At 35.2% G+C, this 281,551-nt stretch overlaps 34 protein-coding genes, 3 long non-coding RNA genes and 2 pseudogenes across 51 annotated transcripts; 14 read left to right on the top strand and 25 right to left on the bottom strand.

Moving 5' to 3' along the window:
• Window positions 1-19,072: 19,072 nt before the first annotated feature.
• On the bottom strand, window positions 19,073-19,795 carry LOC148788682 (uncharacterized). The gene has a single exon (XM_088878089.1). The coding sequence runs from the start codon at window positions 19,793-19,795 to the stop codon at window positions 19,073-19,075; it is 723 nt and encodes a 240-aa protein (XP_088734215.1).
• A 1,645-nt stretch (window positions 19,796-21,440) lies between these two features.
• On the bottom strand, window positions 21,441-22,300 carry LOC148788683 (uncharacterized). Its single transcript, XM_088878090.1, has 2 exons — window positions 21,665-22,300; window positions 21,441-21,485 (listed from the first exon to the last, which is right to left on the bottom strand). The coding sequence occupies exons 1-2, from the start codon at window positions 22,298-22,300 to the stop codon at window positions 21,441-21,443; spliced, it is 681 nt and encodes a 226-aa protein (XP_088734216.1).
• Window positions 22,301-25,259: 2,959 nt separating this feature from the next.
• LOC105157520 (BTB/POZ domain protein, putative (DUF177)) lies at window positions 25,260-27,978 on the bottom strand. Its single transcript, XM_011073920.3, has 2 exons — window positions 27,357-27,978; window positions 25,260-25,939 (listed from the first exon to the last, which is right to left on the bottom strand). The coding sequence occupies exons 1-2, from the start codon at window positions 27,893-27,895 to the stop codon at window positions 25,531-25,533; spliced, it is 948 nt and encodes a 315-aa protein (XP_011072222.1). The 5' UTR covers window positions 27,896-27,978; the 3' UTR covers window positions 25,260-25,530.
• A 2,293-nt stretch (window positions 27,979-30,271) lies between these two features.
• On the top strand, window positions 30,272-32,037 carry LOC105157521 (embryo-specific protein ATS3B). Its single transcript, XM_011073922.3, has 3 exons — window positions 30,272-30,594; window positions 30,721-30,828; window positions 31,688-32,037. The coding sequence occupies exons 1-3, from the start codon at window positions 30,481-30,483 to the stop codon at window positions 31,958-31,960; spliced, it is 495 nt and encodes a 164-aa protein (XP_011072224.1). The 5' UTR covers window positions 30,272-30,480; the 3' UTR covers window positions 31,961-32,037.
• A 207-nt stretch (window positions 32,038-32,244) lies between these two features.
• LOC105157522 (butanoate--CoA ligase AAE1) lies at window positions 32,245-34,661 on the bottom strand. Its single transcript, XM_011073923.3, has 2 exons — window positions 34,143-34,661; window positions 32,245-33,833 (listed from the first exon to the last, which is right to left on the bottom strand). The coding sequence occupies exons 1-2, from the start codon at window positions 34,479-34,481 to the stop codon at window positions 32,400-32,402; spliced, it is 1,773 nt and encodes a 590-aa protein (XP_011072225.1). The 5' UTR covers window positions 34,482-34,661; the 3' UTR covers window positions 32,245-32,399.
• A 13,608-nt stretch (window positions 34,662-48,269) lies between these two features.
• Window positions 48,270-54,441, top strand: LOC105157588 (putative polygalacturonase At3g15720). The gene is made up of 10 exons (XM_011074001.3): window positions 48,270-48,386; window positions 48,542-48,667; window positions 48,909-49,052; window positions 49,789-49,959; window positions 50,996-51,019; window positions 51,153-51,360; window positions 51,815-51,896; window positions 52,286-52,391; window positions 52,515-52,631; window positions 54,105-54,441. Exons 1-10 carry the CDS (start codon window positions 48,369-48,371, stop codon window positions 54,333-54,335), a joined length of 1,227 nt encoding a protein of 408 aa, XP_011072303.2. The 5' UTR covers window positions 48,270-48,368; the 3' UTR covers window positions 54,336-54,441.
• A 564-nt stretch (window positions 54,442-55,005) lies between these two features.
• LOC148788684 (uncharacterized) lies at window positions 55,006-56,989 on the bottom strand. The gene is made up of 4 exons (XR_016064796.1): window positions 56,802-56,989; window positions 56,562-56,716; window positions 55,702-55,809; window positions 55,006-55,593 (listed from the first exon to the last, which is right to left on the bottom strand). It is a non-coding gene; the product is annotated as an uncharacterized LOC148788684 (long non-coding RNA).
• Window positions 56,990-57,161: 172 nt separating this feature from the next.
• Window positions 57,162-59,218, bottom strand: LOC148788685 (uncharacterized; annotated as a pseudogene).
• A 1,742-nt stretch (window positions 59,219-60,960) lies between these two features.
• On the bottom strand, window positions 60,961-67,109 carry LOC110011680 (uncharacterized). The gene is made up of 2 exons (XR_002286697.2): window positions 66,983-67,109; window positions 60,961-61,581 (listed from the first exon to the last, which is right to left on the bottom strand). It is a non-coding gene; the product is annotated as an uncharacterized LOC110011680 (long non-coding RNA).
• A 1,855-nt stretch (window positions 67,110-68,964) lies between these two features.
• On the top strand, window positions 68,965-74,525 carry LOC110011707 (putative polygalacturonase At3g15720). Its single transcript, XM_020692485.2, has 10 exons — window positions 68,965-69,009; window positions 70,447-70,605; window positions 71,241-71,378; window positions 71,747-71,896; window positions 72,405-72,425; window positions 72,797-73,004; window positions 73,357-73,438; window positions 73,720-73,828; window positions 73,914-74,027; window positions 74,289-74,525. The coding sequence occupies exons 1-10, from the start codon at window positions 68,965-68,967 to the stop codon at window positions 74,523-74,525; spliced, it is 1,263 nt and encodes a 420-aa protein (XP_020548144.2).
• A 2,131-nt stretch (window positions 74,526-76,656) lies between these two features.
• On the top strand, window positions 76,657-80,465 carry LOC105157590 (putative polygalacturonase At3g15720). The gene is made up of 9 exons (XM_020692486.2): window positions 76,657-76,701; window positions 76,819-76,956; window positions 77,574-77,723; window positions 78,080-78,100; window positions 78,204-78,411; window positions 78,986-79,067; window positions 79,524-79,632; window positions 79,703-79,816; window positions 80,229-80,465. Exons 1-9 carry the CDS (start codon window positions 76,657-76,659, stop codon window positions 80,463-80,465), a joined length of 1,104 nt encoding a protein of 367 aa, XP_020548145.2.
• Window positions 80,466-82,490: 2,025 nt separating this feature from the next.
• On the top strand, window positions 82,491-86,233 carry LOC110011681 (putative polygalacturonase At3g15720). Its single transcript, XM_020692300.2, has 10 exons — window positions 82,491-82,555; window positions 83,137-83,313; window positions 84,195-84,332; window positions 84,539-84,688; window positions 84,790-84,813; window positions 84,905-85,112; window positions 85,207-85,288; window positions 85,408-85,516; window positions 85,622-85,735; window positions 85,820-86,233. The coding sequence occupies exons 1-10, from the start codon at window positions 82,553-82,555 to the stop codon at window positions 86,054-86,056; spliced, it is 1,242 nt and encodes a 413-aa protein (XP_020547959.2). The 5' UTR covers window positions 82,491-82,552; the 3' UTR covers window positions 86,057-86,233.
• Window positions 86,234-86,992: 759 nt separating this feature from the next.
• Window positions 86,993-89,801, bottom strand: LOC105157523 (Putative thiol-disulfide oxidoreductase DCC). Of its 3 annotated transcripts, none has more exons than XM_088878624.1 (5): window positions 89,545-89,801; window positions 89,063-89,120; window positions 88,060-88,167; window positions 87,268-87,370; window positions 86,993-87,174 (listed from the first exon to the last, which is right to left on the bottom strand). In XM_088878624.1, the coding sequence occupies exons 1-5, from the start codon at window positions 89,738-89,740 to the stop codon at window positions 87,151-87,153; spliced, it is 489 nt and encodes a 162-aa protein (XP_088734750.1). In that variant the 5' UTR covers window positions 89,741-89,801; the 3' UTR covers window positions 86,993-87,150. The 3 variants fall into 3 exon arrangements, with proteins under 3 accessions (XP_088734750.1, XP_011072226.1, XP_088734751.1); XM_011073924.3 differs by having other exon boundaries at window positions 87,268-87,360; window positions 89,545-89,800; XM_088878625.1 differs by lacking the exons at window positions 86,993-87,174; window positions 87,268-87,370 and adding an exon at window positions 87,387-87,527.
• A 1,541-nt stretch (window positions 89,802-91,342) lies between these two features.
• LOC105157524 (uncharacterized) lies at window positions 91,343-95,135 on the top strand. The gene is made up of 8 exons (XM_011073925.3): window positions 91,343-91,546; window positions 92,382-92,494; window positions 93,112-93,183; window positions 93,901-93,936; window positions 94,144-94,189; window positions 94,318-94,405; window positions 94,693-94,750; window positions 94,847-95,135. The coding sequence occupies exons 1-8, from the start codon at window positions 91,468-91,470 to the stop codon at window positions 94,895-94,897; spliced, it is 543 nt and encodes a 180-aa protein (XP_011072227.1). The 5' UTR covers window positions 91,343-91,467; the 3' UTR covers window positions 94,898-95,135.
• Window positions 95,136-95,983: 848 nt separating this feature from the next.
• On the bottom strand, window positions 95,984-99,985 carry LOC105157525 (O-fucosyltransferase family protein). Of its 3 annotated transcripts, none has more exons than XM_011073926.3 (6): window positions 99,692-99,985; window positions 99,437-99,519; window positions 98,330-98,400; window positions 98,123-98,211; window positions 97,540-97,761; window positions 95,984-97,013 (listed from the first exon to the last, which is right to left on the bottom strand). In XM_011073926.3, exons 1-6 carry the CDS (start codon window positions 99,814-99,816, stop codon window positions 96,281-96,283), a joined length of 1,323 nt encoding a protein of 440 aa, XP_011072228.1. In that variant the 5' UTR covers window positions 99,817-99,985; the 3' UTR covers window positions 95,984-96,280. The 3 variants fall into 3 exon arrangements, with proteins under 3 accessions (XP_011072228.1, XP_088734749.1, XP_011072229.1); XM_088878623.1 differs by having other exon boundaries at window positions 99,613-99,733; XM_011073927.3 differs by lacking the exon at window positions 99,692-99,985 and having other exon boundaries at window positions 98,330-98,436.
• Window positions 99,986-119,945: 19,960 nt separating this feature from the next.
• Window positions 119,946-121,914, top strand: LOC105157526 (glyoxylase I 4). The gene is made up of 3 exons (XM_011073928.3): window positions 119,946-120,280; window positions 120,474-120,579; window positions 121,320-121,914. Exons 1-3 carry the CDS (start codon window positions 120,126-120,128, stop codon window positions 121,575-121,577), a joined length of 519 nt encoding a protein of 172 aa, XP_011072230.1. The 5' UTR covers window positions 119,946-120,125; the 3' UTR covers window positions 121,578-121,914.
• A 4,361-nt stretch (window positions 121,915-126,275) lies between these two features.
• LOC148788686 (uncharacterized) lies at window positions 126,276-127,880 on the top strand. The gene is made up of 3 exons (XM_088878091.1): window positions 126,276-126,665; window positions 126,785-127,028; window positions 127,699-127,880. Exons 1-3 carry the CDS (start codon window positions 126,300-126,302, stop codon window positions 127,878-127,880), a joined length of 792 nt encoding a protein of 263 aa, XP_088734217.1. The 5' UTR covers window positions 126,276-126,299.
• A 4,140-nt stretch (window positions 127,881-132,020) lies between these two features.
• On the bottom strand, window positions 132,021-132,606 carry LOC105157592 (mitogen-activated protein kinase kinase kinase 20-like; annotated as a pseudogene).
• Window positions 132,607-142,799: 10,193 nt separating this feature from the next.
• On the bottom strand, window positions 142,800-144,742 carry LOC148788687 (uncharacterized). The gene is made up of 2 exons (XM_088878092.1): window positions 143,824-144,742; window positions 142,800-143,329 (listed from the first exon to the last, which is right to left on the bottom strand). Exons 1-2 carry the CDS (start codon window positions 144,740-144,742, stop codon window positions 142,800-142,802), a joined length of 1,449 nt encoding a protein of 482 aa, XP_088734218.1.
• Window positions 144,743-144,758: 16 nt separating this feature from the next.
• On the bottom strand, window positions 144,759-145,408 carry LOC148788688 (uncharacterized). Its single transcript, XM_088878093.1, has 2 exons — window positions 144,911-145,408; window positions 144,759-144,767 (listed from the first exon to the last, which is right to left on the bottom strand). The coding sequence occupies exons 1-2, from the start codon at window positions 145,406-145,408 to the stop codon at window positions 144,759-144,761; spliced, it is 507 nt and encodes a 168-aa protein (XP_088734219.1).
• A 6,498-nt stretch (window positions 145,409-151,906) lies between these two features.
• PDF1A (peptide deformylase 1A) lies at window positions 151,907-155,415 on the top strand. Its single transcript, XM_011073931.3, has 4 exons — window positions 151,907-152,322; window positions 152,598-152,687; window positions 152,768-152,835; window positions 154,958-155,415. Exons 1-4 carry the CDS (start codon window positions 151,942-151,944, stop codon window positions 155,202-155,204), a joined length of 786 nt encoding a protein of 261 aa, XP_011072233.1. The 5' UTR covers window positions 151,907-151,941; the 3' UTR covers window positions 155,205-155,415.
• Window positions 155,416-155,697: 282 nt separating this feature from the next.
• LOC105157528 (putative polygalacturonase At1g80170) lies at window positions 155,698-159,385 on the bottom strand. Of its 6 annotated transcripts, none has more exons than XR_016064724.1 (9): window positions 159,043-159,385; window positions 158,045-158,176; window positions 157,737-157,907; window positions 157,622-157,642; window positions 157,275-157,482; window positions 156,639-156,901; window positions 156,400-156,516; window positions 155,920-156,197; window positions 155,698-155,844 (listed from the first exon to the last, which is right to left on the bottom strand). XR_016064724.1 is itself a non-coding variant. In XM_020692754.2 (9 exons), the coding sequence occupies exons 1-9, from the start codon at window positions 159,310-159,312 to the stop codon at window positions 155,813-155,815; spliced, it is 1,407 nt and encodes a 468-aa protein (XP_020548413.1). In that variant the 5' UTR covers window positions 159,313-159,383; the 3' UTR covers window positions 155,698-155,812. The 6 variants fall into 6 exon arrangements, 5 of the variants coding, with proteins under 5 accessions (XP_020548413.1, XP_011072232.1, XP_011072231.1 ...); XM_020692754.2 differs by having other exon boundaries at window positions 155,920-156,112; window positions 159,043-159,383; XM_011073930.3 differs by having other exon boundaries at window positions 155,698-156,112; window positions 156,639-156,747; window positions 156,820-156,901; window positions 159,043-159,382.
• Window positions 159,386-180,316: 20,931 nt separating this feature from the next.
• On the bottom strand, window positions 180,317-181,197 carry LOC110011765 (uncharacterized protein At1g15400-like). Its single transcript, XM_020692954.2, has one exon. It carries the CDS (start codon window positions 181,053-181,055, stop codon window positions 180,714-180,716), a length of 342 nt encoding a protein of 113 aa, XP_020548613.1. The 5' UTR covers window positions 181,056-181,197; the 3' UTR covers window positions 180,317-180,713.
• A 13,232-nt stretch (window positions 181,198-194,429) lies between these two features.
• Window positions 194,430-196,051, bottom strand: LOC105157594 (uncharacterized). Its single transcript, XM_011074006.2, has 4 exons — window positions 195,530-196,051; window positions 195,279-195,434; window positions 195,039-195,176; window positions 194,430-194,927 (listed from the first exon to the last, which is right to left on the bottom strand). The coding sequence occupies exons 1-4, from the start codon at window positions 196,049-196,051 to the stop codon at window positions 194,430-194,432; spliced, it is 1,314 nt and encodes a 437-aa protein (XP_011072308.2).
• Window positions 196,052-200,106: 4,055 nt separating this feature from the next.
• LOC148788689 (uncharacterized) lies at window positions 200,107-201,186 on the top strand. The gene has a single exon (XM_088878094.1). It carries the CDS (start codon window positions 200,107-200,109, stop codon window positions 201,184-201,186), a length of 1,080 nt encoding a protein of 359 aa, XP_088734220.1.
• A 1,378-nt stretch (window positions 201,187-202,564) lies between these two features.
• Window positions 202,565-206,301, top strand: PSF1 (partner of SLD five 1). 4 transcript variants are annotated; one of them, XM_011073932.3, is made up of 7 exons: window positions 202,565-202,747; window positions 203,370-203,477; window positions 204,769-204,836; window positions 205,054-205,248; window positions 205,384-205,546; window positions 205,710-205,856; window positions 206,012-206,301. In XM_011073932.3, the coding sequence occupies exons 2-7, from the start codon at window positions 203,403-203,405 to the stop codon at window positions 206,060-206,062; spliced, it is 699 nt and encodes a 232-aa protein (XP_011072234.1). In that variant the 5' UTR covers window positions 202,565-202,747; window positions 203,370-203,402; the 3' UTR covers window positions 206,063-206,301. The 4 variants fall into 4 exon arrangements, with proteins under 4 accessions (XP_011072234.1, XP_011072238.1, XP_011072237.1 ...); XM_011073936.3 differs by having other exon boundaries at window positions 202,567-202,747; window positions 205,950-206,301; XM_011073935.3 differs by lacking the exon at window positions 202,565-202,747 and adding an exon at window positions 203,047-203,180.
• Window positions 206,302-206,680: 379 nt separating this feature from the next.
• On the bottom strand, window positions 206,681-208,264 carry LOC105157532 (F-box/kelch-repeat protein At3g61590). The gene has a single exon (XM_011073938.3). It carries the CDS (start codon window positions 207,993-207,995, stop codon window positions 206,907-206,909), a length of 1,089 nt encoding a protein of 362 aa, XP_011072240.1. The 5' UTR covers window positions 207,996-208,264; the 3' UTR covers window positions 206,681-206,906.
• A 1,509-nt stretch (window positions 208,265-209,773) lies between these two features.
• Window positions 209,774-211,560, bottom strand: LOC148788690 (uncharacterized). The gene is made up of 2 exons (XR_016064833.1): window positions 210,263-211,560; window positions 209,774-210,158 (listed from the first exon to the last, which is right to left on the bottom strand). It is a non-coding gene; the product is annotated as an uncharacterized LOC148788690 (long non-coding RNA).
• Window positions 211,561-212,100: 540 nt separating this feature from the next.
• LOC105157534 (uncharacterized) lies at window positions 212,101-213,953 on the top strand. The gene is made up of 3 exons (XM_088878556.1): window positions 212,101-212,261; window positions 213,003-213,231; window positions 213,512-213,953. Exons 1-3 carry the CDS (start codon window positions 212,167-212,169, stop codon window positions 213,803-213,805), a joined length of 618 nt encoding a protein of 205 aa, XP_088734682.1. The 5' UTR covers window positions 212,101-212,166; the 3' UTR covers window positions 213,806-213,953.
• A 148-nt stretch (window positions 213,954-214,101) lies between these two features.
• LOC105157533 (aspartate-glutamate racemase family) lies at window positions 214,102-216,716 on the top strand. Its single transcript, XM_011073939.3, has 3 exons — window positions 214,102-215,005; window positions 215,107-216,021; window positions 216,240-216,716. The coding sequence occupies exons 2-3, from the start codon at window positions 215,320-215,322 to the stop codon at window positions 216,519-216,521; spliced, it is 984 nt and encodes a 327-aa protein (XP_011072241.1). The 5' UTR covers window positions 214,102-215,005; window positions 215,107-215,319; the 3' UTR covers window positions 216,522-216,716.
• A 59-nt stretch (window positions 216,717-216,775) lies between these two features.
• On the bottom strand, window positions 216,776-219,570 carry LOC105157535 (zinc finger CCCH domain-containing protein 39). Its single transcript, XM_011073943.3, has 2 exons — window positions 218,492-219,570; window positions 216,776-217,248 (listed from the first exon to the last, which is right to left on the bottom strand). Exons 1-2 carry the CDS (start codon window positions 219,159-219,161, stop codon window positions 217,022-217,024), a joined length of 897 nt encoding a protein of 298 aa, XP_011072245.1. The 5' UTR covers window positions 219,162-219,570; the 3' UTR covers window positions 216,776-217,021.
• A 459-nt stretch (window positions 219,571-220,029) lies between these two features.
• Window positions 220,030-224,144, bottom strand: LOC105157536 (Single hybrid motif superfamily protein). Of its 3 annotated transcripts, none has more exons than XM_011073945.3 (9): window positions 224,005-224,144; window positions 223,509-223,697; window positions 222,749-222,828; window positions 221,977-222,036; window positions 221,657-221,890; window positions 221,513-221,575; window positions 220,753-220,821; window positions 220,479-220,524; window positions 220,030-220,393 (listed from the first exon to the last, which is right to left on the bottom strand). In XM_011073945.3, the coding sequence occupies exons 1-9, from the start codon at window positions 224,012-224,014 to the stop codon at window positions 220,323-220,325; spliced, it is 822 nt and encodes a 273-aa protein (XP_011072247.1). In that variant the 5' UTR covers window positions 224,015-224,144; the 3' UTR covers window positions 220,030-220,322. The 3 variants fall into 3 exon arrangements, with proteins under 3 accessions (XP_011072247.1, XP_011072246.1, XP_088734681.1); XM_011073944.3 differs by having other exon boundaries at window positions 222,749-222,834; XM_088878555.1 differs by lacking the exon at window positions 224,005-224,144 and having other exon boundaries at window positions 222,749-222,834; window positions 223,509-223,728.
• Window positions 224,145-228,210: 4,066 nt separating this feature from the next.
• LOC148788691 (uncharacterized) lies at window positions 228,211-228,973 on the bottom strand. The gene is made up of 3 exons (XM_088878557.1): window positions 228,843-228,973; window positions 228,601-228,636; window positions 228,211-228,510 (listed from the first exon to the last, which is right to left on the bottom strand). Exons 1-3 carry the CDS (start codon window positions 228,903-228,905, stop codon window positions 228,313-228,315), a joined length of 297 nt encoding a protein of 98 aa, XP_088734683.1. The 5' UTR covers window positions 228,906-228,973; the 3' UTR covers window positions 228,211-228,312.
• Window positions 228,974-230,712: 1,739 nt separating this feature from the next.
• LOC105157537 (uncharacterized) lies at window positions 230,713-231,902 on the top strand. The gene is made up of 2 exons (XM_011073946.2): window positions 230,713-230,883; window positions 231,254-231,902. Exons 1-2 carry the CDS (start codon window positions 230,824-230,826, stop codon window positions 231,662-231,664), a joined length of 471 nt encoding a protein of 156 aa, XP_011072248.1. The 5' UTR covers window positions 230,713-230,823; the 3' UTR covers window positions 231,665-231,902.
• Window positions 231,903-233,398: 1,496 nt separating this feature from the next.
• PWP2 (periodic tryptophan protein 2) lies at window positions 233,399-238,773 on the bottom strand. Its single transcript, XM_011073947.3, has 8 exons — window positions 237,416-238,773; window positions 236,866-237,117; window positions 236,685-236,777; window positions 236,122-236,493; window positions 235,275-235,619; window positions 234,846-235,073; window positions 234,546-234,737; window positions 233,399-233,792 (listed from the first exon to the last, which is right to left on the bottom strand). The coding sequence occupies exons 1-7, from the start codon at window positions 238,646-238,648 to the stop codon at window positions 234,567-234,569; spliced, it is 2,694 nt and encodes an 897-aa protein (XP_011072249.1). The 5' UTR covers window positions 238,649-238,773; the 3' UTR covers window positions 233,399-233,792; window positions 234,546-234,566.
• An 829-nt stretch (window positions 238,774-239,602) lies between these two features.
• LOC105157540 (alpha/beta-Hydrolases superfamily protein) lies at window positions 239,603-243,682 on the bottom strand. Its single transcript, XM_011073948.3, has 9 exons — window positions 242,972-243,682; window positions 242,659-242,773; window positions 241,688-241,724; window positions 241,442-241,511; window positions 241,252-241,356; window positions 240,692-240,842; window positions 240,306-240,388; window positions 240,037-240,130; window positions 239,603-239,951 (listed from the first exon to the last, which is right to left on the bottom strand). Exons 1-9 carry the CDS (start codon window positions 243,000-243,002, stop codon window positions 239,879-239,881), a joined length of 759 nt encoding a protein of 252 aa, XP_011072250.1. The 5' UTR covers window positions 243,003-243,682; the 3' UTR covers window positions 239,603-239,878.
• Window positions 243,683-251,301: 7,619 nt separating this feature from the next.
• Window positions 251,302-255,136, bottom strand: LOC105157541 (putative cytochrome c oxidase subunit 5b-like). The gene is made up of 6 exons (XM_011073949.3): window positions 254,788-255,136; window positions 254,550-254,629; window positions 254,388-254,438; window positions 253,607-253,673; window positions 253,406-253,485; window positions 251,302-251,661 (listed from the first exon to the last, which is right to left on the bottom strand). Exons 1-6 carry the CDS (start codon window positions 254,936-254,938, stop codon window positions 251,596-251,598), a joined length of 495 nt encoding a protein of 164 aa, XP_011072251.1. The 5' UTR covers window positions 254,939-255,136; the 3' UTR covers window positions 251,302-251,595.
• A 1,253-nt stretch (window positions 255,137-256,389) lies between these two features.
• UVR3 (DNA photolyase family protein) lies at window positions 256,390-262,940 on the bottom strand. Its single transcript, XM_011073950.3, has 14 exons — window positions 262,534-262,940; window positions 261,581-261,652; window positions 261,325-261,405; window positions 261,027-261,206; window positions 260,887-260,958; window positions 260,034-260,120; window positions 259,856-259,954; window positions 259,703-259,786; window positions 258,667-258,753; window positions 258,486-258,557; window positions 258,293-258,406; window positions 257,936-258,023; window positions 257,764-257,859; window positions 256,390-256,889 (listed from the first exon to the last, which is right to left on the bottom strand). Exons 1-14 carry the CDS (start codon window positions 262,870-262,872, stop codon window positions 256,717-256,719), a joined length of 1,644 nt encoding a protein of 547 aa, XP_011072252.1. The 5' UTR covers window positions 262,873-262,940; the 3' UTR covers window positions 256,390-256,716.
• A 4,758-nt stretch (window positions 262,941-267,698) lies between these two features.
• Window positions 267,699-271,976, bottom strand: BAS1 (Cytochrome P450 superfamily protein). The gene is made up of 5 exons (XM_011073952.3): window positions 271,506-271,976; window positions 270,720-270,943; window positions 270,151-270,395; window positions 269,688-270,081; window positions 267,699-268,552 (listed from the first exon to the last, which is right to left on the bottom strand). The coding sequence occupies exons 1-5, from the start codon at window positions 271,780-271,782 to the stop codon at window positions 268,127-268,129; spliced, it is 1,566 nt and encodes a 521-aa protein (XP_011072254.1). The 5' UTR covers window positions 271,783-271,976; the 3' UTR covers window positions 267,699-268,126.
• Between the last annotated feature and the right edge of the window lie 9,575 nt (window positions 271,977-281,551).

A 281,551-nucleotide genomic window follows, 5' to 3' on the forward strand; every position in this document is an offset into this window, starting at 1 on the left:
AACAATTCATCTATTACAGGTATGGGGAATTTGTGTTTGATGGTAAGCTTGTTGAGATATCTGTAATCTACACAGAGTCTCCAGCCTCCATCCTTCTTTTTAACAAGCAATACAGGTAAAGCAAATGAACTTTGACTAGCCCTGATGATCCCACTTTTCATCATGTCTTGCACAATGTTCTCAATTTCTGTCTTTTATCCATAGGCATATCTATAGGGCGGTTGTCTTCTTGGAATAGCATCAGGCATGAGATCATTCCTATGCTCTATAGATCTTTCAGGTGGGAGGGACTGAGGTTCCTGAAACACATCCTCAAATCTTTGTAACAATTTCATGATCAATGGATTTTCCACTTCTTGGTTACAATTGCTATGAACAGAAAACAACTGATTCACCACCCTGTAAGTTCTCCTTCTCCCTAGCAACTCACTCAAGGGTTCTGCCATGAAGGTTCTTAACTTAGTTTTCCCTGTTAATGCTCTTAAAACAACTTCCCTTCCCTTGTGAGTTACTGTGATTGTCCCTTCAAGATAATCCAGCTTGATGGATTATGAGACCTTAACCAATCACATCCCAGCACAAAATCACAACCTCCTTGCTTAAATGTTCTGATTGGATAAGAAAACTGAGATTCTTGCATCTCCTATTGGAGCATGGGGCACAGTGTGTGACTTACAAGCTTGTATCCATCAGCCACACTTACCCTCATTGGTGTTGTTTCTTCAGTTTTCAGGTTTAGTGCCTTCACCACTTTCTCATCCAGGAAACTGTGGGTACTCCCACTGTCAATCAGTATGTGTACTTCCCTTCCATTTATCTGTCCTTTGATCCTCAATGTCCCATTCCCTATGCTTTAACACATTGCATGCAATGATACAGTCCTCCTCATAAGCCTTAACCTCATCTTCATTCATCAAGACATAAGAATATCTCACCTTACAGTTGTGCCCAGGTACAAAAGCCTCATCACAGTTATAGCATAATTTTTTCTCTCTCCTTGCTCGCATTTCAGTTTCAGTGAGTAGCCTTCTAGGTTGGCTATTCTGATCTTGTCTTGTAAACAGGTTTGTAAGAGGGCTTATAAGCAGGGGTCTTACTTACAGGTTTATAGGTGCTCTTCAAGGGGTTGTTCTTCAATGGTTGTTGTGTCTTTTTGATAATCGCATCCAACCACTGACTCCTGTTTTCTGGCAAGCATGATGGCTTGATTGAGGGTTACAGACCTCAGTGTAGCTACATGTCCCTTTATCTCATCCTTCAGACCACTTATAAATTTCATCATGAAGAACTCCTCACTAAGTTGTTTGTTGAAAATCAGCATCTGTGCTTCTGGCTCTTCAAACTTCTCTAAATAAGCATTTACAGCTGTCTCTTGGTGCAGCTTGTTGAACTCAGTCACTACCTTCTCATAGTCCAGATCTTCAAACCTCTCCAAGACATTCACAATAAGCTCTTGCCAAGTAGGTTCCCTTCTCTTTTCCACAAGACCTTGGTACCATAGTTCTGCTCTGCCCTTCATATGTATTGAGGCTAGTGCTGCCTTTTGTCCTTCAGGGATTAGTATCATCTGGAAATAGCATGTGCATCTCCTAATCCAGGCCCTAGCTTCTTCTCCATTAAGAAGTGGGAACTCCATCTTGTGAATGGAGCCATAACTTGCCTTAGTTAAGTTAGTGTTCTCCCCACCAACAGTGTTTTGTGGAGCCGCTCTTGAAGAAGAACCTTTATCCATAGTTGCAGTCAATCCTTCCCCAAGGATGGACTTGTTTTTGTCGTAGTTCTGAAGTTGTACGACCATATTGTTAATTTTTTGTTAGACAGTGACAAGTGTATGCTCAATGTTTATCACAGTTGAGTGCAATCCTTCATGTGCTTCTGTTAATTGCTCGAAACGAGCACGAGCTTGTTCCTCAGCTACTTGCCTTTTTGCCCTCTCATCTATCAACATAATATCTGTTTTTTTTTTAGCTTCTTGCAGCTCTTTCAATCTTGTATCATCTGCCATTTTTTAGTCCGAGGATCGAATAGCTCTGAGGCCAAATTGTCACGATTTTTCATAGAATTAAGGTGAGAAAACATAGAAGAAATAGAGGAGAAGATTGCAGAAGAAACTTCATAAAATTTTTTATTGAAACTTCAAAATGATGTTTTCCCAGTACATATACAACCAACGGATCCTTCATTAATGAAAATTACAATTCTCAAAAAATCATTTCCTAGAATTGTAAAAACAAACACACGCCTCCAGTTCTAGTTGTTTCTATTTGAAGAAGTCTGCTCTTCCAGCAGCCTCGGGCTTTGCCACCCACGTTTGCACCAGTAGCTGCCACGTGTCGTTCCTTTAGGTCTTCAGCCATAGCCAAAACGACGTCGCCTTTGATATCAATTCCCAGTTCAGCTTGCCCTAATTTCTTGGAAACATCATCGTTTTCACCTTCGACCCCAATTCTCCTTTTAAATATGTTTTGCCCTTGATCGCACGGTCCAGATAGTTCAGCCTCATCTGACGGCAATTAGTTGAAGTCGCGTTTCCAGCCAAATTCGTGACATAGTGCCTGGGTCTTCGGAAGATGACGAGTTAGGCAGCAAACGGTGGTCGGAATGTCAGAAGATGGTTGCCGGCGGTGGTCAATTGCCATAGTGGCTGGAAGAGAGGATCGGTGGTTCTTGCGAGAGAGAAAGACGACCAATAAAAACCCTTCTTGTATCTGTGAACAAAGAAGGAAAAAGAGAGAAATGAAGTGAGGAAAAGAACAGAATTCTTAATTTTGAATTTTTACTTTTTGATGTTGAGTTTGAATTTTTGTTTTTATTTTTATTTTGATCCATATGTTCATTTTGATTTTTTGCTTGGGCTGATCAGTTGTGGGCTCTTTTTTTTATTAATTTCTTTTTTTTATTGTGGATTTTTATTTTTTGGACTAAGATTTTTTATTTTATTTGAGCTTTAAGGGTTTTGTTTGGATATATTTCTTTTTGACAACAATTTGCTATATCAATTTTCTTGGGCTGAGCTGAATTGTACATGCTTTATTTTTATATTAGAAGAGATTAGGTATCTCGACAATTTTTCTACAAAGACACCCCTAAACCCTAAAGTCGTTCTTTTAATTTTTCTCTCAATTTCAATCAGTGGGTTTAACAGAATTTGGTTATATAGCTAAAGGCTGCTGAAAGTTAACTTCTACTTATTGATGATTCTAAAGCAACTTGTTAATTCATATTGAGAAATGTACAAAGGAGTGACAAAGGTGCCTTCTTTTTAATGCAAAAATAAATTGGAGCATGGGCTTATGCAATGCAGATATTGTGGAGTGGTTCCTCATAAATTAAGTTCCTATTGCAATTTTTATTGCTTTATTGACTGTGTGGGAACCTCTCAAAGCAAGAACAATGAGGATTAGACTCACAATTTTTTACTGCAATAGGTTAATTGCAACAATTAAGTTTCTTTCTTAATTTCTTTTATTACCTTGTTAAAATAATTATGTTATTTAATAATTTAATTATGTTAGACAGCGTATACTTGGAATTTGAATTTCAGTGTTATTTTTTTTATTTATAACTTACTATTTCCTTCATCTTCTCCAATACCGCCTATGTTTATTATCAATTTTACTTGAAATCTTAAACCAATCAAAATTAAGTGCGTTAAATATTGAAGTTTTACTTTTGATTTCCTTCTCATTAGGAATGGATTCTTTTAGTTGTACTAGTCACAACATTCATTTTTTTGTTAATTAATTGGGTCTTTTCTAATAGTATGAATTTGGTAGATGCTTACAGACTCATGTCTAGACTATTTGGAGTTATGTTATAAAGTAACAAATTAGTAATTTTGAAAATCAAAGTACAAAAAATGCCAACTTTATTGAATTAAAACTTCTTTTATACCTAAAAGATAAAAAAATTGCTAAATTACATATATCATTGTTATCAAAATGAATAAGAATGAATTTTGTTTCTTTGTTCTACTTGCTTTACTTCAATTTTAACTCAATCCAAATTTTTTATATAGATTGGTTTATGATTAAACTCAACTATTGTTTAAATTTGAGCAATCAGTTAACAATTTTTCTATTATTCTCATTATTTTAAAATAAAATACAAAGACACAAAAAATCAACTGAGAGTAAAAAGAAATTTAAGCAAAATTTTCAAAATGGATATGATTTTTGAAATGCAAAGTTTTATGCCACATGACCTCATATGGAACTACTTTTTCTCAAAAACATTTGTCCAAAAATTACTAAAAAAGGGACAGTTAGGTGCATAAAATTTTAAAATAATAGAAAATATTAGCAAAATACTAACATTATAAATTCAAACTAATATTTAAGCATGATTTTCATGTTAATCACTAAAAACAAAAGTGATAAAGATATCAAAATTAAATAAATAAGAATTGCTAAATGTCTTTTAAATAATTAGTTTAATTAGACAATAATTTCATGTGTTGAGCATTTGTTGGCATTTATACTTCTAATTTTTCAACCCAAACTACGCAATAATCATGGTTAATTATTAATTTATCATTATATAAACAAACAATAATAAATAATTGAACTTTATCTTAATTATAAAGTCCGAATATAGGGTAGCAAAATTATGGTTCAAATATCATTTATAGTTAAAAACAACTGAAATCTTTTAGAAAATGAAAGTTCATAATCATGATTAAAAGCAACTTAAGAATCATCAATGAAGTTTTAGCCTAATTATGATTAGGCATTACAAGAAAAAATCCTAATAGCAACGACACATATTCCTTGCAAAATAATGAAACTCGTTGTTAATGTAGATTAGCAACAAATTTTAGTAACAAAAATATATTCTTGTTGATTATCTCAATGCTTTTAGCATCAAATATTTTTATCACTAATCTTGCTACAAAAATTTGCAAATGAGCTATTGCTATTTTTTTATGTGTCTGCCAAAGGACAATCAGCAACCAAGTCTTTTTATACCTTTTGAGCAATAATGATATTCACGTGAGTCTTTAGATACATATCAAAACATGGTTGCAGTGCTAGAAGCACGACACTTTAAATAGTCCAACAAAAAGAGAAAAACTCGACACTGAGTAAATGCACAAAACTACATAAGAAAACTCGACACTTTATTGAGTGTTGTCATGCTTAAAAGAATTGCAATGTTTTTTGTATTAGGAGTTCGATATCATGTTTTCTTTCACATCAAGAATGATCGATGAATACTAGTATTAGAAAAAAATAAGTACAATATATATCTCTATTTGTTTCTGATAGTAAATGATAAAAAGACCCTCCTAAATTACACGACCTAATGAAAAGGACAAGCATGGCTAAATTGCATTTACTGCCCCGTATATTGGGGATAGCAAATCAAGGATTGTAGTTAAGGGTATAGCAAATAACATCCCAAAATTATTTTTTTTTTTTTTGCTATTTAAGGATTCCGGCAACCAGAGTTTTCAAATGTGCCAGAAAATGCTTACCTGGATAAAAATTAGGGTTCCAATTTGGGGGTTTTACTAATGTGGTTGTGGGGTAGTAAATAATTGCCAACTAAGCTAAAAAATACAAAAGAAAAAAGAAAACAAAAAATAAAAGGATATTGGATGTGTATGCAATTTTAGAGGGTTAGCTGACAAGGTGGTCAATTAACTGAACTAACTCGCAGGGATCATCATATAGAACTCTTGGAGGGTTGATTGGTATGACTTAAGTCCCTGTCTCCGATAGTACAGGAGTAGTCATCAGACTTGAGGAATCACGACAGTCACGTGCATGCAATGATTGTATCTTGGATCTGCATGAGAGATGATCATCATAAGTCTTGTCCAGTGCAATCGAGTACGTAGCGAGGAAGGTGAGTTCTAAGAGCAGGATCCGTCCCATGATAGTATGTGATAGAGGTATCTCCTATGCACTTGGAGATGCATTCACGCTTTATGAATCTGTGTCCACAGTTGTTGACCGAATAGGAAAAAAAGGTTCCAATATCGAGAAACTTGGCGTAACGCGATCTCAAATATTAAGTATAGATGCCTAGTTCGGGATGGGAACCGACACCTAATTTCATGCCCTAGGCTAAGGTCGGGAGACGGTAGACGGAAGGACCGTATTCCTATGGACTCAAGAGACTAATGTTCACAAGGAAATTCGCCTAGTCTCTAGTGCCATGGACATTGCTACACGGCCACCAACAGTGACGGGCTTTGTGAAGGAGATGCACACTGACGTAACCCTTTAGTCCCTTCATCTCTCCCTTCAACCTATTTATCATGAACTCTAAATGGACTTAAGAAGACCATTCATGAGTTAATAAAAAAAAGGTATAGACCAATATGATTGAAAAATCTGCATTGTCGGTATTGGATTTGGAGGCTCGACCTCAAAAGCAAAAGGTAAGGGTAGGACGCTGAATGAGAAAGAAGGATGAAGCAAAGTCAGCTGTTGGAAGCGCTTTAAGCGCATCTGTCGCCTTCATCGGCGAGGGAAAAAGGAAAATAGAAAAATAGTTCAGCAGTCAAAATTTACTTATGATGTTTGAATAAAATTACCAAAGGGGATCGAAAGAGAGAGTACCGTGAACTCCCCTTCACCCGTGCTATGGCATTTGCTGATCAAACATGACTACTATTTACATTGTAAAAGTGTTGGACACTTGCTCTCGAAGCGCATTTCTACAAATCGTTTGTAGAAATGAAAATGAATAGAACGCTAAGACATATAATCTTAAATCTAGGGGATGGCTAGGCCATTACTGCAAAAGCAATAAAACTAAGTAAACTTAACCATTAGTTTTTATGTTAAAATAGTATATAATTATGTAACCCAGCATGATCAAGTTGTTGGTCAATTGCAGGACAAATAGGATTACAAACTTGATAAGTAAAAGATTCTTTTGAGTGTGCTGAGTTATTAAATTATCATACTTCATGGCATAATCTGATTATGCACTCTCAAAACAAATAACTAAAACGGATAGTCAAAAACAAAAACTTACGGAGAATGGCATGCATGAGCTAGGCCATATCACTATAGTAAGGATAAGTAGGCTGGAAGATTCAAAGAGTCTAGCGATAGATTATTTGAGTTTACTAGCGTAGCAAATTTACCACACAAATTTTTGGGTCTAAACCAACGTTTGGGTCAAGTTTCCTCAAATTCTGAGAACGTTCAAAATTTAGCTCTTTTGCGCAGTGTTATTAAAGCAAGTTTGTTTCCCTTTTACACAAACTTGTAGTTATTATTAACCATAGCAAATTTACCATACAAATTCTTGGGTCAAGACCAACGTTTGGGTCAAGTTTTGTCGAATTCTGAGAACGTTCAAAATTTAGTTGTTTTGCGCGGTTTTTATTGAAACAATTTTATTTTTCTTTTACACAAACTTGTAGTTATTATTACGCTTAGCAAATTTAGCACACAAATTCTTGGATTTAGACCAACGTTTGGGTCAAGCTTCGTCGAATTCTGAGAACGTTCACAATTTAGCTGTTTTGCGCGGTTTTATTGAAGCAAGTTTGTTTCCCTTTTACACAAACTTGTAGTTATTATTACGTTTAGAAAATTTACCACACAAACTCTTGGGTTTAGACTAACGTTTGTATCAAGTTTCATCGAATTCTAAGAACGTTCAAAATTTAGATGTTTTGCGCGGTTTTTGTTAAAGCAAGTTGTTTTCCTTTTATACAAACTTTTTAGTTATTATTACGCTTAGCAAATTTACCACACATATTCTTGGGTCTAGACTAACTTTTGGGTCAAGTTTCGTCGAATTCTGAGAACGTTCAAAATTTAGTTGTTTTACGCGGTTTAATTAAAGCAAGTTTGTTTTCCTTTTATACAAACTTGTAGTTATTATTACGCTTAACAAATTTACTACACAAATTCTTGGGTCTAGACCATCCTTTGGGTCAAGTTTCGTCGAATTCTGAGAACGTTCAAAATTTGCCTGTTTTACGCGATTTATTAAAGCAAGTTTGTTTTATTAAAGCAAGTTTTTTTTCCATTTTACACAAACTTGTAGTTATTATTACACTTAGTAAATTTACCACACACATTCTTGGGTCTAGACTAACGTTTGGGGCAAGTTTCATCGAATTCTGACAATGTTCAAAATTTAGCTGTTTTACGCAGTTTTTTTAAGCAAATTTGTTTTCCTTTTTTACAAACTTGAAATTATTATTACGCTTAACAAATTTACCACACAAATTCTTGGGTCTAGACCAACATTTACATCAAGTTTCGTCGAATTCTGAGAACGTTCAAAATTTAGCTGTTTTGAGCGGTTTATTAAAGCATGTTTGTTTCCCTTTTATACAAACTTGTAGTTATTATTACGCTTAGAAAATTTACTACGCAACTTCTTGGGTCTAGACCAACGTTTGGGCAAGTTTCGTCGAATTCTTAGAACGTTCAAATTTTAGCTGTTTTGTGCGGTTTTATTAAAGCATGTTTTGTTTCCCTTTTATACAAACTTGTAGTTATAATTACGCTTAGCAAATTTAGCACACAAATTATTGGGTCAAGACCAATGCTTGGGCCAAGTTTCGTCGAATTTTGAGAATGTTCAAAATTTAGCTATTTTGCGCGATTTTATTAAAGGAAGTTTGTTTCCCTTTTATACAAACCCTTAGTTATTATTACGTTTAGCAAATTTACAACACAAATTCTTAGGTCAAGACCAACTGTTGGATCAAGATTCGATTAATTATGAGAACGTTCAAGATTTAGCTGTTTTGCGCAGTTTATTAAAGCAAGACTGTTTCCCTTTTACACAAACTTATAGTTATTATTATGCTTTGCAAATTTACCGCATGAATTTTTGGGTGTAGATCAACGTTTGGGTCAAGTTTTGTGGAATTCTGAGAACGTTCAAAATTTAGCTATTTTGCGCGGTTTATTAAAGCAAGTTTGTTTCGCTTTTATACAAACTAGTAGTTATTATTACGCTTAGCAAATGTACCACACAATTTCTTAGGTCTAGACCAATGTTTTGGTCAAGTTTCGCGAATTCTGAAAACGTTCAACATTTAGCTGTTTTGCGCGGTTTTATTAAAGCAAGATTGATTCCCTTTTATACAAACTTGTAGTTATTATTACGCTTAACAAATTTACCACATAAGTTCTTAGGTCTAAACCAACGTTTGGGTCAAGTTTCGTCGAATTCGGAGAACCTTCAAAAGTTAGCTGTTTTGAGCGGTTTATTTGCATGTTTGTTTTCCTTTTATACAAACTTGTAGTTATTATTACAATTAACAAATTTTCCACACAAATTCTTGGGTCTAGACCTACGTTTTGGGTCAAGTTTCGTCGAATTCTGAGAACGTTCAAAATTTAGCTGTTTCGCGCGGTTTTATTATAGCAAGTTTGTTTCTCTTTTACACAAACTTGTAGTTATTATTACGTTTTGAAAATTTACCACACAAATTGTTGGGTCTAGAGCAACGTTTGAGTCGATTTTCGTCGAATTCTAAGAATGTTTAACATTTAGCAGTTTTGCGCGGTTTATCAAAGCAAGTTTGTTACCCTTTTATACAAACTTGTAGTTATTATTACGCTTAGAAAATTTACTACGCAAATTCTTGGGTGTAGACCAATGTTTGGGCAAGTTTCGTCGAATTCTTAGAATGTTCAAAATTTAGCTGTTTTGCGCAGTTTTATTAAATAATGTTTTGTTTCCCTTCTATACAAACTTGTAGTTATAATTACCCTTAGCAAATTTAGCACACAAATTCTTGGGTCTAGACCAACATTTGGGCCAAGTTTCGTCGAATTTTGAAAATGTTCAAAATTTAGCTATTTTGCGCGATTTTATTAAAGGAAGTTAGTTTCCCTTTTATACAAACCCTTAGTTATTATTACGTTTAGCAAATTTACTACACAAATTCTTAGGTCTAGACCAACTGTTGGGTCAAGATTCGATGAATTATGAGAACGTTCAAGATTTAGCTGTTTTGCACGGTTTTATTAAAGCAAGATTGTTTCCCTATTACACAAACTTGTTGTTATTATTATGTTTTACAAATTTACCACACAAATTTTTGGTTCTAGACCAACGTTTGGGTCGAGTTTTGTGGAATTTTGAGAACGTTCAAAATTTAGCTATTTTACGCGGTTTTATCAAAGCAAGTTTGTTTCTCTTTTATACAAACTTTTAGTTATAATTACCCTTAGCAAATTTAGCACAAAAATTCTTGGGTCTAGACCAACATTTGGGCCAAGTTTCGTCGAATTTTGAAAATGTTCAAAATTTAGCTATTTTGCGCGATTTTATTAAAGGAAGTTAGTTTCCCTTTTATACAAACCCTTAGTTATTATTACGTTTAGCAAATTTACTACACAAATTCTTAGGTCTAGACCAACTGTTGGGTCAAGATTCGATGAATTATGAGAACGTTCAAGATTTAGCTGTTTTGCACGGTTTTATTAAAGCAAGATTGTTTCCCTATTACACAAACTTGTTGTTATTATTATGTTTTACAAATTTACCACACAAATTTTTGGTTCTAGACCAACGTTTGGGTCGAGTTTTGTGGAATTTTGAGAACGTTCAAAATTTAGCTATTTTACGCGGTTTTATCAAAGCAAGTTTGTTTCTCTTTTATACAAACTTATAGTTATTATTACGCTTAGCAAATGTACCATACAATTTCTTAGGTCTAGACTAACGTTTTGGTCAAGTTTCGCGAATTCTAAGAACGTTCAATAGTTAGCTGTTTTGCGCAGTTTTATTAAACCAAGTTTGATTCGCTTTTATACAAACTTGTAGTTATTATTACGCTTAACAAATTTACCACATAAGTTCTTGGGTCTAAACCAATGTTTGGGTCAAGTTTAGTCGAATTCTGAGAACGTTGAAAAGTTAGCTTTTTTGAGCGGTTTTATTAAAGCAAGTTTATTTCCCTTTGACACAAACTTGTAGTTATTATTACGCTTAGCATATTTACCACAAAAATCCTTGGGTCTAGACTAATATTTGGGTCAAGTTTCGCCGAATTCTGAGAACATTCAAAATTTAGCTGTTTTGCGCGGTTTTGTTAAAGCAAGTTTGTTTCCCTTTTATACAAACCCTTAGTTATTATTATGTTTAACAAATTTACCATACAAATTCTTGGGTCTAGACCAACTTTTCGGTCAAGTTTCATCGAACTCTGAGTACGTTCAAAATTTAGCTGTTTTACGCAGTTTATTAAAGCATGTTTGTCTCCCTTTTATACAAAATTGTAGTTATTATTACAATTAACAAATTTACCACACAAATTCTTGGGTCTAGACCAACGTTTAGGTCAAGTTTCGTCGAATTCTAAGAATGTTAAAAATTTAGCTATTTTGCGCGGTTTATTAAAGCATGTTTGTTTCCCTTTTATACAAACTTGTAGTTATTATAACAATTAACAAATTTACCATACAAATTCTTGGGTCTAGAGCAACATTTGGGTTAAGTTGCTTCGAATTTTAAGAACGTTCAAAATTTAGCTGTTTTGGGCGGTTTTATTAAAGCAAGTTTATTTTCCTTTTACACAAACTGGTAGTTATTATTACGGTTAGAAAATTTTCCACACAAATTCTTGGGTCTAGACCAAATTTTGGGTCAAGTTTCGTCGAATTATGAGAACGTTCAAAATTTAGCTGTTTTATGTGATTTTATTAAAGTAAGTTTGCTTCCCTTTTATACAAACTTGTAGTTATTATTACGCTTAACAAATTTACCACACGAATTCTTGGCTCTATACCAACGTTTGGGACAAGTTTCGTCGATTTCTGATAACGTTCAAAATTTATCTGTTTTACGCGGTTTATTAAAGCAAGTTTGTTTCCCTTTTATACAAACTTGTAGTTATTATTATATTTAACAAATTTACCACACAAATTCTTGGGTCTAGACCAATGTTTAGGTCAAGTTTCGTCGAATTCTGAGAACGTTAAAAATTTAGTTGTTTTACGCGGTTTTATTAAAGCAAGTTTGTTCCCTTTTATACAAACTTGTAGTTATTACTATGTTTAACAAATTTACCACACAAATTATTGGGTCTAGACCAACGTTTAGGTCAAGTTTCGTCGAATTCTGAAAATGTTAAAAATTTAGTTGTTTTGCGCGGTTTATTAAAGGAAGTTTGTTTCCCTATACAAACTTGTAGTTATTATTACAATTAACAAATTTACCACACAAATTATTGGGTCTAGACCAACGTTTGGGTCAAGTTGCGTCGAATTCTGAGAACGTTTAAAATTTAGTTGTTTTGCGTTGTTTTATTAAAGCAAGTTTATTTCCCTTTTACACAAACTTGTAGTTATTATTACGTTTATCACTATTTTTTAATTCAACAATTGTCCCACATTTAGTCTAATCTGTTAGTCTCTATTAGGTCATCATCCATTTTTCATTCATTTGTACATGTATCTAGCAGTGTCAAAAGCTCCGAACAATTTAGTCCTGGTCAAAGAAGCAAAATGTCGTGAACAACCCGTTTATTACGTCAGTGGGATGTTGCAGGGGATGGAGAAAAATTACTTGGGGATAACGAAAGTGGCGTTAGCGTTATTAAATACAACAAGAAAGTGGAGACCATATTTTTAGTCACATTAGTGGTCTTAACTGATTGACAATATAAAGCAGGTCATATCGAAACCAGAGGTCTTAAGTCGTTTAGTGAAATGGGGCAATTGAATTAGGAGAGTTATCCATTGAGTGCAAAGGAAGACCGTGAAAGAGCAGATACTTACAGATTTCATAGCTGAAATGAGTTGTAATTAACCTAAAGTAAAAGAAGTACAGATCCTCTTGATGAACAAATGAGTGGTGCATGTGGACGGGTCTTCAATGAGTCACAAGGGAGGTCTGGGTATCTAGATAACGAGACCAAGGGGAGTCGAAATTGAAATTTGCAATTAGTTGGATTTTCAAATAACAAACAATGAGGCAAAGTATATATGAGATCTTGGTCACAGGTCTAGCAATGCTTCAAAAACTCAAAGCACAAAGGTCATTGCATTTACGGATTCTTAGTTGGTTGCTAAAGGTGAGGCCAAAGATGATAAAATGAACGCGTACCTACAAAGGTTAAGGTATTAGTATCTTCTTTTAAAAGTTTCAATGTACAGCAAATTTCAATAATAGAGAATGAAAAAGCCGACACTTTATCTAAGTTTGGTAAGTTGGACGTGGTGAACAAGGGTAGAAAGGTCATAGTATTCGTTTTACAAAGAATCTAGCAAAGAAAATACTCATTTGAAAGACTTGGGCTGGAAGAAGGAAATAGTGGAACACTTGACAAAAGAAATAACTGATAAAGAAAGCGATTTTGATAAGTTTAGTCCTTTTCCGGTCAATTTGACCGAAAATTGCAATTTACGTGTAATTTAGTCCTGTAAATAAATTTATGAAGGATAAATAATGTCAACTCTCCCAAGTTATAGGACTAAAAATGCCAACATCTCCTAAATTAGAGGATTAAAATTATAATTTAATTTAATCATGTGCAATTGTCGAAAAAGGATGAAAATTGCCAAATTTTTTAAGTTATATAACTAAATTGAGTAAATCAATTTGTGCAGGACCAAAATTGACACCCTCGTAAGTTATAGATTAAAATTGCAATTTTTCCAAATTAATGAATATATATAATTCTAAGTGATCTTTGATCTCCTAATTAAAAACATTTAACATGTGATGACAACATAAAATTAATAGCTAATGAATCACATATATATCCCGCTAATTAATTGTTGGCAATGGACACCATGAAAATGCCATGTCCATAGAGATGAGGACTGAGTGATTCCAGCAATTAGCATCATATGATAATGAAACCGATCCGGGTCGAAATTAGCGATCTCATGAGACAATCTCAACGCAGATAGTCCAACTCTTCCTAGATCAGATTTTGGGTTCCCTGAGAATGAAACACGAACCGTGAGCTCGTCGGGCACGTCCCAGACAATGACCCTAAGACGCTCAAGTTAGGTTGATCGAGAGAAATGTATGCTATCTCAAAGTTCGATCTCAATAAATACGCAATAGTTACCTCAATAACGGCGTTTCAGGGTCTATTTATAGAGCACAGCTGGATACTATTGACTAGGCCACGTGGCCTTATCCTGCTGGCTTGCGTTCTGATCGAACGGTTGTCATTGTCCGGGTCTTCTGTCGGTTTGTGCGATCCGGATCGGGTCCTCCGCGAACCACCCATTACAAAAGGCGCGGATCTTCATCGTGAAAAGACTCTAATGCCCTTAATGAAGGGTAGTTTGGTCTTTTTGCACGAGTTAAATGTGTATACCCATCATTACTCCCCCACTTTTTCAAAGTGCAAGACCGTTGCCTTTGAAGAAGTCGAACAGTCGCATTCGTCGATCGGCTGCCCAGGTGGACACGTGGCAACATCTCGTCGGTTGATCTTTAGGCGCGCATCTCCAGAGGAGCTCGCCTATAAATATGCCAGTCATTCAAACCTCTCCGTCTGCCCCACATATAGACTTTCAGCAGCCGTACTCAACATTTGACGTTCGCATTTAATCTGCAGCTTCCAGAGCCATCCTGTTCTAAGGTACGATATCTTCCAGCTCTAGTTCGAATTCTAGGTTGCATTCTGGGTCGAGCTCTGGCTCCGGGTCATCTTCGACCGCTTCTGGGTCTGCATCTAGGTCCATATCTGGGTCTGCATCTAGGTCTGCATCTGGGTCTGCCCACGGTTCTTTTTCAACCTCACCAAAAAGGAACAAAAAGTTTCCTATTTCTAAAATTACTGACGAATGGGCCGGTCCCTCCACTCTCGCAAAATTTCAGCATAGGCTTGCTAAAACCCTTGGGAGGCCGTAGTTAGCAGAGTTAGGACACCTGTTCTTAATATTAGGGAGAAATATCACATACCGCCAGAATATGACATCGTTATTCCTGCCACTTTCGATCGCATGTATCGTCCTCCTGAGGGTTTGAGCGCCTTTTCTATCAAAAACCTCGATGCTAGACTTCCATTTCCTTTAGCTCCCCCTGTAGCCTCGATCTTGAAAAAATTGGGGTTGTGCCCTATGCAGCTTTCCCCAAATTCTATCTCTCATATCGTCCTTTTTGTTGTAATAATGCGATTCTTAGGTATAGAACCCAGTTTTGATAATTTTTGGAGTCTATATTCTTTCACTACCTCAAAGCGATCCGGTAGTAGAGGTTTCTTCTAACTTTCGGCCAAGCCTGATTGCGGATACCTGAGCTCCCTGAAGTCAAATGTAGGAGGCTGGTTAGATCGATATATTTTTATTCGATCTCCCCAAGGTGTCTGGCCCTTTAAAAATGAATGGGCCAAATATAAACCCATTTCAAAAACGAGTGGAGGGGGGTTGGAGGGCGACCAGATAAATAGCCTGACGTCTTATAAGTACGACCCCAAGAAGCTTCTCACTGAGAAAGTTTTGTAACTATTTGGGCTCTCTCCAGCGTCTCTCCATATCGAAGAGTCTTTAGGTAGTGAAACCCATTCCAACTATCTTCCTCCTGATGTAGTATTCTATTGTCATTCTGCTCGAAGTCGCTTACACGCCTTAGCTTTTGCAGATAGCATCATCATGAGTTTGCGCAATTCTTTGCGGATGAAGGCAGCAGCGAACAAAGTGGCGAACGCCAAGGCCAAAGGAAAACAGGTCACGACTTCTAAGGATCTTCCTCCTGTCCCCACACCTTCAAAAGATCTTGCCCCAGTTTCTACGCGAGCCCGCGAGGCTACGAGCCCGCGAGGCTACGAGCCCTGCCAATCGTCAGCTTATCCAAGTTGACAGCGAGGAAACCCCTTCCCAACCTCTCTACGGATATAACTCTAGCAACCTAGAGTTGAATCTAGACAATGTCAGTGGAGACCAAGGGGGTGAGTCTGGGAGGCCAGATCGCGACAACGGCAAGAAATCCAAGAAGAGAAAACGGGCCTCGCAAAAACCGGGTCAGGGAGAAGCTTCGAAGGGGAAAGAACCAGCAGATCCCTCTGGTTCTTCGAAATCCAAATCCCAACGGCCCAAAACTTTGAGCATGATGGCTAAGGAAGCTACAGAAAAATCTAACCAAGAGGACGAACGAGACAGGTTCTTGAGGTTGGAGCAGCTCGCTTTACACTGGGAGGAGACTCGGGAATTTGTAAGGGGTCCTCAGTCTACCCCTCAGGGAGATGCAACACCCTTGAGGTGGGATAGCTCCTCCAGCACGATGCTTTTTGCGGAGGCGGCGGGAGAGCCTTTCGATCTATACAACTCAATGAGCTCCCTCCGCGACCAAAGTTCCTTGGTGATGAACAACCCTGTTCGGATCGAGCAATATGGGGCTCATGCCATGTTGCAAGTAATATTTCCTTCTTGGATAGGCTCGCATGTTTGAACTCGCATAACCCTGTGTGATTTTGTAGGGCTTGACATTCCTCCGGAGCTTGTCCTTGAAGTGCACTTCCTATCGCAAGAATTACATAAACATCGATAGGAGGGTGAAGGAGCTCCAGGCCCGGCTGGCAGAACGAGACGAACAGGACCTCAAGCACGCGGACGAGATGGCGTCTCTTGCGGAGAGGATCAAGGGTTTGGAGGGCGAGCTCGATGTTGCAAGGAAAGAGAAAGAGATCGCCCTGTTTGAGAGGGATGTTGCCTTGTCCGAAGGCAAGAAAGAAGGATTCGAGGCTGGCCGGGAGGTCGGACTAGTCGAGGGTCATAAGCGAGGTTTTGAGGAAGGCCAGTCTGGTCGCATTACTCTGGAAGAACACAACCAGCTTCTGGCCGGTTCTCGAATGGCAGTCGTTAGCGATTTCTTGAAAACGGACACTTTCACGACTGCCTTGGAACTCAAGTCTACGGACTCATTCGCCAAGGGTTACAAGACCTGTGAAGCTCAAGTCGAGAAGCTTGGTGGATTCTGAGAGTCTTTTGATCGCAGCCAATTAGACATCACTCCCGACGACGATCTCCAACCTTATCCCCCCGACCCCGATCTAAAGGACGACGAATTCATGGCCTTGCGTGCAGAGCTAGAAGCTGAGGCTGAGGACAAGGATGATGATGATGATGCTACCTGATCTCCCCTCTTTTGATAGGATTTTGAACCCCTTTTTCTTTTTTTGTATGACCCATTTTTCCCCCTAATATTTTGAGAACATTTGACTTGTAAATTTGGGGAATTGACCCGTGGGGCATAGAGAAAACTTGTACATGAAACTTCATCAATGAAATCATTTTTTGTCATCTAGCATGTTTGCTTCCCCCTGTTCCTTTACCGCTTTCCTTCGTTTGCAGGTTGCATCTCTTTTTCTGTTCACATAAGGAAACGCCTCTTTTTAAGTTAGAAGGAAGGATGCGTCTTTTTCAGATCGCATAGTTGGACGCGTCTTTTTCAGTTCGCGTTTAATTGGATGCGTCTTTTTCTGATCGCATTATTGGACGCGTCTTTTTCAGTTCGCGTTTAATTGGATGCGTCTTTTTCAAATCGCATGATTGGACGCGTCTTTTCCAGTTCCCATTTAATCGGATGCGTCTTTTTCAAATCGCATGATTGGACGCATCTTTTTCAGTTCGCGTGTGATTAGATGCGTCTTTTTCAGATCGCATGATTGGACGCGTCTTTTCCAGTTCACGTTTAATCGAATGCGTCTTTTTCAGATCGCATGATTGGACGTGTCTTTTTCAGTTCGCGTTTGTCTGGATGTGTCTATTTCAGATCGCATGATTGGACGCGTCTTTTTCATTTCGCATTTGTCTGGATGCGTCTTTTTCAGATCGCATGATTGGACTACTTTGCTTAGTAGATAACGATAAAGACATGAAAATGTGCATCTACGAAGATAAGCATGAAAATGTACGCAGTTTTATAAATTGCCTCAAGGAAATTACAGTTGATACAGGTTTTTTCCAATCGTTCACATATGCAGTGATGACTATATGCAATATACTAGATGCGATCTTCCTAACCTTTACACGATTGGTGGCCTTTCACAGGCTACGGAATTCGATCTCTTCGTTGTTGATGGCCTTTCACAGGCACTAGAATTCGATCTCTTCGTTGTTGATGGCCTTTCACAGGCACCAGAATTCGATCTCTTCGGTGTTGATGGCCTTTCACAGGCACCATAGCGCGACCTCCCTTTTCATGCATAGAACTTCTTCAGGTTCTGTATATTCCATAGGCACGGCAAGTCTCGACCCTGCATGTCTTGCAGCCTGTACGTACCTTTCTTTCTGATCTCGATTACTTTGTACGGTCCCTCCCATGGCGGCTCTAACTTTCCCACGTGCCTGGAAACTTCTACCTTTTTCAACACGAGATCTCCTACTTGCAGTTGGTGTGGTCGAATCTTGCGATCATGGCTTTTCATCATCAATTCCTTATGGTGCAGGATTCAGGCATACGCGACCTCTCTCTTTTCTTCAATTACCGTGAGGTTGAAGCTTCGTTCATCCTGGTTAGCTTCAGGATCGTACTGCATGATTCTTCGGGATTCCTCCCCAATTTCTATCGGAATGATAGCTTCTGTTCCGTACACTAGGCAGAAGGGGGTCTCGCCTGTGGCAGATTGGGGGGTTGTGCGGTACGCCCACAGAACTCCAGGCAGTTCGTCAACCCACGATCCCTTATTCTCGAGGCGCGTCTTCAAGTGTTCCAAGATCGTCCGGTTAGTCACCTCGGTCTGTTCGTTCGCTTGAGGGTTCGCGACTACAGTGAAGTGTTGTGCGATCTTCAGCTCCTTGCACCATTCTGTAATCTTTCTTCCCTGAAAATGGGTGCCATTATCAGATATTAGTATTCTAGGTATCCCGAACCTGCAAATGATGTTCTTCCAGATGAAGTTGATAACTTCTTCCTCGGATATCTTAGCCACTGCCTCTGCTTCGACCCATTTGGAAAAGTATTCGACCGCCACAATGATGAATTTCTTTTGAGCTTGGGCGGGTGGAAAAGGTCCGACAATGTCAATTTCCCACTGATCGAACGGACACGCTATTCTGATCGGCTCCATTGGGGTCGCCGGCTGGTGTATCAGGGAGGCATATTTTTGGCAGCTCTCGCATTTTCTCACTAGGTCCTTGGAATCTTCGACTAAAGTGGGCCAGAAATATCCTTGTCATATGATTTTCTGGGCCAGCGATCTCGCGCCCGAGTGGTTTCCACAACTTCCTTCGTGGATTTTCCTCATCACGTAAAGGGCTCTCTCCCCTTCTAAACATTTCAAGAGGGGCCCATCCACTGTTCCCTTGTAGAGCTGGCCGGCTAGCAAGGTAAATCGGGTAGCTCGAAATTTGATTCTCTTCGCAGCAATGGGGTCGACGGGCAGGGTACCGTCCTCAAGATACTTTACTATTTCATCCTTCCATGACCCCGTCTCTGAGACAACCTGTACCTCAGCTTTGTTCGAAAGAGCCGATCGCTCGCGTACTAGGGCTGTGATTTTGCGATCTCGGGTTCCATCCATTGCAGTTCCAAATTTAGATAAGGCATCTGCCTTGTCGTTTTCCGCCCTAGGGACCTGCAAAACAGAACACTTCTCAAATTTACTCATTAATCGCTGAATGATCTCTTTGTATGATGTCATCGTCCTCTCCCTTGTTTCGTACGTTCCTTCAATCTGTAGGGCAATCAATTGGGAGTCTATGAAAACCTCCAAATCTTGGGCACCGGCTTCATGTGCGAGCTCTAGACCCAGTATGAATGCCTCATACTCTGCTTCATTGTTCGTCACTGGGAAAGATAAGCGAGCTGCAACTTCGATCTCTACCCCCTTTGGCCCTTGAATTAATATGCCTGCTTCTCCATTATTGGCGTTAGAAGATCCGTCAACATGTAGCATCCATTTCAGGCAAGGCTGTTCGACTGTTTCAGGCTCTTCTCGTCACTGGACAACTCCATCACAAAATCTGCTAGCACCTGCGCTTTCTGGGCCGTTCTAGGTTGATAGTCAGTGTCATGCTGCCCCAATTCGACCGCCCACTTGATCAACCTCCTGGAGGCTTCGAGTCGCTACATCACGTGTTTGAGAGGGTGGTTTGTCAGCACCACCACTTTGTGCGACTGGAAGTATGGTCGTAGTTTTCGAGCCGTCACCACCAAAGCAAGAGCAAGCTTCTCCATCTCGGAATATCGGGACTCTGCCCCCTGGAGCATCTTGCTGACATAGTAGACCGGGTTCTAGTTGCTTCCCTCTTCCCTCACCAACACGGAGCTAACCGCATTCTCAGATACCCCTAGGTACAAAAACAATGTCTCTCCTTCTTTAGGATTTGTGAGCAAGGGGGGCTTAGTAAGATATTCTTTCAACTCCTGTAGTGCCTGGCCGCATTCTGTGGTCCATGTAAAGTTTTTCGCTTTTCTCAGGATCTTGAAGAACGGTAAGCTTCTATCTACCGACCGAGATATGAACCTGCTCAGTAATGCGATCTTGCCCATAAGTTTCTGCACTTCTTTGATCGAAGTCGGCGACCTCAAATTCATTATAGCTTGGATCTTTTCTGGGTTCGCTTCTATTCCTCGTTCGCTAATCATGTATCCCAGAAATTTTCCTCCACTTACTCCGAATGTGCATTTGTCTGGGTTGAGTTTCATTCTGTGCGACCTCATTATACCAAATGCCTGAGAAAGGTCTTCGAGATGATCCTGCGATCTTTTGCTTTCACCAACATATCATCCACATATACTTCCATCGTCTTGCCAAGCAAGTCCCCGAACATCTGGTTCACGAGCCGTTGATAGGTCGCACCAGCATCTTCAGCCCAAACGGCATCATGTTATAGCAGTAAATCCCTTTATCCGTGATGAACGAAGTCTTGTCCCTATCCTCCTTCGCCATGTGGATTTGATGATACCCTTGGTATGCATCCATCATTGAGAACATTTCGAACCCGGCTGTCGAATCGACCATCAGGTCAATCCTCGGCAGAGGATACGGATCCTTCGAGCAGGCCTTGTTCAGATCTGTAAAATCAACACACATGCGCCATTTCCCAGAAGATTTGGGGACTAGCACGACGTTAGAAAACCAAATCGTATACTGGATCTCGGATACGTACCCGGCCTTTAGCAACTTTTCGACCTCTTGTCTGATTATGTCGTTCTTGTCGCTTCCGAACGACCTCTTCTTTTGCTGCATAGGTCGGGCTTTGGGGTCGACATTTAGGCGATGAACAATGACCCCTGGATCGATCCCCGTGAAATTTGAGGGACTCCATGCAAATATATCAGCATTCTTCTTCAGGAATTCTATCATGGCCAACTCCCCATCCAAGTTTGCTCCTATCCGCATGGTCTTGAAGGGTTCATCCGACACAAGCTGCACCTTTTTATACTCCCCGCTGGACTTCATATGCTCTGCATCATAGGGTGGAGGTTTGGCATCCTCTTTGACCCTCCTCTTCTTCTGACTAGGTTCCCCTTTGAGTGAAAGATTATAGCATTTGCGCGCCTCTCTCTGGTCGCTAACTAGCTCCCCCACCCCGTTCTCAGTTGGGAATTTCATCTTCATATGATAAGTCGAAACAACCGCTCTGAACCGATTCAAACCAGGTGTACCTAGAATTACATTGTATGCGAAGGGTGTATCGACCACTAAGAATTTGACCATCAGCGTCTTTCGCTTAGGCACTTCCCCCATTGATACTGGCAATTCGATCATGCCTAGCGATGCGACCTCACTACCTCCGAATCCGACCAAAGGAGTTCTTACCGGCTCGAGACGGGCATTCTCCAACCCCATTTTATCGATCACGTTCTTAAAGATGATGTCAGCCGAACTCCCACTGTCAATCAGCACCTTATGGACCGTGAAATTTGCGATGTCTAGTTTGACAACCATGGGGTCGTTCATGTCCTCGCTTTCCTTTGGTCTGTCCGAACTGTCGAAAGAGATGGCTTCCTCTTCTTCGACCTTGAGGACGAATTCTCTTTCCCTGCTTGATCCTGCGGTCCGAGCGCATCTTTTCCGTGTTCGACCTGAATCTCCCGCACTCGAACCCCCTGCGGTCGTGTATATCACTCCCTTGGTCGGCGCATTGTTTCCTCTTGTTGGAGTTCTATCATTTTTTGTGGGGCCTGGATTTCGGTCCCTACTTCTCGATCGGCTTCTTCTTACTTCCCCACCGATTTTGCAATTTGGGGGAACGCGATCTCGGAAGTATCCCTGCCTGACTAACCTCTCAATCTCATCTTTTAGCTGAAAACACTCCTCAGTGTTGTGACGCCTCTCTCGATGAAACCTGTAGTACTTGTTAGAAAATTTTTTGGAAGGGGTGTACCTCGTGTGCCTCGGCCATTTTAAGACATCTGCATTTTCCACCATCATCAAAGCCTTTTCTCGCAACATGGCCAGTGGAGTGTAGTTGTGGTATTTCGATATATACTTGGGCTCCTTCTGCTTCTCCTGTTTTTGTTTGCTGCCACCCCCTTCTCTATTCTCATATGGTCATCTGGGTACATGGTCGTGTTCTCTCCGTTCGGAGTCTTTCATTGCGTTCATCTCCTCTTCATCAATGTATTTTTGTGCTAACGCCATCAACTGTTCGACGTCGCTGGGCAGGTCACGTGCGAGAGCAGACGTGAAAGGACCCTTTCGCAGCCCATGGATGAGGATGCTCACCAGCATATCAATCCTCAATTCCTGCACCTCTAATGTTTCATTGTTGAACCTTCCCATGAAGTTCTTCAGGGTCTCATCTTCTCTCTGTTCGGATATTGAACAAGTGAGTTGCTGATCTTTTCTGTTTCTTCTTACTCGCAAAATGAAAGTTAAATTTTTGCACTAGTTGATCGTAAGATTTAATACTGCCTCGGGGCAAATTTGTAAACCACTCTTGAGCCTTCCCCGTGAGTGTAGTCGCGAATAACTTTGCCATGATCGGGGCTGGCTGCCCAAACAAATTCAGCACCATTTCAAACATGGCTACATGTTCTTGTGGGTCTTTCATTCCATCATATCTCCTTAAGTCGGGCACTCTGAAGCCCGGTTCAACTGTTTGAATAAGAATGTCATTACAGAAGGGAGATTTCTTGTTCTGTGAAACTATCTCTCCCCGTTTTTTCAACTCGTCGATCTGCTTGTTCAAGTTGTGTATCTGTTATTCCACACTCTCGACCTTGGCCCGGGATATTATGGGCTCCCTTCTCTTCGCGCGAGCATGGCTACTGAAGCCAGCATCAGACGAGGCCGGTCTTTTGTTGCGGTGCTTTTGCTCACCCTGCACCCTAGATTCTCTCTAGGGTTCCACGTTCTCGAACAACTGTCTCCTTGCAGTTTCTTTAACCAGTGGAGTCATAGTTCTTCTTTCGTACTCCACGATCGCCTTCCGATTGGCTTCCTCTATCATTCTTTGTAGTTCGTCTTGGGTTAACTGAATAGTTGCTCCTCCTCCCTTTCTCGGTGTCTCCTCCTCTCCGACGTTTCTCCTCGATGAACCTTCCATTATGATAAGGGATTCTCAAATGTTCCCACTGACGGCGCCAACTGATCCGGGTCGAAATTAGCGATCTCCTGAGACAATCTCAATGCAGATAGTCCAACTCTTCCTAGATCAGATTTTGGGTTCCCTGATAATAAAACACGAACCGTGAGCTCGTCGGGCACGTCCCCGACAATGACCCTCCGACACTCAAGTTAGGTTGATCGAGAGAAATGTATGCTATCTCAAAGTTCGATCTCAATAAATGCGCAACAGTTACCTCAATAACGGCGTTTTGGGGTCTATTTATAGAGCACGGCTGAATATTGTTGATTGGGCCACGTGGCCTTATCCTGCTGGCTTGCATTCTGATCGAACGGCTGTCATTGTCCGGGTCTTCGATTGGTTTGTGCGATCCGGGTCGGGTCCTCCGCGACCCACCCGTTACAAAAGGCGCGGATCTTCATCGTGAAAAGACTCTAATACCCTTAATGAAGGGTAGTTTGGTCTTTTCGCAGAGTTAAATGTGTATACTCATCAGAAACCTAACAGTACGTCGTACTGCTTTCTAAGACATATTCTTGGCTGAGTGTTTTGCAATATATATATACATCATCACTGTCGTAAAGTCAATTAAGACATCATAAGTGGCTGCAAAAATTGGTATTTGGAGCTTTCAAGAAATTCTTGAATTGGGGACTCAAAAGGCCATGTGATGTGGATTCATGAGTCTCAAAGCCAAGCCATTTTTTGCCCAGAAAAGGCCTGCCGAATAAGAGCCATACAATTAAAGAGTAGGTTAGATATCAATTTCTTTGTCCATATAAACTTCACTCTTAGGACGTTTAACCTAGAGCAGTCAAATACTTGTCTTATCTATGTAGTTGTCCTTCATTGACCATAACAAAGGGTATAGTTTGATGGACTTGGTCAAGGAAATACTGGTTCAATCTACATTTAATGAATCTTTACTTACTTATTGGTGAGTAGAGGAAAATTGATGATGGTGAGGGGGTCCAAGAAATTTAATTTATAAGGGTAAATTACACTGTCAACTTATGATGTTATGTCTAATTAGTATAGTTTTTAACGTTGTAATTGTAATTACAAATACACCATATATTCAATAGCAGAACTTTATATAAATACCTACTGGATATATTGCATTAACACCCACTCAAAAGATGTACCTATAATTTTATAAAGGGTTGGTGATAGTTATGTAATTAGATCTGACATCAGGGAGCGTCGATGTAACTTACCATTATTATGGACAAGAAAGTTACAAGAAATTGGCTAATAGGGTGTTTAACTATACTTATTTAAAACATCTTATAAATAATTTTACAACTTATAAGAAGTAATATTTTATTTTAAAAATAAAATTTTAACGTGTATTGATAAAATAAGTTATAAAATGTTAGTAATATCGACGATTTTGTAATTTATATGATAATAAAAAATAAAAGAAAATGTTCAAACATTAAAAATAAGTTGTGAACTCTTTGCTCTTAATTTTTTTTTTCCTAAGGATATACCCCAATTTTCTTAAAATTTTGACCAACATTATGGATATCTTATAACCTCTCAAAAATACTTGTAATTTTTTTTTTTTTGGAAAATTCGTACTCACCCAAACACCATAAGTACTGTGGATTTGCGCAGTAGTGACATCGGTACAAGTCAATCTTCCAAAGCTAAAATGTGTAGGTTATGGTTTTGTCCATCCAGGACCTCATAGTCTTAACTGTAACAAAAGATTTAGATGGTTTCAACTTTGATGGTCCACCAAGATATACCTTAGAATCATAAATAGCATCAGGAGTATTTACAAATTAAGTATTAACACAATTCTCACATCAACAGAGAGGATCAAACTCACAACCCTTTGACAAGAAGTAGCCTTTCCAAGATCCAAAACAGAGAATAAGTTGACCGAGACGTGAATCTTCTTGTAAACTGTACAAAATATCATGTCAAAATAGTTATTGCAGAACTTTCGATCTAGTTTCACTCCCACAGCCAATGATGTCGCAGACATCAAGAGTGAGCAAAGGAGGGGGGAATCAATTAGCAGAAAGGAATATAATAAACACAACATAACATACTCCGTTGCAATTTCGCATTATATTCAAAGAAAGAGAAAGTATCTTCGAGCTCATGTTTTCTGCATTTGCTTCCTTAAATCTCCGAGGGGGCCATAACCTTTGTTCTCCACCTTATGCTTTCCACACGTACAGCTGCTGATATTGAGATTGGTACCACATCTGAGACATAGTCCTTTGCAATTGGGATTGCAGAGAGCACTAATGGTGATCTCTATGTGTATAAGGTCTCTTATGTTTTTAGAAATGTCGATGACTTTTTCGTCTACAGGAAAATATAGCTGATCATCTACGTCAATTAGAGAATCTACATCATCCTCTGCTTCGCCCATTCCAAAATTTTTGGATTTGTCTTCTCCAAAGATTACACCCAGGTTTATGGTGTCTGGTTCTTGGATGGGTTCTTCACATAATAAAAGTGAGAAGTTGGAGTAGACACTCTGAGCAGCTGCTTCACCACACCTTCAGTATTCGGAAACTAAAGAAATTACACATTTAAAAGCTAAAGAACCTATGGACAATCACCAGTGTATGTAACATAGGAGTATTTCAAGTTCGACAACTAATACACAGTACATAAAGTTACAGAGGGAAGCAGAAAGAGAGATAAGAAGCTGAGGGTGAAATCCTCAAGCATTCAGGCTCCTTTGAATTACAACATATCTTATCCTATAGCATGACCATTTACATTTAGAACTAGAATTTTCTGTTCTTCAAGATTTCTCTGCTATTGCCAATAAAGTCTTCAATGTCACAGACTGATATAGATCAGTTTAGTATACAAGCAAAACAAGAAAGCTTTGCGTCTTGCACCTTATCAAGAATTACAACTCTTCAATGACACTTTCACACTCTAAAAATTAATGCTTCACCAAAGAAAAACTGTACCAAAAGAAACAAACACTCAGCCTACTAGAAAGAATCACAGGGTAAATCTTGTAGAGTGTTCTGATAAGAAGCAGCTCGTTCCACCAGTCCGATAGGCTTAAATGGGAGCAACCTAACCCAGCTCCAGTATTTTCTAGGAAATAATCTTTGCTATGAGTTTAAGATGACTTTTTTATTTTTTCCCTTCTAGAAAAAGAGAAAAATTATGAACAGCTAACTATTATGGCAATTCATTTCTAGTAAAGGCATGTTAAGTTGAATATTTTTTATTACCATGGCCATATTGGAGCAGTAACAGGTCTTCCCCATGCTCAGTAGTTCCTGCAGTACGAGCAGGAACAAATCCCTTGCTATTTATTTAGATTGACAGTTCCAATTTCAAGACTAACAGCACCAGAGAGGATTGTGATTAACATACTTGTGGTTTTCTTCAAAAATTTTTTTTTAATTTTCATCACTGTTGCACCAAAACAACCCCTCCAATAGCCACAACAATTTGTCGACTGTTCCAAGACTTTTCCAGTCCCCTTGTTCCATGTCCACAATGGGATAGAGCCATTGTCCTCGTATGTTCTGACCATTCGGTGGTGAACCATGTTTGATATGAACAAAAGAGTCCAAGAAATATTAACCTCGCCCAATAAATTGACTCTCCCAAACTCAACATACTAATCGTCCAATAAAGTACTTCTCTTCTCCATTTAATCAAGCTAATGACAAATAGGATACAGTTACAGATATCAATGAGAACACCACAGCAGAAAAACATAGTCTTCTGTCTTTCATATGTCACCAATGAACTTTCACCCAAAGTAACTCAACTCCTACCCAGAAATCAACTATTTCTAACAGCATAACTAGACTTCTCATACCAGCCCACATAAGCATAGAATTAAAGACATTACACGAGCACAGAAGCAGGGCAAGTTCACTCCAACCACAAAATAAAGACCACACACACACCAAAGAAGAAAAAAGAAAGATAGATTACCTATTGCAATTAAGAGCAAGAACAGTTCTGACAATTCCATCCAGCCTCAACTTCTGCTTCCTCCTAGCAACATCAACCGAAATCAAAACCGGCGTCCCGTCCTGACAATCTTTCGTAGGCTTCACCACGCGCAGTCCCATTTCCGAAGCCCTAGTTCTCGACACCTCCGAGGACACCTTTCCCAACCCCAACCTCTCAAGAGTAGTGCAGAACTCCAAATGCGAGACACCCGGGTTCCTTCTATACAAAATCGCGCCTTCCCACGGGCAGCCCTCGTGATCATCACCTTCAATTTCTTCGTCTCGGAATTCCCAGTCACTATCAGAGGATTTCTCGGAATGAGTCGCGAAATGGAAACTACTGCTGCTGCTGTGGGTCTTCGTGAGGGTTAAGTTTGACGGGCTAAATGGTTTCTTCAAGATTGTGTTTGAATTGAAGGGGTTGTGGAGTTTGACGCAGTGGTGGGACTGGGAGGTGAACTGGAGGGGAGGAGAAGAGAGAAGCGGAGTGGCGGAGGATGAGGCGATTGAGCGGAACATCTCAGTGGGTTTAAGGCCGTGGTTTTGGGAGAAGATTTCACTATAACTCTCTTCAACCAAAGATGGGATTTTTCTGATAAATAAATTTCTAGACAAAAACCAAACTCTATATGTAAGAAATATAGTTATATTTATCCCAATTAAATTATTATTTAATTATTTTATTTATCAAAATATTAATATAATTTATTTTTATAAAAATATATAGAATCTTAATAAAGTGAAAAGACTATCATGTATAGAATATGATAACACTCCTATATTTAAAATAAGAGTTTAATGCAATTTATTTCCTACAATATAGTAAATTAGTCCTCATGTGGTTTTTGAGTGTATATAATAAATAATATCTTATATTTTAAAGTATATTATGAATAAGAAAAATAATACATAAACCAAAACATCATACTTCTAAAAAGAAAGAAAGCAACAAATAACAAAAAAGAAAAAATTAACTTAGGAGTATTATTGGCATAATAATAAAATTAATGTTGTTGTGTCATAACCTCCATTTGTGCGATAAAAGGGCCCTTGCTTTTTATATAGTATAGATATAAATAAATAAATTATCCTCTTATGAAAAAAATAATAGTCTTTTGTTTAAAGAGATAAATTATTTTATTTTAAATAATACAAAGAAGTATTATAATTTTTTTAATAAAGAGATAATTTATTCATTTATAACACCACATGAGTTGGTTGCATTTTTTTTTTCTTTAACAAAATAACAATTGTAGATGAAAATTAAAGACAAAAAATTAAGTAAAGAATACAAAGGTGTTAGAGGAAATGTGTGTGTACTATTTTTATAAGTGAGTATTGGTTCATTGAAATGATTAGTAGCATTTCTACTTTTATGTATGCAAAGCTGTTTTTACAGGAGAGGGAGAGATGGGGGTTACGAGGGTGTTTATAATAATTTTCACTTTTATTGTGGAAATAAAGTATAAGTTAAATAGTAAAAAATATTGAAAGTATTTGAAAATAAAAATAAAATAAAATTTTAGTGGAAAAATTATAATATTTATAATTTTATTAATAAGTTGTAAAAGTTAGTAGGGAGTTACTTATAACTTTTGATTCAAATTAATTTAATTTAATATTTTATTTAAAATAAGTATTATCAAAAATTTATAATTTTTATATTGAGTATAGAATCTATATAAGCTCCATAAAATTTTTATATTTTTTACACAATTGATAAAAAATTTACATAATTTTTGGATGTGTTGTTATATATATTGAACTTTTGTAAAAATAAATTATCAATATAATTTAAAATGTTACATCAAATATATATATGTATATATATTGTGAATATGCAAATCTATAATATAATTAATATATAATATTCTATATTTTTTAAGCAATAATATGATATATTTTTATTATGTGGACATGTAATTGAATAAGAATTTATAAATTATACAACATACTTTTTCTATAATAATATATCCATTATGTATTGACACATATTTAAATGTACTTTTTAACATAATTTATTTACTTTGTAAAATATATTTGCATATATTGAGCTTATAAATACCTTTTGTGTTTCATAATTTATAAAAAATTATAAATTATAAACATTACTTTTATAATAAAATGTGAGTAAAATTTTAAATCACTAAAAATAGTTTGGGGGAGATATTCTAATAAAACATATTTTAGGAAGTAGAATAAAAAAGTATATGGGTAAATGAAAAGGGCTTTTTTGTCCTATTAATGTTAAATTATTTTGTAATGGGTGTTTTTTATTACCTTTCATACTTTAGGGGTTTTAATGAGATAAATACGCAGGCGTGCAAAGTGTATTTAACCCTTAAAACAATTAAAAAGGTACTTTTATAAATAAATTAGATACTTAATTATATAATTTTTTATTTATTATATTTATGTATGATTATAATATATATTTTTGAAACAGTACAATTTACCAATACCAATTATCAGTATCGTACCAAACTCTGAATTTGACCAAATTTGATACGTAATTACATACTAAATTTTTTGATTGATTTATCGAACGGTGCACGGTCGGGTTTGAGTCTCGAGACCGTATCAGTCTTAATATAATATTTTTTAGAAGGTGTTTGTGTAAGTTTTGCCTTTGGATATGGTGTGTAGTTGTAATTACGATTATAACTTCAAAGCAGTGTACCTGTAATTTTACAAAATAAAGAAAATATTTGTGTATTTTGAACTAACTTTAAGAGATATTAATATAATTTATTTTAAATAATAATATTTATTTTTTTCTCAATATCTCATACGTCACAAAATAAAAGACCGCAATTCTGTGAATTGAATTAGGACTTGAACAGCCTTCCAAACAATGACTCAAAGCCTTAGCAGTTAAGCGAAAATAAGTCTAAATGAAAAAAGGATAGCGACTTTTGATTCTTGTTTGCTTTGAGACGTGGGCTAACTCCAAATCTCTCTGTCACAACCAAACAATTCTAACCGATCAACATCCATACGAGGAACATACAGCTCAAGTCGATCACTGAATCTTTATAGCACCGTCTAGACTGCTTTTTTCCTTGCAAACTTCGCCAACACAGTTGTAAGATTTTTCGGGAATCATGGGAGCCCTGTTTCTTCTGCTACTCTCTGCTTTCATCTTCTCTTCTTCTGAATCAAGATCCATAATTCCACGCCCTCACCCTCTCTCATCCCTCAAAATCAACAAGACCCAGGTCCGAAAATCAGTGTTTGAGTGTGTCGGGCTGTGCAAAATTACATTCTTGGAAGAAATTCAGTTGTGTGTGTGTGTGTATTTGAAGTACCCTTTTGTAAGTTAAATTTGTATTGATTATGTGCAGAATGCAGGAACCTGTTCTTTCACAGTAAGCATAAGGACCAGTTGCTCTTCCTCTCGCTACACGCGAGACCGTATCAGTCTCTCCTTTGGCGATGCCTATGGAAATCAGGTTCTGAATTGTAGTTGAATTGTTTATAGTTAGTGGCATTCGTAGAGATTTATAGGTTACCCATATGTTCAATTCTTATTTCTGGATAAATCTGTGTGTGCTCTGAGAAGAATATGAATGAGATTTGATCCTAGGAGTTGGCAATCAATTAGGTCTTTTTAGCAGGGAAGTCTTTTAATTCTTGGCATTATGTAAATTTACTCCGCAGATACCTCATATGCGAAATGTCTGTCCCTTTTGAGTGATGATGTGGACTTTGTGACTGATCTTGGCCGAACTCGAACCAATTATATGGCTGCAAGCCTGCAATACGCTTGATGTGTGATTCATTTGGTTCGGCCAAACCCAGTTTCGATAAGAATTTTCTGTGAGGAAGAATGGCCGATTAGTTCATTATATAGGAATTGATCAATTTGATGGATGTGTCTTTCTTGTGTCAGAATATCTAAAAGCACAATTTTCATAGGTTTAAATGTCATCTTTGATAGATAGGTTGAACACACATAGAGGTCGTAACTGGACTTAAGTATGTTCAACTAATTAGTAGCATCCTTATTTTCTTGGATTTGGATGACATCAGCTATGTTAAATCGATTGATTTGGACAGCCTTGTTGGCATCAGCCACCCGAATTTCTGTATGTTGTGTTCACAGTGAATCCATATTCCATCATGTCCTGAATTACAATTAGGACAGACCATATTAAAGTTTCATATGTGGGCAGCATTCATGTTTTCGTTTGTATAATTCTATGTAGAAGAATAAAGAATAGAGTTCGACAGTGCTTTTATAGCTCCCATTGTCTTGCAAAGATTGGCTTTCATCAGTTAGTGTTTCTGATTTGTGTTCTCAATCTGTAGGTTTATGCACCAAGATTGGACAATCCACGTTCAAGGACATTTGAGCGATGTTCCACTGATACATTTCAGATATACGGACCATGCACATACCAGATATGTTACTTGTACCTCTACAGAAGTGGTTACGATGGATGGATACCGTACGATGTGACAGTATACGGATACAATTCGCAGCCCGTCACTTTCTACTACAATGTAATGATACCTAGCGATATCTGGTATGGATTTAATCACTGTTATCATCGCACAGCTACTTCATTAGCCACGAAGTAAAGCATTCTCTTGCTGTTTATGACATGCCACAACTGAAATAATGAGAATAAACCTTGCGAAGATGATCAGTTCTTCTAGTTTTGTGTTCAGCTGTCCATATTCTTGTATCAGATTAGCCATTCTGCTGGTTTATGTTATATCTTGTTTCAAGTCAAAATCTCTATGCTTGTCTTGTAACTGAAGGAAATCTAACTCGGTGCTCCCTGAAGAAGTTGTCTGAGTGTAGTAAGGATAGAATAAGGTCTGATTTCCAATCAATTGTGCCTATGCCTGTACTCTTAAGAAACTTGGAAGACTTAGTTACAGTCCTTTTAAATATATACGCGATGTTAGTTTATACATTTGGCCTGTATAGGTAAATAGTGGAATACAAATTGCAATACTGATTTGAAGTAGAAGATCTGCAGTACTCAGTCAGATAATAGTAGCAATTCGTAGCTCAGGAAAGACTGCCCAGGGCCTTAGCTTTCTCTCTGAGGATGAACTTCTGAATCTTACCAGTTGATGTTTTCGGCAACTCTTCAAAAATTACGGTCCGAGGTGCCATATAATGGGGCAATTGATCTCTACAGAAGTCTATTATCTCTTGAGAACTAACCTCAAATCCTTCCTTCAACTTTACAAATGCACAAGGTGTCTGCCCCCAGTGATTGTCGGGTCTTGCCACAACGGCAGCCTCAAGAATGGCTGGGTGACGATACAAGACCGTCTCTACTTCAACAGTGCTTATATTCTCCCCACCAGAGATCACAATATCTTTCAATCTATCTTTCACTTCTATATAACCATCCTCATGTTTTACAGCAAGATCACCACTTCTGAACCATCCACCTGCAAAAGCCTCTTCTGTGGCTTTTTCATCTTTCAAATATCCACTCATCACAGTGTTCCCTCTAAACATAATCTCACCTAGTGTCGTACCATCTGCTGGTACACTCTTCATGGTTACAGAGTCTCTTACATCAACTTCCTCTAGCCCATAATGCTCCACTCCTTGTCTTGCTTTTAGCCTTAGCTGTTCTTCACGAGGCAAAGAATCCCATTCGGGCCTCCACACGCACGATGTGCCTGGCCCGTATGTCTCCGTAAGCCCGTACAAGTGTGAAACCCTGAAACCAAGCTCCTCGATCTTGGACAGGATTGACGGTGGTGGTGGTGCACCGCCAGTCATTATCTCGACTCTGTGAGGAAGTAGCCTTCGGTCGCTTGAGTTCACAATCATGTTTAAGACAGTCGGAGCTCCTCCCATATGGGTGACCTGATTAAGTACAATGTTATCAAATATTTCCTTAGGGGAGACGTGTCTGAGGCAGACATTTGTGCCACCCAAAGCTGCCAAGCCCCATATCAGGCACCACCCATTGCAGTGAAACATTGGGACTGTCCAGAGGTAGACGGGCAATGAGATCATTCCATGAAGAGACATCGTTGCTAGGGCGTTGAGATAAGCGCCACGGTGGTTATAAACCACCCCTTTGGGCCTGGACGTCGTGCCAGACGTATAGTTAATGCTGATAGGATCCCATTCAGTTATTGGCCGCATGAGGACAAATTCAGCATCTCCACTGGCGAGAAAACTCTCATACTCATAGGTATTGGAAACAGAACCAGGAGGAAGGGTGGTGTTGTGTTCAGGAATTTGGACAAGAATTGGTGGTTTGACGTTGTTTTCTGCGAGGAGATCGAATGCTCCTTGGGCCACATGAAGCAACTGGTAGTCTACGAAAATGATCTTAGCTTCTGAATGCCGAAGCAGGACTGAGATCATAGTTGAATCCTGGCGTGTGTTCATTGTGCAAAGAACTGCTCCAGTCATCGGCACTGCAAAATGCACTTCTTGCATTGCCGGAACGTTAGGAGCCAGAGTTGCTACCTGTTCATCATACCCACCGCAAGTTTGAGAGGATTTAACTTGGAATCATGAACTGTTACAATGATTTTTTGAGTACATTATGAATTAATTTCTGAAATCATCACTTCAGGCAGACCGTACAAAGGAAGATAACCACCACAAGCAAATCAAACTACTTAAGTAAAACATATCATAGACTGATCAACACAAGAAAACTACAGGGCAAATAGACTATTAATCCATCCTCAGCAAAGTCTAAAATTAGTACTGAAGTATGAAGAACCCCATAATCACAGAACAAAAAAACAAACAGAAAGGCTGGAATTTTACCACATCGCCACGGGAAATCCCCAACTGGGCCAAGGCAGAAGCCAGCTTAACACACCTAACAAAAGTCTCTTTCCAAGTGAACTTCAAAGAACCGTAGACAACAGAAGTTCTATCTCTATAAACCTTGGAAGCTCTCTCTAGAAAGCTTATGGGCGATAAAGGGGCATAATTTGCCGGGCACCTGACAAGACCCTTCATCGATTTCCATGAAAAAGCTTCAGGATTTTCCGGCAATTCACAGAAACGCCGGGAATTCTCTGATGGCTGCTCAACTTTGTTGACGCCATTGAAGAACCACCGTTTGTTGATTGAGGTCCGGCGCCGGAAAAGGTGGCTCATGATGGTGGTGGGATTCCAACTGAAAGAGAGAAGAATTAATAACGTGGGAGGGTTTAGGTGGGTGATTTGTCCCGAGTACAACTGATCATTGATGGGGGGGATTGAGGAGATGTGGATATAGACAACAGACTCTGAAAAGGACTGAGTTTGAGATAAGTAACTGATGCTTGCATGCCCAAGAATGAGACCACGGGCCAGTAACACTTGTCTTTATTCATACTAGCAACAGTTGCGCGATCCTCACGCATATTAATTAATTGAGTGAAACATAAGATTATCCACAGTTTTTCATTAATTGAGCAGAAAATAAAAATGCAAGAAAAATTGCCTATATTTTTTAATTAATTAGAAAATAAAACAAGATACTAATACTATAATGTGTTAAAGCATATAAGTCATTTTTTATACACAAATTTCACGGCTGACTAACAATAGTATTACTTAAAACAAATAGTATTTCAAAAGCATGAACATTTATATCAAGTCAAATAGTAAATATAATAAAATAGAAAATTAGTAACATTAGAAATTAAAAGAGTTGGAGTGGATGTGTATCTTAAATTAAAATCAAAATCCATAATGTTAATTTCGTTGAAAAATTATACAAAGCAAAATATCAATGCCATTAGAGAAAAGGAATTTTATTGTTCATGCATATCTTCTTGTAGTCAACTTAACTCCACCAAAATGCATTGATGTATACACTAATTCGATCATACTATCGATTTCGGAAACACGTACTTGATGGAGTACGTTCTTGAAAATATGAAAGCTTGTGTCGAATTGTTTTCTAGTGCTAGTGAGAAGGATTGGAGTTCATTAGTTTCATCTTCTTATAGTCGCGTTCCACACAAAGGAATTCACCATGCGATTTCAGTAACCGATCTCTCTCAAGGCCTAAACCAGCCGGTGAAGCTACAACCCCCACAACTTGATCCATCGGAAAACCGAATACACATCCAAGATGATGGTGGATCTGAGTGCCTTCTCGGAGAAGAGATTCGACCCGAAGAAATGGATAAACGGAGCAGTTCAGCAGACGCACCAACAGGACCCGGTCGAGAAGCACCTGGTGGATCAGGGGATGAAGCTACAGATGGTGTTGGAGGAGATCGCCGCCTCATTCCCACGCGTCCCTCGCTCTTCTCTCCGAGATGAAGCACTTTCCCTCCGCTCCTCTGTCGCCAACATCCTGCTTTGACGGGAAAGTGGGGGAGGGTCGGGGGAGAACATGGGGTAAACGAATCAGCAATAACATAATGACTGTTAATTTTGATAAAATTACTTAATGGTATTTATAATTTTTTTAAGTTTATAATTGGCAAATGACAAATTGGTGTAGCGATATAAAAATTACCGTTTAAGAGTGTAAAGGGCCTTCTTTTTTATAAATAGTATAAATATAGATGAACTTTTTAGAATTAAGGAACAATATAAGAGGAAACAGAAACTACCGGTTGATTAAAATTTAGGCTTAAATGCATTTTTCATACGAAATTTAGGTCATTTGAGGTTTTTGTACTTTAACTTTTTATAATAATATTTTAGTCCTACGTCTTTTTAATTTTCCTTATGTTAGTTCTTTTTTAATCAGAGCTCACAATTTTCGTTGAAAAAATTCATGTGTCTCTCTGTGACATTTTAAAATTGGATTTTTTGTTCATACAAGTCAATTTTCTGCCAATAGTTTTGTCATTTAGCTTTTCAGAGTAGCATTTTGTTCTTACATTTTTTTAATTTCACCATTGAGTCCTTTTTTTTCTCGAAATTTACCGTTCTCGTCGGGTGAAAGTGAACTCCCGCAAAATTGAAGGATTCAAATCGAAAAATTTAAGATATTATAGAACAAAAATGCTATCATAGAAAGTTAATGGACGAAAATTGCAAATGGCTTAAATCACCAAACCAAAAAATGAATTTACTCCTAAAATTTATGAAAAAATTAATGTTGCAGGATTTGATAAGGTGGAAATAAATGGTTTAGTTGCATATTAATTGTTGGTACAGTGTGCTTAAATTTTCAAAATGTATTATTAAAAATATATATCAAAACTTTTTATATGAATTTAGTATATATTAATGTATTTATCAGACTATAATAAGTGAAAAGAAAAATAATATAATTCTAAAAAATAGAAGAGATAAAAAAAAATTTAAATACATGTGATGAAAGGGGAGAAAAGAAATAAGAATGAAGAAATCTATTTGGATTCTGCTTTTCTAAATAGGGGTAATTTAGTAAATTCATTTAAAAACAACCAAGGTAGTTGCTTAGCTTTATATATACTAGTAAAGTAGTTGGCAGTTACCCATGAATGCTGGATACTGCCATTACCCATGCAGGGTGAATGATTTTCATGGCATAATTGTAGTGCCAGCCCAAGAAATCTATAGAAGAGGTTAGATCGGATGCTCACTAACGATATCTGGACGGCGAGGTTTCCGACGACATTCTATTCCTGCCTTACCCCACACACATCTAATCACTCACCGATGGTAATATCGGGGGATAGTCAAAGACAGTTTGAAGGTATGTTCCGATTCGATAACTACCTTACTCTCTCACCGGACTTTATTCCCAGTGTGCAAAATATTTGGCAGCACGAAGTTATAAGAGCTCCCATGTATGCTGTCATCCCGAAGTTAAAGGCTCTCAAACCTGTATTTCGGGAGCAGCGGCAGAAGAAGGGGAACCTGACGCATAATGTACAACTTGCGAAAGGATTCCAGGAGACAGCACAAACTTTAGCCAACTTGAATAGACAAGATGAGCTGTTCATATTCTTGGAACACTGTTGTCGCCTTATTTATTCCAAGGCGGTCAAACTTGAACAAATTATGCTACAGCAGCGAGGTAAGATGGAGCGGATGAAGGGAGAGGACCAATGTTCTCGCGTGTTTTTTCGCAGAATTGCACAGAGGCGGACTGCGAGAAGGATTCTTCAAATTAATGATGCTCATGGGACCACTCACACAGAGCCGAATGTTGTGAGCCATGAATTTGTAGCTTATCATCAGTCCTTGTTGGGAGGAGTTCGACGCCGTGAGGTTATGGATTTTCGATACATGAGACCATGGGCGCAACATGTATTATCTGATGAGAAGGCCTCACAGCTTGTCTTGCCATTTATGCCGGAGGACATGAAACTTGCGGTATTTGATATTGCTGACGACAAAGCTCCGGGGCCTGACTTTACAATGGGAAGGCTACTGAAGCAAATTAACAGTCTGCTTTCGGCACTTATTCCTAAGGGATTGCTGCTGATTTTCACCCTATTTCGTGTTGTAATGTTCTGTATAAGATTATTGCAAAACTACTTGTCCAGAGATTGAGTGTGGTGTTAGACAAGTTAATTAGTCCCTGTCAACCTGCATTCATACCTGGTAGAAGTATTGGGGACAATATTATGTTGGCACAGGAACTCTTTACCGGCTACAATCAAATGCAGTTACCACGGAGTTGTGAGTTAAAAGTGGATATTCGCAAGGCCTACGATACAGTAGTATGGGATTTTTTGTTAGCTGTGTTGCAACTCTTTGGGTTTCTAGTGGTATTCATGAAATGGATTGAGGAGTGTGTCACCACTACCTCATTCTCAGTGGGGATGAACGGAAAATCTCATGGTTTTTTCACAGGTGCCCGGGGCCTTCGACAGGGCGGTCCACTCTTGCCATACCTATTTGTACTTGTGATGGAGGTGAAGCACCTGGTATTCTTATAGATGATCGGCCAGGACGGGGGCTTTACCTTCCACTGAAAATATGAGCCTTCTCGTCTTTTTCAACTGGGGTTCGCTGGTGATCACTTATTGTTTTGTCGTTGTGACATTGACTCCATTAGAGTATTCAAAGAAGAATTGGATCAGATTGGGACGTGGTCAGGACTATGACTTAATGTGGAAAAGAGTGATCTTATTATCTCCCGATCTGCACAAGGACTGAAGAGCAGATGTTAGCAGTGCTTCGATTTCAGGAGGGGCTTCGACCAATGACGTACTTAGGCCTTCCCTTGATCTCTTCTAAACTGTCTTTTTCTAACTGTCAACCTTTACTGAAAAAAATTGATGAACGTATTGCTGGTTGGTAGGGCTTGACACTCTCATATGCGAGGAGGGTGCAAATTATTAAATCTGTACTCACAGCTCTGAGTGTTTACTGGGCTTCAGCATTCATACTACTAAAAGAGGTTATTAAGAACATTGAGAAACGCCTGCGGATTTTCTTATGGAAAGGAAAAGGGAGCAGTGGTTATGCCAAAGTGGCATGGAAGGAGGTTTGTAAACCACTCGTTGAGGGAGGACAAGGGCTGAGGGATATTAGCACAGTGAACTGTGCTCTCATATGCAAAAAATTATGTGATGTCATCCGGTGTGATAGGACTTCCATTTGGGTTGATTGGCTATACTAGGGGCGACTACGTGATGCTTCAATTGGACTATCCCTGATCATAGAAGCTCGTGGGGTTAGAAGAAATTGGTCCGTCTGCAAACGTGGCTACGACCAATGGTGGAATACCATATTGGAGATGGAGGTGACTTTTATCTCTAGAAGGATCCATGGCATCATCTCGGTCCTCTTATGGAGAGATTCTCGAGAGGGCCGATCACCCTTGGTCTTCATGAATCCATCAGACGTAGCTCTGTCATCCAGGGAGGTCAGTGGCAGTGGCCTCTCATTACCGACATAGAGTACTTGGAGATTACTCACACGCTTCCACCAATTCATGGGGAGAATGATCGAATTATTTGGAGATTTGCCGGTGGAATCCCTACGATCCAAGCTCTATACGGATTATTTGATCCACCAGGCCCGAAAGTAGATTGGGCTTAACTACTTTCGGTCGCTTTAAAGATACCTAACCACATGTTTATCTTATGACTTGCTATATTGGAGAAACTACCTACGACAGACAAACCATGGTTATCTCACTTAAGTAGATGTGTATTATATGATGAGGATGAGGTGGAGACACACACACACACACACACCTATTCTTCCAATGCCGATACAGTCGCCAATGCCTTCACGCTATTATACGAGTTGTACGCTTTTCGTGGCCTAATAGAGATTGGATGACAGATGTTGAGTGGGCTGCGAGGAAGTGGAGGAGTAAACATATCGTCAATGTGGCCTATCGCGCATTACTGGGTGCGTGTATCTACCATATATGGAGAGAGAGAAATCTTAGGCGATTCGAGCATACTGAGCGGAACCTGTATATTGTAGCTAGCTTAATTGTGGAGGATGCTAGACAGCATATACTTGGCATTACCTTAGCTAACTCTATTAGTACACATGCACTTTATAGATTGTGGCGTATTCCTTGGGCATGTCGAAGGAAACACTACTTGATTCATAATTGTTGTACTATATCTTTTTCTATTTATGAAAATTACATTTACCAAAAAAAAAAGTAGTTGGCACTTTCTATATATGTGCGTAATTTTGAAAACTAAATCAAAATTAAATAATTATATAAAAGTACCTAATGTTAAAAATGCAGCAGAGGAAGAAAAACGAGAAGAAACGAGTGGAACCCATGAAGTCAGTTTTCATTTCTCTGTAATCTCTTTACAAAAGAATGAGGACGATGAACAGTATGTAAATACAACAATTTAACTAACACAACTGCTTCCTAACTAACTAACTGACTAGGAGATGACATGGGCCAATTCTAAGAAGAATAAATGAGTCACATATACACGTCAGCATCTGCTAACAAGTACAAATAAAACGTTTCTACCAAAATGCGCTTTTCACCCTGCGTCAATTAGTTCAACTGCAACGTCTTCAACTTCATCTTCTTCAAACTGCTGCGACTCTGCTTCAGACCGCTACAACTGAGCTGCTGCAAGTGATTGTATTCCATCAGCCCCCCCACAAGTGGGATTGTGGGAGAAAACAGCAAGGCCCAACTTGGATATCAGGTTAGAGAACGACTTTAGAGGCAAAACTTTAGTAAAGACATCAGCTAATTGAAGGGAGCTAGGGACAAAGGAAGGGGAAATAAACCCCTCCTTGTAGGCATCACGAACCAAATGGCAATCCAACTCGATATGCTTCGTGCGCTCATGGAAAACGGGATTCGCAAGAATGTGTAGGGCGGCTTTGTTGTCACAAAAAAGATCAACGGGAAGTACGGCAGGCACAGAAAGATCAGCTAGAATGAAAGACAACCAACGTAGTTCACACACAGTCGCAGCCAAACTGCGATACTCCACTTCAGCCGTAGAACGAGAGACCGTGGACTGTTTCTTTGTCTTCCAAGAGACCAAAGCATTACCTAAAAAAATGCAGAAGCCGATAAGGGAGCAGCGAGAGTCTGGGCAAGACGCCCAATCAGCATCACAATAAGCCTTCGGAGCAAATGAATTTTGAGAAGGAAAAAACAGACCTTTTGAGGGACAACCCTTAAGATAAGGACGACGTGCAAGGCAGCTTCTAATGGGACTCGCAAGGATGATTAAGGAACTGACTAAGCTGCTGCACTGAGTGAGAAATATCGGGATGAGTAAAACCCAAGTAAAGAAGGCGTCCAACAAGGCGTCGGTAAGCATCGGGATTGGAAAGCAGAGCACCAGAAGAAGCCACAAGTTTCAAGCCATGAGGAAGAGGGGTTGAAGTAGATTTGGCATGACATAGCCCTGTATCTTGTATGATATCCAAGACATATTTGTTCTGTGCCACAAAAAGACCGTCGGAGCTACGGGCAATCTCCAAACCAAGGAAATAACGAGCTGTACCAATATCTTTGATCGTGAAGAGCTCATGAAGATGTTGCTTGACCTACTGAATATCAGATATTGAAGGGCCAGGAATGAGAATGTCATCAACGTAAACTAACAATGCCATGGGACCTGAGACTGTCTGCTTGATGAACAAACAATGATCTTCAGCTGATTGAAGGAAACTATAGGCCTTAAGCTTGTGGGTGAATTCGACGTTCCATTGACGGGAGGCCTGCTTGAGCCCGTACGAAGATTGCTCCAATTTACACACAAGACCAGGAGCAATAGAATACCCTTCCGGCGGAATCATATAAATGTCCTCCAAATAGCCGTGAAGAAAAGCATTGTTAATGTCCAGTTGTTAAATGGGCCAACCATGAGCAGCGGCAACCGCAAGAAAAACTCGAACTGTGACATTCTTAACAACGAGAGAAAAACTGTCGGTGTAATCCACGCCCTCGATCTGGTTAAAACCTTTCGCCACCAAGCGTGCTTTATATCTCTCCACGGAATCATTAGCCCGAAGTTTAGTTTTGAACACCCATTTACATCCAATTGCACGTTTACCAGATGGTAAAGATGTGACTGTCTCGATGTGGTTCTGTTCCAAAGCTCGTATCTCGGCATCCATAGCCTCACGCCATTCCTGATGTTGAACTGCATCTGAAAAGGACTTGGGTTCCTGCAAAATTGACAACGAGGCTACAAACGACAAATATGCCGGTGCAGGAGAGTGCAATGAATGAGGATTATGTATAGAGCAGACGAAATCATTTAGCCATGAAGGTCGCTGGCTAACTCTGGAAGACCGTCTTAAAGGTAATGTAGCAGGATTGGAAGCAGGTGAACCTGCAGAAGATGGTGAAGATGCAGAAATAAAAGGAATGCTAGGTGGTACAAGTGAGAAATCAAAATAATGGGAAGATGCAGGTTGCATTATATCATAATGTGATGGAACTAGAGGTAGTGGACACATTTCATGAGTAGGAATAGAGGTTGAAAAAGGAAAAATGTATTCAAAGAATTGAACATCCCTTGAAAAAATGATACTTTCATTATTAAGATCAAATAATTTGTAAGCTTTCTGTGACATGGCATAGCCTAAGAGGATGCATTTGATAGCTCTACGATGAAACTTTGATTTAGAGGGACAGCCATCAGTAGCGTAGCAGAGACAACCGAAAGTGCGAAGGTGATCATAGGTGGGAGGATAGTTATGTAGACGTTCGAAAGGAGACTTCCAGTGTAGAATCGGAGAAGGTGTTCGATTGATTAGATATGTGGCGGTGACAATAGAATCACCCAAAAACTTCAAAGGCAAAGAGGCTTGGAAAAGGAGGGCCCTAGCAACGTTCAAAAGATGTCTATGTTTGCGTTCAACACGCCCATTTTGTTGTGGCGTATAAGTATAAGATGGTTGGTGGATAATGCCTAATTCATCACAAAGGCTCTGGCATTTTTATTGAGGAATTCAGACCCATTATCGGATCTGAGAACTTTGACAGATTTGTGGAACTGATTTTGTACCATGGCAAGGAAGGATTTGAGGGTAGGAAAAACTTGTGACTTGTGGTTAATGAGATAGGTCCATAGGGAACGGCTATAGTCATCAAGAATGGTTAGCACATAGGCACAATTGGATATGGTGTATGTTTTATAAGGCCCCCACACGTCCAAATAGACAAGGTCGAAAGGTGCTGCAGAAATGGATGCACTAGCATGAAAAGGAAGTCTAATTTGCTTAGCTTTGTGGCATACGTCACAAGGAGAATCACAATCAAGATCAATTGAATGCAAGGTAGGAATATATTTTATTATGTTCAAAGGAGCATGACCAAGTCTAAAATGCCATGCTAAACTATTATATTGAGACTTAGAATTCACAGTTGAATTACAACGAACAGAGCAAGACAATAAAGAGGGAAAACTGAGTTGTTTGACAACATAAAGATTCTTGAGCAATATTCCTTCAACTAGGATTCATTCAGTTGCCTGGTCCTGCAGAGAACAAGCAGCTTTAGAGAATTGAAATCTGTAATTATTGTTACGGCACAAATGACTGACAGATAGTAAGTTGACAGAGAACGAAGGAATGAAGAGAACTTGTGTGAGAGTGATATGTTTATTCAAATGCGCAATGCCAATGTATGTGGCCAGTTTTTTTGTTCCATCAGGTAAAACAATTTCTTTTGGTTGTAAAGGTTTGGAATAAGAGTGAAAGAGGTCAAGGCTTGCACATATATGGTTAGTAGCCCCGGTGTCAATTATCCAATAATCCAAATCAATTCCAGGAGAGTTAGGGACATTACCAGCGAAATTTTCTTCATCATGACACGTAAAATTCGCATAAGTGGTAATAGGATCAGCAGGCAAATTATTCCCTTTCAGCAACTTAATCAAATCACTCATGAGTTCTGTCGTGTTCTTTGTGGGTAAGCCATCTCCGCTGTTTCCTTTCTCTTCTACTGCTGTAGCTGCAAAATTGTGATTCTCATTTCCTTTCTTCTTAGCATCATGCATGGTCTTATACCACTCCGGTATCCCATGGATCTGAAAGCAGTTGTTAAGTGTGTGCCCAGGCTTCTGACAATGGGAACAAACTAAGCGTCTTCTGTCTACAAAAGGCTTCTTTCTGCTGATAGATTTATCACTCTGTTCCTTTCTTCCATCTTTCAACATTAACTGATAAGCCATGTGCCATGAACTGTCTTCCAAATCTGTGTGTACTGCTCGTAGTTTCTCCACTGTAAAAATCATAGAGAAAGCTCGTTCAAGGTCTGGTAATGGATCATGCATAAGGATCTGACTCCTTCCATTGTCGAAGCTCTCATGTAATCCCATTAGGAATTGCATTAGCTGAGTGTTCTCGTCTCTTTCTGCTATGCCTTTGTTGACACCACAACTGCAACCTCCACAAGTACATTTCGGTGCCGCTGCCAAACACATTAGCTCATTCCAGATTTTCTTCAGTTTAGTCACATAAGCTGTTAATGACAAATCTCGTTGTGAAATTGTGCCTAACTCACGCTGAATCTAATATATCATAGGGCCATTGCTGCGCCCATATCTACCTTGGATTTCAAGCCATAGTTCACGCGAAGACGATACATACATGAACGATTCAACCATATCCTTCGAAATCGAATTCCAAATCCATGACATTACCATCAAATCCACGCGCCTCCATTGTTCGAATGTGGCTGAGTTAATTGCTGGTCTAGAAAAAGTTCCGTCAATGAAGCCGAGCTTTATTTTGGGCCGAGCGCTACGTAAACTGAGCGGCTCCATGGTAAGAAATTCTTGTCATCCAACGGAGAAGAAGAGAGCACTAGGCTCGAGTTTTCTGAAGGGTGTATGTATAAGGCTTCCCTCTCCAACTGCTCTGTTATTCGAATTCATGGAAGAATCCGCCATATTCCGGTGTCAGTATTGCAATCAATCAATGTAACTATCTCAGTATGCAGAGTCCTTCATAGTGAAGGCTCTGATACCATGTTAAAAATGCAGCAGAGGAAGAAAAATGAGAAGAAACGAGTGAAACCCATGAAGTCAGTTTTTATTTCTCTGTAATCTCTATTACAAAAGAATGAGGACGATGAACAGTATGTAAATACAACAATTTAACTAACACAACTGCTTCCTAACTAACTAACTGACTAGGAGATGACATGGGCCAATTCTAAGAAGAATAAATGAGTCACATATACACGTCAGCATCTGCTAACAAATACAAATAAAATGTTTCTACCAAAATGCGCTTTTCACCCTGCGTCAATTAGTTCAACTGCAACGTCTTCAATTTCATCGTCTTCAAATTACTGCAACTCTGCTTCAGACCACTGCAACTGAGCTGCTGCAAGTGATTGTATTCCATCACCTAAAAAATATGTATTAAAATGATAAGTTAGTGTACATATTTTGATTTATAAAAATATATTGACAAATAAATATATTTAATGATGTTGGAAAAATGAAAAAATGCATGAGCAAATAACTAACAAAAGGAGTTACGAAAATTATGATAAATAAAGGAGTTAAAAATAATTAATTAATTTAAAATTTTTAAAAATTAATGGCAGATCAAATTAAGAGTATGTGCAAAAACTTATACTTTTAGAGAAGTGATTTTTATTTTAAAAAAAAATTTAAAAATTGTAGCAAAATATAAAGTGAGTAGTGTTTTATAAAGAAAAGAAGTAAAAAACAGATAAAAACTAAATTGATTAGTATTTGGAGAAAAAGTACTTTTGTAATAAGCTGAACAAACTAAAGATCATTTTGTTCTTATATATTAAAAAGATACTATTTTGGTTTAATATTTGCACTTTTTTTTTGTTAATAATAAATAATTTATCTCAACAAATAACACATTTTATTTCAATTAGTATATTTTATATTTATTTTATAAATATTTATCTTTTATATTATTAAAATATTGAATATTAATAGAAAAATTGAACATTTAATTCAATAATACTCCATCTAAGAAATAAATTTTTTCATTCATACGTGATAAAAAAACTTGTATGATTGGTAAAAAGTATTTTTTTTATTAATTAACATAGCTATTTATTTTATATTTTTCTATGACATATAAACAATTAATAGGAGATAGTATAGCAAATAAAATAGAAAATTTCTATAATATTAAAATGTGTGAAACGTATGTTTTATTAGTGTTAAATTATTCAAATTATCTAAAGATTTTAATATCAACTTTAGATGTGCAATTTTAAAAATAATTAAAAAAAGATAATTAAAATTATTGTAATGGGCCATTGGGGTAAAATAGTTCAGAAGAGGTTGAATTGATTTATGGAAAAGTAAAAGTGGCTAGAAACACCCTCAAGATATTTCTAGATTTTAGCTTAAAAATGCTTCATTTAGCAGTTTTTTAAGTAAAATTTAGCAACCAAAACACCTCAAAAATACTTTTTTAAAGTCAGAATTTGCTCCAACAAGTATCTGTATAGAGGGTAAATTACAATCACTCCTCATGAAATTTACATAATTATAAATATATATTCATTATTTCAAAATTATAAATACCTCTCTAATTTAATCGTCCATCTATCAATGAGCCTAATTCCATTAGATCTGCATAATTATTTCTATTTGGGGGGAATATCCGTAATATTTTAAATAATAAAGAATATTTATAATAATGTCAAACTTCAAGTATGGCAGCAGTAAGTTACCCTATGTATATATATTTATACAATTAAATTTGGATGATAGTATTTTAAATACTTGATTGGTTGACGCTGAAACTTTAAATTAATAATCATTTTGATTTTGGAAGATTTAGGACACTATATATATTTATATATCTCCCCCTACCACGAAACTAGCCCCCCGACTTGGCATAATCAAATTTAAATCAATTATATGGCAAATATAATATACTTGTCGGTAATTGGTGTACAATTTAGAAAAAGTGACCAATCATACATAACAAATATATTATACTTATTCCGTGATCAGTTTAGTTCGACCAATTAAATTTAGACAAGAAATTTTCTTACCTAAGCAGTGCACGTCATCAGAATATAACTCTGACATAATTAGAATTATTATTGGATAAGTAGTGATTGATCACATGCTTTCCTTTCACATTATTTATGATTCAGCTACCACTCCTCCTTACTCTTCCTTCCTTTCCAAGTTGTTCCTGAAATTATGTAAGGAGCAGAGACTCACATGCACATAGATCACATTATTACCCAAATCGACCGACGTGGTCTGAATTAAGTACGTACGTACGTTAGAGTCGTCGTCAAGAATAAGGATGCAACATTCATTAAGGACCTTGTACGATTCCACCCCACGATAGGTTCTACGTACGTATATTCTACGCTTTCGATATCTACGTACACATTTTTATTCATTAACTTAGGTGTGTTTTCATTCTTTAACTTTTTAAGATAGTATTTCCATTGTGTGATTAATATTTTTTTAAATTTTGTAATTTTATTTTATTTTTTTTTTTGCTGCAGTTCATCTCACCTACAAAAAGAGTGAACCCGGCGAAAGAAATGACTGAAATTGCAAAAATTAAAAAATTATAGAACCAAAATGATACTTTAAAAAGTTAAATAACAAAAACACCAAATATTATTATCATAAATTACGATGTAGTTATTGCTTTTGTAAAAAAAGTTGAAGAAAATAATGAAATGGCTTAATTTGTAGTTAGCGTAATTATACAAAGATATAAGAGTACAACAGCAGGAAGAAACGAAATGAGAGGGTCGTACCCTAAAAACGTGCAAGATCTTCAGTAATGAACAGCGACTTTTGCGAGGGAAAACGCAGTTATGGATTCGCGCCATATGTTTGCATGTGGGGCGAACAATATTTTAAGTTGGAGTTTGGTCCAAAAACCAGCTAACTTTTAGTTAGCTTTTACGTTAGTTTGACAAATAATGATATTTGCACTATTAAAAATACATGGACTTTGGAACTCGACCTCATTCTGCATAATTCATGTTTTTTTTTTCTTGTTTAATTGTGACAAAATTCTTATTCAAATCAAATTCAATTGAACGAAATTAATTATAAAGCAAGTTTAATATACTTATAATGTGATTGGTCACTTTTTCTGAACTGTACCTTAATCACACGGCAAATGTATTGCACTCGCCATGTAATTGGCTCAGGTTTATCCAAATCCGATTTGGGTTAGAATTTCCTTAGTTGTCTTTGTTGCATTGTTATGAAATTATTGATGAAATTGATAAGGTTATTTATCCATTAATATAGTACTGAATAATTCAACTAATCTTATCCCTACCCAAAAAAAAAAAAAAAAAATTGTCTTTACAAAATTTTTGAAATAGAAACATAAAATTGAATGGAAATTAAAATAGTGAATGAGACAATTAGTCAAATTGATTAGTTTGCAAGAAACGAGAACATTAGAAAAGTATTGATCAGGTTAACCAAAAGTTAAACAACATGAATGTAATAATGTGAGGGACACGTTTAATGATCTACGGTACCTCTTCATTTTCTTGAGCAAATCAATGGTCTGAGAACGAACTCATGACCCCAGCTATAAATACAACTTCCCTTGTTTCAATGTCACAACATATATATATATGATCATTAATGTGTACGGAAATCTGGTAATAATTAGTGTATATATTTGAAGATAACAATGCTGCCTGCTACAATGGTAAGTTCCATTCTTTACATCATCATCATTTCTACGTACATTACATGTGTGTGTGTTTGGTGTGAGGGGAGAGAGAGAGAGAGAGAGAGAGAGAGAGAGAGAGAGTACACACATTATACACATAGTAATAAAAGAGGGTTTTGGTGTGCATGCAGGATTATTATGTAATAATTAGAATGGTGTTGGTGCTGTGCATGGCTTCTTCTTCACTGGGAGCAACAACTATTTTCAATGTGATGAGTTATGGAGCAGTCGGAAATGGAAGAATCGATGATTCCCAAGTATTATATTAAGCTTTCATTATTTCATCATATATGCAAATTTCTCACTTTTTTTATTTTATCAAAAATATAATATTAGATCGAAATATATCCCGTTTATTTATCATTTTTGGATCATAGTTCTGACTTATTTGTTTATTTCTATTATTTTCATCCTTCAATATATAAAATTCGACATAAAATATACTCAACTAGATAGCCTTAATTTTTCCCAGTAAATAAGATTGATGTGGAATTGCAGGCATTCTTGAAAGCATGGAGAGCAGCGTGTCAGGGACAGGCAACACCGGCCACGCCCGTTGTTTATGTACCCCAAAAGAAGACGTTCTTACTGTCACCTCTGACATTCAACGGCCCATGCAAGTCCTCTCGTGTTTATATGCTCGTAATGTCTTTGCTCTTAACTCACTTCTACCCCCTTATTTTATTACTTCATTAAACTATTTTTTGTAAAAAGAAAAACAACAATTATTTGTGTACTTTTTTTTTTTTTAAATCATAAATTCTTACCAAGTCCGTTATATAGCTTAAATTGCGTTATTAGTGATGTATGTTGGGTGAAGGATCGTTTTCATGACACCTATTTATGGGGTGATAATTTAATTAATATCGATATTTATATAATTTTGCACAATTTAAAGACTTGAGCCAATAGAGTGATCAAATTTGGTCGGAATTAACTGGTGTACGTAGCCAATTTTAGCCAAATTAGGATTGTGACATGGAAAAAGAAATAGAGGAAAATTCTAATTTTCTCCAGGTGTCGTACTCATTACTTAGTATAAGTTGATAATAATTGACAATAAATAATTTATAGTGCTCGATTAAAAAAGGACTAGGTGTAATTTTTGTATCTTGGTTGGATTAAGATAATATGAATCGACAGATTTTGAAAAAATATATTTTGCAACGATTAAATTCTCTTAGTTAAAAAAGAATATGAGGATTTTTAATCCAAAGTAATTTTTAAATTATTAAAGGAAATTCAATTTTCAAGGTGGTTGTGAGTGTGATGACATGTTAATTCCAAGACATGGGACAAATGTTCAGTCGTGATTACGAGAAAGCAATTCCCAGAGAAGACATACATATGCCTAATCACACACATATAAATTTGGCAGGTATCAGGAAATATTGTGGCCCCTGTAAAAACGGGATGGAGAGGGAATCAGAAAAATGCGTGGATCATATTTTCTAACATCAACGGACTTGTCGTCAAGGGCAAGGGAGTCATCGACGGTCAGGGATCCTCCTGGTGGCCGTCTCGCCCTTGCTTCGATGACCCAGCTAATGTAATCCTCAATTTCCTCACACCCTTTAGGGTGAATAGCAATTTACCCCTTGTTATATTGAAAATGATCATGTTATCTCCCTATGAAAAAAATATAGCAATTTACCCCCCTATACTTTTTAAAATGAAGCAATTTATCTCCTTATACAGGGAGGTAAATTGTTTCCTTTAAAAAAAATATAGGGAGGTAAAATGTTATATTTTAAAAAATACACAGAGGTAAATCGCTATTTATTTTTATATAAGGGGGTAATTTATTTATTTGTGATATCATAATTTCCTCACACCCTTTAGGGTGAATAGCAATTTACCCCCTGTTATATTAAAAATGTGCATGTTATCCCCCTATGAAAAAAATATAAAATTTATCCCCCTATACCTTTTAAAATGAAACAATTTACCTCCTTATACAGGGAGGTAAATTGCTTCCTTTAGAAAAAATATAGGGAGGCAAAATGTTATATTTTAAAAAATACAAAGAGGTAAATCGCTATTTATTTTTATATAAGGGGGTAATTTATTTATTTGTGATATCATAAGAGGGTTGCTTGCATTTTTTTCCTTTTTTCTTACTTTGTTTTATTTAATATATTTATATACTATTTATTAAGAAAAAGTCCATAAATTAAATTGATGGATTTGAATTTTAAAAAAAAATATTTAAAAAAAGAATTTTGAATGACTCTATATATTAAGAGAATTTGAGATCTATTAATTTTTAACAAAATACAATTCAAAATTATAGTTGAAGATTTCGAATTCTTTGAATTTAAAATTATCCAAACAACAAATAATTTACTATTAGAATATATCAGTAATTTTCTATTCATATACATTTAAAATTATTTATTTTATCAACTCAGATCATTTATTTATTTTGTTTTAATTTTCCTTCTGTCTCATTTAACTAAACAAATTATATCATCAAAGTTTAAATTAAACATACACATCGAACGTGTTTCAAACATCAGTACTATTTTCGACTAGCGGACTATTAATTATGACAATGGAATTCATATTAAATTTTTTATGTGCAGGGTCAAAATTGCAAGGGACCAACTGTAAGTGAAAATTGATGATAATATTACATATGAATTATTTTCTTAATTTTTATTCATACAAAACATTTCTTTATAATTAATGAATAATAGGATAATTCATACATACATATATGTTTTTAATTTGTTGGAGCAGGGAATGATGTTCCGGAGATGCAACGGTTTAAGACTAGATGGATTTTCCAAAATTAACGGACCAGGAAGTCATATCTTAATCTCTGCAACTAAAGACGCTGTTCTCACTAATCTCCGCATTGTCGCCCCCGGGGACAGCCCTAATACTGACGCCATTGACATCTCCTCCTCTACAGCTGTACAAATCCGTAACTCTTTCATTGCAACAGGTATTCTGTTGCTGCCGACGACCATTGAATTCATGCTGCATTCAATATTTTATATACTAAACGTGTGGATAACTGTCATATTATAACCGGTCTTTTGGAAAAGGAGAGTATGTGACAATCATGTGATGTGAAAATAACTTCTCCATACGATCTTGCTAACATTCTAATTTTTTATTTAAAAAAAAAACATGGTACGTAATTCTATTTTGTTGGATAAGAGTCGTTACATCATACATTAATTTATTCAAATATAAAAATTAAAAATATATATATTTGTAGGGTTCGAATATGAATTTCTTAATTGTAAAATGTCAATCTTACTACTTGATTGGCACTGAAATTCTTGGCTTGAAATGCGGGAATGTTTTTTAAATTAATAATTAACTTACTACTTGTTTATTTTATATTGATTTTTTGTGTAAAACAGAAAGTATATAAATGTGAACTTGTGTAGGTGACGACTGTGTTGCAATTAGTGCGGGATCTTCAAATATTGATGTTAGTGGAGTAACATGCGGGCCGGGTCATGGTATCAGGTTGGTTTAATTGTTCCTTTTTTTTTTTTTTTTTCTTTGAACTGTACACTAATTACACGATAAGTGTTTATATTTACGGATACTTATACTCCTCTCATATGAGATTTAGTATAATTACACGTAACGCCCTTGTGGTTTAGATAAGTACATTTGACACTTGGAGATTTACTTCCGTCGAACAAATAAATTTTGTATAAAATAATTAATATTTATTGAATTTGCTGATATTAGAGTTTCCCCTAATTATTGAATTCCCTATATCTGTACATAGTCAACTTCTGTTCTTCTGTTTTGGGTGTAATTTAATGTATTTTTATTTATTAACATGTGAAATAATTACACTTTTTTAGTGACTGAATTAACAAAACAATGATCCTTAATGTTATTAGCATCGGATCCTTGGGAGGCGGAGGCTACGACGTTGTAGAAAATGTACGTGTCCGAAACTGCACGTTGAAAGGGACACTAACTGGAGTAAGAATTAAAACTCTGCAGGTAACAATGATTTTCTCTATCAATGTTTTTTACATAATACTTTGAATTATTACACCAAAAAATGATTGTTTTCTTGTTAATTAATCATATTACCTTTACTTAGATATGTTGTTTGGTGTGCAGGGAGGGAAAGGATATGCAAGAAGGATATCATTCGACGGAATAAAGTTTGAGGCAGTGGATAACCCGATTCAAATCGAGCAATTTTATTGCCCACTCAAAGTGAATTGCCAAAACTACGTAAGTAATACGAAAAAAAAACATTATGGTAATTAAATGAATTTCAGACATGATCAATGTTCGTCTATGTTTTATGGGAAAAATAATATTTTTCGTCTCACAATTTAATATTTTTTTTATTCTTGGTTCTATTGATTACGCGATTATCACTTTTGATCCCGTAATTCTTAAAAAACAGTACTTTGGTCCTGTGGAAAATTTTCGTTAAATATTTTAATGGAAAATGCCATGTATTTAGCTAGTGGCTGTTAGTCTCATTGGTTATGAGATTATCACTTTTTATCTAATTAACTTTTGAAAAATAGCACTTTGGGTCTCATAGACTTGACTACCACGTGGCTTTTTTAGTTAAATATTTGATGGGAAGGTGTTATTGGACAAAAAGTACTATTTTTGTAAAGTTGTGGGACCAAAACTGAATTACTTAACCATTGAAACCAAAAGTAGAAATACTCTAAGTTACGAGATGAAAAATTGCTATTTCCCGCATTTTACAAATACTTATGTTTTCTACCTTGTAGAATAAAAATTGTGTTTGTAGTATATATATGTTTTGCAGTCTGCATATTTGTTTTTTTATTATTATTATAGATCAATATTACATTTTGCATTTCATTTGGTTTATATGTGCACGTCATGTCATCGTGTATCAAAATATTTTTCTAAATGCACAAAATTACATGGATTTTGTATATACAATGTTCATACAGTGCAATAAGAGATATATTACTAATTAGAATGTTTTTAAAAAAATTTTCATACATCGGTTGTTGCTGTAAGCAATGTATCGTTTATGTTTTACGGGAAAAATAATATTTTTCATCTCACAACTTAAGGTTTATTTTATTCTTGGTTTTATTGGTTATGCGATTATCACTTTTGACCCCATGACTTCTAAAAAATTGTACTTTTGGTCCTGTGGAATATTTTCATTAAATATTTTAACAAAAAATACCACGTGCTTAGCTAGTGGCTGTTAGTCTAATTGGTTATTAGATTATCACTATTAACTTTTGAAAAATAGCACTTTGAGTCTCATGTACTCAACTACCACGTGGCATTTTTAGTTAAATATCTGATGGGAAGATGCCATGGGACCAAAAGTACTATTTTTATAAAATTATGGGATCAAAACTGAGTTATATAATCATTGAGACCAAAAAGTAGAAAATCTCTAAGTTATGAGTCAAAAAATGTTAATTATTTCCCCTATTTTACGAATATGTATGTTTTCTACCTTGTAGAAGAAAAATTGTGTTCGCTCAGTATGCTTGGTAGTCTGCATTTTCTTTATTTTTTAATTGTAGGTCAATATTACATTTTGCATTTTATTTGATTTATATGTGCATGTCATGTCACGTGTACAAAATATTTTTTTAAATACACAAAATTACATGGACTTTGTATATATGATGTTCATACAGTGCAATATGAGATATAATACTATTTAAAATATTTTAAAAAAAATTTCAGACATCGGCTGTTGCTGTAAGCGACGTATCGTTCACTGCAATAAGCGGGACATCAGTTGCAGAGAACGTTATAAATTTGAGTTGCAGCCAAAGTGTAGCATGCAACAACATTAAACTCGACAGAGTTTACATAAAACCCTCAACTCCAGGAAAGAAAGTGTACTCCAGTTGTTTCAATGCTCGCGGACAAGCTACCCATACTAAGCCTGCTGTCAACTGCCTTCGCCATTAGAATTTACTTATTTTTTCGTTTTTTAAGAATAATTTATGTCATTTTATGATGTAAACTTGTGATTGATCCGTATATATTGTTTAATATTCATATGAATATTTATTTATTTATTTATTGACAATAATATGATTTTCGGAGTGATGAAATATACACTACAAGAAAACAGAGTATCAGAGACGGAAATTTTCGTCTCTGAAAGTAGGATTTCCGTCTCTAAAACAAATTAGAGACGGAAAAATCCATCGCCGAAGTCCGTGGCGGAAAGCCCCGTCGCTAATTCTAAGACTGAAAATTCGGTCGCTTATTCTGTCCACAAAAAAGAAGAAAATTTAACTGTAATCCGTCTCTGATTTTCATAGGTAATCCGTCTCTGATTCCGTCGATAAAAAAAGAATTTTTCATCTCTAATCCATCTCTAAAGGTAAAATATTTGTTTGTTAATTTCCGAAATGCAAAAAATATTCCGTCTCTAAAACCTTACAAATTTTCGTCTCTAATCCGTCTCTGATTCGGCCTCTAAATTTTGAAAATTTTCTGTCTCTAATTCTTTTTGGTTTTTTTTTGGCAGAGTTTTTTATTTCTGTACCCAAATTAATATCCTGGTCATTATACCATCAAATACATTCTATCAATACCAAAATATGAATTTTCCAAACAAGAACAACAAATATTAACAAAAAAGATACTCATAATACAACAACACTAATATAATTGATGTCATCATCCAAATACTACCAAATAATATCAATGTCTTTACTCCCAAGTCAACAAACATAAGTCAAAGTATAACCCAAATCAACATACACTAAGTCATAAACAACCAACAGAAAAATAAACTAATTATCTTTCCTGGAATGTTGTTGCCTACTGTCCCAACCCACCAGCAAATTGATGGTTTGTGTTTTCCACATTTTGAAGTAATTTTCGAACTAATTCTTGTAGGTCTGCCTCCCTCTTCGTCCCTCTTTCGAGCCTCTTCCTCCCTCTTTCGAACTTCTTCAAGAGCAATTTCAAGCAATTTTTTATTTTCTTCTTCTCGTTTTGAAAATTCCTCCACAGCTTTTGTTAACTCATTAATCTTCTGGTCAGATGCTTTAAGAGTAGAACTGACTGAACTTGAACTTGTAGATGAGGAGCTACATCCAAATCCATATAAGTGTCCTTTAGAAGGACCTCCAGTGATATCATACCAAGTTGAGATATCGAATGAAGACTGTAAAGAAACATCAGTACAACCCGTTTTTGCAAGGTATTCTTCCTGTTCAAGTACATTAGAAACAAAGGAACAATTATGTAATAAAAGTCTAACAAAATTTCTCAACATATATACTAACCAATATTTAAATCAATGACAAATTATACTTACACTAATTCTTTTGAATTTGTTGTCGATGAACTCCCCAATTCCTTTATTTTTTCTATGGCATCTTTGAAATAGCTCAAGATCAGTCACTTCTCTACCAAGTTCTTTTTCCTATAGTGTACAAAACAATATTAATTCACATGTCAATAAATTGCATAAAAGATATCTAAAAACTTTATACTTAAAACTTACCATTTTTTGCCTATGTGCCCCTACAGGAATAGAATCACCAGTGTGTTTTGTTATCGAACCATCTTTTTTAGTCAAACGATTTTTTCGGCCAGTTTGACATTTTCCTAAATAATCTTCTGAGACTCAATACTTCTGAACTAGATCATTACATAATTGATTATTCAACCAATAAGGACCTCTATCAATCATATCACTCATCTCTGGTTCTCTACCTAATTGTTTGTGAGCATCATTTAGTGCCTTTTGCTTAGCTTTATACATCATTTCTTTGAATCGATCACTCGCATTTTCATTCCACACCTTCCTCATTTCCTCGTCGGTTAGATTATCCCACCAATACCTCAACTATCACATTTCAAAATAGTAAATCACATTAAATAATTATAAAATATGTCTATATAATTTAGCAATGAATAAATTGAATTAAATATATATAGTATTTATTATCTTGAAGTTCTCTCACAACAAATCTTTACATGCTTTTCGCACTGTGTGCCATCTTGGCCATGCTTCAGTGAAAATGCCCTTAATATTATTTGTAAGGTTTCATGTAACACCTTTTTCAATAAATCTATTTTGACAGAATAAATTAAAAAATATATAAAATTAAGAAATGGAGCTAACATTATTTATGACTATATTAAGCTCAATTTTAGAAGCTTTGAACTTACCGATTGTTCACTACTGTCACTTTTGTCCTTTTACATTGATAGTCTGGGATCTGAGTTCCACTATTGGGTCCCCGTCGACATCCATGTGATACAATACCTTCACTTTGTCCTGTATTTTGTTCATTTTCAGATCTTGAAGGTATTGTTTCACCAACCTATAACAAAAAAACAAACCATATTAGAAATTATCTAATGCATAATAAATAATATAAAAAAAACGAAAGTGAAAAATTGTCTTACTTGCGTCTCACTGTTCGAACCTCTTGGAAGAATACAAGATTAGATACTTTGTCCACGCACCTCTTCACTAGGATTAGAACTTGGAGTATCTTCAGGTTGTGATAAGTGATCTCCCACTAACTCCTCGTTCTCATCTCGAAGTTGCAAATTTCTACCCCGCCCCCGGCCCCGCCCTCGTGCACGTCTGCTGGCTCGTCCTCTAGTCACCATCCTGTGTCGAAGAGAAACAAAAAAACTATTAAGTTCTAAGATTGAGATTACTATGAAGAACAATGCTGATATAAAATGCATATAAAACGATAGAATGAAATAATTAAATAAATAAAATTACACGAACAATGTCTATTCCTCATCATTTTCATTTAAAACATTTTCTTCTACTTGCTCATCATCTTCTGGTTCGAATTCTTCTCCTTCCCAATGATCTTCATCCTCTATTATGACTTCATTGAAATCTACACCATGTTAAAGTCCTTCAAATTCATTTGCATCTACTTCTTCTACCACATCGTCCGAAACAATATTGATCTCATCTCGATCAGTTTCATTCAAAATTTGATGTGGGTCAGATGTCTCATCCTCTTGAAAAGCAATATCGATTCTTTGTTCAATATATTCTTGTCTTGTCCTTCAGCTAATGGGACGTCAAATTTACCAGTAGTCTTTACTTTGCATACTGCCCACCAATCACGCCTCTCTATTTTGATGCTCGGAAAGTTTGTGCTTGTTGTGCTTGGGAAGCCAATATAAAAGGGTCATTTGATTTTAATTTCAATTTATGGTTAATTTCCATAAGACCCGATGTGTGCCACTTAAGCCCTTTATCAGAAGTGTGGTACTAATGACACTTAAATAAGACAACCCCACGTCTTATCCCATAACACTCCAATTTTATAACTTCTTCCAGAATTCTATAATAATCCACTTCATATTCATTGTAGGTACTCCCCAAAACACATACACCATAATTTGATGTTGCTTTAGAATGCCCATATTCCAAAGTGTGGAATTTGAATTCATTCATAAAGTACCCTTTATAGCAAGAAACACGTCGACAGGGGCCATGAGCCAACTTTCTTATGAGGTCGTCAACTTCGTTACGGGTATCTCGAATCTAAGAAAAAAAATAATTTATAGGATAACATAATTTTGAATTTGCTAATATATACATAGTTAGAAAGTAATCTATTACTTACATGAGCAAGTAGCCACCGAGAAAAATCTGTGTCCCGCAATGTTTCAAGTTCCATGTTAGTTATTCTAGAAAATTGTTTTCTATGTTCTTCATCAAATTTTCTACAGAATTTGTGATGATCATATGTTAATTATAGCCACAAGTCAATCGAAACATTTGTGAGGACATAATGCATGAGGAAGATCACTCACTGCAGAAATGGGTCGATCTTCTCATAATTCATCAAGACATATCTATATGCAACCTTCATCTCATCCTCATCCAGATATCTAACTGCAATTCTAAAACCAAGTGGTCGTCCAGGATATGTAGAAAATAGACTTTCACAAGAATCTATCATTCCTCCATCATCATTTCGTGGAACCTAATTTAATCTGGATTTCACATGTTCAAAATATGAAGAGCAAAATGTTGAGACTTCTTCAATCATATACGCTTCAACAATTGATGCTTCAACTTGAGCTCGATTTCCAACCTTTTTCTTCAAATGGTATAGAAACCTAAAATTTGTTAAACTTTTAATTTACACAAGATAACTTATATTTTCTAATTATATAAGATAATTGAACTTAAAAAAATTACCTCTCAAATGGATACATCCATCGATACTGTACAGGTCCACCAACCTTAGCTTCATACGCAAGGTGAACTGGTAGATGTTCCATAGAATCAAAGAAGCTTGGGGAAAATTTTTCTCAAACTAACACAATATCTCAACAATGTTCTTCTCAAGTTTTTGCATGTGCTCCACATGCAATATAGTTGCGCATAGATCCTTAAAGAAACTGCTGAGTTCAGTCAGTGCTTCCCAAATAGGTTTCGGTAGTAGATCTCTAAATGCAATTGAGAGTAATTTTTGCATGAACACATGACAGTCATGACTCTTCATTCCATAAAATTTGCATTCTTCTTCATTCACACAACGAGCAATGTTTGAGGAATATCCATCAGGTAACTTTAATGATTTTACCCAAGAGTACAATTCTTTCTTCTGTGCTTTAATTAAAGTATATGGTGCCTTGGGTTTGTAGATTTTTCCATTTGCATCTTCAAACAAATGCATCTCAGTACGACTACAATACAACTCCAAATCTTTTCGAGATCTGACATTATCTTTTGTTTTATCTTTAACGTCCATAATGGTGTTAAAGATATTATCAAAAACGTTTTTTTCGATATGCATGACATCATCTGGATAAGATTTGTGTGCCAACATGGTAACTCCCAGAATATGCTCCTTTTAACCACATTATGTGTCCTGCCAAATCCATCAATTGGGTGTGTACCACCTGGTGGTTTTTCAAAGATGGTTTCAGGAAGCTCATCCACCCTTTGTCGCATGTCTTCTCCAGTTAAGCGCATAGGTGGAGAATTATTTTCACATTTTTTCTTCCGAAACTTTTAGGCTTGTCTTCTATAAGGATGGTCAGGAGGTAAAAACTGACAATGACAATCAAACCAACATGCCTTCCTTCCATAACGAAATCTGAAAGATTTTGTCCTTTCCATACAATAAAGACATGCCAACAACCCATGAGTGCTCCATCCAGATACCATCGCATTTGTAGGAAAATCACTAATCGTCCATAAAAGAGCAGCTCTCATGTTGAAATTTTATTTTTTGCACACGTCACAAGTTTACACCCCAATTGTCCACAATATTTTCAACTCGTCTATTAATGGGCGTAAAAATATATCAAGATTTTTTCCTGGACTTTTTGGGCCCGAGTATAACCATATTCAGGAAAAAGAAAGGACTTTGCATGCACATCCATGGAAGAAGATTATATACAACAATAATAACAGACCAACAACTGTAAGGAGTACTAGAATTCTCAAATGGACTGAAACCATCTGTGCATAACCCAAGCCGCACATTTCGTGCATCTGAGGCAAATGATGGATGAGTGCGATCAATGTTTCCATGTCTCTCCATGAGATGGATGTGCCATACTTTCCTAGTTGCAATGATTATTTGCATGCTATGTCATATGCTCACAGGTGTAGTTAGATGCATATAACCTTTTAAACCTAGGTATCAAAGGCAAATAACGCAACACCTTGAAAGGTACTTTTTTTCATGATCCTTCCTTGATTGACTTATATCGAGGATGATAACATATAAGGCATTCTTGAAGGCCCTTGTTCTCTTTGTAATACAATACGCAATAGTTTACACAAGAATTAATTTTTTCGTAACCTAGACCAAGTTTACCTAGGTGTTTTTTTGGTCGTGTAGAAGTTATCTGGAAACATTTCATCTTCAGGCAGCACGCTTTTGATTGTTGACACAATTCGATCATAGCAAGCTTCAGGTAAATTGTACTCTGATTTGATACTTAATAGTTGGGCCACAGCAGAGAGTTTTGTGTGATTTTTGCAGCCATCCCATAATGGTTCGTCAGTTTCTTTTAATAAGTTAAAAAAAATTTGTGCTTCCGGATTAGGCAGTTGTTCAGCACACGTGAAGTTTGAGCTGAACTCATCGCCTATTGCATCCATCACCATTGTTCTATAACGAGATGTTTCTACCTGAGGAGCGGTTGAGAACCTCCCACATCATCTCTTGTGTTCAAGGATTCACCATGTGTGTACCAAATGTTATAACCCCGAGTAAATCTTGTGTTACCGCAATTAGAGCATGGACATTTGATTTGTCCATTATTCAGAAATCGTGGGTTATCAAAGGCAAAGTTCAAGAACTCCTGATCAACCATTGTTACGAATTCATCTAAAAGAAACCCATTATCATCCAAGTGCCTCCACATCCAACCACGGTCAATATTCATTACTCTGCAATTTTTAGAGAAAGAAGGCTAGATGAATTAACCATTATTTTGAAGATCAAGGTTTTTTATCTACTGATATAAGAAAAGTCCCAAAATTTAAAGGACTTGACATCAAAATGAAGTGAGAAATGTTGATCACCAAATAAAAAAGAAACAAGTGAAAAAAAAAAAGGAATAGGAACAAATAATCTCAAAGCTTCAATAAGCCTTTTGCCTAAGAAGGCAGGACATCAGTTTCAAGCACAAGACTTCAGGACATAGTAAATTATGTGAACAGGTCACCAGATAATCAGACATCGAAAAGAACATGTTTACCAGAGACACAACCAAATTTCAAGAAAAAAGACAATAAGCCTCAAAACATTTTTCTCTACTTCAAGTGTCCATAAAAGTTTCATCACTAAGCTCAAAATGCCCCAAGATCATGTCCCCACACGGGGGGACATGGGGATGTAACAAAGGGGATCCTATCGACTTGTTCCGACCTAGGATAATAAGCTCATGAGCTTGGTCTTACTTCACCGTCGAGAAATGAAAGATGACTTCCATCTCCAAGTTTAACTCAGACGTAGCTCCCTTCTTTTTGTTTTGGGTGTGAAGTAGTATCAAACCAAAATACCCAACAAGCATTAGCTCTCCCTGAAAAGGAGGTGATCCAGTCGCACCTTCCAGTACGGCTACCTTGTTACGACTTCATTCCAGTCACTAGCCCTGCCTTCGGCATCCCCCTCATTGCAGTTAAGGTAACCCCATCAATGGAGCAGTAGTTGTCAACAAATGACACTCCAAATCAAACCTTAAATAAAGCAATGAGATGATAACGGCCAGAAAGAAATAAATGGTAAAGGAAGGATATCAAAACAAAAGGAAGAGAAATGTTTGAGGAAACAGTGTGAGCAAAGAAGAAGAAACTCCACTCAAGATAAACTATAGATAATAAAGAAGGAACAAGAAACAGAGTGATTCTCTTGAGTTTAATTTACCACTCACCTATATTGAATAGCTTGCCTGTATAGAAACATACTAATCCAAAACACAAATACAGAAAACTCTAGAAAGAGAAAACTATTGAGTAACAATCATCTAACAAGAAAATTGTCAAAAGATTATTCTCTGGGGTAAAAATATTTACAGTTTTAAAAGTAAATTTTCTAATGAACAGGACATGCAAAAATATTTCACCTCGAGTGACTAGATAATCTCAAAATGTACACCTCAATTTCTTATGCTTTTTTGTTCTTCTCTTCAATGTTCTACTAGTATTGCAATAAAATCCCAAAAGACTGCAGACTAGGAAGTTGATTCTTGACGTCAAAATACTTAAATTTTATGTAAGATTTATTCAAAGGGCATCAGTCATCAATTGGACAATATATGTAAAATAATTAGGGGTGTGCAAAAAAAATCGAAAACCGGCCGAATCGAACCGAAACCAAAAATTCGGTTCGATTTTTGGTTTTTTTTTTTTTAGAAAAAATCGGTTTTCGGTTCGGTTTTTTGGTCACCAATTCGGTGACCGAACCGAACCGAAAATCAAAATTCTGTAAATAATAAAAAAAAAATATTTTTTATACATATGAAAATTATATAATTATATATATTATAATATTAATATTATATAATTTATATTAGTAAAGAGTCTTTAGTAAAGACTAAAGACTAAAGAAAAGAGAAGAGTAGAATATTGAAGTACTGAACTCTGAAGAGTGAACAAGTCACGAGTCTCACGACTCTTACAGACAGAGAGAAGAGAACAACAGAAAAGAGGAAGAAAGAAAAGAGAGGACAACGACAGGAAAACTCAGAGCATTGCACCGGCGACTGTCGCGACTCGCGACTCACTGAGAACGAAAAACTGAAACAGAAATTCACCTTGGCACTGGCTCCGGCGGCGACCATCTACGGATTGAGTCAGAAAAAGTGCAAAACCAATCTCACACGAGTTACGACAAGTAAGATTTCTGGTTTGATTACTTTGGTATCTTAGACTCTTACAAGAAAATGAAAAAAAATTAACTTACAATATTTGATGGAAAGGTGTTTGATGAAATGGCTAAGTAAACTTGTGCTTAGAAATTGCATTGGTTAATTGCATTGGTGCTTCTAATTGGTTAATTTGCATTACTAATTAGTTAATTTGCATTTGGTGTTTAATTGCATTGGTTAATTTGCATTTTGTGCTTTTAATTGCATTGGTTAATTTACATTACTAATTGCAGCATTAGTATGTGTTTGGTTAATATTGTTTTAAGATTGTTTTGGCATTGTTTTAATGACATTGTTGCTCACATTAATTGGTTAATCACATTATTTTGGCATTGTGTTTGGTTAGCATTAGTATGTGTTTGATTAACATTATTGCTTTTTATTTGTTATTTGTAGTGTATTCAAATTTAAAATGGAAAGAGAAACATTGAAGAACGAAATGAGATTGGAGGATGCCGATGAAATGAGATTGGAGGATGAAGATGAACGGATTTCAGACACAACTCCAGCTGATGAATCACAATCAAAAAGGCCAAAGAGAAAAGAAACGTGTAAAAGATCAAGAGTTTGGGACCACTTCATTGCATTCACTGATAGCGAGGGGAAGCCAAAAGCTAAATGTAAGTATTGTGACCGAAATTATGCTATTGATCCCACTAAGAATGGCACTTCTACGATGAATAATCATTTGAAAGCATGCAAAAAATATCCACTGAACACTGTTGTTGCATCAAATCACACAATAACTAATTTCTGTCAGAGTGTAACCGGGGATGCTAATATTAGTTCTTCACATACGAATTTTGATCAAGAAACTGTTAGGCAAGGCTTAGCTCGCATGGTCATCATCGATGAATTGCCATTTAAGTTTTTGGAAAATGAAGGATTTAGGCAATTTATGTCTCTTGCACTTCCACAGTTTGTTGCCCCATCTAGAACGACTATAACCAGGGACTGCTACAAGTTATTCTTCGAGGAAAAAAGAAGTTTGATGAATTATTTTAAGTCTTCTGGACAAAGAGTTTCATTGACAACAGACACATGGACTTCTAATCAGAGACTGACCTATATGTGTTTGACTGCGCATTACATTGATTCTAACTGGAAATTGCATAAGGTCATTCTTAATTTCATTCCATGTCCAACTCATAGAGGCGATGATGTAGGTTTGTTGATTGAAAAATGTCTGTTGGATTGGGGTACTGATAAGTTTTTGTTATAACTGTGGACAATGCTTCAGCTAATGATACCACTGTTAGTTATCTTAGAAGAAGGTTTGTTAATTTTGGGAACGGCCATACTTGATGGAAAATATTTGCATATGAGATGTGTGGCTCATATTATTAATCTTATTGTCAAGGATGGTCTGAAAGAATTGAATGACTCCATTGAGCGTGTACGGACAGTTGTTAGGTATGTTCGTCAATCACCAGCTAGGACAAAAAAATTTAATGATTATGCTATTGAGGAGAAGATTCAAAGCAAAAAAACATTGTGCTTAGATGTACCTACAAGATGGAATTCAGTTTATATGATGCTAGATATTGCTTTAATTTTTAAAGATGTGTTCGATCGATATGAAACATATGATGCTGATTTTCGTAATGATTTCATGCCTGGTGGGCCTTATGGTAAGATTGGCTTGCCTATGAAAGAAGGATATGGTTGCGAAATTTGTCAATATGTTGCAATACTTTTATGACCTAACCAATCGAGTGTTTGGGTCTCTGTACGTGACATGCAATACTTTATTGGATGAAATAAGTGATGTTGATGATTTTTTGAATGAGTGGCTTATAAGTAAGGATGGTTATTTGGTAGACATGGCACGACAAATGAAGTACAAATTTGATAAGTATTGGGGGAATGCTGAAAAGATGAACATGATGTTATATGTTGCTGTTATGCTTGATCCTCGTCATAAGTATAACTATCTCCAATATATGTTTAAGAATATGTATGGATCAGAATTAGCAGAGAAAATGGGAAATTTGGCCAGATCTGCTCTATACGATGTATTTGAAGAATACAAGAAAATGTATTCTTCTACAACATCACGGCCTTCTTCTATCACTTTATCCAATGAAATGAATGAATTAGATCAGACTCAGGATCAAGATGATGATAGTCAACGAAAGTTGGATGGAGACAAGAGAAAGAAATGGAAACAAATGGTGTCTGAGATTGGAGGTCAACATAAGTCAGAATTGAATAGTTATCTTAAGGAGGAAATTGTGAAATATGGTTCTCCGAACTTTAGCATCATTGAATTGTGGAAAGAGCATACGCCAAGATTTCCTATCTTAGCAAGATTGGCACGAGATGTGTTAGCTATGCCTATATCTACCGTTGCATCAGAGTCCGCTTTCAGTACTGAAGGTCGCATAATTGATGATTTTAGAGCTTCATTGACTCCAAAGATGGCACAAGCTCTAATTTGTTGTCAAGATTGGCTACGTCAAACTCCATCCAAAACAGTTGAAGAAGACTATGACGCTATTGATAAAATTGTAAAAGGTAAGTATAGTTTAATTTAATACTTATTGCAATTTGCAAATATTAGTTTATTGAAATATTAGTTTAATCTTATAATTCTTGTAGATGTTGGATCAAATATTGGGGCGGAGTCAACCATCATTGGGTTATGATGTTGTCATGTTGTGTATCATGATTAATGTAAGTCATAAGTTGTATTTTTTTTTTTTTTTGCAACTTTTATAGTTTTACTTTTATTGTTGTTATTTTATATTTATATTTTTTTTTTGTTTCTTAAATCTTAGGTGCAAGGTGAATAGTTGATGGAAGATGGATGATGATTGATGACTCAATGTCAATTGTTGATGCTCAATGGCAAAATTTTAATTCAATTCGGCAACTCGCTTTGTACTATTTTTAGATATTGAATATTAACATATTGAAGTTGTTCTACACCTGTGACTTGTACTATTAAACTAGAATTTAATTTTGGTATTTGTATTTTTAGATAAAATTGCAACATTATCACAATTTTGCTTAAAATATCAAAATATATTATTAAAAAAAAAATAGTTTTTTTTCGATTTTAAAACCGAAAAACCGAACCGAATCGAAGACATTCGGTTCGGTTTTCCAAAATGCCGAACCGAACCGAAATTCGGTTCGGTTTGGTTAACCGAAATGGACACCCCTAAAAATAATCCTCAAAACATGTTAAAGAGTACAAGAGATAGTACTAATGAATAGCAGGAGGTTCAGTGTTAGTAGAACTCACAAATATATAAAACCAATGAGTGGGTTACCATTAAAAAGTTTCCAAGGAATACATAAATAAAATAATAGCTTTGGTAGAACTAAAGTAAATGGAAGTCTATGATAACATTTTAATAGCTACACATATATGAAGCAGAAGATCGTACAAGGATGTTCCCAAGCGACAACAGAGTATCTTTCTTAATAGACAATCAAGAATTTTGTTAGATAATTCAGATAGTTGCTCTACATGAAAATATACATAAATGCATATAATGATGAGATGGTCACAGGTTTGCATTTTGCTGTTACTTCCAAAAAAAACTTCTATCTACCTCGTGGTTCTTAGGGCAAACTCCACATTTGAACCTAGAACTAGGTTCGTTCTCTTCTTCAAGACAAGAAATCTAAGTTACTACAATTTTCAATTCCTGTGTTCTACTTCCAAATAACTGAACCTCTAACAGTCAAGAACCCAGAAAAATCAAAAGAAAACTGAAAAAGAATTACAAGTACTCTTATAATGCTTGTATGTATACATACCCATGGGGGAAATCCTAATCTGAGCCTGTGCTCACACCCCATCTCTCTCTGTGATGTGAGTTAAAATTCTGATTTCAATGAAAAAGTGTTCCGACAAGATGGTCACACATTTCAGAAAAGGAAAAATAAATCACCACAAAACACACACACATAAATGGAGAGCCAATGAGCTCAAGAAATTAAAACCGCAGATCCACCCACCCACTAAAACCCTGACCAAATTTCAGAACAACAATCAAGAATACGTTAAACATCTCAGGAACACACACATACTAACACAACAGAGACACAAACACCACCACATACATGCAAGAAAATGGAACACACAAGCAGAAATCAGCAGGTGAATTTCAACCCGTTGCAACATTTCAACAAACACCTTCAAACCATTCAAATTTCTTCTACAAATCGTAAAAAAAATTACAAAGAAGAAAAATTACCTGTCGTCGGAAAAAAGCTGGCCGAAGGAGTCGGAGTCGCCGCGAGAGAGAGAGTTAGAGATTGCTTTCTTCCTTCTTTCTTTTCTTCTTCGGCCGTGAGAGAGAGAGAGAGAGGGATTCATGATTTAAAATTAGGCAATTCTCCATATATATATATATATTGATATAATTTATTTTATATAAATTAAATAAATATTAAATATATTAGTTTCTTTATATAATTTAAATATAAATATGTAACATATAATATATAATATATACAGAATATATAATTAATAAAACTAATATATATATATATATATATTTAATTTTTCAATTTGATTTGATTCAGTGAGTCTGTAATAAAAAAAAAATCATACTAAATAGTTTAAAGTTATATAAAATATCAATTATCTGAAATAATGCAATTGAAATATATAAAAATATTTTATAACTGAGATTAATATATTTTCACAATCTATGGTAAATTTATATATTTATAAATATTAGTATTACGTTGATGTAACTATAATCTTATATTGTTAAACAACATAGGTTAATTGGACCATCAAAATTCAAATCAGACCGTTAGATATTATCGTACTTATAGAAAAATACACTTGGTAAAATTTTGGACTTATTGGATATACGGATGCCAAGATATCGTACTCAAAACATAAGAATAATCATTCAAGTCGGTGTATCGTAGAATCAGGCCATGTGATTTTAAATCAAACCGTCCGGTATGATCTAATCCACACGGTCTTATATATATTTAAATTTGGTGTGAATCCAGTAGCTAGATTTTAAGATATCGTAGTTATTGATTAAATTTTTTGATCTCATTATATATATAATAAAATAATAATTAAAATTATTCAACCATCACTATTATAAAAAATAAAAAAAATAGAAAAAGCTCGTGAGCTTATGAACAGACACAATTAAGCTCGACTTGAGCTCGAAAGAGTTGAGCCCGAAATCTTCGCTGGTGAGAAAAAAATATTAAGAGGAATGTGTGTTTTTTATTAAAATAAAAAAATTAATAAAAAGTTTACTTTTAGTTTATTGTAATTAATAAAAATTAAATAATACATTATAATTATACAAATATATATATATTATCATGTCATATAATTACAACTTGATTATTATTTTCATAAATAAAAAACATTCTTATTTTTGTGTTTTAATATTTTCATAAATAAAAAAATTCCTATTTACAGCATCAGAGACCAAAATTTCCTGGGCTAAATTAAAGAAAAAATTAGCTATGGAAATACAGACGGAAATAACCAAGTCTCAGCCATCTTGATTTTTAAGCAATCATTTAACAGTATCAGAGACGGAAATAGAGGTGGAATATAACATATTTTACTGAAATAATAAATCCGTCTCTAAATCCGTCTCTAAAATAAAAATTATTAATAATTTATCATAAAAAAGAATTCGATCTCTAAATTCGTTTTTGATAAAGACGGATTTAATTACATCTCTAAATTTTGGTCTCTGATTCCCTATTTTCTTGTAGTGATAGTTACGTACAAATTGTGGGTATTGACTATAATGATGTACATTAGTACAAAAGAATTGATCAGATTACGACACATTCTAAAATAAATATAATTTTTTTACTACAGTTAGTTACCATGATTAAAATAAAAAATTAAGGCAGATACTAATTGACCACAACTGCGTAACGATTATTAACCATTATTTTTGTAAGCGAGCCCAAAGCATTAACGGCCACTAATTATTGTCAAAATTGAATTAAGTTTTCGCATCAATTTTATTTAACGGTAGTAGATAATGTTGATTTGTCATAATTTTCAAGGTGTAGTGATTTATAATATGAAGGATACTTCCTATTTTATTTGTAGTACAAGAATATTGAAAATAATACTGTTAGAGTTCTTTTTGGCTAATGTTTGTGTATATTAATGATATGATTTTTTTTAAAAAAATTTTATAGAAAATTTGCGCTTAATTCTCGTATACTGAAAATGAACAAAGGATACATATATAATCACAATTCATTGACAATACAGGTATATTGACTATACTATTAATTTATTGGTTTGAAGCGGGAGGACCATTTGGGAGGAAAATAAGAGAGATGATACAATTATTGTATGGGTAGTTATGATAAATGTTTTAGTTACACTAACAAAAACTACAATCAACAATCATTGCATGGTTATGGTCAATGAATATTTATTGCAACTGTTTATTTTTAACCATGATAATTATCCATGGTTAAATTTTAAATTTCTTCTCGTAATAATTACATTTACATCCCCTAATCTATAGTCTATTTACAGAAATTGCCTATGTCTTTTGCGTAATTACAAAAATCACTCCTGATAAACTAAAGCAGTAGCAGTTTTTGTTAAACGGAATCAAATCTTATGAATGCTAAATATAATTTTTCAAATTATAGAAAATTTATATGTATTATACCAAACTCATGGGAGGGAGGTATAATTATCCCTAATTCCCCCCCTCCCCCCCAAAAAAAAATCATATGTTAATTTCTCGAGAAACTTATAAACATTTCACTTTAATGTGTTTTACCAATATTTACGAATAGATTTATAATCCACCTTCAGATTATGGAAAATTCCAACAAGTATTATAAGAATTCCCGAATAAAAAAATTTGGCTCGTAAAATTTAATCTTTTGACCACACCAAAATTTCCTAATAAATTTTCTACTCCTATATATATATATATAGTTGACCACAACCAAATCCTTAGAACTGTGTAAGTTTTCTGGAATTTTCGAGTAAAAACAACCAAACAATGGTACGAAACTTAATTTATTTTTTATTTTTTTTTCTCATTTTCCTTTCAAATAAATGAACAATTTTGAGGGGGAAATTATAATTTATGTTTTTAAAAATTACACCGCCCTTTCCTGAGATTCAGTATATTACACATAAATTTTTTGTGCTTGAAAAATTAGATTCAGTACCTTAACTTTTATTTCCATCCAATAAATAGATCTCTTTGTTAGTTAAACTTCACAAAATTTGCCGAAATTAGCAAAAAATCGAACGAAAATTCATATTTACCCTCGATTGACTTATTGTAATCTGTAGATCAAACAAATCTTTTGTAGTTAAACTACTCATATATATCTCCACACACATTAATGCATGTGAGGAATATATTTTCAACCTTATAAGAGTAGTTTGATCAAAAATATTTGTTTAACCTGTAATAAATCATTAGAAAATTAATTTGGGATAAATTTAGTTTTTTATTTAATTTTTTTTTTTTACTAAAATCAGCAAAATTCATAAATTTTAATTAATGGGGTTATCTATTTATTGGATATATAGAAATAAATACTATATATAGTTTAAATCAAAGAAGATTTACGTGTGTGATTGTTCCTTTTATCTTTAGCGTGCTTCCTTAGCTTCGTTTGCTTTTTATATTTTTTTTGTTTAATTAATAGCAAGTTATTTTCAATATTGCAGGGACTCCAGGCGTATTTTCTGATTTTGTGGTGGGCATTTTGGAACTTAAGCACTGTAAGGGGCAGGGATGACTTTTATTACCCTCTGCCCCCCGAAGACAACACATTCGATGTCACGAATTTTGGAGCTGTCGGGAATGGAATGACAGATGATTCTCAAGTGATTATTATTATTTTACCCTTTTTATACTCCTTACATAAAACCTTTTGCATCATTATTAATCGTATTAAATTTTTTATTTTTAAATATCATTCAATTTTATACTATATCTAATATATATAGATAAAATTATTTAATTTATTTCTTTTTTTTTATGAGATGATTCAAGACCAATGGTTAAAACAAAATTTTTTCTTGCCATGTTAACTCTTGTCGCCAGTTATTTGATAGAAATAATAAAAATATAAAGATTTTACGCTTATAAATAAATTCGAGAGAATTTTGGTCGAAAATCGACTAATTCAAGTGTAGATATATATTGACTAATAATTCTTTTTATTTAAATTTTATATTAATTACATAATAATATAATTAACTATTATTTGTATATTTGGTTCCATCAGAATTATTATAGAATTAACACTATAATTAACATCTATCATCTGTATATCCGGCACGATCTGAACTATAATTTTAGAATTAAGAATTATAACCCCTCATACCCATATAAAGTAATTATCCACATAGATGTATATAAATTCACGTAATTAATTTAATAAATCTAATGGATTTATCCTGCACTAATTGTAATTAATTCCTATAAGCTGAAAATTTCAGTTTACTTCCTCTAACAGGCTTTCCATTCCGCATGGATGGCAGCTTGTCAGCAAATGTCATACAGTGCTAAGGTAACAGTGCCCAGTGGACAGACATTTTTGGTGTCTCGGATCGAGTTTTCAGGCCCTTGCAAACCCTACACCATCACATTTGAGGTAATTAATTTTTTTTTTTTAAAAAAAAAGGGTTAAACAGTTGAAATTTTGGTATATTTTTATTGGAGTCAATTATAATGACAGTTTTTAAGGTTAGATCAAATATACAAATACTTTCAATCGTTTATAAATTATAATTACACTTTCTAAAGTTATAATTGTAATTACAATATACACTCTCTATTTAAAGGAATTTTTTTTATAAATACCCCTGTAAAATATTATTGTAGCACCCCTCAGGGAGTATAATTGTAATTTTATAAAAAATAAGGGATGTTTTTATATTTTGCCCTACACTGGAGAGGTATGAATGTAATTTAGCCAAACTATTAATGTAAAAAATTTGATTTGGACCTATGTTGTAACAGATATTAGGCACCATTGCTGCACAACCAAAATCCAGATGGACAAATAAGAAGGCAAACGATTGGTTGAAGTTTCGTGGAGTGGACGGGCTCACGGTGGTCGGAAACGGACAAGGACTCATTGATGGTCAAGGAGATTCATGGTGGCGGCGCGTGAGTAATTTACATCCTCCCTCTATCTTGCTTCTTTAGTTTTTTTTCTTCCCCCTTCTCCAACTTGTTAAATTTTTATAATTTAATTTTATATATATTTTATTAGTCTATTTTTATTTTTATAAAATTAAAATTTTATTAACCTTCTATCCATATTATTTCAGTGACAAAATACTTTTATATACTATTAAACAATTGCTAATGAAATATACTAAATGATAAAGGTTTTTTATATATACATCACATTTAATTTTTAAAAAATTTAATACCGCCAAAAATTACACTATTAAATTGAATATTAGTAAGGCATGTGTAATAAAAATATAATTATATCGAAAAAATTATATTTATTTACGTACTGGATTTTCATTATATATGTATCATTAATAATATTGTATAAGGGGATAATTTAATACACAAATCTTTTGTTGTTAATATTGAAAACTTTTATATATTAGTGTTTCATTTTCGTGCGACTAATACGTCGTTCGGTTTTTATATTTTTCAGGTAGACGACGCACGACCGACCGTAAGTCCAACATTTACCATCACATCTGCCGATTTTGTTTTTTAAAGAAAAAAATAGTTAAATAAAAATCATAAAAGGCATACCTACATAATTAATTATATTTTTTTAAAAAAATATACATATCAATTTTTTTAAATTAATCAACATATTATTATTACAATGTACATTCAATGTACAATACATTAATATTTCTAAATCAATCAATATATTCAAAATAAATAAAAATATATATACTATTATTAAAAATATATAGACCAAATACCTACGTCTGTAAAATTTGAATTTAATCTTACCGTTCAGGCAAGACATCATTAGTAATTAATTAATTAATTATATGGATTTATTACCGGTTGTTTTGAATTAATTCTCAGGCAATGCGATTTTCTCGTTGCAACAACATTGAAATCAGGGGAGTGAAGTACAAAAACAGCCAGAAAAACCATGTCTCCATCAGCGAGTGTAATAACTCAACCGTGTCAGGCCTTCACATGACTGCCCCTCCAAAGAGTCCCAACACTGATGGCATCGACATCAGCTCCTCCACCAATATTCATATCAGTAACTGCACCATGGAAACAGGTTCCTCAATTTCTCCAATCTTTCTTATATATAGATATATTATTATTATTTATAACATTTAATCATAATTAAAAATTAATAATCGTAGTAAAAATTTATTGTCAATGGTCATGTAATAGTTGTTGACCGTGATTTCTGCGAGTGTAGCTAACATTTTTTATGATGGATAAGGTAAGTGTTTACATTGCCTTTTATTTCACCATGTTTAATAATAATTATTTATCACAACTTCAATTCATAGCCAATAATAGTTTTTCTTCTAGTGTCTGACCAGTAGCATAATTTCATGTTATACACAATGTTGATTGGCTTCACATATTATTTTTGACGTACGTATGTTTTGTCGTAAAAGGGGATGATTGTATTGCCATCAACGGGGGCACTTCATATGTCACTATATCTGAGGTTGTTTGTGGTCCGGGACATGGGATAAGGTTTGTAGTTTTTACTAACGTAACGAATCACATTCAATCGATTTGTGTGCATAATTTAAATTTATTATTATTATTATTATTATTATTATTATTTTGTATATTGAATAAAAGAGAATAAAGTGTGCATGAATACGAAAAATTATTGATAAAACTAATTAATCAAAAGAGATAATTATTTCATTAACAGAAGTTAGAGAAATAGATTTGGGATAAATTAAAGAAAATAATATATATATATATATATATATAAATTGTTTAATTTCTTGAATTACTTGTGGCAGTATTGGGAGTCTTGGGGCAAAAGGGAAATATGACGAAGTTGAAGCCATAAATGTAAGTAATTGCACTTTCAACGGAACCACTAATGGAGTTCGTATCAAGACATGGCAGGTAAAAATTTAACATCATCTATACCAGAAATTAAGGCTACAGCACTACTGCAAATATTCTTACAGTGATTTGGGTTTCCTGGTAGGGAGGTTCTGGTTTTGCCAGAAATATCAACTTTTCCGATATAAACTTCATAGCAACTGACCATCCTGTAATCATTGACCAATTCTACTGTCCTCACAGAATTTGCTCCAATCAAGTAAGCATCTTCTACAATTTTCGTGTCCTTTCAACTTAGTGGAGTTTAACAACCAACTTTGGCCCTCTACTCGATAAATTTATTATGGGATAATTGCATTTACACTCTTTGACTTATAATTTGTTTACATACAGTGATTTTATTTAAGGGAGTATTTTTATTACAATTACATCATCAAAAAATATATTTTAATTTTACAAAGAAATAACAAGTATTTATATTCTGACACATGGTGTAACTGTTGTTTGCTCCATTGACTAGACATCTGGTGTCCAAGTGAGTGATGTAACATATAGTGGACTCCGAGGAACATCCATAAGCAAGAATGCTACGGTCAGCTTCCGATGCAGCGAAACAGTTCCTTGTACTAATATCATACTTGATGATGTCGACATAAGATCCTTGGATCCAAATATTTCAACCACTGCTGTCTGTATAAATGCTCATGGTACGGCCCGTGCTACGGCCAGCCCCATTGTGGATTGCCTCTTGAACTAGAGAGTTTTTACTAGCATTTATATTGATATTCGAATTTCGATATTAATATTATTTTTATATTTAAAAAATTATAAATGATTTAATTAGTATTTAAATTTTATTATTAATATCGTTTTCGATATCCAATTAATGTTTTTTTATTTATTTTTTGTATTATTTTTTTATGTAATGCTTATTTTACCATTAGATACTAAATAAAAAGTATATTAAAGAAATAGTATTTTTATCATTTTGCTATATTTTAATCATTTTATTCATCAATATTTATAAATAATTCATTACTTAGTAATTAATTATATTACTAGTGAAATCGAAATTGCATTGTAATCTCACATAAATTCAATTTATATTTTAATTTTTTAAAAAATTGTAATCCAAAATGTTAAACTTTTGAATTCTAATTTAAGTTTTTGCAACCAAACTTTAATATTTTCATTAAATGTAAAATTTAACTTGGCAATGAATAAATATATATTCAAATCCTATATTATTATATATTAGAACAATATTTCTGCTTTCAATCTATTGGATTGAGGGACTTGACTATTAATAGAAGTTATTTAATAATAAGGTTCTTTTTTTAACATTGCAAATAGAGATAGTAAAGTATCAAGATATATATAAAAATATAATTAGATAATAGAAATAAATAAATAAAAATAATAATTGGATACCAAAATGATATTAACGATGAAATTCGAGTACCAATCTTAGCGACAAAAAAATTAATACAATATTTAATTGTCATGAATTATATAGACTAAGTGACAAGAATTTATATGTTACCAGGATAATAACATCCATAATTTCAGTATAGTACATATAATTAAGGGACAAAATTGTCACTTAATACATATAATTAAGGGACAAAATTATACTGCTTAAAGTTATCACTATAAATAATTAATAGTAAGTGAAGACAAATATTTGACTGTTACTATATTTGTGTTGTAACTATAAATATGTCACCGATTATCTCCATATAGTGACAATTTAATCCACAATTTTTATCATTAAGATTAAAATTACTATGACTTGAAACATATAATTATTGATAATTTTAATATTATCATTTAATATTTTATTACGAATATTATATGACATGCATAATACATGCAAGTTACGGAAGAAACTATGATAATTAATGATTTTAAAAACAAGTGGCAGCGCCGCATATATTCTATTGGATTCCAAAAAAATAAAATCAAATGAAACACTAAATTTTATTAAAATAAAATAAAATCATATCATATATACCAACCATCCAATTTCTAAATGCCTTTAAAACACTACGGAAAGTTGACTTCAAAATTTTGTTATGATTTTTGCTATTCCAAGAGATGAAAATCCATTCAAAATAGAATCAAATTAATAATTATTTTCTATATGTCATTAATAACGAAGATTGGAACGCCCTTTAATTAATTAATGAATTAATTGAATGTGTTAATGTGGCATTTCATGACTACCTTAATTGATCGTCAGATCATGGGACCTTTGACTGTAGAAATGTCATAAGGTTCTTGTAATCAAAATTTAATTATTTTTAATTACTTTTTTACCTTCACTGAATCTTTGTGACAGATACTCCTGCCTGTATTTATTTTGCCATGCCCAAAACCCTGCAACTATAAGTATTACTAATATAACTTTGTGTGAAGCAATTCTCGAGTGCGTTATTTCACAAAAACAAGCAAATAATGGTATGACAATTTTTACATAATTTTAGTATCGAATTAATGGTCGATTTTGAGCGGAAAAAAATAATCGGATACAAGAAAGGTTTTTGGTTTTTTATCGTTATTCGTAGTCTCGTAGCTTCTTTTATTTTAACTCATTATTATTTTTATTTAATTAATTTTTCTATAGATCACTAGTTTGACACTATTTAGTTGCATTTATAGGACACCATTTCTGTAGAAAAATAATTATTTATGCAGTTTGATTTATTTTTGGGATTGAAACTTAATTAATGTATACACTGCAGGGGTTTTCAACGTATTTTCTGATTTTATTGTGCGTAATTTTGGAATTGAGCACTACAAAGGATGCGCATGCAACGTCCGTATTTGAGGCGTATGATCATTACGGGCCGCCGGCCCCTCAACCTCAACAGACAACACTCAATGTCATGGAATTTGGAGCTGTCGGAGATGGAAAAACAGATGATTCCAGCGTAATTCAATTCATTATTAATTAGAGCAACATTTCTAAGAATTCATACAAAATTTTGACTATGCTCCATTAGTTACAAAATACTGATTCCATCATCTTGGCAAAAACTGTCTGACAGGCTTTTGAATCAGCATGGGAAGCAGGTTGCCGGAATGGTTCAGGCAGTGTTACCATAAGCGCACCCAGTGGGAAGACATTTTTGGTCTTCCCCATCCAATTTGGAGGCCCATGCCAACCCTACAACATTACCCTTGAGGTAACATTTCATTTTTTTTTTCTTTTGTTATAAATTATAATAATATTCCATGGAATTAGGTCTAATAACATAATTACTCCATATTCGTCGTACCTTTAAGACTGTAATTGTAATTATAAGTACACACATTATTAAAGAGCAGTGAGTGCTTTTGTAATTGGACATATCCTCGAGATGTACAATAAAATATAATATTAATGACAACTGTTTTGATTGAACACCAACATAATTGTTAGTGTTAAAATTATGTGTAAAGTTATTACTAAAATAATTAGTGACGACACAAATACAATACACGTATTACTAACTAATTGTTTCCAGAGACAATTTTGTGCACAGCCTGCTGACGCTAATTATTGTTAATAATAAATTTAACAAAAATAAATACAACTATTAAATCTACAACGTTCATGGTCATGAGAAAATGAAAATTTTTGTCATTAAATATAATAATTATTGATAATATTAAAATTATCGCTTAATTTTATTGTTTAAGTGACACGTGACCTCACAACATGGACTATTGATATTTTTATTGTTATATTTAAAAAAAAAAAAAAAAAACAAAGATTGTTAATGTTGCAATGAAATAAATTTGGGAAATATGTTTGGGACAGATATTAGGAAGCATAGTTGCTCCACCAAAAACAGAATGGAAGAGTAAGACTGCAAGTTCATGGCTTAAGTTTCGTGGAGTTGAGGGGCTTAAGGTGGTCGGGAATGGACAAGGATTAGTTGATGGACAAGGAGCTTCATGGTGGGGCCAGGTTAGTACTTACCACACTCAGTCACTTGTTCACGAACATCTATATTTTATCTGTCTGTACTCTTTATTTTCACTTCTTTAATTTTCTATTTTTTACTCATATTAAAATTATTTCTACGACCCGTCAACTAATTTTTAATATCTAATATGATTAAGATATTAATATTAAAAAAATTATCCTTCCTAATAATTTAAATTTTTTAGATAAAATAATCATTTAATATAAAATTAAAATCAAACCAAATAAGAGGTTGTCCTAAGTTTCACATGCAAAATCGATATGTAAGGAGGCTTATTAAAATATTAATATTAAATTATTTGTCCTCTCTTAACGTACTTCCATCCCTTTTGTTTCAGGGAGACGACCCGAGACCAACCGTAAGTCCAACACTTATATCATAATTTATTACAATTAAAATACTTTTTTTTTTCTCTTAAAAAAAGAAAAAACCTAAATTTCATGTAATTTTTATTTTTTCAGGCAATGGTATTTACTGATTGTAGGAAGGTGGAAATAAGGGGATTGAAACAAATAAACAGCCCGAAATTCCATCTCTCCATAACTCAAAGTAGTAACGTAAGCATTTCAAGCAATCACATAATCGCCCCTGCAAGCAGTCCCAATACCGACGGCATTGATCTCTTCTCTTCCACAAATGTCCTCATTCAAAACTCCACCATCCAAACAGGTCCCACTTCCACCTTTTCTTTTCTTTTTTATTTTTTTCCAATTTTTGAATTGATTTTTTCTATATATATAAATCTGGATCACATCTTGTATTGTACTCAACAAATATATATATATCATGCTACGTGTATCGGAAATATATTATTATTTATTTTGAAAAATAAAATTTACAGTGAGCATATGCATGCGGTAAATGCCGTGCAAGATGCAATACGAATTAATTTGCGATAAAAAGATATAATAGGGATAATTACGTAATTTTATATTCTTTATCTATGGTTTATTTATTGAAGTCATCTTGGTTGTTGTGTAATCATAAACCACCCATGACAGCTAAAAAAAATGAGTAGTTTGGGGTCTTTAGAAGGTATATGTGTAATTTTTTGAAACATCAGGTAATTAGTGTAAATTAAGTTGACGTTTCTAAGAAGTGTATGTGTATTTTCTTAAAATACAAATAATTTTATAGATAGACTATAGGTTATGGAGTGTAAATTTAATGAGCCAATATAATATTAATCCGGATGTGGATTTGGCTTCATGAATTTGATCCTATGTATGTTTTGTCATAAAAGGGGATGATTGTATTGCCATCAAAGGAGGCACTTTCAATGTTACTATATCCGAGATAGCTTGTGGTCCTGGACATGGAATAAGGTTCGTAAATTTTGGTGTTACATATATCTATATATATGTGCTACTCCCTTGTTTTAGGGTTAGGTTCCGATCATTTGATTTGGTACGGTAACAACTGAAAAAGTAAAAGTTTATATATATATATATATATATATATATATTGTGGTAATATTCTTTTAAGTCGGAATGATATTTAATATATAAATGCTATGTATAAAACTTGCATTATTTGTATCTTTAAGAAAATATTTTATTTTCAATGTGTGTATAATATATTCAACAATATTTCGTTCAATGCGCTCGAAAATAACATGGGTTCGGCCTAATTTTAAAAATAAATCTTATTTTAGTGCGTCTCAGAAAATAAAACAATCATAGCAATAAAATTGGGACAGAGAAAACAAAAGACTCTTTTTTCCCAACCTCGTATGATCTCTTCTACATATCAATGGTTTAGTTTTATCTTTGTTTTTGCAGTATTGGGAGTTTAGGGCAGAGTGGAAAATACGACCAAGTGGAAGCGATAAGAGTAAATAATTGCACTCTCAACGGAACTACAAATGGTGTAAGGATCAAAACATGGCAGGTAACAATCATAAACATTTTAGACAATCAAACTACAACTGTATACATATTCTTACAGTATCTTCATGCAGGGAGGTTCTGGGTTTGCCAGAAATATCCATTTCTCGAATATAAATTTTGTGGCCGCCGACCGCCCCGTCATCATCGACCAGTTTTACTGTCCTCACAAAAAATGCAGCAATCATGTTAGTATTTTTCTCGATGCTCGATAATTTTTTCATTCGAATAAATGGGTGTTTTCAATAACTTCTGCTTCTACGGTTAAATAAGTTGCAGAGAAAATTCAAGTTAAACCGTAGTAAAAATTGAAAGTACTTGAAAACAAAACTTAAAAGTGAAAAAGAGTAAATAAATAAAGTTTGAGTGTTTGAAAAAATAATTTAATACCTATAATTTACTAATATCTAAGATGCATAAGTTAGATAGAAAATCGTTTATAATTTTTGATTTAAAAAATAATTTAGTTTAAATAATTTAACAACAGACACTATAAAATTAAAATATTATTTTTACATGACTTTTAATAATAAATATTTAAATCGGATGCAACGCCTCCGACTAATTTATTAGTTAATTAATTTGTTGTGTATTGATCAGACGTCTGGTGTCAAAGTGAGTGAAGTGACATATACAGGACTGGTAGGAACATCTTCCTGCAAGAATGCTACCATCAGCTTCAGGTGCAGCAACACCGTTCCTTGTACTAATATTACACTTAACGGCGTTGACATAACATCAACCGATCCTCGCAATTCAACCACTGCGATTTGTCTGAACGCTTATGGAACGGCTCAGGATACCACCAGCCCCGTTGTCGACTGTTTGATCAAGTAGTTTCAGATTTGGGCGCACAACGTTGGATCATTATGGTACCAGCTAGGAAGCTGTTTGATGACAATCATAATATTTTTTTTTTGTATTATTTTTTTATTGTAAGAAAACATGAAATGTTAATTGTCAATTAATGACATATATATATATATATCGATTGTTCTTCTATTTATGTCGAGAGAAAAGGTGGTGATATGCAAACAAACTTCTCTTTCAATGATCGTGCAGTGGTAGGGATGAAATTATACAAATCGAATTGAGTTAAACACATTATTATTCAAATTTGTCTGAATTATCATCGAGTTTGAATGAGCTTTAGTTAAATAAAATGCAAGTTGGACCTGAGTTATTTGATATTTTTAAATTTTTCTTTTTTAATAATTGAATCGAGTTCAAGTTGAACTTACAAATTTAGCGAACGAAAACATAGGTTTGCATGAGTTAAATAGAGCAATTTTGATGAAGACAAGTAACTAATATATAGTTTTCGAATTTTAATGAAATAATCTTGGATAGTTAATGAACATCGAGTCATGATAATCTTAAGTATAAGTATTTGAATATATTAATATATAGGAATGATGTAATTAATTACTTTTTGTGCATTATATGTGAACAGTTTATAAAGTATTCTTATATGCTAGATATTAGTACCTAATTAATGCAATCCAAAACAGGATGACTAAAATTATAAAGATTGATATTCTAAATTATTTTGACATTCGAATTATACTCATTTTTATACTTTATTATTTATTTTTATTTTTATTTTTATTTTTATCGATTTACCATCTCAACTTTGTAAAATTTACACTTTGTTATATATATTTATTTTTTCGTCGATTTTTTTACCAGAAAAACATCACGTGCACTATAAATATGATATTTAATGGCAATGTATGAGTAAGATATTACATGTGCAGTGCATATGATATTTTTTACAACAACTCATACAATCTAGAAAAGCTCTGTTCTCTCACAAAATTATTTCTTTTCTCTCTCCAATTACATATTTGTTCTTCTTTCATTTATATATTTTTCTTTATATGTTGAAACACTTATATTAATTAATTTTTTTTTGTATTTTTTAAAAATGCTTTTTAATATTAAATATTTGGATTTATATGAATTATTTATATCTTTTTTTTAAAAAAAAGTTATGCAGAGTATCGATTATGTGAGTTGACAATGTGGGGTGATGGTTATTCCCCCAACAATGAATGACAAGTCAGAGAAACTTATAAGGGTGGGAGTGGACATGAAATGAAACATCATCGTACATACAGTTGATTAAGACCAAAATTGCTTCTCACTTTGACAAATACTATCAACATTTCTTTCTTTTATTTAACAACCGTTGTTTCTGTAGACGTACTCAATATATTAATCATAGTTAAAATTTATAAAAAAAAAATATTTTATTTAAAGTTAAAATTATAACAAATATTAATTAACTCTGATAAAAAAATAAGTTTCCACATTGAATTTACTTGATCACGAAAAAATAATTATTGATTGTGACATGATCTGCGGTATGTTCTTATAAGAAAGAAAGTAATTTATACATCACCCGTCAATAAATACCACTTGATATCTCAATAATACTATTCTGAAACCCCACAAAATCCGTGCATCGTAATCTTAGGTTAGGTTCAACGAAATTAAAACAGCTCTGATTACTACTTACAAATGTCATAAAAAAATCATTTATTAATTATTAATTAATTACACATATGTTCTTGGCGAGACAGCAATATCAACTTAATTATAGTTAGGGCAAAAAGAACTAAATGATGTTGTGCTTAAAGAAGATGTCAAAATCCATGAAAACAAAGGAAATAACGAATTTAGATGGAAAGGAATTGACCAACACTTTTCGATTGTGTTTTACCAACTTTCTAGACTTGAAATTTCAGACCACGAGTCCTGTTAGTGTCCCATTACCTAATAACCCAAATGGCTAACAACATTAAATTCTTGCCTCCACATTCACTATATATTTGTCCTCCCATTGCCTCAGATTATTGCACTACTACTTAGTTATTTTAAGAAGAGTTTAAGGTGGTGGTGTTCAGAAACCTCATCCTACAATGGTACGAAAACAGATGACATTTTTGTTTAATTCAAATAGATAATTCAAGTTTTTCTTGCCTAATTACCTTTTTTTCTCTTGTTTCATTTTTCTCTGTCATCTTTTTAGAGTAAATTACATTGACATTTCAGAAATATCTAAGTCTAGTTATACAAATACACCCAATGAGAAGGTGTCATCGTTCAGGGGTGTTTGAATAAGTTTTCGCCTCTATGATGGTGTTGATGTAAATGACAATTACAACTTTGAAAGAGTGTATTTGTAATTTTACAAAAAATACGGAATACGTTTATATAATTAGACCTAACCTTATGAGGTACCAATATAATTTATTCATTTTTTATTAGTAAAGTTTAGTTCGAAAAATTACGAGCGTCTCTCTATTTTAACAATAATTGATTGTTTAACTTATTTCAAATAACAAATAAAAGACGTAATTTTGTATTTTATGGAACTAAAAGCATCACCTATCATAATTGTGGTACCAAAAAAAATTCTGACCTTATTTTATATGACTAAAAAAACATTTTACTCCTCAAAACTTATCTAATCTTTTTATTGTTTCTTTTTTTTTTTTTCTAGGAAACTTTTGCTCAAATATTGGTTTTATGGTGGGTTCTACTGGGTTCAAGCATGGTTAGTGAGGGTCATCGCAGTGCCTTAAATGGGCATAATCACACTCCGTCCACCCATTCCAAGACTACTCACGACGTCACAAACTTTGGAGCTGTCGGAGATGGAAATACAGACGATTCTAAAGTAATTATTATTATTATTATTGTTTGCATCTTTGAATACTAGTATGTTAATATTCTTTTTCATGCATCTTCCTAATAAGTTGGCAAATTATTATTATTTTTTTAATCACTGTGAGTTAAAGAGTACATATGGTACTTGAGGAACACAAATAAAAAATTATCCCTTTTTATTTTTGGATGAAACCGATTGAGTTGTACGCGTTGTGTTTTAGATTATTAGTCCATTTGTGAAAAGTCGAATCATTTAATCATAGTTTTGAAATTTTTTATATTGCGAGATCTTTAAATCCTAGTATTTATTGCTTTATTTCAGATTTTTCAGTTAGATTGGAAAAAAATATTTAAATTATTATAGTTGGACACTTGCAGTTGAGAAAATAGTAAAATTCACCGTTAATTTAGTTATTGTTTTTAGTCATATCGATGTATTGGTTGAATTGATATATTACCCAATTTATTAAAATATTAATATAATCATGTATATAATTACCACTTAAAAAAAATAATATTAATATATTAGTAATACCTTTCTGCAAGCTCTAGTACAAGAATCAAGGACTTATAGACCATCAATCCAATATATTATATTTTTTATTTACAGAAACACTCAAAATTCGTATTTAAAACCCCGACAGAAAATCTTGAATCCAAATCGTTGCACTATCCTGAACTTAAAACCATTGAACGGTCCTCACCATTTATCTGAATTCTTGTAAAGGAATCCCAGGAGTCACAACTGAGATCTCACCATGATATAGTATTATACTATATCTTCTTTGTCCTAATATATGTTTTTATTACAAAAAATCTACTAACTGATTTGGGTTAGCTTGTCATGATTCCTTTTAACTCTAACATTTTTCCTCCAAAAAACCTTAACAGGCATTTCAGTCAGCATGGGAGGCGGCCTGCAAGAGAAAGACGAACAACGCCAAGGTAACGGTACCAAGTGGGAAAACATTTTTGGTCTCTCCAATCCAATTTGAAGGTCCATGTACATCAAATTCCATTACATTTGAGGTAAAGAAAACATCCCTTTCAAACAAGCCAGTAAATTTAACTTTGTAAACGCTTCCTTCTGTATGTGAGCTTATTTTCACTCTTTAAATGTAAGGAAAATTCCATACATTCTAAACTTTTACGATAAATTAGTGTTGCATCACATATTACACTTCGTTTGTGTGTGTATGTGTGTGTGTATTAATATATATAATGTGTATATACAGATCTTGGGAGACATTGTTGCGCCTCCAAGATCAGCATGGACGAAGAAAAGTGCAGATGAATGGTTGTCCTTTCATCGGGTAGACGGGCTTATTGTGGCAGGGAGTGGACAAGGAGTGATTGATGGTCGAGGAGAATCATGGTGGACACATGTGAGTTCACATTCTCTACATGGAATATTTCGATTTCGCATACAAAATTTAACGCAAATTATTGTCTGGCTTTTGACACTCTTCTGTTCCATCTGTTTCAGGGAGACGACAGAACGCGACCTACTGTAAGTAATTCAATTTCTGCTTCAGTTCCTCTTGATATTACTTCACAAAATCAAGATCCTAATGCCCCATTAAATTATGAAAATTTCAAAGGCGCTCCGGTTTTCTCACTGCAATGAACTTCAAGTCAGAGGACTGAAGCATAGGAACAGCCAAAAGAACCATGTTTCCATAAATGGATGCAACGGTGCAACCATTTCAAACCTGGACATAAGGGCCCCTGCAAAGAGTCCCAACACAGATGGAATTGACATCAGCGCTTCATCCAATCTTCATATTCACAACTGCCTCATGGCAACTGGTACACATTCCTATCTCACTCCCCTTTCTGCGGTGCAATTTATGCATGATAACGCTAATCAGTCTGATAAACTATCCTGTCAATGTCATAAAAGGGGACGACTGTATTGCCATTAATGGAGGTACTTCAAATGTAGACATATCCAATATAGCATGTGGTCCTGGACATGGAATAAGGTGTATTTCTCAACCCATTCGACATCTAACAATGTAGCAGTATTAGTTAACACGTTTTCCTTAAGTTGGCATCATGTTAATTTTTTATTGAGAAAGATCTTTTGCATGTCTTTCTGCAGTATTGGGAGTTTAGGGAAAGATGGACGGCATGACGAAGTAGAAGGAATAAGCATAACTAATAGCATCTTTACTAGAACTGATAATGGAGTGAGAATCAAAACATGGCAGGTAAACAACTCAAAAGCTGAGCAGAATCACATACGTAAAAGTCATTTGTAATGCATCTTTTAAGGTATAGAGATTAACCTGTGATTCTTGGTTCTTCTTCTACAGGGAGGTTCCGGATTTGCCAGGAACATCACCTTCTCAAAAATAACCTTCGTAGCAGCTAATAACCCTGTTATCATTGACCAGTACTACTGTCCTCACAAGAAATGCGCTAATAAAGTAAGCAACTATAGTTCCAGATCAGAACTGTGCTCTTTTTCACTCCTTTTTCTGCTAATTATCTGTTTATCTCCCTTCCATCAGACATCTGCAGTGAAAGTTAGTCATGTGAGATACTCTGGACTCCATGGAACATCAATCTGCAAAAATGCTACGATTAACTTCAGCTGCAGCCAAACCGTTCCCTGCACTGATATCGTAGTGGATGATGTAGACATAGAATCAGTTTATCCAAATGATTCAACTACTGCCCATTGCATCAATGCTCATGGGACAGCAGCTCATGCACTGCACCCAGCTATGGACTGCCTAAGGAACTAAAGCTGTGACACATTTTGATCAGATACGCTTATCAACCACTAGGCTGCAGAAGAACAACAACGTTAGACTTGTCTCCTTAGGTTTTCACTTGCACAAACTCTCCCAATTTGTATTACTTCCAAAAGATTTTGAGTAAATATAGTTGAAATCCAAATACAGTGGCATTTGCTTCTTTTCCATAGTCTACTTCAGATAAACTTCTGAGGTCATTCAGTTATTTGTCTACTGCCTCCATGTATAATAATTAGTTCTATCTCCCATCCAAGAAGAATTAACTGAAGTAAGAAATGAACATGAAAAGGGTTCAGTATTTTTGACATCCATATGGAGAACAAGGAAAATATCCCCTTTAAAGTTGTAGTTCTATCAATTATCAAAGTAGAAATAGCAACTGACCAGTGGAAGTCTTGATATTAGATCTTTTATTTCATACACAATCTTCTGAAACTGCCACATTAATATTAGCCTCTCAACCCTTCTTGTGAGAAAAAGATTAGCTAAAATCTTAAGCATATAACAAAGCAATTATTAATTTGAAATGCACTAGTTTCCTATCATTGTAAATGAAGATGGTAATAGTTAATCCAAATGGGAAAGTGACATGAAAATAATACCACATGAGGAGAGTTTAGCGCCATGGAGGAACAATGCAAAATCACTTCTCTAGTTAATGTCAGAATCGATACTCCAGATTCACTTGGCATATTTCCATGGCTACACATAAGAAGCCACTTTGGAAGCAAGACCGTTTAAGAACATTCAGAGACGAAGGCTCTGATTTTTTGAGATACATTCTACAGGTAGATTGCACCTTAAGAATAAAACTTTGGGTTGAGTCATCAAAAAGACTATAAATTCAAAGGATTACCAATATGATTATTTACAAATTAAACTCTCACCATCTGTAATCTTTAACGCATGCACAAGTAAAAGAAAGGAAGGAAGAATCACAACTTTATTCTATATATAAATCATTTAATTACAAGACAAAGGCACCTTGTTCCTCTTCTTCATGATAATACAGACCAAGAAAATCCTATATCTCACAAGAATCTGACCGACCAAAAAAGTTATATCTGTTATCTGCAATATTTTCATATACAAAATCCCGTACGAACCTGCAGAAGTAATCAGAGAATGAAATAATAGGAGATAGACCAATTCATATTTCCTTTTATACATTACAAAGTAGCAAACTAGATTTGACTTACAAGGGTACAAATTGCAGGAAGAATGCCAGCTGGGGAAATGGCAAATTTATGTATTCCATAATCTTCAGTACAGCCTCTGACTTGATATACGACCTGAATGGAACTCCAATAAACACCATAATAATGCCTTTCAAATAATGTTTGTCACAGATTTTCTTCAAGCTTCTTCAAAGATATTGATTGGATCCCGTTTCCACTGAGTTACAAGCTCAGAAAATCTTTTCTTTTCCGCAAAGACAAATGCGAGATAATTGCATGCACTATGTAATCAAGGGAGATATTCACATTAAATCCGAAATAAAAGTGTTACCTACGAACATCTGAAACTGTTCTTTCTTAGAACCCAATTTTGTAAAATATCCAGCATAAGTTTTGGAAAAATCATATTGCAATAATTTGCAAGCATGAAGTGTGTCCATCGATATATGTGCTGAAGGTTCTTTCCTTTACAAAACTATTGAGCAGAAATAAAAAATAAATCCTTATTTCTTTGCCAACTTTTCATATCATGACTGCTTAACTGCTGTGGGCATCTCATAAAATTGAAATGTTATATGTGGCCGAAGGTTTTTATTCTTAACAGATTATCAAGCATAAATAAAAGAAATAAATCATTACTTCTTTATCAACTTTTTATATCCATGGTTAATTTAGACATCTACCAAAATTCAAAATGTGGTCATTTAGTGTCCCGGGGAGTGTTTCACTTGTTGCGATGCACACAAGAAAACTGAAACAAACAGTTTTGCAGGATATAATTTATGAACTTCAGTGTTCACATTGAATGCATACCTATCTTTTTCAACAAGAACAACACTTGAAATATCATCAGGTGCTCTTCCAGATCTCTGCAAAAGTTTCTTGCCTGCTTCACTTTGTAGAGCTTCAAACCTAATATTCCTGGAAAATATTGAGATACTAAATTAGCAGAAGAAACTAAAGTTGAGAAAAATATCATTTCATGAGATGAACCTGACCTCATGAACAGTATCCAATATAGCGAGGATGAAGAAGACAACATTTCTTCTTAGTACTTTCCCTAAAATATTTAGGGTTCAACTAGGTCATCCTCATAGGTTCCTCAGGAAGATTCTAGCAGGCTATATTTAAGATTAAGCTTTGATAGTTTTTTCTGTAATTCGGCAAAAGGAGTGACATTTCCAGCACAAAGAGTAGAAGGAAGTCTGAGGACTACATGAACAATGTTAGAGGCAAACATCTATTCCAAGTTAAAGTATGTTTCTTGCTCCATCATCTGTCTTCATCTTCTAAAAGAACCCTTTTCCTATTCCGAAAACCTAGGAAGTTCAAGGTGCTTTCCTACTTCATTATCTGTCTTCAGCTTCTTATAGAAGCTTAAATTGAGGGCACACAATATAAAATTGGCTGAAAAAGCAATAGGTCGCAAAATTCAATTCTCGTGGATAAGAACCCTCACTGCCCGTGGAAGAAGTCAAAAGTTTATGTTAATGAACTTGCATTATAGGTTAAGGTAGAATATTGCTGGTGCAATCTCTAAGTAAAAACCACTCCAGGTCACAGGCAAACCAAATAAGGAGATACGACTTAGGAAACAACAGAACACACAATACATTGACCACAAGAGAAAATGAATTGATGACATGGCACTTATCCAAATGGCGCAAAGCATAACAAGCAACAATTGTTAACTTGGAAATATGCAATCTTTAATTTTTCAAAGCGGGACCATAGACTGCACGAAAGTTCATCCTTAAAATCAAAATCAACAGAATCATTTTGTATTGAAACATAAGGTGGGTAAAGGTAATCCAACCTTCTTCGATCATTGTCCCGGACAAACTTCACGCCACCATTACATAAATTGCATACACCTATAACACAAAGCAAAATGTGAAACAAGGCATATGCATTCGAATTTTAAATTTCACCAATTATCTTCAGGAATTCCTTGAACTGAATGCTCTCTCTAACCCAAAATGAACGCTCCACTCATTACACTACAAAAATCAACCTTTTAACGCTATCCGCTGATAGATTGACATTTTCAATAATTCGACATTATAGACTTCAAAATTTTGGAATTGGCACAGAATAAGTTACACAATTTACTACTATTCAAATATTTATCAACTGTATGACTATATGTTCCATCACTGAGCTTAGGAAGAACTATCAATTCAACACCGTGGAAGCAATAAAAGCATTTGCCCCACGGAACAGCGTGACAAACAGAAATTCACAATACACTAATCTGGAAATTTATCCTTTCTGATTCTCGAATAGAAAGCAAATTACCGTCGAACAACATAATGGGTCGGGAGTCCTGCTCGAAGAAGCTCGCAGTTTCCTTCACCCAGTCCACCACCACTGCATCTCCACGAGGCCGAGATGATAGAGAGGCAGAAACACCAAACCGGCGGCGGCGAGAGCTAACGTGCGCTCGACGTGGCACTGTCAGAGGCGCACAGTTGACCGGTACGATGAGCGCCATTCCAGTAAGGAATCGTGGAAGTACGTCCGTCCAGTAAACCGGATTCTGTGAGCCATAGTGGAAAAATATTAAAAATGAAACTAATAAAAATCTAAATTGGAAAACCCAAAAAGAACCTTCTAATTACATTGACTGTGGGGAAGCTTATGGGGCTAAAAGAGTAATCACCGATTCTGAATTAGCCACATCAAAGGTGCCGCGTCGAGTGACAATGCTGTTCCCTTTTCTTGATTTTTATTATAAATTTCTTTATTATTATAATATTAATTAATTAATTTCCACGTGTCATATGATGCTTTTTTCTAAAAAAATATATATCAGAAATGGCATGTGAATGTGTGTATGTTTAATTTAGAAATTGAATGAAAAACAAAATATAGTTGACAAGGGCCAAGTTTATATAAATTTTTAAGCTATATAGATTGAAACAAAACGGTAAATTATAAAAACTCCGCTCAAATTTTTGAAAAATTATCAATATCCATTAATTTTAATATTTGTCCAACAATTAGTCATTTTCATTAATTTTTATTAGGTTTCAATTCATTTTTTTATGGAGAACTAATTAAAAAATAATTGTACTATAAATTATAATTTTATTCATTTTTTAATATTTTCTCAACTTTTTTAATGAACTACAAGAGCAACAAAGAAATTTCACTTGGTCAACTTTATTTTACAAATTCTTAAATCTTTTTTAAAAAGAACAGCAATGACAAAATGGATATTTATATACTTTTGTCCAATAATTATATAATTTTATGAAACATCATGAGGTATAAATAATCAAACAATAAAAATTATTTATAAGTATACCATCTTGAACGAGCTCGTTGTAATTGTCTAAGGGTTGGTTCGATTTAAGTAAAGAGAAAAAGAAAAGTGAAAGTGAGGGGAAGGAAAGAATAGTAGTTTTTCTTCAAATTATTTAATATTATTGGGAGGAGAGTAAATCTCAAATACTTTGATTGGTACGAGGAAAACAGATCAAGAAAAAAAGATTATTTTTATAATTTTACCGAATAACCATTCCTTTAATTGTTGTTTTAAGAAATAAATAATTAATATTATACTAATAAGTTTCAATATATCAAAAATTTAAAAATCTTATTAATAAAAATATTTATCAAACAATAACAAGAATATTTTTCATTAATAAAAATATTTATTATTGACTTCAATGCAGTAATTTTTCAATAATTTTGTTATCTTTTCTCTAACGATTATATACAGTACTATCAGCAGGAAGGAGAGAAAATTTGAGGAATTTTATATACATATACAGAAGCAATATAGTAAATAAAAATAAAATATATTTTTTTTGTCTTTTTGGCTATATATTTTCATTTTTCCGTTCAATTTTAAACGAAAATAAAATTAAAGTTTGGAGGAGTTTCATATACATCAAATTTTACTTTTACTGCCTCTCTCCCTCGTAAACAAATATCAAATTGTCTCTTATATAATTTGTTTTTCCTCCCACTTTTCTTATATTCCCATTTTTTTATCAAAATGCATTTGGAGCAATTCTTGAATAGTAATGTCATGTAGGCATCCGAGTCATCACCTTGCCTGAGTCATAGGTTTATGGCCTGGCCAATGAGAGTTCGTTAGTGTCGTCAACACTGCACTTTTCAGTTTTCAGAATACGGTTCCCTGCGTTTTTTATCTGTCCTAATTTCCAATTCGCAAGATTTTCACTGTTGGAGTGGAGAGAAGCTGAGGAGATGGGTTGGATCGAAGAGAGCGTTGCTTCGATTAAATCCTTCAAAATCCGGCAGGCCCTCCATCAGGCAGTCAGCCTTGGTTTCTTTCTTTTAACTCTTTCTCTTTCTTCTCCATCTTTAGCATTCATAAGCACACGCATTTCTTTTTTTGGTATTTATTTCGGTATTGAAATAGTCTTTGTGGGACGCATGTATGGGTGCTCAAATGCTTAATGATGGTGACTTTGGAAGGCCCAAGAAATGGGGATTGAGTTCTGGGCAGTGTGGTTTTGGGGTTTAATCCATTGCTTATGATGTTAATCTTAGTCTTCCTTGGATAAAAGTTTAATCTTGATGGAATTTTGATTTAAAGAGAAGGAAAGACTGAGTATTCTTCATTATTTTTAGTTTTACCTCTGAGGATATGGTGTTATGGGTTGAAGACCGTATGTATTGGTTAAATGTCAGATGTGATTATGTATTTATGTCGTCAGAAAGCTTATTTGGCACCGTAAGGTGGCTGGAAATTAGAACTAGCATCTTGTGGGTTGGAAAATTAAAGAAAAGAAAAGAGGAAGCATGAGGCACATTTTAGTGTAGTGAGTACTTGAAAAATTGTTGTACTTGAAAAATTGTTAATGTTGTTTCAGGATTAAATATGCTTGAGAATACATGCCATTTGAATTTTATTGCTGGGGATGGTGGAATGATTCTGATACTAAAAAGGAATACTATGTGAAAAGATTGATGAATCTAGTTACAATCCTCTCGTGGATGAAAAAAAGAATCGATCTTTGAATAAAATAGAACCTTATAATGATGCTTGTTCTTGCATATACATCTACAGTATTTTGATTGTGAAGGTTTATCAAGAAGCGCTAAGGTTCTTTATGGCACTAAGTATTTTTTCTTGTTTGTTTTCTTTTTGACTTCAGGTATGATTGTTGCATCTGCACTGATGATATGGAAGACATTGATGTGTGTTACTGGAAGTGAATCCCCTGTTGTCGTCGTTCTTTCTGAAAGCATGGAACCTGGATTTAGTAGGGTCAGCTTCCGATCTTCAAAATATGTTTCTGTTCTCCAAAGAACCTACTTTCCGGATACCCATGGCTCTGTTTGGGTCTAGGAATCTAGCATGGAGAACGATAAGAAGTTAAAACATTTTCTGTTTGGCTGGAAATGATCGCATAGAAATATAATATTATCTTATTATATTGCATTTAAAAATGTCTTAAAAGTTATCCTTATTTTGTTGTAAAGGAAAATGGTAGGAATCATGTGTACATTTCTTTTTTCTTTCATTTCCTTACTAAGTCCTGGATCTTAAATGCATCATATGCAACTGATTATTGACCTCATATTTGTATACGTGCTGCAAAGAGCCCTATTTCATAGACAATTTCAGCGTTGCTTCTTATATAAATTCATGTAAATGTTGTCTATATTCTGTTATTTTTGCCCTCCTTTGTATGCTTTTACTTGAGGCTGGTGATACTTTATCTGTCTGAAGATTAAGCAAGAGTTGCACTTTAAAAGATAGATAAGAAATGATAGCCTTTCCGAGTATCTATGTGTATCAATATCCTAGAAGCATAAAAGAGTCGATTGTTTTTCTCTTCCCTCCGCTGGTGTATGTGCGTACTTACAAAATTTCATCTACAGGGAGACATTCTTTTCTTGTACTTGAGCCGAGATCCCATTCGAGTAGGCGAAATTGTTGTATACAATATTGATGTAAGCTTATTTCATTTTTTCTTCTCGTCCTGTTGTAATTTTTCTCGTATTCGTTTACAGTAGATAAAAGCAACTCCACCTCTGTAAACTGAATATTTTTATAGTTATGTTGATGTAGTTCTACATCAGTAGCCATTGCCATGGAGTTACGCCGAATTGTCGAGAAACACAGGAAGCACACTGATACTGATGGTTTCTCTGAACATTGACATAATTCTTTTTTATTGAAGCACCCTTGTTCTTTTGGTCATGCTTATAGTTCCTTTTTAAGTGACATGAATAATTGAGTAAAAGCTGACAGAAACAACCTGGTGGATCACTTTCTTATTCAGTCTGGTTAATGAAACATATCTGATGCACATAGTCATAGCCATAGAAACTCAAAGCATTGTGATTTGAAGCCATTCTTTTCCTTCTCGTCTTCATTAACAACCTAGCATCTCCATTGAGATTGCTATGCCTACAAAATTGCATACTTCCCTCCCAAAATTCTTGCATGCAGTTAATCTAGGATCTGACCTTGTGTAATAAAGAGTCTATAGGATTAAAGTTTAATGCATTTTCCATTTCTTCTTTGTAGATGTTAAGAAATACGTATGTCCATAATATTTGTGCATGAAATTTTAAAACAGAGTAGTGTCGTGTATCTTTGCCCTTTCTTCTTTGTATTGCTTTCTCAATCCAATCTTTTCACATTCCATCGTCATTTATTTTCAGGGTCGTGATATTCCAATTGTCCACCGCGTAATTAAGGTAAACAATCATTATGTGTGAGGCTTTGTTCAAATAAGTTGGTAAGTTAAACCATCATATTCATACTCTCCTTTTAGTTTGATATGATATACCTTAGTACTTATTCAATTTTTAACAACTGCTCATATTTGTGGGGCTCTTCTTTTGGGGGTTTATCTTAGACTTTATATCCTAAATACTTATATTTCTTTTCGTATTTCATCATAGGTTCATGAAAGGAAAGATACAGGAGAAGTTGATATCTTGACAAAAGGTGCCAAACTTTATCAGCATCTCTAATGCTTACTGTCTTACAACACAGTTATGTCATTTTGAGCATCTCTCAATCCCTGCCGTCACCTTGATTTTCACTTTGCGATTCCAATTCGCTTTTCATCTTAGGGGATAACAATGAAGGCGACGACATACCCTTATATGCTCCTGATCAATACTGGCTGCAGCGGCACCACATCATGGGAAGAGCTGTCGGGTAAAACCTATATCTGCGTCTTCTACTTATAACTTCATTTCTTGGCATGCATCCATCTCTTAACGGATCATTGCAACTGTGAACATTTCCAACTAGAATTTTGAACCAGATCCACTTGAGTGGTACTGTATATTTTGAGCAAGACGACCTCTTAAAGTCCCATGGAAAACACAAATGGAGGATAAATCAGATGATGTGGATTCTCATTTGCTAATATCTAGGATCATTCTGTCTGATTGAGACGGTAAAAGAGAACAAAAACTAACACCTTCACCATTCTTCTACAGTTTCTTGCCATACGTCGGCTGGGCCACCATCATTATGACTGAAAAGCCTATCATAAAGGTTTGCAATTCTTTTAACCTGTGCTTTTCTGAAGTATATCACATAAAAATCATATCGGCTGCCATGAAAAATGATGCTGACATTGAAAATTTGCAGTACGTTCTTATCAGTGTACTAGGTTTGCTTGCCATTACATCGAATGATTAACAGAAGGAAAGCTCTCAAAGAACAGACTCATTAGTTTTGTTGGACTGAGTTCTGAGGTTAACTACAGCTACCGCTCTTCCCTTTTCCGGTGGTCTCCATCCTTTGGCATAAATATATGCTAATTTCTTGTATTGATTATGCTTCAAATACACTTTCTTTACATCATTATATAAACCTATGTAACATCATGTAGGGATGCTTTTATAAGTATTATATACTAGAAGAGTTTTTTTTTTCCCGGGCAGTTCGATCTTCTATTTTAAATTGTTTTTGCATCTTGTATTTTGCTTAATATACAGATAATATAGGCATTTCTCTAGGTAGATGATGTGAATTTTGTGTACGTATTCTGTGCATGATAACAGAAGTACGATATGCAAGATCAACCTGAAATAATACATCCGGGAGTAAACGGCACTAATTCTCAATCAGCAGTGCCAAAATCAGCGATCAAGATTATTGAATTTGCTGAATTTATATTCATCCATTTATTACTAATTTGTTGCAGGTTAAACAAATATTTTCTAATCAAATTATCCTTATGTATTTTTACACGCTAACGTGTGTGAAAAGGTATATTTTCACCTTTATAAAGGTATTTTGATTTCACCTGCAATGGGTGAATAATAAATCAATTTAAGATAAATATGAACTTTTATTTAATTTTTTTACTAATAACTTGAAATTTGGTGAAATTTTACTAAAGAAAAATTTCTTTGTTAGATAAAAAAATCATTTAAAATAATAGATATAATTTTTTAAATTATATAGAATTTATATGTTATTGCACAACCGTAAAGGAGCACGGTATAGTTATTCCCTTCAATAAAAGTATGTAATATAGGTAATAGCTCTTGGGTTTATGATGCAGGGAGTGAGTAGAAGCTTAAACATTACAAATATGGGCCAAAATGTGAAGTTTTGCCTTTGCACCCAAAGTCAAGCAGACAAATTTACATAATTGCCTGCAGAAGATGTGAAGTTCTAGTCAGTAGAGATGGCAATTGAGTATACACATCACATATTCTGTGCTTTTTCTCTATTCATTTGTCATTAAGATAGAGTGAGAAACTCGGGCTCTCACAATGAAGGAATCAAAACTAAAGATCTTGCAGGGAAATTATAACATTTGACTTAGAATTCTTTAACAACCCTTAGATCAGTTACACAGGGGACATACAACAGAAACATACAGTACAAAATTTTCTAAAACGTGAAATGTCAATCAACACTGTCCTTAGAGTTGCACTGATAAAGAATGCTTCAATTTTCGGGAGAATGAGGACCCCAGTTTCTAATTAATATGCTGATCATGACTCTGCTTAAGGTATGTGTATAAAAGAATGCTTGAATTATCTGCAAAAACAGACCGAGATCTCAACCTCATAGTTTGAATTCACAGAAACAATCAGGCAGAGCAGATCCCACACCCATTACAAAATCGTCTTTGTGAATCTTCCACAGGGCTTCCATCAACGAGCTCCCATTTAGCCCCTGTGATGTTAAAACTGCAAAACCCCTCCTACTTAAGAAGAGGGTTTTATATAAACCCTTGAAAGCCCGCATTGCTGCAACCATTTTATCCATATTTCCAAAGTATGTTGCCATATAAGAATCACTGTTAATTGATACGTAATAATCCAGTGCAGCTTTTGTGTTCCCATGCATGGTTTTGAAGTCCTCAGTACTCAAAAGGGTTGATTTGGTGAAGACATTAGCATACACTGAAGTTAAGCCCTCAAGTTCCATCAGACCGTCCCCAGCTGCCAAATATATATTTGTGTTTGTAGGTATAGATAGAGCTTGAAGGATTATTGCAGTTTCGTTGGGAGTAAGGGGGCACTTCCCCCGATTTCTCCATAAACGGGCTTGTTCTCCAGTCCAGGGTTTCCTATCTCCTCGTGCAGCCTCTATTGCTTGGATGGAAGCAGCAGAAAGACCAGAGTACTCGCATTGGCTATAAGCCACCATGTCAGGTTCAAACCGTAGGTGAAGTGAAAGGAAGGGTTTTGGTATAGCTTGTAGAAGCTCAGAGCCTTTCTTCTCCAATTTTTCGGTTAAGCGCAAAGCATTATAGCAAGCTTGACAAAGAGCAGCTTTTGCGTACGGTGGGTACCTGCAATATATTGATGATAAGATGCACTTGGAAATCGTAGAGTAAATTAATCTACTGAAAATCTGAAATACAAAAGAGATAACAATCAGTTAGAGAAAATGAGCAAAACCATCACATGTGGCGCTTCCATATAACATAGATCACAAACTACTAATAAAATTAACTGGTCATATTCTTCTCAAAGAAAGATAAAAGCACATTTATTTAAAAGATCTTAACAAAACTGATGTTTCATCTTTGAGAAGTTATCCCAGAAGCCCTTGGCGGTTTCAAGTTCATATTCCTAAGCACTTGGAAATGGTTTGAAAACGAGGCCTCTCTTAACCAAGAAGAAAGGTAGATATTGTAATAGGAGATTAGGAGATAGGGGGACGAAGAACAACATGCAGACAAGATAGCAAATGTACGAGCAGCCGCAAAAATAACATTTCTTCAAACTTAAAAGGAGTACAATAATCTGAGCAAAAACTGTTGAATAACAAGAATGAAGATGAAGAAAAAGTAAAGGGAGTCAAATGCATAATACCTATCCCTCCTCTGACTCATTGCTGGTGTGAATGAAATATAGTGGTGCTCCAAGAGCAATGGAAGTACATTTTCCACATAATCAAATAAGCCTTTACGTTTGCTACAATCCACTCTAACAGGATCTTTTGATGCAAGCTCGGCAGGCAACTCTTTCACAACCTGAACGAAACCATTCATTTGTTGGATGAAGTAGTCCACATCAAATACGTCTTCAAATCCACTGCATGGTCAAATTATGAGTCAGGAAAACTTGTTTGTTGTGTTGGGGGCAATTGTTTACATAACATGAAATGGTTGGTCGCATCCCAAATAGTATAAAGTAGTGAATACACATGATTCAAGTTGCATAAGTTAGTCATTCTCATTACCAAGCTGATTATTCATATCTGGAGCGTGAACCAGAGCAAAGATTCCATAATAATTATTTGAGGGCATGAGTTTCTTGAAGTAATGGCGAGTTTGATAATGCACATCCATTGAAATAAACTTTGCAGAGAACCATAGTATTTGCTTTAGGTAAAACTGCTTCTATAATCCCACCATGCTTCTTCATTCTATATTGCTAGATTCACAATTCTTACCTAGACTCGTTCCAATATGCAGCTGCTTCAAATTTGGGTAGAACAAGGGTGGCATTCAGCAAGCGAGCAATACCAACACCATCACAGAACTGCGATTATCTCAGTTGATTACATGATTTTCCCACATCCATAAAAACAAAAGGAGAAAATGAAAAGAGGCAAATGGGGGACGTAGAAACAAAGATCAGAAAGTGATTATGTACTCACATCCCTCCTCATCTGATTGAGTCCACCATAGCAATCAACTCGAATGTACCCATTACTCTTTTCTGGCAGAGCTGCAGCATTTCAACAGAAAAAACCAATGCAAACGTCTGCATTTGACGCCAGTCAACAATGACTTAGAAAAAATAAACCTGACTAAAATCTAAATATACTATACTATTACTTGTGTGCTTGCTCCTTGCAAGGTTTAGTTGAGTTTGAAAGTATACCACAATCCGTCCCTAATGTGTTCACACATCCTATACCAATTTTACTTTGGATAATGCAGGTGTTAGCACATGGCCAAAAACAAAATCTACACATATTGCCTAACTTGGACGATCTTCCAGCATAAGAAATCACTCGAATGATCAGTATTTCAGTTTTCCTAAGGGAAGGTTGAGAAAAAACTTGATGAGCTTAATTGGCATACATAGTCCTCTCCATGGAAAAGATAAAATAATGACTTCATCATGTAGCAATTGAAGATTAGAAGAGTAAATCCATATGGTATTTATTCCATCACATCTGCACCTCTCATCTCTTATTTGATCCTAAGAAAACAGACTAATAGTTTCCGCTTTTCGTTCGACCAATAATTGAAGATATAACAGTGAAATGTATTCTACAAATAATAAACTTGATCAAGATCATAATCTAGATATTTAATATCCCAACCCAAATACTGAAATCTCCCAATTTAGCATCAGCCAAACTAATGATGCATCCAGATTCCAATCATGTGAAAGACACGTTTCATTATAGACATACGATTGCAAATATTTTTGCCCTTCAATAGTCCGTCAACATTACAGGATGATCCACAATTGACATTGAAATTAATATATATTGGTAGGAGTATCTTAGTCACAATTACTACAGGGTAGACCTAAAGAGCTTACAGATAATTGGCAAATAATATTCACATAATAGATTCAATTTCCACCCATTCCAATGCCTTGACACCAAATTCCAGTTATCTATAATCCATCTAATATTCAATCGCCCAAGCACTAAATCTTACTAAAAAGCATAATTTACAAAATCTACGACTAAATCCAAATCCACAACAAAAGATCCATAAAACAAACAAAAACACAGAAAGCTAACCAGCAGGACGCCCTTGAATCCACCAATTGCAAGGCCGCCATTCAAAAATTCTCCGCAGACTCCATATTTCTGCTCTTTCTGACCTGTTTTACAATATTTGCACGACTCATTTAATTAGATCAGAAGATGTACGCATACAGAAAAACAGACACACAAAAAAAAAGAAAACCGCGAACCAGCACGCATCTAAGAACCCAAGGCTCAGCAAACCCACTTCGCCGGGCATAGCAGAAAATGAGAAATAAGGCGACTTACACAGCAGAACTGAGCGGAGTTTGAGAAAAGGGAACAGAAGGCGAGAATAGAATTAGGGCTAGAAATACAGAGAAGAATATGAACGTCGTGATCAGTAGGGTTTTCCCTACTGTTGGAGCAATCATTGGAATGAATGCGTCGATGCGTAGTGTGTGTGTGTGTGTGTGTGTGTAATTCCGGTACTTTTGTAGGTGTTCAGTGCTGGAATGAAAGATAGAACGAGAAACTTCACATCGCTGCAGCTTCTTAGTTCTTCCTTTTATTTTTATTTTATTTTCCTTTAATTTCTTCTTTTCCCTTAATTATAGAGAATATATATATATATATCAACCAAGCAATTTTTCTTTCTGTAGATATAACGACTGACTTATTTCTTTAAATAATTTAAAAAATATTAACAAAATAGTACAATCTTAAAACCAATAACACTTTTAATGTAAGTCCCGCATATAGATTAGGCAAATGCTGCACGATTTATGTCATCTCTTCAGTTGCATCTGCTAGCCACGCCCGCTGCACTCCTTGGATAACAGAAGCCAACAAAGTGCCCTCCCACAACCCACTCATTTCGAGAGCCCTAGGTTACTTGCTCAGTGATGAAATTCACCTGGAAACCCATTAGATTAAACAAGGATGAAGCAGAGAAAATATCTAATACTCAGAACTGAGAAAATGATTTTTTCTCATGGAAAACTGAAGAAAAAACTGAACTCAACAGAATGTGTTGCCTCTGTTTAAATAATTACAGCATATGTAAAACTAAAAGGGAAAAAACTAACTAAACTATCTAACTGTCAACTAATCTAACTGCTATTACACGTCAGTGACTGCATAAGTAAGAAATACGACTGAGGAAGAAAACGTAATACGAAAAATGCGACTATGACTGGACCATCTTCTGTACTGCTTCTTCGTGCTCTGTTTCTGCAATCTTAGCTCCACTGTTGTTGCAACTTTTCATCCCCCCCTCAAGATGGACTTGGGGAAGGGAGACTAAACCCATCTTGGACAGAAGATTGGAGAACTGAACACCAGACAGAGGCTTGGTGAAAATGTCCGCCAGTTGAAGAGAACTTGGAATGTGGAGAGGAAGAACAAACCAGCCTTGAATTTCTCCCGAACTAGATGACAATCGATTTCAAGATGCTTCGTTCGTTCGCGAAGCACGGGATTGGCGACAATGTGGAGAGCGGCTTGATTATCACAATACAAGGAGATAGGAGTAGGAACTGAAATGTTGAAATCGGACAGCAAGTAAGAGATCCACTGTAGCTCGCAGACAGTGGTTCCTAAGCTTCTGTACTCAGCCTCTGCGGTGGACCGAGCAACGGTCTCTGTTTCTTGGTCTTCCAAGAAATTAAAGCTTCACCTAAAAATATACAATAACCTGTAAGAGAACGGCGAGAGTCGACGCAGCTCACCTAATCGGCATCACAATATCCTGTAAGAGTCAAAGGATTAGAAGCAGGGAAAAATAAGCCACGTCCTGGACAACCCTTTAAGTATCTAACCAAATGAAGAGCGACATCCATATGGTGAGAACAGGGACTGTGAACAAATTGACTTAATTGTTGAGCACTATATGAGATGTCGGGGCGTGTGAACGACAAGTAAAGAAGTTATCCAACCAAACGCCTGTATGGTTCTAGATCAGACAGAGTAACAGCATCATGCCCAGATAACTTGAGACCAGGTGGGAAAGGCGAAGAAGCAGGTCGAGCTGCTGTAAGACCTGCATCGGCAATGATATCACGGATGAACTTATGCTGAGTGATGGAAGTTCCGGCCGTGGAACGAGCAATCTCGAGGCCAAGAAAATATTTTGCAAGACCAAGATCTTTGATGGTAAAAGTATCATGGAGAAACCGTTTTACAGTAGAAATTCTATGCTCAGAGGGACATGTAATTAAAACGTCATCGACATACACAATTAAAGCAACCAAGCCATCATCAGTGTCCTGTGTAAATAGGCAGTGATCATGTGAAGATTGAACAAAACCAAAAGATAATAACTTGGCAGTGAACTTCAAATTCCATTGCCGCGATGCTTGTTTCAACCCGGTAAGCGATCGCCTTAACTTGCAGACTTTGTTAGATGGAATTGTATAACCATCAGGGGCACGCATGTATATATCCTCATCAAGAAATCTATAAAGAAACGCATTGTTAATGTCAACTTGGTGAATAGGCCAATTAAAACCAGATGCAATAGCAAGAAATATTCTTACAGTCACTGCCTTCGCTACGGGGGAAAATCTGTCAATGTAATCGACACCCTCCACCTGGTTGTATCCCTTGGCGACCAATCGTGCTTTGTAACGGTCAATGCTCCCATCAGCTTTGAGCTTCACTTTATACACCCAGTTGCAGCCTATGGGTTTCTTATCTTTGGGCAAGTCCACCACTTCCCAAGTGTTGTTCTCCTCGAGAGCTTGCAGTTCTTTCATCATGGCTTCTTCCGACTCCTTACAACCTTTGGCTTGAGAGTAACAACTAGGTTCCTGTAAAGTAGACAGAGCAGCCAAAAAATCGATGTGTGAAGATGCTAAAGTAGAGGATGGAATGACAGAGGTGACTGAGGAATGGGACTGGAAATCCTGAAGCCAAGCAAGGGGTTTAATTGATCTTTGTGACCTACGAAGAGGTGGATCAAGTGGAGGTACAGGCTGAATATCAAATACAGAAATAGGAGTAGGTGGATGAGAGTTTAAAGTGGAGTCAGGGATGGACACGGAGGAAGGTTGGTCAAGCAAGTTAGTGTTTATAAGGATAGGACTTGAATCAGATGAAGCAGAATTATGAAAAGGAAAAATGTGTTCGTGGAACGTGACATCTCTTGAGACTATGGCGGTGTTGTTGTCCAAATTATATAATTTGAATCCCTTTTATCCCTAAACATTCCCAATGAACACACATTTAAAAGCTCTAGGGGAAAATTTTGTTTTGTGAGGAAGAGTATTAGAGGCGAAACACAAACAGCCAAAAACCTTTAAAGATTCGTAAGTGGGGCTCTTTTTGTAAAGGAGTTCAAAGGGAGATTTCCAACCAAAGGTTGCTGAAGGTAGTTTGTTTAGTATGTGTGTGGCCGTGAGGATAGATTCAGCCCAGAAACGATTGGGCATATGAGATTCAAACATGAGAGCTCTAGCAATTTCTAAAAGATGTCGATGCTTTCTTTCGACGACACCGTTTTGTTGTGGTGTATAAATGCAACTTCTTTCATGGTTTATTCCTAGTTTATGTAACAATTCTTGACAAGAAACACTAACAAATTCGGAGCCATTGTCGGTGCGAATACATTTGGTTTGGGTTTGAAATTGAGTGAGGGTGTTAGAAAAGAAAGTAGCTAAAATACTGACAGTTTGTAACTTGTGGTGCATTAGATATGTCCAGGTGACTCTTGAAAAATCATCAACAATCGTAAGAATGTAGTGACACCCAGAAATTGAAGGTTGTTTATAGGGCCCCCATATGTCTATATGCACAAGATCAAACGGTCTAACACTACGTGATGTGCTTAATGGAAAAGGTTTTCTTGTTTGTTTAGCTTTGGGACATATGGAACATATATGGTCTTTATTGTAATCTATCACGTTGATTTCATGAATATGAGATAGTACAAGAGAATTAGCATGCCCCAAGCGCTTTTGCCAAGTCACATATGAGCTAGAAATAGCAGATTGATTTACAGCTGAATGCAAAGAATGAGAATGAATGGTAGTTGGAGTGAAGGAATTCTTATCCAGAAGATATAATTTCCCTACTTGTTTTCCTATGGCCAGGACTTGTTTAACTCTCTGGTCCTGCAAGAGACATGAATCTGTGAGAAACACAAGATTGATAGGCATAGATTTACACAACTTTGAGACTGAAAGAAGATTGTGCTGAAATTTGGGAATGAGAGTACATTATGCAAAGTGTAGTTATGTGACAGAATAATATTGCCTTGATGAGTTGCTAGAGATGTGCTTTTGTCTGGAAGATGAATTTTAATAGGTTGGTGAAGTTTTGAAAGGGAATGAAAAATAGATGCATCTCCACTCATATGATTTGTAGCTCCACTGTCTACAATCCAGTAACTAGTGTTAGCATCTTTCAAATTATCACTTTGAAGCATCGTACCTGCCATCTCAGTATCTTGGGCAAATTGAGCAGTGAAAGGATTCTGAGGCAATTTGTTTTGAACCAGCTGCAGAGCTTCCAATAGATCAAATATTAATTCATCCCTTTGTGCACCTTTGTCTACATGTTTCAGAGTTTCAATTGCAGCATACGCTCTGTTGCTTAAGGTTCCTCGTTTTCGCTGGTCGTGCAAATCCTTATACCAATCTGGGAAGCCATGCAATTTAAAGCAAACATCTCTACTATGCCCTGATTTGTTGCAGAAATCACATATTATATTTCTTTGGTCGATAGGTCTCTTCCTCTTTGTAAAGTTTCTATGCCCATTACTGAACTTGTGATCTGTTCCTCGCACATATATAGCTGAATTTTCACCCACGTCCACGTATTCCATATTCACATTTCTCTGTCTTTCCACACACAATACCATAGAATACGCCTTGTTGACGCTCGGCAAAGGATCCAATACCAAAATCTGACTTCTAATGTTATCGTACGGCTCTCCCAAACCTATCAAAAACTGCATTAATTGGTTGGCTTCAACTTGGTCTACTTTCAGCCTATTACATCCGCAGGTACAATTTTCACACGTACACATAGCTGGAGGCATCAAGCATACCAACTCATCTCACAACTGTTTGAGTTTAGTGTAGTAAGCTGTAACGCTGAGATTACCTTGTGTTACAGAGCTTATTTCCCTCTGAATTTTGTATAATAGAGGACCATCGCATTCGCCGTATCTTGTTTCCAGTTCTATCCATAGCACTTGCGCCGATGATGCATATAGAAAAGCATTCACTATGTCTTTTGTCATGGTGCTCAATATCCAAGTTCTAACTGTGGAATCTGTCATTCGCCATCTTTTTAATTCCGAAGATCCTTCATCAGGTTTTATACAGGATCCGTCAATAAAGCCTAATCTGTCTTTTCCTTCCAAAGCTATTCGGATTGATCTGCTCCATGTTAACCAATTCGTACCATTGAAGGGAGCAGACACCATTACCAGATTTGAGTTTTCCCAGGATTGATTACGTACATTTGGTGGATCATCTCCATATCTCGCTCCACCGATTGGATTATCAGACATAGCATTTGATGTATTCTCCATCAATGTTGCACAGTGGCCTGTGTGCAGATTAATGTTTCCAGGAAACAATTCCAATCTACCTACGCTCGGTAGACAGAGACCATCATCTTGATGGCTCTGATACCATGATGAAACTCACCTGAAAACCCATTAGATTAAGCAAGGATGAAGCAGAGAAAATATCTAATACGCAGAACTGAGAAAATGATTTTTTCTCATAGAAAATTGAAGAAAAAACTGAACTCAACAGAATGTGTTGCCTCTGTTTAAATAATTACAGCATATGTAAAACTGAAAGGGAAAAACTAACTAAACTATCTAACTGCCAACTAATCTAACTGCTATTACACGTCAGCGACTGCATAAGTAAGAAATACGACTGAGGAAGAAAACGTAATACGAAAAATGCGACTATGACTGAACCATCTTCTATACTGCTTCTTCGTGCTCTGTTTCTGCAATTTAGCTCCACTGTTGCTGCAACTTTTCACTCAGTAATATCCCGTCGGGTGCCATGGCTCTAACTAGACCTTCAATTGCTCCCCCTTCCCCACCTTATACCATACCACATTGATGCTTTCATCCCTCAATTCCATCAGCTTCTACAAAATCCAGGGCCCAAGGTGCGTCCTGACGGTCCATACTGCATTCTACTAGTTTGATACACACATTTTGTTGTCAATGCAAAGTTATGATCAACTCGCTTTCCCTAACTCAAAAAATTTGCAAAAATTCTAATATCGTTGAAGATGTCAAACTCACCAACCAATCACATGTTCACTTGGTAATGACCAAATTCTGCATGTTTTTCTCAAGTGAGTCAACACATGTGTATAAAATCTCTCATGACTCATCGCTCCCGCAGACAATAATTTGTAAGGAACCAAGCGCACCTTGGATGGTGACTCATTAGCTACTTGTACGTCTAGCTTGACTTAATAACCACTAAATGTACACATGTGACTCATCATCCATGTGTACAATATTTAATAACTCAACAACCACAAAGACGTCACTTAACTCAACAGCCACATGTACGTTCTCAAATGACTTTGCAGTCACGTTTGTATTATTAGATGACTCAGCAGTGAAGTTGGAGATTCTTGATTACCCCGTAGCTACAAAGATTGTTGGAGTGAGTTATTATCCTCGTAGGAGGGTGCCACTCATTTCAGGGGAAATTCTTACTTAGATCCAACTCGATCGAATCTGAACCAATCATATGGTAAGTGCAATACATTTGTCGTGTGATTAGTGTACAGTTTGAAAAAATTTATCAATCACATTAAAGTGTGATATATTTACTCTTTAATTAATTTAGTTCAATTGAATTTAATTTGAGCAAAAGATTTTCCCTCACTTCCATAGCGAAAGACCAAATTGTCCCGACATGAAAAGTAAAAGGACACTCATTGTCTATGATTGGGCTACTAAGTACTAACCCAAAATCCATTTACTCAAATCAAGTTGTGCACTTTCCCATAGCTTAATTACAGTAGGAAAACGTGGCATAATTATAGGCTAACCCCAAATCTTTTAACTTTATTCGTTAGTATAAATTACAATAGTATATATATTAATAAATTCACAAAATTAACCAATATTTAAAATGATAATACCAAGTTAATTTTCTCTCTCTCCTCTTCCCGCTAACCTTTTATTATTTAATTTTATCTTCCGTTCTCTCTCATCTCATTTTTCTTATCTAAGGTCTTATTCTTTTCGTCTCTTATTTATGTTTTATTATTCAATCATATTAATTTATTTTATTTGAACTCATTATTTATTTCACCTATCTCAATATTACAAAATACTTACATTAATTTCACATGTTTGCGGATCTTAAAACAATATAATTTAATACAATTTACTCCGTATGATATTGTAAATGAGCAAATTATCCTTTATAAAAAATCAATAGCAATTTACTCCCCATGTATTTTTTAAAATAAAGCAATTTATCTCCCTATCTAGGGGATAAATTATTTAATTTTAAAAATTATAGGGAGTAAATTGCTATAAAAAAATTTATAGGAGGATAATTACAAATTTACAATATCATAGGAGGCTAAGCAGTATGTTTCCCTAAAACTGTATAATTAACTGGAGAAATTATTTTGCAAATTAATAGTTAAAAGATTTTCGGACAAGCAGTTGGTGGTGGTGTACTACAGTAATGCTCCCCAACATGTGTGTAATTAAGTATGGCCCAAAATCAAGAATCAAGAAAACCCACTTGGAGGCCCATCTCTAAAACCCGACTGAGGTTCTTTCTCTCCCCTTTTTGTTTTTTGCTGCAACCCCAGATTTCACTTCATCCTCTTCACATTCATGCGCCGAAGGACTCTCACCCACTTTTCTCTCTCTAAATTTCATGTCCCGTAAATCTCTGATTACTAGTAAACATGGTGACCAATGCATTCTTTTATGCCATCCTTTCCTCTATAAAAATCCTTGACCCCTTTCGGTTGAAAAACAAGAAAAATTGATTGAAACACTCCCCTTCCCTCTCTCTCCTCGAAATCGTTCTTAGTGAACATATGCATTCTTTGTGGATCTTTGTGACTGAGAAATCTAAGTGATTTCTAGAGGTTTATCGTGAGATTTGAGAACCTTGTGGTGTCGGGTTGGAGGTGGAGCAATCGTGGGTTGATCGGTTCTGTGTGAACAATGCTTTGTGTGTTCTTGAACGGAATCTGGATATTTCTGAGCCTACATCTGCAGATCTGTAAAATCTTTAAGATTTGTTCTTTCTTTTTTATTTATTATTCATTAATATTTTTGTAATATCAGTTAGTATATAAGGAGTTTCAACTCCACGCCGCTGTAATAGTCGAATAGGGTTCTCTGAAAATACGAGGTTACCATTCTACAGTGGTATCAGAGCCTCGTCTCTGAAGTCTGGTGATCCTGGTGGTGATAACGTTTTCTAAACCCTTCCTATTTTTTATTTCCGCAATTCTTTTGTCGATATCAATGTTATTATTTAGCTACGGTAAATCCCCCTAAGCTCCCACTTGGCGGTCCCCTGAGGACGTCGAGTATCTGGTCGGGACTTAGGCTGGAAGCCTCGGTTTTATTGATTTTTCTTGTTATTATATCTTTGTAATATCTGTTTCTGTGATTTGTTTGATTATTATATCTTTGTTATATTTGCTGCGATTTGTTCGCCTTCGGAATCCGAGTAATTTATTCTCATTAATCCGCTGCAAATATTTAAAATATCTGAGATATTGCAATCTGTGTGATTTATATATTTCTAATATTCCTATAATTGTTGGTATTTGAGTAATATTGTGAATTGTGATATTCGTTTATAAGATAACTTTGGTTTTGTGAATTGAAATCCACATACCTCGAATTTCGTGATTTTTTTGTGACTTGAAATACCATCCTTGAAATATAGATGTACATTCTGTTTGTTGCATAATTGTTGAAAATTGAGTTTTTCTGTGTGATATACTTTCAAGACATTCTCTGTAGAAATTTGTTTGTCCATTTTTTATATATATAATTTCTGTGAATTTTGTTACCACGAAATCGTGCTAAAAATCTGTGCTCTAAATTTCTCTTTGAAAATTCATATTTTCTGTTAAAAGTCGATTTCTCAAAATCTTTTTATATGGCCAGTTATAATCTCCAACCTTTCGATGGAAAAAGTAATTTTTCGATTCGATAACAGAAAACGAAAGGGATTTTGATCCAACAAAAGGTTTTCAAGGCCATAGATGACAAGTATTCTGATACTATTTCTGAAGAAAAAATGTTGGAAACTGATGAGTATGTGTAATTTTCAATTATACTGAATTTGTCTGATTTTGTGCTTAGAAAAGTTGGTAAACAAAACTCTGCCAAAGAACTTTGGGAAAAATTAGAGGATTTATACACAGAAACCTCTTTGCCTAGTAAACTCTTTTTGCTTGAAAAGTTCTTTAGGTATAAATTGGACTTGTCTAAAAACATAGAAGATAACCTAGATGATTTCACTAAACTGATACAAGACATTAAATTGACAGGAGATAAAAACATTGATGAATATTGTCCTATTGTCTTATTGAATGCTATTTCAGATTCCTATTCCGATGTCAAGGCTGCTATAAAATATGGTAGGGATAGTGTTAATCTAGAAACAATTGTTAATGGTCTAAAAAGCAAGGAAATGGACCTGAGGACTAATAAGCCAGCACAAAACCAACATGAGGTTAACTTTGTAAGAGGTAGGTCTAAGTTTAGAAATTTTGGATCTAGGTCTAATAACAAGAACACGAGTAGAAATATGAGTTCTAGCAGGAATAAATCTAGACATAGAGGTAATCACTATAGAGATGACAAGACTAGAGAACGACGCTGTTATAATTGTGGATTAAAGGGTCATTGCATAAAAGATAGTAGAAAGTCTAAAAGAGATAATAGGGAAAGACAAACCAATGAAAGAGAACATGCTAATAATATTTCGGAAGAAAATGGTGAAGTCTTTGTGGTATGTGAAGTGAACTATGTGCTTTCTGTGAACAAATATGAGTGGTTACTTGATTCAGGTTGCACGTTTCATATGAGCTCTCATAAAGAAATTTTTCTAATTTCAAAAGTGAAAGTTGTGGTTTTGTTTCTATGGCAAATGAAAAGCGATGTGAGATAATGGGTTTTGGTGATATTTCTCTTAATTTTAACGATGGTTATAAACTGATTTTGAAAAATGTTCGGTATGTGCCTGATCTTAGTCATAATCTTATATCTTGTGCTGCACTTGAGGAAGAGGGTTTAGAGGGAAGATGGGGAAAGAGGCAAATGAAAATTATGAAAGGTTCCCTGGTCGTTTTTAAGGCTGAAAAGAAAAAAAACATTTACTTATGTTCTGTAACTTATGATTCTGTTGTTGCAACTGCGAATGAATGTGATAAGACATCGTTATGGCATAAACATTTTGGTCACATTAGTAAAAAAGGACTTGAATCAAAATTTGCTTTTTCGAAGTACCAAAAGCAAGCATGACATCATTATGAACATAAAGCCCCAAGGTATGGAAACCCAGAAAGAGGCTGGCCCAACTTAAATGAGATATGATAGCTTCCTTATGGTCTAACATTCTTGCCAATACATTATCTTCATTTTGCTCCGGTTGTAATCTCTAATGAAAAATATAGCTCCATGAGCAAAAGCTCCTGCCATGATGAATCCTGCGATATAATGGTGATGAGTATATAATGCAGCTTGAGTAGTAAAGTTTTGTGCTATGAATGCATAAGCAGGTAAAGAGTACATGTGTTGAGCTACCAAGGAGGTAATAACCCCTAAAGAAGCCAGAGCAAGGCCTAATTGAAAATGAAGCGAATTATTGATTGTATCATAAAGACCCTTATGCCGTTTTTAAAAAGAGAAGGAATTCTACAAGATAAACTTGATGATTTAAAATTCTGTGATGACTGTGTGTTAAGTAAACAACATCATATGCACTTTCCTGCTAAACCTTCCCTAAATCCCTCCATGTCATCCTGCATTCTTGACTATGTGCATGGTGATGTTTGGGGTCCCTCTAAGGACCCACCCATGGTGGTAATAATTATTTCTTGTCTATCATTTACAATTTTTCAAGGAAAGTGCTTGTTTTCTTATTTAAACACAAATCCAAAGTTTTTGAAAGATTTGAAAAATGAAAAATTTTGGTGGAAAACCAAACTGGTAAAAAGCTCAAATCTCTTAGGACTGATAATGGTCTTGAATTTTGTAACCAAAATTTTTCTGATTCGTGTGAAAAGTTTGGCATAAAGAGACATAAAACCAACCCTACACCCCACAGCAAAACGGCTTGGCCGAACGAATGAATCGTACTCTTCTAGAAAAGGTTAGGTGTCTTTTAGTAAGTTCTGATTTACAAAAATCTTTTTGGGGTGAAGCCCCCTTGACAGCTGCTCATTTGATTAATCTATCTCCATTTGTGCCTTTGTTTGGTAAGTCTCCTGATACTGCGTAGTATGGTAAACAACATGATGTTTCTGCTTTATGTGTTTTGGGATGTTCTACTTTTGTGCACCAAAATTCTGATAAGTTAGAACCCCGATCTGTGAAATGTGTGTTTATTGGTTATCCCGAGGGTATCAAAGGGTATAGGTTGTGGGTACGAAGCCAGCCGGGTTTTAAGGTGTTAATAAGTAGAGATGACATATTCAATGAAGATGAGATGTCTTGCCTTAAAACTTCAGACATAGCCCAAAACGACACCACTTTCAATAAGTTGGAGGAGAACATAGAGGATAACCAACAAGAGGGGGAGATAGAAGCACAAAATCCTGAACACCTAGAAGAACAAGAACAAAACACGAACACAGAAACAAACCTTGATGACAACCAACTAGCTAGAGATAGGAGTAGGAGACAAACTAGGATGTCTTCAAAACTTAGAGATTATCAAGTTGCTCTAAACACCGAAACTCCTGAACCTACGAGCATAGAAGAAGCCATAAAATCGAAAAATTAGCTTAGTGCCATGGAGGAAGAAATGAAATCCCTTAGGGATAATAAAACATGGATTTTGGTACCAAAACCCTCTGAATGTTCTCTAGTAGATTGTAAGTGGATCTTCAAAGTTAAACAAGAGAATCCCATAAAATACAAGGCTAGGTTAGTAGCTAAAGGATTCACACAAAAAGAGGGTATCGACTACAATGAAATTTTTTCTCCCGTTGTGAAATACACTACTGTTCGCATTATACTTGCTCTTACTGCTCAATTTAATTGGGAGTTAAAACAAATGGATGTAAAAACTGCATTTCTTCATGGGGACTTGGATGAAAAAATTTATATGCGTCAACCTCTTGGCTTCATTGATAAAACAAAATCGGACTATGTGTGCCTCTTGAAAAAATCTCTCTATGGTCTGAAACAGTCCCCCCGGCAATGGAACAAAAAGTTTGATCTTTTTATATTTTTTTTTAACTTCAAAAGAAGTGAATATGATCATTGTCTTTACTTTAAGTATACTGATGACTGTCCTATTTACTTAGTGCTATATGTGGATGACATGCTTATCTCTAGTCCTAATCTTAAACTGATTGATGATTTACAAAAGGATTTGGGTAAGACTTTTGAAATGAAAAATCTTGATGATGCTAAAAGGATTCTTGGAATGGATATTACTAGAGATAGGAACGAGTCGAAAATTCTCCTAAATCAAAGGACTTATATTTTGTCTATCTTGAAAAAAATTTCTATGGAAAATAGCAAGCCTGTTTCTGTCCCACTTGTTGTTCATTTCCAACTATGCAGGGATCAAAGTCCCAAAAATGATTTTGAAAAAGAGAAAATGAGCAAAGTTCCCTATTCGAATGTTATTGGATCCATAATGTTTCTTATGGTTTGTTCACAGCCCGATATTATTTATGCCATCAGTTGTCTCAACAGGTATATGTCTAACCCTGGCCCTCCACATTGGGAGGCCCTGAAATGTCTCCTTAGATACGTTCGTGGTTCTATTGATATCGGTATCACTTTCTCTAAATTCTCTGATAATATTCAATTGATTGGCTATGTGGATTCAAATTATGCTAACAATAGGGATAGTAGAAAGTCTACGACGTCTTACATATTTCTTTGTGTGGTTCATCCATTAGTTGGAATTCTCAATTACAACATATAGTTGCATTATCCACAACTGAAGCCGAATACATAGCTACCACTGAAGCCTTTAAAGAGGCTATATGGTTTGAAGGTTTGATTAAAGAAATTGGTTTTCTTAAAAACAAAGTCACTATATTTTCTGATGCCAGTCGTCTATACAATTATGCAAAAATCCTGTTTTTCATGATAGGACTAAGCATATAGATGTTAGGCATCATTTTATTCGTGATATCGTTGTCAAAGAACTTATCAAGCTCGAGAAAATCAAAACTGATAATAACCAAGTTGATATGGGTACTAAATACTTGTTGAAAAGTTCTGTATGTGTCTGAAAATTCTAAATTTTGTTCCCGACTAACTACTGTTGGAATTGTTAGTCTTTTGTTGTTGCAGGTACGCATAGAGGACGACGTGGCAATGATGAATATACCAGATTCCCAACTCCTGATCTATAACCATTAGGTCTTTGGTCCAAGGTGGAGCATGTAATTAAGTATGACCCAAAATCAAGAATCAAGAGAAACCCACTTGGAGGCCCATCTCTAAAACCCGGCTGAGGTTCTTTCTCTCCCTTTCTTATTTTTTGTTGCAACCCCAAATTTCACTTCATCCTCTTCACATTCATGCGCCGAAGGACTCTCACCCACTTTTCTCTCTCTAAATTCCATGTCCCGTAAATCTCTGATTGCTAGTAAACATGGTGACCAAGGCATTCTCTTATGCCATCCTTTCCTCTATAAAAGGCCTTGACCCCTTTCGGCTGAAAAACAAGAAAAATTGATTGAAACACTCCTCTTCCCTCTCTCTCTCTCTCTCTCTCTCTCGAAATCATTCTTAGTGAACATATACATTCTTTGTGGGTCTTTGTGACTGAGAAATCTAAGTGATTTCTAGAGGTTTATCGTGAGATTTGAGAACCTTGTGGTGTCGGATTGGAGGTGGAGCAACCGTGGGTTGATCGGTTCTGTGTGAACGGTGCTTTGTGTGTTCTTGAACGGAATCTGGATATTCCTGAGCCTACACTACAGATCTGTAACATCTTTAAGATTTGTTCTTTCTTTATTATTTCTCATTCATTAATAGTTTTGTAATATCAATTAGTATATAAGGAGTTTCAACTCCACGCCGCTGTAATAGTCGAATAGGGTTGTCTGAGAGGTTACCATTCTACAATGTGAAATATGTCCAAGATCTTGTGACCGAAAATCACACGTCTCTGCAAATTACATGCTGCTTCCGTAATAATTTAATGTGGATGGCGTGCGCATCCACCGGGCTTTTTGTACAGCATCAACCATCCAATTATTTATTATGTCCCTACATATCCAACTTACCTGGAGAAGAATCCCTACTTGTATTATCATGTTGCTGGCAAATCAGATACACGATTATTATCTAATATTTATGTTGCTTCCTTCTATTAGTAATGACACGCAATACTTCTTATATATAATCAGATACGAACAATACAAATTTTAAAAATAAAAATATCATATGATTAAAAGTAGACCAGCGATTAACATGAATGAGAATGGAGGATAAATATGATAATATATTGACAGTTAAAAGATGAGGTAGTAATTATATATGTATAATATTTAAGAATATAATTGGTGTTTTAAAATTTTGTATAATGATATCACAAATCGTCGTTTCTGTCTTTGTTCTTTGTATCAGTATACATAATGTGATATTTTGTAATTAAATAGTAGGCGAGTTCCGATATTTTTGGGATTGTACTAAAATTTAATCATGATGGATGGAATGGTTGCGACCGCGACAGGTGAAATCCTGAGAAGGACTTGATCAATAATTGATTTGATTTGCATTGATGAAGAAGTATATATAGTTTGGTTCATTGTTGATGCATGAATTTAGTTGATATTTAATGGTGTCACACGATTTTAATTAAAATAATTGACTCAAATGACGATTAATAATTAGCACAGGTGAAAGTAGTAGTAGCAGTTGTTGTGTTGTAGTTTATAAAAATGGTTGCTTCAATCATTTGTTTCATTTACATGTTCCATTCGATTAAATATCTTGGGTTGTGGAGTTAATCAGTCGAACACTTGTTATACACGATCGATTTCAATTATCGATAATTAATATGTCAATTATCAATATTAAATAAGGTAAATTATAATAATTATAGATCAAGAATGTAAATGTAATTAATTATCCCATTAATTAATGAATTGTTGTAAAACATTTAAAGTTTTTAGTGCATTGGCTTATTTGGTCATATTGATATATATATATATATATAATATTATGCTCTAGCATAATTTTTAAGCCATAGTCACCGTAAATGCAAGGAACAATTAACTTCTTGTAATGAAGGATGCATGACTTCATTTCTACGAACAATTTCAAATGATACAGTACAAACTTGTTCGTCCTAATTGGACACCCTTACATAAAATATTGTCTATTTAACAAAAGTTATATGATTTTGTTGAAAAAATGTGTCTAATATATATATATATATATATACTAGCTAGTAAAATAAGAGTAGAACTCACATGACCAATGGAGAACATATGAGAAGGCTGTAGAGCTATCTTTGTTCCTTTTATATTTTGAGTGCCTAACTTCAATAAAGCTGGGCTGAGGATGATAAGACAATCAATTAAGAATAATAATAAACTACAAATTATGATCATTAATTATCTAATAATTAATGAAAGAAGTGGATTATGAAATCATGTCTTGTATTTGTTGGTTTGTCTTCATTACAAGCTAACGGATCCCTGCCTCAGTTGGTAAACGTCGGCGCTACTAAACTAATAATGCCTCTTATTTTAATTAAACCTAATTAATAATCACTATAGGGCAAATTAATAATGACAAATATGGCTAACTAGCCAGCTGTGATATGAGTCCATCACATATATCTTATTGCCACTGCAGGAAAAAAAAACAATACAATGAGTAACAAAATCGGGAAAAATATAATAAATTTTTTGTGATATTGTAAATGAGCAAATTATCCCATTATAAAAAATAATAATAATTCACTTCACTGTGTTTTTTGAAAATACAACACTTTACTTCCTTAAACATAAGGGTAAAATTGTTTCATTTTAAAATACACAGAATGAGTAAATTGCTATTATTTTTTTTATAAGGGGGTAATTTACTCATTTATAATATCATATGAAGGTAAATTGCATTAAATCGTAACAAGATGTGAAATAATAACAAAAAAAAGGTTACAATTATTCTTGATTGTAACTTGACATTTTAGGGCATTATTTTTGCATATCTTTCCTGTTGGATGGATCTTGTTTCAAGAATTTGTTTTGATGAATGATTGTCGATTCTTTCACTTCATATTGATCAAGTTTTTGAGTTATTTATGAAAAGAGGCTTTCGGAAATCGCTGCTCGTTGAGCCTCGGGTGGTCATCATCATATTCTAAAAGTGCATTAATATGACATCATCGTATAGTGGGGATAAATTTCATTCGAGAAAAGTGAAATTATGCTTCAAATTTTTTTTTTTAGAAATTAGGGTACATTACAACTGTCTCTCTTAAGATTTGACATAATTATTAATATTTTTTGTTGTTTGAAAAATTACAAATACCCCTCCTCAAATGAAAAATAATTATATAGCCCTTAGATGCTGAAGTGGTATTACTATTTTACCCCTGTTGAACTTTTCTAAAAAAGAAAAAGAATATTTGAGAAAATATAAAAAAAATTGAAAGTGGGTAAAAGAAATAATTTAGAGAGAATATTGGTTCATAAAAAACTTTAAAAAAATTATAAAATATATAAAATTATAATTCATAATTTAAAAGGGTATTTTGGTCAGTTCACTATAAAAATTGAATGAAAACCTAACTGAAATAGGCTCGTTATTAGGCGGACATTAAAATCAGGAAGGTATAAAAAGTATTTAATATTATACCAAATTTCAGGAGAAATAATTATGATTTATTCTAAAAATTACAGTAATTGAAGTCAAAACCATTCAAATTTATATATATATATATATATATATATATATATATAAGAGAAAGATAATGATTTCATTGGCCAAGTATATGTACCTATATCACAAGCACCGGATACAAAGTTAGAGGTGTTTGTTGAGCTTGTTTAAAATATTTTACATCTTATAAGATGTTTTTAGAATTTATAATATATCATATCTTAGTTTACTAATAACATCATGAAATATTTAAATAAAATAAGATTACGGAGTTTATAAGATATTGGTACAAGTAAATTAGTAATTAATTTGAAGAAAATTGTTACGATATTAGGAATAAGTGATCAACTCCCTACATTTTCTTAAAGAGTTTAAAAGTTTCCGATATCTTATAAGTTTACGCGGACACACTTTTTATCTATATTCCTTAAAGTCTGTCTTAACCCGTAATAGTAATTGAAATCGAAACTATCCACACGTTCATATTAACAGTCATCCAACAACTAGCATAATGACTATGATTTTAACAGTCGTACAACAATTAGTCCATTAATTTATTAGTTTTCGTTAGATTTTCATTCATTTTTTGCGGTGAGTTGAACAAATCTTTTTGTGTACTATTAATTATAAATTTACTTATTAATTAAAAAAATATGTTTTATATTTTTTTATGAACTAAGTGGACATATTCTTTTACAATTTTTCCAAAGTTTTCATCCAACTCAAATGATTTTCTTACTAATTTTTATTAAAATAATATAGTAAGGACAAAATTAACAATTCTAAATTTTCATTCAAAAATTATATAATTTTATCAAATATTAGAGAGTATTGATAATATTTCAAATAATAAAAAATATTTATAATGATGCGAACTCGTTATAATTTACTCTAAAAAAAATAAAAGAAAGATAATGATTGTTGTAAAGCAACCTCTAATAGCAAGTGTGCCTATCATAAATGCTCTTTTAGCAGAAACAATTAGTTACAATGATCTTTTTGGGGAGGAAGATCATCACCTAAAATGTATTTATTTAGTATAGGGTTTCTTGTTTTCTTACACTTCCAATTTCATAGGATTGGTCATTGGTAGGTTATAGCAATGCTTATTTATATATGCAGTGTATGGATCAAGTATAATTTTCACCTCCCATTTATGATCTTGACATTCTATTATATGTTTTTTTTTTTTTTAAATGTATTGTTCTACATCAATTATTGTAAGAATTATAAATATATTTCAATCCATTTCTTCAATTCTAGAGATGCGTTTTAATTGTAGCACAACCCAAAGATGGAGACATATATCAAGACCAAAATATCTCAAGGGTACAAATCATAAATTAAGTTATAACAAAGTACAACACAGTCGTCAATGCAGCCTTATTTCAGTGGTGAGGTGGAGAGCTCTTAGTTGTAGATTCGAGTCTTACAGATATGGATTATAGTCTAATTTTTGTAATAATGTCTTATTTTTGTGAATATTATATACTAATATATGTGACAAACTCAAATATGTGTGCATAATTAATTTAAATTTTAAAAATATATCAATTAATAAATAAAATATTAAAAATATTGAAAAAACAAGAGAAGAAAAAATGATATAGAAGTGGCAAACTCAAATATTCTTAATTTTTTTATTAATAATATTCTATTATTTATGCATATAATTGATAAAGAAAAGTTTAAAAATTGCCTATTTATAATAATTTTTTCATTATATTTTTATTTCATTCATATACTTAAATGAAAAATTGAATAAAGTTTCGCACATGCAAATTTGAGGTCACGAGCTCAAGTCTCTCTAGAGGTTTGAATAATTACCTATTATTTTATATAAGTTATTATAATTTATTTATTATTTTTTATCATGTTAACTTATTAATTTAATTTATGTAATTTTAATATCGAGATGTTAATATAATTATATATGTAATTGTTACCTTAAAAAGAAAAACATGAGTTGTCCGAAGAGCAAGATGAACAGCTGACGTGTCTGGGGCCCACAAATTGACTGATGTTAGCTGTACCAAAATAAATTGGTACCTTCGGTCTCACAAACTTTTCTAGTCATGAAAGCGATCAGTTGCATATCCAAATATTATTGTTTAAATTTAAGTAAAACTAATAATATTAGATTATGAAAAATCAAATGCATTAAAAATAGCGAAGATTTCTGTAACATAAGATCAATTAATTAATTATTTAATTGGTGAGATTCATAATCAGAAATTTTTAATTAATTATGGAATCTAGTTTTATTATCTAATCCGCACAATACCTTTAATAATAGGGGTTTATTATATTTTATTATTATGTTTACTTTTTTTAATGTCAATTTACATTTCAACTCTGTAAATTTACTTTGTTATATATGCTTGATTTTTAATTATTTTTTTTTATCTGGAGAACATCACATACAGTGCACATGTGATATGTAAATTTAATATCAAATTACGATATGAACTTATTAAATGTTTAGAAATGGTATAAAATCACAATTAAATTAAATTAGTAGATAAACTTATATAATTCATATTTTTACTTTTATTTTTTTATTTTTAAAAGTTTAAAATAAATATCAGGTACTCGATTAAGGTATCCTTTATGTACCTGATAATCGACTCCATTTATTAAATAAAATGGGTTCAAATAACCCAAAATCCACAATTTATAAAAATCAAGAATAATTACATCGCCCTCCTCTAGGATTTGTATAATTATACATACACTTTTTGTGATTTAAAAATTTAAATCTATTATCATTGACGTTTATTTTTGTCCAATAAATATATCCATCTATTAGTCAAAATTCATGAAATTTGCTAATATTAACAAAACAAAATTAAAGAATTATTTATATTTACCCCATATTGACTTACTACTAATTGATTGAGAGTCAAATAATTTTTTTTCGACCAAATTGCCCTTAAAAATGTGAATATATACCTCCTTCATGCATTAGTCTATATGAAGATGTATAAGGGTATTTTGATCAGAAAAAATTATTTGATCCGCAAAAATCAGTAATGAAACAATTAAAAATAAATATAAATTATTATTCTTTTTTTTTTACTGATATCAATAAATTTCATAAATTTTGACTAATATGTGATTGATTCATTGAAAGAAAATAAATATCAAGGATACCAAATATAATTTTTTAAATCATATAGATCTACGTACACCTATACTAAATTTCTTAAAAAAAAAGTATAATTATCCCTATAAAAAAAATAATCATACCCATTCAAACCAAATTGAATATCCAAACGTCCGGACGTAATATGGAGTATGTTTGGACGGCTGGTGAATCACACACCAAAATTATCCGATGTAACTCTGATCTGAGTCAGCAAGGTGGGATGTAACGTGGCAGAGACATCCAACGCCCTACACCTGTACAAATCAAAGTCCCCAAGTGGCAACCCTCACGTTGCTGTAACCACTCTCCCATCTATTTTTCTCTATATAAACGCACGCACGTAGCTGCTATTTCCAATCGTTCCGCCTTCTCCGTCGCCTCTCTCTCTCTCTTTCTCTATACACCTCCTAATTAATAATCATTTCTCCTGTCCCAAACCATATCCACAATATCCCCGCCCCCCTTCATTAATCTCGCCGAAAATCTTTGAATTTTTAACGAAAAATATCTGCTGCTCGAATATGAAGGAGAACAAAGGGAATCCGCTGCACCTCTCCTCCCTCAACCACATCTCCCTCGTCTGCCAATCAGTCGATCAATCCACTCATTTCTATCACAACGTTCTTGGCTTTATGCCTGTACGAAGGCCCGGCTCCTTCAACTTTGATGGAGCATGGTATACGAGAATAAAACACCTGACTCTTTGTTTTTTTTTTTTAATTTTAATGGGCTGTGATTATATATTTTTCTTTAATTCTCTCCATTTTTTTTGTGGTCGGGTCTGATCAGCGTCACGAGTCAGCATGTGTTGGGGACGGTAGGTTGCTTACATGAATACTTACAGAAGCGTGTGCCTGACGTGTTTGCAGGTTGTTTGGTCACGGAATTGGGATACATCTCCTGCAATCGGAGGATCCTGAGAGTCTGCCGAAGAAAACCGTGATTAACCCTAAGGATAATCACATTTCCTTCCAGGTAATTATTTTTCTTCATTTACTCCCTCTTATTATTTATTCAAAGGGTTTAGTGCAATTAATTAGCTCTATGATGTCGTAAATAAATAAATTTTTATTTTTTTTTATAGGATTATTTACATATTTGGAAAATTATACAGAGTAAATTGCATTTTTGTTTTATCCAAATGTAATAAAAAGAACGATTGCGTCATAAGATATATCAAAAGTTCCAAGATTTATGATTAATTACGTCAATAGTTTGGTAATAAATACAGCAATAAAGATAATAAATTTTAAACTATTATTATGCAAGTAGAAGAAGCTCGAGGGGCATTAAATTCGGACCCTTTTCTAATTAAAAAGTTATGGGGACTCAACAATTATTAATTAATAATAATTAGTATTAAAGTAAAGTAGATTAATATGCACGAGAGGTGGTCGCCGTTGAGGTGACGTGGAACTGGATTGGGAATCCACGGAGAAACGACAGAAATGGGCACTTTGTATATCTCTCATCAATCGCAATCATGCATACTTAATAGTATTAATTACTATAATTAGACGAGACTAAGATGAATGTGATTAACATCGTTTGATTAATTAATTTGACCTTTAAACTCAAAACTCCATCCAGCCCTAATTATATATATATATAAAATAAAAAATAAAATATAAAATTAAATGAGATCTGAAGCGGACAATTAGACGACGTCGTAATGTGCACGAGTTCCCGTGGGTGATGTACTTTTCTTATGGCAGTGCGAGAACATGGGCATGGTGGAGAAGAAGCTGACGGAAATGGGGATTGATTGGGTGCGGCAGAGAGTAGAAGAGGGAGGAATCTACGTTGATCAACTGTTCTTCCACGACCCGGATGGATTCATGATTGAAATCTGCAACTGCGATAATATCCCGGTGATACCTTTGCCTGGGGAGATGGTACGTTCCTGCTCAAGATTGAACCTGCAGCAACAGCCGCAGCAGCAGCAGATCCATGTCCCTGTGGTACAACCTTAGATAATTAATTAATTAAAATTAATAGTAGTTATTAGGTAGTGAATTCCACGTCAGCACTTAGCAGCCGTACGTGTCATCTGGACAGATCTTCTTGCCGACATCCGTTTGTCTGTCTCTCTGTCCATCTGTCCTGTGTTGTCCTTTTTCTTCTTCTTCTGTTCTTGTGTTTGTTTAGTTGTAATAAGACGCTTTTGGCCTTGCGGTCCAAATGGGAATCAAACAGGCAGCCCTGTTTGTTTATGTTTTTATTTTAAAATTTTCAGTGTAAAATATGTATATTTAATTTCGTATGAATTCATTCTCGTGCAAAAAATGAGAATATATTTATATTAGTCAATGATCTTGCAAGTAATTTTTGAAAAAGATTGTTTGATATTCAGTGGCACTCACATTAGAACACTTGTGGATAATTTGGTGCATCTTAGTACGCACAACAATCTTAAAATGAATATTAGGTACTTTTAATGGGACCTAATATTTATAAAAAAAAATTTTGAAAAATTATTATCTTATAATCTTATCGAATTTGATGATTTTTTAAAGGCCCAAGTTAGGATCGAAAGATATTATTATTTTAGAGAGTTTATTAATTTATAAAGGTTTTACTGTAAATTGAGGTAGATAAGAGTTCCATATAATTATAAATGAAGATTTATAAATTTTAATAATTAACTGACAAGATGTTTATTCAAAATAAAATTGTGATATTTATGAACGCTGTTTAAATTACGAGTATCATTTACTAGTGATATAGGTAAATCCTAATTTAGAGGAAGAAGACTATTTTGTCTCTGAAAGGGCACAAAATTACAAATTTGCCAGCGGGATCCGCGCTTTTTTATCGGATCGGGTCGCGACCCGACCGTAGGAGCCGAGACACGTGGTAGACATGCATTGGACCAAACAGACCCCCAGCTTCACTCTATAAATACCCCCAGTCATTAATGGTATGTTGACTTCATCACTTTTTACTTTCTAGTCGCTTTGGCTCTCCATTTCGCCAGCGACTTGCTTTCGTGACTTTAAAACTAAACACTGATTTAAGCATTGGAGGGTTTTAGTTGGGGGCCATCCAACAAGCCTAAAGATCTGTTTATTTTCTTAGGGCCCAATCACTAGTTTGGAAGAGGTAGCAACCTCGAACCGCTTGAAAAACCAGTTCTTTCGACGATCACGTGGATTTCAATCTATATCAATTAAGTTTAATTGTCGATCAACCAAATCAAAGAAAAAGATAACAAAACCCGATCACGGGCATGTGACCATAGGCCTTGAAAATACAGCTGACGCCCTCAAGTAGTTTTCTTCCAAAACAAGCTGATAGTTTCGAGAGCATCGAAGAAGATTGAAATTACGTAGTATTTGAGTACACGCCAACGTCCGCTTGGACAACCTCAAATACTACTCAAGGATCGATGACTCCTAGGAATTCCATTGAGTGTTCGAATTTGTCATTTTTGGTGTCATGCTCTTAATTGAATAAGAAAGTCTACAGGTGAGGCATTCAAAATACAAAATTTAAGAGAAATATTAAAAAAATATTATCGCATGTCTTAAAGTTTGACATAATTATAAGTTTATCTAACAACGAGCCCATTCCATTATTTTTCGTCAGGTTTTCATTTAAATTTTTATGGTGAATTAACCAAAATACCATTTTGTATTACGCATTATAATTTTACATATATTTTAGATTTTTAAAAATATTTTTATAAACTAATACGCCCTTCAGATTATTTACTTTAACCACCCTCAATTTTTTTTTAGAAAAAAGTATTTTGTTTTTAAAAAAATATTGAGGAACGGTAAGTAGTAATTTCCACATCTTTATTTAAGGGCTGCATAATTTATTTTCCATTTTATGAGGGTATTTGTAGTTTTTAAACACTGAGGAGATATTCACAATTATATCAAACTTCAGAGGAATTAATTGTTATTTACCCTGAGAAAATTATAATAATAATTATTGAAGATATTTTCCAAATGCTACAATAGAACTTTTTTGTTTTCATAATTCAAAGATATTTGTATTTCAATTGTAGTTAATTACAATATATAAATTTTCTTGATATTGTCTAGCTCGAATTCTACAATTCTGACTCAAATAAATTGACAAATACCTAAAATGGTACTAAAAAATCAAACTTATCTTCTTCAACTTTGCTCATATTTTCTTCCTTTTATCGTACAATCTTTTCTCCTCTTTTCGCAATTGGCTTCTAACGTATAATTCACTGTCCGGAAAAAGTTGATTTTGATTTTGAGCAGCGATATATTACCATTTATTTAATAAAAGTTATATTTATAAAAAATGTTGATATATATATATGTTGAGTTTTATCATATTTTGACTTAATTTTTTTTCTTGTCATATACGTGTATATAATTAGTAATAAATAGGAGGATTAAATATATTTTTTTGGTCCCATAATTAACTTAAATTAGTCGATATTTTTATCATTTTATTTTCTAAAATAACATTTTGATCTTATATGAAAAAATATTTCCTCAGTTTTTTAGTAAACAATTAAATTAGATATGTTTCAGAAGAAAATCGAGGATACAACGTGCATTTGCTCAGCATGATGACCCCTCTCTTACTTTACTATTTCACAGTCATTGTCAGAAAATATGATATTAGTGATAAATTATCAAATGATAATTTTAAAGCTATTATTAAAAATATTTATTAAGTAAAAATAATATTATCTTGTCACTATATAATTATTAGTGACAAAAATTATCTATAATATTATCATCAAACATAATTAGTAATACATTTATAGATTATACTGATAAAATACTAATAGCATGATGACAGTGTCGGAGAAGATCTCAGCATTGATCCTTAGTGCATTCATATTGATTTCAAATTTATTTTTAACAAATCTGAGGACTTGACCAGACACTCAACCTTGATGAGAATTCCTTTGCAGAACTTGCATCTCATTTGATTGTAGTTTTGGAGTAAATTTTTATGGGTTGCTCGTAAATGGAGAGGCAAATACTATATTTTTACAGTTTATCGCGCTCTTTTGGCTTCGTGTGAGTATTATATCTGGCGTGAGTGCAACATTAGGCGATTTGATGGAGTACATAGAGATACACGTACTGTGGGTGCGCTGATGGTTCGAGATGTGCAGTAGAGGATTCTTAGTGTAGAATTACCTACTGCTATTAGCACTTGTGCGCTTTATCGCTTATGACGGATTCTTTGACCTGTCGAGGAAACCGCTTAGATTAAGCAAGATGTATTGTATTATTATATTTTTTACTTAATAAAATTTACTTTTACCCAAAAAAATTTTGGAACTTTGAAATTAAAAATTTTACCCTCAATATAAAACGTTTCCATATCAACTTCCTTTTCGTTCTTTCCATCCAAAATTTCTATCAACATCATAAGAATAATCAGAATCTCTAAAATCTGATAAATTAAATTTTTTTAAAGTAAAGCATAAAAAAGGCTTAATATCAACCTTATAAATTGTATGAAAACATAACACAAAAATGAGGCCTGATTTAGATACTAGTCACAGTCACAATCACAATCATAATCATAATCACGTCAAATCAAGTAATTACGTGAACGAACACATCTCAAATAATTGGTTCAAATTCATATGGCATGTGTACTAGTCTTAGGTTGCGCATGTACTGCTACAGGTGAACATGTCCTTCAACTTTCATGTAAGTTTACTTTAGGCTGAGGTGACTAATCAAACGCCATCGGTTTGTCGCAAAACCTGTCATTTTGATTCCCCATTTTTTGTATTTTACCCTAATTTGACTCTGAGTCGAAATTTTCAGTCTAAGGTTGTCGGTTTGTCCCATAAAAAATTAAAGTTTATGTTGATTTGTATATACTAAGATTGATTTATTATACCTAATATCAGTATATGCATCACATTTGTCTTGGTTTAAAATTTATTTCTATCTGAATTAATAAATCCTTAAATTTAATGCAAAATGTATCTTGTTCTATGATTTCTCCTAAATTTGACCTCATTGGCGGGCAGTTTTCAAGAGGGACTAAGCAGTGTTAGGCCTAGCGTTTTGTACATTGATTGCAATGACGAATAATGAATCATGCATGTTTCCTTTTAAGGATGACAATGGGTCTAACCTGGATTTGGATCGAGAAGCATCATGCTTTAAGGCCGTGTTTACTAATTTGGAATACAAGGGATTTTCGCCTTAGTCGGGGTTAGCCCATCGTTTACTTCCAAACTGCGTAGCTCGGGATGAAAGACAAAAGCTCGGAACTGGGATGGATAAAACCCCTGATATGAATCCGGGCTAGGGGGTTGGGATTTGAATCCCGTTGAGTAATCCCACTTTTCTGCACCTGCCGAATTTATATTTGTATCCTTTCTTTTCTACCAGAAATGACGACATTACTCAGGTCCACCCACCGACTTCAATTCTCTGTCACTTTTCATTTCCCACCAACGCCTTCCACATCATTTCAAATCTTCCCTCTACAGGATTCCTTCTGCATCCACACTATGTTCCAGCCGGCAATGTGAGTTCTTCCAGTCCGGTGACTTGCATGTGGCCCAAAACTTGTCTGTGAATCTACTTTTTTGTCTTTTAATCTTTGTGTCTTCTATGATTTTTGTTCGACGAGCTATCCGTAGCTATAACTATATTCTCTTATGTTACCAAATACCTTGGCGGTCGAAACCCTAACCGACGTCTACATGGCCCTCGAGATACGTGATGAGTACTAGGATCCCGAACCAGATTCACCATCTTCATAGGCTGATTTCCGTTTCAGACGACTCATGCCTGCGCAATCTCCGGATGGACCGCAACAGTCGGTTGTGCTACATGCTTCAGTACTCAGGTGGTGTGACCCCGACCAAAAACCTAAGCGTAGCCGAGCAGGTAGCTATTTTCCTTAGCATTGTGTCCCATCACAAAAAGAATAGCATGGTGAAACATGATTTTATACGTTCCGGCAACACGATCCACAAACATTTTCACCGTGTCCTGAATTCAGTGATTAAGTTGTACAATGTCCTTTTGGCTAGGCCAACTCCTATTACCGACGAATGCGTGGACCCCCGCTGGAAATGGTTTAAGGTACAATTCGTATTGTTTGTTTGGTCCCAAATGCACACATAATTTTGGACTTGTCTATTCGGTCCCTGTTCTGAATATTAAATGTCATTTCCCCTTGACGATTGTACTCCGTTGTGTAGGGATGTCTGGGGGCATTGGATGGGACTTTCATTGATGTTCGCGTACCTGAAGATGAAAAGGGAAGGTACCGAACCCGCAAGGGTCATGTTGCTGTCAACGTTCTCGGTGTTTGCAACCCAAACATGCAATTTATTTACGTGCTTTCCAAATGGGAGGATAGTGCGGCGGATAGCCGTATTCTACGTGATGTCATCCACAGACCAGGTGGTCTTAGAGTCTCATCAAGGCGTAATGTGATTGAGCGTACGTTTGGGTTGCTTAAAATGGGCTGGGGTATTTTAAGGAGTCAGTCATTCTACCCCATCAAGGTGCAAACCAGGGTTATCTTGGCCTGCTGCTTACTGCATAATTTTCTAAGACAAGAAATGCCCGATGACCCGCTGGAAAATGAGTTGCCTACTGTCGGACTTGATGAGACGGACAACGAGCCTGAAATTGTCTGGAACATAGAGACCAGCCCCACGTGAACCACTTGGAGGGATCATTGGCCACGTCGGATGTACAACGAGTGGACAAGCCGCCGTTGATGAGCCATTCTTATACAATAATAATGATGATGCTTACGTTCGTTAGAGTCTTTTCCCATAGTCCCTAACGTCAAACTTGTTATTTGACATTTGAGCTGTAATCACGAGAGCGTAATGGCATTAGGTGTATCGATAGTGGAGACGACATCATCGTTGAAGCATTTTGTATCCTCGTTCTTCTCACTTGTTTGTTTGGTTGTTTTTCTTCGATGGCTACTCGTTCACAATAAATTTCTTCTTTCTTTTCGCACCCATCCTATTTATTTTTCATTTGTTGTTTGGTTTCATGGTTTCAATGTAGTTCACATTACTTGTTCAGTTCACGTAATTGAGTAATATTCTATTGTATTCAGACAGTTTACCTAACGATACATTATTTGGTGCAGGTTTAAGCACGGTTTCCCGCTCAATCTTCAATCAGAATGTGGAGCTTGGTTCTGATGAGGGTAGCAGCATGCCGCGTCGTCGTGGTGGGAACAGAGATAGGCCTTCAGGCTGCCGCATGTGGACTATATTGGCGGAGGACTATCTGGTTGCAGCACTGAAGAATTTGGTGGTAACAGGTTAGAAATGCGATAATAGTTTCAGGAATGGGTATTTGGGCCAATTGGAGGCCTATCACGAAGCATTTCCCACAGTCCAATATAAAGGCCGAAAACCACACATCTCCTTAAAACTGCACGTATGGAAAAAAACAGTACTCTACTCTGACCACTATGCTTACAAGATCTGGATTTGGTTGGGACAAAAGTCGGAACATGGTAACCGTTGAAGACGATGCAGTCTGGGATGATTACGTCAAGGTATGAACGTAAAACGCTCGTTTGCTCCCTGCTTTAACCAATATCATACTGTCCATTTCACTTATTTTTTTACCTCCGTCGTAATGCTGTTCCAGATGGATCCACCCACCAAGGGGATGAGACAAAAAACATGGCCATTTTTTACTGCTTAGCGAGAAATATTTGGGAGGGACCATGCAACTGGAGAACGAAGCGCGGACCCACTTAAAGAGGCCAACGACATTACGAACGAGGAGATTGTTGAGACGCAAGAATGTAATGTGCGGGAGGACGATTGTATTCCGGAGCCATGTGATGTAGGGCTTGAGGATGAACCGGTTTCCTCTTTCAATCCTAACGTTGATCCCACGCAGAATTCATCTAGTGCAGGCAAATGGGCTGGTTGATCTTTGTTGAGGAAACGCAGGGCGAGCGATGTCCATGATGGTTTCCCAAGATTGGTTGAGATGGTTACTAACTTCTGTGAATCGGCCAACGCGCACTTGGGAAAGTTGACCAGGGTCCTTGAAAATGAGTTTGGAGATCCGGAACATCGTTCATTGATCTTGCAACAAGTTAGAGAGCTGGAAGGCTTTAACGAGAACGAACAGTGGATGGTGGCAAATAGATTAGTGAAGGATCCCAAGGAGATGGAGCTTTTTCAAGGGTTGACAAGGGATTCCAGAGTGAAGTTCATTCCTCTAATGCTTGCAAGCAAGATTTTAGCGTCCTACTGGGCTGGAATGGGTTTGATGCCTGTAAATGTCACTATGTTCTGCTACATACCCTATCTGTCACTATGCACAAACTTACCATCCTCGTTGTATTTGTTTTGAACTCATATATTTTGTTTGATCTGCATTTATGTACTGAACAATGCTTGCAGAATGTTGCAACCGATGCTTATGACTACTGTATTCCGCTATTTTTCTTGTTCATTTGTTATGCGTCCATACTACATTACAGAAACAACATTTTTTTTAACCTTTTTTTGCTATTTGGCACTTGTTCAAACTATCTTGTGTGAATATACCCCACACGTAAATCCGTAACAGCATCTTTACGGAGCTCGTAATGCCATTTCCAAATATACAACATGCTAATATGCCTTTTAAACCAGAAATCATCAGACGCACCGAGTGCTAAGCAAAACCCCTAAAATACAAGTGCGGAGTAACAAAACGATAAGTTGTATAATATTCAACATCTGAGTAACAGACATAATTCCGTACACAAATTATGGGTTATACAATTTCCCTCCATCCTAAACAATCTGCCATCTTCTGCCTTCCACCTTTGACCGGCGACCGTCATTTGTCTTCCGAACTTGTCGCCAAATCAATTACCTCAATCTCCCCTTGATGTTGCACTCTCCTCGAATATGTCCCAGATCCGCCGTGGCTGCAATCATCCCCGTCGTCAGACGTGGTTGCGTCAGATGGAGTAACGTCATCGCCACAGAAAATCTCCTTCATTTCCCACCACCTGCGTTCGCCCGAGTAACGATATGCCCTAGCGAATGGTGTGGCCTATGTTCGCCGGGTTATGGCATGAAAACAGGATATTTGACAAAGTTATTACTATGGTACCGAACCTACATACAAAATATTAAGGCTTCAGTTTTTAAAAAATATACCCAGAATATTCTCATCCGGTTCGTGTTCTTATCCCATGTTATACTCCGATCTGCCAGAACTTTTCTGAAGGTGTCGTAGCATAACCTCACGAGGCAAAGTTTTTTTTTTTGTAAAAATTCACCGGCCATTGTCGTCGGACGAACCTGTCCACCTGGGTGGCAGCGTAGGTCAACGACATGATATTCGTCCCGTCGATCCGACTGGGGCCTGCCCAGGAAAGTCTGGAACGCGATTGCATCGATGAACACGTTGTCAACCTTCTGCGTCCACCTTGAACTATAGAAGTGACGACCCTATCCCATACGTCTGTGTCTCGGCATTTTGATTATGTCAATGACTCTTCAAAAAGTGAAGAATATTTTTCAAAGAAAGTGTTTATTAATTTTAACTTGGTTGGGTTGCTTCAGTACGCGGTATGCGAGGTAATGCTGTATTTATTGGAGGAATGCCCAAGTTCCCTTACTGCTGCAGCACAACCGCGTAATTATTACTCTTTAGGCGCGTCTTCGTGAACGGTGCAGGCTATCATTACGTTCATTGGTAATCAACGGTTATTTAGTAATATTCTGCGTCCGATATGATTATTGCAATTCCTTAGCAGCGTGGGTGGTTTGTACTGGAACGAGCTTCATTAAGGTCACAAAACAAATAAAATAGATAATGCAATTCATACATAACATATAATAGGGTTGGATGCATGTTAGGCTATCCAAACAAATCATTTTTGCAATTATAGTCATTCTCCTGTCCATAAGGCAAATATATTTTTACAAAAGGAACTTCATGACCATACATAACGTCTTTGTTGTACCAAATTTCTTTTTTTTTTTCCTTTCCGCTTGTACCGATAATCCACCGCCATCAATCCTTGAACACGGAAACCATCCCACCTCCTTTACTTCTCCTGATCATTGGGCACCCCCTGAATGACCTTAGACTCCACATTGTCTTTCATCCCAAGGAATTCAAAGTCTGCAACATTCGTTCCATTCTCCATGGGCTCAATGTCGTTGCTCATCGAACGCCAAGGTGAAGGAAGTTTCCCAAGGAAAATCTCACTCAGCTGCTCCCATCTTGGCTCACCGACGTAGTAGTACGCCTTCGCAAATGGATTTGCCTGCAAACCAAAAAATTTTAACAAACCAATACTATTACTTACATACAGAATATATTCGAGTCGGATTCAGGAATGCTTTACCCAAATGATATCCTTCCAATACTGTCTCCGTCCCGACATCCTGTTAGTTTCCTTGTTCCATGCGATGTGGGGTTCGTCCAGCAACATCCCAAATGTATCGTGCAGAATCCGAAGCAGGTTCAATCTCTTTTGGAAAAAGTCCATCGACCACGTTCTCCCAGCAAATTTGTTAACAGCATCGGCGGCACTCTGCAAAGACTCGTTCTCCAGCCGCATGGGGTCCGCATACTGTCATAGTATAAGCTATTGCAGAAAATTTGGTCCACTTCTTTAGTCCATATCCGGGTATAAAGATACCTCCTCTGTCCCATGGGCACTCTCTGTCTCGGCATGGCTGAATACATTTTGGTCATTGCCGGTGGGGAAAAAAACTTCTGTGATTGTTGGCAGAGTTAAGGAATAAATGAAAGGGCGGGTGTTCTGGGTAAGGGTCACCGAGTAGACTAATGAACGGCTACATGATGCCGGTGACCAGTTACATAAAAAACACCTAATTTGTGTTCATTTGCATTTAGGTAATAATTGCTTCTCCTACATTGAATGCCAACGGTCATAAAATAAACCCTATTGGCGGTGGAAAACTACAGGAGTGATTTTTTTTCACCCTTTCACTTTTCGATTATTTTTTGAGGTTTCTCATGTAATTTTGCTGCTTTGACCACTCCAAAAAGCGGTCGTTTTGGCAGCCTTACGTACACGTACATCAGTGTGTGAAGGACGTGCTACGTATAACGCTTCTCCTCATTACCACCAGCAACAACTAAGTCGGGAAGACAAAAGTTTACCCAGCCTTATACATACGTATATACAACTAATTTTATTATAAAGGCCAAATATAATATAGGGCAAATTGTAATTTTCGTCCAATTTCTTAGGGGCGGTGGCGTTTTCAGTCCAGGTCTTTTTCAAAATAGAATAGTAGAATAGTAATTAAAAAAATTTGACAATTTAGGACAAATTACCCTAAATCGGCCAGAATTGTGCACAAGGGAGGCACATGAGGTTTGAAAGTTGGGGGAAGCTGACGTGACCGGTTAAATGGATTAGGTGTAAAAAAAATGGGGCAACATGACGTGGAAAAAAAGGTCACGTCAAAGCATCTCCGCCGTCCATCTCTTGCTTGGATCCTTCACGAAACATTTACCAAGAAAATCTCTCCCTTCCTCCGATAAACTTCTGGGATCTCTGGCACTTCTTCACCTACTCCAATTCTCATCATCAATTCAGCGATATCTGAGCACCACCATGCCGAATTTCCAAACAACATCTCCACCACGACGCACCCAAGTGTCCAAATATCCGTCGGACGCGCCTACTCGCTCCCGGCGACATGTACAAAGGGGTGCCCCTCAATTCGCACCCCATCGCGATGCCTTTTCTCCCTCCATCCCGCTTCGCCAGCCCAAAATCGGCGATCTTCACGCGGCCATTCACGCCTAAAAGAATGTTTTTAAGCTTGATATCACAGTGAACGTACCCGAACTTGTGAATATAGTGAATCCCTTTGAGCAAAGCCTTTGTGTATCCTCGAACTTCAGATTTCGGCATCCCCCCACCACCGGAATTCTTAAGCTTATCAGCCAAAGCGCCATCGGGAGCATACTCCAACAACACATTATACAATTTCTCGCCCTCCTCATACAAACAACTCTCCCAAAGCACCGAATTGCAATCCATGTTGGCAAGCTGACGTGGTCTTTTTTTCCATGCCAGCTTTGCCACGTCATGTTGCCCCCTTTTTTTTTACACCTAATCCATTTAATCGGACACGTCAGCTTTCCCCAACTTTCAAACGCTCACGTGCCTACCTCGTGCAAAATTCCGGTCAATTTAGGGTAATTTGTCCTAAAATCGCTAAATTTTTTTAATTACTGTTCTACTAGTCTATTTTGGAAAAGACCTGGACTGGAAACGCCACCGCCCCTAAGAAACTGGACGAAAATTGCAATTTGCCCTATAATATAATGTTATCATTGCATTACATTTAAAAATAATAATTACATGGGACAAATGTCCACCAGTTTCACAATTTCGTTTGCTGCGTTGACGCCGATTCTTTATTATTTAGTTGCCCACATTTCTCTGTGGCTTAATTTGCGCCTCATTGTCATTACAATCGAACCGACATTCCGATGACCAGTGCCATGACAAGGAAAACATCAATTCGTTAGTTACAGGGACATATAGATGCAGTCAAACGTACGTCTCTAACTTACTTCTTATTCATCTCCCCCGTTTATGTTGTTGATCGTACCCCTCAAACCAGTTCCCCCAAACTGAACTTGCAATGAAGTTTCAAAATGTTTGGGTGAATATGCTTCCATGGATATACGATCAGACACCCTTTGGCGACGTATTGAGTCTTGACTGAGATAGTGGTATATCCACCAAGTATCGCATGAGATAGTGGTATATCCACTATGAATTGCATGAGATAGTGGTATATCGACCAAAAACATCTTCATTACGGCGGCTATATAACCTTCGGGAGTATCATCGGACCTATGTTGGGCTTGTTCAGATAATATATTTCTATAGCATATGGCGTACACACGGCGTGTACCTATCTGCAAGGGGAAAGAAACAAGTGAAACCCAAAAGCGAATATGTATACAAACTATCCGAACAAAAGGTTTCTGAATGAAAGTAAAATACAAAGCTTCGTTGTGTGCAATGAGAATTGAAAGCATCATGCTCTGAATTTATAGATGTTGGGTGGTGATTTTTTATTATATTTTATAGAAAATTACACAGTGATGGGTCACATTGACTGACCCATCGCTGCCCACTCACGAGATTAAAGAAAGGCTGGCCGCTACTGGCTTCACGCAAAGCCTGATGCAACAGCCTTTCATTTGGCTGGTTGCGTAAAAGCCAAATGCTGTGGCAGGCGGGCATCCTTAACATTAAGGCTGGCTGTTGTAGAATGTCCAATGTAATAAAGCAACGAAAGTGGAAGAAAAATCATAGAGAAAACTGACTGAAGCTATGGTTTGCATTAATTTTTTGTGTTCTGTTACAGACCAGAATAAGCAGACGAAGTGTGCTTCATTATTCATGTTCTGGAAACAAGTTGTCCGACTATACAAATACCCCACAAATTTAAAGGAAATGTGAATGCGCCTCTGTGATACAAAACACGATTTGTTCTTCTTCTTTTCATTCTATCTTCGGTCCATCGTGTGCAACAAAGACCAGCTCCATCAACACAGTAATCTGCAGATGTCTGTGAAGCAAAAGCAGCAAGTAGATGGCTTGAATCCTCAATTTCACAAGCATCGGCTACCTTCATGGGTCAAGCAATGTCACACATCAAATCCATGATCAGTATGTTTTTTAAGAAAAACATACCACTTCCAATCTATTAAAAAACACGCATAAGGTTGATATATGTCCTTATATGTAACGCATCAGATCAGCACCGTGGACAAGTGCGTGTTTTTTCAGTGAAAATTTGCATGTTTGTGATGAGCCTTTAAATTGACTCTAAAACTCAATTATTTAAAACACAACATATGATTTCAAACAACATAAAAAAGGAATATATGTTTGCAAGCATTGGCAACAAATAAAACATTGAGCAAGCAAGCAATAATTTGTTCGAGTACAAAGCAAAGAAAATGTTCTCCCTTCCATTACGACACGATGAGGTAAAAAACAAAACATTCAACACTTCCAACCAAGACAAACGCATCGTTGCCCGACCCAGGTACATTCGTCAACTTTCGTCCTCGCTGGACACCAAATCAATCACCTCCGGCTCCATCCTTGGTTTCTTCCCCAAGAAGACAATATCTGGTTCTTCATCGCTGGGCTGGTATTCATCAATCTCCACGGAAGTTGCCTGCAACGGGATAAGCGCAGTGCCACCAAAAATTTTCTCCAAATGCTCCCATTTCGGCTCCCAGAAGTAGAAGTATGCCTTAGCGAACGGCTGCTCCTATAAACCCACGTAGTTTGAGTAAGAAAGATGATACGTAAATAAATCATGCCAAACAAATAACCATACACACTACCATACCCGTATGAGCCTCCTCCACTGGACCATCTCGCCACTCATCCGGTTGCTTTGTTTGTTCCATGTGATGCCTGGTTCTTCAAGCACCTTCTTAAACGTCTCGTGTTAAACGTCTCGTATCGGAGACACAACAAACGGAGTCTGTCTTGAAAGAAATTCAAATTTCATGACCGCACAACAAACTCCCTTATGGCTTGCGCAGCGGTGCACAACGAGCCGTAATCTGGGTTCGAAGGGTCGAATGGTTTCTGCCTATGATAGAATGATAATATAAATAGTTACAGAATGTGTCATCTACTGTTTTTCGTCCATATCGCAGTGTAAAAGTACCTGCTCTGACCCATCGGGATTTTCCACTGCGGCATAGTGGGATTGGAGCTTTCGAATGATGTAGGGGGTATTGTGTTGAAGAAGAAGGGTCAAGTGACTCGGGTGGGACGCAATGAGGGATAGAAGAGTGACTGGAATGACGCGTTTAAAAGCAAATTTGTAGGTGACCGTTTGTGAACTGGGTGGTAACCGAACAATTTCAAGCAATAATGCGCAGCTATTCATCATTCCGTCGTTTGAAGTGTGTTAAGAGTCTTTGGAAACCGCAGAATAAAAGAAGATTTATTGCTTTATCTCGTGTTTTTGCCGCAATTAATTAATTTATGTACACATGCATTCTGTAATTATGTAGTTGTGGTACTCGTTTGCGTGTTTTGGGACAACAAAAAGTTCACAAGATTCGTATGCGTAGCAAAGGATTACAAGAGTAATAATTACTGTGTTCTGTGTTTTGGTACGGAACCCACTACATCCCATAAACAAGGGTTTCGCACGCACACATGTACCCAAGGCTTAACATGCTGGATAAATAAGAACGTGGATGACATGCAATCGGATTAGGACGTTTTAAAATAATTTTTGGTGTTGTCCCACGATTACTGTGAATTACAATGAACAAAATGAACGAATGGAAAAGAGGATGACGATCTTTTGCAGAAGGGAAACTACATGAAATTAAAGACTAAACCATGAGGGCCATACATGACCGTCCATTCATATTCCCTCCATGAAAATCAAAACAACACAAAAGAGAAAAATATTCAGCAGCAATATACAAACAAAAAAAAAAGGACTAGCGTCAAACGTTCGTACATAGACAGAGAAATTTTTTCGTGGACGGCGTGCACACCTGCATCAAAATAAAGCATCCTTGTAAGGCCGCATATTAGACAGACTTGAATCAACTATCATCCTCACTGGTAATTTTATCAATCACCTCCAACTCATCATCAGGTTTCATCCCCAAGTATATGACGTCCAATCCGGAAGGCCCATCCGAACTGAAGTCGTCAATATCATCAGTGTTTCCACAGAAAGACGCAAGCTCACATCCACAGAAGACCTCCCGAAACTAATCCCATTGCGGCTCACTAAAGTAGTAGTAAGCCTTGGCGAAGGGCCTTTCTTGCAAAATATAGTGTTTTCAAAGCCCAAATTTACAACTCACTAACAGCAGGTTCGGAATGCATATAGAAGAACTCATACCCATATGATCCGGCGCTAGTCTTCTCTTGTACTGGACATCCTGTTCGCCTCTTCGTTCCATCGTATGTTTGTTTCCTGAAGCAGCTTACCAAAAGTGTCGAATCTCAAATGCAGGAACCTCAGTCTGGATCGGAAGAAATCATAAAACAAGGCGTGGCCGGCATACTCGTTCACCGCATCTGCAGAGTTTCTGAACGCATAGTTAGCGGAAAGTAACGGGTTGGACTGTGGACTGCCCATGAGCACATGGATGTGAAGGTAGGTGCAGAACGCGGTGTCGACTTTCTTGGTCCAAGTGGGGGTATAAAACTACCGTGCTTGACCCATGGGATACTTGCAGCGCGGCATATGGCGATGTTAGCAACGTACGGCGGTGGGTGAAGAGTAAGAATGGAGGAAGAAGGTGAATAGGGTTTGTGAATAAATGGACGCACTTTTCAGGAAAAGTCAAGAGACATGCCTTTTAAATGAGCGGGTATTCGAGCCGGATTCGATGACAGAAGAAAAGGCCACATTGGCATAATTAACTGCGTACTTAAGACTGCATTGCAAATCAAGACATAGTGTCGTCGTAATCTGCTTTGTGTGCGTATTGTACGGTTAAGTGTGGATACATAAAATCAGATTATTGATAACGTAGTGACCTAGTATATGAAGTCCATGTTTTAATTTATGGTACATTCATTTTACATTCCTACAACAAAGGGACAAAGTTAATATCCCCATTCACATAATGAATTACAAGATGTTTGGTGGATTAATTTATGGAGAACAATACACAAGTGGAGATTGCAAATTGCAGATTGGAAAAATTATTTTGCAAGAACACAGAAATGGAGATTGCAAAGAAGACGTAAATAAAATTTAGCTACATACATAAAACCATCCGTACATTCATTAATTAATAGAATTTATACATTAGTACGGACAATACGAGTAACACGTGCAGGTGGTCCACAAAACATATGGAACCCAGGGAATCATATAAGACCAAAAAGAACAACCTGCAACAGTGACTAACAAACATTCCCTGCCTTATATGACAGTTCTAATTAGTGGTCTACAGTCTTAGACAGAATGAAAACCATTTATAGATGTGCTAAAGGTGAAAGTTAATTAAGTTACAGCGGAATGAGACAATGTTGGCAACAGACAACATAAGTCCCAATGAAAAGTCCGTGATCTGTCATACGTACATTAATATCTATATATATATATATGTATATCTACAGAATATAATACAAACGTTTCCATGTATGCATGAACGACAGACACTTCCAACAACCTCCTTCCTCAAACCCTTTCCTCAGATTGTTCCAACAGAATGCACTCAAACTCTTGATGCATCAATCAACCTTCTTCACTGGAGTTCGATTCGACGCGCACGAGCTGGCTTGCCCTTCAGACCGTGCAGCGGCAACGCTCCCACACTTGGTGTCTGAGCATTTCTGGCCGGCACTTGGAACACCTGGCAGTGGCTGCAATGAGTCTGCATCATCATCGCACTCGTAGAAATCATCGAAGAAATTCCAGAGGGATGAACTCGAAGTAAGCTATCCAAGACATAGCCGTATGGGCAAGGATCCTTTTGTGCAACTCCCACAAGCTCGGAAGGTTGAAGGGTGACAGTATGATCGGATTGTTCCTTGGAATCCCCTTCTTGTGTTTCAGGGCTAGCATCGTCAACAGAAGTGGAGTCTGAGTCCACCGGTTGGGCAAAGAGCTTACAAAGATCGTCTCACCTATCTTCATAAGCATTCACGTAGCATTTGCCGATATGGGATTCCTGCAAATAAAAAGTCATACATCACAAACAACACAAGTGCACATTCTAATGGTTGTCCGCGATTTACTAATGAAAAAACATGTACATAAATTTGTTAAAAAAAATAGATCACCTTGCAGAACTCCTTCCAAGTTGAGTCAAGCGCTATCATAAAACGTAGCCCAGTGTTGCAGATTACATCCCGACGGGCAATCAACTTTCGAAAAATCGTGCCTCTCGCGTAAGAACTTGACGTCGTACTTTCCCCAATGAAGATCAATCTTAATCCTGTGATCTTTATGGACAGCTTCCAAAGCATCAGTTATCGCGAAGGTGTTCTCATGGTCGGGGTGAAAACGACCTTTCTTGGCATGGTTGAGGAGTTTAGTAATAAAAGTTGACTCCATTGCCCTTTGTCCATTTCGAACAATAGACCATGTAGAGCTGGAAGTAGAACCTGTCTGGCCACATCATTCGGTATTTACATAAAAAGTATGTTTGGGGGTGTACAAAAGTAGAAAAAGGATGTTGCAAATCAAAAATGGAAAATGCAGTCACATTTATAGGCGTCGCTGGGGATTATGACTTGATGTTTTGGCCAATGGATGGAGAGAACTGTACAATTGTCAGTGTGGCCAAAGTGAAAATCCTCCAGTAATTAAACTGTCATGTCGCATTACATTAAGTTAGATGGGAGTAATTAATCGCAAAGTGTGGCATTGGTGTAGGAAATGACAAGCATTAGTAGTAAATGCATATGCAGCAGATGTATAAACCAGTGCAGGCTGCCGGCATTTTGAACATTTCTCATCAAATTTATTCACATCTGCAGCTCCACAGTTAATGGTTAAAGTGACGGCACAATAAATGAAGTAGTTGGTGGATGGGTAGTTGGATGAATGAATGCACTACACAATTTGAATGAGGGATGTTGGAATATTCCGACTGGATGCAAAAAGTACACGTGCAGATGTTTTAATAAATATGATGATAAGTAATGCCAACTTCACCATACAATGGAATACCCTAATCGTAGTCGCAATGTGAAGTGTTTTACATGTGCAGTGTACTCATAAGGCCCAAGCTATATTTAATAACAATGGAAAACTTAACAGTATTGAAAACATGTGGAATTTCATGCATATACAGTATGGAAGAAATAGTTTAATAAAAATTAGAACGTATGATTGATGAGAACTTACTTGTTGACTGCAGCGCATGTTTTCAAAAAAATTGCATAAAGTAAAGCGTGGATGAAATGCCTGAGCTAACAAAAAATTATACACAATCGGAGTGATTAAGAAAGGTTAGATATTCAACGCAATGGAAACAGTTATTAGTCAAACAATGATTAAGACGATCAAATAATTTATTAATCTTCGACTTCGCATCTCCTCCTCTTGTAGGCGATCATCCAAACGTTTCATCCGGCTTTTGTACTCGGAGATACGATTCAATAGTTCGGGGATGATCTCTTTTGACCTGCAGCAGATGGGGGGGGGGGTCCACCCATTGGAACGTGCCGCAGTACTGACCCTGATTATAGAGAATCGTACGTGAGGCATATATATACATGTATTACATAAGGGATGGGCAACAATGCAGGAATGATCCATTCACGTTGAGAATAGCATATACGAATTATCCAGCGATCATTGTATGCACATGAGTAACTTTGTACTGAAATAACAAACCTCGTTACCAGAGCACCCGTGAAATCTTCAACTCGAATTTAGGGCAGTCCACGAGGTGCGTAAGACAACATCCCTACCACAACGGTAAAAAGATGAACAAATTCGGTTGATGCAGAAGAACGTACCTACTGTAGGTTCTACCTTTGGAATCGCTACTACTGAAATCATTTTTGCAACGAGAGGTATCCATCATAAATGCCCTAGATACTAACAATTAAGGGATGCAACGTGAGGACATTAGGAACCACATGGTAAGCTAAACATCATATATGTGTAATATGTATTTATAAGTACTGTAGTTAGTAACGTCGACGCACAAGACCATTACACAGTAGTCATAGTAAGGAAAGCATACAGTATGATGTAAATGCAATAACGCATTTCACAAATAACAGTGCAAGTACCAGGTGTATGACAAATTTTTCACAGAGAGCAAAGCTTTTAACCACGAAGAAATTATATCTAGCAGAGGGTACAAAGTATTGTTTGCGTTCAGTGAAGTAGTAGGTGAGCTGTAACAAAAATAACACAACAAATTTAAATTCAGAACTGCGGACATGAAGGGGGGGTAAACGAAATGAATAAAGAGTTGCAATTACCTTTGGGGATATGTACGGAAAGGGTTAGGAAGCCACGGAAGTGCATGCCTGCAAGATGGAAATATGAAAATTCGGAAACCCTAAAAATCGAGATAAGAATTCGGGTAAAGATTACAATCGGTACACATATCACGTTCATGTTTGCAGGAAATGTTTGGATAACGTTTAACTTACCGAGAATACGGTGGTTGAAATCGTTGATTGGAACAGTTAGGAGGAAGGCTCCCCGTTTCGCAGCCGAACGATGTGGAAGCAAAAATTGGGGAAAGAGAGGGAAGGGAAAAGACGAAGAGGGGGGGTGGGGCCATTGGGGGACAACTGCGTTCTGTAATTTGGCAAATTGAAGGGGGCAAAAAGGCAATAGAAATAATAATGGGTGGAATTAATACATGCAGGTAAACAGAATTATAATTATACAATCCACGTTTTATCCGAGTATGTAAACGGGTAAGCACTCCATCCCATCTATCACAATCCAACTGACAATGTAAAATTTGCAGTGGAAGGAAAGGTGTTTGCCATTTGTAAAGAGAAAGCAATCAAACTCATATATTGCAGAAGAAGTACAGTAAAATCTCTGTTCTCTCCAACGAAGAAGAGGAGCCTTTTATAAAGGCTATAACCACAACTAACTCGCACCAACCAAGAAACGTAAAACCACTAATATAAACGTGAATGCGATAAAGAAAAGTAACAACAACTCTACTCTATTACAAATGAAGGGAAAAACGTAATTCCACTAATAAAAGCGTCAGAGCTCTGCAAGGCGATTACTCCATCACTATAGTTGTAGGATGATGCTCTGTTCTTCAAACTGCAATGCTGCTAACATGGAGTGAAGAAGGCTGCAGCTGAATTCTCTAATTTTAACGCCCCCCTCAAGTGGAGCTTGTAAAAAGATTGACAAAACCCAACTTGGAATTGAGAAATATAAATCTTGGTCCAGGTAAAGCCTTAGTAAATATGTCCGCAGTCTGTAATCTGGATGAAATGTGTAATGACAAGATAAATCCTTGTTTGTATTTGTCTCTAACTATGTGACAGTCAATTTCTATGTGCTTTGTCCTTTCATGAAAGACTGGATTTGCGGTTATGTATAAGGCTGCCTGGTTATCACAATGAAACTTAATAGGTGTAGGTGAATGTATATGTAATTCATGTAATAGGTTGAAAATCCAAATCAGTTCACAAGTAGTAGTGGCCATGCTCCTGTATTCTGCTTCTGCAAATGACCTTGACACGGTAGTCTGCTTCTTTGTTTTCCATGAAATCAAAGCATTCCCAAGAAATACACAATATCTTGTGAGAGACTTTCTTGTATCTTTGCAGCTAGCCCAATCAACATCACAAAAGGCTTGGAGCTCAAAGGTTTTTTCAGAATTGAACAGGAGTCCTTTGTTTGTTGTTCCTTTTAGATACCTCACCATGTGAAGAGTTGCTCCCCAATGGGACTTGCTGGGGTGCTGCATATGCTGGCTTAACTGTTGAGTTCCTTAGCATATGTCAGGCCGAGTAAATCCCAAATAGAACAGCCTCCCTAACAATCTTCTGTAAGGCTCTGGATTTTCTGTGCTGTCAAGTTTAATTCCTGCTGGAAGAGGTGTACCTGCTGTTTTTCCATGCTCCAGCCCCACATCACTGATTATATTATGTATGTATTTGGTTTGTGAAACCAAAATCCCTTCTTTAGACCTGCAGATTTCTAAGCCAAGAAAAAATCTAGCTTCTCCCATATCTTTAATGGTAAACAAGTTATGTAAATGATTTTTGATAATATTAATCGTTTCTAGACATGGTTCAGCAAGTAATACATCATAAACATAAACCAATAAGCAGAAAAGTCCTCTTTCAGTATGTTTTATGAATAGGCAATGGTCTAATTTAGACTGATTAAAACCATATTTTTTCAATTGGTTTGTAAACTCTTGGTTCCATTGTCTAGAAGCCTGTTTGAGGCCATATAGAGATCTTTTTAATTTGCAAACATGATCCTTAGGAACCACATACCCTTCAGGAGGAATCATATAGATATCTTCATCCAAGAACCCATGTAAAAAAGCATTATTAATGTCTAATTGGTGCAGGTACCAATTATATTTAGCTGTTAGTGTAAAAAAGATTCTAATGGTAACAGCCTTAGCTACAGGTGAGAAACTATCTAAATAATCCACACCTTCTATTTTATTATACCCCTTTGCCACAAGTCTAGCTTTATATCTATCAATAGATCCATCTTGTTTAAGTTTAAGTTTGTAGATCTATTTATTTCCAATAGCCTTCTTATCCTTTGGTAAGCTAGTTATTTCCCAAGTTTCATTTTCTTCTAAAGCTCTAATTTCATCTTCCATGGCTTTTATCCATTCTTTATCTTTCATAGCTTCTTTAAAATTCTTAGGCTCATTAGGATTATTAATAGCAGTAAAATAGCACTTTTGTATTTGAGAAGAAGGGACAGCAAGGGGTATATCAGTATCTGTTCCTGAATAAGTGCATATATAATCTTGAAATTTGGCAGGTTGTGTGACTTGTCTATTGGATCTCCTGAGGACAACAGGTGAATTTGTTTGATTATCATTTATGTCATGTTCAGTGATTGTTGGTTCATCATGTTCTCTTATATCTTCAGGATCATTTTCAGCAAGAACAATAGGCAATGAGCATGAGATAGGATCACTAGATTTATCAGTATAAGGAAAAATATCTTCATGAAAAGTAACATCTCTAGAGATCAACATGCATCCCTTTTTTAAGTCATACACCTTATAACCCTTTTGGTTAGGGGCATAGCCTAAGAACACACATTTCATAGCTCTAACTTCAAACTTGGATTTATGGGGGGCATTGTTAGTAACAAAACACATACATCCAAAAGTTCTAAGTGAAGAATAATTCACAGGTTTATGAAAAAGTATCTCATAAGGAGTTTTCGAATTTAACAAGGGAGTTGGTGTTCTGTTTATCAGATATGTAGAGGTAAAAATAGCTTCAGTCCAAAACATTTTTGGAAGATTGGCTTGAAACATTAAACACCTAGCCACTTGTAGAAGATGTTTGTGTTTTTTTTCTACACACCACTTTGTTGTGGAGTGTATATGCATGTGGTTTGATGAATAATTCCTTCATTTTTGAAGAAATTTTGGCAGTGTTCTCCTAAGAATTATGATCCATTATCACTTTTTATCCTTTTGATTCTACAGTTAAATTGAGTGAGGATCATTTTATGGAAGTCCTTCAATATTTCTGTGGTTTGAGACTTTTGTTGCATAAGATAGGTCCACGTACATCTAGAATGATCATCAACCAAGGTAAGCATGTAAGTGCATTTAGATATGAAAAATTCATTATAGGGACCCCATATATCAACATGTAAAAGATCAAAACAGCATTCAGAAACAGAAGTACTAATTGGAAAGGGAAGCTTTTGTTGTTTTGCTTGTGGGCATATTTCACATGTGATCTCTTCATTCTTAACATGCTTAGACAAACCTGTGTGCATGAATACATTTTTGGACAAATGTCCTAATCTCTTGTGCCAGATGTCTAATGAAACATGTGAAGTATAAAGGCTCAATTCCCTGTGTTTGTGAAGAATATCATCTATGTTCTTTCTGTCAAAAGATTGAGCATTCAAGATATACAGTCTTTCTACTAATTTTGCCACTGCATTGACTTCTCTAGTCTTGAGGTCCTGCATGACACAACAAGATTCAAGGAATTTAACTTTAATGGGGAAAGACTTACATTGTCTATTGACAGAAAGAAGATTAAACTGAACACTGGGAACAAACAAAGCATCATTCAGAATCAGTTTATCATTTAACTTTATATCTCCTGATTTTTGAACTTTGTGTCTAGTGACATCAGCTAGGTGAACATAGACATTATTCTGATTAGCACTCTTATCAGAAAACATAAAGTTATCTTTGTACAAATGAGATGTGCTGCCACTGTCAATGATCCATTCATCAAATTTATCAGAATCTGGCAAATTGTGATCAGTAGTTTTACCTGAAAAATTGTACCTGTCTCCATCTGTTATGGTTAGAGTTTGAGGTTTCAGCCCACCAAGGAACTTGTGAAACTCCGTTCTGAGCATTTCATTGATGGCTTCCCCATCAACAGCATTCTTTTCTTCATTCTTGATCTCTATAGCTGCAGCTGCTCTATTGGATACAGGTATGTTTTTCCTTCTTTGATCCATGAGTGTTTTGTACCACTCAGGATATCTGTGGATTTCAAAACAAGATTCTTTGAGATGGTTAGATTTTCCACATCCTTTACATATCATTTGCCTTTTTTATTGAAAAGTTCTTTTCCTTTGAAAATTGTTTTGAAAATCAGGTTTTTGAAAATCAGATTTCTTGTATACCTGCATTGCCATATTCTGAGAGGGATGGGATGGTTCCACAGCTTCCTCCTTTTGCTTCTCAATTCTTAGCACCATTGCATACACCTTACTGACTATGGGTATTGGCTCCATCAAGAGAATCTGATTTCTAACATGATCATAGAAATCATTCAATCCCATAAGGAATTGAATGGTTTGATCATGATTTTTAATGTCTGTATTCTCCTTTGCTGCTCCACAAGTACATTTGGGTGTGTACATAATGCTTGCTAGTTCGTCCCACAACTTCTTTAACTTTGAAAAATATGCAAAGACAGTTAATGAACCTTGAGATAAAGCTCCGAGTTCTTTCTTTATTTTGCATTCCATTGGACCATTACTTTGTCCGTATCTGTTCTCCAGTTCAATCCAAAGCTCCCTCGAAGTATTGGTGTACATGAAGCTTTCTACAATGTCTCGTGAAATGGAATTTAATATCCATGAAATAACCATGGAATCAGCTTTGTCCCATTGTTCCATTTCTTTGGAATTTTCTTCTGGTTTATTGTCTTCTTTGGATGAAACTAAGTTTCGTCTTGGATCTCAAGCCCAACTTTATCGACCTACTCCATGACAGGAAATTCGTCCCGTCCAGCAATGTGGTAACAAGGCACAAGCCTGGGTTATCACTCTGTTGCAGTTTGAATGCCTCCATTTCTTCAGCCATTCTTGATTTCCTGTTTTGTTGTTTCTTGGAATCAAGAATGTATCAGTGTTGGTTTTCTTGGTTGAAAGGATAAAGGTAATTCAGAGACCATCAATGATGGCTCTGATACCATGTAAAATTTGCAGCGGAAGGAAAGGTATTTGCCATTTGTAAAGAGAAAGCAATCAAACTAATTATTGCAGAAGAAGTACAGTAAAATCTCTGTTCTCTCCAACGAAGAAGAGGAGCCTTTTGTAAAGGCTGTAACCACAACTAACTCTCACCAACCAAGAAACGTAAAACCACTAATATAAACGTGAATGCGATAAAGAGAAGTAATAGCAACTCTACTCTATTACAAATGAGGGAAAAACGTAATTCCACTAATAAAAGCGTCAGAGCTCTGCAAGGCGATTACTCCATCACTGTAGCTGTAGGATGATGCTCTGTTCTTCAAACTGCAATGCTGCTAACATGGAGTGAAGAAGGTTGCAGCTGAATTCTCTAATTTTACAGACAATCCCAAATTAATCCTAAGGGGAATAAGTAGTGTAAAAAGATAAACACGGCCTAAATGGGCTTCAATATGGGGTTCAAATGTTGATATTTGGACTCGCTCTGACACAAATATGATCTTTTTAATATTTTTTATTATTAGATATATATTTATGTGTATTTGTACTAGCACGTAATAGGCGAACCTGATATTTTGTATAAATTGAAATAATGATATAAAGTAGTTCTACTTTTAAAGTACATTAAACATATATTCTGAAAGTTGAAATATATATAACCTAAAAGCATGCATACGTATATATACTAAACAAGTATATATTATTCAATATCTTTATTATTTCATACTTTAATTAATACATTTTTTTATATCTTCAAAATTTTCCAAACTAGGTCTAGTATAACGGGTCAATAGAATGTAACCCATCGGGTTTTAGGTTCGAGATAAATCGATTCAGACACTACAAAAAAATTAAATATTTCTTACACTATAAATTGTTACGTTTGAAAATTATAGTTTGGTGTCACTTTTAGTCTCATAAAACTCTTAATTACATATTTTTAGTTTCAAAAAATCACGTGCGTTGTGATTTTTGGACTAAAAAGGCATTGCAATTTGGGACTAAAAAAGCCCAAAACTAAAAAGACGAAATTTTAAATTTTATGAGACTAAAAAAATATATTTTCTTGTAATCAATATTATCTACTACAACTAAACAAAATTGAAACGAAATGCCACCTGAAAATCTGAAAAAACATTGAGATCGATGTTGTAGTACTTGTGTATAATTGGTTAATTTTATTAAAAAAATTATACAATAAATTGGTAAATAAAAACTGATATTATAATTAATTCATTATATAGTATACATGAAATTGATAAAATGCATAATACTTTATTACTTGGACCACCACAAAAATATACATACATACATACATACATACATATATATATATATTAGGTAGATTAATAAATAACAAAATCAAACAAATCTCATATTTAGCCAAAAAAGAAAATGAATAATATTGGCAAAGCCTGTAATTAAGTTCCCCTCTTGAGCATTTGCTGGTAGTTCTCAATGGACTCCAGCCTCTGAAGAACCAGCTGCTGTCTGAACTTCCTTATGAACGCCTCTGCACTCTCATTTATGTCCTCCGTCGGCTTCCTCTCCAGCTTATTACTCCTCGGCGGCGCCACCACCCCCTCCGGCCCTGCGCCGCCGCCTCTTCTGGGCTCAAGACGATTTTCTTCTACTTTCTCAACAAATTTTGGGTGGAGAAAGGATGCTGGTTTGATGGAGCTATTATTCATTTGTGCTGATTGTATGGCTTTCTTGTGAATGATTACTGTTGGTTGGATGAATGGGAATGGAGAAGTCCGTATTTATATAGGAGATGGACAGATAAGGGGTGTTGAATCGGATTCTTGATTTTATAACATGGCCACCTTTTCGTAGGACAAAGTCAAAAGGGTTTTTAATGATCATTATTTTAAGTTTATCTTTAATTTATGATGTGTAAGATATTGCGTAGATTGGTTGATGGCTTGATGCTAATGCCGAGGGCCTTTGTTTTATTAGATGTATGTGTATTTATTTTATTTTTATGTGAGTATTTATCTCATTAATATGAGTTATTATAATTTATTTATGATCATATTGATGTATTTATTTAATCTAGAGTTATTGTATTCATTATTTAGTATTCTTAATTAGTATATTAATATATAGATTGAATCAATATAATGCTATTTTTTTTATTTTTGCATAGATTAAATGTTCGTCTTTAATTTTATATGCATGCATTTGTCACTAATACTTTTTTTTTTTTTCTAGGTAAGACGATGACATATTATTAATTGAAAAAAATCAATTACAATTAGAATCCTTCCTGTCCACATCAATATCTAACAACGACTATTACAATAATTTCTTGCTCGACAACACATACTATTACAATAGACAACAACTCTTATTATGCAATAGCCAACATCCCGCGCACATAATAGAGTTCGAACCCATGATCTCTAAGATCATGGGGTCTCGACTTTGCTAATTGAGTTAGGCCTCATTGGCGTAACTAATACTTATTTACGACAAAGTATATTCAATTCGATTTTTCAATAAATTTTTAAGCTTAACTCGAATTTTAACAAGACCAATGAAATAATGATTGATAAAAAGTGTTCAGATTACTAGAACTCAGCTCTCAAGTCCCACTCGGCTATAATTATCGAATTAGATTAAAATTACAGTATTTTTAATTCAATTAAATTTTAAATGAATTTAAAGAATAATGTGTTTGAGCTCAACTCAAATCTTTTCATCTCCTTGGTATGATAGAGCTATAAATTTCTGTTTGTCAATGTCAAATTAAATTAAAAAACTATATATGGACATGAAGAAAATGCATTCACAAGCATAAATGAAGTGGTTTAATCATTAATTATGATTTCACATATATCATGGCACGTGAAATTATTAAATAATTAGTAGGAATTACACAGACGAATGTGATTACAACTCATTCAAAGTAAAACATTGCGGCTTAAGCCATGCCATTCAACCGAAAGCTACACAATTCTTTGCCCACAATCTTCTTTGGTAGTCATTCATAATGTTTTAATTTAGTAGTTCAAATTCAAATTTTATAAAATATGTGGGTATTTATTTAATTATATATAAATTTATTTTATTATTTTTTTCTTGATTTACTGAAATACCTATTAGGATATGAAGTAAAACCCAATATATATGTATTATATTTAGGTTCAAATACTTTTGATATAGTCTTTTAGGTAAATTACAATCACCCCTTTTAAGGTTTATTATAATCACAAATTTACTAGTGTTTTTTCGTTGTTTAAAAAAATATAAATACCCTTTATCATTTTAACTTTTGTTAAACAATGAGTCCATTTCATTATATTACGTTGGATTTTTATTCAATTTTTATGATGAATTGATCAAAATTATTTTTTGAATTATAAATTATAATTTAACATAGTTTATTGAATTTTTTAAGAAATTAATAGACTGATGTGCACTATTTAATTACTTCACTTACCCTCGTATTTTTTTTTAAAAAAAAAAAAGTCCACAAGGATAAAATAGTAATTTCTACATTACCATTTAAGTGCTATGTAATTATTTTTTTATTTTTTGAGAAGATGGGGTATTTGTAAGTTTTCAAACAACAATTAATATTAACAATTATATCAAATTTTAAAAAAAAATAACTATATTAAATACCCTACTCTGTTCTACACACACATATAAATATTTTATGGATAATCTTTTTAATACATATGATTCACGAACATCGATCCTATTAAAACTAATTCGAAAAGTTTCTTAAGTATCTGTTTTATAATATGCGATTCATTATATAATTTAATACATTTAAATTTAAAGTTTGATTGGATACACTAATAATTCAAATCATTGTGTTTTGCATATATTTATTTTTATTTTCTAGACATGTTTTTAAAATCTTGAAATATATATATATATATATATATATATGTATAGGTGGTAGGAAGAGTTGGTGAAGTGAATTAATGTTGGGCAGTAAAGGATAAGTGTGAATTGAAAGGCAGCATGGCATGGGATGGCAGGTTAGGTGGATGTGGATGTAGCTTGGTAGGTACATTGCATGCACATGACTGGGGCTGCCGTACACTCCACATGCACTTCTGACTTTGTTCTAAATGATGAATGTAGGAGCCAGCCCAGCTTCTCAATTATTGTGGAATCTTTCACATAATCTTCATGTACATTTTATTTCTCTAAATTATATTTTTGATCCCCATACTTTACTTTAGAATTACTTTTGGTCCTTAAATATTTCACGATCAAGCTCCCTTGACTCTTTTCATTTCCCTACGCCGCCTCGTCCTGTTAGCCCTTCAACAAATGAGCAGCTCCAACACAATTTCATTAGCTTTAACTTTAATTTTAATAGTTGAATTAATATTATCATAACTATTTGAAAAGAGTAAGAATAAAAATCATGCCTCAAAATATTTAAGGACCAAAATCAATTTTGACTCAAGTGTAAGGACCAAAAGTGTAATTTACCCATTTTATTTTTATATTTTATATTTCTTAATCATTTTAATGGATATAAAGTTTATCAAGACTAATATAAAGGCTTATTATTGAATTTTGGCCAACGGTCCAACTCACCATGGACTCTCGCTGGATGGCAGCCACCTTGCTACCGATCCATGACCCATTGACCCGACCCACAAACCCGACCCATGATCTTCTTAACCCAAAACCCCTCTTTTTCTCCCTCATTCCACCCAATCGTTTTCTTCCTCTTTCTTCTTATTCTTGTCTCTCTCAATTCCAATTCCCATGGCTTTTAGGAATCACTCCACCGCCTCCTTCATTAATTTTCTCACCACTATAAATCTTTTCTTCCTCTTCTGATTTGATAAGCTAGAACCGAACGAACAAGAACAAGAGAAATCAAAATCTTCTTTGTGAATCCTTTGTGAGATCATCTTCTTTGTGAAAATACTTAGTGTGTTGTGTGTATTTCTTAGTGAAGCCTAAGTAATATTTTGTGGCTCTAAGTGTTTTTGTGTCTTGGTGGCTTCGTGGGTTCTTGCAACCGTGAGGGTTGCCGATTGGTAGAACTTGGGCATTCGATTGTCGGGTTTGGCTCCTGGGACATCTAATATTATTGCATTCATATTGTATTGTTGATTTGTTATTTCATTATTGTAAGGGTTTTACAAATCCATCATTATTTCTGTAATTGTCGATCCATTTAGGGCTCATCACTTTGGGATAAATTTCCAACACTTACTAAATACATTAAAAAAATTAAGGTATAGAAAATTTAGACAGACATAGTATTAGTGTGATTCACACTCATAATCAATCTTATAATTCTAGCAAAAACATATATGAGTCGTATTTTACTATTATTTATAAAAACGACTTTTATTTATTTGATCATATCTATGAAAAGAATAATACTACTCATATATTTTAACACAACCACCTCATCTCTGGGCTTATGTTGTTAGAGAGAAAAAATATTTAATATTAATATCTCAGCAAGCTCTTCTCATATTATAAAAGGTTTGACAAAAGTAATTTCGAATCTAGCGTCACAACCTAAAATATGTATTCAAGCTCATTTTTATTAATTTATTTATTTTTTAGAATTGCAAATACAAACTAATGTTAATACATATCAACAAAAGTTAGATAAATTACAATCCGCTTTTATGAAATTTAATATAATTATAAATAACTTTTATTGTTTGGAACATTACCAATACTTATATAATTTTAACGGTCGTCTAATAATTTATCATCCATATTTTGTAGTGAACTGATCAAAAAGATGTACACTATATATGAATTATAATTTTATTTATTTAAAAAATAATTAAAATTTATTTATGGCATAACTGGATAATTTTTTAAAATGTTTTCATCTATCTCGTTCTACTTTTTAACATTTTTTTTTAAAACAAGAAAAAATATAATAAGAATAAAATTGACAATTCTATTCCTCGATTCAAAGATTATATAATTTTATTAAATATCAAGATGTATTTATAATTATGTCAAATCTTAAAAAAGTTGGTTGTAATTTACCCATATGAAAAATTATTCATTGAATAGATTAAGTCTTTTTATGAATGGATTGATGAGATGGTGGAATGGTGACAAATATGAAATTAACTTTTAAAATTCAACAATTGAGCCCAAAGTTGAAGCCCAATTCTATTTCAGTAAGCCCATAGAAATTGGGCAGTCCAATATAAGAGCCCAAATTATACCCATCAACAAGAAAGCGAAAAGCAAGCACAGTGACAGTGCTGCCAACAATGGAAAGCATTCAGAGGCTCACTCACCGCTTCTTTCCCTTAACCTACACGGGCAAGTGCTTGAACACCATTTCAAGAACCCCACTCCTGATCCGACCCGTGAGTGGGCCTCAACAACCCGTATTTATAGCGCCCAGAAGAGGTCACAGGTCCGGTTTAGCTGCCCGGGCGGGTTGGTTTCTGGGCAAGGGTGAGAGAAAGAATGCGTTGCCGGACATTGTGAAAGCCGGCGACCCAGTTCTTCATGAACCAGCTCAGGAGGTGGGACCCGAAGAAATCGGGTCGGAGCGGATCCAGAAGATCATAGATGATATGGTGAAGGTCATGAGGAAGGCACCTGGGGTTGGCCTTGCTGCCCCTCAAATTGGAATTCCCTTGAGGGTTAGTGTTGTAATACTAATACTCCTGTTGCATTGTGTATAATTTCGCTTTAATTTTAGTTTGGTACCATTGATATTTCGGTAATGCTCTCTTGAGAATATGTGTGTGTGTGAATTCTACTGTTGTCAGTACAAGGGTTAAAAGTAGCTCAAAGATTTTATTATGTGGGAATTCTAGTTCTAGTCCCAATGCTGATTTTAATTACATCTGTTCATGTGGTAGACAGATCATCTCTGTTTTCATTTGTTGTGTTTAGCTTTTGTCATTGTAAATAGATCATTGTTTTGGAAGATACGAGAGAGTACATCAGCTATGCATCAAAGCAAGAGACTACAGCACAAGAACGGCGCCCTTTTGATCTTTTGGTATATAACTATGAAACTTAATACTATGATAGAGTTACGAAACGTTTTTGTTTGGTGAAGTTTGTGGTCTTCTACTTCAGGTTATGATCAATCCGAAGCTGAAAAAGAAGGGCAACAAAACCGCGTTCTTTTTTGAAGGGTGTTTGAGGTAATTTATGCAGAACTACTAGAGCAACAATCTATTACTAGAATTAGATCATTTCTGCCTTTATGTTGAATCTTTGTAATGCTGCCGTGGAACATGTGATGTTGAGATTGATTTCTGCTAAGGAAGTGTAGTGCGGTAAATTGTTTGAAATTAGAAATTGAATAACTCCTTTTCCCATGAATCTTTAAGCGACTCAAACAAGAATGTTTGGCACTTGTGTTCTTCTGCTGCCATATCCATGCAATCTCTATTTTCCCATTTCAATCTCCTGCCCCACTATTTTGTTCATATCGTACTATTCTTCTTTTTCTTATCTCTCTTTCTGTGTAAGCCCACCTCCCCATTCCTTCCTTTTCTTTTCAGCCTAGCCCTTTCCCTTATGAATGTAACTTAGACTCAGCTATGTTCTGCTAACATATTTATCTAGAAAAGACTATAATGGAAACATGTATCTTGATAAAACTGGAAAATAGAAAAAAGAAGTGGAAAACTTACCAAAGGGGCTGGTTATGGTAGAAGGAACACAAGCACAAGCTATACCATATTAAGTGGGCATTTATGAATGTGCTTTTTGTTTGAATCAATTAGTGTCATATACTTCATTATTGATACAATGAAACTTAAAAATAGTTGAGGCTATAGAATCGGACATCTTTTTATTGAAATTCTCCATTGGCTTCTGTTCCTGTTAGATAGATAAGTTAGTTTAACACCATATATTCCCTTCTGGTAGCATACACAGTGGAAATCGTGATAAAGTTGTGTAGATTTTGTCTTGCAAGATGGTTATCGGAGGGCATGTTGTGCCAAAAAGAATTATAGAGACCGAGTTATTATGCTCCAAAGATCCCTGTCAACAGAAAGAATTTATTGACTGAATTAATTCCTGGAGCCGTGCAGTTAACAATGCCTTTTAGTCCAATGAAATTTCGCATTTTAGGGGCACAAAATCTTCTCTTAAGATTGATCTAATAACTTACCTAGCACCTGGGTCAATGAACTAATCTGAGTCGAATGCCAGGTATGGAAATAAACATGGCAACTATAGAATTCATAGTGTATATCAAAAGTTTGATGTAATTTAATTCAAGAGAGAAGATTGCAGATATGAGGGATACTTAGGTTTGCTCATAGTATATGTGACAAGTGCAATTATCTACTATTCCTCTATCAGAGAAGCTAGATGAGAAATCATTTTTTCTCATACATTGTTACATATGGTATGAGTAACAAGAGTAGTGATTGCAATTTATAATATTGTGAAAGCATGGGCAAAGTGAGAAAGATTTTAATATTTCCAATATTCGTAGATTTTTTAAGGCTAGTAGTAGGTAGGTAAAAATATTGTCAACAATCACCTTCTGTATGTGTTGTCAGTTCCAGCACTTATTTGCGTTGTAAGGAACAACTTTGTTCTTATTTCAATGATCTCGGTCAGGCTGTCCTGTGTTCCGACTGTATCGCGATTTATGTGACTTTTTTAAGCACGAGTCACTTAAATCGCAGGAGAGTGGGAGCGCATGAAAGCAAGATTTGATAGCGTGAAATTGCAGAAAAAGGAAAACGTGAGAGTGCTTGGTTACCCAATTAATGAATTGATGAAGATGCATAAGAAAGTTTGGTATTTTTGTGATGTAGATTAGTAGTCCATTGTATATACAATGGGGAGAGAGCTTGAACACCAAATTCTTCATCGAAACAGCAAACCTACTATTAGGCAGTTCTAAGCAATATTTGGTCAGAGGCAAGTCATGCTCATATAGCATCTGTAGCATATAGAGACCCCTTAAAGACTTTAAGTTAAATGCCGCTTTCTGCTTTCTAAATATCATAAAAGCAATCAGTTGTCTCCAAAAATGACTTTAATTTGAACTACTATATTGTAGGGAAATAATATTTGATGAGTGTTTAAAATTTATTAGCTGTAACAATAATACAAAAGCTATAGAATCACAAGCTTAAGATTGTGCTTCACGCAACTTGAACCAGCAGTTGATGGGTATCCTAGTCATCAAATCCACAGGCCAAAATGTTGAAAAACGCTCTGTTGCAACATAGAGGACAATATGGGTCTTTTTATCTCGTCTACAACCTGCTAAATATGATTTATCCATTTTTGCAGTGTTGATGGGTTCAGAGCAGTTGTTGAACGACACTTAGAGGTCGAGGTTACAGGTTTCGACAGAAATGGCCAAGAAATCAAAGTTGATGCTTCAGGTTGGCAAGCTCGAATTTTTCAGCATGAATGTGATCATCTAGATGGAACACTCTATGTTGACAAGATGGTCCCAAGGACGTTCCGCACTGTAGACAATTTGGATTTACCTCTGGCTCTTGGTTGTCCCAAACTGGGTGTTAGACAGAGTTAGCACATTCGCGTAGAGAACTCATCTAGAGTGAGTTGGAAATTATTTTTTGTAGAATGATATTTGATGAGAATTGATAGAAAGCATTGAGGTTTAGTTATGATGTTTTTGGCTCATTCTTGAGATTTTGTGAAGTCTAAACCTTATGATGCTATGTAAACCACAGATATAAACGTATCCGCTGTTCCCCTGACGATATTCATCTACTTCACAATTCAGTGTTGTACCAAAATTGAGAGTAGTTGCGAAGTATACCAAATATAATACAAAGTCACTCCTAAGTAACTCGGCTATAATCATCAATCTGCCTTTTGTATGACATGATTGGCGTTCTTTCCCATACCAATGACATTTTTTTACTTTTTCTAACAAAAAATGCAGCTTCCGCTTAGACACTATTCTAAAAATCAAGGACAACCAATTTAGCAGGTACAAGGTTTGACTATGTGCAATAAAAGTCGAAACAAACCTGTAAAAAAGGAACTTCCAAGAACTATTAGAGCCTAAAACACACCTTATATCACCAAACATCAAGAATCAACTTGTATTTGAGGGTAATATACTCAAAGGATGCAAGGAAACAAACGTCACCCATTTTGTGGATTCTTCGCTTAAAACACAGCATAATCATCTCTCCTCCAACCTGTTGAGTTGGACTTAACTCTGTACCGAATGATTATCTCACCTGACAAAATGCAAGATGGGGGATATACCAGACCTGTGCTTGTGCCGTATGCTTTCCAGCAGAATGACTTTGCCGCAATTCCAGATGAGGTTGTGAGTTGAATATTTTCCAGGTACAATCTTTTGCATGGATAGCTATCACTGCATGCAAATCTGATAGCTTTCTCTGTTGCTGAAGTCCCTTTGATGTTGCGGAAATATATCCTGTCGATGCTGACTGCTGCAGTCTGCATTGTAAGATAAAACACGGTTTTGCAAAGGCAAAGATAGCTGAAAAGGACAGAACTTGTTGGGAATTACAAACAGCGGCGTCTGCAAGAACAAAGCAAAACCAAATGCAAGAAAACACAGATTTACATGGTTGAGATGCATCATGGTTGCTCGTATTTTGTTCTTGGGATAGAAAATCGTGCAGTTATATACTTATATTAGGATTTGGGTTTTCCCATTTTCTGAGCTCGATTAATTTCACTTATACATGGAGAATGCTCAGTATTTGAAGCACTTATTGTACCTGGTTTCCACATGTCTCAGGAGATGCACAGTAATATTGATCTATTACAATAGGGTTCGAGACATTTCGCATCCATATGTTCTCAAATGTAATGTTCCTGGCAAAACCGCTGCCTCCCTGTCAGTTGAGAAAAGAAATGCCAAAGAGGGAGAGAAAATGTGGGAATTTTGATGTCATAAAGAAAATACAAATACATGCAACTTCTGCAGTATGTTAGAACTTGGACAACCTGCAATTACCTGCCATGTTTTGATCCTCACACCATTCTCCGAATCAAACAAAGCTGCTCCGCTAACAATAACATCCTGCACTGAAGCAGATGAGTTGTATTTTCCCAAACTCCCAATACTGCCAAAACCACCATTGTTAGCTACCAATTTGCAAGAGCATGGTTCAAGGTCGAGAGGAAAAATGTGGTACCTTATACCATTGCCTGGCCCACAGACAACATTTTTTACGCTAATCCGAGAAGAATTACTCACTACAGATATGCAGTCGTCTCCTGCCACCCGTTCAACAGAATAAAAGCAAGAAATAATTTTGTGAAGTAGAGTTATTGTTATAGTTCAAACACTTAAAAGAGTAAAACAGAACGAGACACAATATTTTCGTGGTTAGCCTGAATTAGGCTATGTCCAAAGGCGAGAAGACTATTTTAATATACAGGAAGAGGTACGAAATAGGGAATGCAATCCCGGTCTTAAGAAAGATATCATATCCCTAGTCTCTAAAACGATAACCTCATGACTTTGGGCCTAAAACTTTAAGGCATATCATAAACGAAATATGGTTTTTCACTCAAATGTTCCTGTGAGGTATCTCTAACCTATCCAACCACTTTTAGAACAGATCAACTCTTTCAAAGACTAACAAACCTGTGGTTATAATGATATCCTTGAGCTCAACACGTGTTGATGCACTTATGTGGATTCCGTCCATGTTAGGGCTATCAGCGGGTGCTATAACCGTGACATGAGAAGCAGCAACACGATTACAGTGGGTAAAAGCCATATGCAGTTGTTGACCGTTAAACAAAGTAATATTCCTCAGTTTCAAGTTCTTGCATCTATGGAAAGTAACAGCCTGCATTGTAATGATTTCCAACAATCAGGAAAACCAAAATGTAGTACATGTTTTAATTTTCTCGACAAACAAAGAGTAAATGTATAGAGAGATGGAAATGCCTGCTTCAACAATTTGCATCAAAGCAAGTGGTACTAACCGCTGGGGCCTGCGTGCAAGGCTGCCAAAGAAAGTTGGGAATCAGTATCAGAACCATCTTTATTTCCAAAACATAAAACACAATCACATAACTTCGTCAGTGCATAGATTATTACATTTGAATCATTTTTCTTGCATGATCTGGACCACCATTCCCAGCCCATCCCGTCAATTATTCCACCTCCTTCTATTTTCAGGTGTTTCACCTGATGAAAATAGAGCCATTTACGTATGTTCAAGCCGTCCCAGACTTCAGGATCTCGGGGTGCAACAATAAAACCAGAAACCTATAAACATTGCAAGAATTGAAGTTAATAATGTATAAGTAAAAGCTACTTAATCACACAGTATGACTTGGAAATTGAGTTCTTAATGACAATTTGGAGGACTAGAAAGTATTGAGAAAAGGGAATCAAGCTCTTACACTCAAGGTCACCTTTGATCGGCATGGGCCGGTAAAATCAGTTGGTCGGACAAGGTAAAACTTATCCACAGGAATTACAATTTTAGCTCGTGAGGGTGAAGAACAGGCTACCTTCCAAACATCTTGGAAACTCTGATGCCATCAACAACTATAGGATTAAGAGAAGAAATTCTTGAATGGCGCATTAGTGCTGTTTCTATGAAAAAGTTCATCAAAATGCTTTCTTCTTTGGCAACATCCAGACTAAAATGAATCTTTTAGACTAACTCCAAAATCATGAAACTGGAAATGAAAGTTTGGAAAAGTATCAAATGAAGCCAAGATAGGTGAACAATACAAGACAAAAGACCTAAATTGTACACGAATGCTACTAATTATACCAAATCTTCCTGAACAACGTTGCAGCGAAATGAAGGGTGTAAGTCCTTCTTGGATCATTTCAAGGCAACAATAGAATCACCGTTTCATAAACAACGACAAAAGCTTTGAAGATAACGCTTCCTTTTAAGCTCTTGTCTTACAAGATTCAACCATTTCCCCACATGAATTGGCGCAAAACATCCATAAAAGCTTAAAAATCAAGTTAGTTCTTCTCTTCTGCACTTGCACACTGACAATGGTGGCGCCATTTAAAAATGATCCAAAAGTTATATTGGAGATCAATAATGTACAGAATTTGGATCAGTTCACCTTCGCTTAGAAAATTATACAGACAACAGAATATTTGGATCACAGATCCATATTCAGAGCACAACAGAACTCACTCTAGATTAACAAAATGTTTTTAAGACATTGCACCATCAAGTGTGAAAAACACATAAGAACAAGAGAAAACAGGTATTGAGAAAGTGCTATTCAGCAAGAATTCCTAACTCCGGTCTTATGCTCCCAATCATACATGCAAATCCCACAAGAAATTACCTCAAAACATATACATTTGTATTCACACATTTCACAGCTGAGGAGGCTGATTTACTCAAGTAAAGAACACATTTTACCTTGGTGTCATCACTGAATCCATCCCCTTTAGCTCCAAAGTCATCAATGCTAAGAACAGCAGTTCTTGACCACCTGGTGGAAGTGTTGCTGTAGAGCCCATTTCTGGGAACTGGGAGCTCAATCAACTGGCTAAAACCATTCTCAGTGACAGTAAATCCATTCACAGTGGCGGTACTCAGGAGCAAATTATAGATGCTGCTGTACAGTATGTGAAGAAAAGAACATTTCAGAGAACAAGAAAAAGCATATGAAGAAGAAGAAGATCTCATTTTCTGGCTAAGTAACTTTTTAGACAGTTTTAGGAAGACTTCTTTTGTTCTGACGTTTAATTTACAAAGTACTCACTATTCAGCTTCTTCTATGCAGTTTCTTGATTTTTAGATCGTTTGACTTTCTCCTCACAGTTTATTTTATGGGAAATTCTAACACCAAAACCTCATATGTGGAAAATGTAATATACATGTCTTTATGTAATTGGTGTATAGTTTTTTTTTTTTTTTAAAAGTTATTTATAATGTATAATATTTTTATGTTTTATTTGATTCGATCAGATTAATCTCGAGTAAAAAAATTACTTATCTTAATCTATTCGCATAATTGCACTTATACCTTTTTTAGAATACAAAATTACATGTTTTTGTTTGTTTCTTTTTTGGGGGGAAACTTACATATTATACTTTCATTCTTTTTGAAAAAAATTTCATATCGTTTGTGTCAGTATTAAGACCAAAAATGCTAATTTTAATAAAAAAAATTATCTAAATTTATAATTTTACGCATTATTCAGCATTGTACATTGATGTTAATACCCTTTTCTATAAGAGAACTTGGACCTTCGAATGGGGCTAAGGGAGCTAACGATTCGTTGGTTTGGTTATCTGCATATAATCTATACTAATATATAAGAGAAGGCCTTTTTTCTCTAATAAACGGCAGTTATGACACCACAATACAAATTTTATTGTTATGCCGATAATACCTCTAAGTTTATTTTCTTTCTTTTTGTTGCTTTTTTTCTTTCTCTCTTTTATTTTTATTCTTTTTGAAAATGTAATGTGCTGGTTTGTATATATATTTTCTTATTCATAATATATATTTTTTAAAATATAAAATATTATTTATTATAAATATGTAAAGACGGCGTGCTATGACAGTTGGTCTATACTATATATAAAGTAGAGCACCTCTTGGTGTTTCTCCTTATTTTGGTATTTTTTTAATTTAATTTTTTTAAAATTTTCATCTAACTTTCGACCCTCATTATCTTATTTATTTCCTTTTCTTTCATCTTCTTTTTGTCACCATTTTTTTTTACAAATTTAATATTAACTTATTATTTCATATATGTTTTATTAAAAAATAAATATTTTATTTTAAATGACCTTTTTAATTTCTTCACTTAAAATATGTTTTTAAAAAAATAAATTATTTTTAATTTTTTTTTAATTAAAGTGCCACAAACACTAGTTACTATAAAGGATAATTACACTATCCTCTCTAAAAATAAATCTTTTATAATTTGAAAAATTACATTGAGCATCCCTAACGTTTGTAATTCCGTATACAATAGATCCTTATATGAAAATTTATATTTATCCACAATTGACTTATTATTAACTTATTATAGATTAAAAAAAATCATATTTTTAATAAAAATAATTTATTTCATCATACAATCTAGCAAAAGTGTATGAACTGCATCAACAATTTTATAAACATAATAAACTACAAACTCGTATACAAGTAAATAGATACCCATAAACTACAAATTATTACACAAGAAAAAGACACCCATAAACTACAAAATCTTTGTCACGTGAAGAGTTTTGACTTTTGAGACCTTGAGAGTGTTTGTCTTAGCTTATTTAAAAAAATTATAATCTGCATATATAATATATATTTAAAATTAATTATAAGATATTGATTTTATTTTTAAAATAAATTTATGATATACTTGGATATAATAAGATTATAAAACACATAACTATTAGTAATGACTAATGAATTTGTTAAGATCTTAAAAATAAATTGACAATTTTTACCTTATTTTTTTTTAAAAAGCTTATAAGCTTCTAACATCTAATTTTTAAACTTTATATGATCTTTTTCTAATATTTTTACTAAATAATTTATAGTATTTTATAAATTCTCAAATATCTTATAAAATATTTTGAACGTTACTCGTAAACTAATGGCAAATGCTCGAATTAAATAGTTTGTCATGACCCAATTTTACCTGTCTTTGTCCCGAAATTTTAGTTCATCTTGTTTTCGAACCTTGGATGTGTACGTGTATATTGAGTGCGTGAGTGAATGTAAAAAAAAAAAAGATGTTCACACACAAGCACGTTGAATTTACACATTGTTTGGCCCGTGGAAGCTCTGAAAAGTCATGTTCGGACATCCACCCTAATTCATTCGTGAAGCCATATTTAGCTAATTAATCTTAAATCACTTTGTGAGTTGTTGAATACATTAATCACTTTTTTTCTTCCTCCTAAGCTATAAAATAAGTTATTACATGATTTAGTATTCCTAAATAGATTCATTTTAGTTAAAATTTACGAAACTTAGTGATATTAGCAAAAATTAAATAAAAATTCATATTTATCATTTACTAAATTATTACTGTCTTGTTGGTCTTTTTAACCAAATTACCCTTATAACACTACAAGAAAAATATATGTCTTGTGACAAAATAATTAGTGATAAAATTGGGGCATCGCCTTCGCCCGGCTGCAAAAAGAGACAACGGGTTGTCTAGATATGAGTGATTGATCGTCCAAAAGAAATGCTCTACCATCGCCCAGTTTAGGATGTAATGTGGTGAGTCAAGAAATAATAAGATCAAAATGGCAAAAAAGTAGTATCATATTACAATTAAAAAAAATCAATTTAATGATTGATCAAATTATGGCCAAATTTAATGTAATTAAAAATGGCCAAATCTAATAAAATAAAAATATATTTAAAGGGATGTATATCATACAGTCATGCACGTGTGTGGGTGTTATGCTGCATATATATATATGTGTGTGTGTGTGCATGCATGATGTATGTAGCCATGGCATGACATAAAATAGGGCCATGAAGGAGGAGAAAGATTGTGGCATATTGAAGGAGAGGGCAAAATAGTAAACATAAAGTATGAACACAGAAATGATATGATGATGGACCACATGTTCATCATCAACGCTTAGAGCCGCCTATAAATGAGCTTCCCACTACTAAAGCCTCATAATTTAATGAGGTTGGTGGATGTATATCAATCCATAAACCATTCACATTAATGCCCAATATCCATCACAAACTATCATTCCCTCTCTTTTTTTTTTAATTAAAAAAAATATAAATTACAAACAACCATGTCTAAATTTGAAATAATTATGAATATCCTCTCGTTATTTGAAATTCATAATATTCTGTGATGTTTGATGAATTATATAATATTTGGATGGATTTATGAAATTATCAACTTCGTTCTTGCTGCATTTTCTTTTAAAAAAAATTAAAAATTTGTAAAAGAAATCGGACGATGTGAATGAAAAACATTGAAAAATAAATTCATTTAGTCCATAAAAAAATTCAAAAAATTTTAAAATAAAATAAAAATTATACCTCATAGTCCACAAGGGCATCTTCGATCCATTCACAAAAAAAATGAATAGAAACCTAACAAGACTAACGAATTGGACTAATTGTTAGTAGGATACTATAATCATGGGGGACTTATAATTTTTGAAACAATGAAACGGTATTCGTAATTATGTCAAACCTCAAAGAGCTCGTTGTAATTTACTCTAAAACAATATACGATTCATTACATTATTAAATATATGTAAGAGATAATTACATTTATACCCCTTGATTTGTGGTCTATTTACATAATCATATGTGCCTTTTGGGATGTTACAGAAACCACCCGTGACAACCATAAAGCTTGGATAATTTGTGTAATGATGATGATGTTTCCAAGGGTTTGTGTAATTTTTGAAAAGATTTGAATTATTTATGTAAATAAACCATAGGTTAGAAATGTAAATTAATTATCCCTATATTTAATTAAAAAATTGATTCAATACATTAATAATTCAAACTATAAATACATCCATATGAAAAGAAACAACAAACTACTATAAAATAGTCATACCTTATATACTATTTATTTTTATTACGTGTAAATATTAATAAAAAATATTGTACCTCAAAAGTTGGGCAAAATATCTTTTTTAGTCTCATAAAATAAGGACATAATTTGTTTTGGTACTACAACTATGCAGTGACGCTTTTAGTCTCGTAAAACTCAAAATTATGTCTTTTTAGTCCAAGAAAATGTGATTTTAAGCATTTTTCGTTCCAAAATTATAATGCATTTTTAGTCCCAAAACCACAAGGACGTGATTTTTCGGGATTAAAAATACGTGATTATGAATTTTATGGGACTAAAAAAGACGCCTGTCATAGTTGTATGTGGTATTAAAATAAATTATGCTCTTATTTTATGAGATTAAAAAAACATTTAGCCCTAAAAAAATTGTTGTGCTAAAATTCGGTCCATCATACGTTAAATACGCGTGTTTTCTATTGTTGAAATACTAAACAAGGTAAGTGTTATATATCAGAATAATTATTTATTTAGGCTTTAAAGCAATTTTGGTCCTGTAGCTTTAGGGTTTTCCCGTTTTGGTCCTTTAAGTTTTCGGTTTTTTATTTTGGTCCTGTATCTTTCAAATCTGTTCTTTTTTGGTCCTTCAGTCAAATTGTGACCATTTTGCCCTTCTTAAGAAAAATGAATATAGTCCATCCACATGCCCTAGTTTGGCCCATCATGCTTCCGAAATAAAATTAAGCCTCTATAAATTCATACCTTGGTTTGACCGCCTTGCTTCCGGGTATTCCAAGTTCTCGATTTTACAGACTTCTTCCAACCACACAACCACAACTGATGGTTCGCAGGTACTTGGCTCCTTCAGTAACAAAACAGCACAGCACTATTTCGTTTCCTACCTTACGGCGTAAAAGGTGTTTCAAAACAGAGACTTAATAATATTTTTGGATAAACAAGTGGAACAGAAGCCTTTATTTATTGAAGAAATATTGGGAATATTACATAGATACTATTCCTCCATTGGAGGAGACAACTGTTTAGCCTCTCATAGGATAGAGGACTAGACTCGTTGGGAAAACCCCCATAAACTGAAAGATTAAAATACTAGAAAGATTGAAAACACTCAGAATAATGCTTTGAAGAGTAGGAGAAGTTTTTCTGATGATCCCCTTCTGCTTCCTTGCATCTTTATTTATAGGCGTCCGTGGACTTGAAATTCGGACTCCAAACTTGTTTTGTGATGACGTCATTGCGTTCGTCATCGCCTTGTGATTTCCAGCTGTCTGTCATAATGGTTTGTCGGTCACATGATTTTCAGCTGGCTGCTTTGCTGATTGTTGGCTTTTGTTGTTTTCTACCGACAGTCTTATTCTCTCGATTTTTTTACATCGTTTAACTTTTACTTCTCTTGGTAAAAATTTTTCTCTTTCCCTTATCTTGGTCCGGTTCGGATTTATTTTTCGTGACTCGAATCTTTGTCCCGAACAGGGACTTTTCTTGTTTCTCGCAGCAAGGGTACAAATGGTTATGTCATTGCCCAACATGCAACATGTTGCACGTCTTCATCCTTGTGGCTTCGATTGCCAGCAATTTATTTTCCCAGATTAACATCCTCTTTTTTTCAAATAAGCTTTCAGCAACTCCGTGCTTTTTCCTGTCATGGAATTTAACAGGAATGATCCATTCACTTTGTTTGAGAAAATCTTGAATGGATACTTGACTTTGTCCATCTATGTGAGACGGACCCATAATCCCCAAGCTCTCTTGGTAGAAATACTATCTTCACTAATAGCTGATACCAAGGGAGCTTTTCCTGAGGCAGCTTTAATTTTGTTGAAAGCTACCATATCTGGTCTCTGCAGCTTCATAAAATGGAATGTTGGATGAGACCCCTTTCCTGCAGTTTCTGGAGCTACTGAAATAAATTTTATCTCCAGAACATCGCCTCTCTTTAAGTGGGGGTTGTTTTGCCATGAATCAAAAATCGCCCCACTAATCCACTCCGGAAGTTTTGAAATTTCTGAAAAACTCGGTGACATAGTATAAACTGAAGCATGAGCTCCAAAATCATACCATTCTCTGACATCTTCTGATTTAGATCTTTCTAACATCCAGACTCTGTTATATTTTTCAAACGTTTCGATTATGGTCTTGTCTGGGTTCACTCCTTTGCGGAAAATTAATTTTTTCCACATACGCTGATAATCCTGCCAAGCAGAAGAAGATATCAATTCGTTAGTATTAGCCTTAGAGGTGCCTGTCATTGGCCTAAGGCTAATCTCTTCTCTTTAACCCCAGAGGTACTGGGTTGACTTGAACCTACAGGAGTTTGCACTTCCTGTGATTCAATTGTTGCCGTTTCACCAGAGTCTGGTGATGGCCTTGTGCAATCGGTACTTGAATCCGACGCTACAAGTGTAGAGCCCTGTACTCTAAAGGCATATTTTGGGTCATGCTCCCTCAACTCGTGAGTCATCCCCGAAGGTGACGCCTTCCGAATTGGTTCTCGTAAGTCATTCCATAGCGAGGTAGATGCTAATAAGGAACTCCTTATTGCGACCAGGACTGTGTCTAGATCAGCTCTTTGGATTTATCCGGCAACTTGGGCATTGACTGCTAGTTGTCCGAACTTTCTATCAAGCTCTGCGAGGTTTTCCCGAAGGTGCGTGAGTCTCAACATGATGGAGTTTGCTTCAGACGCCTCCATCTCTCGTCAGGAAATCTGCAAGAATGTTTTCATGAGATTTTATAATGATAATATTATAACAATAATATTGGCATTCTGCTTGCCATCTGATAATACGGGCTTTCTCTATTTTTTATTCTAATTTATTCTTTAAGAAAGCTTGACATTAGTATTATCAACTTTTAAAGTGAATTCTTTCTTTAGCAAGTAAAAATAAAGGTCATTTTTTGAAAGCCTTCCAAACCGTAAAGAATTCTTTCTCGTTTATGTGCCAAACTTCGGCCTGTTGTTCTGAGAACAACCCTCCGGTATATCTACAGGGTTCTTCCCCTATAGTTGTCTTCTTCATGAGCACTACCGCCCATCTGTAATCATTGGCATCTGTGTAAACTATCAATTCTTCCCCGTCTTGTGGTATAGCAAGCTTTGGAAGGTTACTGCAAACTTGTTTTAGCTCACGAACCCTTTTGGTGTGTATCTCTTCCCATTTCCACTTTGAACTCTCCGTTTCTTTCAGAAGTGGTTGAAAATCCTTTCTGTATCTTGCAAGATCCTTAATGAAGATTCCTGCGAAATTAACAACTCCCAAGAAACTTTGCAATTGCTTCTTGTTTTTTAGTACATCTGGGAAATTGCGGATTTTCTCCACAATATGGTCCTGTAACTCAATTCCTATTTTGTCAATAAGGATTCCTAAAAATTCAATCTTATTGACTGCAATAGTAGCTTTCTTTTCAAAAAGTACTAAACCTTCTCTATAGCATGCATCGAAAAATATTTCAAGATGTTTAATATGTTCTTTCATATTTTTGGATGCAATTAGTATGTCATATAGACAAACATGAACTCAAAATAATCTTGAAAAAGATTATCCATTTTTTTTTTTGAAATATCTGGGGTGCATTAGCTAAACCCATTGGAAGCACATTCCAGATATACTGTCCCTGTGGTGTGGAGAATGCAGTAAATTTCTTTGATTCATTTTCCATCTTAATCTGCTAAAAACTATATTTGCAATCGAATTTAGAAAATACTTTTTCTCCTTTAATGCAATCAATTAAGTGTTCTCTATTAGGAATGTAATAACCATCAAATTCTAATATCTTATTGATACCTTGATAGTTAATAACCAACCTGGGTTTACCTCTCTTAATCTTACCATGGTTTCTTACCAGAAATCCAGGGCTACTATAAGTAGAGACTCCAGGTTCAATGAGTCTAAGACTAATATGTTCTTTGATTATCATCTACATATCCTTCTTATCCTCCATGTTCATTTGGATAGGCTTGCATCGAGCATACTCGTATTTGCACTCATCTTTGACCTTCAGAATAGCTTTGATCTTGTTCCTATCCCACCAAGCCAGAGAATTTTCACTGAAGTTCCTCTGAATAAGCCTCTTGATATTTTCAAGAGAAAGCATGCTCTCTTCGCTAATGTCTAGCAATTTCATTTCCAGTAGTGCTTCTTTAAGGTTTTGAATTTCCTCCTCGGATTCCTTATAGAAGCTATTGCTGTCTACGAGTCCCTGCTGCCTGAAAGACAAAAGGATTTTGCCAAATTTTCTCTTATCCTGCATTTTTGGATGAGTTAATCTGGCATCAAAATCACCACGTTTGCTGTGAAAATTTATTGGCATTATCCTGTTAAATGCCTTTTCTCTTTGCAACACTTGTATCTCACTACCACAGTTAGTAGTAAAGATTAATAGATTCCTCTAATTATCCTGCATATATCTTGCAAATGCTTGAATGAAATTGTTACCTAGCAGGATATCGGCACCTGTATCATGAAAGTATATAGGAGGTGTTTTTACCCTAAACTAGGGTGATCCAAATGCTCCTCCAATCATGATTTTGGCCTCTCGTATTCCCTTATTGAGTATCAGAATTTTTTGCAAAAAATCTCTTCCTGCGATAACGGGTAAAGTTTCCCTTTCTTTCTTAGGGAAAACTCCAGGTTTTGCCGTGCAAATTCCTGAACCTGAATCAATATAAGCTGCAAAATACTCTGTTTTATATTAATCATATAATATACCAACAGATATGTATATCGAAGAGGGACTCGTCATTTAATTCTTATGGTAACACCATCAAGACTGAATTCCATTCTGTTACCTTTTCTTCCCCATGGTTTATGATCTTCGAGGAAACTTAACCCCAAAGTCATACTCCCATTTTCTCGTCATGCAACACCTGCAACTAAAATTTCATGGCCTGCTATTTCTAGCATGCCCTCATATTTTTCAACAACAGGTTGCTGTAAATGATATAGGTCATCACAAGGGAAATAATTTTCTTTCTTAGTGATGTCGAATATAACTTGTAATTCTTTCCATCCTTGAGGACATCTAACTTTTATGTTATCTACCCTAATCTCTTGAGGAGTTAAAGCTTTTAGTAACTCTTTCTCCTTTCCTTTGTAGCCTATAATCCTACTTCTGAAAAGGACATCCGACTACTTAACTCAGTCCTAGAGCTAAGTGTCCGATCTAAGACTGGGTGGTCTTTTATAATAATATCAACACCACCTATTCTAGGTATCATAATAGGATCTGGTGTCATTATCTTGGCGAACTCCTTGAGAATTCTAGGAATCTCAATATACTCTTTCCTAAGAAACAAATCTGAATGATGGGTCTTGGAAAGGGCATATGCAATTCTATAGGTTATAAAATACGGTCTATTTCCTTCTTTCATTAGATCTTTTCTTTTAAAGTCTTGATAAAAGGTTAAGACTCGACTGAAATCTTGATCTGCTAGGTTGTTTGCAATCCTAAGATGAATGTCAAACATCAGTTTTCCTGCATACAAATTTCCTATCATTGTTCCAAGACAACCATCTCTTAAGTTATTGATTCTTCTATCCATTATCGATAAATGTATTTCTGAATCAATTCCTTCCTTAAAAGTTGCTTTTATTACTACTTCAATAGCTATGTGGATCTATTTCATAGTAATAACTACTTCTTCTCTAAGCTTACTCAATTCTTCAAAAATTTCTTCTTTAGGAATTAACTGCATCTCCATCACATTACCAGTAAGTTCCATAGGTATAGAAAACTCACCTGAACTTACTTTGTAGATTATGTGATGCTTCCTTTGGTTCAGTCCAATCTGGTTCAGGACTTTTCCAATTCCTCCAGTCCTAAATCCATCGTATGGGCTGAGGTTGGAATCTTGCTGCATGATTCTTTCCATGGTTTTGTTTGACACTTTCATTCTGGAAAAGAATCCTGATAGACTTTCAGAAGTTTGAAGCCTATCTCCCTCGTTGTAATTATTCTGACTCGATTGAAAATCCATCCGAATCAGTCTGTATTTCCTCTTCATAGACGCTTTCGTCTGAAGGAAGATCTTCGAATTGATAGATAGGTACCAAATCGCCATAGTATACTGCATCTAGGATATCATCCGTGGCTTCAACTTTTCTAAATTCACCATGTTTCTGTGGGCAGTCGGGAGATATATGTTATTTTGCTCCGCAAGTCCAGCAATTGCAGTCTTTGAAACTTTCATTAGCTCGGGTATGGGGCCGTCTGAAAGTTCTTCTTGTAGGGGTTCTTCCAGTGGATCTTGCATTTGTTCGTCTAGATCCTTGGGATTCAACCCTTGTTGGTCCTTTTTCTGTCCAGATTTGTATGTTCTGGCTTTTGATTTGGACCACCATGATCTCCGCCTGGAAAAGGTTCTTCTGGAACTCCTATGGTAGGAATCATTATTCTTGCTTCCTCCTTTTTCCTTGGCTCACTTGATTCTCCTATAATAGTTAAAAAATCATTGTTATCACAACAAAGAGGGGTTCGTTTGATTTTACCTTTTAGTCTTTTCATATTCTTTTGGATGGATGCTTGATAACACCAATCCTTCAGTTTGTCTTTAAGGAAAGACATTCTTCTTGCCACCGAATCTAGCTGTCCTTCAGGTACTTTGTATGACTGCATCAACATTTCCCTTCATGGACTGCATATTTTTGCGAAGAACATTGGAGCTGCTACTTCCGTTGCTACTCCACTTTGGAAGAAATACTTGCGAAATTAATAGATGTATTCATCTACTGCGCAAATACTTCTAAGGTCAAGGCTGAAGAGAGTCTGTGCATATTCTCTAGCCTTTTCTGCTCTACTTCCTTCGAAGTATCCATCTCCGATGAAGTGTATCTTGATAAGCCTTCTTAGCCGCCGCACCTTTTGAGTCTCCGGCAAGGATGCTGGCTTTGGTTTTTTTGGGTATTATCCCATCCGATCTTTACAGATCCCTCTAAGCTCGATTACACAAACTTTATGAAGTTTTCTTTATCGAGCTCTAGGGTAGTTGTTGCTATCTTGATTGTTGCAACCCATTCGTCTATCAATTTCTCGGTATTTCGAAAATCGATAATATCAAGATTCAATATAGCGCCATATGGATGTAAGGGCTGGAGCATGGTCCTTGCCCAAGGTGTATTCTCCGGCACTCTTTTTGAATTTCTTCCTGAATTTTCCTTTAGCCTGGTTCCCACAAACGTTGGAGTAGCATTTGTATGGAAATCAGCACTTTTTCTCATCGCTTGATCTTGTGGAGGATCATTTGATCATATACTTCCCTCTAGCGGTGGTAGTACTGGAGTGATCTCATTTGTTTGGATATTGACTAAATCCACGATCCCGAATTGGGAAAAGAATTCCGCCAATTCTTGTAGATATGATAGATCCGCTCTTGTTACTTCCATTATTTTATGGATCTAATAGAAGCAATAATCAGATCTTCTCTTGACTTCGGCTTTCGAATCTCCGTGGCCTTCCCCTTCTGGTGTAGAAGAGGTACTGTTCCAAGGGCGTCCCTGATTCGCTCTTATCTGGATCTAGATATCTCAGGGCTCTCTCGTTGATTTCTCTTTAGATCTGTAATTTCTGTTTTCAGATGTGTAAGGCCCTTGTATAGATCGGAAAGAATCTTAAGGACCTCGTCCACCTTTTGGCTCAAAGATTCTATTTTCATAGGTATATGGATTAACCTGTGTCCATAGTCTTGAACCGTCTTTTGGATCTTCCTCAGATCTTGAGAGATTTTTGATGTATTCGGCTCGAGTTCCTTCCAATCAGTAATAATTTTTAGAACTGAAATTATGTAGGAATTTACCATGGACTTCAATGGAGTGTAGACGCCTCACTGCACTCCCTGGTAGCACTTGTCGGACTTCGAAATTTCTCAGCCATTCTTTTTCCTCTTCCGGCATGAGAAGTCTTGGATCAATACTCTTGGGACCATTGTAACACTTGTCAAGAATTTCCATAAGAAATTCTCTTCTCTGTATTTTCAGATGCTGGAAATATTCCGTATTTTCAGAGTAACTCGAACTTTCGTTCGGTTCCATTTTCTCTCAAAGAGTCTCCTCCATTAGTGGATAAATAAGGCGTAATTTCAAAAATAGTCCTGTAAGTAAGGGGGGGTGGCGTTCTTGGTCCCGTAACTATAGGACTGGCAATTTTAGTCCCGTAAGTTTCAAAAAGTTGGCAATTTTAGTCCTCCGCACAAATCTGGCCAATTTTTGAACAATTTTACCCTTTTCCAGCTTTAAAATGTGCAGTTTAGTCCAGTTTCAATTATTTTGCATTCTAATGTATATTTTCCACTCATGCTCAACAAGAATGGTATCAGAGCCTAGGTTTATTGAAGAAATATATGTTTATATTACATTTTGATATTATCCACTAATGGAGGAGACTTTTTAAGAAAAATGGAACCGAACGAAAGTTTGAGTTGCTCTGAAAACAGGAAATATTTCCAGATACTAGAAATACAAAGAAGAGAATTTCTCATGGAAATTCTTGACAAGTGTGACAACGGTCCCAAGAGGATTGATCTAAAATTTCTCACGCCAGAAGAAGAACAAGAGTGGCTGAGAAATTTTGAAGTTCGACAAGTACTACCAGGAAATGCAGTGAGACGTCTACACTCCACTGAAGTCCATGGTAGAATTCCAGCCAGGAGAAATGGAACGGGTAAATTCCTACATAATTTCAGTTCAAAAAATTATGACTGATTGGAAGGAACTCGAGCCAGATACATCAAAGATCTCCCAAGATCTGAGGGAGATACAAAAGACGGTTCAAGACTATGGACATAGGTTAATACATATACCTATGAAAATAGAATCTTTGAGCCAAAGGGTGGATGAGATACTTAAGATCCTTCCGGATCTACACAAGGGCCTTACAGATCTGAGGATAGAAATTACAGATCTAAAGAAAAATCAGAGAGAAAACCCTGAAACATCTAGATCCAGACAGGAGCGAATCAGGGACGCCCTCGGAACAGTACCCCTTCTACACCAGAAAGGGAAGGCCACAGAGATTCCAAAGCCAAAGTCAAGAGAAGATCTGATCATTGCATCTATCAGATCTATAAAATAATGGAGGTAACAAGAGCAGATCTTTCAGATCTACAAGAACTGGCGGAATCCTTTTCCCAACTCGGGATCGTGGATTTAGTCAATATCCAAACAAATGAGCTCACTCCAGCACTACCACTGCCGGAAGGAAGTACATGTTCTAATGATCCTCCACAGGATCAACCGATGAGGGAGAGTGCGGATTTCCACACTAATGCCACACCAACATTTGTGGGAACCAGATTAAAAGAAAATCCAGGAAGAAATCCAAAAAGAGCGCCGGAGAATACACCTTGGGCAAGGACCATGCTCCAGCCCTTACATCCATACGGCGCTATACTAAACCTGGATATTATCGATTTCCGAAATACTGAGAAATTGATAGACGAATGGGTTGCAGCAATCAAGATAGCAGCGACTACCCTAGAACTCGATAAAGAAAACTTCATAAAGCTTGTGGAGTTGAGCCTGGAGGGATCTGTAAAAATCGGATGGGATAATACCCCAGAAGATACCAAAGCCAGCATCCTTGCCGGAGATTCAAAAGGCGCGATAGCTGACCGGCTAGGAAGGCTCATCAAGATACACTTCATTGGAGATGGATACTTCGAAGGAAGTAGGGCAGAAAAAGCTAGGGAATATGCACAAGCTCTTTTCAGCCTCGAATTAAGAAGTATTTGCGCAGTAGATGAATATATCTATTGGTTCCGCAAGTATTTCTTCCAAAGCGGAGTAGCAACAGAAGTAGCAGCTCCAATGTTTTTTGCAAAAATATGCAGTCCATGGAGGGAAATGTTGATTCAATCATACAAAGTACCTGAAGAACAACTAGATTCAGTGGCACGAAGAATGTCTTTCCTTAAAGACAAGTTGAAGGATTGGTGTTATCAAGCATCCATCCAGAAGAACATGAAAAGACTGAGAGGTAAAATCAAACGAACCCCTCTCTGTTGTGATAACAATGATTTTCCAACTATTATAGGAGAATCAAGTGAGCCAAAGAAAAGGAAGAAGCAGAGTAATGACTCCTACACTAGGAGTTCCAGAAGAACTTTTTCCCGACGGAGATCATGGTGGTCCAAGTCCAAAGCCAGAACATACAAATCTGGACAAAGAACAGGACCAACAAGGGTTTCATCCCAAGGATCTAGACGAACAGATGCAAGATCCACCGGAAGAACCCCCACAAGAAGAACTTTCAGACGAGCCCATACCCGAGCCAATGAAAGTTTTAAAAATTGCAATTGCTGGACTTGCGGAGCAAAAGGACATATATCCCCCGATTGTCCGCAAAAACGTGGTGAATTAAGAAAATTTGAAGCCACGGATGACATCCTAGATGCAGTTTACTATGGTGACTTGGTACCCATCTACCAATTCGAAGATCTTCCTTCAGACGAAAGCGTCTATGAGGAGGAAATAGAGACTGATTCGGATGGATCTTCAACCGAGTCAGAATAACTACAACGAAGGAGATAGGCTTCAAACCTCCGAAAGCCTATCAGGATTCTTTTCCAGAATGACGGTGTCAAACAAAACCATGGAAAGAATCATGCGGCAAGATTCCAACCTCAGCCCATATGATGGATTTAGGATTGGAGGAATTGGGAAAGTCCTGAACCAGATAGGACTAAACCAAAGGAAACATCACATAATGTACAAAGTAAGTTCAGGTGAGTTTGCTATACCTATGGAACTTACTGGTAACGTGATGGAAATGCAGTTAATTCCTAAAGAAGAAATTCTTGAAGAATTGAGTAAGCTTAGAGAAGAAGTAGCCATTACTATGAAATGGATCCACATAGGAACTATTGAAGTAGTAATAAAAGCAACTTTTAAGGAAGGAATTGATTCAGAAATACATTTATCAATAATGGATAGAAGAATCAATAACTTAAGAGATGGTTGTCTTGGAACAATGATAGGTAACTTGTATGCAGGAAAACTGATGTTTGACATTCATCCTAGGATTGCATACAACCTAGCAGACCAAGATTTTAGTAGAGTCTTAACCCTTCATCAAGATTTTAAAAGAAAAGATCTAATGAGAGAAGGAAATAGACCGTATTCTATAACTTATAGAATTGCATATGCCCTTTCCAATACGCATCACTCAGACTTGTTTCTTAGGAAAGAGTATATTGAGATTCCTAGGATTTTCAAGGAGTTCGCCAAAGTCATGACACCAGACCCTATTAGAATACCTAGAATAGGTGGTGTTGATATTATTATAAAAGATCACCCAGTCTTAGATCGGACACTTAACTCTAGGACTGAGTTTAATAGTCGAATGTCCTTTTCGGAAGATAGGATTATAGGCTACAAAGGAAAGGAGAAAGAGTTACTAAAAGCTTTAACTCCTCAAGAGATTAGGGTTGATAACGTAAAACTTAGATGCCCTGAAGGATGGAAAGAAATACAAGTTATATTTGACATCACTAAGAAAGAAAACTTTTTTCCTTGTGATGACTTATATCATTTACAGCAACCTGTTGTTGGAAAATATGAGGGCATGCTGGATATAGCGGGCCATGAAATTTTAGTTGCAGGTACTGCAGGAAGAGAAAATGGGAGTATGACTTTGGGGTTAAGTTTCCTCGAAGATCATAAACCATGGGGAAGAAAAGGTAATGGAATGGAATTCAGTCTTGATGGTGTCACCATAAGGATTGAATGACGAGTCCCTTTTCTATATACATATCTGTTGGTATGTTGTATGATCAATATAAGACGGAGTATTTTGCAGCTTATATTGATTCAGGATCAGGTATTTGCACGGCAAAACCTGGAGTTTTCCCTAAGGAAGCAAGGGAAACCTTACCCGTCATTGCAGGAAGGGATTTTTCACAAAAAATCCTGATACTCAATAAGGGAATACGAGAAGCCAAGATCATGATTGGAGGAGCATTCGGATCACCCTGGTTCAGGGTAAAAACACCTCCTATATACTTTCATGATACAGGTGCCGATATCTTGTTAGGTAACAATTTTATTCAAACATTTGCAAGATATATGCAGGATAATCAAAGGAATCTGTTAATCTTTACTACTAACTGTGGTAGTGAGATACAGGTGTTGCAAAGAGAAAAGGCATTTAACAGGATAATGCCAATAAATTTTCGCAGCAAACGTGGTGATTTTGATGCCAAATTAACTTATCCCAAAATGCAGGATAAGAGGAAATTTGGTAAGGTCCTTTTGTCTTTCAGGCAACAGGGACTCATAGACAGCGATAGCTTCTATAAGGAATCCGAGGAGGAAATCCTGAACCTTAAAGAAGCACTATTGGGAATGAAAGCACTCGACATCAACGAAGAGAGCAGACTTTCTCTTGAGAATGTCAAGAGGCTTATCCAGAGGAACTTCAGCGAAAATCCTCTGGCTTGGTGGGATAGGAACAAGATCGAAGCTACTCTGAAGGTCAAAGAAGAATGCAAATACGAGTATGTTAGATATAAACCTATCCAGATGAACATGGAAGATAAGAAGGATATGCAGATGATAATCAAAGAGCATATCAGTCTTGGACTCATCGAGCCTGGAATCTCTACCTATAGTAGCCCTGGATTTTTGGTAAGAAACCATGGCGAGATCAAGAGAGGTAAACCCAGGTTGGTAATTAACTATCAAGGCATTAATAAAATTTTAGAGTTTGATGGTTATTACATTCCTAGTAGAGAACACTTAATTGATTGCATTAAAGGAGCAAAAGTGTTTTCTAAATTCGATTGCAAATCTGGTTTCTATCAGATTAAAATGGAGAGCGAATCAAAGAAATTTACTGCATTCTCCACACCACAGGGACAATATATCTGGAATGTGCTTCCAATGGGTTTAGCAAATGCACCCCAGATATTTCAAAGAAAAATGGATAATCTTTTTAAAGATTACTTCGAATTCATGTTTGTCTTTATTGACGACATATTGATTGCATCAAAAAATATGAAGGAACATATTAGACATCTTGAAATATTTTCTGATGCATGCTATAGGGAAGGTTTAGTACTTTCTGAAAAGAAAGCTACTATTGCAGTCAATAAGATTGAATTTTTAGGAATTCTTATTGACGAAACAGGAATTGAGTTGCAGGACCACATTGTGGAAAAAATCCGCAATTTTCCAGATGTACTCAAAGACAAGAAGCAATTGCAAAGCTTCTTGGGAGTTGTTAATTTTGCAGGAATCTTCATTAAGGATCTTGCAAGATACAGAAAGGATTTCCGACCACTTCTAAAAGCAACGGAGAGTTCAAAGTGGAAATGGGAAGAAATCCACACCAAAAGGGTTCGTGAGCTGAAACAAGTTTGCAGTAACCTTCCAAAACTTGCTATACCGCAGGACAGGGACGAATTGGTAGTCTACACAGATGCCAATGATTACAGATGGGCAGCAGTGCTCATGAAGAAGACAACTACAGGGGAAGAACCCTGTAGATATACCGGAGGGTTGTTCTCAGAACAACAAGCCAAAGTTTGGCACATAAATGAGAAAGAATTCTTTGCGGTTTGGAAGGCTTTCAAAAAATGGCCTTTATTTTTACTTGCGAAAGAATTTACTTTAAAGGTTGATAATACTAATGTCAAGGCTTTCTTAAAAAATAAATTAGAATCAAAAATAGAGAAAGCTCGTATTATCAGATGGCAAGCAGAATGCCAATATTATTGTTATAATATTGTCGTTATAAAATCTCATGAGAATGTTCTTGCAGATTTCCTGACAAGAGATGGAGGCATCTGAAGCAAACTCCATTATGTTGAGGCTCAGGCACCTCCGGGAAAACCTCGAGGAGCTTGACAGAAAGTTTGGACAGCTAGCAGTTAATGCTCAAGTTGCCGGACAAATCCAAAGAGCTGATCTAGATACGGTCCAGGTCGCAATAAGGAGTTCCTTATTAGCATCCACTTCGCTATGGAACGACTTACGAGAACCAATTCGAAAGGCATCACCTTCCGGGATGACTCGCGAGTTGAGGGAGCATGACCCAAAACATGCCTTTAGAGTACAGGGCTCTACACCTGTAGCGTCGGATTCAAGTACCGATTGCACAAGGCCATCACCAGACTCTGGTGAAACGGCAACAATTGAGTCTCAGGAAGTGCAAACTCCTGTTGATTCAAGTCAACCCAACACCTTTGGGGTAAAAGAGGGAGAGATTAGCCTTAGGCCAATGACGGGCACCTCTAAGGCTAATACTAACGAATTAATATCTTCTTCTGCTTGGCAGGATTATCAGCGTATGTGGGAAAAATTAATTTCCCGCAAAGGAGTCAATCCGGGCAAGACCATTATCGAAACGTCTGGAAAATATAACAGAGTCTGGATGTTAGAAGGGTCTAAACCAGAAGATGTAAGAGAATGGTATGATTTTGGAGCTCTTGCTTCAGTTCATACTATGTCACCGAGTTTTCCGGAAATCTCAAAACTCCCGGAATGGATTAGTGGGGCGGTCTTTGATTCATGGCAAAACAACCCCCACTTAAAAAGAGGCGATGTTCTGGAGATAAAATTTATTTCAGTAGCTCCAGAAACTGCAGGAAAGGGGTCTCATCCAGCATTCCATTTCATGAAGCTGCAGAGGCCAGATATGGTAGCTTTTAACAAAATCAAAGCTGCCTCAGGAGAAGCTCCCTTGGTATCAGCCATTAGTGAAGATAGTATCTCTTCCAGGAGAGCTTGGGGACTATGGGTCTATCTCACAGAGATGGACAAAGTCAAGTATCCATTCAAGATTTTCTCAAACAAAGTGAATGGATCATTCCTGTTAAATTCCATGACAGGAAAAAGCACGGAGTTTGCTGAAAGCTTATTCGAAAAGAAGAGGATGTTAATCTGGGAAAATAAGCTGCCAGCAACCGAAGCCACAAGGATGAAGACGTGCAACATGTTGCATGTTGGGCAATGGCATAACCATCTGTGCCCTTGCTGCGAGAAACAAGAAAAGCCCCTGTTCGGGACAAAGATTCGGATCACGAAAAATAAACCCGAACCGGACCAAGACAAGGGAAAGAGAAAAATTTTTACCAAAAGAGGTAAAAGTTAAACAATGTAAAAGGTTGAAAGGATAAGACTGTCGGTAGAAAACAACAAAAACCGACAGTCAACAAAACAAGGAAGACAGCTGGAAGTCACATGGCCGACAAACCATAATGACCAAATAGCTGGAAGGGACGGGGCGATGACGTATGCAATGACGTCATTTTGAAAAGGACAAGGTGATGACGGAAGCAATGACGTCGTCAAAAAATCAAGTTGGAGTCCGAGTTTGAAGTCCGCGGACCCCTATAAATAATGTGGCAATGAAGCAGAAGGGGATTATCAGAAAAACTTCTCCTACTCTTCAAAAGAATTATTCTGAGTGTTTTCAATATTTCTAGTATTTTAATCTTTCAGTTTATGGGGATTTCCCCAACGAGTCTAGTCCTCTATCCTATGAGAGGCTAAACAGTTGTCTCCTCCAACGGAGGAGTAATATCTATGTAATATTTCCTATATTTCTTCAATAAAAAGTTAGGCTTCTGTTCAATTTGTTTATCCAAAACTTTATTAAGTCCCAATATTGGAGTCCCTTTCACGCCCTAAGGTAGGAAACGAAATAGGGCTGTGCTGTTTGTTGCTGAAGGAGCCAAGTACCTGCGAACCATCTACTGCGGTAGTGTGGTTGGAAGAAGTCCGTAAAATCGAGGACTTGGAATACCCGGGAACAAGGCGGTCGAAAAAAGGTATGAATTTATGAGGGCTTAGTTTATTTTGGAAGCATGTTGGGCCAAACTTGAAGCATGATAGGGGGCTAAGGTTCATTTTTCGCTAGAAGGGCAAAATGGTCCTAAAAAAGGCTGAAGGACCAAAATTGCGAAAATTCGAAAGATACAGGACCAAAATTGCCACCGCGATAGTTAGAGGACCAAATTTGCCATACCCCTATACATACAGGACGAAAATTGCAATATTGCCGGATAAATAACATCAAGATGTAATATAATCATATATTTTTTCAATAAACCTAGGCTTTGATACCATTCTAGGCGAGCATGGGTGAAAAATGCATAAATTTGCAAGAATAGTGAAAAATGGACTAAAATTCGTGCTTAAAAATAGTTTAGGGGTAAAATGGTCCCGAATTTAGCCCAGCTCCACGCAGATTCTGTCAGATCCCTTCGGAGGACCAAAATTGAGCGTTTTGAAAAGTTACGGGACTAAAATGGGATCACAAAAAGTTAAAGGACTGAAATGGGAAATGACCCAAGTTAGGGGACTATTCTTGCCTTTAATCCATTTATTTATTTCCCCCCTAATTCGGAAATTGTTGATCTATTGGATTATCAGTGTAAAGATAATCACTAGAATTCATTATTTAAAGCATAAATTGTCTCTTTCATTGTATGAAAATTTAAAAATAATTTCATAAAATTAACGAGCATTTAACAAATATCATCTTTAATGAATAGTCACGAGTAAATATTTATTATACAATCTCTAATTTTAAAAACAATTATAATTATAAAAATCTCATAAATGCCTATTGTTGCTTAATAAAATTGATGAATTTATTGTCCAACTTCATTAGTTGGATTTCCGTTGGATTGGCTAGGTCAAATTTGATGACCTAACTACCATATCACTAAAATTAAAAATTAATTTAAAAAACCATTTGGGCGGACACCTTCGTGATGATCATCATCATGATATTGACATTCATTCTGGGAAGTAATGATAATTAATTATTGGACGTAACGTATTAATCTACTCCCCTCTGTCTCTCTCTCTCGCACACAGTAGAAAAGATCCTTGATTTTGTGCATTATATATCCTTAAATCCATCATAAGCTTTAAGAAAAACATCCTCAACATTGTCATCACTTTGCAATTTCATCTCCCAATTCGAATTTTATAATGAAAACCAAACAAAAAAACAACAAATTATTATACGAATAGAAAATCGTCTGTACACCAACTTTCTATGTAATTAATACACAAAAAATACAGCCCAAACGCAATATCAATGTGTAATAGAAAATCTAGACGGATCGATTGTTGTTGAAATGACAACTTGAAATATATTATATCCATAGAAAATCCAAAAATGATTGAGCAAACATGCCGTGTAGGTGATGCAATTGTAGATGTACACGTTTATTGCATAGACACAAAACGACAGCGACACGGTAATGTCATAACATAAGAGAAATTTTGATTTGTACAATATTCAGTAAAGCTAACAAGGGAAACATTAACATGTAGCCATAACCATATGTTGCACAAACTGAAGGAACATTAAACCCAAAAAGGGAAAACACAGAGAAACTATGTCCTACAACCTAAAACCAAAGTTCAAAACTATCCACGAAAAGGGGAAAAAGAAGCACGACCGTTGATCCTTCATAGGACTCGAATGATTATCGGACCTCAATTTGATCGAGATGAACATGTAATACCCACGTACACCTTCCCGCACAGTATTCCACCTCCAGTCGCCTGGAGAGAACTGTTCTTCTACGTAGAGTAATCACATCACGCGCTTACCGGACTTCGGGGGCCGGCGGCGCGTCTTGTTGTTTTTCCCGAAGGCACCGCATAAACCACAAGCCGAAACCCTGGGAGACGGAGGCTCGACTGCTGGCGAGATTCTTCCTGTGCGGAAGCCGCGTCCGCCGTTGGATCGGTTCCTCTCGATCGTTAATCCGGCGGCGGCGTCGTCTTTGTTTTGGTATTGCGGTCTGTTGTTCTTATCTTCTTTCCGTTGGTTGGCGAGCTGATTAAGTTCTCCAGACAGGAATTTGTCGTCCCATACCAATCCCGAGGAGCCTTGTCTCCTGAATGATACTTCAGATCTCTGCAAACCTGCCATCAAAATCTCTGCCTTCTCTCGCTCTTTCTCTCTCCTTATTGAGGTTTTTGGGTTGTGTGGAGAGATTTCTTGGATGAAGGCTATGAATTATTAGGAAGGCGACTGCGGGGGGCTTCGAGGCTAGGCCTTTTTCTTATCATGTGTGTGTATATATATATCTATACTATATACATTTGTATGTATATATTTATTTATTTATCATATATATATATATATATATATATGTGCTCTCCTTTGTCAGTATATGTATGTCTATGGTGCATATGGAATGGTATAATATGGGATGCTGTTTGTTGTAATTTTCATTTATTTTATTTATGGGTGGGGTGGGATTGGTGGTTTCGGATAGAACAGGCAACGGGGTGGATTTGAGACACGTGGTGACGGATCAAAGACCCACCCTATTTCGTATACAGAAAATTTGGATCAAAACTCGTCTTCGCTCTCCCCTCTCAAAACCTTTAACCCGTCTTCAGCTGCTTAATCTTTTCAAATTATTTTGTTTTTAAATTCTAAAATTATTTAATTTTTCTTTTAAAAAATTACATGAAATTGTTCATATGAAGCATAAAAAGATTAACGCAATGTTCGTTTTCATATTTAAGTTATTTTTTATTTGGGTGTTTTAAATTATTTTAGCATAAATACGTACATATATACACGCATATGTACATAAATATATATAATAAAAATATAATTTGACAATTAACAGTAATTTTTGTCTCAAAATACAACAATTAAACATACAATACTTATTTAAGATTATCTCAAAAAATAAATCCAAACATACATATTATTTTTAACGTATATTTATTTATCTTTATATTTCTCTTTTTATCTCTATAAAATACTAAAAAAACAAATTCAAACACTATGAGTTTTGACACCTGCTTAAAACTCATAGAAAATAAATTAATTATTAATAATAATTATGTTTGGGTCTGGAATGGGCCCGCAACAGAATCCAGCCCCGACTTTGGAGCCAAGGGGTACACAAAATTGAACCCCAACCAACCCTGAGTCATACTTAATTAAAAATGAAACGGGTCTGGAGCGGGCCTGATTTACCCGAATCATTTCTATGCATAGTTTGATCACTTTTTAATATAAGGAGTTGCTTAGTTAATTTGATTTAAAAATCATAGCTTAATTAAAATTTATTATTTAATTAATTATAAATAGGATTGAGAAAATAAAATATTCACCACTGTAAAATTTGATCGGTGAAATTATAACTTAATTTGGTGTTGCAAAAAGTAATTATTAATTTTTATAATATTACTCCGTGCATTCAAATTTCTAAAAACAAACTTTTACTTGGTAAATGATTGCTTTTATATCATATTTATTTTTAATATAATTAATCACAATTGGAAATAATCGAATCCAAGTAGAGCTTCACATCTATGCATGCTCTATGTATGTACATAAATGCAACTACATGCATGTATGTACGCATATATATATATATATAGAGAGAGAGAGAGAGAGGGGTTGATTGTGAAGATTAGAGATCATAATGTGATATTGGTTGGTTAGAAGAAGAGGTCACAGGAAGGCAACTTAGTCAATGCCTTCAATTCTTACAATTTATTACTTTTGCTACACTTAGAAATTGATATTAATTTGAATAAATTATATCAACACCTCTCAAAATTAAATTTAGATACATAAACACCCACTATTTTTTTAAAATTATAAATCCAACCCTTAAAATTATAGTTGTAACTACAACTACACCATTACTCAAAAGCGAAAACTTATACAAGTATCTTTTGAAAAATATTACACTAACACCCCTTACAGGACATACTTATAATTTACAAAAGATGGAGGGTGTTAATATAATTTATCCAATTAATTAATTACGATGACGAGGGGATCAATAAATTCAAATTATGTACTACTTACTCTACTATTCCTTATTCATGCTCATGACATAATATTTTTTTTTTCACAATTTCATTTATTTTGTAATTAATTTTTGCTTAATTTTCACTAACTTTTAATTAATATTATACACGTGACGTGCATATATCATTAAAGTGTTGATGGTTAATAATAAATTTAATACTTTTGCACTACTCCTAAAGAATAAATAGATTTTTCATGATTTCAATTTTATTATTAAGTGGCAAGAGAAAGAGAATAAAATGCGATCAAATCAAATGATTGAGAATATTATGTGGATGATGAATGAAATCTTGTTGGTGTATATATATAAGCCGGTGTAGGGGATAATTACTCGTAGGTAGCACGTTGATTAGAGGAAATCTAAGAAATCACGGAGAGTCTTTAAGTGTTAATTAATTTAGGAATTTTTTTAGGTGGATAGATTACAATTAAATAATGTTAATGATTAATATTAAATATGTATAATTAATTAAAAATTATTATTAAAATAGACTATTTCTCACGCATTGGGAGGATTCGAACCTATAACAGCTTAACTCCTTGATAAAGCGCCTCAGTTTTTCCAATTAATTTAGACTTTATTGGCAAATTTGGAGTTTTATGTTTTTTTTTATAAAATGATTTCTCTTTCCACAAGAAATTAATATTATTTCAATTTTTTAATTAATAATAATAAATAAACTATAATAACTAATTCCATATATAATGATACATAAAAAAATGAAAATAAATTATAATAATTTATATAAAATGAGATAAATATTCACACGTTTAATGGACATCCAACTTGTTCATAAGATGGTTTTATGTTATCTACCTTATCCACTTTGTCAACGCCTATGGAACTCCAATTCTTTGCCTACCATAAATTAGGAACTCGACTGTTTTTCTTTTTCCCTTATAAAAGTATAAAATTTTATCCACTCGTTTGTCATTTATTTATTTTTATGGAGAATGGGTTGTTAAACAATCAAATTAATTTCAATCTTTTTATTTTTAACGTCATCTAATAAAACGATAGAAATACACTTATTATTTTAAAATAAAATTACACGTCAATAATAGTCTTAAATCACTAAATAAATAATAGTTATGGTACTTACAAGAAAATTCAATCATCAGGTCGTGTAATATTTTTTTGACTACCAAACAAAATTTCATTTCGACCATTTATATATTAATATGACTAACAATAATAACTAAATTTCAATAAAAAATGAGATAAGTAATCACACATCTAACAAAACACTAATTTTAGACACGGACAGGTATAGGTATTACGACTTTGGTTGTTTATGCTGGGCGCATGTAGGAACGCGTGAACTTGATCAAATGTTAGGCTAAATTAATAAATCAAAATGTGGTATTATTGGTCCTCGTAGTCAAACGCGATTTTAATATACAAATTTAAAATAAAGATGGCGTTTTGTTTTCAAAAATGGCGGACTTGTTTTGTAATTTTGCACTTGAGCAAGTGGTGGGAAACACTCGTGGCAACAATAATTGGCTTGCCTCCTTTTGTGATCCCTTCATAATTATGCCTTTGAATTCAACCCTAATTCTTTTTATTTATTTATTTTTTAAATAAAATTTAAATTAATACATTATTCAATCTATTCAGACTCAATTCGATATCAATACTCCCAAATCAAATTCAAAGGTGTTGAACATTGGGTGGGGTTTGTGGGCACGCGACTCAATTGGCATCAGTACTTGACATATAGTCTGAAATCTCCCAACTTGATATTCAGATAATGATTCTTCTTGAATAAATTCTATCTAATAAAATCATTATTTTTATGACTAAAAATCATGATAGAAATCGAGCTAACATCGAAAGTTAGGTTAACAAATTTAACTCGTATTTTTTTATTCTCTTATACAAAATATTTATATATTATTATTTTGTTACATAAAAGCGACAAATATATGATTACATTAATATTTTAATAAATTAAGCGAGTTCAATTAGTACACAAATATTTTTAATGGAATTCGAATTCTTGATTTCAAATTTGTTAACCCCCTTGAGCATTGAATTTAGAGAGAGAGGGGTGGAACATTTATAAATTGTTGAAAGCATGTATGACCTTCTTTTCACTTTCAGGAAGTCAAGTGAAATGTCAAACAGCTGAAAAGTGAGGATCAGCCATGGATCATCTTCAGCTTTTCTCCTCTCTTCTTAGACTTTCTCATTGCTATTATTGGAAAACTCAATAAACATTTTTCGAAATTAAATTAGAAAAATACCGTAACTTGCTATTTTTAATTTCTTTTTTCCGTCTTGACCTAAATTGCAATAAGCTCTTCTGAAACTCGTCATAATTATGAATACTTTTTCGTTATCTGAAAAAATATCAATATTCCCGCTAATATTTGGATTGAGGCATATACTTACCAACTTTATCTCTACTGTATTTTCCTTTAAAAAATATAAAAGAAATCGGGCTAGATGGGTGAATTGCAATTTAATGGATACTAGAAGATTGGGCTAATTGCTGACGATGGTTAAAATTAAAAAAAAATTATAATTATATTAAATATTTGGAGAATTCGTTATAGTTTACCGTAACAATCTATCTCTCGTTGATTGCCTTGTATCTGTATTAGTTTATTTTTGTAGTTGGTTGCTTAACGTAACAAATGCTAATTAATTAACTACTAAACCACCCAAATTACGCCATTAAAATGAATACATGCATGTGTTAGGTTGGTTTTAGTTCCAAATTAAACACATTATTTGAAACAAAACTTAAAAAGATATTATTTGACTTAGCAATCTATGATCAAGCAATCATTCATTCTGACGTAATTTCAAAGGTATTACAAAAAATAAGACAATTTGTGATGGCTAATTATTATAGATAAAAACATATTAAATTTAAATAGCTTTAAAAAGTTTGAAATTTAGGTAGCATTGAGTTATAATAATTTTGTGGATGATAAAGTAAAAAATAAAGATACGGAACTACAGATACAAACTTGAACAACCAAAAATATGGTCATTCTAGTGGTTTGGGTCCTAACATATTTTCTTAAAGATTTTGGTTCAAGTTCTGGGTGGGTGTGCAGATAAATTTAAAAATAAAAAAAAAATGAAGGTCAAAGTCAACTAAAATTGGATATATCTGGGAATTGGGTAAAAGTCAGACACGTACACGAACCCTACCTAATAATTGGTATTCTTAACCAAAAGTAATAATTATATTTACATCTCTTAATCTGTAGTTTGTTTAAATTATTTTTATTTTTTATATATAATTATACATATGCCCATCAATATATCATTATCACTTACATAAATTACTCCTTACTTTGAAAAATTACACACATTTTTCCTAAAAATGTCAGCATCATACACAAATTATTTTTATTTTTTAGCTGTCATAAATAGTTTCTATAATTGTACAAAAAAAAATAAGAAATTTATGTAAATAAATCGTAGATCAGTAAATGTAATTATCTCTTACTAAAATTGGAACAAATTTCATAAACAAAAGGGGAATGCTGACTCTGCAATAATGAGGTTTAGGATGAGTTTTTGTGTCATAAAACCACTTGTTTCATTCTGTCAGGCAAAATTTATTTTTAGTTAGCTATATTGCAGTTTTAGTTCTTTATTTTTTAAAAAATACATTTGGTTCTCTAAAATTAATAATACTAATACACTTAATTCTGTCTGTGATTACTTAATTATCAAATTAAATCTTCTATTTATTTGTATAAATATATTTAATTCTATAATTTATTAAATTTGACACTTTTAGTTTGGGACTTGGCCAACTTCAGAATGTTGGTTAGAAAAAAATGTGTATTCCTCATGCATTAATGTGGTTGGTCAGATATAAAATAGAGTTTTGCACAATTTTAAATTCCTACTAGTATTTATCAGAATAATAAATTTCTCGATTTTATAAGTTCATACGTTTTATAAAATATTTTTAATATTTATAAATTATTAGATCTTGTTTTGAAGATAAAATTTGGATAAAATAAGATTTTGAAACTTATAAAATGTTAGCTGTGATAATTTTATAATTAATAAAAATTCCAAGCTACTATTCGCAATTATGAAAAGGAAAAACAAGCTACATCCGCCCCCTCGCCACCGTCCGTCGCCTCACCAGCGTTTGCCGCCTAGCCAAGTGCACCCATATCTGCCGTAGTTTGGTTGCCCTAGTTGCATTGTCCGCCACCTGGCCATTGCGTCTCCACGCTTGTCCAACCACATAGATCCATGCTATTGCTCAATTTCCGTTGTCGCCTTGCCATTGCGTCATGGCATGTTTTTGCGCCGCTCAAATCCACCGCCTCAGACCTGCAGCATAGTCCAGATCCCGCGTTGTTACGTCGCGCGATTGGAAATTTGGTTTTTGTTCTTTTGGCACGATTTATGTGGAAATAAGAAGAGATTTTTGAGGTATATTGGTGGGATGAGTTTCTTTTATCAGTAGATTGTTAAAATTTGATTTTAATTTGAAGTTTTAAAACTTCAAAATATTATTTTAATTTTAATTTTCAAATTAAAGTGTGTAATGCCCTATTTAATTTTGTAACACCCCACTAATGACCATTATTTCTATTTTAATTTTTCGGTGTTACATATCCTATCCTAACACTATAAATAAGAGAGGTCCTAAGGGTCTAGGCACACACACAACTCACTCTTGCATCTCAATTCTCACACTCTTATTCTTCTTATTATATTGTTTTGGGCAACTTGATAAGGTTTAGTTCTCTAGTCTTCTTGTGAACGTGATCACAATAGAAGACACCGGTTGAGGCCTTCTTGGGTTTTATCTTGGGGTGGTGGTGAGCCGATAGTACCTGCACGGAGGGAGGCCATCACGATCTTAGGATAGCATCAAGTGACGTGACTCCTACAGGCCAGCCGTGTTATATTTATTTACATATATCACATGCATTATTCATCTTGATTTGCTAAAGTTTTTTTTTTTAAACAATAAACTAACATTTTTCAAAACAATCTAAGATCGTGATTTTTTAATCTTAAATAGTTAGATTTAACGATATATTTTATTTATCTCTATTACAACTTAATTTTGCTTTGAAATATTTATTTATTATTGTTCTCATCATTGTGACAAACTTGTTCATATTGATATTGCATGTGGTTTAGTTAATATTTACATATATTGAAGTTAACTGTCGATATATTGCTTCACTAATCAAGTTTATTGTTTAAATTTTGATTCATGCTTGTACAAAATTTTTTTCATTAATTAATTCTTATATTCAAATTTTGGAAACCAAAACGCATTATATGCATTAAAATTATCTTATAATAACAAGTCATTTTCTTGAATCTTTCCATACATTTTCGTTAAAAGTAGTTTTTAAATGATCTAAAAAGGATATAGAGATTTCTTTTAATAATTGCATTGCTAAATTAGAGTTTATATATATTGCAATATTTAATATAATATATATTGCTCTTATTGTTGATTATTGATATTGTTATTATTTGACTCCTACAGTGGCATCTCCTTTCTTTGCCTTATTATTTCCTAACTTATTTTGAGAAAAGAAAAAAAAAATGACTTCTCTTGAATATGCTAACAGTGTTAAGCCTGAAAAGTTTAATGGAGTTAATTTTAAAAGATGGCAAAACCAAATGAGATATTGGTTAACTGTTCTTGGATTTATTTCTGCTATTGATGATAATGTTGAACTAAATTCTTGGCATACTCGTGAAGAGGTAGATTATCATTGTCATAATCGTGTTTTAAGTGCTTTATCAGAAAGACTATATGATGTGTTTTGTTCTTATGCTAATGCTAAAGAACTTTGTAAAGCATTAGAAATTGAATATGGGATTGATGATTCTGGAATACAAAGATTTAATGCCTCTACTTTTATGAAATATACTATGGTTGATGGAAAATCTATTAATGAGCAAATACATGAATTTCAAGATTTGTTAAGACCATTGGAAGAAAGTGGTTCAAAATTTAGTGAAGATTATAAAGTTTCATATTTGATTGATAAGCTTCCACCGTCTTGGTCTAATTTTGCTAAAAGTTTAAGACATCAACAAGGTGTATTAACTTTAACACAAGCTTTTAAATCATTGAGAATAGAGGAGCAACATAGGATCAATGTTAAACAAGAAGAGATGAAGGCCAAAGTTATTATCGTGGAGGATAAAAGAAATTATAATAAAAAGAACTTGAAGCAAAATAGTATAAGTTTAAGAACAATAAAAAAGGTTGGAGGAACAATTATCGCCATAATAATACTCAACCTAAAATTTAAAATCATAGGAATGATAAAGGCAAATAAAAGGAAGAAAGGATGTGCTTTGTATGTGGAAGGACTAATTATATGGCTAAGGATTGTTACTTTCGGAAAATTGAAAAGAATGCTTCTAAGATCAACTTTAAGCCTAAAAAACAGCACGAACAAGTGAATATGTTGGTGGAAGAGGGACCGTCTTTCAGGTTACAATCTATACCTTCATTAGTAAACTTTACATATCAAACTAGTGATTGGTTGGTAGACTTTGGAGCTAATATACATGGTCGTTTTGATAAATCAATGCTTAAATCCTCTCAGAACTCAAGTGGAGGAAGCGTCACACTAGGAAACAATACTGCCATACAAATTCATGAATTGGGAGTGTTGATCTAAAGATGACATCTGGAAAGATATTAACTCTTGAAGGAGTACGACATGTTCCTGACATTAGAAAGAATTTAATTAGTGGGTATTGTTTAGTGCAAAATCGTTACAAACTAGTCATAGAGTCTAATAAAGTTGTAATCACTAGAAATAATATTTTTGTTGGGAAAGGATTTGTTAGTGATGGATTATTTAAATTGAACATTGTAAATGAAATCAAAGAAGGTTCCAATTTAATTCTCAATATTGAATCTAGTATTTTATTGCATGAAAGATTGGGACATGTAAGTAATAGAAAGGTTAAAAAACTTATGGGACTTAGTTTCATTCCTAAATTTCAAGTAAATATTGATTATAAATGTGAAATATGTGCGCAAGCAAAACAAACTAAAAGACCTTACAAATCAGTTGAAAGAAATACAAATATTTTGGATCTTATACATAGTGATGTTTGTGATTCAAATAGGTCTCCAACTAGAGGTGGTAATAAATATTTTGCAACTTTTATACATGATTTTTCCAAGTATTGTTATATTTATCTTATTAGAACAAAGGATGAAGTTTTTGGTAAGTTTAAGGTTAATAAAAATGAAGTTGAAAATCAATTAGAGAAAAAGATTAAAATATTGAGGTCTGATGAGGAGGAGAATATTCTTCAAGAGAGTTGTCAAAATTTTGTGAAGATAATGGTATAATACATGAGTTTACACCTCCTTATTCACCACAATCAAATGGTGTAGCTAAAAGAAAAAATAGGACTTTGATGGATATGGTTAATGCACTACTAACAAACTCAGGAACACCAGAAAATTTATGGGGAGAAGCTATTTTAGCTTCTTGTTGTACATTAAATCGTATAATAGTTAAAGATAATACTAAAACGCCTTATGAGTTATAAAATAGGACTCCTAGACTAAATTTTCTCAAAGTGTGGGGGTGTCTAGAGAAAGTAATTATACCTGAATTCAAAGAAAGAAAATGGATCCTAAAACTGTAGATACTATCTTTATTGGATACGCCCAAAATAGTACTGTAAATAGGTTTTTAGTGCTTATTTTTGAGGTTAGTGGAATATCTAACAATACAATTATTGAAGCTAGAGATGCTGCATACTTTGAAGATGTTTTCCCTTTTAAGACTAAAATTCAAAATGAGTCTTACATTTCAAAAATTGAATATTCTATAGCTGAATCATCTAGTAGTGCAGTATTGGAAAATAAGCAAGGAGAATCTATAGAACTAAGGAGAAGTAAAAGAGCTAGGGTTGAAAAGAATTTTGGTGATGATTTTATCACATTTTTAGTTGAAGGGGATCCACAAACTTATGATAAAGCAATATCTTCTATTGATGCACCTTTTTGGAAAGAAGTGATTAATGATGAATATAGTTCAATTATTCAAAATAATACTTGGATTTTATCTGATTTACCCCTTGGCAGTAAACCAATAGGATGTAGATGGATCTTTAAGAAAAAGTTAAAAGCTGATGGATCAGTAGATAAATATAAGGCACGATTAGTAGTGAAAGGATTTACTCAACAAGAAGGGGTGGATTATTTTGATACTTACTCTCCGGTTGCTAGAATTTCAACTATTAGAACTTTGTTGGCTTTAGCATCTATATATAAGCTGATGATTCATCAAATGGACGTTAAGACTGCATTTTTAAATGGGGATTTAGATGAAGAAATTTATATGGAACAACCTGAAGGTTTTAAGGTTAAAGAACAAGAACATAAGGTGTGTAGGTTAGTGAAATCTTTATATGGGTTGAAACAAGCTCCTAAACAATGGCATGAAAAATTTAATAAGGTGATTATAGACTATGGATTCAAATCAAATGAGCATGATAGGTGTGTATATTGTAAAGAAGAAAATGGTGAGCATGTGATCCTATGTCTATATGCAGATGACATATTAATTTTTGGGTCTAATTTAAAAATTATAGAAAATGTTAAAAGCTATCTATCAAATAGTTTTGAAATGAAAGATATGAGAGAAGCGAATATCATTTTGGGTATGAAAGTTAGTAGAACTCAAGAAGGAATTTTATTAGACCAATCTGTAGCAATTGAAAAATTCATAAGGAAATTCAATTATTATGATCAAAGTCTGTTTCTACCTCATTTGATTCAAATACACATTTAAATAAAAATTTGGGTGAACCTATTTCTCAATTAAAATATTCTCGAATTATAGGATCATTGCTATATTTTTCTAATAGGACAAGACCAGATATTTCCTACGCAGTTGGTAGACTTAGTAGGTACACTCATAATCCAAGTAAAGATCATTGGAATGCTTTGAAAAGAATTATTAAATATCTTAGAGGAACAATAAACTACTCTTTATATTATAAAGGTTTTCCCAATGTACTTGAAGGATATTAAATGCTAATTGAATTACTGATAGTCTACTAGTGGATTTATTTTTATAATGGGTGGAGCAGCAATAACTTGGGGTTCAAAGAAACAAAAAGTTATATCCAAAAGTACTATGGAAGCTGAATTAATAGCTCTAGATACTGCTTGTACAACTGCTGAATGGCTAAAAGACCTATTACTTGATATCCCATTGGTTAATAAAACTTCGCCAGCTATTTCTATACATTGTGATTGTAAAGCAACTATAGATCTTGTGAAGCAGACACATTCTAATAAGAAAATGACTAGACATCTACATACTAGGTGTAAGAGTGTGAAGTCATTATTAAAAAGAAATGTTATATCTCTTAATTTTGTGAATTCAGAGAAAAACTTGGCAGATAATTTGACCAAAGGTTTACCCAGAAAGGATGTATATGAATCATCAAGGGGATGGGCATAAGCCCACAAGGGAATCACCTCCAGGAGTAACCCAACCTTTGTGATTGGAGACCCCATGAAGAAGGTTCAATGGGTAGAAACAACATGTAATGCGTGACTTTTTTTTTTGGGAAAGGTAAATTCATAAATGGGAAAATGAGGTATAATACAACAATGCTCGTATGATATGTTCTCCCTTGACAGGCCAAGGGATACGCCATAACTATAAAATGCACTAGAGCTAACAGAGCTAGGAAGATTTTTGCTAAGAATCCGTAGTCTGACATCCTCTATAATTAAGCTAGCTAACATAGCCAGCGACCTCGAAGTGTGCTCAAACCGTCTCATGTTGCGTTCCCTCTAAATGTGGTAAACGCATGCCCCAAGTAGCGCACGGTATGCCATGTTAATAATGTGTTTGCCCCTCCACTTCCTAGAAGCCCATTCAATATCCATCTGCCACTGTCTGTTAAGCCAAAGAAATCGAATAGTTCGTCTGATAATAGTTAAACAACGTCTACTATACTGACAATGAAAGAACAAATGTGTGTATCTCCAAGTTGTCCTCAGTACATAGGATGCATCCTCCTAAATATGATAACCATTGCTTGTCCGTCGTAGCAAGCTTTTCCTGAATAGCGAGCCAGAGAATGAACATGTGCCGAGAAATTTTTAGAGGTCCAGAAAGTAGTGAATACCATCCTACTTTTGGACCCGAGGGATCAAATAAGCGATAGAGGCCTTATGTGGTGACAATATTGCCCGAGAACCGCCACAAAATTTGGTCATTACCTCCGTGAATGGCAGGTAGTACCTGCAAGATCTCTAGACATTCGAAGTCAGTGATAGAAGGCCATTGCCACTAACCCTCGTGAATGACAGCCCACAACCTGCTGGATTCTTGCAATCTCGTAACAATAGGTCCATGGGGAACTCGCTGAATAAGAGGGCCTAGATGGTGCCAAGGGTCCCTCCATAAATAAAAATCCCGCCCATCACCGATGCGGTAAACAACCTCCGATCGCAGCCATGCCCTTAACCGTATAAGTTTCTTCCAACACCATGAGCCTCTATTTTTAGATATAGTCTAAATAGAGGAGTCTCGAAGTCGTCCTTGGTGTAACCATTCCACCCAAATGGATGTCCTGTCACAAGGAATAACATCGTACAATTTTTTACACATGAGGGCCCGATTCATCATCCCAATATCTTTCAATCCTTGACCCCCCTCATCCTTCGGTTTACACACCTCCCTCCAAGCAACTTTAGCATACCCACTACTCCCCGTGCCTTTCCATAGGAACTTCCGTAAGCGTTTTTCAATTTCATTAATGACCGTTTTTGGGAGAATGAAAGCCGAAGACCAATAAATACTAAGAGATGAAAGCATATATTTAATAATTTGCACTCGTCCTGCATATGATAAAGCCAACCCCTCCCATCCAGCAATACGAGACTCAATTTTATTCAACAAAGGTAGGCAGTCAGATATCGAAAGTCTAGACGATATTAAGGGGAGTCCTAAATACCTCATCGGCAGTTGTCCCTCCTGGAACTCAAGCATCGTCAGCAGCTCCTCTTTCGTTCCTTGAGCAGCTCGGGACAGTATGAGATGACTTTTTTGCGCATTTAACCGAAGCCCCGACCAATCATCAAAGCGATCCAGTCCGTCCTTGAATACACATATAGAGTCCACCGTTGCTCGACTGAATAAGATAACATTATCGGTGAAACCCAGTTGGAAGATATTGGAGGCTTGACATTTCCAATGAAACTGGAAGCGTCCATCTTGCTCAATAATTTGGAGGAAGACCAAGTGCATCACTTTCATAACAAGGACAAAGAGGTATGGAGATAGAGGATCACCTTGGCAAAGCCCTCTTGAGCCCACAAAAAAACTGTGTATCTTCCAATTCAATCCCACCGAGAATGGTGGTGTTGTAATACACTCTTCAATCCATCTCATAAATATGACCGGGAACCCGAATAATTGAAGTGTGGCAAGGAGGAAATCTCACTCCACAGTATCATATGCTTTACATATGTCCACTTTCAAGGCACACCGTGGAGGTAATCTCTTCTGATTATATCCAGTGAATAACTCTTGTGCCATCATGATATTATCCCCAATACTCCTGCCAGGTATGAAAGCCGCCTGACAAGGACTAACAAGCTTGCCCAAGACCACACTCAAATATTGGACCAGTAGCTTAGCAATAACCTTATAAATCACATTGCAACAAGAAATGGGATGAAAGTCAGCTACAGTAATAGGGGAGTGTACCTTGGGAATAACCGCCAAGAGCGTACAATTGACTTGCTTTAAAAGTTTCCCCTTAGCAAAGAAATTCAAGACAGCTCTAGTGACTTCATCACCCATGACTGTCCATGCAGTTTTAAAAAACCCCGACGAATAGCCATCTGGTCCTCGAGCTTTGTCTTCTACTATATCAAACATTGCAAGTTTCACATCCTCAGCCGTGAAAGACTTGATAAGCGGCGAGGCTTCGTCCTCATCCACAAGATGTAGTGCCAAAGGGCGCAAAAATCGCAGATCCAACACTTCCCATTGTCAATTTTCGCCAAGTAAGGACTAATAATAGGAGACAAACTCCTCACTCACTGCATCAGGATTGGTCTGGGTGACCCCATAACCATCGTTAATCTGTAACACCCTCTTTACTGCACGTCGATGTGCAATCTTGCGAAAGAATACACGTGTACACTGGTCTCCTTCCTTCATCCACTGCATCTTTGCCCTCTGTTGTAACATATTATGTTCCAACTTTGCTACTTTTGCATACACTAATCAACAACAATGCTCTAAATATATGTAAAGCTTATCATGTCTATTCAAACTTACCAGATTTTGCACCATGTCAAGAAATCCTTTTGCAAGCTGGACGTTATGCGAAAGGTTCCCTTTCTCCCTTCTTAGTTCACGGAAAATAGGTTTCAAGGCTTTCAACTTTCGAGTGACCGCATACATAGGTATACCAACTATCTCATGCTGCCAAATCTGCTTCACTCGTGAGATAAAAGACGGTGAGAGCGTAAGGTAGTTATCAATCGATACATACCTCCAAACTGCCTCTAAGAGTCCCCAAAAATCACCAAGGGCGAATGATCAGACGTACGGGGGGTGAGGCATGTATAGGACAGCGTCGGATATCTCAACATCCAAATGTCATTCGTGAGGATCCTATCCAACCGCTTCCAAAGGTTACGCGGGCTAGCACTGTAGTTATGCCAAGTAAACCATTCACCCTGCATAGGCAATGGTAAGAGTCCACTATTCTGAATACAGGAATTGAATTCCTCCATCGCCATCCTTATATCGCCCGATGTACCACAAACTTCACTAAGATCTCTAACTGCATCGAAATCCCCTCCAACCATCCATGGGCTATCAACACAATTTAGAGCTAAAGCCTCCAAGGTACCCCAAAGATCCCTCCTAGCAGCCACCTCATTAGCACCATAAATAATAGTAATGATAACAGGATTATGCAAGGCTCTAAATGTAATACGAGCATGGATAAATTGAGATCCCGACGATAGCACATCAACATCAATTAAGCTATCATCCCATGCCAACCAAATACGGTACCAACAGTTGCATAATCCACAAACCATTTCCACTGGGGCATTAAGAAAGACTGAATACGAGCAACATTATTTAACTGAACACGAGTTTCAATAAGACCAAATAACTGTAACCTGAACTCGGCAACTAGATCTCTGACAGCTAGTTGGTGGTCCTGCTTGTTCAGGCCATGAACATTCCATATGCCAACGTTCAACATGGTTCAAGGCACAAGGGGCTGCATGCTTTAGGACCCCCAAGAGCTTCATTTGCTTCATCAATCAAGTGCAAAGCATCAAAAGCATTATAGGTAACAATGGCCTTATCCTTATCCACTCGACTCGGCCCCGTCTCCTTTGTTAGTATGTCTCGATTTTCAACTTGCTCGCTACAAGTTGACTGGTTAGTCCCCTTCTCACAACCATCTCGAGCAGGACCCAATTTCGGTACATAGACAATCACCGGAAGCTTGGTAGATTGGACCACTTTCTTCACCCCACACTCTTTGGCACTATGACCTAACGTCATACAACTAGTATACTTTTGCGGCAACCACACATACTCAATGTCGATCTTACAGGGCTATTCTCCCCCATCTTCATCAGGACTCATCATGATAATATGTTTTGGCAGTTTAGAGCTGATATCAAGCATTACACACACACGAGCGAAATCCAGTCTTGTGCATGCTCTCGTAATGGCGTCCAGATACAACAGTTTCCCCACACCACTAGCCACCGTGCTAAGCCCTTCCTCAGTCCATAGTTTAATTGGAAGATCACGTAACCAGATCCAAATAGGAACTTGCGTATGCTTGAGCTTTCTCATCACCATACCTGGTTCCCACTTTTGCAGGACAATAGGTTGTCCCTGGAACAACCACGGTCCCCCTTCAATAAACTCTTCCATGTCAATAACTGTTTTGAATTGGAAGAAAAAGAACTCATTTGCAGTCGCATTAACCTCACACAAAGCTGGCCATACAGATTTGGCATACTCCTTGAAGTGATGAAAATAAGGCCGTTTCCCAAGGAAATATCCCACAGCCGTAGATCTCCATCATCGAGAACCCTTTTGGATGGAATCAAGTGTCGGACGTACAATGATCTCACCATTTTATATCATCAGAGCAATATACGATAAAGTTTTTCGGGAGGAATTATTAAAAGCATCAGCTATTTTATCATCCACAACAGGCTCAGGACATGCATGCAACGGAACATTGCCAATAAATAACCCGGTGGGAGCAAATTATACCTTAGGAGCTTGTTTGTATGCCATTGCATGAACTTTATCCACATGATGCACCTGTTTCTCCAACTGGACATCAGCATTTATCGCATTCTTCGAACCCACGCAGTCCACCTCATCCCGCCCATTACTCGCCATGTCAGCCTCCACATCACCACGTACGTGTGCCACATCAGGACAGTCATCCACATGAAATTCAGCCCGATTATCATCATCAACGCCCAACCCATCTATACGGCCCTTCGTCGGAACAGTCTGCGAGCAACCAGCCGGAACCTGCTGCTCGTCGCCATACTCTGCTGCAACAACAGCTTTCGCATGTTCAGGCACTATAATCCTCTTTTCCGGTGGGATATGTATTTCTCCTGTGCGTTTTCCAGTCATAGACATTGGCACCAGCATTTTCCATGGCTGTTGACGTGTAACCGGCGCCACCGCCTCCTGTTTCGACCCACATCAGCCAAATTTGGCTTCCCACCGCACCTGGAATTATTTCAGCGCATCCATGGATGCATAGTCACCATCAACCACTTTGTACGCTAGATTCAAGAACTCCTCAACATTGAATTTGGCCAGCGACTGGTTTGCATCACTTTCTCCATTGCCATCGCCAGGGTTCGCTTGGCCAAACCCTAGATACGATTTATCCCCCCCCCCCCCCCATCGTCAACTTCTCTTTTATCCATAGGAATCCGACCTCCATCCCCAATATTGCTAAAGCAATCGTTTGTATCCGGAGAGGAGCCAATTTCCATTGTCTTCCTCCCCAGTGTCGCGTCTCCCATGCAAAATCCTAATTTCGACGACTTTTGTACATAAAATTTCAACTATTCTTACGCGGGACAAAACGCACTTGGAACCCTCAATTCACTCAATTCAAAACCCTCGATCTACTACTATAGCAATTAGCAGCACTCAGATCTCAATTTGAAATTCAAGAAATTCTCAGCTTAGTGCGGCGCGTCATTCCGCTCAGAGTTTTTGGAATCCAAAACTCTTAACCTGTAATGCTTGACTTGTTTAGCACTACTTTTTTAGGAGAGCATTCTCATCCCTATGGTGATAGTGCTTTAAGAGTGTGATGTTAGGTCAGGATTTAACCCTTAATGAGACCAAGGAGGAAATTCCGCGGGGTATAGTTCACACGTACCCTTGGAGGTTTCACCTAAATGAGAGTTGCTATGAGGCCGTAGCTATGGGTTTGGGCATGGCCGTTAACAGTGCATGGCCGTTAACAGCGCTAACTCGCTTTGAACAAGGACCGATGTCCATACTGTGTGTATGACATATTGAAATTTGGCCAAGGGACCTAATTGAAGGCGTAGTCCATTATGACTCTCTCAAATGGAAATCGTCAATACTAAGTGTAGGCTCAAGCCCGGAAGGCTCTTGCACCAATTGCATAGTATTCAGTTGCCCTATTGTATTTGTTTATATGTCATTTGAAGTTTTTAAACTTGTGGGGGATTGTTAAAATTTGATTTTAATTTTCAAATTAAATTGTGTAACACCCTATTTAATTTTGTAACACCCCACTAATGACCATTATTTCTATTAAATTTTTGGGTGTTACATGTCCTATCCTAACACTATAAATAGGAGAGGTCCAAAGGGTCTAGGCACACACACAACTCACTCTTGCATCTCAATTCTCACACTCTTATTCTTCTTATTACATTATTTTTGGGCAACTTGATAAGGTCTAGTTCTCTAGTCTTCTTGTGAACGTACTCACAATAGAAGACACTAGTTGAGGCCTTTTTGGATTTTATCTTAGGGTGGTAGTGAGCCGATAGTACCTACATGGAGGGAGGCCATCACGATCTTAGGACAGCGTCAAGTGACGTGACTCCTACAGGCCAGACGTTTTATATTATTTACATATATCACATGCATTATTCATCTTGATTTGCCAAAGCTTTTTTTTTTTTAAACAATAAACTAACATTTTTCAAAACATAGATGTATTCATCTTGTATGTTCATCAGTAGATGCTGTAAGGAATGACTAATAAGAAGACCAAGTCCCTTGCCCTATTTTTAGCTATTAACCAACAAATCCTCTTTTATTCTATTATATCCGTTGGATAAGGATTGGATAAGTCCAATTGATTTTTCTACTTTGTCAATTAAGGATTGGATAAGTCCAATTGATTTTATCTACTTAGTCAATTAAGGATTGGATAAGTCCAATTGATCTCATCTACTTAGTCATGGCTCTATAAATAGGCATGAGTTCTCATTCATTTGTCACACCAAAAAAACTTAGAGCTCTCCTCTTCTAGCTCATTTCATTTCTTTCACTTCTGAGTTTTATATTTTGTTCGTTGTTCCAAGCTTTCTTCCACGAGTGCGCATGTAAGAAAGTAATAGCTGTGTTAACCTTGGGGAGCGATCGGTTTATACTATCTGCACCACGGTAGTACCGAAATTTCGCTTTCAAGGCAGTGGTTTTCCACGGCACAGTCTTTCAATATTCTAACAAGTTGAAAGCGAAATTTGTTATAATGGCTGTTCCAATTGCTAAAACACTGTCTGACCTCTCCAAACTAGAGCCACTTGACGGGACCAACTATAAACGATGGTCATAAAAGTTGCTCATATTTTTTGAACAATTGGACGTGGACTATGTGCTGTTCCAAAATCCACCGGAAACTCCAGCTGAAATCTCCACTCTTGCCATTACTGCAGTGGCAATTCCAGCAGAAGGGACGACTACAAAATCTGAGCACGAGACAAAACTGAAATACGACAGAGATAATAAAACAGTGAGAGGTCATATGCTGAATCATATGAACAATTCTCTGTTCGATTTATTTGTCAACTATAAGAGTGCTAAAGAAATCTGGACTACAATGGAGGCAAGATACGGAGGTGATGACGCTGGAAGAAAAAAATATGTCGTCGGCAAATGGCTTCAATTTCAAATGGTTGGTGAGAAGCCTATAATGGACCAAATTCATGAGTACGAGAACCTAGTAACTGAAGTGCTAAGCGAGGGCATGAAAATGTGTGAAATTTTACAAGCCAACGTACTATTGGAGAAATTCCCTCCTACTTGGAGTGAATATCGCAACCACTTGAAGCACAAGAAAAAGGATCTAACACTTCAAGAACTAATCAGCCATATGAGAACGGAGGAAGCAAATCGTCTAAAAGATAAGGAAACTTCTCTCTTTTCTGTTTCAGTTAAAGTTAACCTTGTTGAGTCTGCTGGATTTAAAAACAGGTTTCCCCAGAATAAAATAAAAGGCTTTCAAAAGAACAATCAACACAAGACGTTCAAAGGACCTGACATCAAGATCCAAAAGCACAAAATATCGTGCTACTGCTGTGGGAAGCTAGGACACAAAGCGTACCAATGCTACCATAGAAAGGATCAACAAAAGACAAACCAAAATCCAACCACTAAATCAACTCCACAAGTCAACTTGATAGATGTAGAAAATGATGAGATCATCGATGCGGTAGTTGTAGAAGCCAACTTGATAGAGAACAAAGAAGACTGGATACTAGACACTGGAGCGTCCAGACATTTCTGCTCCAACAAAACACTATTCCATGAACTTAGCAACGCAACGGACGACGAGTGTGTCTTCATGGAAAACTCTACAACCGCCGGAGTCTTGGGTCAAGAAGCAGAGTGGCTGAGAAACTTATTGGGAGATGTGCCCTTGTGGGGGTCAACTGTGCCAGTGTCTCTGCACTATGACTCCCAAGCTGCTATTGGAATTGCCAAGAACTATGCTTACAATGGCAAAAGGAGACATATTCGTATCAGACATGAAGCAGTGAAAGAACTTCTAAAGAATGGGATCATCTCCCTGGATTATGTGAGGTCCGAGAGGAACTTGGCAGATCCTCTCACTAAAGGACTAACCAGGAGAATTATCTTTGAGTCTTCAAGAGCAATGGGGTTAAAATCCCTTGATTGATGAAATATGGTATTGACCATATAAATCCATAGCCCTGTGTTTGGGTGGTCCTAATAAGGACTTGATGGATAACTCTGACTCTGTTCAGGAAGATAGCCTCATAGCTCAGTTGTTGAGTGGTCTATAGACTTGATGAAGCTATCTGTGTTGAGTGTGGAGGTGGGTCGCCTTCTATGAAAGAAAAATGAAAGTTCTTTCTAGAGCACTCATTTGAACCCAAGGTATAAGCGCATGGCCATTAATAGCGCTCGGAACTTTATCGCGGAACAACGAACACTAAGGAATTCATACGTGATTGTGGGGGTCTCAATTTGAACTATCGAAAGTTCAAGAGTCATATCACTCTCGTTAGCCAAATTGATTGCCTCACTTCACTACGCATTAATTCAATCGAAAGATATTAATGCTTAAGTATATCTATTCCTTCACTCAGAAATCATATTCTTCTTCTATATTAGTCATTTGTGGGGGATTGTAAGGAATGACTAATAAGAAGACCAAGTCCCTTACCCTATTTTTAGCTATTAACCAACACATCCTCTTTTATTCTATTATATCCGTTGGATTAAGGATTGGATAAGTCCAATTGATTTTATCTACTTAGTCAATTAAGGATTGGATAAGTTCAATTGATTTTATCTACTTATTCATCGCTCTATAAATAGGCATGACTTCTCATTCATTTGTCACACCAAAAAAGCTTAGAGCTCTCCTCTTCTAGCTCATTTCATTTCTTTCACTTATGAGTTTTATATTTTGTTCGTTGTTGCAAGCTTTCTTCCACGAGTGCGCGTGTAAGAAAGTAATAGCTGTGTTAATCTTGGGGAGCGATCGGTTTATACTATCTGCACCGCGGTAGTACCGAAATTTCGCTTTCAAGACAGTGATTTTCTACGGTACAGTCTTTCAATATTCCAACAGATGCTTCCCAGGTTGATGTGTTTATCTATTAATACGTTGACTTATGTTTTCTTATATAGTGGTGGACTGATTTTTGTTAACTTGAGATCGGTGGAGTTGGATGAAATATTACGTGTTTATTTAAAATAAATAAATAAAATATCGACCCAAGCTGAAAAATCGGGTCTAGCGGGTTTGGAATTTATTGGGTCTTGGGTCCCATTGTTTATACATTTACTATTTTATTGGGTCAGGGTATGAATTTAGATGGAATCTTATCCAATTCATTCACAGGTCTAATTTATTTGGGATCCAAAAGATGAGTTTCGGGCACAGAATCGGTCCTAAAAATTAGAACCATTTCGGATCCGGGGCTGGATTTGGGTCCACGATGACAGGCCCGCCAGATTTTTATTATAATTAACTTTTTTTTTATGTAAATATTGATTTTTCTCTGTTCTCTTCACTCTACTCTCTCACACACGCTCCCACTTTGATATCGTACCTGCCATAATCTCTCACTCTCTCTCTCGATTTCTCCTCAGTTCTCGCTTCTCTCTGCACTCGTTCTCTCTCCTGCCAACTGCCGCCGCCGGACGCTCTCTCAAATTCACGCTGGCTCTCGCCTCTGTCGCTTTCCTCCGCCGTCGCCCACCCAGAGGTAATTTTAGTCCATGGGTTTACACTTTACATTGGCTGCATTCAATTGTTTTCAAATTCTGCACTTGTACTTATGTGTGTTGGTGTAATTAGCTATTTTCAGTCCATGAGTTGTTGTTTCAAATTGTTGATGTTGCTACTTCTTGAAGATTGTTGATGACTAATTGAGGATATTTGATAGTTCTAATCATTTGAATACTTGCAAATAGGAAGCCGGCTCTACCGGGTCAGACCCGCTACGGCGGATTTTGTAGCGGGGCGGGTCCACACGTACCCGCCCTGTTGCCGCCCCTGAATTGCTCCACTTCATATCTGGGCCCAACCCAGGTCCATACAAATTTCGGGGGTTTTATATTTTGCCCTACCCCAGAATTTCCCGCCCAAAAGTTTCTTAAGTTAATCAACTCTCATCCGAGATCGCTGCTTTATTTTGCGTCAGAATTTTCTCCTTTTCTCAAATTTCCATTTCCTTCATTCTTCTGATTGATTAGTTGACACTCATCAATAATTTATGTGCTTTTATGTATGTATTTCTCTTGTTCTTTTTGAGTGAAAGAAGTTTTGCTGCAGTGGTATTTTGTTAGCTAAATTGTTTGATGAAATGCTTGTGATGGATTTTGCAGCAAAAACTGGGAGGTATTTGATATCTGAGGATAATGTATGCGAGAAAAGCAAGCGAGTTGGTGAAAGAATTTGCAAGTAGTGAACCAGGGCAGCTTAGCACTTTTAATGTAAGCAACTTGGTCTTCTTGTTTATGGAATATATTGGAGCCTTCTTTGTCTTGCATTTTTCATTGATCTTGTTTATGTTAATTATCTTGATTCTGGTGCATTGTTCGTCCAAGCTATCACATAGGCTTGTTCCATTCGTTTCCACGGGCAGATTTAGGGGATGTTTTAAAGATGTAATTGACTGATCAAAATGTTCAATATACTATCTCTTTTGGCTAAAGGATCGATATTCAGTGGATTAAAGGAAAATGTTGTATTTGAATTGAAGAGGATATATTGTCCACTTCTCTTTCAAGTATTAACAGATTAAAGCGACTCCTAAACGGCATGATTACTTTTGAGTGGGAACAATTTTTTCTTGGGTTTCGTTTGATTTGTGTCCCTTGAAGATTATAACTCAAAACCATGTTATTTTTAAAATGTAGAACAAGATATATATATTAAGTGTATGCTCCATGTTTCTATCTATTCCTGTTACTATTGATGCTGTGACAGACTCAAAATGATTAATGATCAAGAACGTTTTAACATGGAAAATGATACCAATTAAAATTGGATGTGTATCCTGGACTCCAATTGATGTCATTATTGGCTTATGGCCATTTGACAAAATATTTGGCCACCGTACAGAGTGATTCCTAGAACTATGCAGTTTGGTGCTTAGCTAATTATAGATGGAGCAGGATCAAATTACATGATGGAGCTGTTTCCAATATTTCTGTGACCTCTTTCCGTTTTTTATGTCAGGCTTCACTGTTTTCCGAGAATTGAACTGAGCACCTGTGAGATTATTTTTGTTGTTATACCATTTTAAATTTTCTCTTTACGTATAACAAGAAGAAAAATATTCCATGTTCAAGAGAAGGAATGCTTTTCTCATTTTGCAGTACATTCTGTTTATGTTTCTCATTAGGAGCGGACTGCAGATGTAAGGGAATGCTTGCTTGTCACCTTTTGGACTCAAGGACAATAAATCAAATAACACATGGGCTTGCTATGTAAAATATAAGCTGATAAAACATAGTAACTCATCTTTTTATGTCCTTTCTCTTGGGGAGTTGGGTGTGGGCAAAGGACCCTGAATGCAGAGGAGCTGATGCTGTAACTAAATAACAAAAATTCTTCGGCATCTAAAACCTGTCATTTGCTTTTATTTTGATGTCATTCTTATTGATGAAAAAGAAAAGATAGCTCACAGGCATCTGTTATCATTTTAATTTTGCTTTTCACTTTCCTTGTATATGGCTTACCCAGGTTATTTGATTCACATGGGTTTCTATGCATAAACAGAATGACCTATTTGCTCAAGTGCTTGAAGAATGTGAAGGGCATCTCCTTCACCTCCAGCCTTTAATGAGGTAACCCCTTTGCAGTGCTCTGCATGTGATTCTTCCAGACTTTGTATTTTCCCTCTCTTCCACTTCTCCTGTGCTTTCAATGTTTTGCATTAAAAAAAAAAAAGAAAACTGCTTTATAATTTATGGACTGCCTGTGGAAGCTGAAATGGTCTAACTAACCTGTTTGGTATATATTATGATTTCATATTCAAAATTATTCAATTTGATGATACTACAGGAAAATACAAGAGCATGAAAACAAATTGAAAGATAAAAGGAGATCAGAGGACGAAGTGGAGATTTCAGAAGACGAAAGGAGGAAATCAGAAGCTGAGAAGGTGATCCTCCAAACTGCTCTGAAATCTGATCAGTTTGGAGCACTGGTCCATCACCTCTCGCTGGTCCGCAATAAACGCTGTCTCATGGCTTATATGTGAGTAATTAGAAAACAGTCCAGTTTCTTTTTCTGTTTATCCTTTCTTGAGGAATCCTTTTTTTGTTTTTACTCTGGCCTATAGTACAGACTATATCTCTTTATGGTTTACATCCGTGTTCTCTGGATTTATAGATACAATAGAGCAGAGGTCATCAGAAGTTTAGGATGGATGGTTGACAGTGTGCTCCCTGCAGAAATTGAAGAGAAACTCAGTAGTACTGAGAAAGAATATTTCAAAAATCATGTAGCAACTTTACAATCATATATGAGCGAGCTTGATCTTCATTTGACTGTGGTAATAATTCTCTCTTCAAACCCCTCTGCGGAGAAGTGTTTAATAAGAGTTTCGTCTATTGCCATCAAATTTCTATTAGTTTCATCTTGCTAATTCTTGAAACACTGAAACATAATTAGGCAACATGGTCCCATCAAGTTGACACTATTCCTGTGTTCCCCAGGATATGGTTCCTCCAAAAGATCCCTACATCAAAGTCAGAGTTCTTGATGATATTGGCGAGGTTGCACTCAGTGATCAAGTAGCAAACTTAGCTCGACATGCCATCATGTTCCTGAGACGAACTGATGCAGAGCAGTACATCACACAGGTGCCTCTCGTTTATCTTTCGACCTACGACATACGTCTCTCCTATAGAGATTCAATCACTTCTGATATCTTCATTGTTATCAATTATGACTAGGGTCAAATGGAAGAGCTCACAGGTTGACTCGAGCTGTCGGTTTTTTATGTTCTCCATTGTAGGGTGGGCAGAAACAACGCATGTTGAGGTTTCAGTATTCACTGGATATATGAAGATGACTTACCAGCTACTTATCGAAAGAACAAGGATACTGATAGGCTTTCAACAACGCTTCTGCTCAAGGTGAAACTCTGTTCTTTACAATGTAATGAATCAATTGAGAAGAAAAATGTTTGACACTGGAGGATGAGATTATTGAGAGTTGAAGCTTATGCTACTTGTTCATAGTTACTTCCAGACAGTACGGAGTCTGCAATCTATGATTTGCACTGTTGCCGTATTACTTAGTAAAGTTCGAACGAATGCCCGAAAATCTGGATCTGGATCCAGATCTTGAATAGATTAAATCACTGCAGTTTTGTGTTTTTGTCAAATTGATTTAGGGCCAGTTAAATAAAATAATAATATTTATGTGTACTACATGAATTTGGGGCTAATGTCACTTTGTGTTAAAAATATTGATAGAATTTGACTTTAAAAAATCTCACCTAATAAACAAAAGTCAGGATTTTTTTGTTTTTATTTAGTCACATGACTTGCCGTACTTGGTTTGAGTGCTGCATCCTCCGAAATTAACATCAATTTTCTCTAATTAATTATATGATGTCTGATTGATCTCTGAAAAGACAGTAATTTCAGTCTTTGTTTATAAACAATTCCAATAAGCCCTGTTGATCAACTAATAATAAGAAACTCTCTCATTCACCTACGCTTCATGATTCTTACAATATTCTTGATAATAGCAGACCTGAGTCCAAGAAATCATCCATTCTTGCAAAAACGCGAAAACGAACCATAAAATACATGACAAGCACTTATTCTTACATAGAGCATACACGACAGTCTTGTACGGCCGAGGACTGTGTCCGGTGACTGCTAGTTGTCCAAACATGACGACTAGAAGGCAGCATGAGCAAGATTTGGATGTAGCAACACCCCTTTGATTGGGAAATTCTTGATCTCCTTTCCTCTAATTGAACAACACCCTTTGATCCAATTCCACTCCCATTTTCCCCCACCAATGACCTCCCTCCATAGTATCATCCCTGATCCAATTTCCCTATACAACCAGACTGCTCCATTGCTCCCAACACATTTTACACCACCCCAATTCACCTTACCCCCCAAGAATTTCAATCCCAATTCAAATGGCACCTTCCCAACCACACTCCAATCATCCCCCTCAAGTTCCCATACGCACACATGCCCGTCGCACGTACCTCCAACAATCGTCAGGTTCCCGTTTCTCAACACCAATGCCGCAAACTCAAGCCTATCGGCCATTGGCACGCTCAGTTCTCTCCATTTATTCGTCATGATTTCAAATCCCATCAAACTATAAGCCCGTGCAGACGTCATCCAATACAGTATCCCTTTAGAGTAGACGCTCTCATTGGGAGTCCACACAGTTAGCCTCACTGCAAACTCAACTGGCATTGGTTCGTTGACGATGTGCCACGTGTTGCGTAACGAGTCATACATCTCTATGGTTGGCTGGTAGACTGCACCACCACCAGCTGCCTCTGACATCCCACCAGCCACGTAAATCTTGAAACCTAAATTCCCACAGCTTTGTGTTGGACTATGTTGTATCAATCCCACAGCTGGATTAGTTCTTGCTACATTTAACCTGGGGAGGGTCCTGAATTGTCTAGTAAAAGGGTTGCTTATTGCAAGTTCAAGCCAAGTCTTGCTGGTGACCCTCAACAGCACTAGGCCAAAAATCGAAGCAATTGGCCTAAGAGCGCTGACGCTATGATCAAGAGGCAAAACATGCCAATTCTCTCCTACTGGATTGTGGGCGTAGCAAGAAGGGCCCCAACCACGGGTCGGTAATACTAAGAACCATGGTGGATTGCGGTGAGGCACGGCCAATGCGGCGGCCGCGTGCCAGCTCCGGCAGGCGGACTTGGCCCTGGCCAAAGAATCCGGGGAGAGGTAGGAGAAGATGTTGGCTAGGAGATCAAAGGGAAGGTTGCTCCACATCTTGAACAAAGGATTCTACTAATTAAGGTTGTGGGCAAATTTTGATGAAATGAAACAGGTTGTATGATCTGATCGGACAGGGTGGATTATGCATAGGGATGTGTGGGGAGATATTGGGACTAAAATCTGACCCACATGACAGCAGCCATAGAATACTGCTGAGGTTTTTGTACCTTTGCAATTGTAGTTTAAATAAATGAGCACTGAAAGTGTGGTTCTTGGGGGTGGTGAAAGGGCAAATGAATATATGAACAAAAACAAATCCTCTGCGTCTTTCTTTGCAGCGTACTGCTGTGCTATGAATTGTAATGAAAGTTGTAGGTCCCTCTGTCCGAAAAGAGAAAAAGTTCCAACTATACGCTATATATCTTGGACTAAATCGAATAAAAGTAGTTCTATGTAAAAAGCTTTGTGATTTCTTGCTAGATAGATATAAGTTGGTTGGTTGAATTAAATTAAAAATGAATTTGCTTGTAATAATACATTTTGTGAGGAGTAAAAATGAATTACAATGAGTTATTATGAAATTTGACATAATTATAAATATTCTATTGTTGTTTGGAAAATTAGCAATACCCCTTTGAATTTACCATTAGTCATCGTTAGGCTTTCTTTCGTGTTATATGGTAAATTGGCCAAAATGCCATTGTGGATTATAAAATATAGTTTTACTTATTTTTTAAAATTTTTTGAATTAAACTAAGTGGACATTGTTTTATTCACTTCATCTGATTTTTTTTTTATAAATTTTAAAAGAAAATGTTTAATAAGGGCAAAATTGACAATCAGGCCTCAATCCAACAATTAAATAATTTCATCTAACTTTAGAAGATATCGATAAAGATATTCGTAATTATGCCAAATTTTAGACAAATTCATTATAATTTACCCTTATTATTATATTTGTATTTTGCAATTAACCCAAGTGACACAAACATAATTTTTGGCTCGCTGCTGCTTTATGAATCTATATGAATGTAGCAACAGTGAGAATTTGTGAAATTAACTAGAGAAATAAGCTATGAAAGAAGGAAGGATTTTATATATTGCGTATTATACATCAAAGGAGTGCATGGTTATATATATAGTGTCAAGAAGACACTAAACACGTAAGAGAGAAAAGAATACTAATTAGAATCCTAAGGATCTAATATGCCATAATCATACACCTATAAATCAGCCAATGATAATATACAATATATCAATCAACTGAATATAGAATATTTTATATCAATATTTCCCCTCAAGTTGGTGCATATACATCGTATCCGTCCAACCTGCCCAACCGGAAATGAAATTGTGGTCTAGTTAGTGCCCTCGTAAAAATATCTGCGGGATAAAATTGTGAATGTATGTGAATTGTAGAAATGTTCTTCTCTTGCACTAGCTCGCGAATATAATGACAATCTATTTCATTGTGTTTGGTTATCTTATGAAAGACTGGATCGATCGCTTATGTGAATAACAACTTGGTTGTTATAAAAGAATTCCATCGGTCGCTAATGATCTACTAAGAGAGACATTAACAATGATTTTAGCATACAAGTTCACTTGTCGTTGAAGCCATGGCTCGATACTCGGCCTCTGCTCATGATCTCGAGATAGTGCTCTGTTTTCTTGTCTTCCATGTAATTGACTATTTCTCGAGCATAAGAAAGTATCCTGTAACAGAACAACGTGTAATTGGACAACTTGCCCAATCAGGATAACAATAGGCTCGCAATTTCAAATCACAATCAGCATGCAATAAAATTCCTTGCCTCACTACTCTTGATGTATATTAAAACACGGAGACCGCTTCAAATTGCTTTTTTCGAGGTGCTTGTGCAAATTAAAAAAGAACATGAACAGAGTATGAGTCTCAGGCCAAGTGATTGTTAAATAGATTAGACGCTCTACAAGCAGCCTGTAGGTGCACAATCATCATCTTTCCCTGGCTAAAGCGAGTTTATGGCCGTGTTCCATCGGCGTGTCAGTCGGTTTGCTTCCAAGTAAACCTGTCTCAACAAGGATATCCAAAGCATATCTCTTTGACACAAAGAGATGCCAAGAGGTGATCAGGAAACCTCAATTCCAAGGAAGAACTTCAACGTACCCAAATCCTTGATCCGAAAACACTTATGGAAATAACACTTGAATGTCATTCAGGCATCATGATTGTTTCTGGCCAAAATTATATCATCAACACATACGAAAAGACCTATAAAGATGTTATTACGATGATAAGTAACAAATAATAACTTGCCAAGAATTGAATAAAACCATACCGCTTAAGGGCTCCAGTTAGTTTACTGAACCAATTTCAGGATGCTTGATGAAGCCCATAGATAGACTTGCAAAGACGACAGAAACGATCACCATGTAAACTTCTCCATTGAGGTCGCCATGTAAAAAAGCGTTGTTCACATCCACCTGATGCAATTCCCATCCTCGTGCAGCGACCAATGCCAAAAAGACACGAACTGATACTGGCTTGGCAACGGGTGCGAAGGTCTCATGAAAGTCAAAACCCTCTACTTGTGTAAATCCTTAGGAGTGTCTTGTACCGCTCTGCTGTCCCATTTGCTTTATATTTTATTTTATACACCCAAAGGCAATCAGTAGGTTTCTTTCCTTCCGGAAGGGGCTCAAGGGTCCATGTGTTGTTGGCCTCAAGAGCCACAATCTTCTTTCTCATTCCTTCTTTCCACTATTCACTTTGAACTGCCCTGTATAGTTTCTTGGTTCTACCTCCAAATTGACAGCTTCCACAAAACATCTATGATCGTCCCAACCCCTCTTTCTTCCTTAGTAATCATGGCATAGGCTTTAGTCACAGTAGATAATAGGTCCAAATTTTAGTATTTGAGACCTGACTGTTCCAAAAACGACATCAAGTCTCATGAGAAACTGTTGTAGTTTCTCTCTTCTCGTTCCGGAAGGAAATCATTGCAGTTCCCACAAGTGCAATTTGGCACTTTGGAGTAACTAGCGAGTTCATCCCATATTCTTTTGAATTATGTATAGTATGTCATTACCGTCATTCCTTGTTGTCTAGTTGAAGCGATCTGACCCTTTAATTCATGGACCCGAGGCGCATTTTCGATAGAAAAGTGCTCTCGTAGGTCATCCCGAATTGCCATAGCGGTCTCCTCATATGCTATGCTGGGTTGAATGGACTTTCTATAAAATTAAAAATCCAAGATATCAACATAGAGTTACAAGCAATCCAGGGTATCCGAATCTGGTTTCCTTGAACTTCAATCAATAAATCTTAGCTTGTTCTTTGCTCGCAAAGGCATCGCCTTCTCCCACGTGTCGTAATTATTGCCATTCAACATACATGTGGTGATGATGATTGCCCCAGGACTATCTAATGTGTGTAAGAAATACTGCGACGACATCTCCGACGTTTTCTTAGCACTGAAAGTTGTTGCTTTCTCATTCATAAAAAACGAGGTGAATCAAGTCAAGATTTAGATCGGAATTAGGGTGGCGAGTGGTGTGGTGGATTGATTTTCTGTCAAGGTTGTAAACCCGCTCTGGTACCATGAAATTAACTAGAGAAACAATCTATGAAAGACGAAATTCTTCCATGTTTTGTGTGTTATACATCAAAGGACACAATTATATATATAATTATCAAGCAAACATTAAACTTGGTAAGAGAGAAAAGAATGCTAATTAGAATCCTAAGTATTTGCTATGCCATAATTACACCCCTATAAACAACAAATCATAATATACAAGATATCAATCGACTAATTATAGAATATTCCATATCAACAGTAATGATTAACTCTACTCTATATATAATATATATTATTTATCTCTTTATAAGTATAAAAATATATATGAGAATATTAAATGAGGAGTAAAATTAAAAATTTATATTATTTTTTGGCTTACGTCGGTATTCTCTGTTTCGATACTCCGAATCATAACGAAATGAAGTAAGGTATAAAACAAGAATTTTTAGCGGAGGTGTAACTGTAATTTTAATATTTTTTTAAAAAATATAATTTAATATTTTTAAAGAGAATATAAATATAATTAACTCTAAATTTTATTGAAAGCATTCGACACGGCAAATATGGATATCTAATGACTGGTTTTAGGATCCCACCAAAATAAATAAATAAATAAGGGCAAAAAGAAAAAAAAAAGTAACAGTTTTCAAAATTTGGTGGGCATGGGGTTTTCATCAAGAAAATGGGCAAAAATCATATCGAATGTGGCTTCTCGCATGTATTTCTTCATCATAATTATGCAAATCCCACTTTTCAGGTAATTTATTTATTACTGAATCTTCTCATCATCTTTCACTATCCCAACAATGCCCAAAGTTCTTAACTGCTAGGTTTTATAATCTTTAATTAAATACAGAGATTCAGGATTCTGAATTTGTCCTATTAATTATCATTATGTTTTTCCTGGACGAATTGGTTCTATTTGAATTTGATATTAGATTTTTTATAATTCTTGGAAGCATTGATGACATGCAGTGATATATATCATTTTGACATTTTGGTAACTTTTTAGTAATATAATAAAGGTAGAAACTAGAAAATGTTCACAGGATTGGTGAAATCTTCATATTGGTATGAACTACTCCTGCATGAACAGGTGAAGCGATTTCATGAAAATCAATTTAGAGGGTCCCAAGAAGGAGGAATAAGTAGTATTCTACATTTTCCAGTAATTCTTGATGCTAAAAAAATGATTTTATGATTGAAGTTTCCAATGTAGAGCATAAAATTAGGCACTGCTGATGGAGAAAATGGTTGAGATTGTAAATTTTGGCATTATTTAGGAAGCCAACTTCAGAGAAGTGAAGTTTGATGTATTCCAAAATTTGAGGTCATGAACTTTGAGTATTTAATTTCTTGATTCTTGAAAGAGTTTGAAAACTTGGCATTTAATTTGGCATTTCAGCATATTGAATTCTATGTTGGTTCATTCATCTATTTTTGGTGCTCGACTGATTCATGATATTCTCATTGCTTATAGTTTTTCGTTGCTATTCAGATTTCCATGTCGAATTGGTATTTGTCAAACACCAGTAGAAGTAGTTGCGTGCCAATTGATTGCTGGTAAAGCTTCCCCTGAACTTTTCTTGAAGGCCCTTCTCTATCCGGGAGCCGTTAAAACGTCTTTCATGGAGGGTACAACCATTCCAAGCCCGGGTCAACTGCTGAGTCCTTACAAGTCTAACAAGCGGGGTGCTCGTTTCACAACTAATCTCAGACACTTGGAGGTTTGTACGTCGAACGTTCATTCTCTTTAGGCCATGTATTACCAGGAGAAATCTTGAAAAATTCATTGCATTTGGGAGAAAAGTTTACATTACTTCTTGAACATCTTCAAATGAAGCAGAATACTACTATGCAAGATTTGATTGTCTACTTCGCATATTGCAATGTTGTGATAGACAGAAATTAGTAACTATTCCAATCTTCATAACTGTAAATCCTGCGTTTTAATAGAGAATCAAGAATGAGGAATGTTTTCTGATATGCATGGGAATTTTACGACAGGTTATTGCAGGAAGCTACCTCTGTGTTGCAGGAGCTCTTCTAGGACTGGTGAAACGTGGAAGAATGAGTTTATTTGGTTTAACTCTCATCCTATGGGGTATTGCAAGGGAAAAGTTTAGTGGAAAAAATGCAACTGATCACGGTCAAGCCCTTTGCATTTTCCCAAAATTGATTATCACTATAATTATTGCCTTTTTTTCTATGAAAAGGGATGTTCGAAAGCTTATTAAATGTTGCAGAACTCAGTTCATTGTTAAACGGTGGAAGAATTACTCGAAAGCCAAGTTTCGTTGAGTTTATGCTAGAAAAACTATTTTTTTGAGTTTTCATTCTTTTTTGGCATTATGTAAGATCATAGATCAAGCAATGTTTAACGTTGGATTCCACAAGCAAGTTGAGGAATTCTTGATTCAAATGACAAGTTGGGCAAGATTTTCTGTAATGAGCAGGTCTCAAATAAGACAGAGATAATTGGGACAACGGACAGTGGACAGTGACATTTGCCATTAACTCTGTCCATATTTGCAAATTACTGAATTATTCTCTGTATACATATCAGTCACTTTCTTTGTCTTAATAACTGCACTTAACTGATATATCACGTAATGAAATATGATTGAATTATGTAGATAATGAGTCTGAGATTCAAAATCTTGAAAGTGGATAGTCTGTACACTCCATCTTTTAGTTACCATGTTTGTGGTCAAAAATCATCTTGAAAGAAAAGCCCAAAATTGTGCACTTAAAACTTCCACTGGTTTGAACTTTGTAGATGCATGATTCATGTGCTAGATTTTTGTATGGAAAATTTTGCAATCTTGATTTGGCTGACATTTGCAGTTAAAATTTATTATAAGAGGGGCCACAGATCTTCTTTTAGCATGTTGGACAAATGGTTACCCCACTTCTCATGTATTCAATGGTTTACCTTTTCAAGGAACTCACAGAAGCAGTCACACACCATGTTGGAAGATAGACACAAAGTTAACCAAGACTTGTTTGCTAGCTCTTGGATTAAAATGATTGAATTGTTTCATTTTTTGAAAAGTGGGAAAATTTGATTGAAGACATCAACGGTAAAGATTCTTTCCACACTTTCACTCATGATTTGTGGTTTTGTAGGTTTTTGTGACAGAGGCCTATGAACTTGGAGGTATTTTTCCCACTCACTTTCTTGTACCCTACGTGGTCCTTGGTTTTTCTTGAATTGCAAGAGAAAAAGATTACCGGGGTTTTTACACTTTTAGAGGGGTTTGGGGGAGCCAAGATTGTTGGAGAGACTGTGGTATTAATTTCTGCACAACACGGAACTGGCTGCTGAGTGGGGGATAAGTTTCTTAGCAATTCTTGAAACTGTGTGTTCTAAGGACAAGTTTGATTTAAGGGTTTCAAAATTTTCAGTCAACGTAAAGGTTAAGTTCATAGATGCTGGAAAATCGATTCGGCTGGAGCGAACCTGCAGAAAAGCTGATTTTGCCATCGTTCATTCTTCAGGTTAGCAAATTGAGGTTGTTTTATTTGTAAACCTCTTTAAATTTTTTAATCCAGTGCTTGCTGAAGTTCAATGTGTGACAAACCTATTTGCGGATCATCAGTGTCTGGTTTGTTTCGGAGGTGAACAACGAGCAGTTGCACGGCTTCAGGACTTCATAGAAACCTTGGATATATGAAATCTCCAAAGAGTTGAATTCTTGTTTCACGGAGCGTTGCTGTTATATGCATTAGACTGCCATGTTCCACTAAAACAGTAACTTTTATTCTGAAAAAACTTTGGATTCAGTCTTAGTTACTGAATTTTCCGTACAAGAATGTCATTGTGTTTCAAATCCTTCAATTATCCATCAAATATAAGCTGTTGTCTTAGTAAACATACAAGCCAGAGCCAAGGAAAGAAAAATCCAGCTCTGCTGAGACTTCCGTCATCCATCATCCCACCAGCAGAAGGAAGTGATAATCCAGCTGACAGCAATAGAAGTCCCTTGTCAAACATATCATCATTAGATAGAAGTTTTAGCATTCAGCAAGACAACAGTATTGGGATAATTGGAGGTGTTTCTGCTACTTCCAGTCTGAATTTTGCCAAAAAGTTGGTGAAGTTAAATTTGAAGGACGAAGACTCTGGCCCTCCTTTTGTCCTTTGTTCAGATCCATCACTAAGCAAGGAATTCTTATCTCTTGAAAAAAGTTCCTCTGCTTTCCTTTCTGGTAAAACCGAAGGCTTATATACTGATCACAGTTTGTTAGTGGAAAATTTAAGAAGTAAACGAGTTTTTCTTGAAAACTCTGGAGTCTGTTGCACTGTGATGCCGTGCCATATATTACATTCTTGGCATGACGAGATTAAAGAGGGATGTTCTGTTCCTTTTCTTAATGTGGGTGAATGTGTGGCCAAGGAACTCAAGGAAGCCAAGTTGAGGCCATTAGAAGCTGGAAGCCCTCCGCGTATTGGTGTTCTGGCCACCAACGGAACTTTGGTGGGTAGATTTTATCAGGAGAAACTTGAAAATGAGGTATCTACGTCTTTCCCTTAGAATTTTGGACAAGTCAAATGATCAAACTTATTATCAGAGCACAGATTAAGTTTAAAGCTTTTGGCAAACCGTTTGTTGCGTCTCTATACTGTTTTTGTCCGAGTTAACTTTTCCTTTTCCATCTTTAGCAAAAAATACAACAGAGATGCGAATAGGTATTAGTGATACAAATTATCTTTGTTGGACAACATATGCAGGGTTTTGAGGTTGTACTGCCAGATAAAGCAACTGTGGAACACACTGTGATCCCTGCAGTGGAAGCTTTGAAGAGGAAAGACTTTGAAGGAGCACAGAATTTGTTCAGAATTGCCCTGCAAGTTCTGCTGGTGAGAGCTGTGAACACAGTAATCCTTGCTTCTGATGAATTACAGGAACTTCTCCCAACGGATGATCCTTTGTGGGGAAAATGCATAAATCCAATGGATGCTTTAGCCCGATCATCAATCAAGTGTGCTCAATCAGCAAGGAGAGGCAACTAAAGAAAGCCTAAGAAGTCCAGGTTCCCACTCAATTCTGCATTTTGTTAGTAAATTTTGTTTCTTGATGAATTAAGAAAACCATCCCCTTGCTTAAGGGATTTGTAGATATGCATCTATGCAAGCAACAACAGTCAAATTTGAACAACTGGAGATGAAACATCATCTAGAGTTGGAATATTGAAGCAAATTGTGTTACTTATGTTGAATAGTTCACGATAATGCCAGAGATCACAGGGAAAGTTGGCTTTCTGTAGTTAATGGGAACACATTGTCAAAAGTATGTATTCCATTGTAAGCCATGCTACACATGAACTGTGTTCACAATTACAAAAGCAAGAAAACCTGGAGGCAAAAGGCTTCCGTAGACTTCTTTGCCACAACTGTTTTACTCGACTAGTAACTAGCTAATTGATTGCCTACGGGTAAACTTTAGACATTCACACTGTGCCCTTCGATCTTTCAGAACCACAGATTTAAAAAGGGGACACACAGGCTTGTATCTAGCTCCCGATTTTGCTCGACGGAATATGGAAATTTTGCCTATCCTCCATCCAATCAGCATATACTTCACTAATCTTCTTAATGTCACCATCCATGAAACACCTTTTGCCTTGCAGCTTCTTAGCAATCTTTCTTCCCATTTCACAAGATGCTGCAGAATTGGGTAGCTTCAACCTGGAAGTATAGCTATTTTCCAGCTCAGTTAGGGAACCGAGTTCTTGAAGTTCTGCAAATGAAATAATCAACATTAGATTCAAAAGAAGAGAAGGAAAAGAATTTATTCAGACAAGGAGAATAAAACTCCAGTTCAGTAAAATTCTGTGAATTTATAAGAGATTATCGTTGGCTAGAAACATTTGAAGCACTTGACACAGAAAAGGGTTCACAAGAGGAGGAAGGATCAGAGAACAGAGTCATATCTAATCCTCGTAAGAGGGATATGAAGTAAAACCTAAAGCATTTTCCGTTTACCAATATGCCTTCAACATCCTTACCCTCGTACAAGCAAGTCACATTATCCATCCATGAGTTGGTCTACATTTCTTAAGATTAGCCAGGCGGGAGGACGAGATACAATCCAGTCAGAAGGAATCAACAAAAGGAGCATGATCATCACAAAGTATTGAAGATCCTACTAAAAATCACCATTTTGTAACAAATTATAGCAGTTCAAAACTATACCACTCATCATTTCCTACAACATGATTCAACAAGGTACTCTCAACTTTACCTACAATCTACAGGAAGTATTAAGATGTAGCCAACTCCTCGTAATCAACTCGATTTCAATCACAAAGATATAAAATACAAAGATTCTTGGAGCATCAATTAGGAAGCGAAAGAGGAAAGGAATACAGAGAATAAGCACAATAGTTGAATAAAATGATGTTTTGTTACAAGCTTCTTGATGCACATTAAGTGCATTTCATTTATCAATGAAACAATTTCTTTCTCCTCCTCAGAGAGATTTGCAGAAATCTTGGGCAGATAGAAGTAGTTCCACGAGATTTTTTTGGTCAAATAACACATGAAGCAAGTGATCGGTCAAGGAACTATTCCTCAGAATAGTTCCAAACCGCAAACTCAGCAGGATCCCGATCCCCGGAAAAATAGGTTGTTAATGAGAGCATTTCTTGCATGCATTTACTATATAAATCATTAATAACACTTTACATGAGCATAATTTCAAGTATGCAATATGTCTTTCCTAATTCAGTAGAACATAATTTGTGAGAGGAGTAAATTTCAGCAGTATTAAACAACTGATTAATCCATGCAACTTCTCTCTTTGTAAGCACCCCAAAAGTTTCCTCCTTCATAAACATTTAAAACACTCAGCAGAAACTATGTTCCGACGAACTATTATAATAAACCAAAACACTTAATCAAAGAAGAGAATCGACTAAGATGCGTTCTTGAACAGAACATCAAAAGATCTGCAAAGTTTAAGCCAAACACTGAAACACAACCTGCTTTTCCATGGGCATAGGTACATTTCACCCCATAAGGACAGCTCCCAAACCTCTCCCACTTCATACAGAGCTTTGTCTTGCAAAAGACAGACTTATCATAGTCTTCACCAGCACTAAAACTGTGGCATTCAATCTGATCATTTCCACTTCTATCTTTCCCTCCATTCACAGCAGAACTCTGTCTATAAAAACCCACATCCCTCCTAACCTTTTGATCACATTTATGAAGATATTGGCATTTGTCCCCATAAGGGCAGTCTTTTCCACTGGCAAACCAATGACACTCCTTCATTTTGCGCACAGTATTTCTCTTACTATCTTCATTCAGATGGCCCTCCATAGCGAGAGTGTTTAGCCCTGGATTTCTAATGTCGCTTATGCTGTGGGAAAAGTGACAATTTGCACCATAATAACATTTCCCCCTCTGGAATAGCAAACATAACTCGGACTTGTAAGGAACGGAGAGTTTTGACCTGTTCACTGATAAGGGTATTCTTGGGTTGGGATTCCTCTCAGAAAATCTTGGTTTCTTGAAATCAAAATTAGAGTGAATGGAAGAAGATTGGTGGTTGGCAATTCTTGGCTGTGGACAGTTATCAAATGTATTTTTGCCGCCAAAATCAGCTGGGTTAGAAACTTGAGTATCATTGAAATGGTTCATGCTCATGATTGGGGAAAAAACAAAAGAAAAATGAAGAAGAATTATACGCTTTTTGTTGGGGAAAAATGAGGTGAACCCGTATGCAATCTCTAGTAAGAAATGAAGATTTGATGGAAATAGAGGATGAGTAAATGGAATTCGGGCATGAGAAACTCGAATTTGACGTGCGTACGTAAAACCGAAATATCGTCCATGGATGCTCAAAAGCTGGAAAATATCTTGAATGCAAGACTAAATTGCTCGATGAAAGCGAACAACACGAAGATGATGCGTGGGAATATCTGTAAGCAAAAGCATAGCACAAGGATTTCTTGTGGGATCATGGTAGGAAGAAGGATGAATCCTCACAAAACCCTCATTTCTGGTTGTCGTACGAGTACGATCATGCAAAGAGAAATGACCAAATTGAGCCTCATGTGTAAGATTTTTACTACTTTTATTTAAAGACAAAGAAATGGACTAAACATTCATTAGGTTCAATTAAACCGGCTAAATTACACTATAACTTGACCGCCAAAACTGATTTTGTTTTTCAAGCATAATTTTTAGTTTCTAATTTTTTTTAAAATGTAATCTATCTATTAAAATTGAATTTAAAACTAATGGAGTGGGAGAATACGGAGAACACGGTTTGCCCCTGTTCTTCATTGTTGTGTTGCAAAATCGCCTTGCTGCCTTTGATGGAGTTTTCAACAATGTGCCTTACCTTTGTGTCCACCTTCCTCAGATCTATACATCGCCGTTTATAGATGGTCTAGTGTAAGAACCAAGACAGTGCTTCACATGCACAGAATGGGTGAAAAAATGGTGATGTTGTCCATCTGGACAAACAAAACTGAAATATAAACATGTGTTCCAGTCCCAGATCCACTACTGCAACAAAGCAATTATGTGAATTCACTTCAGTGAAAAAGCTAGCTGCATTTACAAATCAAGAACCAAAGTAAAAATATGAATAATAATCATACTGTCAACTATAACTCATTCTATTAAATTTCCCGCTTTGATATCTCAAGACTATAGCGTCCTTGCTCTTGTATTTTTCCAAAATGCCCCGTCTCAAACTAAACCATGCACAGAGAGAGAGCGAGGGGGTGGGGTTGGGGGGGAAGTCTGAAGAAAAACCAATGGCAGCAAAAAGAAGAACTAATGAGCTACAAAGACGATCTACTGAAGCTTCTTTATTCCAGGAAAGGATGGCAGGACTGCAATAAGAGCATCGGCATACCCAACAGGTTCTGTGAATTTTAAGCATCAATCAGTGGATACAAAAGGAGGGATGTTTCGTTAGGAAAAATTAACAGAAGAAAGATTGATACATACCGCCATCCTCTCGAAGTATCTTAACCACCTCTCCGGATACGTCAGACTGGGAAAAAGGAAAAAATTCAAAGAGAAATCAGCTGTTGGCATCATGTCAGAAGTCTCACGAAATTTACACCGTAGTTTAGGTTAACCCAACTCTAAATTTAGACCATGCAGAAGTGCGTTTTGTTATCAGAAGAGAAGAGAAATGAGAAAGCCAAAGTCAATGCAAAATGCAAATTTCAGGTGAACCGTCAACCAATTGGGAGTGGCAAGTAAAATCAGCACAAACCTCAACGGGGATCTGGCCTCCTAGCTGTTCAATGTAGCAGAGCACCTGCCCCTCTTTTACTATGTCTTTCTGTTAAGCAATAATAGTAAATGGTGAATGATGGAAATTGCAGGTAATATTGCAGTAACAGACAAGCATTGTGATGGTTAATATTGATGAGATATCATGAAGACAGGGGTATGAATTTGAAATGGTGTTGGAGTTGTTTCACAGGAACAGGATATAGTTTCGTTGAGTATTGAGAATAAGAAAATACGGAACCGTTCATCAGGAGAATGGTCATTCAAGCTAATGAAACTTTTCATTAATGTCTCAGATTTACTCTTTTAGTATACAAAAGGTGCGACTCCAACATTGGGACAAAGTGAAGCTGAAGAGTTAAAAGAGGTGGCAAAGAATCAACTCCCTCATTTCAACCTCACAGTTCAAAGGACAAAATTCATTTCAAGTTTCAATCTTGAAAAGGTCAAATGCGTGGATATTAGAAGGCACCCGTTTGCTGACAATGGGGAATAGATGGAGAGCTACAAAAAAAAACTTAAACCCACCAAAAGGGTTTCTCTATGAAGTTAAAGAAAGCCAAACAAAAATATAAGACGAGGATATTTGTAAATGTGTTGAAAAGAAGGATCTGAAAGATGCAATAAGTGAATCACACATGTCGAATACTGCACGAGATTAATTAAATAAAACACTTCATCAACCCCATAAAAGGAAAAAATTCAAAAAAGGAAAAGAGAAAGCCACAAGAAAGAGACACCTCTTTGCAAGATGGAGGAGCACGCTTCCCTTTAATAGTCCGAGATCTCCTAAAATATCCAACCTGCATCCGGTATAAACTTAGTAACAGAAACATTGAGAGAGATAAGGCTGCCCTTCATGAAACATATTCTTGGATTCTTACCCTTGGAGATTGAAGTATCGCCAAGCCCTCATCCGCTGCCTTGTCAAGCAGCGTCTGAACTCCAACAGAATAAGGATCTGGTTTCCAGAGGGCCAAACATGATGATGAGGCTGAGCCATTTGAACTAGGTGACTCAACAACTGTTTGGTTAGTAACAGGAGCAGGAACTGGAGGTTGTGGAGGTACACTTTGCTCAGCCAAGTTTCTTGACACATATAACCGGAACCCCCCAAGCTATAAGGAAATTAATAGAATTAACAAAATCAAATGAGAAAACATCAAGTGCTCCAAGTTTATGAACAAAAGACAAAGCTGCTCACTTTAAGTTCAAATTGGGCAATTGATGTTGTGTCGCATAGCACTGTCAAAAGAGATTCTACCTGCAAAACGAGATGAGCAAGATGGCTGCATTTATTTACAGAAACTGATTTCTGTTCATAACAATTATGTGCTGTAAAGTAGCATAAGAGCATAACCAACTCAGCAATTTGTGCATAGGTGTTGGTGCATCTGGACCAAATATTTGGGAACTAAATTACTAGTTGAGCTATTAGCCTATTCCAAGATCCTAAAAAAAGTGATAGGACGGTGAAGAGCTATAAGCAACAAAGACAAAAGGCATATATTATTCTGATATGCATAAAAACAGTGGACAATATGACATCATTCACCACTTAGTTGATGCCTCAGCAATTCAATTTTCTCAACTGTCATTAACAAAAGGGAAGGGGCAAAACAAAAAAATTAAGAGATTGCACCAAAATCAAGCAGCTAGTCTTGCAATTTTACTACTCTTACCTCTAGGGGGGCTACTACCATATGAAAAATACAGAACAAAATACTGCATATTTATCTGAATTCTTCCACACTGCTAGAGAAGAGGGGTAGTAAACGTGGGTAGCTGAAGTTTTCAGTCAAGAGTTACTTTGTTCAAATACAAGTACACATTTTTTCCCATAATTGGAAATCATACTCCTACATCTCCAACACTAAATTTTCTCCTAATTCTAAATCTTATCAAGCAATGAGATTATAGATATAATACATAGCTTTATATGCAGAACCTTAGACCATGCAAATAAAGCAACTTACCTCAAGTCCATTGGGGACAAGTGTGCTTGTTCCATCAGTCGACTTAGTTTCTTCAGAATTATCCTCCACATTGGCATTAGCTGTTACTTATTAGGAAAGAAGAAAAAGCAGGATAAGAAAGAAAAAAATTGTATCCTATACAGAATTTTTTCATATGACAACTCTGAATGTTACATATATAACAAAGAGAACTTTCTTCCTTCACTCATTAGCCATCAACTGACGTGTATTAAACCCTTCACCTCAATACAATGGCAAACAATCAAACTTACATCTGAGTTATTTAGCTTCTAATAAAGTACTAGACAACCTAATTTGGGAGACAAACTCAAGAAAACGTACGAGATTAACTAGAAGTGTTCCACCTGTTCGTTAAACAAGAGACAATGCAAAAGAAGATAAGATCGAGATAGCCTAGCCAAATGCACACGGTTAATATACCAAATTATATAATTCCATAACTCCTCATCCTAAGAACCTAGGGTGAGGAGACCATGACAGATTCTACAATGATTGCTCAAGTATTTTCTTTTCGTATGCAATACCATAAACCTCCATTAGATAGATATTCACATCAGTAACCAGCCAGTCTACGGATACTTTATCTAATAAGTTCATCAAACATTTAATAATTGTTATCTTCACTACATGTTATCATTAGAGCCGAAAACTCACAGTCACCCCAACAACAGAACAAGCAAAATTAACCCAAGAAGGCTGCATAAATAGGTCTAAAAAGGGTCATAGAAAATCAACTCACAATCAGCTTCAGAAGCTGAACTTCGACAAACAAATATCGGCTTCTTTGATCCACAAGACAACACGAAACCATCAAAGGGAACGAATTTCTGAGTCCTTAAACTATGCAAAGGCTGCAGAGTTCTCGACTTGGGCCTGGGAGAACCGAAATCCAAGTTCTTTATCTTGAGGCCTGAAGCCCCAAAACCGCCTGAAACAAACATCATCGTAAAAAAGCATCAAACTTTATTCTGTTTCCAACAACAATGCAAGTCTTTCAGGGTAAATAAAACAATAATTCCTCGGAGATATTCAAAAACCCCGAGAAGCAGAAGCACACAAATCCAAGAAACTAAGAAAAACAGAAGCCCAGTACAGAAATATGCAAAGAAAAACGAATAATAAACGGAAAACAGCACAATTAACAAGAAATCAAAACATGTGAATGGTAGATAAACAACAGAAGAAATAACAGCCGCAAAGGGGAGTATGTGCTAGTAAGGGGATAGAGAACTTACATGCAGCCATGTAAAGTGGAGAAGCAAGGAACTTGTGGTGGTGGTTGTGGAGGAGGAGCAGGGCAGCTGCCAGAGAATTTCTCTTTGGGCAGCGACGATGTTAACGAAGTAGCAATGAGCCAGAAACTCATGTATATAAGGGGGGGGCGGGCCCCAACTCTAGATTTGCTTATCTATTTTCACTTCCTTCTTTTGACTCTTTTTTTTTTTTTTTAATAATTTTTATCAAAGTAAATCAAAATTAAATAGTAAACACTTTTATCTTTAGAAAAATGCACCAGAAAATTCATTTGAATATAAAGTTATTTTATTTTTACGGAGCGAGGAAATCAATTAATAAAAACAAAATATTCCTAATGTCCTGCAATTGCGGAGCATTAGATTTTGGGCTCTTTGTTAATGAATAAATATTTGGGAGTAATAACAAAATTAAGGAATTATTTAAATAATTATATATGGAATTAGATAGAGAATGATGGAAGTATTTGACCAGCGATAATGATGGTGGGGGTACAATCCCACTCAGCATCCACCTTTTTCTAACTATATTCACTCCATTCCACCCTTTTCTTTCTTTCTTTTTTTTTTTTATTAGCATGTGACACGTTATTTTTGTCCCTATATGATAAATAATTTTTTAATTTTAAAATATATTATAAATAAAATTAAAATATATAAATAATATGTTACATTAAAAAAAGAAGAGAAAGTACACAAAAGAAAAAATAAAATTTATTTATCGATGAATGAAAATTTTAAAAAATTGAATAAGAATATTTTTTGCTTCACATATATTGGTTCATTGGTGTCATTAATCACCATTTGTTAATGTAGATGATTTTTTTTTTTTAATATTAGTATACATTATAGGGATAATCACACTTCTTTCCCTTGAAGTTTGGTGTAATTATACATATATCCCCTATGATTTGGGAAATTACATCTAGTACTCCTGATATTTGCTTCTATCTAACAAATAAATCCATCGGTTAGTCAAAATTCACTAAATTTGTTGATGTTAACTAAAAAACTGAATGAAAATTGATATTTATCATCGATTAACTTATTACTGACTTATTGTAAGTCAATTTTTTTTTAATATCACCAAATTTGATAAATTTTGACTAATCAAATGACTTATTTGTTAGACGGAAGCAAACTTCAAGGGTGCTAGATGTATTTTTCAAATCAGAGGGGATCTAAGTGTAATTAAACCAAATCTCAAAGGAGGGGAGTATAATTATCCCTACATTATATACTAGCTATCATGACATGCAATACTTGCAACATATAATCAGATAAATACAACACGTATTTTAAAAATAAAAAACCAATATATAACTAAAAGCAAATCAAGTGATTAACATGAGTGAAACTAAAAGATAAATATGATTTTGATAGGATCGCATTTTGTGCTTATTTTATATAATAATTTAGCCTATTTTGTGACCAAATGCTCCTAATTAAATATTATTTTGCAGCATTAAGACAAAAGAAATGAAAATGAAGAAAAGCACCAAAATAAAAATTCAAACAAGACTCAAACTCAATTTTTTGCAAGAGTTTGGAGTTCCTTGGACTACCTCTGATGAAGGAAGAGTTCAACTAGGATTATAATTTTATCTCTATAAGTCTTTTAGTTCAACTAGGAATCTATTTCTAATCCTAGTAGAACTAGGTATCTAGCTATTATAAATAGGTGATGTAATTCACTTTAAGAGACAACTTTTGAACTCTTCTATTTCTCTATGTTTTTATAATATTTTCTTATTTTGCTTTTCATACGTTCTTTCATCAGCATGTCTAGCTAGTTCTCTCATTCTGGTTGAAGACTTGGTGATCGCTTAAATTCAACGAGTTGTGAGATCTAATTTATGCTTTCTACTTTTATTCATATTGGTATTTGTATTGTTCTTTGTGCTTTTATTACAAATAATCTGATTCATTGTCAAGAATGTTTGCCTAGCCAATTGAACTTGCAAATTCGTAATTGTTTGTTTAGTTCAATAGCTAGTGGTAACACACCATAATTGATTATGTAAAAGTTTTCGATTATGTTGTGGGGAATGCACAATCTAATTTAAATAAATCCTCGTAGGAATTTATTGGTTAGAATTGGGTCTTTCTAATTCTTAATGCTGTTGGTAAATTAAATTTTGAGAACGTTTCCAAGGTTGTTTACTAATTAGGGATTTAGTCAACGGACGTTCCTTGACTATCCACAAGGTAAAGAAAGGTGAGATCGTTAGGTCATACCAATGGCCATAACCAATTTATCTATCATGAATAATTGTTATCTTTGCATCTATGATCAACCGTGGAATTAAGCGTGATCCTGTCTTTAACTGGAATACTCTTATTTTATATTTATCTCTTCTAATTTTATTAGCTTTTTAGTTTTATTCTTCTTCACAATCAAAATTCCCCCTAATTATTTTCATTTTTGAAGGAATTAATTTAAAATCAATCTCTGTGGATTCGACCCTATTCACACATCTACAAAAGTGTTCGTAGGAATTATTTTTGGTGGATTCGACACCCATCAGGTTTGCGTATTGGTGATGAAAAGATGACGTAGATTGTATAAACGTATAATTAGTATCTAAAAATTTGGTATTGCAGTGTCACAAACAGTCAATTGTAAGTGAAAACTATCTTTCTTTTTTAATATTTATATAAATATTAAATCGACTCCTTTTAAGATTAAATCTAATTATACAAAAACTCGTAATATTCTTCGTGAAATTATAAGCATACCCCTTGATATTTTAGTTATAATTAGAAGTATGCACTCCTTGTTCACCACCAACCTTTGATATTTTAGTTATAATTACAAGTATGCTCTCCTTGTTCACCGCCAAAACAAATACTCCTTGAAGTACAACATTACATCCCCTCATGGGGTGTATTTGTAATTTTATAAACTCCTATGTTACATTACATTATACCCCCTTTAAGGGCGTATCTGTAATTTCACAAACCCTTGAGGTAAATTAAATTATACCCTCCAAACGATGTATCTATAATTTCACAAATAAATATATATATATATATTTTTTTTTTGTAATTAAGCCTAATCTCAAAAGTATGAATATATATTATTTTTCCCAGCTGATACTTGCATCCGCTTTAATAGACATCTAGGAAAATGGTAAAAAAGAAATTAGGATTAATTTGTTTCTAATATACGGGACCATATTTTATTTATTAAATGTCAAAATAAATATCAAGGTTTTAGGTTTCTAAGTTAGAATCAAGCTATAGGGTAAGTGATGGGAACCGAAAATGAATATATAGGATAGGAATAATAGTAATAAATAATATATTTATATAGGATCGATTATTATGTATAATATTAGTTAGAATGTCACAGTAATTAGACTTTCTTACTTATTTAGTTTCTTTCTTAGTTGAATTCTATTTTTTTATTAAATTCTCTTTTATGTAAGTCTATAAATACTGTGATTAAACTCATTATTCAATACATAAGTTAAAATTTAGAATTTAGCACAATTAGTTATTCTTAATAAACTTACGTTAAGTAATTAAGATAGAGTCATTTTTTTATGATGGCACTCGAACACATGATTTTAAATTTATTTATAAAATTTTAGTTTTAACCATTAAACTAGATACCATTGATCTATATATACAACCTCTAAACATATGATAATTTATGAATTTTTGCATTTTACTTTGATAAGTGATGGGGTAAAATATGAAAGTTGTTGGTAAAAATAAAAATACCTCCTAGGACTTTAAAATTTCAAATAACAAGCATAGGTGCGCGTACTTTTTTATTGGATGAGATCGGACCCATACCTGGCAACTTGGTCTCAAAGCAAGGTGTTCGGAGACACCTGGAAGGAGGAGATTTCGATATGTAAGTCTGTACAAATATGAAAATTTGACTTTTTTTTTTAAATACTTGAGATAATAGTAAATTACTTTCAGATGTTTATGTTCTATCTTTTCAGTTTTATACTTGATTTGATTTAAGTATTAAAGAATCTTAATTGTTACGCGCTATTTTACTCCTTTGTAATTAATGATTTTGGTCTAACTATAAGCACCAATGCCTTGGACACATTCATTCGACACAATTGCTTCTGAAAAGTAGTAAGAATTCAAGATTCAATACTTGGATATAACAAATAAATAGTAATGCTACTGTCACAAAAGACAATTCAGCTCATCCTGGACAGTAAACAGTAACAACTATTCATACTTAGTATATATAAGAAAAAAATGTATGAAAGATTGATTAGAAATTTATTTAAAATCCTAGTTGTTTAGGTGGTTGCTCGGTCAGTTGTTGCCGGGGGGATTGGTTGAGCCGGTGGTGGCGTTCGTCGGCCCCACAGTATTCTTGACAGCATCAGCAGCCCCTTGCGCAACGTTAGCCGCCCCGAGTGCTGCTCCCTGTGCAAGGCTCATCACACCTTGAGCGGCTCCCTTTCCCACATCGGACACTCCTTGTACCATGTTCTTCACTTGCGTTCCAGTCTTTGATATTATTCAAAATAATTCCAATCAAGAATTATACGTACATTATTGTACTACAAGAAATTAAAATTGAGTAAGAATATTAAATACCTCATCAAGGAAGTTACGCTGGTTTTCCCTCCTCATCTGCAATAATTAGAGCAATTACTTATATATAGAACTAAGTTATGAAAAGGGACATTAGAGTTTTTGACGAATACATTAAAAATGTGGTTCAAAATTTTCTAAGTATAACTGAGAATACAGTAAATAGGCAAAATATGTATTGAATTAATATTTGAGTTTAAATGTATTGCATAATATAATAATGAATTTTATTCAAAAAAAAGTACTTGAGCCTGAGCCTCGTCTGTTGGAACTTGGCTAGGGTTGTTGGTGGGTCCTCCGCTTGCCATATTTCTGGCTCTTTTTTGTGTTTCTGTGTTGGAAAATTAGATCTAATTATCAGCTAAAGGAAAGAATTAGTAATCAAAATGTATATGAAAGGATTGGTGTTTTTGCGTTGAATTTATAGATGAAGTTTCCAACTATAATGTGTTCCACAATATGTGCATTAGCTAACACTTGGAGTGGGACGCGAAGTATTTGGGGAAGAATTATTCAATATTAATTGGAACGGGTACTCAAGTGGTTCTTGATTTCTTAAATTTGCTATAAGAAAATCTTGGGGTGGGGGAGGGAATGCATTTTTCGTCATATATATAATTTTAGAGGGTGGTATTTTTCGTTCATTTTGATTTTAATTTTACGATTGAGAATAATAATTAAAAGAAAATAGCCTATTTTGTCTAATTTTTGCCAAAAATACCAATTTTAGTGGAAAAATGGAGTTGTCACTTGCGAAACATTTACCCTTTTTCCGGTGAAGTTAGCATATTTTTTTTTGTAGAAATTAAAACAAGTGTGCTATTTTTTTAAATTATTGTCTTTAATTACAAAATTAAAATCAAAATTGCCCAGAAATACCACTCTATCTCAATTAAAGAACAAAAACTTATATTTATTCCAAAATGTTGTCCTATTTTTTTTTTTTAGTTCTATCATATACTATGTACATGGAGTTACTACTTCAATGGTAAACTTATCAAAAATAAAAAAATATTAATCTTTTTATCATTGTAAATTTTTGGCCTTTTTATGATATAAGTTAATTGTTTAGTTAGCTGGAAAATTTCTCAAACCAGCACCATTGCACACCTCACGTATCCATAATTCAAATCAAACTGAAAAATAAGAAATTATTAGTGATAGAAGTAGACATATACACATATTTCTTAATTTATAATTTTTTAATCGTCAGGCTTCAAATAAAATTTTATCATATTAAATTGGTTATATAATGTAAAATAAGAGGTGTATATATTTTGGGAGTACTATTTGGATGGAAGAAGTCAAAAGTATAGTGCATTAATTATGTAGGTTGACGATGGAATTTCAAACGACATAATTTTTAATCCAAAAAAAAAGTTATATGGTGTTCTCTTCTACCTATCTTTTTCAAGAGGAGAATCAACTGGGGTCCACCAGTATTGTGAATTTTTCATGATCTTGACCTTGGGATGGTTTTTTAAATTCTTCTATTTTTTAATTTGATTTTAATTTTTTTCTATCATAGTTATAGTATTTTTCTAGATAATTATTAGGGTGTTAGGCTATTTTTGAATCGAACTTTGCGAGCTTATGAGACAGTTGAAAATTTAATCAGTTTCAAAAGCCTATTTTACCAAAATTAAGACTCTTTCTTTTAAATAAATATTGGTATTTTATTTCAAATTTGAGTTCTCAAAATATTAAAAATGCATTATTGTTTGTTCTTCAATTTTATTGGTTTCGCTCCATCATTATATAATAAATAATAATATTATATATTAATATTGCACATGTTATATTATAATTCCGTCATGTAATTAATTAATACACCCCAAATCCGAACCCAAATATTGAATTGGGTGCACATGCATGTGAACTGAGGTGGGTGCTCCAACCTATCATCAACGTTCAATAAACTCGGGCCATTGATCTGATCTGATCGCCAACCGTCGAAATTAAGAATAATAGATGGTTATCCAAAAATAAGATGAGCAAGGTCACAGGTGAATGGCACGTACACCCTACACGCGTCGGACAGTTGGAAACGTGGCAGCTTCTCTTCACCCTCACCAACGTCTATATAAAACCCCATGCAACTAACTCTTTCGCATTCATTCACTCACTCATCAGTCAAATCCAAATCTCACGAGTTTCTTTCTCCCTCTTAGTTCAATTCGAATTTCGTCTCTCAATTCTGATCATTTTAGCTCTGCATCGTCGAAGATGTCGTCCCACCAGCACCAGCAAAGCTACAAGGCTGGAGAAGCCAAGGGCCACGCTCAGGTACTAATTCATACGTACACACATCCTGTGTGCATAACCCTATAAATTAATTAAGTGCTTCTTAGTTAGGGTTAGGGTAGAAATGTGACGTTTTATTTTACTCAAATGTTTTTGAGGTTCGGAGTTAGAAAATGTAATAAGAAAATTGTATATGTTTTGTGGATTGAATTTTTTATTTCAAGTTTTGTTGCATTCTCTGCTTTCAGCAATTGATATATATTCGCAGTGTACAGAATTTTTTGCTGATGAAATACAAAACGTTATCCGCTGTGGTTTGAAATAGAAATTCGTTCAGTCGGTGTATTTTGAGCGTGGAAGTTGTTTGATGCGGAAATTTATGAGTAGTGGATGGTTGGAACTATATTTGCAGGAGAAAACAGGGCAAGCAATGGATACAATGAAGGACAAGGCCTCGCAGGCTGCAGACTCCGCGCGCGGCCGCACCCATGACGCCAAGGATCAAACTGGAAGCTACTTGGATGCCGCCAAGGAGAAGGCGTCTCAGACAGCTCAGGCCACCAAGGAGAAGACGTCTCAGACAGCTCAGGCCACCAAGGAGAAGGCGTCTCAGACAGCTCAGGCCACCAAGGAAAAGGCGTCGGAGTTGGCGGAGTCGGGGAAGGAGACAGCCCAGGCGGGGAAAGAGAGAACCGGCGGATTTCTGCAGAAAACAGGAGAACAAGTGAAGGGGATGGCGCAGGGCGCGGCGGAAGCGGTGAAGCACACATTCGGGATGGCTGATGTGGATGAAGAGGATCCCCATAGTAAGACTGGCCACTAAGAAGATACAGAGGAGATGCTTCTGTAGTCTGTTTTGTGGGTCGTATTGCTCTTTGTTTGTGGCCTTTTTCTTTTTGCTTGAAAGAAAATCTTGTGTGTCCCTGGAGTCTGTTTTACTCTTACAGGGTTCATGGGGTTGTTTGTTTTTTTCTTAAATGGTAAGTGTAGTTGAATAATGTTGGCTTGGTGGTGCAATGAAATGTTGGGGTTTGGCACCATCATAAACTCCTTGGAAGAGACGTTCTGTGTTCAGGGAAAAGTAATATAATTGTTAAGGCATTGAAAAAGAAATATCTAAAAATCAATATCCTCAAAAAGTTTTTCCGCTTATTTCGGAGTAAGTCCCATATTTCCCACAAATTTTCAGTTAAATGATATTAATCGCCACAAGAATATATCAATGCCTTAGCGAACGGTGGTCATCCGATAAGAGACGATTAAAGTTGGAATTTTGGGTATGTCTGTTGCCCAAGTTCTTAGATAGGTTTGAAGGTTTATAAGGAGATGGATTTCCAATATGGGTGGGAAAAAGGTTATTTTAATTCGTCTTTCAAATACAATAATTTGTCAGTAACTTGGGAACAATGGTGGGCAGGTGGGAAAATTTTAGTCCAGATTTAATTTGATCGAATGATAACTAATTATATGGCTTACTTTGGACTCGGTTGGTATAAATCGTATTTAGTTCGGTCGAATTTGATTTAATTATATGATATATGTAATACTATTGTCTAATTAATATACGGTTCAGGGAGAATGCACGATTAATCACACGTAAGGGTGATATATTTATCCTATAATAGATTTTGTTCGCCAGTTAGTCTATAATTAAAAAAAAATGATCAATCATATAATAAGTATAATACATTTATTTTATAATTATATTTGTCTGGTAATTAGTATTTGTCCTATAATAGATTTTGTTCGCTAGTTGGTCTATAATTAAAAAAAAAATGATCAATCATATAATAAGTATAATACATTTATTTTATAATTATATTTGTTTGGTAATTAATTTTGTTCGGCAATTGATACACAATTAAAAAAAACGATCAATTAATAACAAGTATAATATATTTATAATTAATTTAATTCGATTAAATCTATTTCCACTCCTCATGAATGAGGTATTGAATAATTTCTTTGCTATGCATGCATATATAATATATTATATATTGTATCAGGATAGCAATATTTTGAAACTTTAAAATCTTGAGATTCGGAATTGGAGATGGATTTCCTTGGATATTTATTAACATGTCGTCTATCATGAAACTTTTGGAAAGTATTCTTTTCGCCCTCAATAAAAATGAAAATTGATGCGGCCGCAAATAAAGATTACTTAACCGCATAAATAAACAATATTGAATTTCCCCCATCACCCATGCTTTCTTATTTTTAAATTTGACATTTAATCTAATCATAGATTTTAAGGTAAACTACAAGTGCTCTTAATAAATTATCTTCATTACAAATATTCCTTCATTTTTTTAAAAAATTACAAATACATATTAAAATATAAATATTCTAACAATTACTTCGATAATTCATTATAGAAAAGTATTTGTTAGAATATACATAACTCCATAGGAAGATTATAGTTTTTCAAACACAAAAAAAATACTTATAATTATAACAAATCTCAAAAGAATATAAAAAATTTAAGGTTATTTATTGTACAGCACACAAGCTTCGCAAATGACTTTGTAAGGACATGACATGGCAACAACTAAAATTACAGAATCCGACCAACTGTATTTCAATTAACGTTGTCAATAGACAAGCCTCTCGCATATGCCATTCATTCATCAATCTGAATAGCTTAAAACAATATACATTTTGTCCATAACCTGTCATCAATCCACCTCTTTTCCCATGAAAGAATCAAACTGTAACCCAAAAGAAAAAGAAAAAAGCAGTGCTCGTAACCTTTGCTCTACAGCCACTAAATACGTAGAGGACTGTCAAAACCCCAATTTCACCAGGAGCACGATTCCAAAATTGTTATCCTGCTTGCATTAGTTTCTTCTTAGGAGCCTGGTTTTAACCACGACAAGCTAAATGTGTCCTAGCAACTGAATCTGGAGATCACCTTTTAAGCTCATTGTCTTGATAATCAGTGATAATCCCTGTGAAAAAAAAAAGGAAAAATGAAACGTAGATTAGCTGCCATCAAGAATTTCCGATTCAAGTATTCGATAGGCCTAAATTGCAAAATGCAGCATTAAATATAGATGATGGACATCGTGGGAAAGAGGATGAAATATGACAACTCCTGATGCCTTGATTATATGAACATGTCCATGGAAAACGTTCTCCTATTCTCTTGTCGATATTTTACCAAATATAGCTCGATGTTGTCGTTAACAGAAGGATGTGGTAACTGTTGAAGTAAACTGCAGGATGCCACTATTTTTCGTGATTATATGAACATGTCCATGGAAAACGTTCTCCTATTCTCTTGTCACTGAGAGAGAGAGAGTACTGTGCCTATCTGAAATCACGAAAAATAGTGGCATCCTGCAGTTTACTTCAATAGTTACCACATCCTTCTGTTAACGACAACATCGAGCTATATTTGGTGAAATATCGACAGGTGTTAACAAAAAGAGCACTTTCAATTGGTTCCTAAAAACCAAAGCATGAGCATCTAGTAATAAGCACAAAATTACTATGGGTACACCATTCCAAGTTCATGCAGATGGCAGAGCATTTTTCAAAACAAAACTCCTTCTAGGTTCAGAAAGTATTGTTTCACATGAGGAAATCACACTCATCAGCAAATAAACTCAGCATAACAACCATGTACAGCAAATCAAAACAGTAGTTCAATGGTGAAACCCATGAACCCTAAGTAACAAAACTTTAGAAAAGGTTCTCACTGGCGTGTGAAGTGATGACTACTATCTCTTGTTGCCCATAGAACATAGATATCGAAGCATGTACTCATTGGACGAACAGGTGTCAGCCAAATCTTGGTGTAACCTAGTAACTGATTTTTGCAAGGATTTTAGAGCAGGAAGTAGATTTCTGGAGTTCTGCTGGATAGAATTGCCATGGGCTTTACAGAGTTCCTGCAAGCAAATAGACAAGTCAATGTCAAGCAAAACCAGTCAAGGATGCAGATGACAGATTCATCTAATATGATAAAACAAGCTAGAATATTTGTAATCCAATATAACCTGGCACCACTGTAGAAGGAATTCTAAATGAGGACAGTTATCAAGAAGATCTGCTAGTGCCTCGACTAATCTCTGCAGATATCTAAAGGGGACTGATGAAGCAACAGCCGGAATATCTGCAGGAGCGACAGCAATGATACTCTTCTTTATTAGCGTATCTTCATTCAAACGAAGACTCAGGATTAAGGCTCTTTTTGTTTGACCATCTCTTAAAGCTGCATCAACTGCCTACTCAAAAAATTTGAGCACAAATCAGACATAACGACAGTCAACAAGAAGACGGAATCAGCAATGCATATTATTAATGATGCTGTAGAAATCATAAGAGTTCCTTATCATTAATTTACATTCCATGCAGAATAAAAGTGAGCAAACAATGGCTGATGATCTACCAAGTCTCATTAGCTATAGAACATTTGCAGTGCTCACCTCTGGTGTAACATCCATGTCCAGATCCGTGGGGTCAAATATAAAGGACTCATCCATAGAATATAACAATACACCTTCCGTAGTTGCAGCTGCCCAACTTCGGCCAGTAGGCGCGATCCTTAAGCACTTTGTCCGGACAATAGGCCTTCCATGGTTGGGCATTGATCCTGGTAAATCATATGCCAATTTATCCCGTGTTTGCTTATCCACACCTTCCTCTGTGTCACTATTATAATCATCTATCAAACCCAATGGCCCTGCTTCAGTCATATTCTTTGAGTTTAGGAAATCAAGAACTCCATCTAGTGATAGATTGTGGGTTATTTGGAATCTCCGCAGCAGTACCTGACAATTTGAAAACTATTAGGGGACAGAGCAACTTGTTAGATAGCAGATTATGCTTCTTTTCCATGTGAGAAACTCAGCCAATCAGGAGATGGAGAGGGAGCAAAAGGTTGCAAAAGAATTTAACAATATACAATTTCAGGCAACATACTAATAGCCATAGTACAGAAAACTAACATTCACAGGTATAGCCAAATGTTCCAGCGAAGTTTCAACTTGCTCTCTATCAATGATAAGTCAGAAAACCAGCTAACTGGTATCACATGATTGATGGTAGAATTAGAAGAGAGCAAGCTTAACTATCATTTCTTAAAATAATTTTGGTTGATTACTTTACAACAAAACAATCATTCTACAATGACAGATTTCACTATACATAATTGATTCTCATCATCTTATCCAGAAACATGATGAGTCGACAAACAAATCAGAACGCATAGACAAATCGATACTTTTTCAACCTGGCGCTCAAGTAGGAATACAGAGTGAGATCGAAGCAAACCTGATCAGCAACATCATACATACAAATGTATTTACTGCTTCCTCCAGCTAGTATGTAGCTACCATCAGCAGAATAACACAAGGTTGTGAAGCACTTTCCAGCAGATGAGTTAGCAGCTGACCTGCGATCAGTCATGAGGCGTCCACCAGCAATGTCTCTACGGCCTTCAATTGTGAACATTTCCAAGCCTTGTAGTGGATCCCAAAAATGAATTTGCCCATCTAGTGTGCTGCAAGCCAACTGTTTACCATCTGGGCGGTAAACAAGTGTAAGGACGTCGTGCGTATGATCAAATTTCTCAACACCACCTTTTCCTTCAAAAATGTCCCACAGGCGTACAGTTCTGTCCCAAGAAGAAGAAGCCAAGATAGCCTGCATGGTAAGCACACAACTATTGTCATCAATCAAAAAGTTCGATTCAGGTAGAATTTTAACTCAAAGAAGCCATGTGCAATCAGAAAGGCATTCTTTATCCACATCATCAGATATGTTAAAGGTGCTCTCAACGGGTTAATAACAAAAGTAAGGTTTAGATAAAGGATATGCAACCCCGAGCGACTTACATTAGTGGGAGAAAACATTAATCCATGAACAGGACCCTCATGGCCACTAAGAACATCCAACAACCGGCCTGTCTTCATTGACCAAACAAATATCTACATGCATTCATAAAATATTGCTAGTCAGGTAAAATCATAAAGCGTAATTAAAAATGTCAAATTTGTAAATAGCAAATAACAGCACCTCAAATGAATCAAGAGTTCCAGCACAAATCACTTCACCACTCTGATCTGACGCTAAAGAAACAAATTGCTTTGGTGTAGGGGTCACAAATGTTCTAAAGTTCCGGTAGCGGAAAAGATCCCAAGCACGAACAGTCCCATCCAGAGATGCACTCAGGAGACAATGGTTGCTAGCCATGAAATGCAGCGCAGTAACAGCATTTGTATGCTCAGAGAATGTTACAAAACAGAATCCTGAAGAAACAGTCCAAACCTGTGAATACAATCAGTAACAATCTTAGTTTTAACTTATTGCCTGTATATAAATGGACTTCAAACGGACTCAGGCAGATCTAGCCCTTGAAGAGTAATAAACTGCATTGAAACTATTTAGCGGGTACACCATTTTTTTAGTTTGACCTCCTTTCAGTCCAAGAAGTAATAGGTATTAGTTTATGATACAAATAATTTGGCTGTATTATTGTTGAAGAACAAAGGCTGGATAATATCTTTCAGGCATTTAACAAAAAAAACTATTGCAATTATGAATCAAGTGCTGGCTTTTACTGAACCTTAATCTTGTTATCATCAGCTCCTGTGGCCAACAGCTGTGAGTCCTGTGAATACGCAAGGCAATTCACATCAAAATAGTGTCCCTGCTGTTTCAGTACATAAGTCTCTGATTTCCACTCCCACACAAGCAATTGCCCAAGCTTTGCACACCCAAATGTTAACCAATTACCGAGACCATTAAATACAGCCGTAGTGATTTTCTCTCGCGAAATTGATAGCAAGTGAATGCACACAAAATCTGGCATCTGATAGAGAGCAAACACACCATTAGAGAATCCTACCACCACCATATCAAGCCCCTTATGATAATCGCATGCTGTTAACTTTGCAGGGGTCTGCATGAAAAGGTTCTTTTTCAACAACTCCCATTTCATCTTATGCAAATAACGCCCATTCTCTTCATCCAATTCATCAACTCTACCATCAAAAGCCTTCCTTTTCCTCAAATTAGCTTCATTTCCATCTTCCCCATTCTGCCCCTGCCCCTGCACCGGAGTCCCTGGAGAATCTGGCTCTGAAAAATCTCCCCCCATGTCCTCAAGTTCAGCACCATTGATGTTATACCCCCAGGTAAAAATTGCGCCATCACGTGATAAAGTATAAACTTTCGTGACAGCATTAGTCTTCTTGTCAACCCCAAAGAATGCTCCCACAATCACGTCTCTATGACCTAAAAATAAATACGGCTTACCGTAAACATTCTTCTTATTCTTCCCTTTATTCAAATAAAAGAGCCTCACAGTCAAATCTTTGGACCCAACAACTAAATAATCCGAGTCAGGGCTCCAGTTCAGTGATGTAATACGATCATTACAATCGGCGAAGGTCTTAATCAACTCGAAGGGGAAGAATTCCTTTTTAAATCCCGGAGACCGCCATATTTGGAGAAGCTTAGCGGCTGCAACGGCAATGAATCGACCGTCGGGGCTAAATTTCGCGTCGGCGACGGGGTACTTGATGGAGAGACGATGTAGAACGGCGCGGCGGGGGAGGTTTATGAATAAACAGCGATTGTTCTCGTCGACGGTGAAGAGAAATAGACCATCTGGTGATGCTGCTATACGGCGAAGGTTGGTGGAGGCTTGGCAGGGCAGGGTAATGGTTTCGGATTTTAGGAGGTCGGTGACGGACACGCGGTTGCCTACCGGTGAGATTAGCAGAGTGTTGTTCACCACGACGGCGTTTCCCCCGCGGTACGGCGCGCCTAGCAGATTCTGAAACCTGTAATTCATGGTGAATCCTCTCTGTCCGTTGTGAAACCCTAATTAGGATTTTGGCGGTGAAAGGGTTTATGTCTTGCCCATAAACCCTAACCAGAGTGTTTGTTACAAGTAGGGGAAAGCGTAGTTGAGAGTTGCTACATTCTGTAAATAGCGCTTCCTTAAATTGTTTACAATTAGCTTCATTTGAAATGCTGCTTAATAAATTTTAAGTAAATTACAACCAATTTTTCTGATATTCGATATAATTATGAATATATTTTTCAGTATTTGAAAATTTAATATATGTCAAATTCTATAATTATTAGATGAAGGTTTGAAATTATCAATTTTATTTTATTATTTTTTTAAAGAAAAATAAAAATTATAAAAAATTAAATATATTGAATGCAAAAAAAAATTAAAATAATAAAAAATTATAAATTAAATATTTTTCAACTGTGATATTTTGTGAAGCATGTGATATGATATTTATGAGGTAATTTTATTCATTTTCCGTACAACAACTGTCAAAAGAAAAAAAGAAAGATATAAGATGATCATACAATTTTATTGAATAATTTATAGTAGGTAAATAAGATATTAATTATGGTCTTACCAAATATCCCACATTAATTATGAAGTTATCAAATCCTTCCCTAATCCCATTTAAAAAAAAAAAAAATAAAGAAGCCCTAAAAGTATAAAAGCCATAAAGGAAGATCAAAGAAGTTGTTACTTACGTATAATTACTATAAATTTTTTTGGTTGTTTTGTTAAGAACAATTTCATATATAGATAGACAATTTTATTTGTAATTGATACGTCAATTTACATATATATTGTAGAAAAAAACAAAAGAAAACTGGATGTAGCAGACGCAGGGGCTATGTATGAAAATATATATGTATATATTTGTTCCAAACAAGCTTCTACTGTAGAGCTATATGTATATATGCATCTGATAACAAGTAAAGAAACAAAGAATGAACATCCCAAAAGCCCTTATATATATATACTATCATCAACATCAAAATACTCACTGGAATATTACACAACAAATTCCTTATACAGGTGAGAGAAGTAAAGAGTAAATACTTCAAAAACTTTATTTTACTGTGAACAAGTAGTCAAAACTGTAATCACTACTAACTTCTATAACTCTCCAATCCCACTGCTTCCAACTACTAACTCATCTACGCTCTCCCCTTGTTATTGCTCCTCTGTCCTCACCCCTCAACTTCAGTCCCACCATCAAGAATCCTAGAGCCCCAGCCTTGTGTTCAACCAATTGCACACCTCGTCCATCTCCTTAGGCACCGTGTAGTGACCGATCCTGAAGGCAAGGGACGACCACACTATTTTAGTAGACTTAGGAGAGAGCGCAACTTAGACTAAAATGAAAAAGTTTGTATATGTACCCTTCATAGGTTTTAAATGATAGATTGCGGAATCCGGCTAGGCTCAAGGCTTGGTAGGAACACTCTCCGTGTTTGTGAGGAACCACTTCGTCGCCTGTTAAAGAAATCAGTAGGCAGTAAGTATTGATATTGAGCAAGGGTTAAGAGATGGATATGCAAATTCTTTTGGCCTCATCCAGAGGCTATTTGAAAACTTTGATCTTTTTTTGGCATTCGATGTAAGGAAAAGTTGCAAAGGGTTTAACATTTTGGGAAAGCATGATACGTACAGAGTCCGTGAGAGAGCAAGATTGGCAGAGATGCAGCACGTCTTGCCGCCTCATGTGATCCTTCAATCTTGTTTCGCACACTCCTGCAGTAACAAGTGATCAAGATTTAGTTGAAAGAAATTATGTTGTTTTATGCAAAGAAACCAAGATGTCCCTTGTGAATTTCTCTGAGTAGCATGCACAAGATTAAGAAGAAACAAGCATGTCTGTATGTGCCCGTAATTCTTGAAATCAACCAGGCATACAAATATTCTCTTGGTATATATTATGGTTCTGCAACATTTTTGTTTTACCTTCTTTTATTATTTAATTTTTTCCTTGCGCGGGGGGGGGGGGGGGGGGGGGGGGGGGATGGAGTTTTGAGAAGCAATATACTGGAAACACACCTAGCACCAGGAAGCCAGCCACTTAGACCAACTATGGCCCTCAGATTAACAGGATAAGGGTACCCATTCCCATATTTCCCCTGTGCAAAGCAAGTTGCAGAATATAGCGCTGTTGCAGCACCCATACTGAAGCCTCCAATACCGAGTTTAACTGCATTAAACAACACAAATTGGTGATTATGATAAGCATATTCAGTTCTTTGATTTTTTTAGTTTTTTAGCAACTGACAATCGACTGATATCATGAACCAAGCGACGGAAATTTTAGTTTTGGCGTATAAAAGAATATAGTACCATGAGTTCCACCAAAAAATTCCATATGGTGGTGCAAGTACCAAAAGGAAAACTATTTTAAAGAGAGGAATAGATGCAACCGATGCTATAGAAGCATGCCTAAGAAAGCTTTCTCACTGATGCTAAGTTGAACTTAGGCCGCATAATTAAAGACGAGAACAAGAATCTTAACTTTAAGAAGAAAGGAAGCTTTATTATCTAAAGTTCATATTGGCTTTTTAAAAATGATGATCCGTACATAATAATAATGAAATAAGTAATCTTACTGTCAGCTGGTTCTGTAGACAACAAATTAGCGATATGAGCTGCCGAGGCATCTAGACCTTCAAAATCGTCTGGACAATCTTCAGAAAGCTCTCCCACATCAAACCCTGATATGTAGAGCCACAGAGTGAATACAAATTGCTTTAAATTATATGTGACTGAAATTCTGAATGATGTTCTATTTTCACTTACAAGCAGTGCAAGGAAATCCACCAAGTATAGCCACGGGACGAGTCGGAGCAGTCGGGCAAATCCATTTTATCTGCATGATCACATTCAACGCAAAATAAAGAGACTAAGATTGAGGGAAACAAATGGGCCGCTATACACTCACCCAATCACATAGTAAGTGTCATTGCATCTTGCCATGTGATTGGTCATCTTTAAACTAAATACCAATAAAATAGTAAATAGATGGCATATCAAAATAATGCTTACATTTGGAAGGGGGAGACTTTCCAAAAGTTGTGACCAACTGCGGAAGAAAAAACACATAAGAAAATGAGCAGACAAACAAAGTCCCCAAGAGATATTTCTTTTGAAAATAAATCACACTTTACTAGTAGACTTGGAAAGATATACTGCTTCTAGCAAAAAAGAAAAAGGTGCTGAAGTTATACTTCATGTTAAAATAAGAGTATATCAAGAGAACTCGTGTGCTGCGGAGTAACGTAAATATTCTTTTCTTTCTTTTTCTAAAATAAAGTTTTTTTTGGCTTGTTGAGTGTGCTACAAATATTAAAAGTGAATTAGTGGTCCAATGGGAACACACAGAAGATTGAGCATATATACCTTTTGATTCAAGAATTCATATTAAGAGAGCTAGAATCAGATAAGAGAAGATATAAAGTAGAAAAGATTAATGATAATTGCTATTCTGTTCTAGGAACTGCTATTTTCGCTCACCGGCTTTGGCTTTATCGAAATAAAGGGAAAAAGTTCGAGTTCTTTCGAGTGCTCCCATCAACTCAGTTACTGTAGGAATATTCTCAACTAAAGTTGTTCCTCATAGGATGAGTTTGTAAATATGTCTAGCCATTGACATTCTATTACAGATGATGAACTTTTTCTCTCCCTTTAGTGATATAAAGTCCACACATACACAACCACTTTTGCTTTATAGTACATACTATTCACCATAGAATTGAGAAAATTATCGATCTTCGTTGTTAAACTTTAACACTCAGCATGTTCATACTAATGTAAGATTGTATTACAAAATGTCAGCCAAGAATTATGGTAATGAATACAACTTTAATTGATCAATGTCCAAATATCAGTTCCCTTGACCAAATAATTGAGTGCAATATCCAGATATGGTGTGTGATGGAATTGAAGTAAAAGGACTACTATGACAACATTCATCATCATCATAAAAGGCTTAATCAAGAAACAGAGATCATCAATACCTGGAGCCATTGTCACCTAAGCCATGCAGCCAAACTATTGTAGCCTGATGTTTCCCTTTAGGCTTAACCACATATGTCCTCCCAAATTCAAACGTTCTTCTACCTGTTCTACTTCCTAGAGATTCATACAAAGAAGTCAGTCTTCTAAGAAGTAAAGACATGTACTTAGCAAAACCAAAAAGCCAAACAGAGCACCATTTCTACCAGAAATTGCCCTAAAAATGAGACATTTCACTCATCCAAAACCAAAATTGCATTGTTCAAAAGAATGCAGAGATGGGCTGGAAAAAAGACGGACATTTGAGGTACTAACCAGAGCCCATTGACGAATTTGAATAGCTCATTCTTGAATTTGAAGTTGAAAGAATTGTGGTTGTTGGGTGTGTGTATGGTAAAATGGAGTTGTATGTATGCAATGAAGAGAAGTGAAAGTGGGAGTCCCCTATTTATACCCGAAAGGGTAGGTTGGAAATGGAATAAAACATGTATGTGTGAACCAGCTGCACATTACCTAGAAACTCAAAAAGAAAGAAAAAAAGAGAGAGATTGGGGCATCCATGAAAAGGAGAGGTAAAGACAAGGACAAAAAGCAAGCAATCTTTTCATCAGCACAGACAGAGAGAGAGAGAGAGAGAGAGAATCAAAACCAGCAAAAAAAGAAAAGAAATCAAAACATAGTAGTAGGGTTTAATGTAATGACATTCATTCTGTAAGTTTCCCTCAACGGTCGATGTTGGAGGGCTCTAGATTTACAGTATATAGAGAGAGAATCTGTGCTTGTTTGGCAGCGGCCATAAATAAAGAACCCTTCACACACACACACACTACAACTTCAAGAATATTTTCTGAAAACAACCAAAGGAATAATTCAATTTGGCAAAAAAGAAAAATATCTTTCTCTCTCAATCATTTGTTTATGTATATTTTTCATGATGGTTGATTGATTGATTGATGGATGCCCATTAAAATCTTGATGGTGAAGTTCAACTCCCCTCCCCTCCCCTACTATTTTTTCATCTCACTCTCACTCTCATTTCTTACACTAACTCAGTATTATATGTACAACAAACTTTGAGATGGGATGGCTCTATCTCCATCTCCATCTCCATCTCTATCTCTATTCTACATGGGAATTAGGAATATTTAGCGTTTTGTGGTACACTTTGAGTGTTGGAGTGGAAACTCACAAGTACTTGGGAAAAAGCATGTGAATTTTTATCACTCTCTCTGCTTTTCTTGTTTGCCACTAGTCCCTATTGGTATCTGTCCCTCATCTCTCCTCTGCTCTTACATTCATTATGTTTTTTTTTCTTACCTTCAACAATAAAAAAATTGTATTTGCAATAATTTTTATTTTTATAATTAAAAAATGATCATTGGGATGTCGAAAAATAGTTTGATATTTACAATTTTATTAATAAGCTGAAGAAAGTATGTAGAAGGCTTAAGTATTTGAATTTAAATCGTTTTAAAATCATAAATTGCAAATAAAAATAGAGTAAGTTATAGCTAACTCCCTTAAAATTTGACATAATTATGAATATTCTCTCATTATTTGAAAAACTACAAATACCACCTCAAATAAAAAATAATTATGGAGTCCTAAAACGATGAGGTGAACGTTACTACTTTTCCCTTACTGAATTTTTGTTACAAAAAACTATTTGAAAAAAATATGCAAAAAAAATTAAAGCCGTAGAAAATATTAATCCATAAAAATATTTTAAAAAAATTCTAAAAATATGTAAAATTATACTTCATAATTCAAAATGGTATTTTAATCAGTTCACCATAAAAATTGAATGGAAACATAACGGAGGCTAACAAAACGGGCAAGTTGTTAGACAAATATTAAAATCAGGAGGGTTATTTATAACTTTTCAAACAACAATACAATATTTGTAATTATATCAAATTTTAGCAAAAATGATTGCAATTTACCAATTTTACTTATATTTATTATATAATTACTGAGTTGGAGTATAATATATCCAGTACTTATGTTGTTTGTACTCATTAGAAAGTCCAAAAGTGGAGCACTCTTACATGCCATCCTGTGACTGAAACAGAGCATTACCTGAGTTGCATTATGTCTCTTAGCCTGTAAAATGAGCTGGTTTCTAATTCTTCCTTTCCTTTGCTCACTCTTTAAAATTAAAATCTATTTGCAAATAAATTTCAAGAAATAATAGAAATTCATTTTTGTGTACTGTATTATTAAGATTTGGGGGCAAAGTGCAAAACCCCTCCTACATTGGAGAGGGTTTGCTATTAATTTTTAATAAATTGATTGTTATAGTTGTTAGCAATTTACACGATGATATAATTGTAATTGATTTATTAAAAGTACGTTTGGTTGGGGTGAAGAGTGAGATAATAAGAAAAGTGAAAATAAAAAGAAATGTATAAGAGATAGTTTGGTGTTTGGTTAAGGGGAAGAGATTGAGGAAAAGTAATATTCGATGTATATGAAACCCCTTTCGAATTTCAATTTTGTTTCCGGCCAAAAAATAAAAAAAAGTATAAATTTTATTTTTATTACTCATATATATAGTTTCCTTCCAATTATTTTCTCCTTCCGCTGATGATACCGTACACAATCTCCGGAGAAAAGGTAACAGAATATCTCAAAAACTAATGCATCGAAGTTAACGATAAATATTTTTATTAATTGAAAAATATTCTTGTTCTTGTTTGATAAATATGTTTATTAGTAAGGTTTTTAAAATTTTAATATAGTAACATCATATTAGTATATTATTAATTTATTTATTTTTTCAGACAAAACGAATAGAAGGGTTATTCAGTAAAATCACAAAAAAGAAAAAAAAAATCTTTTATTCTCAATCTGTTTTCTTCGTACCTAATAAGTGAAAGTATTTGAAATTTACTCCACTTATAATTATAACAAACAATTTTTTAAAAAAAAACTATTATTATTTTTTCTCTCTCCTTTTCACTTATCCTCCCGTTTTATTTTGTTTTTCCTTTTATTTGAACCAAACGAACACACCAGTGGATAGAGGAGGAGGAGGAGGAGGAGGCAGCAAGGAGATTTAGCACTAAGTGGGCCGTTGAGAATGGATTTTATTGTCCATTAATAGCGTCAGCAACTGGGCCCATATTTTAGCAATAATCATGCCATCATAGACTTCTGCTTCATCCATCTTAGTGACCTGTTTGCCTCTTCCAAAAAACTACAAATTACTTCAAAAAATAAAAACATAAATTATTATTTAAAAATTAAGCAATGATTATGGATTATCTAAAACAATCTCACTGAGATTACATAATGGTATTGGGACAAATTTTTTCAAACTAAAAATGATGCACAAAAGTCCATACTAAAATAAGTTTTGCCTTTGGACCCTCTTCTGCATTCACACAATTCAAAAGTGGGATAATATATTTGCAACTTCGATCTATGATCTGTTTACACAAATTATTATTATTTTTTTTGTATAATTATAAAAACCACTTCTGATAATAAAAAAATATAAATAGTTGTGCAAAGATATTGACGTTTTTTTTAGGATGTATGTGTAGTTTTTCAGTGTAGATGATGTTAACGTTTTTTACGGGTGTATATATAATTATCCAAAAGGTATGGGTGATTCGTATAAATAAATCAAAGGTCAGTAGCGTAAATGTAATTACTCCCTTAATAAATGTGAACTCCTTTCTTGTATTAAAAATAAAAAAATGAAGTATATTAATCATGGTGAAAAATAATTAAATTAGCTGACTAACTACAACTAGGGAATCATATATTTTGGACTAAATAAATTGAATTAAGTAATGATTAGCCTATTTGACTCAAGCCCAAAAAATAATTATATATGATTATAAAATAGAAAAAATAATAAATAAATAAAAAATGTTGCAAAGAGAATCAAACTTTTAATGAGGAGAAGCTGTGCAAGTCCTTTCCTCCTTCCTTTTAGGAGAGTAGTTTAAGACAAATCTTTTTGTATGTCAACTCCACCATTACCCCATACCCAACAAAACTAGAATCCTACCTACAAAAATATAATTAATCATGTCTTAATCTGCAGTTAAAATTAAGGTTTCATGAATAAATTTAATGTTATGTTGTTTGAGTCCCACTAGATTGATGTACTGATCGAATCGATATATTTTTTAATTTATTAAAATATTAATGTAATTATATCAGAAAAAAATAAAAAAAAAATAATATATTTATCATAGTTTAAAATTAATATAGTTTATAGAGTAAAGTCATATGCTGTTGGCACTAGTTGTCTGCTAAATTAAATAATCCCACTCTAAATTAATTAAGTAATTATAATTTGTTTGGTTGTCAGTGAATCGAATTCCAAAAATAAAATAAAATAAAACAAATGGTTGCACTTAGAAACATGGGTAGTGGCTTTATAAGGAATGACTTTAATTTTTAAATAATGCAACCTGGCTAGTGATATATAGTTTTAATTCTTCAACTTTTTGAATAATTTTGACCTTTTTTTTTGGGGGGGGGGGGGGGGGTTTATATCTTATTTTGGTTAAAGGGTTTTTATTTTTTTTTCTTATATAACGATTATAATTCATTATATCGTTCATTATATTTAAATTTAAAAAATTAATTATTATGTACCATAATCTCAAATTAAATAAGACATTGAAAGGAAATATATTATTTCAAAGTAAACATATATTCACATTTGTCATTTGTTTCGGTTGTTTTCTACGTAACTACCAAACTTGTGTTTGTCTTACCAAATATTAATAAATGTAGCACTTATTTTTAATTTCATAAAAAGAAATCCAATATTCACTATATTAAAAAATAATAATCAGTGTGACTTAAATTAGGTAGTCGTTGAACCACCATATCTATTGCACTGTCTTCCTTTAACGTTTTTATACTTATACATAAATTCCATGTAATTTGAAAAATGACAACTCATTTTTGTTCTTTTGAATATGTTGATACTAGCAAAAGTATAATGATAGTGTGGTGAGATGTGTAATAAATGAGTAATATTTTGTGAGAGAAATATGGTGAAGTGGAGGTGAGGAATGAGAGGGAGTAGGTTAGGTATAGAGATGAGTTATTCCTCCATAAAGGAATAGCATAGTGCAGTGTTTTCCGCAGCTATTGTAATTCATACCCATTATTGGTAAGATTGAGACGTACGTTTGGAATCAATTCCAATTTTATTCTCCTTACTGTTTTCCTGTTCCATTCACTGTTTATCTTATTTAAATATTCAAGTACCGGAAACATGTTGATGAAAATGTTTTTTTTTTTTTATTTATAATTATTTGTTAAACTCGTGATTTCTTTTCTTTGATTTTTTTGTGGTAAATAGAATTGATTTTTTCTACTATTTTTTTCTTTCTTTATTTTAATATAATGTTTGCGCATATATTTAAGTGCGCTAAAATGTCCTTTTTTTAAAAAAATAAAAACCAAATAAAAAGAGTTACATGATCGAAGACAGTTAATGATCATTTTGAGCTCATTAGCGAGTACTCTTAACTCGTTTTTAGTTTTGTTTGATGGAGGAAAGAATAACGTATAAGGATAAATTGGATTTTTTCTGACCAAGGAGGGTTAGATGAAGACAACATATTTTTTATTTATTGGGTTATCCATTACTATAAAACAACAATCACTTAATTAATTGGAGAATAAGATAGTACTTTCAATATAATTATCGTCTTCCTCACCCCTTTGGGGTTGGGGGGAAGGGGGAACCGAGAAAGAAGAATATCTTATATTTAAGGTGCTTTTTTGAGTGATCTTGCTGTAATCTCATACTTTATCTCGCAATTTTTTGTGACTTCATATTTTATCTCATAATCTAATACGATCACATCTTATTTTTCATTGTTTTGCAACACTAGTAGGCAACTAAAAGGGTGTTCATCGAACTTTATTAAAATATTTTATATATTTGATGTCCCCCTCAATCATCTTCCCAAGGCACAAAACAAAGGAGTGGGCTCTCATCTAGTAGTCCAGTAAGCTCAAGCCTTGTTGGTCCAACAACTAAAAGTATCAAACTTATTCATATCAAAATCAAGCTAACACGACAAGATCGAAAAATAAAATCTAGTCAGCAAGCCCACCTACTAGATAAAGGGGATGATATGTCATCTAGATGCTACATATCAAAGTTGCGCAATCCTAAAAAATCTCCGATAAACTTCTCCTATGTCAACAAAACCAAATGAACAAAGCAATTGGTAAACTACTTTCCTATTTTTCAAGTTTCATTAGACTAAACCTATTCAAATGGTCATAACTTTTCAAAAATAAGTTCAAATCAAATACAAATACTCTTATTAATTAGCTAACTTCCGGAGGATTCTAATATGTGCAACTTTTCCTAACTAACCCTTGGGTTTTGCTCTAATTCTTTCTATAAATAGAGGCATTATTGCAGTCAAAGAGATAACTGAAGTTATTCACATTCAACACACTTTTACTCATTTTTTGCACTCTATAAGCTCAATTTAGCTTCCATTTCTATATTGAAACACTCTATATTATTTATTTCATTGTTGTCTCGGGCTATTTTAGGTCTTTCCTAGTTCTTTTTTAGTAATTCATTATCAACTTAAGTATCAAAGCACTAATTTTTATTTTGCATTATATCCCCTTTGATCTTAGGACTTTGAAGAAGCTCCTTCCACCATTGTGTTGTTGCTTGATCCAATACACATTAATACTCATAAAATATTTTTAGAGTTTATAAGATGTTAAGATTTTTTTTTTAAAAAAAATAAGTTTTTGAGGTGTTTGGATAATAAAAAATAATAAATTTTAATATTTTAGTAATAATAATTTTATAATTAATTTGAAAGAGTTTATTTATATTTTTTAAAATAAATTGGAATTTTCTTACTTTATTGAAAAAGTTATAAGTTTATAACATCTTATTTTTTAAAAGGAACGTTTTTTTTTTTTTTCCTGAAAATTTTGTTAAACATCTTGTAACATTTTCTGAACTTTCAAGTATATAAAATATTTTAAAGAATTTATGAGCTCATGAAAACACCCTCTTAGCCAAACTAGTAGTTATATAGATGGAATAGAATTTCTTTTCTAACGCATGTTTCAAGTTAATAAACATTAAAAAAAAAAATTGAAAACACTACAGAAAAACTGTAAAATTAAAAGAATCAATAATAATTATTATAATAACGTTAAAAAATATTTCCTTCTCTTTTGAGTTCAGACATTTATTTTAATTTTTCATAATTTATTGGAGTTATTATTTGATGCACTTGATATTGAAACTAAACAATATTATACAATTTTATATTTTAAACTGTATTATAAATTATAATACATATATCTATATGCATGTAGTATTTCTAAATTTAGTGTAATATTATATTGGTTTATTATTAAATAAAAAATTTATGCATAAAATCAATAATTTATATATTGGTAGCTGAAAGTTTGAGACAAATGTTTTAATATTTTCTAGGAAACTCCTTTGTAAGAAAATAAAGCAAAAAGAAGTAAAAATTAAATAATCTGGCAACTACAATCTATTTTCATTTTCTTAAAATCGAAAATGAATTTTTTCAGTCGATGGAAACGTAACAAATTTGAAAGCATGTTTTTACATACACGAAAAAAAGTTAAAAAAGAGTTGATAAATAAAAACTCTAATACTGTATGATGCACTAACTCACCAGAAGAATCCCTCGTCTGAGAAAATGGGCCCAACAGAAAATTTGGGCCTTTCCATTTAAATGGGCCCAGACGTTTTCTCAATTTGCTTCTTTACCCCGTTGAAGTTACACAATCCAATGATTATATCTTTTTAAAAAAATTGTTATCAAGATTGTGTAAATTGAAATTGTATCACGTATCAACTATCACGATTTATGAATAGCATGGTGAGCCATTAGACTTTCGTTTGAATATCATGAGTTTGAATCTGTCGTAAGCTTTGCTCGCTCATTGCCTGATTTCTGACCAGGTTGTAATAACGGCAGCAAAATGGACACCAATGGAGCAGGCATCCATGAGTTGCTCGTTATCATGCATCCATAACTAGGTGTGATTCTGACCAATTTGATATCAGTTTTTGCAGGATAAAGACATGAAGAAAGAAATCGACAACTCTTTGGTACTGAGGAGGCTTGCCCACTGGTCAAGTGGAGAGGAGGAAGCGACTAACAAAGTCGAGATTAGAGCAGTACCTCCATGTTCTATCCGAGCCAAGAACAACAAAGTGGTGTTGCAAGAACTCACATCCATGGATTCGTCTACTTCCTCCGCTGCTTGTTAATTTTCATACAAATTTCACACTATTTGTATGAAATGGTTTGAATTTGAGAGAAGATTTTGAGAGAGAGCATTTCAAATAGTTGCAAAACATAACAATAAAAAATTGTTAAAATCTTTTATAACATGGTATTGAATACTGGCAACAGAAACAACGAATTCATAATTGTGAATTTGAATTTCTCAGCTTCAAATTCGTCAATCCAAATGCAATATAATGTGCAATCTTAAAATCTGTTTGTATGTGCATCAAATCAAAGGCAAGATGGGCCATTCAGAATTGGATATATAATCCCTAAGATGACTCACTACAAGAATATGCACAAGCAAAAGCATAAATGAACAATGATTACCTAAAAGAGAGGCTCATGTTTGAAGACAATAAAAGTGGCAAGAATGAAAGTACTTGGTTGCCATCGATTATTATGTGCCGCATGAGAAAGTTTGTAAGTCCATATTTCCAAGTGACAGACTAGCTAGCCCATGTTTCTAAAACCCAAAAACCATCAAGAGGAACAGGTTAAATTGTTGCAAAAGCAACTGTAAGACCAACAGGTCCATCAAACGGCGGGCGAAATGAATAAGCTCTTGAACCCTCAAGAATATTACAAAATCCATCATTCTCTCACCAGATCTTATTCTGGCAGCAAAATTGCCAACTACATTCAGTGATGATCATCCTCATCATCCCCATGTCCATCAGGAGGTCCGCCTGGACCAACTACTTCCAACTGTCCACCAAAAAAAAAAAAAGTAATGAACATTTTGATAGCAACAACTGGAGGGGCATCTCCTCACTGCATGCAAACACAAACTCAAGAAGAGAAATTCTCGACGTCTCCTGTGCAGTAAAGCAATTACAAGACAAACACTCCCATCAAATTTCACCATATATATGTTCCCAGTGGTACATGTTCCAAAGAAAAAACTTAACAGATTCTTGCGCCCTGCTTAACTTAAGCTGGATGCTAGACCAGGTGTTTCTGCTTATTTTCCTGTAATAAAAAACTAAGGCTTTGTTTGGTGCAATAAAAGCAAAGGAAAAGAGAAAGGGGAAGGATGGGCAGTATTACTTACAGAGGATAAGTATGAAAATCTCAAATACTTTCAACTTATTTGATGCAACAAAATAATGTGGGATAGCAACATTTATGTTGTAATTTTATTAATTAAACACTTTTATTTTATGCTAGATAACAAATAAAGAACTATAACAAAAGATTCAAGTTACTCATAATGAATTAATAAATTAATTAATATGGACGTTCTTCAACAATAGTTAGCAAAAAGCAAGAATAAAAATGTAATGTTTTTATTTATTTTTACCAGGGATGACACCATGAAGAATGATAATATATAGACACTACTTTTGAAGGAAAGGGGTGTATATCAACAAAGGAAATAGATAAAAGAGAGTTAGGGTGAAATTGTATTTATGAATAATATGGTCACTGAAAATAAAAAAGGAGGATTTCACTACATCCAATTCACAGATGAATTGGACTTTGGAGGCATTTCATTTGCACCCAATTCTACTTTTCCAATTATTCTTTCTAATCAAACACACATTTTTTTTCTATACCTCTATTCTCAAATTTTACCCAATCAAATCAATTCTAGAAGAAGCAATTCATCCCATTCTTTTGAAATATATTCTAATTTAGCTCAAACAAAATAAACCTAACAGGGCAGAAACCCTTTTCGCTTTTCTCCCATCCTGGCTTCACAATGACTCTGGTCAGATGGAAAAGCAATGAAACTTAGACAGCAGTGGTTAGTAGGAAGTGAGTCGAAGTGCTTCTAGTGGAGAGAAATAAAGATATCAAAAAAGGGGGGAGGAAAAGGAAGACCGAAAAGAAGAAAAGGAAAAAACAATCATAACTTCCATTTTTCAGTTCCTTTGTGGAAATTGGTAAGGAAAATTGGTCGTTAAGAAATCATAGTTTGCCATAGTAAATTATAATGAAACTCCAGGAAATGCACAAGACTGATAAATTGACTTTCTTAAATTGGCCAGCAACAATATAGACTAAAGAAATTAATGGTCCAATTTTAAGCATTTACACATTTTATACATAGAAAAAATATGATTTCAGATACTTTACCAATTAAATTTACAAGGACAAATTCCAACTAATTTCTACTCAGCAATTTAAGCAAACACCAAGACATTGGCAATATCTCAGCACTTTGGTTATCTCTAATTACCACTTATACAAGAACACAGACTTTTTTTCTTTTTCTTTGCAAGCATGCTCGCAGTGTATGTGTGTATCTCAAGTGGCAATATGGCATAGAAAGACAATGGGAGCTGACAAGGATGAACCACAAGGACTGAAGGCCTACTATCAACTGTAATTTCTCAGGCAATGACTACTGATGACTCTGCCTCTCAAGGTGTGATCACAGTCGGAACTCAACATGTAATCCCCACAGCCAATCTATATAAGTTAATTCAGTGCCTCCTGTACTTACCACAAAGTACTGCGAGCATACTGGGCACTCATGAGGCTTGCCCTTCTCTAGCCAGAACCAAACAACATCGTGTTCATCCTCTGTTGAATTGTTAAAGTGCAGATCATATGGTCATCAGCAAGTCGGGCAGAAGCAATAAAATTACATTGTACAATCTTCACTCACAAATAAGAAAAAACACAAAACCAGATAAAGGCTTACCTCCTTCAGCGCCAGGGCATCCCACAATCCTTTTGTCATAATAAGACTTGATCACAGCAGGTGCTTCCTGCCAAACAAGAATAGATGACCGTTGAGTGGAAATGCAACACCACCCAAAGCATTGATCAAAATTGAGTTACTTAGTAAGTTTCTTGGTTGGACCACTGATTGATTGCAAAATTATACCTTCTGCTTTTACTGTCTTATGATGGTACTTCAATCCAATAATTACTCGTGCAAGCTCCATTTTATCTTTTGTTGTGCCTTTTATTTTGGGGGGAAGTTAAACATGCAGTAGATTTCCAGAAGAGTTAGTTTACAGCCATCAGCTTTATGTCAACTAAATGTGTCAAGCAACAAGCCTGGTAACTGCCATCTCAAAATATTTCAATTAACAAATACAATTAAATCAATGATACCAAGCATATCCACACACACCCCTCCAACAGCCTCTAAGATCATTATACTGTTTACTGTATGCACCCCAAGATCTCATAACAGGGCACCTTAAAGAAACAGGGCTTGTTACTCTTCCTTCTTTCCATCTTTGAGATGACCTCATTCAGGGGTATACTATATTGTCCATATTTCTAGTTAGTCCTAGACGCTTAAGTTAGTATTCTCTTTTTATTAAAATTTTGAGTCGCCATGCATTTTGTCACAAGGTACAGTTGCTCTTTTTCAATTATGATACAACAAAATCTCATCAATTAAACAATCAGAAAGCACAAAATCAACTGACACAGAATTTCAAGAGAAACAAAAGACTCCCCACACTGACCTTTGTTCCGAATGGACCTGCGGGGTAGTTGATTTCCAGGAGGTCCCTTCCCTAATCAGAAGAAATTCAATAAAAACTGGTAAAAATTCTGACCAAACAAAGAATTTCAACTGGCCAGCACAAAACACCTAGATAACAAATCAATGACAGTAAAACACTCACTTGAAGCTCAGCTTCTAGCTCTTCACGCTCATGACCAGTAGCAATCGGCATTACATCCTCCACTCTTTTAGTCACATACCCTACAAATAGATTGCATTCACCAAAAAACTTGGCATAAGAAAAAAGATGCCCACAAAATCAAAACAAACAAACACGCTTATCCGTCTAGAGGTTCTTGAGAAGCGGCAAAAGTGAAAAAGGAAAAAAGAATGAAGGAAATTAGGGTTTAGGAACACACCAGATTCAGTAGTGAAATGGCGAGAGAAGATGGGGAAAGCAAGGAGGGCATTGTCCGGAGCTCTGGAAGATCCAACGGGGAATGGAGTGGCCCTGGGAAGAGATCGAGTCGGGGCGAGATTGCGAAGCTGGATAGCGAGCCTTCTAAACATTGTTCGGAATTGGATTTGATCTCAGGTGGTCCCCTTTGATGAACAATAATCAATCTGTTTTGATGTGCAGAAATGTTGTTGGGATTGGTAGAAATGGGAAAGAGGAAAAAGGAATTGAGAGAGGGAGGCGATGGCGATGGGGGTATGAGTATTTCTGAGAGAGGAGAAAAGGGCTGAATTTGGGAATGGAGCGGTTGACTCACACGTGCTGCTTCAACACTAACTTCGGATCAGCCGTTTGACTGAATCAGCCGCCAACACAGCTGCTCCGTCTCTCTCCTATGTGGCATACAAGTGACTCATCAATGAAATCTCATGTGGCGCTGATGTCCTACATGTCAGGCAAATTGCTGCCAAGTGTCTGATGAGTCAGCAAAGCCATCCGACACTCTCATTACTTGCACACTTCATTGCCAATGTGGCAAGTGACTGGCAACCGTCCTCTTATGCTTTATCTTCGTAGCCACATGCCACGTAACTCAGTTGTTGAGTCCTCACACCTCTTTTTTAATTGACGAATGATTGTATCATACTCTGGAGCATGATGGCATATGACGAATGATTGTATCATACTGCCGTGGCAAATAATGCATCAACACTGTCCTATAAAACAAATGACTTGTTAGGCCACATGTCAATCAACTTATCATGAGCTATCGTACATGATAGACGAATGCCTTCGTGTGTAATAAGTTGGCGGAGTGGGAGTGACATGGATATTGTCCGATATGGCTCTTGAAATGTCAGGACGGTGCCAATGAGATGTTGTATGAGGCTTTCCCCAGCTGCATCAACCTAAATCACCGGTTTGGGCTTTGGCAGCCACTGCCACCATCACCACCTCGACCTCCTTCTTCCGAACCCATTTATACGCTCGATCTCAACACTGTTGAAGAAGATGCAGTTGAAGACTCGAAAATCCCCCAACTTCCTTTGACCTATTTGCTGAAACTGTCTCCTCCCTTCACTTTTCAATGTAATTCGTCGTTTGAAGGTCAGGGTAGGGCTGGCATCAAATCTGGATCTTGCAGATGACTCTTGCATGTGGACCTATGAAAGGGACTGACTTGGGCTTTCTTCACCCTCCAAACCACAATCAAAGGGACTAAATTGAGTAGCTGAAGCAATCAATACATAAAAGCAAGCTCGTGATTTTCCAGCCAACGCTGCAAGTATCAGTTGTTTGCAAATGACTTGACTTATCCAACTTCTTGTTTCCAATGTGCACTTTATGCGTCATACGACCAACTCAGCTAAATGGTGTTCAGTTGTTCAGCTAACCAATAATTAACTGATTCTTTGCTATGTTTTCTTTACAAAATTATTACATATTAGCTTCAGATATTGCAATTTACAGATCAAGTCGTGGAATGCGTGTACTTATTTTGTGAGGATAAAGCCACTGATTATTGATGAACAAATGGAGGGAGTAGACAATCTGAGGAGGGGAATTCTTTCGATAAGCTTTCAAGACAACTTTTCGCATTGAACAAAGTAATCTGTAATACCAGAATACACACGTTCACTGTTCGAAAACTTCCAAATTTTGAGGCCATATCAGACCTCTTGAAATCCAGTAAATCACACAGCTTCAAGCAATATGAAAATTTACAATTTTCATATTGCTTGAAGCTGCATCCACAAGGACATCTACTTCCAAGTGCCTCAATAGTGGAATCTAATAAATCATAAGGCTAATACAAAACTATAGAATAGATAATTCCACTGCAATCGTAGTATAGCACCTACGATTCAGATTCAAGTCAAATGTGAGTCAGCTAAGTCTGTTTTAGCCTCTTGGACTTCGGCTCCTGCCTCTGATCTTCCTCCACTTTTCTTCTCAATTTTTTCAGGTCTTCTTCAGTCACCTTCCCATTTAACCTTTTGTTCAGCTCATATGCTTCGTACAATATCTGCTTGCATTCTTTACTTGCAAGATCATGGTCGACGACTGAACAGAAATAAGAAAACAAGCAAACGTTCTCAATAAAGAGGAAGCTGTCCCAGAAACTCTGAAAAAAATGAGAAATAAACTTGTAGTCTTTCCATTTCATCCTATGACTACATGATTTCAGTTGTCCGTTTAATCTGAATAATTGCTCTCTTACAAATGTCTGCCAGTCCAATGAAATACGTGATATTAGATCATTTATTTGGAGATTGGCAAGTGGAAAAGAGTAATTTGACAGGGGAAGTGCGCTAACATACTTGTGTTAGATAATTCTCAATCCACGCTTTTTCAAGAGATTACCAACTCGGGTGTGAAGCAAACATACATCACCATCATCCTCCACAAACTCAAAGCCTTTTTAGAGATAACGTCCATATGATCATACCCTATGACCTAAATATGAATCTCTATGTATAGAAGATTAATGATCTACTCTGAGTTTGCATCAGATTTAGACCACTGATCCCCAATAACAGGTGAAAATTTTGGACTTGCAGACCCTTTTTTATAATCTCATGCATTTGAATTTGATCCCAGGAAACGTGAACTTCTTTAAATTTCTCTACTGCCCAGCTCTGTGATGGAGAAATCAATTATAGGAGCAAACACAGAAGTAAATGGAATAGCAAACAAAAACTGATCACCATAAAGCAGCTTTAGGATCAGAATCCAATCCTTCAGGAAACTTATTTCCGGACTGAGTAGGATTAAAGCTAATTTTTTTTGTGAGCTTCATGTAATAACAGACTTAAGTGACAAGTTCTATAGCAGCCCTCAGAAGTTTCACAGGCTAAGGTAAATCTGCAATACCTAACTGAATTTATAGATGCCAAGACAAAAGAGTGCATAAGCAAAGGTTTTTAAGGCAAACAACCTGGCTTTGGATAATCTTTTCCAATAATGCATTTTGCTTTAACTTGTATGCTTAGAGGCGCTGTCCATGGCTCATAAATATACTCCTTAGGCATGTCTGTAACAATAAATGTCATCTATAAGATAACAAATCATAACAAGCTAATGAATCATAAAGCAAAACATGAACATACCTTTTAGTATTGGGAGAAAGTGCCTAATAAAGTTGCCATTAGGGTCATATTTCTTCCCAAATGAGATTGGAGAATAGATGCGGTTATACTGGGATAAAGAAACAAGCAAGACATTCAGAACTTCTGCTATTCAGGCAACCAGGATAAACCAGTGTATCCAAGTATTTCAAATGAAAGTCAAAATTCAGCTGCTTTAGATTCATCTTATTGATGCTGGGCATTGCAAATATCACAGATAGCAAGTTTTTGAACTGCTAATGAAGATACAACAGCTGGATTTTACCCCCATAAGCTCAAAATTAGCTGAGTTATTCATGATAGTTACCATGGGGATGAACAATGAGAAATCTCTCAAACCTGGTAGAAGAATGACGAGCATGATAGCCACAACCAGTTTGCGTTGTTGATTGACCAGTCTGAATCAATAAGAAGTCTCTCGAAAACATCTCGCCCTTTTTCCCAATGCACAAACTGTCAGGATTACAGCCACCATCAATGAGAAAAGATTTAGGACGTAGTCGGATAGGCACACACTCTTGAAGTCAATTACCAGATCTCCACGAGTTAGAAAACAGGCAACACAGTGCCTGGCAAGATGGTGCATCCAGCCCCACTTTTGAAGCTGTTCCATCAAAATAAAACGATTTAAAGGTTGTCCATGAAACTAAGGAATGGCAAACACCAGCAGGCCATATCAAATATCAGCACTTTCTACTAAATTTTAGATTAACCTGAACCATTATGGCGTCGATCCATGGAAATCCTGTCCTAGCATCTCTCCAAGCACACAGCAGTTTGTCATCATTTTTCCATGGTATCTATGTGAAAAATTCACACAAAAATGACTTATAAATAAATTCTTCGACTACTATACCAAATATCAGAATATATGGCATACGATCTATCCTGGCATTTCCTACGTAGCCGCTATTTTAACTAAGTTATGCATGATAGTATGATATTGTAATTTGGGATAACATATTCATGATATCATTATGCATATGTTTGCGGTGGGTATGACAGTAGGTTAACTAAATTTTAAAAGGTCCTTGAATGATGTTCCAAAGTTATTTTCATCATCAGATTAGAAACAATAAGATGATATGAAAGGAAATGCAGAAGAGGACACAGGTTTAGACTGTCGCTTGGATAATGTCTGAATGGCTAAATACAATGTTAATGAAAAAGTGCAAAAAAGCCCCAGTGAAAAAACAAAGTGCAGTTTACGCCCCTGTGACACTAAAAATGATGCAATTTTTCCCCCTCCGGAGGGAGGTAAATTGCATCATTTTTTAAATCACAAGGGGGTAAATTGCACTTTTTTGTTTTCACAAGGGCTTTTTTGCAGTTTCCCATTAACACAGGAGGGTAAATTGCACTTAACCCTATCTGAACTAACGTAGCTAACGTTTACAATACTTTTTCCAGAACAACGGTTAAAACAATTTTCAGTTTGCATCTATCATAAAAAAAAAAAAAAGTAGGAGTATTTATGTTCATTTATGGCTTTGCGCATCTCTTCAATTTTCCTCAGATAACTAATGGTTTCACAAATTTTTTTCTGGGTACAAATGACAATAATGTAGGCAAACTATTGAACACATACACGTGCACTATATCATCAGCTATGAGTAATCTTACCAGTGCCATATAATGAATTTCTACAAGTAAAAGATTTGATCTAAAGCAAAGGAAAGAAAATGATAATAAGTTTCTTATAGTGAAGAAAGTGGACTTTAGCTATCAATCTGGGAATATCTACAATACCTGTTTGCAAATCCTGTTATCCTTCATCTGATCAAAATTAGGAGTCCCAAAGGCAACTGTGTAGAAGAAATCTCGCCATAACAGCTATAGAAATTCAGGTTATCAGTTGGATGGAAGCCCATGTTTTTTACTGTCAATACATAGTATACTAACCTGTCCAAGGAGGGAAACTGGAGGAGATGTGTGCCTTTTGACATTTCTCTGAACCTCTTGAATGCACTGGTAGAAATACCTTGAAGACAGACAACCAAACTTCCAACCATTTGGAGAAAGAGAAAAGATCAGAAGGCTACAGGAAAATAAAGAAATAAAGGTACCATACATAACCTACTTTTAAGTAAGGTGATAAAACAGTTGTTGCTGGTTTTGCAAATGAAGATGGATCCCCCTTGGGTTTCTCAAAGTTAGCCACCCACTCCTGCAAAAGAGAACTCAGATTTCAATTGTACATAAACCAAAAGGAAAAGAGCAGAATTTCATAACTATGGACCACACAAATCTGAAATCAGGTTGCTCTAATTGTTTGTAAAATCAGGTGTAATAGTACATTGATTAACATTGAAACAAATTTTAAGGGTCCTCCAATAACACTTCAGTTGAGATCTAAAATATTTCAAACAGAAAGAAACCAAGGCATCCTCTTCGAACATTCCATCCTTCCACTTGATGATGTAAACATATGTCTCAAGCAATTACAATTGTGTTGGGAATTCAAGACAACTGTGTCTATGAAACAAGTATTACTGGCCAGAAGCAAGTTTCTGCTAATAACTCCAACATTTAGTTTATCTAGAATATCACCAGCCTCTTAACCAAAACATTCTGGTTATCTTTCCTAAAAAAAAATGTTTTTCATGAAAAAATGATGCATTTATAAGATATATAGACTTGCACTTCGCTGAAATTCTCAATAGAGACATCTTCTATGTTATCATTGCATTTGTCATCTTTCTATTTAAAAGTAACTTACCAATCAGTTTTCTAATAATTGAATGAGCAAAATTCTGTTATGGTTTTTGCACGTATAAAAGATTTCTATATTGCAGATTATAAAATGGCAGTGCTCTGGAATAACAGGTTTGTGTCCTTATTATCTACAAAGGCATCATAGATGCACTAGGGTCACAGCCAAAAAGAGTATCTTGCAGCATTTTCAGGAGAGTTGGGAATGCAATGCCCCATACCTTGTTTGACATTGATTCTCTCATCCTTCTTAATGCTTCAGATTCACCACCTTTGAAGGGAGTCCTGTCATCCTGTCCATCAACATTGTTACACAGAGCATGAACCAGAAGAATCATCAGATATCTGAGTGACTCCATACCTCTGCTGTGTCCTCATATCCCAGGTTCTTAATTGTTGGAACTTCTGTGGTTGGACAACTTCCAAAACTTCCAACAGGAGGAAGCAAGGTAAGCTCAGTTGAAATGGGGGATGAGGCCCAAGATGGCTCCCCGGCAAGTTTAACAAAAGATTGATAACTCAAAGGTGGCTTTCCACCATTCTAGTACCCAAAAAATGAACAAAAGAGTCAAGCAAAAGAAGCTGCCATAATTTTATCATTATTTGGTTTCTACAGACTGTAAAGCAAACATTACTGGTTGCTTAAACAAATACTTAACCTTCTGGATAATATCTGCAGGATTGAAGAGTGTATGACTCACAGGAGAGAAAATTTCTATACCAGCTGCAGTAGCATATTTCTGTAGGATGAAATAGTAACCCTTTTCTGATAAGCATGTACTAGTGTAAACCAATAAAAGTTCATGAAGCTACTCAACATTCACAGAAATCAAGAACCCTGGTACTGTTCTCCAGACACATTCTGACTCACACGCCCAAAAAGAGCACAGATGCATTAACGCTATGAACACTTACCCTAACTTTATTATCCAAAGCTTGATAATAAGGCTCTGTGTCGAACTCAAAGCATAGCTTCTTTATGCTCCACTGGTAGGTCAGAAGAAATACAATAACTTCAGAAGATAAAAATAAGAATTTGTATAAGTACAGTGTACCGCTCTTCTTGTTGATTATTGAAGTAATGCTGCTCAGCAACTCTTTACATATGAATCTACACATTTGGTTCCTACTATCATAAAATTACTTACATACACTCAAATATCAAACACAATCACCAGATGGCAAACTTACAAGAAATAAACAGTGCTAATGTTATTGTCGTCACATAGAAACGGATATTCATCATAATCAAGGGAGTTTAATATCATGATGAGGGGGACCTCAAGAAGACAACGGAACATTTGTTCCCCACAAATGGTACAAAAATAAATTAGCGTGTATAAGTTTTAAGGATGAAAGCTCTCTGTGCACTGAATCTTGTATGTCTTATATCTATATCTAATTATCACAAAGGTCGAGAAACTAAGTCCAAAAGGGTTAATATGATCTCTGAAGATGTGCACTTCACTTTATTAGTACTTAAAAAGTTCAAAATAACACAAATCTGAACCATCACAAGTAAAGTTTTAAAGAGATTCATCTATCTCATTGTGTTTCAATTAAATGCATACTCTCCAAACTAATACCATCACCTGTTTATCTCAACTAAAAGCCACTCATCATAAATGCACAACAACTGCTTAAGAGCAGTTGACACTTCAAAACCGCAGCTTCAACCATGCACTGTTCAAGCTTAGTTTAACTTATGATCGAGCGAAACATAAGGGTCAAGAACAATTTGATATTTAAGAAACCAAATCCAAATGTGCCATAATTGAGTTGAAAAAACAAAAAGAAAAAACATGATATTCAAATTCCAATTTTAGTAACAATCCTGGTATCATTAACAAAAGTAGAGCAGAAATGACCTCTTTCAAGCAGCGGAACAAGACCTCGCTTGGCTCACCATTGAGCACCAGCAAACGCGAGCCCAATTTTTGGAGATTCAAGTCGAGATCCACCAGGCTTTCAAGCAAGAACCTGATCCGATTCAACGAGGCACGTTTCGAGCCAGGGGAGAATGCGTTGGGGTCGGGCTCCATATAGTGGGGGTCGATCACGAACACCGGATACAAATTATCCGACCCCCTTGCAGCATACTCCAGCGCAGGATTGTCATGGATACGGAGCCCCTTTCTGAACCACATCAGAGAGTTCGAGCCGGATGCCATTGTCGGGTTCCGGAGTGAGAAAACTGGGAGTCGCATTGCATAAAAGCTGGAATCAGAAGGGTTCAAGGTGTTTAAACGCTGTACGTGGTTCCCGCCTCAAATTAGAAGGGTGGGGCTGTACTAATGTGCGCGGGGGAGAGAAGGAGTGAGGTGGTTACTTAATAGCCGTTAAAAGGGGTATTATCGTGCGCGGTGCCCACCCGGCGCTTGATAGTGCAGTTGTAGAGTGAATACGCATAATTGGCTGAGAAAGTGCCACGTGGGTACTGTGTAAAATTCTAACTGCTGTCTCCAACTCTATATATGCTTTTATTAAGTTATATACTTATGGTTTTGTATATATATATATATAAAATAAATAATTTTTTATATTTTAAAATATATAATAAGTAAATATATATATAAATTAACACATCAATGTTAAAAATTTTTTAAAAAAAAAAAACTAACTTATCAGTTAACATAAATTTTGAAAAACATAAATTTTGAAAAATTTAATAAGTTAGTTGAAGAAAATTTTAGGATCATAAAAAATTAATGCAGTAGAATTAAAATCGAAGCTTCATGTCTATAGTACATCTAATTTTTATAATAATAGTAGCCACTACGACACGTCGTCCCTGTATGTATATAATAAATAATTTTTATTATACATATAAACAACATATCACATTTCAAAAAACAAATAAATAAAAGAAAATTAACTTAGAGATATTATCTACACAAAAAATTTGGTGTCGCGGTGACGCAAATCATTATTTGTGAGTGAAAAAAATCAATCTTTTTTATATTTGTAACGATATATAGATGAGAAGAGAATTTGAGTAAGGGTGGGTGAAAAATACATAAAAAAATATTTTCAGTAATTTAAAAAATTATTATTATGATGTAAATAACCACTATTTGTGAATATAATAGAATTTTTTTTATTAGTATAGACAAATTAAAATAAAATATAAGCTATAAGTTGGTAGTAAGGTGCTCTTTCAATCACAATAATAGCTAAAAATCTACCACCAAAATTACAACGGTGAGGGACCGAGGGTAATCAAGTAATTTTATGAAACAAAAAAAATAAAAAAATCAACTTAAAGTATTATCAATACAACGAAAGAATTTGTGTAGTTATGTTAAAATAACGTGGAGTCACGTTTAATAAAAAGAAAAGGCGACTACAACTAATTTTTTAAATTATTTAATTAAGAGTATAATTATTATATTTAACAATTAACGTTGTAGTGTCACTAACCGTCATTATGAATGTATAGAGTGTTTTTTTTTCGTTATTACTCCTAATTATAAAAAGTCTGGACGATATCAATTTTGATACCACCACAAACTAGAACACACCTTCAAAATTATAGATCAGCTATAAGGGTACTTTTAAATTATCCATTGACGTATCTCTGATAAAACAGAGAAAATCTTACGGCCCTATGAGTAGTAGAAGTAGTTCGTCGTTATCAATAGAGCCGACGAGGATGGCTTAAAGAAAAAAGATTATGGTGCCCATTGATATACAATCTAATAAAATCATAATTCATGTAATATGATAAAGGAATATAAATGTAATTGATTCAATTACAAAACTACACATATATCTATAATTTATCGGGATAATTAAATCAACACTTTCTGAACTACGACTTATTATAAATCACTTTTACTTTTAAAAACTATATATACCTATAAAAAAATTTGATATAATTTACACAAATTACTCTTATTTTTTAAAAAGTTACGTGTGCATCTCCTAAAAATGTCATTTTTGCTCGTCATAAATGATTTCTGTAATTAGATAAAAAAAAATCATGAAATTTATGTGAATAGATCATAAATCAGGAATATAAATATAAGGGTAAATTACAACCACCTCTCACAAGGTTTTGCATGATTACGAATGCCTCATGTTTGAAAAATTATTAATAACCCACTGATTTTAACGATCATCTAATAATTAGCCCAAATCGTTAGGTTTTCATTCATTTTTTTATGGTAAATTGACCAAAATGCCTTTGTGGACTAAACATTATAATTTTATTTATTTTTTAATTTTTTTATGGACTAAGTGTATAATTTCTACAAAAAATTCATCTACCTCGTTCGATTTTTTTATAATTTTTTAATTTAAAAAATAAAAAAATATAATAAGGGGAAAGTTGACAATTTCATAAGCTATCCAAAGATTATATAATTTTATCAAATATCAGGAAAATTTTTGTAATTTTTCAAATAATAAGGGGCTATTCATAATTATATCAAATCTAAAAAAATTATTGTAATTTACCTTAAATATAATCCTAATTTGTTTGGGGTTGGGGGGGGGGGGGGGGTTGAGTTTAATTAATAGGAGTCAACTGTGCATGTTTTTCACTCATTTCAGTATTAATGATTGATTTGTTGTGCCATGTTATTCTTCAATTATTGCTTTTTTAATACTCCCATCTCTATTTATCCATGCACCTATTCTCACTCTTGTTCCTCTTTTTTTTTTTTTTTCAACTTTAGAACAATAAAAAAATAAACTCACTTAACTGAAATAATTATCCAAACATAGTACAACCTAAAACTTGATCGGAAAATCAATCACAAAAAAAGTGTAATGACCATTTTTCTTTCTAAAATATAAATCAATCACATGACAACTGCGTTATGATTGAATTCTGATCAGATTCAATTCAAGTCATAATTTTCTCTCCGACTCAAACCGTCGGGTTGAAATCTCGTTAGTAGTTTCATTTATAATCCCGCACGAGTACTATTTTTTGAAACGCTGATGTGAGCAGTGATACTGACAATAAAAAATACAAAATTTGATGTATATTAAACTTTAATAAATGATGAAATTGATAAATAATTTAGGTTGAAGAATGAAGAATTTTTAATTTTATTGAGTTGGGGGGGTTGAATTATTGGATGTTGGTAGTGTGCCACACGAAATGACAACAAAGAAATCTAATCCAGTTGCAAAATGGAACAGCCAACGGATAATCTCATTATTCATCACATTCACGCCAATTTGACATTGCAAAATACCTAATCCTTCTCTTACATTTTACGACTTTTTTAGCAGCTGTCCCATATATGCTATATTACCTTACAACCTAAAAAGCAAAGCGTATTTCTCTTTTTTTATTTATTTATTTTCATGTTGTTTCAATTTTCTCTTTCAAAGATTTTCTGACCTCATTTATCCATCGGTCTTTAAAGTATAAAAAATTCAATCCAGAGACACCGAATTTTCGAATCATCGCATAACAAAAAATGTGAAAAGCAGATTATCCCTATGACAAATCAGTACCATACACCAAAACTAATAAAACAAAATCAATGCAAAAACTTAAGTTCAACACTTGCTGTAATGACCAAATTAATATATGTCACGATTTTAATTCTTAATCATAGTAATTAATTCTAACAAAAGAAATCATATTTCTTCGGGTGTCGACAACCAAAATCCATAGCAGAAAATTGCAAAAAATTATATTTTGAAGATATTAATATAATTATAGAATTAATGACTTTATTAAGAAGAAATTTAGAGGTATCATATGCTTTATTGTGGCGGTAATCCGGAGAAGGATAGGCAGATCCAAGAATCCGTTTTCTATACTTGGAAGTAATAGATAGCCTTGACAGGCAGGATACTTTTCACTCAATTTACTACAAATGCTCATTACCAACACACCTACCAAAATTAAATAAATAAATAAAATTCCACTTCATTAACAGAACCTAATATATGTAGGGATGATTGCGTCGTCTTCACTTGAGATTTAGTGTAATTACATATAAATTATATATGATTTGAAGAATTATATTCAATATTCTCGACGTTTATTTTTGTCTAATAAATAAATTGTCCTGTCAGTCAAAATTTACTGATATTAGCAAAAAATTTATTGAAAATTTCATATTGGACCCCGATTGACTTATTACAAATCGAACAAATATTTTCATATAGGGTGGAAATGTATAAAAGTTGTTTGATCAGTAAAGATTTTATTTATCTATAATAAGTCGATAACAGGTTATTCAGGGATAAATATAGATTTTCTTTCAAGTTTTTGCTAACATTAGCAAATTCGGTGAATTTTGACTAATGGATGGATCTATTTGTTAGATGAAAATAACTATTAAATATAATTTTTTAAATTACATGAGATCTAAATGTAATTATATCAAATTTCAGTGAATGATGGTATAATTATCCAATATATATATATATATATATGTGAACATAATTACTAAAAACCTAGATTTTTGCTAGCATAAATCAAGAATTTACATATCTAAGCACAAACAATTGATGGAGGAAAGATCAAAGAAGAGCTCCGAAGGGCAAGATAGACTTTTTCTCAATCACAGAGCATTAGACGGCGTCCCACGTATTGTTCAATTATGAAGCAAATTACTGTGATGCCCATCACCACAAAACAACCACCACATGTTAGAGGATAAAATTGTATTTTTGACATTTGTTATCATAAATGCGTCTGTGTAGTATAAATACTCCTCATCCTATGGAAAAGGACCAAGTGCCAAAATAATATATATATATATATATATATATTGCATTGAGATCATTCTAATATATTCGATCGATTTTTAAAAAAATAATTACTATTATATTTTGAGTCGTTTCTTTTGCACTATCAGATATAATATATAAAAAAAATTCGACTTGATTCATGAGATCAAATATATCAATATAATTATGATCATCAAAACCATGACGTATACAAGTATAAATCAAGAATTTACATATTTGAGCTTAGATATTACGTGGAGATATTATAATTTATAACAATAACTAAAAAAAATTGATTTGATGTAATAGATAAAATATACAAATACGGATATAATTACCAAAACCATGATGTATACAAGCGTAAATCAAGAATTTACATATTTGAACACAAGAGGTGCGAGAAGATACATAATTTTTTTTTGGTCACTTTACTAGAAATTTAAAATCGGACCAAATTTCAACTCGATTGACGTAGCAGTATTCGCCCCAGAAATTTTCGTGGCGAATTGGAGAAAATATTTGAACTAAATAGGCTAACACGTAAAGGGTTAGACACAAATCCTATCAAACATTTTTAGACAACCTAAGTTAGGAAAAACACAAGGATGTTAGAACTCTAAAAACCCCCCTAAAGTGGAACGTGTACATGTCAGAGGACAAGAACAAGAAAAATATTACGCGAATTCAACACGGGACCGGATCAGAAACGCATTCACGACTTTGTCTAATGTACCACCAGCGACTCCGCACTCACAAATCCTACAATTTCCTGAAGACAATGGGCGCGCCGTGCTGAGGGTGTAGGAGCATTAGGACCGACGGCGCGTGCTGGTAAGTCGGCGCCAGCTCGAAAGAGAAGCGCTGGAGAAGCATGGCTATGGCTAATCTGGCTTGCAAAACGGCTAGATTTTGGCCGATGCAGCGGCGCGCGCCCAAGCCGAAGGGCATGAAGGCCATAGGGTGTTTGGCGGCGTGAGCCACGCCTTTGGCGAATCTCGCTGGGTTAAACTCGTGTGCGTCGTGGCACCACAGAGCGGGATCGTGATGGACGGCGAGGATGGGGATAAGAAGCTCGGTCCCGCGAGGAATGTGGAGCCCACCCAACTGCATATCCGTCTTGGCCCGTCTGATTATTGCTACTGCAGGTGGGTACAGTCTCAGTGATTCGTTCAGAATCATTCCCAGCTGCATATGGGTTGGACAAAACATAATTTGTTAACAACAATAAATAAAAATAAATAAATAATTGAATGGAGTTCAGACTCTTGCTATTTTAATGTTTTGGTATAAGTTGACCTCACCCCAATAATAATCACTACCTATACATATATATTTTTTTTAGCTTCAATAATTGCTCATATTTATACCAATCAATAATTACTTGTATTTTTTTATTAATTTCTCTAAAATGCAAGTACACATGATAATTATTTGCACATTTTAGACCCAGACACTAGATAATTCTAAACGAACCCACAAATTTTTTTTTATTACGAAAAATATAATTACATCACGTACTGTTGTATTTGATATACATACATAAGGTACAAGTATAAAAATGCACAACACCTGTATGGTTAAATAATATTTTATACAGACAAAGTGCATTATACAATACAATACGAGATACACTATTAATTTATGTTGCATGAATCGAGAACACGCAATTTTACGAAATTTAAAGAATTATTAATGATGTATTTTTTTTTTGTTTTTTAAAAAAGGAAGTATTAATAGGAAGTGGTAGACATTCTAAGGATTGATATTTTTGCGAATGTACATTGATATGATTTAAATTAAATGCCACCTATACCATGAAACTCCTATCCAGAAGATAAGAGACCCCTTTTTTGCGCATCTAACACATGCTCAAGTGTTGCTTTTTTCTTTTTTGTTAAATTATTTATTTATTTATTTGGAACAATTATCAAGGCAGATATTTCTTTTTTTATTAATTCAAGAAATTATTACATTTAAATTTTTCGAGTTATATTTTATTTATGTTTTTGCGTAATTATAGGAACCACTCTATGATAACAAAAAAAAATTGGTGGTTTGTGTACTGCTGTGTATATTTTTGGGGGATGTACGTGCAATTTTTCAAAAATTAATGGTGATTTTTGTAAATAATATTAATATTTTTTATATATAATTTTTAAAAGAAATATAAGTGATTTGTGTAAATAGAGTATAAATGAGGAGTGGTGGATGTAATATGAAGGAGGGGGACCAGAGAAATGAAAGAAAGAAAATATAAAAACGAAGAGAGAGAGAGAGAGAGAGAGAGGAGTTTAGCTTTATAGAGATGTAATAAACATACCGTTTTGAGCTTTGCAAGATCATCTTTAGAAGGGGTGTCACGTGCTCCACAAACCCGAAGGACCTCCTCACGTGCCTGTTCCTGCCACTGGGGATGCATGGCGAGGAGGACGGTGGTCCAGGTGAGGAGGTTGGAGGTGGTGTGCTTGCCGGCGAAGAAGATGGTCTTGCACTCCTCAACGACGTCGTTGGCCGTAATGGCGAGTGGCGACGATTCATGGGCGCTGTCTTTGAGACTGGCCTTGATCATGAGTTCCAATAAATCGTTAGGACATTCGTCTGACACAACCTGACATCCCGAATTTTTCCGCCTTCGATCGATGAGCTTCACCAACGATTTCCGAATTTCTTTTTCCAATCTCCAAGATATTCTATTCTTTTTAGTGGGCAAGAACCTGTATAGTATATAACAAAACAATATTATTATTGTTAATTGATAATTTTCAAAAATCAAGAATTATTACCTATAGCCAGGAATGAAAACTTTCTGATAAGCTTCGGTGGCGTGGAGCATTTGCTGAGATTGGAGTTGGAAAATGAGTTTGCCATCTTCATAGCTGCTTCCGAAAGTGGCTCTTGTGATGACATCTTCCACCAGATTTTGGAACCACTCCGACACCTCAATCTCCACCTTCCCTGCATTTGACATCTCTTCACTCCATTTCCACACTGCTTCTTCCATGCTTTTCCCCATCATCGGTATCATTAACTACACCCACATGCCACACTTAATTAGCTGCCTCACCACCACCTTTTATTTTTAATTAAAACTTTTACTCAAATTAATTAATATAGTGCACAATTACGCAACTTCATTGAATTTCAGTTCAATCTTGTCTTTTTCTTTCTTTTCTGAGTGTATGCGTGTTTAGAAGCATAATGATTGCTCGTTTATATATATAAATAAATTGGTACGTGAATTTTGGGAATATATATGAAAAAAAAAATTAAAAATTAAATAAAAAGGTGAAATTTGGATGTCATATATCTAAATAAAAAAAATAAAAAAAGAAATGATTTAAATGAATTTTACCTTGAGATTTTCGGTATGGAAAGTAGGTTGAATAATCTTTCTATGGTGAGCCCACTTTTCTCCTTTGAGACTCAACAAACCATCACCTTCAATTTTCCTCACAAGTGGGGGCGACTCATTTTTCTCAAACAGCTCTGATTTCAAGATGAAGATTTCCCTAATCAGCGCTGGATCAGAAACTGTGAGCCGACCCGTCGCCCCAAACCATACAAGAAACGTCGAACCTGCACCAATCATTCATTTATAATGTAATAACAACATCATCATCATCATCAATTTTCTCTCAAAATGAACCAAGAAACTGTTGTGAAGAAATAGGTTGTAATAACAAGAAATTGCCATTGAATTGTCATCACTCTCCTTTCTTAATAAAAAAAAAAAAGAGTACTGAGTTCAAACCCAGTTCGTTCCCGACTCCCTAACCCCATTGCACTATAATTAGATAACTAAGAAATTGAAAATTGCATGTAGAGCTTTAGGGTTTATGTATATATACATCACCTAATTGTAAAGATTAATTAAAACCATGATGTTTGTTTACCAAAAGAGGAAGCAGAAGGAGGAGGAAAAAGGTGAGAGTTGTATCATTTTATTCCTGAGCCAGTGGATAGTGTAGACCCTACACACACACACTACACACAGTGATCTCTCCCCCCCTCTCTCTCTCTCTCACACCAACTTTCTTGAGCTGAGTAGTAATGTATATATGTCGCAAAAGTTGTAGCTACAAAAGTACAAATTGGAATCTTTGCAAACCCCAGAGAAAATTGAAAAGAAAAAGAATACCGTATATTTTCTTCCAATGATGGTAGAAAGAGAGGACTCTGGGAAGTATGTTGTGGGAGAGAGGCATAGGTTGAGCTGAAGCCCTGAGGTTTAAGGTTGCCAGTTCCTTCAAGTTGCCGAGGAAGAGCTGATACTTAGGCCCTTTAATCCCTTGTTTCATGAAGTGGAGTTGAATTCTCCTCGGCGTCCACCACAGGTGAAGCACGACTTTCAGCATAAAAATCAGCAAGATGTACGAGATCAGAAGAACCCAAAACCAATGGAAGTAGTCTTCCATGCTTAATTCTGCGGTTCTTGGAGGGGTTGGGGGGGGGGTGGGGGTGAAGAGAATATTGTTTTGGGGTGGCTGGGTGGATTGTGTTTGTTTTTATACAGAGAAGAGAAAGTAGAGGTTTCTTGTCTGTTGTGTAGGACAACAGGATGAAGATGGGCTGAACAGGCAGAGAGAGAGAGAAGCAAGAAGCAACCTCATGAAAATTTAAGGTCAACTAGTTGAGAGAGCAAAAGAGTTTAAAAAGTGAGGTTGTCCTAATTAGTTCTTTTTTATAAAAAGACAAGAATGCCCTTGTCAATTCCTTTTTTTTTTTTAAAAAAAAAAATTAGATTGAAAAAGAAAAAAGAAATGGGGAAATTGAAGAACAGTGTATCATAAATGAGAATTTCATTTATGAGACACACATTAATATAGGCAGTGGGCATTGCCTCTGATCATGTCATGTGTCCAGAAACAACACTTTGGCCAACCTGAAAAAAGCCTTTAATTTTCTACCAAATAGATACCCCCTGCCTTACTATCAATGTATATGTCCAATACTATAATTAGTTGGAAAATGATATTTCATTTTTTTCTTCTTCTCTTAATTAATTATGTCAGTCACTTTGCTAATTTTTCCCCCACCCTCTTTTTAGGAAAATTTGCAATTTTTTAGTTCTCTAACAAATTTATTTTACCAATTTTTTCGAGGACTAAAATGATCAAAATTTGCTAAAACGATCAGAAAAAGTGCATGCGACCAACTTAATTGTGTGTATTTTTTCTGCTATGTCAGCAGATCCTGAATCATTTTTATTAAAAGTACATGACAAATTATCAACATAAATTCGTACAATATTAAAGTTGCCGCCCCTACTAAAATCACAAATTTCCATCAATTTCCCTTAATATTAATTTAGTTATTTACATATCCCTCAAAACCAGCCCTGTTTTTCTCTTTAATTCTTTTCTAAAAAAATTAATTTTGTCATATAGTACGAATTGTAATCGACTCACACACAGATTTCAACTCTCCCAATTATTTAAAAATTAATAAAAATAATAGACAGGATTACGTAATGACAATTAGGTTCGATTAATTTAATACAAAAATTAGTATTAAATAATTTGCAATATCAGCGCATACTCTAATATTTTACTAAGGGGTTGCTCGTATGATCTTCTTGAAGAAGAAGCATGAAAGATCATACAATCTTTTTTATATCTTGTGATTTTTTTGGGAGTGTATGATTGTGGGAAAATAATACTAGGCACATGCATGTTTGACCCTAGTTTTTATTAGGGGTCTCTCCCCCGCGACGTTTGAGAGAATGACGGAAATAATTATCCGTCTCAAAACAGTGCCTAATGCGCCCAAGCTGATTCACTTTCAAAATTCATTGCTATATTCCCAGTCTTTTTCCATTAATGTCACTCCCAGATTATGATCTCCAACCTAATTCATTTGCCCCCACTACTTCAACTCCCTAGCTGTTCCATTGCTTTTCCCTCAATTTTGAATCTTGTCCCCCCCTCTGGAACGTTTCACAGCGATAAGGGACTTTTACGATTAAATGTGAGAAAAATTGTTATGTTGGTCGTTCGTTACTTATCTGTTTATTTATCACAAAAATATGGGCAGTTATGTAATTTACTCAAATTATTTGTCGTTGAGTTTTGTCGCCGTCCTTGTCTTTCAGTTCAAATTGAATGTTTTGCGACGATAGGGAATTGTGTAATCATGTTAAAAAAGAATTTGTTATGTTGGTCGCTCGCTTTTTGTCTTTCAATTTACTCCGAGAGGAAAAAGATGGGGGCAATTATGTAATTTATGCAAAATATTTGTCATTGAATCTTGTCCAATCCCTCGTCCATCAATTTCAATCAAGCTTTTCACGACGATAGGGGAACTTCGCGTGATCATGTTAAGAAAAAGGTTGTTGTGCTGGTCGTTCGTTTTTAATTCACTCAAAAAAAATAAGAAATGGGCAATTATGTAATTTACTCAAAATGCAAATCTTGTCCCCTCGTCGATTAGTTCAAGTCAAACGTTTCATAACGATAGAGGAACTTCGGTGATCATATTTGGAAAAGGTTGTTATGCTTTTCTATCTTTTAATTTACTCAAAAGAAAAGGATGATTGTGTAATTTACTCAAAATATTTGTTGCTAATTCTTATCCCCTCGTCCAAAAGTTCAAATAGAACGTTTCACAACGAGAAAGAACTTTTACGATCACGTTAAGAAAGATTGTTACGTTGTTTGCTCATTTTTTGTTATTATTATTATTTTTGTTGTGTTGTTTAAATTAAAATTCAACGATCAGAATGTTGACGAATGTTAAATTATTTTTGAGAGGGTTGGGTTAGATGAAGGAGGGAGGGTGGATGGATGAGGTAGGGGGGCAGAGAGGGGGAAACAGGGGTGTTGGGGGGAAGTGTGTCTATTGGAGCGTTGGTATAGTGGTTGAGGATGTTATGTTATTACAAGGTAGAAAGAAATGAGAAATTGAGAAGAGGAAGAGTAGGAGGAGGAGGCATTGGAGGAGTTGTGTTTTGGAAGGATGCTCTTAAATTGATGCACATGGGAACAAGGCTGTCTATTTTATTGCTCCTTTTTGCTGTGTTAGCGGGGAGATGTGCCTTGGTTGTCCCAAACCGTGGGTGCCCCATGCTAGGGCACTTCCCTTAATCTTGTCTTAATACTACCAAAACATCATGGGGCCATTTGCACCTCAATCCATGCCACCCCCCACCCCCTTCTCTTTTTTTCAATTACTAAAACTATAAGTTTCCCGAGTTAGTATATATTAATCACTAATTATGCGTCTTGTCTTTTTGAAGTCACACAAACACTCTTTTGAGTTTCGTATAAAATAAATTCTTATTTTACGTCTCATCAAATTTCTAAACATCGAATAAGGTGATGCAAATTTAAAGGAGATTTTTGGTAATTACAAAAGGAGAATGTTACAAGCGTAATTACTGGCCGTACATTTTCTCCTTTTTCTCAAAATTACAAAAACACCCCCTCTAAATTTCGTATTGAAAAGATCCTGATGTAACGTTCCATCGAATTTCCAAATATACGTCTCGTCTTTTTGAAATGACAGAAACACTCCTCCAAATTTCTTTTAGAAAAAGACCCTTATTTGACATCCCATCAAATTTCTAAGGAGATTTCAGTAATTTCAAAAGTATCAGAATGTTGTAAGCGTAATACTTGCCGCACATATCCTCTTTTCTTGAAATTACAAAAACACCCCTCTAAAAATTTCATATTAAAAAGATCCTGATGACTAACGTTTCACTGAACTTTCAGACATCAAGTATACCGATACGTAAATAGTACAAACTTCAGGAGAGAACGTGGTTGTGATCAAGACTTCAACTTTTGTTGATGATGTGTTGTGAACATGGGTTGTGCAAATTGTGGTGGTTTCCAGAAATTTGGTGCCTCCTTTTCCAAGAAGATAGAGAGAGCAGCAGTGTTAGAAAACTGGATATCAGATGTTTTGCCCTTTTTTGTGAAAAAATATAATAATATGTCTGTTGTCTGTGTTACACATGTATTTAAAAGTTAAGGTTAAGTAGGTAAGGGGTTGCACACTTTTATTCACACAAAATCCTTGTGTTAGGTCCATCACTTTGCTATTTGTCATTTATATACTTTTAACTTTTATTGCTCCTACTTACCTCTTTACTATTTTTCTACTCATACTTTGTCCCCTCTTGTTTTATTCTTAATCACATAACCAAACAAACACGTCCATTCATGTCTAAATTTATTTTAAATATTTTGTAAAATATTAGATTTTATTTTCAAAATATAATGAATTTACACAGCTTACAAGATGTGAGGATTGACGATTTTGTAACTGATATAATCAGGGTTAAAGGAGTTTGTACTTCTTGATATATAGTCTGTTTACACAAATTATTCATTTTTTTTTTGCGTTATTATAGAAACCACCCCTGATAACTGAAAAATAAGTGTAGTTTGTGTAATTATGTTGATATTTTTTAGGGTGTACGTAAATTTTTTAAAAGTATGGGTGGTTTATGTATGATGTTGACGTTTCTGATAGGTGTAAGTATAATTTTTTAAAAGATACAAATGATTTGTATAAATAGACCATAGATTATAGCGTGTGATGTAATATCCCTAAAAATAAATTGAGAACTCTGTTTTTTTTTTCCCTTAAAGGAGCTTATAAGTCTTTCGAAAAGCTTATAATAAGTGCATTCAAACGCCATCTTAATTTTTTTAAAAAAAATCAAAATATTTCTTTACAACGATAAGAGTGAAATTACTGCTCGGTCTATTCTTCAACTCTGTATATGTGCCTACAAATTCTTCGGTGAGGATGAATCGATAATTTTATAACTTTCAATACCGTGTGGCTTTTCTTCAACCACCTGCTTATTGCCTTCAATCATCCTTGTATACCGCAACCCCGACAACCACAATCACCTCAAAAAAATCATCAAAACTAACAAATCCCATAATATACACCGAATCATCGCAGTACATTTAATACTATTATAAATTTTGAAACTCATATTTCAACCCATCAAATAATCGAATCTAGAGACAATAAGAACTATTCCAATCGCCACAACTAATATCCCATAGATATAAGATCACGAATTTAAATTCCATCTGTGCGGCATATATTTATAACAATCAATATAATTATTTATATGGAAATTCATAATATGATTGTAATTGAAACGAGAAGGGGGGCAGGGGAGGGCCTGATGAAGAGAGCACTACAAGGACGAGTCTGAGGGAGTGAGAGATGAGTGATCCCTATCCCATAGCTCCATTTGTACTCCCAAAACTTCACAAATCAGAAACACTATCTTCATGCAACAATAGGTACGCCCATCTAAAGACTTTGTCTGCTAAGGGACCCTTTCGATGTGTCTGTGCCATGTGCCTGTTTTTCTTTTTTTCTTTTTTTTTTTTCTGAACAAAAATATTTTTAAAAAAAAATAATTAAATTCCCGGAAATTTTGCTTCATTCTTTGTCCTCTTTTCCCCTACTGTTCCTCTCTGCTATCAAACTGACCAATCCGTTACATTTGTTCTCCTTTTTTCATTTTTTTTACTTTTTATTTTGGTGGGCAGTCGAATTAACTTTTATTTTTTTTTAATGTGTACATATAGTAAATTACAACTACCTTCTTTAAAATTTGATATAATTAACAATACTGCTCGTTGTTTCTAAAATTAAAAGTATCCCTCAAAATAAAAAATAATTATGTATTCCTTTTACGACAACTTATAAATTACTACTTTATCCTTATTTTTTTAATATAAAAAAAATTGAGCGTGCGTAAATAAATAATTCTTAAGGCATTATAATTCCAATTCAAAAATAAAATAAATATATATAGAACCATAATTCATAATCCAAAAGAATATTTTAATTAATGTGTTATAAAAATTGGATGAAAAACTAATTAACGGAATAGGCTCGATGCTCAATTAATGTTAAATTCAGGGAGTTTTTTATAATTTTTTAAATAATAATAAGTTATTTATAATTATGTCAAATTTCACGCGTAACTTGGGAATTGGACTTTATTGCATCATTAGTTGCAGAGTTGGGTTCCAGATTTAAAAATATTGGGAACTACATAACTGGCTTTCCTTTGGTCCCATCAGACCGGAATGAAAGTGAAAGGAGGCTGCCACTCCCAAAAATACATACATATACATATATATATATATATATATATTATTTAATCCCAGCAAGAGATCTAAGTCGTCCATCGAATAGTCCAGATCAGGTGTTTTGGTGTTTGAGAAGAAAGAAGTTCGTTAAGCTCGATGGATTATTCCCAGCAAATGTCCTCCTATATTTAAGTTAATTAGAGAGTTCGTGAGATCGAAAAGCTTATAAAATTAGTGCGAAAGTAATAAAATGACGAACCAATAATGAGGTGGTCAGATGTATTTATAGGTTCAAATGCCCTGGTTCTGGGTCCTGAGTCAAGTTAGATCGGTGTTCGACCCAACCCGAATAGGATCTTTGTCTCCGTTGAGTAATTTTTTGCCTTTTAAGGGATTTTATAGTCTTTTGGGAGTTGAGTTAGCTGTATTCCTATTACTATTATTTTCATGAAGTTGTTTGAATAAATAAATAAAAAATAAATTCTAAATACTTTATCGTGTTTGATCCAATAAAAAGAAATTCAATTTTTCTAGCATTTCTTATTACCCTTGTGGTTTATTTTTTTACAAAATTTAGTTTTCGGGAATAATAATTTGGATAAAAATTCAAATATTTAATAAATTGATGAGATAGATCTTCAACAAATTCCAATTATCTTAAACCAAAGTTATATATTTATAATAATTATCAGACTTTATTGTATATTGGTGGATCACTTGTAAAATTAAAAAAATATTAATAAAACGCGCTTAAGTTAGAACATCCATCTCAAGTATGAGATTAGGTTTATAACAATATTTAGTTAAATAATTAGCACAAATTAAGTATAAAGGTAGGTGTTAAACGCCTAACATTTTATTCAACACCCTCTAATTAAATATATATATATATATTTCAATAGATGAATTTTATTTTATTTTATATTTGGGCCCATGCATGAGTTGTTGATAAAATTTGTCACATAGTTTGAAAAAAAAAAAAATAATAGTATTTATATTCACGAGATGTTACGTCGTTTGGTTTTGTATTTATTTTCATTTTCAATTTTCAATATTTTTAATAGAATGAGAATATTTTATTGATTTTTTGCGCAAGAAATAAAAATATATTTGAATTGCATATTTTTAAATTAAAAATTTATAAGCAATGTTGACGTTTTTCATGGGTGGGTGTATGAATGATTTGTGTAAATGGTGTTAACGATTCTGAGGGATGTAGGTTTAATTATTCAAAAAAATATGAATAATTTAAATAAATAAATTATAATTTAGGAGTACAAATATAATTATTCCTATATATATATATATATTGATGAGGATGGGTAGAGGTGGTGATACATATGCACAAAAAGTTTGCAGTTATGTGCTGTTTTTATGATAAGGATTTTGGCATTGAGTAATTGTTGTTAGTGTATGTATGTTAGATATCAATTTTCCAATTATGTATGTGATGGACTAACTTTGGGTGGCAGCCACGTCATGCCACACCATCATCCTCTTTTTTCTTATTCTTACCCTCCAACAACTTCCTCCTATTCCCCCCCCCCCCCCCCCTGTTTTTAATATATATATATATATATATATGTTTTTATTATACAACGCAAAAAATCGTTAGAATCACATCGAGAAGACTCCAATTATAATTCTCTTAAACCTAAGTTAGATTGATTGTAAATGGAAAATATTGGAGGTTGTAGGAAATATTTGGGTATCAAACTCGTACACGGGACACAGAAGTCGGATGTTTATAAACTTGCCATGTACAATTTCTCATGAACTGTAGAATTTGAGACAGATTGATTGGTTACATTAAGTTCATATATATTAGAAGTTTGATCGAACATGTGCCAGATCAAAAGGACTCGAATAAAAGGACATGAACTGGATTGAGCGTTCTTGACTCTAGTTATTTTCATCGTCGAAATATGATTCAAATATTGTAAGTCGCTAATAAAAGTACTTATAAATTACTTATCAAGTACATAAAAGCTCAAATAACTTCGATTCTAACCACTTTTTTTTACTGGAACAGGTCTAGTATCGTAGCCCTATTATAAATATACCCATCAACAATTCATGGAAGCAATACTTCTTGCATCAATAAAACCGAATAGAGTACATAACTTTATAAATAAGCTGCAATGATCCACATATTGCCAATAAGCTGCAACTGAAAATCAGTTCATTTTCCAACATAAAAGAATCTAGCTAACCACATTTCTTTTTTTTTTTTTTTCTTTATATATAAAAAAAAGAGTAAATTTCCAAAAAAGTGATCACTGTGGGCTGTGGCCTTTATCTCATCATCTTTTGCTAGCTGCAACATCCAATCATGTAAAGTAATTTCCCCTATCTTGTCCACATCTCTCTCTATATATACAAAAGGACTAATTTTTAAAATAACATTTAAATTTTATAAAATATACGAGCTTATAAATTTTATTCTTCAAATATATGATTTTGTTTATAAGTTTTTTCTTTAAAATTATTATATTTCAAACACACCCCACTGCTCTAAAAAACAAAAACATGTGACATTGATTCGGATAATTACATTTTATCTTTTAATCGAACAATTTTTATAGACCATATTAATTATTATGAGTAGAGTTCCATATCGCATTGGAACAGGTACTTTGAAATTTGCATCAACCTCAACCTAATTATTTGAATCTGACTTTTGTTTTGTGTCATTGATAGATGCATATAAGATGAGATATATGTCAAACAATTCCTCCATAACTTGATGTCTTACACAAACTAGGAAAGCTCTCAATTGACATCATAATCACCTTCCTAAGTTTCCTAACATGATGTTTGTGCCCTTGTAATGATAGATTCTTATGAATTGCCCACATATGGAAATCAATACCCCTTTGCCAATTCTACATCACATAAAACCATTCAATCCCACACTCATTCACCACTACTTCTTGCAAAATTCATCATCACCCCTTTGACACTTTTATGAGTAGATTGTAGATTGATTTTCATAAAATTTGTTATAATTATAAATATTTTTTTTATTATTATTTAAAAAATTATAAATATTTTCTCGTGGCAATCTATTATAAGGGGTTTTTTGTAAAACGGTCGTTAATTTTAGGAGGTATTTGCAATTGTTCAAACAATAAGAGGGTATATGTAATTACAAAAAACTTGAGGAGAGCCCTTTGTAATTATCCTTTAAATAATTAATTGTCTTTTCAGCCCTAGAAAGATAAATTTATACAATTTATTAAGTTTGAGGGGGTCAAAATGACTACATATAGTTGACAAAATGTATGTTGACCAAAATACCCTCGAAGAATGTATCGCCAAAGTTTTTTAAAACACAAAAAAATATAAATTACATATGATGAGTTACTTATTTTATTTTTTTTCTTTATAATTAAATAAAAATTTAAATTATACACGCGGGCAGAATGTAGTGGCATATAATGAGTGATAAGGGCTTTAATGTTTGTCAACTGACATAGATATTTTAGAGAATAATTATGCTCTTCTTCATCCATATATCCCTAATAATATGAGTGAGAATGTGATGTTAATTTGGCTACTCTCTGCCTATTATTGAGTGAAATGACTTGCAGGGGATGGATTCAAAGGCAAAAGTTGTTAGAATTGCATATCAGTTTTTTGTTTCTTCTTCCTCAGAGAACAGCTTGCACCACTCTACCTCTAGGCACCAGTGGCTATGTTGTTTTTTCCCTTTTTTTATTGGATATATTACATTCATACCCCTGAAATTATATTAAAATACATAAATACCTCCTATTTTTACAAAATTAGAGCTACAACCCTTGAAATTATAATTATAATCCCCAATTACACCCCTATTTAAACACAGTTTACACAAGCACCCCTTAAAAAATATTATACCAGCACCCTTCAAGGGTATAGCTATAATTTTACAAAAAATATGGGGGTGTTGTTATATAGCTTGTATTACGAAGGGACTTTCTTACGGGTATGTTGTATGTGACGAATGAATATGACTACTACATACATATTAAACGTCGATGAATGGATCTAACCATTTTTTTTGTTCCAATAATTATTCGTCCGTTTAGGTAAGGCAATTAGTGTCTTTTTGTGTGTCCACATTCAA

The sequence above is a fragment of the Sesamum indicum genome, linkage group LG3, assembly GCF_026168435.1.
Source record: "Sesamum indicum cultivar Baizhima isolate 11 linkage group LG3, ASM2616843v1, whole genome shotgun sequence".
NCBI lineage: Eukaryota > Viridiplantae > Streptophyta > Magnoliopsida > Lamiales > Pedaliaceae > Sesamum > Sesamum indicum.

Coding starts and splice junctions, on each gene's coding strand:
- LOC148788682 (XM_088878089.1), bottom strand. CDS start 19,795: ATGCTACATGTTGACGGATCTTCTAACGCCAATAATGGAGAAGCAGGC.
- LOC148788683 (XM_088878090.1), bottom strand. CDS start 22,300: ATGTTGCGAGAAAAGGCTTTGATGATGGTGGAAAATGCAGATGTCTTA. Junction 21,486..21,664: donor AGAATGCCCGTCTCGAGCCG/GTAAGAACTCCT, acceptor GAATCGGTTCAG/AGCGGTTGTTTCGACTTATC.
- LOC105157520 (XM_011073920.3), bottom strand. CDS start 27,895: ATGTTCCGCTCAATCGCCTCATCCTCCGCCACTCCGCTTCTCTCTTCT. Junction 25,940..27,356: donor CTTGCTCTTAATTGCAATAG/GTAATCTATCTT, acceptor CGAATACTGAAG/GTGTGGTGAAGCAGCTGCTC.
- LOC105157521 (XM_011073922.3), top strand. CDS start 30,481: ATGGGAGCCCTGTTTCTTCTGCTACTCTCTGCTTTCATCTTCTCTTCT. Junction 30,595..30,720: donor TCAAAATCAACAAGACCCAG/GTCCGAAAATCA, acceptor GATTATGTGCAG/AATGCAGGAACCTGTTCTTT. Junction 30,829..31,687: donor GCGATGCCTATGGAAATCAG/GTTCTGAATTGT, acceptor CTCAATCTGTAG/GTTTATGCACCAAGATTGGA.
- LOC105157522 (XM_011073923.3), bottom strand. CDS start 34,481: ATGAGCCACCTTTTCCGGCGCCGGACCTCAATCAACAAACGGTGGTTC. Junction 33,834..34,142: donor GGATTTCCCGTGGCGATGTG/GTAAAATTCCAG, acceptor TATGATGAACAG/GTAGCAACTCTGGCTCCTAA.
- LOC105157588 (XM_011074001.3), top strand. Junction 49,960..50,995: donor GCTTCGATGACCCAGCTAAT/GTAATCCTCAAT, acceptor TTTTATGTGCAG/GGTCAAAATTGCAAGGGACC. Junction 51,361..51,814: donor TAACTCTTTCATTGCAACAG/GTATTCTGTTGC, acceptor GAACTTGTGTAG/GTGACGACTGTGTTGCAATT.
- LOC110011707 (XM_020692485.2), top strand. CDS start 68,965: ATGAACAAAGGATACATATATAATCACAATTCATTGACAATACAG. Junction 72,426..72,796: donor TAGACGACGCACGACCGACC/GTAAGTCCAACA, acceptor ATTAATTCTCAG/GCAATGCGATTTTCTCGTTG. Junction 74,028..74,288: donor ACAGAATTTGCTCCAATCAA/GTAAGCATCTTC, acceptor TCCATTGACTAG/ACATCTGGTGTCCAAGTGAG.
- LOC105157590 (XM_020692486.2), top strand. CDS start 76,657: ATGGAATTTGGAGCTGTCGGAGATGGAAAAACAGATGATTCCAGC. Junction 78,101..78,203: donor GAGACGACCCGAGACCAACC/GTAAGTCCAACA, acceptor TTATTTTTTCAG/GCAATGGTATTTACTGATTG. Junction 78,412..78,985: donor AAACTCCACCATCCAAACAG/GTCCCACTTCCA, acceptor TTGTCATAAAAG/GGGATGATTGTATTGCCATC.
- LOC110011681 (XM_020692300.2), top strand. Junction 84,814..84,904: donor ACGACAGAACGCGACCTACT/GTAAGTAATTCA, acceptor AAAATTTCAAAG/GCGCTCCGGTTTTCTCACTG. Junction 85,113..85,206: donor CAACTGCCTCATGGCAACTG/GTACACATTCCT, acceptor ATGTCATAAAAG/GGGACGACTGTATTGCCATT.
- LOC105157523 (XM_011073924.3), bottom strand. CDS start 89,740: ATGGCGCTCATCGTACCGGTCAACTGTGCGCCTCTGACAGTGCCACGT. Junction 89,121..89,544: donor ACCCATTATGTTGTTCGACG/GTAATTTGCTTT, acceptor TTTGTGTTATAG/GTGTATGCAATTTATGTAAT. Junction 87,175..87,267: donor TTCCTGCAATTTGTACCCTT/GTAAGTCAAATC, acceptor TTACTTCTGCAG/GTTCGTACGGGATTTTGTAT.
- LOC105157524 (XM_011073925.3), top strand. CDS start 91,468: ATGGGTTGGATCGAAGAGAGCGTTGCTTCGATTAAATCCTTCAAAATC. Junction 92,495..93,111: donor TGGAACCTGGATTTAGTAGG/GTCAGCTTCCGA, acceptor TTTCATCTACAG/GGAGACATTCTTTTCTTGTA. Junction 93,184..93,900: donor TTGTTGTATACAATATTGAT/GTAAGCTTATTT, acceptor ATTTATTTTCAG/GGTCGTGATATTCCAATTGT.
- LOC105157525 (XM_011073926.3), bottom strand. CDS start 99,816: ATGATTGCTCCAACAGTAGGGAAAACCCTACTGATCACGACGTTCATA. Junction 98,212..98,329: donor TCAATCAGATGAGGAGGGAT/GTGAGTACATAA, acceptor AGATAATCGCAG/TTCTGTGATGGTGTTGGTAT. Junction 97,014..97,539: donor ATGAGTCAGAGGAGGGATAG/GTATTATGCATT, acceptor AATATATTGCAG/GTACCCACCGTACGCAAAAG.
- LOC105157526 (XM_011073928.3), top strand. CDS start 120,126: ATGAAGGAGAACAAAGGGAATCCGCTGCACCTCTCCTCCCTCAACCAC. Junction 120,281..120,473: donor TTCAACTTTGATGGAGCATG/GTATACGAGAAT, acceptor ACGTGTTTGCAG/GTTGTTTGGTCACGGAATTG. Junction 120,580..121,319: donor ATAATCACATTTCCTTCCAG/GTAATTATTTTT, acceptor TTCTTATGGCAG/TGCGAGAACATGGGCATGGT.
- LOC148788686 (XM_088878091.1), top strand. CDS start 126,300: ATGAGTACTAGGATCCCGAACCAGATTCACCATCTTCATAGGCTGATT. Junction 126,666..126,784: donor CCCGCTGGAAATGGTTTAAG/GTACAATTCGTA, acceptor TCCGTTGTGTAG/GGATGTCTGGGGGCATTGGA. Junction 127,029..127,698: donor AAGGCGTAATGTGATTGAGC/GTACGTTTGGGT, acceptor TATTTGGTGCAG/GTTTAAGCACGGTTTCCCGC.
- LOC148788687 (XM_088878092.1), bottom strand. CDS start 144,742: ATGGATCAAAGAAGGAAAAACATACCTGTATCCAATAGAGCAGCTGCA. Junction 143,330..143,823: donor GGTTGATGATCATTCTAGAT/GTACGTGGACCT, acceptor GTGTGTTCTTAG/GCTATGCCCCTAACCAAAAG.
- LOC148788688 (XM_088878093.1), bottom strand. CDS start 145,408: ATGGAACAATGGGACAAAGCTGATTCCATGGTTATTTCATGGATATTA.
- PDF1A (XM_011073931.3), top strand. CDS start 151,942: ATGGAAAGCATTCAGAGGCTCACTCACCGCTTCTTTCCCTTAACCTAC. Junction 152,323..152,597: donor AAATTGGAATTCCCTTGAGG/GTTAGTGTTGTA, acceptor CATTGTAAATAG/ATCATTGTTTTGGAAGATAC. Junction 152,836..154,957: donor TTTTTTGAAGGGTGTTTGAG/GTAATTTATGCA, acceptor CCATTTTTGCAG/TGTTGATGGGTTCAGAGCAG.
- LOC105157528 (XM_011073929.3), bottom strand. CDS start 159,312: ATGAGATCTTCTTCTTCTTCATATGCTTTTTCTTGTTCTCTGAAATGT. Junction 157,908..158,044: donor GATCAAAGGTGACCTTGAGT/GTAAGAGCTTGA, acceptor CAATGTTTATAG/GTTTCTGGTTTTATTGTTGC. Junction 157,483..157,621: donor CTTGCACGCAGGCCCCAGCG/GTTAGTACCACT, acceptor ATTACAATGCAG/GCTGTTACTTTCCATAGATG.
- LOC110011765 (XM_020692954.2), bottom strand. CDS start 181,055: ATGGCAGGTTTGCAGAGATCTGAAGTATCATTCAGGAGACAAGGCTCC.
- LOC105157594 (XM_011074006.2), bottom strand. CDS start 196,051: ATGGTTTGTGGATTATGCAACTGTTGGTACCGTATTTGGTTGGCATGG. Junction 195,435..195,529: donor CGTCTGATCATTCGCCCTTG/GTGATTTTTGGG, acceptor CGAGTGAAGCAG/ATTTGGCAGCATGAGATAGT. Junction 194,928..195,038: donor CCCAGACCAATCCTGATGCA/GTGAGTGAGGAG, acceptor CTTGTGGATGAG/GACGAAGCCTCGCCGCTTAT.
- LOC148788689 (XM_088878094.1), top strand. CDS start 200,107: ATGGAGGCAAGATACGGAGGTGATGACGCTGGAAGAAAAAAATATGTC.
- PSF1 (XM_011073932.3), top strand. CDS start 203,403: ATGTATGCGAGAAAAGCAAGCGAGTTGGTGAAAGAATTTGCAAGTAGT. Junction 205,249..205,383: donor CGCTGTCTCATGGCTTATAT/GTGAGTAATTAG, acceptor CTGGATTTATAG/ATACAATAGAGCAGAGGTCA. Junction 205,547..205,709: donor TTGATCTTCATTTGACTGTG/GTAATAATTCTC, acceptor TGTGTTCCCCAG/GATATGGTTCCTCCAAAAGA.
- LOC105157532 (XM_011073938.3), bottom strand. CDS start 207,995: ATGTGGAGCAACCTTCCCTTTGATCTCCTAGCCAACATCTTCTCCTAC.
- LOC105157534 (XM_088878556.1), top strand. CDS start 212,167: ATGGGGTTTTCATCAAGAAAATGGGCAAAAATCATATCGAATGTGGCT. Junction 212,262..213,002: donor ATGCAAATCCCACTTTTCAG/GTAATTTATTTA, acceptor GTTGCTATTCAG/ATTTCCATGTCGAATTGGTA. Junction 213,232..213,511: donor CTAATCTCAGACACTTGGAG/GTTTGTACGTCG, acceptor ATTTTACGACAG/GTTATTGCAGGAAGCTACCT.
- LOC105157533 (XM_011073939.3), top strand. CDS start 215,320: ATGTCATTGTGTTTCAAATCCTTCAATTATCCATCAAATATAAGCTGT. Junction 216,022..216,239: donor AGGAGAAACTTGAAAATGAG/GTATCTACGTCT, acceptor CAACATATGCAG/GGTTTTGAGGTTGTACTGCC.
- LOC105157535 (XM_011073943.3), bottom strand. CDS start 219,161: ATGAGCATGAACCATTTCAATGATACTCAAGTTTCTAACCCAGCTGAT. Junction 217,249..218,491: donor CTATGCCCATGGAAAAGCAG/GTTGTGTTTCAG, acceptor TTTCATTTGCAG/AACTTCAAGAACTCGGTTCC.
- LOC105157536 (XM_088878555.1), bottom strand. CDS start 223,713: ATGATGTTTGTTTCAGGCGGTTTTGGGGCTTCAGGCCTCAAGATAAAG. Junction 222,835..223,508: donor TTCAGCTTCTGAAGCTGATT/GTGAGTTGATTT, acceptor TTTCCTAATAAG/TAACAGCTAATGCCAATGTG. Junction 222,037..222,748: donor TTGTCCCCAATGGACTTGAG/GTAAGTTGCTTT, acceptor CTCGTTTTGCAG/GTAGAATCTCTTTTGACAGT.
- LOC148788691 (XM_088878557.1), bottom strand. CDS start 228,905: ATGGCAAGCGGAGGACCCACCAACAACCCTAGCCAAGTTCCAACAGAC. Junction 228,637..228,842: donor CAGACGAGGCTCAGGCTCAA/GTACTTTTTTTT, acceptor TAATTATTGCAG/ATGAGGAGGGAAAACCAGCG. Junction 228,511..228,600: donor AGCGTAACTTCCTTGATGAG/GTATTTAATATT, acceptor ATAATATCAAAG/ACTGGAACGCAAGTGAAGAA.
- LOC105157537 (XM_011073946.2), top strand. CDS start 230,824: ATGTCGTCCCACCAGCACCAGCAAAGCTACAAGGCTGGAGAAGCCAAG. Junction 230,884..231,253: donor AAGCCAAGGGCCACGCTCAG/GTACTAATTCAT, acceptor CTATATTTGCAG/GAGAAAACAGGGCAAGCAAT.
- PWP2 (XM_011073947.3), bottom strand. CDS start 238,648: ATGAATTACAGGTTTCAGAATCTGCTAGGCGCGCCGTACCGCGGGGGA. Junction 237,118..237,415: donor CTGATGATAACAAGATTAAG/GTTCAGTAAAAG, acceptor TTGTATTCACAG/GTTTGGACTGTTTCTTCAGG. Junction 235,074..235,274: donor ACATGGATGTTACACCAGAG/GTGAGCACTGCA, acceptor TTTTTTGAGTAG/GCAGTTGATGCAGCTTTAAG.
- LOC105157540 (XM_011073948.3), bottom strand. CDS start 243,002: ATGAGCTATTCAAATTCGTCAATGGGCTCTG. Junction 241,512..241,687: donor AAAGTCTCCCCCTTCCAAAT/GTAAGCATTATT, acceptor GTGATCATGCAG/ATAAAATGGATTTGCCCGAC. Junction 240,131..240,305: donor CTTGCTCTCTCACGGACTCT/GTACGTATCATG, acceptor TTTCTTTAACAG/GCGACGAAGTGGTTCCTCAC.
- LOC105157541 (XM_011073949.3), bottom strand. CDS start 254,938: ATGTTTAGAAGGCTCGCTATCCAGCTTCGCAATCTCGCCCCGACTCGA. Junction 254,630..254,787: donor CCATTTCACTACTGAATCTG/GTGTGTTCCTAA, acceptor ATCTATTTGTAG/GGTATGTGACTAAAAGAGTG. Junction 253,486..253,606: donor ATGCCCTGGCGCTGAAGGAG/GTAAGCCTTTAT, acceptor ACAATTCAACAG/AGGATGAACACGATGTTGTT.
- UVR3 (XM_011073950.3), bottom strand. CDS start 262,872: ATGCGACTCCCAGTTTTCTCACTCCGGAACCCGACAATGGCATCCGGC. Junction 259,787..259,855: donor CAGTTTCCCTCCTTGGACAG/GTTAGTATACTA, acceptor GAATTTCTATAG/CTGTTATGGCGAGATTTCTT. Junction 256,890..257,763: donor AAAAGATTATCCAAAGCCAG/GTTGTTTGCCTT, acceptor ATTTCTGTTCAG/TCGTCGACCATGATCTTGCA.
- BAS1 (XM_011073952.3), bottom strand. CDS start 271,782: ATGGAAGACTACTTCCATTGGTTTTGGGTTCTTCTGATCTCGTACATC. Junction 270,396..270,719: donor TCCATACCGAAAATCTCAAG/GTAAAATTCATT, acceptor ATGTGGGTGTAG/TTAATGATACCGATGATGGG. Junction 270,082..270,150: donor GTTTTCATTCCTGGCTATAG/GTAATAATTCTT, acceptor TATACTATACAG/GTTCTTGCCCACTAAAAAGA.